Here is a 277,358-nt window from a genome sequence, read left to right on the forward strand (position 1 = left end):
GTGTAGAGTTCAAATGTTAAAAGACTTAAGGGCTATCAGCCACGTAACAGCTGACACCTGTTTATTCAGGAATACACTATTTCTGGAAGTCTCACATGCACTCAGAAAACAGCTGCAGCTGCAAACTGCCCTGTCCTCCACATCTGCCTGCTGCTGAGCGTCTTGGAGATGCCTTAGAGCCATTGCTACCTACGATGAGAAGACAACGGCAATGCCAAGTGTGATGACCAGCCCCCAAGATGACTCAAAGTTTTGGGGTAATTTGTTATTGTTTGGGCTCAGAAAATGATACCCCAAAATGAAGGCTTCAGAAGCATAAGTTTCTCTCTGACTTTCTCCCACTTTCCTGTCTCTAGCCCCTCATTCTCCCCTGAGGCTAGCCAAAGAAACTAGAATTCCTCTTTTTTTTTTTTTGAGAGGGAGCTTCGCTCTTGTTGCCCAGGCTGGAGTGCTGTGGCGTGATCGCCGGCTCACCGCAAGCTCCGCCTCCCAGGTTCAAGCCATTCTCCTGCCTCAGCCTCCCGAGTAGCTGGGATTACAGGCATGTGCCACCACACCCGGCTACTTTTGTAAGGTGAGTCGTAGACACCAGAACCTCTTTTCCCCAAAGCCAGTCATAAAACTTAAAAGTATTACTCTAACTTTCCCCCACATTTCTGCATAAAAACTGGCCATAAAGAAATGATCTGACTTACTTTGCTTGATTGTAGGTCATAAGACCCCGATTCCAGAGAAAGTCCTGCCCTGTACCTAGAAGGAAGGAATGTTGCACAGAAAGGCCAAGAGGAATCTAGACAGGCAGACCCTGCTGTCTCCCCACTCAGTCTGTTATTGTTATCAGAAAGGGGCCCCAATCTAGACCCCAAAAGAGGGTTCTTGGATCTCGCCCAAGAAGGAATTCAGGGTGAGTCCGTAATGTGAAAGCAAGTTTATTAAGAAAGTAAAGGAATAAAAGAATGGCTACTCCATAGACAGAGCAGACGGCTGTCGGCTGCCCACTTTTATGGTTATTTCTTGATTATATGCTAAACAAGGGGTGGACTATTCATGCCTACCCTTTTTAGACCATATAGGGTAACTTCCTGACGTTGCCCTGGCATTTATAAACTGTCATGGTGCTGGTGGGAGTGTAGCAGTGAGGATCTCCAGAAGTCACTCTCATTGCCATCTTGGTTTTGGCGGGTTTTGTCCAGCTTCTTTACTGTCATCTGTTTTATCAGCAAGGTCTTTATGACCTGTATCTTGTGCTCACCCTCTATCTCACCCTATGACTTAAAATGCCTAACCATCTAGGAATGTAGCGCAGTAGGTCTCAGCCTCATTTTACCTAGCCCCTATTCAAGATGGAGTTGCTCTGGTTCAAACACCCCTGACATTAGCATTAGATCATACCCTTTTTTCTTCAATCATATTTCTACATGGCTGTTCATACTTCATTGACCCTAAGTATAAAAATAGACAGTTTCCCCCTGTACTTTTGGGTCTTCATTCTGAAGACTCTTGTGTAATGTAAAACTTATATTAAATAAATTTATACATCTTTTCTTCTATTAATCTGCCTTTGTTCAGGTGATTTTATAGCAAACCTTCTGAGGGTGAAGTTTCCCCTCCCTTCCTACATTATGTAGCGATAGACAACTAACACAAATTTTATTAAAAAGAATAGTTTTTCCATAACAAAACCCTAAAATGTTAGAATGGTTTTAGAACTGAGCAGAGGGTAGAAGCTGGAAGGACTTTGAGAACAATGTTAGTGAAAGACTAGAGTCTTTGCTGGATGCGGTGGCTCACACCTGTAATCCCAGCACTTTGGGAGGCAGAGGCGGGCACATCACCTGAGGTCGGGAGTTCGAGACCAGCCTGATCAACATGGAGAGGCCCCATCCCTACTAGAAATACAAAATTAGCCGGGCGTGGTGGCTCATGCCTGTAATCCCAGCTACTCGGGAGGCTGAGGCATGAGTATCACTTGAACCCTGGAGGCAGAGGTTGCGGTGTGCCGAGATCATGCCATTGCACTCCAGCCTGGGCAACAAGAGCGAAAAACACTAGAGCCTTTGTAGGTGAGAACTTAAAGGGAAATGAGGAACATGTTTTTGGAAACTGGAGGAAAAGGGTCCTTGTTATGTAGTGGCAGCAGTTTAGTAACATTGTCACCTGCAGTAATGTGCAAAGTAGAAATTGTGCCTAACCAGCTGAGTGTTCTAGCTAAGGATATTTCATGGTAGACTGTTGAAGGTGCTAACTGATGTTTTCTTGCTGATTATAGCAAAATGTGAAAAGAAAGAGATCATCTAAAGGAAGGACTTAAAAAAAAATCCGGAACTTGCAAGTTTTGAAAATTCCCAGCTTCCCCAGATGGCAAATGATGCTACTGTGAAAAAATGGCTTCCAGGCAAGGAAAAACTCCAGGACATTCCCAGCAAAACATCATCAAATGATGAAGGTAAGAGTGCGGCTATAAAATCCTTTGTTCAGACCTCAAAAGGATCTATAGCAGTGATTCATAGAATCATTCAAACAAACCATAGAGCTTGGAGGAAGTTTATAGTGTTGTGCTTTAGTGGTTTCACTGAGGGATTCTACAGAGTAAAGAAGGGTTTATCTTGAAAAGAGCTGTATGTATAATTTTTGTCCAATGGTATGAGCCCCAATTCGATTTATAGAGGATTCACAAAGTTTTCAAAACAATTCTTTGGCAGAAGCACTGCCAGCATGGACACACAGACAGAGTACAAAATGAAAAGTAGCCTTTGGACCTCCTAAATTCTACTTGCAGTAAGCAAATTGATACAATTACACAGCTGCAAACATGAACTACTTTTAATGGAAAAGGAAAGATGACTCAGAGAGTGGAATCAAGAGCTCAATGGGTGAAATAAAAAGCCATGGGGAGTCATTCCTGAACAAGGAGTAGGTTTGAACCCTAATCAAACAGCTTCCAAAATGTGTCTACCTGGATTTAAGGATTCTATGAGCCAGTGACTTCTCAGGCCTCCTGTCTTTCCTCCTTTTTGAGCAGGACTGTCTGTACCACTAATCTTTTTTATTTTTATTTTAGACAGAGTATTGCTCTGTCACCCAGGCTGGAGTGCAGTGGTGTGATCTCAGCTCACTGCAACCTCCGCCTCCTGGGTTCAAGCAATTCTCCTGCCTCAGCCTCCTGAGTAGCTGGGATTACAGGCATGCACCACCACGCCTGGCTAATTTTTGTATTTTTTTAGTAGAGATGGGGTTTCACCATGTTGGCCAGGCTGGTCTCCAACTCCTGATCTCAGATGACCCGCCCGCCTCGGCCTCCCAAAGTGCTAGGATTATAGGCATGAGCCACTGCGCCCAGCCTGTACCAGTTATCTTAAACCTGTCCCACCATTGCATGTTGGGGTGTGGGAGACATAGGCATTCAAATGAACTATACTTGAGGATCTGCACTTAAAACACTACACCAAAGTGCTTCATCCACACCTGGTCCCAATTTAGATGACAGGACTCCAGACTTTGAACTGATAATATAATGGGTTGAGACTTTTGGGGACCTTGGGAAGAAGTGAGTGTATTTTACATTTGGGAGATACGTGAATCATTGGTGGCCAAAGGGCAGACTGTGACAGCCAACCTCCAAGATGGCCCCAAAGATTCCCATCTCTTGGTTTTCAAGCCCTTGTGCAGTTTCTGCCCACACTGAATAGAGCTAATCTCTAACCAATAAGCTATGTACGAAATGATGGCGTGTGACTTCTGAACTTAGGTTATAAAAGACATTGCATCTTCCATCTTGCCCTCTCTTGGATCACTTGCTTTGTGAGAATTCAACTGCCCTGTCTTGAAGACATTCCAGCAGCCCTATAGAAAGTGGTGAGGCCTTTTGCCAACAGCCATGTGAATGAACCATCTTGGAAGCAAATTCTATGCTTGTAGGTAAGCCTTCAAGTGACGATAGCACAGCCAACATCTTTACCAAAATCTCTTGAAAGACCCTAAGTCAGAACCACTCAGCTAAGTCACTCCCAGAGTCCTTGCTCACAGAAACTATGTAAGATAATAAATGTTTATTGTTTTAAGCTGCTACATTTTGATGTCATTTTCTATGTAGCAATAGGTTAATATAACAAGGGTGCTATTTGTGGACACTCCCAAAGATACTAATTCCTGGGGAATCAGATGGTTCGGATTTCTCTGCAGAGGGGTACAGAGATCTGCCTCATTGAGTCTGCCACACCTTGTCACCAGAAATTTATGGAGTCCCTTTTTAATAGTTTAATCTGGCCAGGTGTGGTGGTTCATACCTGTAATCCCAGAACTTTGAGAGGTCGAGGCTGGTGGATCACTTGAGTCTAGGAGTTCGAGAGCAACCTGGGCAACATGGCAAAACCCCATCTCTACTAAAAATACTAAAGGTAGCCGGGCATGGTGGCACACACCTGTAATCCTAGCTACTTGGGAGGCTGAGGCAGGAGAATCGCTTGAACCCGGGACGCAGAGGTTGCAGTGAGCCAAGATCGTGCCAACGCACTCCAGCCTGGGCAAAAGAGCAAGACTCCATCTTAAAAAAAAAAAGTTTAATCTGTCTGCCTCTAAGACCCTTTCTCCACAGAGTGCTCAAGAAGAATTGTAAAGTGTCAGATACTGAACTGCACAGTATTATATTTTAACTTTCTGTCAGATAACATTAAGAAGAAACAGTAATAACAATAATGATGACATGACTCCCCCTCCCCTCATCAAATACCCTGGATACAACAATGTCCTTTTAAGATATTAAAAAGGCCAGGCCTGTGGCTCACACCTATAATCCCAGCACTTTGGGAGCCTGAGGTGGGAGGATCACTTGAGTCCAGGAGTTCAAGACCAGTCTGGGCAACATAGTGAGACCCCGTCTCTACAAAAAATACCAAAACAAGTAGTGGGGCTTAGTGGCTCACGCCTGTGGTCCTAGCTACTTGGGAGGCACTTGGGAGGACTGCTTGAGCCCAAGAGGCTGAGGCTGCAGTGAACTGTGATTGAACCACTGCACTCCTGCCTGGGCAACAGAGAGAGACCCTGTCACCAAAAAAAAAAATAAATAAAAAAAATAAAAATTATTTTCATTGAATAAAAGACTTTCTAAATGTGAGAACGTTATGTTTGTAAAGGCTAAGTTGTTTCCTTTTAAGCCTGGGGGAGGACAGGAGTAGAAATAACCAAGCAAGGCACACTTCTCATTAGGTATATTAACGTTGATGTTTGAGTTGACATTTGTTGAATTTTTTTTTTCAGAATGGTGCTTCAATTCATGTTTCAAAAGCAGACACAGAAATAATTTCCAGAGAAATGAGCTGGGGGAAAACAGAAATGTGTATGGAATTGGAACAAAATAAACCTGATTTTTTTCAACATTGTATAGAATTGTTCTGAGGTTAAAAAGAAAGGTTTCTAAAAAATAAATATCTAACAAAAGCTGCACAAAGATTAGGCATACATTATCCATGGAGACATTAAAAACTATTAAAAAGGTTTTTTTACCCCACCTCATCCCCTGGTATGTTTGAGGAAAGCATCTGGAAATTCTAACTCAAAATCATCTAAGGGAATCAATGTAAAACAGACACCATTCCATCCCCTTTCATCCTTCTTAATACACCTCAGCCTCTCCCTTGACTAGATAAAAACGTAATTTTCCCTCTCCCAAATACAGTGCAAAACAAAAACTCTTCTGTGAATGGAGAGACATGGATATGGGGTAGAGGTGGAGACTTGCCTACATTACCAGCAGCCAGCCGAAAATGCCCTGTGTGTGTAAAATATGTTCCTTCAAAGGGGCATTGTGAGCACTAAATATAATTTGTGCCAAAAATAATAATGAAAGCTTAGTGAATACTCTACAGTGCAGGCATCGTTACATTTAATCCACAAAACTACCCCATGAGGTAGATATTTACCGTTCTTTTCACTTAACATCTTTTTTAAAAAGCGGAAAACAGAATGATGAATTAACTTGTCCATGGTCATAAAACTGATAGGTAGTGGCACCAGGATTTGGGGACCATCGGGCAGAGGATCTTCCAAAACCGGCTTTTAAAGAGCCACAAAAAGATGTAGCCGGGTTCTTGGCACTACAGTACTGCTTTATAAACAACAGTTCCCTTCTTTTCTCTTAGAGCCCAGTGGGAATCTAGAGGGACACCTTACATAAAGGAAAATGACTGCAACCTGGACCTGTCACTCGACAAATACTGCCTCTCCCCACCTCACTTCACCTGACGTCTCTGCCCAACCGAAGGCAGCTCTCAGAAAACCGCACAGAGGTTACCACCCCAGAAATTCTGAGATCCTAGGAGGTAGCAATGCAAATAGACAAAGCACAGTATTGCTTTGGATCGAAAATATTTGTTTGCTCATCCTAACTCCAATTCCCCTAGCCTAGAACAAACATAGCCCTTCCGCACTCAGGAAATCCCAAGAGGTCAGGTTCAGTCTGGTAAACAACACTGTCCGGGCACCTTGCAGAACACTGGGGACTGTGACGGGCGGCGACAAATTGGCACAAGAGAGACTGAAATGCACAGGGACACCAGCCTAGTGGCCGTGAAAACTCAAGTTGACACTTCCAGGGAGGGAATGGGGGAGGTGGAGCCCAATTCCTGCTTCTGGAGAGAGTAAGAGACTTCCTCCATCCTCCTTCTCCCTCCTCCTCCTCCAAGGCACGCTGAGATTTGGAGCGGAGGAGCTGAGCCCCGCGGGAAAAGCAGAAAAGGGTCATTGCCACTTTAAATGACTCAGGAAGTAAAAGGAGGCCTCCTGACGGGGAAAGGGAAAGTGGAACCGGGGCGGCGCGGGGGCCGGCGGCTGCCGCGATCTCTCCCTGGTAGCGGGAGGCTGAGCGGGCGGCGCGACGCGGGGGCCGACGGGGGCGCCGGGTGGCCGCGCCGGAAGTGCCTTGCGCGGCAGAGGAAGCGCAGGGACAGAGCGGAGCAGGCCGAGCCGGCGGAAAGGGTCTTTGCTGCTGCGCCCGGGCAGGGGCTGCCGCGGCCCCAGGTCCCGCTTCGAGACGCGGCGCGGTCCAGGCGGGAGGCGACTCCCTAGGAAGGGACCCGGGGCGGGAGGAGGAAGTGAGGCCGCGCGGAAGGAAGGCGGCGAGCCCCGGGGCCCCGAGGCCTTGGCCGCGTCACAGCACCCACATGGCCTCTGGAGTGGGCGCGGCCTTCGAGGAACTGCCTCACGACGGCACGTGTGACGAGTGCGAGCCCGACGAGGCTCCGGGGGCCGAGGAAGTGTGCCGAGAATGCGGCTTCTGCTACTGCCGCCGCCATGCCGAGGCGCACAGGCAGAAGTTCCTCAGTCACCATCTGGCCGAATACGTCCACGGCTCCCAGGCCTGGACCCCGCCAGCTGACGGAGAGGGGGCGGGGAAGGAAGAAGCGGAGGTCAAGGTGGAGCAGGAGAGGGAGATAGAAAGCGAGGCAGGGGAAGAGAGTGAGTCGGAGGAAGAGAGCGAGTCAGAGGAAGAGAGCGAGACAGAGGAAGAGAGTGAGGATGAGAGCGATGAGGAGAGTGAAGAAGACAGCGAGGAAGAAATGGAGGATGAGCAAGAAAGCGAGGCCGAAGAAGACAACCAAGAAGAAGGGGAATCCGAGGCGGAGGGAGAAACTGAGGCAGAAAGTGAATTTGACCCAGAAATAGAAATGGAAGCAGAGAGAGTGGCCAAGAGGAAGTGTCCGGACCATGGGCTTGATTTGAGTACCTATTGCCAGGAAGATAGGCAGCTCATCTGTGTCCTGTGTCCAGTCATTGGGGCTCACCAGGGCCACCAACTCTCCACCCTAGACGAAGCCTTTGAAGAATTAAGAGTAAGTATTGGGCCTTCAGAGCATAAACCTAGGGGTCAGGACACCTGGGTTTCAACTCAGGTGGCCTGGCTGTGACCACATTCGCTTTCACTGTGTCCCTAAGAAGCTAGTCTTTCCAACTTTTTGGGAGCAGTTCTTATTCACCGTTTTTGGTTGAACTCTTTTGAGAATCTGATGAAAGTTCTGGACTCTGACCTGAGAAAATACACACAAAATCTAGTATACAATTTCTAGAAAATTGCAAGTTTCTGGTCTGTGGATCCCAGGTAAAGCATTTCTTGGGAGTTTTGACCCCACTTAGGCCAATTTCCACAGCATCACTATTGTTGAAACTGGTGCTTTGTGCTAGGGCTCTTGATAAGGCAATCTTTTTGCCTACTTGAAAACATGGGAAATAGGATTTTGCCACATGAATCCAAGCAAGTGATACGTCTGCATTGAAAAGACTAACAAAATAGTTTTAATAGTAACTTCATATGTGCCCCGAGTTCATTTTAGATTCTTCGTGTTTGAAACTTAGTAGAAAAGGAGGGTAAGAAGATGGAGGCCAAATTGGGGTGGGAGTGGAAGTTCCCATGTCCTCTGTCTGGATCTTTGTCTGTCGTGGACCTTACTGGTCCCCCAGAACAGTGGACACTTCGGAAATATTTGTTGAATGAATGAATTTGCAGACGATGCACCTTTTATTCATATTGTGGATGTTTACTATCATTGAGAGAAACTGCTGGTGTTAATCGGGGAGGGAGGGGGAAATTTTGAGTGGAGTGATCAGTTCATTAAGTAATCTGTATTAGTGAACATTGTCATATTATGATGACTTTTGCTTCCCTGAATAGGGAATAGCTGGCATTGGGATAACAAATACCTTGAGAGTGAAGATCCTCTGTATTAGGTTTTCCCTTTTTTAGTGCCTATTTATAATTGTAAAATGCACATTCAGAAAGTGTGTAAAAACTTACAGTCTAACAAATAATTATAAAACAAGTACTGAGGTAGTCTCCATCCAGATTAAGAAATAGAACATTACTAGCAATATTGAAGCCTTTTCCCCATACCTTTTCCAATTATAACCATCTCTCTTCTGCATAAGTAAGCATAATCTTGACTTCTGTGATCATTTCCTTGCTTACCTTTATGCTTTTACTCCATGTGTATGCATTCCTAAACTTATTTGAACTTGACACTATGGGTGTCATATTTTTATCATGCATTCTTCTGGGTTTTGCTTCATTTTCTCAACATTGTGTTTGTGAGAGTCATCCTATGAGTGACTGTAGTTTATTCACTTTCATTACTATTTCGAATTCCATTTTATGAATATGCCACAAGTTATCTATTCTGTCATAGATGGTCATTTGATTTGTTCCCAGGTTTGGGAGCGTCGGGCTGTTACAAACAATGTCAGTGTAAATATTCTTGGTCATGTCTCGGTGTACATTTAACATACATTTAAGTGGAATATAAACGCAGGAGTGAAATTGCTGTGTCAGAGGCTATGCATATCTTCAGTAATACTACATGTTGCCAACTATTTTCCAGAGTGGTTGTACCAGTTTGAATCACTATGAAGAGTATATGAGAGTTCCTGTTGCTCTGTATCTTCAAAACTTGCTATTACTGTATTTTTCATTTTTGTCAATCTTGTGGCTATGTAATGGTATTTTATTGTGGTTTTAATTTTCATTCCTCTGATTACTAATGACTTTGAGGATCTTTTATACTTCCTCTGTGAAGTACCTAGTCAGTTCTTTTGCCCATTTTTCTATTGAGTTGTCTTTTCTCATTATATGAGTTTTTATATATCTGTTTTTTTTTTTTTTTTTTTTTTTTTTGAGATAGAGTCTTGCTCTGTTGCCCAGGCTGGAGTACAGTGGCTAGATCTCAGCTCACTGGAACCTGCGCCTCCCAGGTTCAAACGATTCTCCTGCCTCAGCCATCTGAGTAGCTGGGATTACAGGCACATGCCACAATGCCTAGCTAATTTTTGTATTTTTTTTTTAGTAGAGATGTTTTTGCCATGTTGACCAGGCTGGTCTTGAACTCCTGACCTCAGGTGATCTGCCTGCCAAAGTGTTGGGATTATAGGTGTTAGCCACTGTGCCCAGCTATATATTTGTTTCTGATTTTTTTTGTTGTTCTTTCTATGTGGGTTGCAAATATCTTCTATGTGGTTTTTCTTTTTAAAGAAGTTGTGCCTTGAATAGAAGCTCTTCATTTTAATGTGGTAAAACTTATCAATACTTTTCCTTATGGTTAGTGCTTTTTGTGTCTTGTTCTACTTAGTATTGATTTTTGTGTAGTAGAAGTAGGGGCGCAATTTCATTTTTTCTCCATACAGATGGCCAATTGCTATTGCTGTATTTATTGAAAAGCCCTTCCTTTGTGCACTGATTTGCTGTCCCACTGTCATATATCAAGTGCCCATAATATGTGTGAATGTGTTTCTTGGTTCTTCTGTTCTCTACTGTTTATCTGTTAGTATATCCCTGTGTGAACAGCATGTTTTCTCAGTTATCCCTTTATAATATGTCTTAATATCTGGTAAAGCAGGTCCTTCCATCTTGTCCTACAAGAGTGTGTTGGCCAGTTTTGGCACTTTACATTTCTTAGAATCATAGTATTAAAAAGCCTGCAGGAGTGTATTTGGATATTAAATTTATAAGCCAATATAGGGAGAATTAATATCATTACAACATGAAGTCTTCTGATTCATTAATTTAGGTCTTTTTTATTGCTTCGCAGTTAAGTTTTATATTTTTTTCCTCAAAGATTTTTCACATCATTGTAAAATTTATTCCTAGATACTTCATAATTTTATAATATTGTAGAAAATATGAGCCAGGCACAGTGGCTCACACCTGTCAGCTATATGGAAGGCTGAGGTGGGAGGATTGCTTCAGTCTAGGAGTTTGAGGCTGCAGTGAGTTATGATCCTGCCATTTCCCTCCAGCCTGGTCGACACGGCAAGACCCTATCTCTAAAATAAAAATAAATGGTTTTAAGTTTTGTTTTCTAATTGAATATAGGAATATGATTAACTTTTATATATTGTTTTTTTGTGATCTATCTGCTGAATTATCTTACATATCCTAATAATTTATCTGTAGATTTATTCTACATACCTGATTGTATTATGTGTGAAGAGAGATACTTTTTGTTTGTTTCTTTTCAATCCTTATATCTGTTATTTGTTTTTTCTTGCCTTACTGCATTGGATAGCACCCCGAGTATTATGTTGAATGGATGTGGTTGGTGGGTATTCTGGCCTTGTTCCTAGTCTAGCAGTAATTGATAACATTGCACAAATAAGTGATATGTTCTATGGTTTTTGAAAATAGATATGTTTTATCAGTTTAAAAAAATTCTAGTCCTGGTTTGCTAAGTTTTTCTGAATTTTGATTGGTTATTTAATATCAAATGCTTTTTTTGCATCTTTTGGGATGATCATGTGATTTTCTCTTTCACTTTTATGATGATGAATTACATTAATTGATTTACTTATTAAAGTTAATTTTTAAAATCAGTGATACATTCATATACCTCAAAAGCCTGTGTCCTTTTCACCTGATTCTTCTACCAGCTGTTGGTAACTACTTGTTTTTTCTTAGAAACAGGATCTTACTCTGTTGATCAGGCTGGAATGCAGTGGTGGGAGCATAGCTCACTGTAATCTCAAATTCCTGGGCTTAAGCAATCCTCCCACCTGAGCATCCTGAGTTGCTAGGACTACAGGTGTGCCACCATGCCTGGCTAACTATTTATTTTTTATTTTGTAGAGATGGGTGTCTTGCTATGTTGCCCAAGTTGGTCTTGAACTCCTAGCCTCAAGCAGTCCTCCCGCCTCAACCTCCTACAGCTGTGGGATTACAGGCTGTTCCTGGCCAATAACCATTTTTATTAGTTTTTTGGTTACCCTTCAGGTGTGTGTTTCTGCAAATATAGGTGTGTGCATATATATGGTCTTACTTTCATCTCTTCGTATTGTTGTATTTTATAATTAAAGCAGAAAGACTAGCATTTCTGGGATATCCTTGATCCAACTTGGTCATAATGAAGTAGCCTTATGTTTTTGGATTTGGCTTATTAATAATTTATGTAGTTTTTTTTCATTTATATTTATGGGAGAAATTGGCCTATCATTGTTCTTTTACTGTTCTTATGGGATTTTGCTATCAAAGTTTGGCTTCATAGTCTGAGGCAGAGTGTAGTGTTTCTTATATATTCTTTCTCTCTTTTAATGGTCTGGAAGTATTTGTGAAAGATTGAAATATTTCTTCCTATATTGATTGGTAGAACTGACCATGGAAGCCATCTATTCCTGGAGAGAGTGAAGGGGGAAGGGAGAGTTGGTTTATTGTTGGTGCTTTCTTTTGTTTTGTTTTTTGGTTTTACATTTTTTAACTGATCACCAACATTTTATTATTTTTAGTTTCAAACTTTTAAGTTCTGGGGTACATGTGCAGGATGTGCAGGTTTGTTACATAGGTAAACATGTGCCATGCTGGTTTGCTGCACAGATCATCCCATCACTTAGGTATTAAGCCCAGCATCCATTAGCTATTCTTTCTGATGCTCTCCTTCCTCCCACCCCCTATCCACTGACAGGCTCCAGTGTATGTTGTTCCCCACAATGTGTTCATATGTTCTATCATTCAGCTCCCACTTGTAAGTGAGAAGATGCAGCATTTGGTTTTCTGTTCCTGCATTAGTTTGCTGAGGATAATGGCTTCTGGCTCCATCCATGTCCCTGCAAAGGACATGATCGGATTCCTTTTTATGGCTGCATAGTATTCCATGGTATATGTACCACATTTTCTTTATCCAGTCTATCACTGATGGGCATTTAAATTGATTCAGTGTCTTAGCTATTGTGAATAGCACTGCAGTGAACATACACGTGCGTGTATCTGTGTAATAAAATAATCTATTTTCCTTTGGGTGTATACCCAGTAATGGGATTGCTAGGTATTATTGTTTTACATAGTATTTTTGACTATGGACTCAATTTCTTTAATAGTCATAGGTCTGTCTAGGTTGTCTATTTTTTCTTAGGTCAGTTTTGATAAGTTACATTTTCTCAGACGTTTGTCCATTTTATGTAAATTTTCAAATGTGCTAGTATAAATTTGTGAATCATAATTCTTTTTTTTTCATTCTGTAGCTGTCTTAGCTATTCCTTTAAGAACTGTAGGCATATTGATTGATAATCTGCCTCTGATAATTCTAGTATGTGAAGACTTTGTGGACCTCTTTTTGCTGCTGTTTTTAGTTTTTCATGTTTCATGTTTTTATTTCTTTTTGTGCTGGGTTCTGTGTAGCTGTGTAGCTTCTCATTGCCTTTTAAAAACTGCTTATGGGACTTTTCCAAATCTTGCATGAAGCTGCATACTTCAAGAGAGGATTCGAGTTTGATTCTGCTAAGGCCTGAGAGTACAACTTGTTTAGAATCCCCTTCTACTAAATTAATTTCTTGAGGTTTCTTGGACCAAACTTTCAGGAGGACCTTGCCCACATCTTAGAGATTTTCTTTCATTTTTTCCCCCTCTCTGTTTTGTTAACCTCTCTACCTTCCCCTTTGGATGTTTGGATAGTAACAAGTTTAGTTTGCTTTTACTCTGAGATTTTTAGCAGGGTGAAAAGGTGAGAGGGTCCCAAGTCTATATGGAAAGGATCCCCTTTATTTATTTATTTATTTATTTATTTATTTATTTAGAGACGAAGTTTCACTCTTGTCACCCAGGCTGGAGTGCAATGGCTCCATCTTGGCTCACTGCAACCTCCACCTCCCAGATTCAAGTGATTCTCCTACCTCAGCCTCCTGAGTAGCTGGAACTGCAGGCGCCCACCACCATGCCCAGCTAATTTTTTATATTTCTAGTATAGAGATGGGGTTTCACCATGTTGGCCAGATTGGTCTTGAACTCCTGGCCTCAGGTGATCCACCTGCCTTGGCCTCCCAAAGTGCTGGGATTATAGGCATAAGCCACCACACCTGGCCAGAAAGGATCTGCTTTAAATGGTTTTTCTGTTTGTTTGTTTTTTGTTGTTGTTGTTGTTGTTGAGATAGAGCCTCATTCTGTTGCCCAGGATGGAGTGCAGTAGCGTGATCTTGCTCACTGCAACCTCCGCCTCCTGGGTTCAAGCAGTTCTCCTGCCTCAGCCTCCCAAGTAGTAGGGACTACAGGCATGTGCCACCACACCCGCCTGATTTTTTGTAGTTTTAGTAGAGACCAGGTTTCACCATGTTGGCCAGGCTGGTCTCGAACTCCTGACCTCAAATGATCTACCCGCCTTGGCTTCCCAAAGTGCTGGGATTACAGGTGTGAGCCACCATGCCTGGCCGTCCTTTAAATGTTTTACTCTGAGCATGCCATAGGCTTTGCTTTCTGTTATCCCATGCTTCCCTCACACCTCACTTTCTACTAACCAAATGCACAGCCTAGTTTCTTGGGCTCAGTATATGTTCTCAGATCAAGAACTGCTTCGTGTACTCTGCTTATCCTAATGTTAGAACATTACTAACTGAACTATAGACTTTACTGAATGTCACTAGTTTTTCCTCTTGATGACTTCTGTACCACGATTCTATCCAGGACTTCACATTACATTTCCTTGTTTTGGATGATCTTGATAGTATTAAGTAGTGCTAGTCAGGTATTTTGTAGAATGTTCCTTGATTTGGATTTGTCTGGTGTTTTTTCTTATGGTGAAACTGGAGTTACAAGGTTTTGGGAGAATATAATATTCTTCTACGCTTTGTTTTTTACACTTAGTACGTCTTGGAAATCACTCCATAGATTTGCTTCATTCTTCATGTATAGCAGCTGGAAATACTCCATTGAGTGTCATTCAATTCTTAATTTAAGATACCGTGTTTTTCAACTCTAGAATGTCAATTTGGTTATTTATTTAGAGATCTATTTCTCTGGATCTTTTTGGGAATCATCCTTGATTGTATGTTACATTTTTCTGATTCTTGTCATGTCTCACAGTTTTTCATTTAATGCCAGATGTTGTGTTTGAAGGAATTGTAAAGACTGGAGTAATATTTTCTTTATTCTCCTCAGAAAGAGCATGACATTTGCTCTTTTAGGTAGCTAGGGTGAGAAGCTGCTCATTTTGATTCGATAAAGATATGAGCTTGATGGCAGCTCTAGTTTCAGTTCTCTGGTTTTAAATGTTTCGAGTGCAATGTACATTTACTTATTGGCAAGAGAATATCTTGGAACAGTAAAAGTGGCTTAGTGGGATGATGGGCAAAAGAAGAGGATCGTTGTTATACTGCATTCATTCATTCAGCAAGTATTGAGAATCAACTGAGTTTAGGTACTTTCTAAGTATTGGGAATATAGCAGTGAACAAAATGAAAGTCTGTACTTCTGTCAGAGCTTACATTCTGTTGGAAGGAAGTAGAAAAGAACAAATAAGCAAACGTGTAATAAGTATTATAAATGAAAAGTAAAACATAATACAGGATTAGAGAGGGACAGGAAATATCCTTGCTCTACCATTTTTTGACCTTAGGCAAGTTATGTTATAGTTTGTTCTTGTTTCTGCATTTCTAAAATGGGCATAATGATAAGAAATAAAATAGAACTTTTGTGAGAATGAAATGACTTTGTGGGTGATTAAGAGACTTTAACAATGCTTAACACATTGTTAGTGCTCACTAAATGTTAGCTCTTCTTTTTATTATTAATATAAGGAGGCTAATTATACAAGTTTAGAATTGAGAGGAATTTGTACAATTTATGTTTTGATACCTCAGTGTTTAACCAGGCTGTCAGTGGCTGATATTGGCAATAGAAGGCCAAGTTCTTGCCAAAGTCTGCTGACATTTAGAGAAAAAGCAAACTTCAGAGTAGGCCAGAATGAGCAGAAAAACAGGGTGATCCTACAGCAAGAGGGGATTAGGGATGGAGACAACCTGCTAGGCCAAATGGACTGAGTGAACATCTTGAAGGCGTAAGATCAGCATTTAGTCACTTGAAGTACTGTTCTTTCTTTTCTCCTGGACATTGCTGTATTGCAGTTTTGGTCTGTGGCATTTGGTCTCCAGAAGATTTTGTGGGTCGAAGTTTGAACTGAGCCTAGTCTTTAGCTTTATCATAGAAAAATAGTTATGCAGCCCAATTTATGACTTCTTACCTGAGTCATGACTTGTCATCTCAGATATGTGGGATTCTCTTACTCTGACCATAATTTCTATCTACGAAAATGGGTCACTGGATCTGACAAAAGAGCTTGATCTGGCTTATGGATTTATTCATATGAAAATTCTTACATTGTCAAGGGAATTTGCATTCAGAGATACATTTAATGAATTTTTATGTTGAACAATAAAAGTGCTTTAGATATACTCAGTAGTCTAGTAATTTTTAAAATTATTTTGAACACAACCTACAGTAGAGGAAATATATTTTATACTGTGATCTCCTTTATACACACAGCCACCCACTACACATACCCTTTTAACTCAAATGGAACACCATTTGCCTTACTACATACGATATGTTCTGTTTCTCTTCTATTCTGTTAAAAAAAATTCTAGACACTCCCACTAAACTGATTTCATGGCACACTAATGTGTCATGTCCTGTGGTTTGAAAACCACTCGTCTAGTGTACCCCAAGATCACCTGAAGAAAAGGTAGAGTCTTACAAAGTGGCAAAGGGAGAAGTGGTTGGCAGAATTCAGTAAATATATAGCATTTGTGGAGTTCTTAACATGGCTTTTCTAAAGACAGATCAAAAGGGTTTTAAGCCACACCCTTTGCTTTTAAGATGGATATTTGGGGAGAATGTTTGGTTAAGTGATAAGCGGAACAACTGCTTGGGGAGTGACTGAGGAACATTGGTGTCTGGGTGAATGGGAGGATATAGCTGTGATTCTCGAGGGGCTGGAGGTATGCCGTAGTATATTCCATAGTGGTCAGTGAATCTGGCTTTTCATTCAGCCCATAGAAGAAGCTCTGACAGGGAGACAGAAGGTTGAAGGCTTGCTGTAATGTATCTATTTATATTTTTTACTTTTTATTCTTGCTGAAGAGATATAGGTCACCTTCTAATTAGAGTTTGTAGCACTGGCATACATAGTGGTTCAACCAGTGTCTTATTTATTTGTACAGAATAAGACAAACGCTAAGACCAAGGTAAAGGGGATGGCATGCTGTCATTAGTTGGAGCCACCCTGCATAGTTCTGTAGAAAGTTTATGTGAGGCCTGCAGTTCTGGGATTTCCAATCAAAATGTACTTTCTTAACCTGTAAAAAGTCTTGGAAGTATGCAGTGAACTAGACAGATAGGGCTCTAGCTTTTTGGAATTCACTCTCTACAGTGGGAAAGAAATAGTAGAGTAATTTTGGATGGTGTTATATGCAATGAAAACAATAAATCATGGTAATGTAAGAATGAGTTGGTGTGGCAGGATAGGTTACTTTTTGATAAGATGTGTTATAGAAGGCATCTCTGAGCATATGATATTGGGCAGAGACCTGAATTATGACATCCTGTGAAGATCTAGGGAAATTTTCCTATTGTGTTACCATTCGATGCTACTGTATAGAGTCCAGTGATTTTATTCATGGCAGAGACAATTGGTTTGGTGTAAATGAACAACTCCTTATAGAAGGGTTAGTTGGCTCTGTAAATGAGAGAATGGCATTGTTCTAGCAATTGAATGTGTTGTTAGCATAGATGAAAATACTGCTCTATGGAGGGAATATGAGATTATTTTACATTAGTTAGATTTTTCAGGGGATTTAACATTGATGGTGATGGAGCTTCATTAAAGAACTAGAGTGCTTAGCCAGTGGTCTGAACAATCCACTTTTGAGAGAAAAGGTCCAGGCTTTCTCTATTCTCTCTCCTAGAAGTCTGGTGCCCTCTTTTTCTCTTTCCTGGCCTTTCAATCAAAATAGGATGAGTTCATAGGCATTTTATGCTGTTAGGCAATTGATTTTTTGGGTAAGGTTGCTGATGCAGTAGGCTTATTCTTAGGCTCCTCTGGTGATAAAGGACTCTTGAGCCTCTGTCACCATTGTCTTGACCACCACTCTTGACAGGGAGGTTGCCCTGCCTGCCTGTTCATTGACATACCCACCTTTTCTCTCCGCTTGCACCTAACCCAAGTCTGAGAAGCCAGAGATTCATCTGTATCAGTGCCTCGTATGTGTTCTGCTTGAAGTTATGGTTCAGTCTGAGAGGACCAGCCGAGTTTCCTGTTCTTATTATTGTTTTAATATTCAGAACCAGGGGCTAAACTTGTTAGGTGGCAGTAAGGAACACAGATGCTCATGGACCTTTCAGAATAGGAGACGTATTATAGACAATGGATGAAACAGAAGCTTTAGTCTTGATACGGGGAGTAGAGATGAGAATGGGGTAAGAAATGCAGAAGGCTGGCTCTGGGAGAGTTGAATCTTGTGTGTGTGAGTGGGAGAGAGAGAGAATTTGCGTGTGTGTGTGTGTGTGTACACATGCGCACATGTGTTTGCGTGTATGTATATATCGCTATGATAGGATCAAGTCAACATTGCATCAGGTGCAAAAAAAATCAATATTGATGCCCTTTTTAAATGTCAGAAAACTGATCAAGAATGAAAAAACCAAAACCAACCAATCAAACAAAATTTCCCAAATATACCAAAGGCTCAATCCACAATTTACGGCAAATAACTCTATGGGCAGTGACTTTGATGTATACTATAATGTGCTAGATTATTTTTGTTGAACATTTATATATTAAACCCACTTCAGATGGGTTTAGTTAGTTTTTGGTAAGGTAATAATTGGTTTTTAACATCAATAAGAAGATTAGCAAATACATTCATTATAGTATGTCCAAACTATAACATATAGCTGGCTTTCATTTTAGAGAATGATATTTTATTTTCTTAAACTAATTTTATTCATCTGAATAATTTTGGAGCACTTATTATGGTGAACTGTGTGGTGGATACGAAGAAGAATAAGCAAAGTTTCTAACTTCAGGAAGCTTACAGCCTAATAGGAAAGAGAATCTTTTCACATGCTTATTTGTGTGTATTAGAGAAAAGGTACAAACAGTATGCTATGGAAGTGGAGAGAAAAGAGAAATTGATATCACTGGAGGGCATGGAGCCAGGAATAGATTCTTAGAGGAAGGAGTCTTTGAGGTAGGCCTTGAAAGATGGGTAGGGTGTTACTAGGTAGATACAGGCTTTGAGGTATCCTTTTGTTCCCATTATAACAGCCTGTGAACATTTATTGTAGCACTAAATACTGTGTACTATGTCATGTTATTTCTTTCCATGTCTTTCCCTGGTGGGTTATAAATTCTTTAAGGCTAGAACTATATGTTATTCATCTTTGTATTCCCAGCACCTAGCACAGTGCCTGCTGGATGGTAGATGAACATGAAGTATGTGATAGGAAGTGTAATAATCTTGTCTAGTTCCAGGGCATTAATGAAGAACTGAGAGAGTATTGCATAGTTGTTGTAGATCAGTGTTTACATTGGGATTAATTTGACTGCATCTAAAATAATGAAATAATTTGGAAAAATCCAAAATAACCACTCCCACATGATGTTTATTTCTCTGTCACATAAAATAACTTTGGGTGTAGGCAGTCTAAGGTTGGCGTGGCAGAACCATGAAGTTACCAGAAATCTAGGCTCTTTTCAGCTCCATTCTGACATCCTTACTGTGTCATGGGCCAAGATGACTGCTGGAGGTCCAAGTTCCAGAATGACAGACATAGAAAAGTGAAGAAGGGCACACCCCTCTATTTTTGTTTGTTTGTTCATTTGAGACGGAGTGGCACGATGTCGGCTCACTGCAACCTCCGCCTCCCGGGTTCAAGTGATTCTCCTGCCTCAGCCTCCCAAGTGGCTGGAATTACAGGCGCCTGCCACCCTGCCAAGCTAATTTTTGTATTTTTAGTAGAGACGGGGTTTCACTATTTTGGCCAGGATGGTCTCGATCTCCTGACTTCGTGATCTACCCACCTCGGCCTCCCAAAGTGCTGGGATTACAGGCATGAGCCACTGCACCTGGCTGGGCACACTGCTCTATTTTAAAGGGAACTCTCGAGAAGTTATATACATTGCTGCTTATGTTTCATTGGCCAGAACTCAATACCCTGGCCTTATCTAGTTGCAAGGGAGACTGGGAAACAGTCATTTCTCCAGGCCACAGCGTGTGCAGCTAAAAGCTGAGGTTCTTTTACTAAGGAAAAATGGGAGAAGAATATTGAAGGACCAAACAGTCTTTGACCCAGTTGGCTTTGCAGTCTGTTTTTGAGTCTTAGCTCTTCCACCTACTAGCTGTATAATGTTGAGTAATTCACTCAGCCTCTGAGTCTTGGTTTCTTCTTCTGTAACATGAGCTAAGTAATTGTTTCTCCTTATTGAGTTATGATGAGGAACAAACAAGATCATAGATGTAAAGAGTTTAGCACAGTGCCTGGAATATCATAAGCCCTCAGCAATGGGTTGCTCTTATTCTTATTACTGTTATAAAGCCATCTAAGGTTCTATTCTGAGTTCCTTTCCAGACAAGTTAGTCTGGCAGCAGTAGAAGCTCTGGACACCAAGTTTCTTGGGTGCAAACTGTTCATCCCCCTCTCCTTCTGTTCCTTCTGCCTGCTCTAATCTGGTGGGTAGATAGGCTGGAGAAAAACTTGTCTTTGGAGAAGAGGCTTCTGTATATTTCAGTGTCCTGCTGGTGCCTTATGCACTAGCTAACCAAAACACAGCTGGTAGGTCTAATTTTAGGTTCACAAGTCTTGCTGGTTGTCCTCTTTAGATTCTGTTTTACATTCTGAACTGTGGGAAGTTTTTATAGAAGCAGAGGGGAGGTGGGGACAAGATACTCTTTACTTTCTGGTTGGAAAATAGCCTTCATTTTCTTTCTAGTAGGCAGTCATGGGGAGAGATGTAAGGTTAAGTTTATATAGGCACCCATACTATTTTCCTCTGTGAATTTTGAGTGTGTGTGAACCCTGGCAGGCTCTAACCTGTGTTGATTGGTAGACTCTGACTTCATGTGTATAAATAATGAAAATGCTAATCTTTGGCCGAGGTTATAAAACCAAGAGTCTAGAAACCTTTGTCTGTTGTTGAATTTTGAGACTGTTTTTGTCTGTTTTTGAATTTTGAGACTGTTGTTTTGAGACTGTTGTTGAATTTTGTCTGTTGCTGAATTTTGTTTGAATTTCCAGAGATATGAGAAAAATAACAAATAGCTGTCATTTATTGAGTGGTTTGTGGCCAGGTCCTTTTCATATATTGTTTCATTTGATCCTTAATAAAATTCCACAATTAGCTATGTTGTTATGTTTTCCATTTTATGTATGAGGAAACTCAAAAGAGGTTAAGTTTTGCTGACAGTTACTTAGCTAGCAAGCGTAAGGACTGGGATTTGAATCCAGGCCTGACAAAGTACATATTCTTTCCACCATTCCATTTTGCCTCTACAAATTTGATTACTCCCTCTCATATTTAATCTAAGTTGTACTGACACATTATCCTTATGTTTATTTTCTATATGAAGGCATTTAATAGATGAATACTTTCTGAATATCCTAAAACTATTTTCCCCTTCTCTTTGGTCTTCTTTCTATATATTATATATAATTTTAATTAGTAAAATATTTTTTTTATTTTGTTCTATTCAGCACTTCTCTAGGTCAATACCTGATACTTAGTAGTCACTCAATGTATTGTTATTTAATTAATAATAACAACAGAAATTATAACTAACATTTATTGAGAACTTAGCTTGTACTGCTTCTCTAAACTTTCTGCATATTCTTTCATTTAATGTTTACCACAATTCTTTGAGGTATAGTATTTCTTAAGATAATTTTATATATTATTCGAAGTTAGTGGCATTTCTTTTCTTTTGGTCTATTTATTCATTCAACAAATATTTATTGAAGGCTTAAAATTTGCCAGGTGGAGTATTTTGGCCAGTAGGGAACCAACAAGAAGCAACTCTAAGTCATGGAATTTATAATCTTTGAGCAAAACAGACAGTAAGGAAGTTAAATGATAAGTGATATTTTAAATAATGATAAGTACTGTGAATAAACAAACTGGGGAAGGAGATAGGGAGTGACTGGGATGTGGGAATGAGAGGGAAGCTTTTTAAGGATCTGAGGACTTTTTGAACTAGTGACCTGGGTGTAGTTAGAGCCAGTGATGAGAAGCTCTAGGGACATAGTGGTTCAACTGAAGGGAACAGCAAGTGTAAAAGCCCTGAGATAGAACAAGTTTACTAAGGGGATAAAATGAATGGCTGGAGTATAATCAGTAGTGGTGGGGTAGGGGTTGACTAGTAGATGAGGTCAGATTACCAAGTAGGCTGTGGTAAGGATTTTGGGTTTTATTCTAAGTAGTCATAGACTGTTTAAGCAAGGGAGTAAATGATCTGGTTTATATTCTTAAAACTTCTCTTTGGTTCCTATGTGGAGAATGGGCTGTTGGGTAGCAAGAGTGGGAGCGGTATTGCTGCTTGTACCAGGTTGGGAATAGTGGACAATACGATAGTGAAGAATACATGCCAACTGGATATGGCATATATTTTAGAGTTCGGCCTAAAAAGACTTGCTGATGGATTTTTTTTCAGACCCAAGAATGACTTTGAGTCTGACAACTAAAAGTGATGGCCTAGTGTAGGAGTGGGTTTGGAGTTAGAAAATGAAGTAATATAAAGGAGGTGGTAAAAATTTTCGTACATGGGATGGTGATACTAAAATTTAATTTCATTTCCTTTTGACAAAACTTTGCTTTCTGATTTGATTCCTTAGGAGGACTTCCTCTCCCCTCCCTCTCCCCTCTCCCCGCTCCCTCCCCTCCCCATTCTCTTAGACAGTGTCTCACTCTGTTGCTCAGGATAGATGGCAGTTGATCTCCGCCCACTGCAACCTCCACCTCCTGGGTTCAGGTGATTCTCATGTCTCAGCTACCCAGGTAGCTGGGAATACAGGCCATGCCCGGCTTATTTTTGTATTTTTAGTAGAGATAGGGTTTCTCCATCTTGGCCAGGCTGGTCTCAAACTCCTGGCCTCAAATGATCCACCCACTTTGGCCTCCCAAAGTGCTGGGATTACAGGTATGAGTCACTGCGCCTGACCAAGGAGGACTTCTGTATTCCATCTTCTGATCCTTTTCCACAATTTCTCCCAGACAAGACCTTCTGGTAAAATGACTAAGTTGGATTGATTTTTTTTTTTTTTTTAGAAGAATGATATCAACACAAGCCAATGGAATAGGGAGGAAAACACCCCAATACAGATAGCTAGTATTCTTTCTGAATTCAACATCTTCTGATTGATTCTTTGTAATAATAGAATTCAATATTCAGGAGCCAGTTTAGGATATTTATGTGGCTTATATTTACATTTTTGCTGACACGTGACTTTTCTTTTGGGTGCCTAGCTGGTTATTGGCATTAGACTAGACTGACTTCCATGAAAGTGCAGAGACCACTTGTCAAGGAATTCTTCTTCCTATTCTGATGCCACTGCTACCTGCCATATTCTACTTTTGCTTCTACCCTTTACCCATTTTTAAGGCATGTTTCCATTAGCATGAAATGTTATTTCTGTGTTTTGGGGTGGATGGATCTGAATGTATCAGGTAATATGTACTCCTTTGAAGAAAGGCACCCCAATTTTCATGGTGTTCAAACACAAGGAACATTAGAGGTAGAAAACATTTAGAATTGCTTCCAGGGATAGCAACTTCAGATATCTACCAGAAAGGTAATGTAAAGAAGAGAAGCAAGCCAAGGTAACTGGCAAACTTGAGAGAGGTTGCTTTGCCTAAAGTGAGTAGTTGCTACTCAGCTTCAGCCAATTTCTGCTATATGGGAATGGGAGCCCATTACAGTCATACCCTTTGGATTTACAAAAGAAGCTAGAAATCTTTATTTTTATGTCATATGTCCTCATTTTTAAATGCTAGCAACTAACTTAAAACTCTTAGTGGATGTGTGGGACAACACTCTAAAAGCCAAAGAAAATAGTTCTGTAGGCCTCAGGCTGTGGATATATAGCTTTTGATCTGGTCCATCTTCCTCATTTACAGATGGAAAAACAGAAACCCAGGGATGTAAAATGACTTTTCCAAGCTCACACAAGCAGTTGCTGGCAGTGCTAGTAGTAAAACCTAGGTCTCCTTTCTCTTTGTGCAATGCTCTTTACATTTGGAATGTTAATTGTTTTTGAGGATGTGAGAAAAGCTAATGTCATGTACAGCCCAAATTTTATATCGTTTTGAGGATTTCAGACCCCCTGAAATCCATACATGAATATCAAGTAAAGAACCTTCTCTTGAATCTGCTGGTCCATATGTTTGCATTGTCAAAGGAAAAGGCCCCAGTATTTACATTTAGGCAAATTCATGGGAAGAAGCACTGTAAGCAGGAGACCTTGGCCCTCTTGGTCAACTTCTGCTTCTCTCCCTGCCTTACTGCCTGCCTTTTTTTGTTTGTTTGTTTTTTAGTATGCTAAATCTTAATTATGCAATTAATAGGAATATATTTAACTCTAAAATCCTTCTATCCTAAGTACCAGTCCCAGCAATAATTGCTTTTCTAATATTCTACATACCTATGTCACTCATAGAAAGTAATAATTTTTTAAAAAACTGTTACATGTACCATTTTGCAAGGTTTTGTTTTTTTTTTTAAATTCAACAATATGTCATGCATTGTATCCAGGTACATACAACCTACCTCATTCTTTTTATTTGCTATGTCGTATTCCACAGTGTGTTAATTCCACAGTTTATTTAGCCACCCAATATTTATGAATCCTTGGGGTGTTTACAGATTTTTAGTATTACAAACAGTGCTGCAATAAATACTTTTGTACATGCATCCTTGACACAGGTGCTAGTCTTCCTCAAGAGGAAAGGAGAAGTGGATTGGTAGGCATGTGATTTCAGAGTGGCAGTTATTTTATATATCCATCAACAACATATGGAAGTCCCCAATTTCCCCAGGGCCTAACACTTGCTGTTATGAGATTAAAATTTATTTCAGGCTGATGGGTAAGAAATTATATTTTAATCATGAGTGAGTCTGAGCATCTTTTGCATGTTTTGATGTGTTTGCATTTCACATTTCTATTTTTTTTAAGACAGGGTCTCGTTTGTTCATTTTTTTTTGGAGATTTCTGTTGGGTTTATTTGGCCTTTTCTTACTGATGTATAGAAATCCCTTATGTGTTTTTTCTGTATTCTTGATACCATGTATATGTTATAAATCTTTTTCATTTAGATCTTTCTGATCTTGGTTTTGTCACTGACCAGCTCTGTGATTTTGGGGACATTGTTTGACATCCACAATGCCATTTTTGTCCATTGTGAAGGAGAATACACTACCTTTTAGTTATTGTATTACTGTGAAATGCCAGTGAAAGAGTATAAGCGCTCTGAGCTTTGGGTTCATTTGATTTTCACCAGCCATTTTTTTCAGCTGTAAAGTGAGAATACACTGCTTTTCAGTGAGATGCCAATGAAAGAGCATATGAAAGTGCTTTGGAGACTAAAGAATACCTTCACATGTACAGCATTTTGTCCTTTGGTTTTATTATGACTCATCCCTAGGAGGTGGCTTCTGTGAAGCATCCTATGCTTCTACAGATTAATCAAATTCTGAGTGGTGGGTGTCACAATGTAGCACTTATCTCTTTTTATTCTACACCTTCTTAGGGGAGGAACAAGGTACATAAACAAGATATGCTCACATTGAACTCCTGTGTTCTTGGAATGCATTGGGTGGGATGGAGGTGGAGAAGTACAGATAGCAGGGGAATCCTACTACTTTGCTAGTCATGTTATGTGCCCCAAGGATTGACAATCATTTCTAAAAATGGAACCAAATGTCTACAAGGTTAGAATTAGGCTGTCTTTTCTTACTATCCTGGTTCACTTCTCAATTAGAACTCAGGTTTCAGAGGCAGCTGTTCTGTTCCACTATCTTTTCTGTTCACTGGTTCCCTAACTATGGAACAAATGAGGATATAATCTCCTGTCTGGCTATCTTTTGACTAATGGCTGTCCTCAGCAAACAAATAATTAACCAAAACATGGTACTATTCTATGGTTTGGGGATACTCAGACTCAGATACCACCACCCTTAGACCCAAACAACCCCATGCCCCTGACCTATGTCCCATACTTTTTTTTTTTTTTTTTTTTTTTTGAAATGCAGTCTCGCTCTGTCACCCAGGCTGGAGTGCAGTGGAGTGATCTTGGCTCACTGTAGCCTCTGCCTCCCAGGTTCAGGCGATTCTCCTGCCTCAGCCTCCCGAGTAGCTGGGCTATGTCCCATGCTTTTGAAGACCCCTCCTGTAGCCATGCCTGTCCCGTTCCGTACCACTCTTCAAGTACCTAGCTACCCAAGAATTACCTGGTAAAATGTCCTGAGCTTGCTTCCAGGGCCTGCAGAGCCTCTCCTTGAGTCCGTCTGCCTGAAGATGGACCAGTTTCTGATACATGTATCCCTAGGTCCCACATGTGTATCATGGGTGACCAAGAGGGGTATTCTCAGCTTGGACCTGCTAGCTTGAACACCTGTGCACAAGGCCCCTTGGGGTGCAGGAAGGGACTGGAATGTGGGGAAAGTGGTGGGAGTGGATTGGGGCCAGAGTCCTCCATTTGGACTCTTGCCCCAGCTCTGCAGCTGTCAGGGTCAGGTCTGCCCCGAGGAGCCTCTGCCTTCTGACCAACTGCTTATTTTATAGATTTTTAAAAAAGCCTTTGGGAAAGGTTTTCTTCACCACTGATTTAGAGACTGAGTATAGCAGGCTCATCATAGAGCCCAGTTAATCTTGGTGAATAATTCACAGAGAGTGGGGTGGGGAGGTGGAACAGGTGAGTTTCCTGAAGGGAGGCTCTCTTAAGTTGCCTCTCCTCTGTCTCTTCCCTGGTTAGGCGATGCTGCTGATGCTTTGTGAAAAGGAGGAAGGATTCTGCTGACACACTGAATTTTTATGAAAGAAGGCTAAGGGTTCCCTTATTCATCCACACGAGGCACATCTGCTTGCAGACAGGCTGTCTGCTTCTTAGGGATTCCTTCGTTGTCGTTTTATTCTTTTCTGAAGGTTTTAAGACACAGTTTGGTGCATTCCTTTCTGTTCTCTAGAGCCAGGGGGAAAGTCATAATATATCAGAGCTCTTGCCGAAGAGCTTAAAATGGGCGCTGGCAGCTGGGATGTGGGGGAAGAGAGCTTTCCAGGGACAAGTGACCTGCTTGTTCAGCCAATGAGAAGCAGGTTAGAGGAATGATATCACCAGACAGGCTTTATTGTCTGATCATCTCGTAAAAGCATGATTGTTTCTGGCAACTTAACCCTTTTTTAGGCACTTCAGGTCTCACCTGCTTCCTGGTATATGACCTCTAAGTTCCTTTTGTCAACTGTCTGCTATGAGACCACAGAGATTAAAGACTAAAATTAGTGGAGGATATAGGGGAGTTGTAAACCATCATTTTAAAAAATAGAACTTATTAAAATTTAGAACCTTTGCTAACATGGAAATGTGATTTAAGCTGTGTTTGGAGAACACATCTAAAGTAGATATTGGTTGTAGTCATGTTGTGTCTGATTTTTACTGTGTAGACTTGAGAGGCAAGAGAGGTCAGAGGGGGGAAAATTGACCCTTTAGTATATTTTAATTTATATAGTGGAATCTTATTAGGTATTTCCTATTTTGGAGGAATTGAAATTAGTTCTGTAAATTTGGAAGATATGTTATCACAGATCCAGAGGCCAATTTTGAGTAAGAGATATTTGCAGTATCTGTTTATTCTTGTACTTCTTTGTTGTCCCTACCCCATAGAAATGACAGTGAGTTTACCTCTTTTTGCTTCCTTTCCCTCATTGGTGAAATGAATGTTCCTACCTATCTGATAGAGTTGTTGAGATAAGAAAATAAATGAATTCCTGTGATTTTAGATTGTCCTATATATAATATAATGTATTATTATTATGGCATTCATGTCTTAAGGTTATATGTTCATTCATTGATTTGTTCAGACTTTTTACAACATCTAGATGCTGGGCATAAGAGATACAGGGATACAAAAAAATACAGTTCTTACCCTTAAGGAACTGAAAATATCACGAGGGAGACAGATAGTAATAAAACTGTTTCATACTTCCTTTTTTATTTACCATGTGCCAGGCTCTGTTCTGAGTACCTTGACATACATTAACTAATTTAATCTTACTGCAGTCCTATGAAATAGATAGTTATTGGCTCTATTTTACAGATAAAGAAATTGAGACAGAGAGAGGGTAAGTAACTTGCCTAAGGTCACACAGCTAGTGTGTGACTAATGGCACTAGGGCTCTAGTCTGTGCTCTAAATCTGTACTGACCAATATAGTAGTCACTAGTCACATGTGGCTTTGGAGCACTTGTAATGTGGCTGGTTTAAATTGATTGGGCTGTAATTGTGAAATACTAGATTTCAAAGACCTAGCATAAAAAAAAATCTCATGTTGAAATTGCATGTTGTAATGATATTTTGAATATACTGAGTTAAGTAAAATACATCAAAATCAATTTTACTTTTTAATTGTGGCAGTTATAAAATTATATACATACGCTTGCATTTGGGACTCACATTAGTCTTTTATTGTACTGTGCTATTCTAAATCATTATACTGTAATAATAGTAATAGCATATGAAATTTTTGAGCACTCACTGTGTGCCACATACTGTGCTAATATCTTTTAAAACACTTTCAGTTAGGCCCCAAAATAGCCCAGTTTATTATCACTATTTTATAGAAGGGGGAGAAGGTTTTGAGACATTTAGTAATTTGCCTGAAATTAATCAACTAGTTAATGGCAAATCCAAAATTGGAACTGTATATGTCTGACTCAAAAACCTGTGAGTTTTATGGGTTTTTTTGGTGTTGAACTCCTGGCCTCAAGCAATGCTCCTGCCTCAGCCTCCTGAGTAGCTGAAATTACAGGTGCAAGCTACCACACCCAGTTAAAAAACCTGTGTTCTTAATCAGCACACTACAGTTCCATTCATAATTAAATTTCAGACTATTTTCTTTGTTTTAATTTTTATAAGTATATTTAATATTGCATACTTCTATATCTGATGCATAAAGGTTCAAAATAAAAATTACCAGTCTGTAAAATAGACATCTTGTATGGAACTGTCTTTTGTAGAGCTTCAGTGAACACCAGCACAGTTGAGCCTGAGATGAAGCAGTGAGTCAGCCTATACAAATTGTATTTAATTTTCATTCCATATAGTTGTGCCAGTCACTGGGCAATTTATGTCCTGACACTCTTTGTCCATAGAGAAGGGAAAGAGGGGCAATGCACCTCTCCTTTGTTGTTTAGCTCTCTTGGCTGTTAAGAAAAAATTGCTTTCTATTTCATTGTCTTCCAAAATGCTGTTTGTGTTTGAGAGAGCAACAAAATGCTGTCTAGTGACCCCTCACTTTTCTTTCTTCTAGAGCAAAGACTCAGGTGGACTGAAGGCCGCTATGATCGAATTGGTGGAAAGGTTGAAGTTCAAGAGCTCAGACCCTAAAGTAAGTATTGTTTGGAATTGATTGGGTGTTGGTACCCCAAGCATTTCATTCTCCTTGAGCTAAAATTGTGAGGTGTTGATGATCATCTCTCTGAATATTGCATTAAGATTTAATTAAGCCTGCCCATCAGAAACAGTGTCCTGATATGCCTAGAGATAAGTCATCTATTTTTCTCCTTCTCTATTTTATGACTTACAACACATAATCATTCATTGTTTTCCCTGAACTGCAGACAGGTGCATTTTTAATCCTCCTTTACCAGGGGTCTTTGAATCTTTGGTCCTCTGTGTCCATTAGATGCAGCCAAAGGCGTCTGAGAGAAATACAGATCATCTTTTTTTTTTTGAGACAGAGTCTCGCTCTGTTGCCCAGGCTGGAGTGCAGTGGCGCAATCTTGGCTCACTACAGCCTCCGCCTGCCGGGTCCAAGCCATTCTCCTGCCTCAGCCTCCTGAGTAGCTGGGATTACAGGCCTGCGCCACCATGCCCTGCTAATTTTTGTATTTTTAGTAGAGACGGGGTTTCACCATGTTGGTCAGGCTGGTCTCGAACTCCTGACCTCGTGATCCGCCCTCCTCGTCCTCCCAAAGTGCTGGGACTACAGGTGTGAGCCACCGCACCAGCTGAGAAATACAGATCATCTTAATGCCAGGGACTGGCATGGGATCCAGACTCATCTAGTTGGTGTTCAGCACTAGCGTCTTATCTCTCCACTGCTTCCAGGAGCCAGCTGCCACTCAGAATACTTTTTTCCTCATGACCTGAAGTCTGGTTTGGAAACTGGTTTAAGTGTCCCGGCTTTTTTTTTTTATTTCAATATGTTAGGGTCTAGAGGATTGATATTCTGGGAGACACCATAACGGGGTGGAGGTAAACGGAACTGAACAGACTTCCTTCTCCTTCCTACCCAGACACTTACTGTGGCACTACCTGGTATTGGGGCCAGCTGGCTTTGCCTTAGAATCAAAGTTTCTCACAATTAAATAGGGAAAGGCGCATGATTTTATTTTACTGTAGGTTCTTTTTGTTTTTGTTTTTGTTTTTTTTTTTTTTAAGAGGAATGGGACTAGCATTTCTTGAGTATCTACTGAGAGTCAGGCACTTTGCTAGGACTCTTACATGATTGTACTAAAATATACATACAAAATTTTAACCATTTTTGAGTGTACAGTTCAATGGCATTAAGTACATTCACTTTGGTTTTTTGTTTGTTTGTTTGTTTTTGTTTTTTGTTTTTTTGAGACGGAATCTCGCTCTGATGCCCAGGTTGGAGTGCAGTGGCATGATCTCGGCTCAGTGCAACCTCTCCCTCCCAGGTTCAAGTGATTCTCCTGCCTCAGCCGCCTGAGTGGCTGAGACTACAGGCACATGCCACCACACCCAGCTAACTTTTTGTGTTTTTACTAGCGACAGAGTTTCACCATGTTGGCCAGGCTGGTTTCGAACTCCTGACCTCAAGTGATCTGCCCGCCTCAGTCTCCCAAAGTGCTGGGATTATGGGCGTGAGCCACCACACCTGGCCACACTTTGTTGTGCAGCCATCATCACTGTCCATCTCTAGAGCTTTTTTACTATCCCAAACTGAAATTCGGTACCCATTAAATGCTAACTTCTCATTCCTGCTCTCCCCTTAAATACTTTTAATTATTTAACAACACTGTAAAGTAGCATTTTCTTCCTACTTTATTGATAAGAACACTGAGGTTTAGAAAGGTAGAATCATCTGCCCAAATCTAATGTAATATAGATGTGGAATTCAAACTCTGACTCCAGTGCCTATACTCTTTATCTTATGTCATGCAAACCAAGCACTGGATTTTATCTCCTTTCTGCCACATGATCACATTGTGCTGCAGTTTTCTAAATTGAAACACAATATGTGGCAGAGCCATAGACTGGTGGGCTCTTCAAAAGGTGGCTGCAGCCACAAGAATAAATTTCTCTTCATATGGCAATGAAAATATCGGGGACATTGGTAAGATCTCTTGTCTTCTGGTGTAGTCAGGGTTCCAGAAGTAGAGAGTTAGGTTGGTAGATAGAAAAAATTAGAGTAACCTTTATCAACTTTCCTAGCTCAAAGTAGGAGGACCCCTGATAAAAGTTTTTCCTTTAGCTAGGATGAACCACTTATTAAAAGTTACTGAAAGCTTTTCTTACCAAGTTTCTCTGGTTTCTGGAGCAACTCCTGTTCTGCAGGAGACAACCATATTCTGATTCCGCCAAACTTATAATTAGCAGTGCAGTGAAGAGGGAGCGGATGTGTACAAATCACACTGAGTGTTCTCTGTGTATGACTATAATACAGGTAAAGTGCTTTGGGATCCTTTATGAATGCATGTAGTGCTTCTGATGGAAAGCTTGCCAGAAAGTGAAAGGTTTGAGCGGTTGCATGAGAGGAATCCCTGGAAGTGTCAGGGTTTTCTCTTGATGCATCATAAGGTAAAGGATATTTGTAAGGACCCGACTTGATCTTGGGTGTGTGTGTATACCTGCACCTCTTTTTTACGTTCTTTTTATTTTGCCCTGGATCATTTACTACCAACCTATTTTATTTTCAAGCCCCTTTTTAGTCTACCACAACCATATGCTGTATATACTTGGAGCCAGCTTGAAGAAGGGTGAACGTAATTGCAGAATGACTGCCAGGTCAGGAATGGGGGTAAAAAACAGGCCACTTAAATATATAATTTCTGCACAAAGAAGATTTTCCTAGAAATAAATTGGCATCTTCCAAGACAACCCTTAAGTTTTTGTCTGTTCTGTTTTCCCACAGAGCCCCACCATCCCCTTTTTGAGTTGGCCTATTTAAGAAGGGCAGAAATCTCTTAGGCTTTGTGACCTGTCATTTCCTGGGCACAGAGGCTTTACATAGAAGCACTGATTGAGTCATGGAGGACTGAGCACTATCTCTGCCTCACTTCCTCTAGAATTCCCTAAAGCATCACAAAGCTTGATTAGTCCAGACACTGAAGCCTATTGGGGAATGAGTTAATTTTTACCTCTTGAGTTTTGCTAGAGAGCAGTAGAAGATGTCTAAATTAATCATTTTTTTAAAATTATAAAATAATACATACTTATAGATTTAAAAATACAGATATTCATAAAGAAAAAGTAAAATCTCCCCTAAGTTAGCCACTGTTAACAGTTTAGTATGTAACCTTCTAGACATTTTTCTATGTAGTACCTTTTCAAAATTCTTTTACAAAATTATACCCATGGTTTTACAATTGCTTTTTCCTTTATGTGGAATATCTTAGATATTCTTCTGTGTCAAAAATATAGACTTGATTCTGTTTAATGAGATGCCTCATTTTATTCAAAACATTTGTCAGACATCTTCTTTTCTTCCAGACCCAGAGGTTCTTAAACTTCAGTGTACATGAAAATCACCCAGAAGACGTATTAAAATATAGAGTGCTGTGCCCACCTCCAGAGTTTTTTATTCAATTGGCCTGGGGTGGCTAGACAATGTTCATTTCTATGAAATTATCAGGTGATGCTGATGTTGCTGTTTCAAGTACCACACTTTGAGAACCTCTGTGCTGTACCTTAGCTGTTTTCCTCTATGTTTGCTAATGATTTTTTTTCACTTCTTTGAACAAGTAGAAGAGCCCCTAGAAATAAGTCCAGGTGATTTCAACTTTGGAAAAAAGGTAGATAAAAATCTAGGCTTATGAAACAAGTTGAGCAGAGGTAGGAAAGGAGTAGGGAGGGGAAAAAGAGGTGGGTTAGGAAGTCAGCTTAGGCTAAAAGGACGGGACTGCTTTACACTGTCACTTCCAACAGAGAATTAGCAAAGCCAAAAAGAGGGAAAGGGATCCTGGTCGGGATTTAGGAGGATGATCAAAGCTCCCTGCCATGGTTGAGGTGTAGGCTGAGTTCTAAAACCAGAGGAAAATCAGGAACAACCAGCCATTATGGGTGAGCCTTAGGAGAGGAATCAGAGCCAGTGATGGTTAAGAAATAGGGTACAAGACCGAATGAAGTTTTGTGCATGGATGTTGCTGTGGTGAGCCCTGTTTTAAAGGGTACATACCTCTGGGCATCTAGAACCCTCTATATCGTGGAAGAAGATTACTTTTAATAACAAACAATCTTTAGTTTGTCAAAACGATTAGTAGGAAATGGTCTTTTACATAATACGCTGTCCTAATGTGTTTGACTTGGTTTAGTTTGCAAACTTTTTTTTCTCCAGCCAAACTTTTCTGAAACACCTATTGCACAAGCAGGATTCTTATCTGTAGATTGAGTACATTTATGGTAGGCTTTAGGGAAATTTTAAAATGTAATCAGTCAGGGGTATGTGTGTATATGTGTGTCTGTACTTGGATTTTTAAGAAATTTAGAGCTTTTTTATTTCTTTATCTTCACAGCTTTCCTTTGTAGTGACTATGCAGTTATCTTTCACAGTTTACTCAGAGGTAACCTAGGCTTGGAAAACACGTTGATTCCCTTTCCTCCCTTCCCCCTGCCCAGTCCTCAGAAAGCATTGAACCAAAAGTACAACATGCTAAGCTCAATCAAACTAACCTCTTATTATGTAGTTAATAACAGCCACTTTCTCTCTATTATGTATTGATTGCTTTTCTTTCCCTCTGATATGCACTGTTCATTGTTTCCTGTAACTGGTGTGCTTGAAGCAAACAGTTAGCACAGTTGTGTGTCTTGAATTCATACTAATCTTATATTCTCAAAAAGAAGCATCTTAAAACTTGAGCCAAGTGGCTCACATTGTTCTGTGTGACTGGAGTGGGATTAAACATGGGATCTGATCATACCCAAGGCTTCCTGAAACAGCAGTTTTTTTTTCCTTTTGTTTCCTCTAGCCTCTAGAGGTATTCTTACTGAAGTGTGAAACCAAAAAATTATCTAGCAGCATGAAATTAGTTAAATAAACCCAAGAATGGTTTTCTTTTTTTATTTCAGCATTTATGTAGCATTTTATAATTGCAAAAGAACTCTGCAATCATTTGTCATAGCTGATATCATTGGCATGGAACACAGCCTAGTCCTTCACTCTTCTGTGATAATCAGATTCTTGTCAAAAAATACAAATTTTAAATGTACAGGTAGTGATGAATATAAGCAAAACCTAATTTGAAATTCTTATTATTGTGTCCTATTGTGTCCCATTATTCACAAGGATCAAGCCAGGCATCATCTTGATCCTTGCCCTGTGCCAAAAAAGAAGTATTCACTGGGGCACTGTTTATTCAACCAGCTGAAGCAGAGAATTGAGATGCCTCAGCTATCAAGTTGTTACATATAGAAGTGTTCCTGTGGTTGATGAGTTACTAGAATTATTGACCCATTTCTGGACTTTTCATTTAAAAAGTTGTAAGTAGGGAATTTTGGAGATCATGAGTTATATTTATTTTATCCCTGTATCTTCAGCCCTTATTAGCATGGAACCTGGCACATAGTAATTGATATGTATTATCTATTACAGCAACCTATAAAAGTAAGTATTTGTCTTGTTTTATGGATGAGCATTCTGAGACTTCAAGGGGTTAAATAGCTTGCTAGTAAGTGGTGGGACCAGGGCTTAACTCGAGATTTGTCTCACTTCATGTTCTTCACCCATACACTGTTATTGAATTCATGGGTAAATAGATGTATATATAGCCTGGCATCCCTAGCAATGTGACCCTTAACTGATTATTTTTTTAATCACACTCTTCTTCTACCTCCCTTTACTGGGATCCTGTGCCATAGCACAGTCCCCCACAGCTCCAGAGAACCAGGACTGGAGAATGGCCTTTTCCAACAGAAAATGTGGGGAGATGGCAAAAAAGCCATAACCCTCAGAGCATTTAGCCCTCGCTAAATGAAGAACTGAGGCAAGTGCTTCCACAGTTTGACCCGATTAGTGAAGGACACTAAATGGGAAAAATACCTGTGCTCCCTCAGTCTTGCTCTAGGAAGAAGTAAATGTGGCCCCTTTTTATCCTCTCTAGACACTTGGGCAGGAGAAAAAGGAGAAACAAGCTCTTTCCCTCCTTCACCATTCCCCTGGCTTTATCAAAACAAAACAGCTTACCCCTCTCATCCTCCCCTACCCAATTATAAAAGAAATACAGTTGCTCCTTGACTTACAATGGGATTACATCCCAATAAACCCATTATAAGTTGAAAATATTATGTCAAAAATGCATTTAGTACATCCAACCTACTGAACATCATAGCTTAGCCTACCTTAAACGTGTGCAGGACACTTACATTAGTCTATAGTTGGGCAAAATAATCTAACCAAAGCCTATTTCATAATAAAGTGTTGAATAGGCTTATTTATTTTATTTTCATTTATTTATTTATTTGTCTATTTTTGAGACAGAGTCTTGCTGTGTTGCCCAGGCTGGAGTGCAGTGGCATGATCTCGAGTTACTGTAAGCTCCACCTCCCAGGTTCACACCATTCTCCTGCCTCAGCCTCCCAAGTAGTTGGGACTATAGGCGCCCGCCACCATGCCCAGCTAATTTTTTTGTATTTTTAGTAGAGACGGGGTTTCACTGTGTTAGCCAGAATGGTCTCGATCTCCTGACCTCGTGATCCACCTGTCTTGGCCTCCCAAAGTGCTGGGATTACAGGCGTGAGCCACCATGCCTGGCTGAATAGGCTTACTTTTAAAGTAAAAAGCAGAATAGTTGTATAGGTACTTGAAGTAGTTTCTATTGAATGTGTAGCACGTTTGCACCATCATAAAGTAGAAAAACCGTAAGTCAAACCATTGTATGGGGACTATCTGTATATGTTTTCAGTAGAAAAATGTAGAAGACCCAAGTATAAAGAAGAAAGAAATAAAATCGCCCATTTTTTTTTTATCCTTGCAGTGGTTTGTAAACTTTGGGTACTTACTTTTTATAAAGAAATGCAGATTCTTGAGCCTCACTCAAAGCATCTGATTTTGTGGTTCTGATATATGCTTTTTAAATATGCAACCTGGATGATTCTCATGCACATGGTCATGTGCATTCTTTTGAGACCATACTTGGAGGTGAAAGACACCTATGGAAAAAACTGGGTAATATTATGGTTCTTTGTCTTTTGTGCATAAAATGGTATTATAGATTGAGTATCCCTTATCTGAAATGTTTGGAACCAGAAGTATTTTGAATTTTGGATTTTCAAATATTTGTGTTATGCTAGTTGAGCTTCCCTAATCTGAAAATCTGCAATCTGAAATGCTTCAGTGAGCGTTTCCTTTGTCAGTGCTCAAAGAATTTTGGAGTTTGGAGGATTTCAGATTTTGGAGTTTTGGATTTGGGACGTTTAACCTGGATTATATATTGTTAGAAGAAAAACTTCAGGGCCAGGTGCGGTGGCTCACGCCTGTAATCCCAACACTTTGGGAGGCCAAGGCAGGCGGATCATGAGGTCAGGAGATCGGGACCATCCTGGCAACACAGTGAAACCTCATCTCTACTAAAAATACAAAAAATTAGCCAGGCATGGTGGTGGGCGCCTGTAGTCCCAGCTCCTTGGGAGGCTGAGGCAGGAGAATGGTGTGAACCCAGGAGGCAGAGCTTGCAGTGAGCCGAGATCATGCCACTGCACTCCAGCCTGGGCGACAGAGCAAGATTCCGTCTCAAAAAAAAAAAAAGAAAAAGAAAAACTTTAGCCGAATTAAATTTTAGGGACTTTAATTGAGCAATGGACGATTCTTGAGTTGGGCAGCCCCCCAGAATCACAGCAGATTCAGAGAGACTCCAGGGGTGCCTCGTGGTCAGAACAAATTGGTAGACAATAAGTGACATAAAGAAATCAGAAGTGAGGTACAGAAATACTGGTTGAAGTATGGCTGCTGGGATTGGCCAAGACTCAGCGATTGTAACAGGCACATACTCCTAAGTTAGGTTTTCAATCTTGTCTACCTATTAAGTTAGGTTGTAGTTCATCCACAAAGACTCAAATATAGAAGTACGGAGTCCTTCTCAGGCCATATTTAGTTTGCTTTAACAATTCCCCCCTTTTGGTCATTTTCTCAATTTTGAGAGATTGACTAAAACTTTAGTCACTGATGTCAGTATTACCATCATAAATGTACTTCATTTGGTCTTGAAACCCACTGAGAAACAGTAGAACAGTGAGTCTTGCAAAGATAGGCACAGAGACTGAGTAGTGGGTACCTCTTTATGCTGGAGTATACTGTTTGCAGGAGAAAAACAAAACCCGGTCCTTTCTGTCTAGGATCTATGTTTCTTTAAAGTCTTAGTTTGATTGGGTCACATTTAGCATGAGCGACTCCATTTTTGTTTGGTTTGGTCTGTTGGGGCCTAGTACATGAGCTTAGTCCAAAACAATGGCCTCCCATAGTTTTGTTTTAAAAAATTTCCCCTTTTGACCAGGTTCTCACTTAGGTGAGTGTAACCAAAACTTAGAGCCTCAGCACCACCCTCAGTTACCATCATTTTGGGTTTCCAGTCTCAGCATGTCATTCATAGGTTATGGTGTCCTATAATATTTCTTTCAGCTCTTGTCATTCCAGTTGAAGAGAGACCATTTGACATTCTGGAGATGGCTGTATGCAAACATTTAAAACGTTGGAAAGAATAGAGTGCGCTAGGGAGACTATTATGACTATTGGGAGGATAATACCAAGAGTTTGGAGTATGCTCCTTACCCAGGGTCCCCATAAACCAAACCACCTAAAATCAAATAGATCAAAGAATGAGCTAACCAGTCTACTCACTTAACTAAGCAGTCTCTTCATTAATCCTCTAAAACTGAATCTCTACAATACCAGATTTTTTCTCCATAGGACACAACTGCCAACAGCTGCACATACACAGATACTTTTCTTTTAGCCAATTCTATTATTTAGCTTAACTTTCACAAGAGAATTTAAAGTCTGTTGTGTAACCATAGCCTTTACAGAAGAATCCGCTATAGAGCCGATTACGTGGGATACGTTTCTAATCATTGCCTTTTTTATTCCAAATCATGGACAAAGGACCTAACAAATGATGCCCTTCTAGAAGAGTGAAAGCTTCCTGGCAGTGTTCTCTTTAATTCATGATGTGAATTAAGAAGAGTGAATTAATGTTATGTTTCTGACTGATGATGAGGCAACGTATGTACCATTAAAGTTTCTCACCTACATTGGGCCTTCATCTTTTACCTTATAAAGTATAAGGTTATCCATGAATAAGGCTGGCTGCAAAATCCTTCACAAATAAAAGTATACCCTATAAGTGCACACAACAGACCCCCTTTTCATTTGTTTTGTTCATAGAAGCATAAACAAGAAAAAATATTCAAAGATAAGAGTCTTATGATAGTAGAAGTCTTGATCTGTGATCATGGGAAAAGCTGTTCACATCAAGGATGCCGTTTTCTGGGGAGAGACTTACCTGGTTAGCTTTACCCTAAGGGTTTCAATGAGTGCACATTTTTAAGAGTGAGGAGGGACCCTTCTCAGTTGTGAGATTATGAATCCAAAATTCAGGGTTCCAAAGTTTTGCTGCAATGTGGATGGCAAGGACAGTCTTTCTCTGATGTTCTTAGATGATCCGGTCTTTGGGTTCTAGATTGTGAAGGGGTTGACTGTCCTCAGTGAACCATAAAAAAGCTTCCTGGTGAAAATACACTGTAGCATAATAACTTAGTGTTATAACATTAGTCCTCTTGCATGGGGAGAGCTTTTATGCAACCAGAAAACATGCATTGAAAATAACAGTTGAATGAAATCTTTTTATAAAATGTTTAAATGGCCCATCAGGTGACCAGATGTACCTGAAGCTTTGATTGTTTTCCTAGGAATATAGGACCAAACATTGTTTATAAACTATTTTAGCAATTTGTAAGTCACCACACCAATATATTCAATTTGGATCATTTTTATCTTCTCTACGACGAGTCATGGAATGCTTTAAGGACTCAGGAAGGACAAGGTGCCCATCCTCGTTCTCCATGAGTCCATGCTTAATTAACATTAGACTTATGTCCTCTTGAATACCAGTAGTTTCTTCAAACTATGTGAATAGCACTAATAACTGATGGGTTATCTTGGGTAATTTGACTTAGACCTTAGAGTTCATTCATATTGTGTATCTAAACAATTTCAGTATTAGCTGATTTTGCATTAAAATCTGGCAATTTTCTTGATATTTAATTAATTTTTGTTCTGCTTGGGTTAGCAGTTTTATAAACCAGTCCGTCTTTTCATTGAAGTTCCAGGAATTCTTACCCAGTTCAAATGATATGATTCTGAAGTTATTAGAAACCTGTATTTAAGAGTGCTTTTTAGGATCCTTTTCATCCTTTCCTGAACCTCCTAAAAGACACCATATTCTAGGATTTTGTGTGCTCATGAAGTTTTCAGAAACTGCATCAGCATTAAGCAATTAACTGTGGGAATGACTTTAAATCATTATAGATGAAAACACAATTGACAAGGAAATTTGGTTATTTCTGTGGTCTACAATAACTTAACATAATAACCACAGTTATGATTAATAGCATATACTCAGACATATTAGAATTATAGAGATCTCGTACAACTTTGTAACATATGTTAATATCACTCACTAAAATATAATCTGAAGAAGATTAAACTTTTTTTTTTTTTTTTGACAATGCTTCCCATGTAACATGTCAAATCTGTAATCTGTTTACCTCTCTTTTGGATGCTTTCGGGGCCCTCTGTAGCATTTCAGTGTTAGAGGAAAGAAAAGGCAATTTTGAAGCTGAAATTTGATTTTGGTACCCCATCAAATATGTTAAAGGTTTAAAACACTTGATACTATGAAATAGAATTCCAGGTTACCGTAAGTCATTCATTTAGCCAAAATGATGAGTCAAATTTTTTTTTTTTTTTTTTTTGAGACGGAGTCTCGAGATGCTCTGTCGCCCAGTCTGGAGTGCAGTGGTGCAATCTCAGCTCACTGCAAGCTCCGCCTCGGGTTCATGCCATTCTCCTGCCTCAGCCTCCTGAGTAGCTGGGACTACAGGTGCCCGCTACCATGCCCAGCTAATTTTTTTGTATTTTTAGTACAGACGGGGTTTCACCATGTTAGCCAGGATGGTCTCGATCTCCTGACCTCGTGATCCACCTGTCTCGGCCTCCCAAAGTGCTGGGAATACAGGCGTGAGCCGCCGCAAGCAGCCGTCAAAAATTTTTTAAAAGCTAAAACCTTTACTCACTGATAGAGTGAAGACTTAACTTTCCGAATCATCTGTCTCTTGTCTTTCCCCCAGCCCCTTTTTTGGTAGTTTATTTAAAGGCAAACAAAGGCCAAGCGCAGTGGCTCATGCCTCTAATCCCAGCACTTTGGGAGGCCGAGGCGGGTGGATCACGAGGTCAAGAGATCAAGATCATCCTGGCCAACGTGGTGAAACCCCATCTCTACTAAAAATACAAAAATTAGCTGGGCATCATGGTGCATGCCTGTAATCCCAGCTGCTTGGGAGGCTGAGGTAGGAGAATTGCTTGAACCCAGGAGGCGGAGGTTGCGGTGAGCCGAGATCATGCCATTGCACTCCAGCCTGAGCAACAAGAGTGAAACTCTGTCCAAAAAAAAAAACAACAATTAATTAATTAATTAATTAAATAAAAGGCAAACAAAAATGTTTCATTATCTTTTAATATTACATGAAAATCTTGTTCAAGAGAGAAAGCCAAATTTCACTGTTGTACTACTGTACTATTAATGTCAACCGCAATTTATAATAAAACCTTAAAGACAAATCTTTCCAATCTTAGTTTGACCATAAGGTGAGATTTTCATAAACCTTTTTTTTTTATTATACTTTAAATTTTAGGGTACATGTGCACAACGTGCAGGTTTGTTACATATGTATACATGTGCCATGTTGGTGTGCTGCACCCATTAACTCGTCATTTAGCATTAGGTATATCTCCTAATGCTATCCCTCCCCCTCCCCCCACCCCACAACAGGCCCCGGTGTGTGATGTTCCCCTTCCTGTGTGCATGTGTTCTAATTGTTGAGTTCCCACCTATGAGTGAGAACATGCAGTGTTTGGTTTTCTGTCCTTGTGATAGTTTGCTGAGAATGATGGTTTCCAGCTGCATCCATGTCCCTACAAAGGACATAAACTCATCCTTTTTTATGGCTGCATAGTATTCCATGGTGTATATGTGCCACGTTTTCTTTTTTTTTTTTAATTTTATTATACCTTTAAGTTTTAGGGTACATGTGCACAATGTGCAGGTTTGGTACATATGTATACATGTGCCACGTTGGTGTGCTGCACCCATTAACTGGTCATTTAGCATTAGGTATATCTCCTAATGCTATCCCTCCCCGCTCCCCACACCCCACAACAGTCCCCAGAGTGTGATGTTCCCCTTCCTGTGTCCATGTGTTCTCATTGTTCAATTCCCACCTATGAGTGAGAATATGCGGTGTTTGGTTTTTTGTCCTTGTGATAGTTTGTTGAGAATGATGGTTTCCAGTTGCATCCATGTCCCTACAAAGGACATGAACTCATCATTTTTTATGGCTGCATAGTATTCCATGGTGTATATGTGCCACATTTTCTTAATCCAGTCTATCGTTGTTGGACATTTGGATTGGTTCCAAGTCTTTGCTATTGTGAATAGTGCCGCAATAAACATACGTGTGCATGTGTCTTTATAGCAGCATGATTTATAGTCCTTTGGGTATATACCCAGTAATGGGATGGCTGGGTCAAATGGTATTTCTAGTTCTAGATCCCTGAGGAATCACCACACTGACTTCCACAGTGGTTGAACTAGTTTACACTCCCACCAACAGTGTAAAAGTGTTCCCATTTCTCCACATCCTCTCCAGCACCTGTTGTTTCCTGACTTTTTAATGATCGCCATTCTAACTGGATGTGCCACATTTTCTTAATCCAGTCTATCATTGTTGGACATTTGGGTTGGTTCCAAGTCTTTGCTATTGTGAATAGTGCCACAATAAACATACATGTGCATGTGTCTTTATAGCAGCATGATTTATAATCCTTTGGGTACATACCCAGTAATGGGATGGCTGGGTCAAATGGTATTTCTAGTTCTAGATCCCTGAGGAATCGCCACACTCACTGACTTCCATAATGGTTGAACTAGTTTACAGTCCCACCAACACTGTAAAAGTGTTCCTATTTCTCCACATCCTCTCCAGCACCTGTTGTTTCCTGACTTTTTAAATGATCGCCATTCTAACTGGTGTGAGATAGTATCTCATTGTGGTTTTGATTTGCATTTCTCTGATGGCCAGTGATGATGAGCATTTTTTCATGTGTCTTTTGGCTGCATGAATGTCTTCTTTTGAGAAGTGTCTGTTCATATCCTTTGCCCACTTTTTGATGGGGTTGTATTTTTCTTGTAAATTTGCTTGAGTTCATTGTAGATTCTGGATATTAGCCCTTTGTCAGATGAGTAGGTTGCAAAAATTTTCTCCCATTTTGTAGGTTGCCTGTTCACTCTGATGGTAGTTTCTTTTGCTGTGCAGAAGCTCTTTAGTTTAATTAGATCCCATTTGTCAATTTTGGCTTTTGTTGCCATTGCTTTTGGTGTTTTAGACGTGAAGTCCTTGCCCATGCCTGTGTCTTGAATGGTATTGCCTGGGTTTTCTAGGATTTTTATGGTTTTAGGTCTAACATGTAAGTCTTTAATCCATCTTGAATTAATTTTTGTATAAGGTGTAAGGAAGGGATCCAGTTTCAGCTTTCTACATATGGCTAGCCAGTTTTCCCAGCACCATTTATTAAATAGGGAATCCTTTCCCCATCTCTTGTTTTTGTCAGGTTTGTCAAAGATCAGATAGTTGTAGATTAGCGGCATTATTTCTGAGGGTTCTGTTCTGTTCCATTGGTCTGTATATCTGTTTTGGTACCAGTACCATGCTGTTTTGGTTACTGTAGCCTTGTAGTATAGTTTGAAGTCAGGTAGCGTGATGCCTCCAGCTTTGTTCTTTTGGCTTAGGATTGACTTGGCAATGGGCTTCATCCCTGGGATGCAAGTCTGGTTCAACATACGCAAATCAATAAACATAATCCAGCATATAAACAGAACCAAAGACAAAAATTACATGATTATCTCAATAGTTACAGAAAAGACCTTTGACAAAATTCAACAACCCTTCATGCTGAAAACTCTCAATAAATTAGGTATTGATGGGACGTATCTCAAAATAATAAGAGCCATCTATGACAAACCCACAGCCAATATCATACTGAATGGGCAAAAACTGGAAGCATTCCCTTTGAAAACTGGCACAAGACAGGGATGCCCTCTCTCACCACTCCTATTCAACATAGTGTTGAAAGTCCTGGCCAGGGCAATCAGGCAGGAGAAGGAAATAAAGGGTATTCAGTTAGGAAAAGAGGAAGTCAAATTGTCCCTGTTTGCAGATGACATGATTGTATATCTAGAAAATGCCGTCGTCTCAGCCCAAAATCTCCTTAAGCCCATAGGCAACTTCAGCAAAGTCTCAGGATACAAAATCAATGTGCAAAAATCACAAGCATTCTTATACACCAATAACAGACAAACAGCCAAATCATGAGTGAACTCCCATTCACAATTGCTTCAAAGAGACTAAAATATCTAGGAATCCAACTTACAAGGGACGTGAAGGAGCTCTTCAAGGAGAACTACAAACCACTGCTCAGTGAAATAAAAGAGGATACAAAGAAATGGAAGAACATTCCATGCTCATGGGTAGGAAGAATCAATATCGTGAAAATGGCCATACTGCCCAAGGTAATTTATAGATTCAATGCCATCCCCATGAAGCTACCAATGACTTTCTTCACAGAACTGGAAAAAACTACTTTAAAGTTCATACGGAACCAAAAAAGAGCCTGCATTGCCAAGTTTCATAAACCTTTTATAGCCCTTTACTAATTTTTGTTTAAGAGCAGATCAGTGCTTTAAGTGCTTAAGAAAACCCTGTTTGTGCTTTTATTTCTATGTTCAATTTACTGATAAACCAGCAAATACTGCTTTAAATTTAGTCAAGGTGTTCACACACAGAATTTTTTTTTACAAGATTAATTTTTACAAGCCTTCCACAACTTGTTCAAACCTTTAGCTTATTCTTATCTAATTTAAAACAATCCTTTAACCCTCCAAACAAGGCAAAAATTTACATTCCCATGCCTTGTAATCTTTTACCAAATGTACATTTCATTCTCCTCACACACCTTGCTTGTAAAACTATTTTTTCAGTAGTCTCAATCATATGTTATAATGGTGACTCTTAGCAACTTTTACTTTTGGTGCATACATTTCCTTTCATGAATCCTTTCACAACAACACAGACCATCTATGTCATGTGTGGATTTTCCAACTTATCCTAAACATCCCTCTCTTTAAACAACCAGTTATTTTACTTTAGGACAAGAATTACCCATAAAAAATCCTTTCTTATATAAAATCTCTTTTCTTTATAACCTTCTTTGCATAGCTAGGGGGCGTGGCTAATTCCATATGTCCCCGGGACTTATCTACAATATAATGCTCCAAAGTAGGTAAATTGAAGAATTTTTAAAAGCAGTTTTAATTTCCCAAAGATTACTAAAGTTATGGAACTACAACATTACTGTTTTTATTTTTCTGACAAAATATTTAAGGGCGTATTCTTAAAGTCAATTAATTAGAGCTGTTTTATATAAACATTACACACACGATACATGTATAACTACACAGAAGATTCAGTAGTTGTAAGATTTTTCATTTGCCAGTTTTGAATTTTTTTTTAATTGGATTACTGGGTTTAGGGTGGAGTCCTTGGAAGAACAGGGCCGGGAAAGCATGCAGTTTCTAAGGCCTAATATAATAAGCAGGCACAGCTGGAAGGCAAAACAAGTCCCCCAAAATTAAGGGTCCCATTTTTATACCAGATCCTGGATCCCAAAAGGAACAGAGCCTTAGATTTTGGGTAGATCTATCCATTTCCAATTCCTGGGGTTCCATGAGGAAAACAGGTCTGTTTTTTTTCCCCCCGAAACGGGGTCTTTTGCGCAGCCTGTTTTTCCCAAGGAGTCCCAGGCTGTTAGAGCTTGAATATCTGCTTGTAATTAAGCTGACGTTTAACTATAGTGCTCTTTAAAAAAAAAAAGTCCTTTTGAATATTACCCAACTTTGGCTAGGCCAAATGACCAATTTCTGTGCTCAGAAAAAGGAAAATTTAAGATAGTTAATGGAGGGAAAAAGAATCAACAAATGATAAAGGTCATGCAGATCTCAAACCAGAAAGTACTCATTCCCTAAGCTGGGAATTGAACCCTGAACCCAGGCTGCCATTGTGGAAAGAGAAACCACAGTCACGTGGTTACAAGGTCGAGCTCCCAAGGACATAACTGACCAGTTTTCTGGGCTGTCTTGAACAGCAGGCTTATGGGGTCCTAGGCACGCATTTTATCCTAAGGTACCCCTCTTTATGACAAAACAATACAGAAAGACGCAAAGCATACTGGATTCACTACAGCTTAAGACCAGCCTCAGAATTCTTTTTTTGTATTAACCCAAACTTTATAGAGGAGATAAACAGTGACTTTTACGATTCATTTAACCAGTTTGCACAGAGAGAGAGAGGCCAGAGTCTGACTGGTAAGTAGTTCTTACCATTTTGCTGGCAGGCCAGACTTCTGGGTTCCTTTTCCCAGAGAGGCCCTAGTGACCCTGCTTACTACACTATAACCCTGGGGGCCAAGCTGTATCATAAAGGAAAATCATCTTTTTTGTTTCATGGATCCATAGCAAAAGCCTCTCAATTTTGCAAGTTGCCACCCAAGGGGTTATATGGGGTAACCCAGTCAACATTTTTCATTCTGGCCAGAGGAATATACATGTGACTAAACCTAGAAATAAGCCACTCTGCTTAGCACTCAATATTGAACTGGCAGGACTCAAACTTGCCCTTGGTTGGACCCTGTCACCTTTATTCCATTTTTAACCAAGAAGGACTTTACTTCCCATGAGACCCTGGCTTTCTGCTGCACATTCAGAATCACTCGCCCACGCTCCGGGAGGGCAGCGAGGGTGTGGGCGGCCCGTGCGCATCCACCGTTCTTTGACCCTATCCCACGCCAGCTTGTGTGGCTGCGGAGTGGGCACATCCCTGGACTGAGAGTGCCTTGAGGAAAAGGGCTGCCCTCCTGTTTCTGCGATTAAGGATGCCTATGAACGGAATCTGCCGTATCAGTGGACATTTTTGTGTTTAAAAGGAGAACGCATCTTTATTGAGCGCCAGCTGTGACTCAAGCACTCACAGCAAATCCTGTGAAGTGATGTTACAGCAGATTCTAGGAAGTAAGACCCTCCCTAAGGCCTGGAACTTTCTGGTGTTGCCATGCATATTGTAGATGGCATGTGTGTGAAATTTTGCACATAGTTTGTGCGTGTGTGTATTTCATTCACAGTTTCTTGAAGCCTAGGCTAAAAAAATTTCATTAACAATCAAGTGTCATTAATAGACGATACAATAGTTCTTATAAAACATACACTGAAAGATGGCCGAATAGGAACAGCTCCAGTCTACAGCTCCCAGCGTGAGCAACGCAGAAGACGGGTGATTTCTGCATTTCCATCAGAAGTACCGGGTTCATCTCACTAGGGAGTGCCAGACAGTGGGCGCAGGACAGTGGGTGCAGCGCACCATGCACGAGCCGAAGCAGGGCGAGGCATTGCCTCACTTGGGAAGCGCAAGGGGTCAGGGAGTTCCCTTTCCTAGTCAAAGAAAGGGGTGACAGACAGCACCTGGAAAATCGGGTCACTCCCACCCTAATACCGCGCTTTTCCGACGGGCTTAAAAAACGGCGCACCAGGAGATTATATCCCGCACATGGCTCGGAGGGTCCTATGCCCACAGAGTCTCGCTGATTGCTAGCACAGCAGACTGAGATAAACCTGCAAGGCGGAAGCAAGGCTGAGGGAGGGGTGCCCGCCATTGCCCAGGCTTGGTTAGGTAAACAAAGCAGCCGGGAAGCTTGAACTGGGTGGAGCCCACCACAGCTCAAGGAGGCCTGCCTGCCTCTGTAGGCTCCACCTGTGGGGGCGGGGCACAGACAAACAAAAAGACAGCAGTAACCTCTGCAGACTTAAATATCCCTGTCTTTGACAGCTTTGAAGAGAGCAGTGGTTCTCTCAGCATGCAGCTGGAGATCTGAGAATGGGCAGACTGCCTCCTCAAGTGGGTCCCTGACCCCTGACCCCCGAGCAGCCTAACTGGGAGGCACCCCCCAGTAGGGGTAGACTGACACCTCACACGGCCGGGTACTCCCCTGAGACAAAACTTCCAGAGGAACGATCAGACGGCAGCATTCGCGGTTCACAAAAATCCGCTGTTCTGCAGCCACCGCTGCTGGTACCCAGGCAAACAGGATCTGGAGTGGACCTCTAGCAAACTCCAACAGACCTGCAGCTGAGGGTCCTGTCTGATAGAAGGAAAACTAACAAACAGAAAGGACATCCACACCAAAAACCCATCTGTACATCACCATCATCAAAGACCAAAAGTAGATAAAACCACAAAGATGGGAAAAAAACAGCAGAAAAACTGGAAACTCTAAAAAGTAGAGTGCCTCTCCTTCTCCAAAGGAACACAGCTCCTCACCAGCAACGGAACAAAGCTGGATGGAGAATGACTTTGACGAGTTGAGAGAAGAAGGCTTCAGACGATCAAACTACTCCGAGCTACAGGAGGAAATTCAAACCAAAGGCAAAGAAGTTGAAAACTTTGAAAAAAATTTAGACGAATGTATAACTAGAATAACCAATACAGAGAAGTGCTTAAAGGAGCTGATGGAGCTGAAAGCCAAGGCTCGAGAACTACGTGAAGAATGCAGAAGCCTCAGGAGCCGATGCGATCAACTGAAAGAAAGGGTATCAGTGATGGAAGATGAAATGAAGGAAATGAAGCAAGAAGGGAAGTTTAGAGAAAAAAGAATAAAAAGGAACGAACAAAGCCTCCATGAAATATGGGACTATGTGAAAAGACCAAATCTACGTCTGATTGGTGTACCTGAAAGTGATGGGGAGAATGGAACCAAGTTGGAAAACACTCTGCAGGATATTATCCAGGAGAAACTTCCCCAATCTAGCAAGGCAGGCCAACATTCAGATTCAGGAAATACAGGGAACGCCACAAAGATACTCCTCGAGAAGAGCAACTCCAAGACACATAATTGTCAGATTCACCAAAGTTGAAATGAAGGACAAAATGTTAAGGGCAGCCAGAGAGAAAGGTCGGGTTACCCACAAAGGGAAGCCCATCAGACTAACAGCGGATCTCTCGGCAGAAACTCTACAAGCCAGAAGAGAGTGGGGGCCAATATTCAACATTCTTAAAGAAAAGAATTTTCAATCCAGAATTACATATCCAGCCAAACTAAACTTCATAAGCGAAGGAGAAATAAAATACTTTACAGACAAGCAAATGCTGAGAGATTTTGTCACCACCAGGCCTGCCTTACAAGAGCTCCTGAAGGAAGCACTAAACATGCAAAGGAACAACCGGTACCAGCCACTGCAAAATCATGCCAAGTTGTAAAGACCATCGATGCTCGGAAGAAACTGCATCAACTAATGAGCAAAATAACCAGCTAACATCATAATGACAGGATCAAATTCACACATAACAATATTAACTTTAAATGTAAATGGACTAAATGCTCCAATTAAAAGACACAGACTGGCAAATTGGATAAAGAGTCAAGACCCATCAGTGTGCTGTATTCAGGAAACCCATCTCACGTGCAGAGACACACATAGGCTCAAAATAAAAGGATGGAGGAAGATCTACCAAGCCAATGGAAAACAAAAAAAGGCAGGGGTTGCAATCCTAGTCTCTGATAAAACAGACTTTAAACCAACAAAGATCAAAAGAGACAAAGAAGGCCATTACATAATGGTAAAGGGATCAATTCAACAAGAAGAGCTAACTATCCTAAATATATATGCACCCAATACAGGAGCACCCAGATTCATAAAGCAAGTCCTGAGTGATCTACGAAGAGACTTAGATTCCCACACAATAATAATGGGAGACTTTAACACCCCACTGTCAACATTAGACAGATCAACGAGACAGAAAGTTAGCAAGGATACCCAGGAATTGAACTCAGCTCTGCACCAAGTGGACCTAATAGACATCTACAGAATTCTCCACCCCAAATCAACAGAATATACATTCTTTTCAGCACCACACCACACCTATTCCAAAATTGACCACATAGTGGGAAGTAAAGCTCTCCTCAGCAAATGTAAAAGATCAGAAATTATAGCAAACTGTCTCTCAGACCACAGTGCAATCAAACTAGAACTCAGGATTAAGAAACTCACTCAAAACTGCTCAACTACATGGAAACTGAACAACCTGCTCCTGAATGACTACTGGGTACATAACAAAATGAAGGCAGAAATAAAGATGTTCTTTGAAACCAACGAGAACAAAGACACAACATACCAGAATCTCTGGGACACATTCAAAGCAGTGTGTAGAGGGAAATTTATAGCACTAAATGCCCACAAGAGAAAGCAGGAAAGATCCAAAATTGATACCCTAACATCACAATTAAAAGAACTAGAAAAGCAAGAGCAAACACATTCAAAAGCTAGCAGAGGCAAGAAATAACTAAAATCAGAGCAGAACTGAAGGAAACAGAGACACAAAAAAACCTTCAAAAAATTAATGAATCCAGGAGCTGGTTTTTTGAAGGGATCAACAAAATTGATAGACTGCTAGCAAGACTAATAAAGAAGAAAAGAGAGAAGAATCAAATAGACACAATAAAAAATGATAAAGGGGATATCACCACCGATCCCACAGAAATGCAAACTATCATCAGAGAATACTACAAACACCTCTACGCAAATAAATTAGAAAATCTAGAAGAAATGGATAAATTCCTTGACACATGCACCCTCCCAAGACTAAACCAGGAAGAAGTTGAATCTCTGAATAGACCAATAACAGGCTCTGAAATTGTGGCAACAATCAATAGCTTACCAACCAAAAAGAGTCCAGGACCAGATGGATTCACAGCCGAATTCTACCAGAGGTACAAGGAGTAAATGGTACCGTTCCTTCTGAAACTATTCCAATCAATAGAAAAAGAGGGAATCCTCCCTAACTCATTTTATGAGGCCAGCATCATCCTGATACCAAAACCGGGCAGAGATACAACCAAAAAAAAGAATTTTAGACCAATATCCTTGATGAACATCGATGCAAAAATCCTCAATAAAATACTGGCAAACCGAATCCAGCAGCACATCAAAAAGCTTATCCATCATGATCGAGTGGGCTTCATCCCTGGGAAGCAAGGCTGGTTCAATATACGCAAATCAATAAATGTAATCTAGCATATAAACAGAACCAAAGACAAAAACCACATGATTATCTCAATAGATGCAGAAAAGGCCTTTGACAAAATTCAACAACCCTTCATGCTAAAAACTCTCAATAAATTAGGTATTGATGGGACATATCTCAAAATAATAAGAGCTATCTTTGACAAACCCACAGCCAATATCATACTGAATGGGCAAAAACTGGAAGCATTCCCTTTGAAAACTGGCACAAGACAGGGATGCCCTCTCTCACCACTCCTATTCAACATAGTGTTGGAAGTTCTGGCCAGGGCAATTAGGCAGGAGAAGGAAATAAAGGGTATTCAATTAGGAAAAGAGGAAGTCAAATTGTCCCTGTTTGCAGATGACATGATTGTATATCTAGAAAACCCCATTGTTTCAGCCCAAAATCTCCTTAAGCTGATAAGCAACTTCAGCAAATTCTCAGGATACAAAATCAATGTACAAAAATCACACGCATTCTTATACACCAATAACAGACAAACAGAGAGCCAAATCATGAGTGAACTCCCATTCACAATTGCTTCAAAGAGAATACAATACCTAGGAATCCAACTTACAAGGGACGTGAAGGACCTCTTCAAGGAGAACTACAAACCACTGCTCAATGAAACAAAAGAGGATACGAAGAAATGGAAGAACATTCCATGCTCATGGGTAGGAAGAATCAATATCGTGAAAATGGCCATACTGCCCAAGGTAATTTATAGATTCAATGCCATCCCCATGAAGCTACCAATGACTTTCTTCACAGAATTGGAAAAAACTACTTTAAAGTTCATATGGAACCAAAAAAGAGCCCGCATCACCAAGTCAATTGTAAGCCAAAAGGAAAAGCTGGAGGTGTCATGCTACCTGACTTCAAACTATACTACAAGGCTACAGTAACCAAAACAGCATGGTACTGGTACCAAAACAGAGATATAGATCATTGGAACAGAAAAGAGCCCTCAGAAATAACGCCGCATATCTACAACTATCTGTTCTTTGACAAACCTGACAAAAACAAGAGATGGGGAAAGGATTCCCTATTTAATAAATGGTGCTGGGAAAACTGGCTAGCCATATGTAGAAAGCTGAAACTGGATCCCTTCCTTACACCTTATACAAAAATTAATTCAAGATGGATTAAAGACTTACATGTTAGACCTAAAACCATAAAAATCCTAGAAAACCCAGGCAATACCATTCAAGACACAGGCATGGGCAAGGACTTCACGTCTAAAACACCAAAAGCAATGGCAACAAAAGCCAAAATTGACAAATGGGATCTAATTAAACTAAAGAGCTTCTGCACAGCAAAAGAAACTACCATCAGAGTGAACAGGCAACCTACAAAATGGGAGAAAATTTTTGCAACCTACTCATCTGACAAAGGGCTAATATCCAGAATCTACAATGAACTCAAGCAAATTTACAAGAAAAATACAACCCCATCAAAAAGTGGGCAAAGGATATGAACAGACACTTCTCAAAAGAAGACATTCATGCAGCCAAAAGACACATGAAAAAATGCTCATCATCACTGGCCATCAGAGAAATGCAAATCAAAACCACAATGAGATACCATCTCACACCAGTTAGAATGGCGATCATTTAAAAAGTCAGGAAACAACAGGTGCTGGAGAGGATGTGGAGAAATAGGAACACTTTTACAGTGTTGGTGGGACTGTAAACTAGTTCAACCATTATGGAAGTCAGTGAGTGTGGCGATTCCTCAGGGATCTAGAACTAGAAATACCATTTGACCCAGCCATCCCATTACTGGGTATGTACCCAAAGGATTATAAATCATGCTGCTATAAAGACACATGCACATGTATGTTTATTGTGGCACTATTCACAATAGCAAAGACTTGGAACCAACCCAAATGTCCAACAATGATAGACTGGATTAAGAAAATGTGGCACATATACACCATGGAATACTATGCAGCCATAAAAATGAAGAGTTCATGTCCTTTGTAGGGACATGGATGAAATTGGAAATCATCATTCTCAGTAAACTATCGTAAGAACAAAAAACCAAACACTGCATATTCTCACTCACAGGTGGGAATTGAACAATGAGAACACATGGACGCAGGAAGGGGAACATCACACTCTGGGGACTGTTGTGGGGTGTGGGGAGGAGGGAGGGAGAGCATTAGGGGATATACCTAATGCTAAATGACTAGTTAATGGGTGCAGCACACCAGCATGGCACATGTATACAACTGTAACTAACCTGCACATTGTGCACATGTACCCTAAAACTTAAAATATAATAATAATAAAAAATAAATAAAAAATGAAAACACATTAAAATAAATAAATAAACATGCACTGATGTTGCCATGCCCCCCCCCCAAAAAAAAAGAACTTTACTGAGAGGAGGACCTCTACCCCAATCCCTTCCTTTACTCAGGTAAAACGTACCCCATTACTTATCCAAAGTCAGCCAATTGGTGCTGCAGTTTATTTCCTTTGGATGGGGATAGTAACTAAGCTGAAAGATTAGCAGATTTAATTTTTGGAGGCTCTCATTTGTAAATGCACTTCAGTGCATTGTTGTTTATTCAGAACATTCTACTGTAAGTTACCTTTAGTAAGATTTTGTCATTTTCTGTGAGACTTTGCTGCCTCCTGTGCCTAATGCATAAGCCAGAAGGAACTCAGGTTTTCAGAAGTTATGTATCCCATTTTTACATAAAATATTGGCTTTGCTCTCAGATTCCCTTGATTAACCTAGCCAATGATTTTTCCTACCTAAGTGGGCAAGAAAAATGAAACAAAGGGATGAAACAAAAAAATCCTTGCAAATCTTTAAGAGCTAAATTTTATACCCCTAAAATATTACCATTTGCTGTCAGTTTCTTTCTGACCCAGTCAGATGTAAGAGGCCTCTAACTGGATCCAAGCCAATTAATTACCAGACCAAATCCATTCCTGGACCCAGCCCAGTTTCCGTCATGACTTCCAAACCCAGTTTGGTTCAGAAATTTGCTCAAAGAAACTCGGAGAGCTCAAAATGCAAATCCGTGGGGCTCCAAAATCCAAGAGACAACTTACACTCCCCAGCTACTCTGAGAGATCAGAGGACACAAGTGGATCCTGTGGGCACCTTACTTGTTCACTCAGCACTCCTGGGGGTCGTTAGAAGCTATACTTCAGACCCCACTTCTGACACCATTTGTTTAAACAAAAACGTCAGCTGAATTAAATTTAAAGGAGTCTAATTGAAAAATGAACAATTTGTGAATCGGGCAGCCCCCAGAATCACAGCAGATTCAGAGAGACTCCAGGGATGCCTTGTGGTCAGAACAAATTTATAGACCAAAAAAAAGTAAAATGACATACAGAAATTGGAAGTGAGGTACAGAAACAGCTGGATTCATTACAGTTCAGCAGTTGCCTTATTTGCACACAGTTTGAACCCTCAGCAGTGTGTGACTGGATGAAATATGGCTGCTGGGATTGGCGAAGACTCAGTGATTGTTACAGGCGCATACTCCTAAATTAAGTTTTCAATCTTGTCTATTAAGTTAGGTTACAGTTCATCCACAAGGACTCAAATATAGAATTACAGAGTCCTTTTCAGGCCATATTTAGTTTGCTTTATATATATATAGAGAGAGAGCTTTGTATCCTACCTTTTTCACCTAAGGTTATCTCTTATAAATGGATACAATTTTATCATTTGAATCCTGTTCCATTGTTGAACCTCAATTTAGAAAACTGGGATTCTGAACAATAATTTTCCTGTCTACCCTTCAGCATTCTTAGTTGAGACAAACCCTTTTAACAAAGACAGATTATCAAGAGAAAAACAAGTTTATTAACATATATACCTCGTGTGTGCATGTGATACCTAAGGGAAGATAAGTAAATCCCAAAGAGGTAGCTTTGAGTTCAGGCATGAATACCATGGAAGGGAAGGCTAGTTATGGGGAGATGCCCAGGAAAAGCATAGTAAACAAAGGTAAAGTTTATTATGCAGATTTAAGTTGGTGCCTTCTCCATTTATAACATAAAAGAGTTTCTAGTGATTGGAAGTCATCCTTCTCTTCCTGGTATAGAGAGGGAGACAACCCTGCAAATGGAGATTTCCTTTACAGATGTACATTTCTCTTACAAAAGGGTAACTTCCCTTGTTTTCAGTACTTCTCCTGTATTTGCAGTTTCTCCAAATAATCAGCTCAAAACAATTCTTCTGCCAAAGAGGCGTATTTTGGGATGGAATATTCTGGCCTCCTACAGTCATATTTTGGGATAGCATATCTTGAACCCCATCAGTAGTTACTGACAGAAGTTATTCACAAAAGACCAAATATATGATTCTATCTATATGAAATGTTCAGAATAGGCAAATATATAGAGATAGAAAGAGACTCAATACTGTATGGGACTGAGGGAGGTGGAGGAATGTGGGGTGACTGCTAATAGCAATGGGGTTTCTTTTGGGGGTGATGAAAATGTTTTAAAACCAATGGTAATGATAGTTGCACAACTCTGGGAATATACTACAAACCACAAAATTGTATACTTTAAATGGGTAAATTGTAAAATATGTGAATTATATCTCAATAAAACTGTTGAAAGAGAACAAGATTACTGCCTGAATCAGTTTTTTCAACCATTCACTTGAAGTGTCAGCAGTGAATATTAATTTTCTTTTTCCTTTTCTCTTCCTGACAGGGATGAGGGTTAAAAACCTGATGTTGGCCTCTGACAGGAGGAGGCAGTATACTACAATTATTAAAAGTTCAGGAATTGCCCTATCAGCTCAATGCTATCTGACCTTGGGCAAATCTGTGCTTAATCTCTTCATTTCTCAGATTTTTTGTTTTTTTTTTTTTCAGTTCCAAAATAGGGAATAATAGTACATATTTCATAGGTTGTTGGGAAAATAAGTGAGATAATCCTTTTAAAGTGTTGAGTACATTAAGGAGACCCCCCATCTCTACTAAAAATTAAAAAAAAATTAGCCAGGCATAGAGGCACATGCCTATTGTCCCAGCTACTTGGGAGACTGAGGTGGGAGGATCTCTTGACCCCAGGAGATCGAGGCTGCAGTGAGCCATGGCTGTACCACTGCACTCCAGCCTGGGCAACATAGTGAGATCCTGTTTCAAAAAAAGTGCAGAGTACAGCCTCCTATAAATTGTGGCTGCTGTTAGCCTCCAGTCCGGAGAATAACCCTTACTTCCAGCAGAAGGGCAAGGGTACGTGAGGGCACCTTCCTCCCCACAAAGTTCCAGAAACCTTCCAAGCCTTGTAGAGAAAAATAAGCCACCTGTTTATAAATAATTCTATGCTTTGATCAATTAACACTTCCTAGGAATAATGACACCAATTGCATGTTTTAAAGGGCCATTGATACCTGTTTGAGTGATAATGACTTGCAAATAAATTGAGTTCAGTCTCCACTTTTGGGATCCCTTGGTGTGTGGTTTGTTGGCTCACTCACTCTGTGAGTGAACTTGCCTGGCTGCAGAGTAACTGGCAGTAGTTCAGCATAGGTCTGTTGCCTGTTCAAGTCAAAGCAAATGTATCTGCCTTGGGAGTGTGTAGTTGTGTGTCCATATATTCCCAATAGAAAGAAGAAATCAATGCATTGAAGCAAGTATGTTTATTGTTATGAAGCAGACTCCCTAGTTAGCAGAACTGCTTGGTGCCCAACTATAAGAAAAATAAAGAAGTTATTTTAGGAATAACTTTACTTAAAGTTATTTAAGAAACACATTAGGAAATATATTCCCACTTTAAAGTAAACGCTACTGAGATTCTTCACTCCCTACCTCCTCTTCTCCCTTCCCCTGCAGCTTTACCTTATCCTTCTCTTTCTTACTGGAGCCCCAGACCTCCTAATTGAACCACAGCACCAATAGATTATAGTCATTTAAAAACTAAGGTGGGCATGGTTTCCAAGCTGCCTGGTGGACTGGAGCATTGTTACAAAGCAGAGGGATTGAGCTTTAAATGGCTTAATAAAATTAACACTTTGTGATGTCTTCTTCCTCCTGCTCCAGCTCCTCTCTGCACTGACAGGAGACTTGATAGTATACTCTTTGCCAAAAGCTTGAAGGGCTGATTACACAGCGAACCTGGAGAGAGGAGTGAAGCTGTCAGGACTCCCCCATAGCAGCCACGCTTCAGGTTTCCAGTGCAGGATTGTATTTGACAGTTAATTTAGGAGCCGGGGTACCTAGATATAAAACTTTATTGTGATAATAGTGATAAAATCACCCAGACTTTTATTTAAGGGCCTGCTGCTCTCCTGTCCCCCTCCTTCCTCTTTCCCTGTTAGTTCAAGCTCTCATTCAGTTAAAGAAATAAAATCAGATTTGCTCAGGGAAAAAGGTGTTTTCTTTGATATTCTTAGACCAAACCTGCAGAATGCAACTCTCGGTCTACCTCAGATCTATATGTAGATGCTTATACATATATATAAATATAAAATTTGAGAACAGTGCCTCTCTCCTGATTGACTGCATTTAGCCAAAGGGCAGAATTTATCAGGTCTTTACACCTACGAAGAGACATTTCATTCAACCCAGTGATTCAGCTGATGTTCATCCCCTTGTTTAATGACTTTTGTTTACCTCTGCAGCAGGCAAAATAGATTCTACCATGTCTCCCTACTTCCTAACTCAGCCCATTTATTTAGACATTATGATCCCCTTTTATAAATGAAGAAACAAAGATTTAAGAGGTTAAGTGACTTGTTCACGAGGCTAAAGATGCTAGTAAGTTGCCTTTCTATGACTTCTATATAGAAGTTATTAACTTTTGCCTATAGAAGATGTATTGAGAATGGTATTCCAATGTAGTATTTGTTCAGACTTAAGGGTAAAAGTTTACATTGAATATGACATGCTTTTTTTTTTTTTTTGGTGAAAGAGCACAAATATTGGAGTCAGATGACATGAGTCCATATATTTCAGTTTTATCTATAAAGGAGGACTAATCATACTATATTTTTATTAATGAAGATCCTGAAAATGAAAACTTGTGAGGAGATAAGAAACAGTGGAAGATGATTTTGGGGACTTAAATGTATGTTAGCAACTGTAGTTAGTTTAAGAGCACTGTGGTTCTTGGGTAAGCAGGTTGTTAGCTCCTTAAGGGAGTAGAGTAGGGTTTCAGTCTACAAAGAAGAGAAAATACCATGAGAGGCAAGTTGTGAGATTGAGGAGCCAACTACGCCCATAGACTGACTTTGTGTAGGTACAGAGGAACAGAATGTGACCCATCCTTCCTGTGCTTTCTGTACTTTGCTTCTGTATCATTGAAGTAGACTGACCCTGAGATGTTGGGCAGTCAGATCTGATCAAATCAGAAAAGGCAGCCATTGCTCCTTGACACCTTGTGGCCATTTATTTGAAACTGAGGCAAGGAGCCTCAGTATTGATATCTTTACTTTTCAATGCCTAGGATGAGTAGGAAAGTCTTTTAGATGTTCCCTTGGGAAATTAGATCTAAACTCCCAAGGGCATAGGCTCCCTCTTTTCTTTAGGAAAGCTTATTGGGGACTCTTCTTCTGTGAGAGCTCAGTAGATACCATATGGGAGGCACACAATAAAAGTTCACAGTTACTATTATCTCTAATGAGCAGAATGGTTCTGCTGATGGTTCTGTGTGCCCGGAGAGCCCTAAGTGCTTTCCATGTATTATTTTGTGTTAAGTTTAGAAAAATATCTATGAGAATGTTATTATTACCCTCATTTTACAAAGAAACTTTTTATGGAGAAATTTTCACCTTTCTGAGCTTCAGAAGCATGGAGTTAGCAGAACCAGTCCTCAAACCCCTTTCTCTACTCTATCAAAGTCCATATGCTGTACCGTTGTGACCCTATGTAGGAAAGAAGACTCAGCAAACATGAGAGCTACGTCTCAGTGCCCTTTCCTGAGTATTTGTGGCAGTATGCAGTTGTTTTGGTGTTGTGTTTTAATAAAATACAAATAACTGTGGCTTTATAGGGAAACTGCTTGAGAGAACTGGAATGGAGATTGAGTCTTATTTTAAAATTGCTTTAATCTTCAGATAAAATAGGCTTTCTTTGTATATTCAAGTCTAACTTATTTTAAGTCAAGACTTAAAAATAGTATAAATTCTGTATAGTTGCCCCTCAAACTTTCAGTGTCACTTTCCACCTCCCACTTCTACACGATAGTTCCCGAAGCAGAAGTTGTCTTTCTAGTTTATGCATAGGCTAAGGTGTTAAGAAAGCAGGAAAACAAGATGGAATAGAAGCTCTCACCCTTATTCTTGGTTGTTACAAGTCCTGGGTGTCTCTGGGGACACATTCTTCTAGTTTCATATTCCTATAGCAGGGGCCACCCAGAATTTTTTTGTTTGCTCAGAAGTTTGTGATTGCTTTCTTTATTGCCACCCTGGGGTCAGGCAAAGAGAAGCAACTTAAGAGCAAGCATTAGTATTGAGTCATAGTGAACCCAGCATCCCCAGTGAACTGCTTTCTGTTGCATCCAATTCAGTGTCATGTCACTGGGTTACACATCAAGTTGTCATGGCAATAAAGTTATAGCAGCTGACAGTGTGAACAAGCAGCCCTGGGAGGAGAGGATGCTTGGCGGCGATGCCACAGTCATAGTGGTTAGACATCCATCTCTCACGTTAAGGGGTGCTTGCCAGTCAGCTGTGACTGTGTCTCAGGTAACTGGGGAGCACAGTTGCTGTGTACTTCACAGTTATTAGGCCCTTTAAAGTACAAAGCCTCTAGGAAACATGGTCCTGAGCCTATATTATTCTCTCTGTGTATGTGTGTGTGTGTGTGTGTGTGTGTGGGTGTGGGTGTGGGTGTACACAAGGACATGTATATTTATGACTATATGGAGGAGGGAGAACCATGAAGGGAAGGCAATTCAGAAGAAGCATAGGGTCATATTCATGAAGCTGTTAAGGAACAATACAGAATTAGGGCTTAAGTACCAAAATTTATAGTCTTATGAAGAAATATTCTGGCCACAAGTAGAGGAAGGATGGAGTAGTCTGACTGAGATAGGGGGTGTATTAGTCCATTCTTGCATTGGTATAAAGAACTACCTGAGACTGGGTAATTTACAAAGAAAAGAGGTTTAATTGGCTCACGGTTCTGCAGGCTGTACAGGAAGCATAGTGGCTTCTGGGGAGGCCTCAGAAAACTTACAGTCATTGTGGAAGGTGAAGAGGAAGCAGGCATGTCATACGTGGCTGGAGCAGGAGGAAGAGAGAGAGGAAGGAAGTGCTACCCATTTTTAAACCAGATCTTGTGAGAACTCCCTCATTATACAGTACCAAGAGGGATGGTGGTAAATCACTCATGAGAACTCCACCCTTATGATCCAGTCATCTCCCACCAGGCCCCACCTTCAACATTGTGGATTACAATTGAATGTGAGATTTGGGTGGGGACACAGATCCAAACCATATCCAAAAGCATTTGTTTCTGGGAGTCAAAGCTATAAGCCAAGAAAAAGACTATATAAGAGAAAGCTGTGTTCCAAGCACCAAGGCAGAGGGAGTGAAGAGCACATATAATCACTAAGTTTGAAGGGGCCAGAGCTGGGATTTGAGACCAAGAATAGAAAGCCAAGGATTCAAGGCCAAGAGGAAATGAAAAGAGACAGAAAGCTGATCAAGAACAAGTTGGAGTTAGAAGCAAGATGCTAACCAGTGTCCTCAAATCACTCAAGAGTTCTTTGTGACTTTGAATTTTGTTTTAGCAAATTAGTGGTGCAGGGGGCAGTGGGACTAGGTTAAAAGGTCTAAATGGGGTGAGCAGGGGGTGCTAAAGTGGAGCCTCGAAGATGGGTCTAGGTGTTTAGCAGGGAGTATTTGGAAGGGAATACAAATAAAAGAAGGGGATTTTCATGTATATGGGGCAACATCTCTGCAGCCAGACTGGTAAAGGGACACATGTGGGATAGCCTCTGACCTTCAGTCAGAATGTATTGCCCACTGTTTTTTGCAGGGCCCTTAGTTAAAGTGTCATAATTTTTCCTTGAGGTAGTAGTAAGTCAAGAGACCTATTATCTGGTGGAGAAAATAAAACTTGACTCCAGAGTTTGGAGCCTGATAACTGCCTAAATCATGGCGTCATTAAGGGGAATAGAGGAAACAAGTTGACATTTGAAGGGGATCTGTAGGAGAATAATGTTGGGTCAGAAGGCAGATTGTATAATCAAACTATTTGGGTTTAAAATCTGCTACGTACTGTATGCCTGAATTTGGGCAGGTTTCTTACCTCCCTTCTTCAATTTCTTCATCTGTAAATGGGTATAATAATACTAGCCACCTCTTGGCATCATCATGATAATTAATTGCAGTATACACATAAAGTGCTTAGAATAGTGTCTAATATGTGGGGCACTGAAAAAAGGTAGCAGTGATAATGAATGAGGAGGGGAAGGGTTCAGTTTGACGCCTGATGGTTTGGATAATAGAAATGTATCCAGGTAGAGAAGTACATCAGCCAAGAGCAACTGTGAGACTGATTTCCTGTAGAGAAAATCTAGGCATAGGAGCCATCCTTATGGAGGTAGTAGTTGAATTTCCAAAGATGGAATGAAATTGTTAAGGCAGAGTGTAGAGTAGTGCTTCTCTCAGTGGAAAGTGATTTTGCCCCCAGAGGGCGGTGTTTAAAGACTAAGGGGTGTCAATATGCTGAATGCTACAGAGAGGTCAGTAGTGAAATTAAATAGAGTTGGTGACTAGTAGATGCCTTTGTGGTGGGGGAAAAAAGGGTAGCAAGTGTTTGTATGTTACTTTTTTTTTAAAGTCTGGTGTCAAAGGTAGAAGTCAGCTCCCTGTGATTTCATCTCCAACCTGACCAATCAGGACTCCTGACTCCCTGGTCCCCTGTCTGCCAAATTATCCTTAAAAAACCCCAGTCCTCAAATTTTCAAGGAGACTGATTTGAGTAATAATAAAACTCTGGTGTCCTGTTCAGCCAGCTCTGCGTGCATTAAACTCTTTCTCTATTGTAATTCCCCTTTCTTGATAAATTGGTTCTATCTGGGCAGTAGGCAAAGTGAACCCACTGGGCGGTTACAAAACTGTGCCTCTGAGAACCAGGATTAGACCACTGGTAAGCAATTCAGAACAGAGGAAAGCACCAAGATAGAAGCAGAGGCCCCAAATGTCAGTCAGTCATACCAACCAGCTGTGTGATCTTGGGCAAGTAGCTGAATTTCTCAGAGCCTCATTTTTTTTTTTTATTATAAAAAATGAAAAGCCAAACTCAGTTTCCTTTTATCTCTAACATAATATAACTGCATAGATTTTAGACTCTTGAAGGAGTAATTCACTAATCCAGATTTGTCTCTAATCACATCTGTTGCCAAAACAAGAGTGGAGATTCAGGGCACCAGGAATCTAACTCAGTAGTTGTTAGGATGAGATAGCCAAAATAAGAAGTGAAGAAGATAATAGAATAATCTTGTCTTTTGACAATGCTCCTTAGCTGTTTTGGATGTCATTATTTTCATGGGCTTAAATCGAAATGGGCTTTTAAAAACTTTGATTATTCTAGAAAGGGGGAGTCATATTGGGAAGGAAGGGTCTTAAAGGTATTAAATGGGAAGGCAGAGAATGAAAATGTTGACAAATCTGGGTATAAGGTTTAAGCAGAATTATCTTTCCTGGTCCATTTGATGGTCACCCCACCCCCAGATCTTCTCTAGGCTTCTCAGTGGCTATTTAGTTTTCTGTTTTAATTGTATTAGGTTGGTGTAAAAGTAATTGCAGTTTTTGCCAGTGAAATGGCACCAACATAATATTAACATTTTAAAAATAGATATTTTTTAGCATGGTTTTAGGTTAACAGAAAAATTGAATGGAAAATATAGAGAGTTTCCATATACTCCTTCCCCACATGCGTAGCCTCCCCAACTATTATCATCCTGTACTAGAATAGTACATTTGTTTTCATTGGTGAAGCTCTACTGACATATCATTATCACCCAAAGTTTATAGTTTGCATTAGGATTCACTGTTGGTGTTGTATATTGTATGGGTTTTGATAAATGTATATACCATTAAAATATCATACAGAGTAGTTTCACTGCCCTAAAAATCCTCTGTGCTCTGCCTTTTTATTTTCCCTTCCTCCAAACCTCTGGCAACTGATCTTTTTACTGTCTCCATAGTTTTGCCTTTCCTATAATGACATGTAGTTGATTCCAAGCCTTTTAGATTGGCTTCTTTCACATAGTAATATACACTTAAGATTCTCTCATGTATGTTCATGACCTGATAGCTTTTTTTTTTTCTTGTTTTTCTTCTTTTTTTGGTGGGGCGGGGGGGTTGATTAATATTCTGTTGTCTGGATGTACCACAGTTGATTTATTGTTTTACCTACCAAAGAACATCTTGGCTGCTTCCAAGTTTCTGCAGTTATGAATAAAAGTTGCTATAAACATCTGTCTGCAGGTTTTTATGTGGATGTAAGTTTTCAACTCATTTGGGCAAATACCAAGGAGCATGATTGCTAGGTTCTATGGTAAGAGTATATTTAGTTTTGTAAGAACTGCCAAACTGTCTTCCAAGTGGCCTTACCATTTTGCATTCCCACCGCAATGAATGAGATTTTCTGTTCTTCCACATCTTTGCCAGCATTTGATCTTGTTAATGTTTTGACTTGAACCATTCTAATAGGTGTGTATGGAATCTCACTGTTGTTTTAATTTGTAATTTCCTAATGATATATGATGTTGAGCATCTTTTCATGTGCTTATTTGCCATCTGCATATCTTCTTAGTGAGGTGTCTGTTTTTTAATCAGGTTGTTCATTTTCTTATTTTTGAGTGTTTATGGTTCTTAGTATATTTTAGATAACAGTCCATTATTAGATATGTCTTTTATTAGTATTTTTCCCAGTCTGTGGTTTCTCTTCTCTTTCACAGAGCAGAGGTTTTTCATTTTAATGAAGTCCAGCTTATCAATTGTTTTGTTCATGGGTACTAACATTGATGTTACATCTAAAAAGTTATCACTATACCCAAGGTCATCTAGCTTTTTTAAAATGTTATCTTCTAAGAGTTTTATAGTTTTGCATTTTACATTGAGGTCCATAATCCATCTTGAATAAATTTTGGTGAAAATTGGTAAGGTCTGTGTCTAGATTATTATTATTTTTTCATGTGGATGTCTAGTTGTTCCAGCACCATTTGTTCACAACTATCTTTTCTCTATTGTATTACCTTTGCTCCTTTGTCAAAGATCAGTTGACATATGTACCTGGGTCATTTCTAGGCTCTTCATCATGTTTCACTGATCTGTCTACTCTTTTGCTAGTATCACACTGTCTTGATTATTACAGCTTTATAGTAAGACTTGAATTGAGTAGTGGCAGTTCTTCGGCTTTGTTCTTCTTCAATATTGGGTTGACTGTTCTAGGTCTTTTGCCACTCCAAATAAACTTTAGAATCAGTTTGTTGATATCCACAAAATAACTTGCTAGGATTTTGATTGGGATTTTGTTAATCTGTAGATCAACTTTGGAAGACCTGACATCTTGACAATATTGAGCCTTTTTCTCAACATGGAATGTCTATTTATTTCTTCTTTGAATTCTTATATTAGAGTTTTATAGTTTTCCTCTTATAGATCTTGTACGTATTTTGTTAGAATTATACCTAAGTATTTCATTTTTGGAGGTGCTAATGTAAATGGTATTATCTTTTTAACTTAAAATCGCGCTTGTTCACTGCTGGTATATAGGAAGGTGATTGACTTCTGTATATCAGTCTTCTATCCTATAGTCTTGCTGTTGGTTCCAGGAGGTTTTTTTCTTTTTTTTTTTTCCTTTTTTTTTGGTGAATTCTTTCAGATTTTCTACATAGACAATCTTATCATCTGCAAAGACAGTTTTATTTCTTCTTTCCCAATCTGTATACCTTTTATTTCCTTTTCTTGACTTGCTGCGTAAGCTAGGATTTTCAGTACAGTGTTGAAAAGAAAAGGTGAGAGGGGACATCCTTGCCTTGTTCCTCATCTTAGCGGGAAAGCCTTGAGTTTCTGACCATTAAGTGTGTTGTTGGCTGTAGGTAATTGTAGATGTTCTTTATTAAGTGGAGGAAGCTCCCCCCCACCCCATTCCTAGTGTACTGAGAGTTTTTATAATAAATGAGTGTTGAGTTTTGTCAGGTGATTTTTCTGTATCTATTGTGATTTTTCCTCTTTAGCCTGTTGATGTAGATAAATTATATTAGCTGATTTTTCAAATGTTGAACCAGTCTTGCATACTTGGTATATATCCCTCATTTATGTCATGGTATATAATTCTTTTTTTTTTTTTTTTAACAGTCTTGCTCTGTCACCTAGGCTGGAGTGCAGTGGCACCATCTCCCCTCACTGCAACCTCCGCCTCCCAGGTTCAAGCGATTCTCGTGCCTCAGCCTCCTGAGTAGCTGGGATTATAGGTGTGCACCAACACACCCAGCTAAATTTTGTATTTTTAGTAGAAGTGGGTTTTCACCATGTTGGCCGGGCTGGTCTCAAACTCCTGACCTCAGGTGATCCACCCACGTCAACCTCCCAAAGTGCCGGTATTACAGGCATGAGCCACCACACCTGGCCTATAATTCTTTTTATATATGGATTAATTTGACTTGCTAGTATTTTGTTGAGATTTTCTTTAAGCCACATTTCTTTTAAAAAATAGTTTTTAAAAAGTGTTACATGTTATTTTAGAAAATTTGGACTGAGAAGTGAAAAAGAGAAAAGTACTTGTAATTCCACCATTCACAGATAACCACTCTCCAACATTTTGGTATTTATTTTGGTCTTTTATAATGAAAATAATAACAGTAACAACAGCAATAGTAAATACCATTATATTATTTCATTGAGTGGATACCTGAAGTAACTAAGCGGTTAACTGAGATAGAGTTCCAGTGGTAGTACCTTATTAACAAAGTGGAGGTGATGAAAGAAGTAAAGATACAAATGACTGCTTTTGCCTGGAGGCTTCTGAAGAAGATGAGAAAGATAGCTTAATGAAGAGTTTAAATGTTCACTTCAGTAAACTTTTGTCCTTTCATTCTCAATACCCCATTGTAAAACCTGCTCATTTCAGGCTTCTAACTAGGTCGCTGAGGATGACATCACTGAGAATGTTGGTAGTGGAATGCTGTTCAGAGTTTATGTCTACCGTGTTTCTAGGCTGCTGAATAATTTTCTAAGCCTGGTGGGTGGGCAGTTGTTTTATTCACAAATAGTGGCTATTCCACTGATACACAAAAGACACAAGAAATAGGAGATCTTGCCATCCATTGAAAAAGCCTTGACCTCCTTGTTGATGAAGTTTTTCCCTTGCCTGCCCTCACTGGAGTCTGGCCTAAGTTTGGAAGGAGCTGTCTTGGAGTACAATGTAGGAATAAATGCTGAAGGCTAAACAGATGCCTTAACTTTGAACTTCCCAACTTGAAGTTTCCATAGACACTGGCAAGTGGGGAGGACACTGTGCTGTGGGAGTGTGGACAGCTTGTAGCATCTGAAAAAGTTCCATTTCCTGCTTTTTTGTTTTTCTGTTTTAGAACAATGGCCTTTCAAATGAGGAAGAGGGAAGTGAAAATGGACTTTTTGGGGAGATATTTAGAGTCTTCAAACTCTATTTCATGCAGTCTACAATTTTTAAAGTTATTTTTGGAGTAGTCTCCTTAACACCTTGCAGGAAATTTGGCTTGTAGGACTGTTACCAAATAGGGGTCCTGACCCAGACCCCAGAGAGGGTTCTTGGATCTTGCTCACGAAAGAATTCAGGGCGAGTCCATATAGTGAAATGAAAGCAAGTTTATTAAGAAAGTAGAGGAATGAAAAAATGGCTACTCCATAGGCAGAGCAGCCCCAAGGGCTGCTGGTTGCCTATTTTTATGGTTATCTCTTGATCATATGCTAAGCAAGGGGTGGATTATTCATGCCTCCCCTTTTTAGACCATATAGAGTAACTTCCTGGCATTCCCATGGTATTTGTAAACTGTCATGGTGCTGGTGGGACTGTAATGGTGAGGACCACCAGAGGTCATTCTCATCGCCATCCTATTTTAGTGGGATTTGGCCAGCTTCTTTACTGCAAACGTGCTTTATCAGCAAGGTCTTTATGACCTGTATCTTGTGCCGACCTCTTATCTCATCCTAAGAATGCCTAACCTTCTGGGAAGGCAGCCCAGTAGGTCTCAGTCTTATTTTACCCAGCCTGTATTCAAAATGGAGTGGCTTTGGTTCAGACGCCTGTGACAAAACAAATGTTTCTGAAATATTCAGTGTAGATTTGGATGCTTCTCTTTTGAGTAGCTTCCTGCTCCTAACCCTGACCATTATTCTCAGTTCATCTCAGCAATACTTTTCTGAAACAAATTGTTTTTCAATCTCTCTCTCTTTCTCTCTCTACCTCCCTCCTTCTGTCTCTCTCTACCTCCCTCCCTCCCTCTCCCCCTTCCAACTCTCTCCCTCCCTCGTCTCTCTCTCTCTTTCTCTATCTCTCCTTCTCTTTCTTTTTCTTGTTTCGACAGATTCTCATTTATAACTCTTTTGAAATGATGAGTTGTAAAAGTACATTAGACTGGACCAGAGGAAAGTTTCTAAACCTAACTTTATTATCGTACTTCTCTGTGACTTTTTTTCCCCTTCACCTATAAAATTAGAAGGTTAGATTCAGATGTTCAATAGGTAGTTCTGACCATACAGTGGTCAAAATTTTCAAATTGCAGTGCTATGTTATAATTTCAATACAATGCTATGTTTAATCATATTCCACTTCACCCTAATGCAACTATAACAAAGATATATCAGCTTGATTGTAACTAACATGCCAAAGGTTTTGATGTCTTAGGTTGGAAAATGCTTATTTGTTAATTAGAGAATGAGAGTGGGAAAAAGGCATAAAGGTTTTGTAAAGCGGATTATTTTTTCCTTCAGTTTTCATTTGTGACCTGATCTGTATAAAATACAGTGTCATGCTGAAAACCCTATGTAATTAAAGCCATGGGAAATAGAGAATTTTAAAATCCATGACTCATTCACCTGCTGCAGTCTGGCCCACACCTTTACTAAGTGAGATGTCAGCTTCCTAACTGAACCACATGTGTATGTGAAGTCTAGTAAAATAGGTTGTGAGTCAGTTTTTATTATGATATCCATTTTTAGTTACTGGTAGCCATTAAGAGAGTTTCTCAGGCATTCAGAAAAGTCCATCCCTTAGTGAAAAGGTTTGGTCTCTGAGAGAAGGACCTAGTCATTTGAGACTCAATTTATTTCAGGAGTAGAGATCCATTGATCAATGATCACTGTAAAGCATAATAGCCCTAAAATACATACACTAAAAATAAAAAGGAATTATATAAACACAAATCACAGTTCTCAATCTGATACAGAATTTACAGGGACATTAATAACATTTAATACACTTTCCCATTTTCTCCAGCACCAAGGAGAGCACCTGCAGAGAGTATATGAGGGCTTATGACACTTAGTCACTTGATGTGTGAGCAGATACATGTCATACAGGCCTTATTTTGCACTGATGTCCTTAGTAGTGTTACAAAAGCTGCGTAAGGTATCAAGCTTCTTTCGGTTTCTAAGGGGCTAATTAAAAATTAATCTGCTACCCCCTCCTGTAGGCTTTGTCTTTCACAGTTTCCTTTCTTAGGTTTTCCCAGTTTGACTTCCCTTCTGGCAGACTTTTATAGTGAACAGAGCACCAGACTGAGAACAAGAAGATTGGAGTCTTTCCCTCTTCTACAGGTTTGCAACCGTGTCCATTTCCTTATCTGTAAAAGGAAGGGGTTCATTTAGATGACAACTGTTTTCTCTTCCAGTTCTAAAATCCTCCATTGGCTTTTCTTCTGCCTTTCTCCTTTTGTCTACGGTTTACTTCTTCCCTGCTCCCTATCTCAGCTACACTCATAATATGCATAGTTGTTTTAAAATAATCATAAAATAAACATGGTTGTGAGGAAACATCAATAAATACAGTTGCTGGTAAAATTTGGAGTTTAGAAGTTCTCATTTTGATAATTTCTCACTTTGTTAGCCTTTCTTATGCCCTAAGCATAAATATAGCTAGCAGTTGTATTTTCTTTGGTTTGCAGTTGTTATAAAATAAAACAATAATATATTTGCACCCATGATAGTAAAAGTTTAAAAGCTTGATATAATCCAGTATTGGCAAGGGTGTAGGAAAATGCTTACTTTCATATGTTGTTGTAGGAATGTAATCAATACATCTTTCTCAGAAGGCACCTTGGCAGTATGAACCAATATTTTTAGAGTATATGCCAATTTACTAAGTGGCTCTAAACATCTTTAAAAAACTCATATGCGTATATTAAGAGATATAGCCAAGGATGTTTATTGCTGTGTTGTTTATAAAAGCAAAAATTTGGAAATATCCTGTACTTCCATTAAGAGAGGAATGGTTAACTAGGAGACATGCACACACTCACACACACACACACACACACACACACACACACACACACCCTCCATCTCCATATCATACAGATAGTAAAAATAGTAGAATGAAGTTGATCTGTATGCACAAATATATCTTAAGTAGAAAAGTAAGACAACCATATTTTCCCTATGATTCATTTATATAAAAACTACTTAATTATCTATATACATATATGTACATAACTATATAGAAAAATGGCTGGGAGGATACATACCAAACTATTAACAGTAATTGGGGCGGAGAGGAAGAATTTCGTTTTTTGTTTTGTTTTGAGATGGAGACTTGCTCTGTTGCCCAGGGTGGAGTGCAGTGGTGCGATCTGGGCTCACTGCAACCTCCACCTTCTTGGTTCAAGCAATTCTCCTGCCTCAGCCTCCCAAGTAGCTGGGATTACAGGCACCCACCACCATGCCCAGCAAGTTTTTTTGTATTTTTAGTAGAGACAGGGTTTCCTCATGTTGGCCAGGCTGGTTTCGAACTCCTGACCTCAAGTGATCCAGCCGCCTTGGCCTCCCAAAGTGCTAGGATTACATTCATGAGCCACCACGCCCGGCCTCATTTTTTACTGTATATATTCATCGTATATATTACTGGTATAAAAATGAACAAAACCGAAAGGAAAAAAGGATAAGAAATTACTCCCTGAAGAATGAAAAAGGCAAAAAGATTAGCAGGAAATTCATCAATGATATTAGGGGAACATTGTTTTTAGGATATTCCCAAAACTTTAGGATTGGATAGGATCCATGGTGTGTATTTTGGCCAGGGCTGTATAGTAATAACTCTGCCCTTTTGTTTCTTTGTATGTTCAACTTATTCTTCTTATTTGTCTCTGTTCTAAAGGTAACTCGGGACCAAATGAAGATGTTTATACAGCAGGAATTTAAGAAAGTTCAGAAAGTGATTGCTGATGAGGAGCAGAAGGCCCTTCATCTAGTGGACATCCAAGAGGCAATGGCCACAGCTCATGTGACTGAGATACTGGCAGACATCCAATCCCACATGGATAGGTTGATGACTCAGATGGCCCAAGCCAAGGAACAACTTGATACCTCTAATGAATCAGCTGAGCCAAAGGCAGAGGTAAAGGAAAAGCCCATAATTATTAGTAGCAAGAGAAATAGGAGGAAACTGATGCCATATTTGTTAGACCCCATGTGGTCCCTGAACGTGAATGAATTGAAGTCTAGGTAGAGTATAAGTGTTTCACATGGTGTATAAACCAGTATGGAAGTATTGGCCACTAGTTTACTCAGTGGCTGGGCCTACCAAATTATTTATCCATCATTACTTTAAGGAGTATAGTCAGTGGGGGCAGATACTAATCACAATTAAGAAAGGAAGCCAAAAATTACAGCCAGAGAAGAGGGCAAGCGACAGACCCCAAGTTGTGAAATGAGCCTTTAAAGTCATCATAGACCTGGGCTGAATGAGAACAAATCATGAAGTAGAGCATAAAGCAGGCCAGAATGAAAGATTTTGGACTTACTTTGTACATAGTGAAAAGGTGTCTCAAGCTGGTTGTTATATGGAGCCAGCTGCATAAATTGGAGGCATAACTGCTGGATTAAGAATGGCATGTGCACTAGGGCATTGTAAGATTAAAAAAAAAAAAAAACTATGAATGAAAGACACAAGGTAAATGTTGAATCACTATACAAATGTTAGTTGTCATATTCATTGTTATTTTTAACGGGAATAAAAGGGTCTTAGGCATTTTACCAAACAACATATTTAGGCATTTTGAATCTACTTTGAAAAAATTATTTAAGGTAGCCATTAAAAAAAAAAAGTACAAGCTGGGCTCAGTGGCTCACGCCTGTAATCCCAGCACTTTGGGAGGCTAGGGTGGAAGGATTGCTTGAGTCCAGGAGTTTGAGACCAGCCTGGGCAACATAGTGAGACCCTGTGTCTACAAAAAAAAAATAAAAAAGTAGCAGACATGGTCTCACCTGCCTGTAGTCCCAGCTATTCAGGAGAGGTAGGAAGATTACTTGAGCCCCGGAGGTTGAGGCTGCAGTGAGCTGTGATTGTGCCATTGCACTCCACCCTGTGTGACAGAGTGAGATCCTGTCTCAAAAAAAAAAAAAAACCAAAAAACTTATATTTCAGCCACTAGAGAGAGGCTACTATTAATCAGATTTCATAATTTGACAATTCTAGTGAAGGTAATGCCAGATAGGTTTAGGGTAGGTCCTTCTAGAAAAAAAACATAGGAGAGTCCTGTGGACTTTCTAGGACTGTTGCTGACTCAGCAAGTCCATCCTTAACTGGACGTCCTGCCTTGGCTTGAGAGAGCCTGGCCACAGAATAAACTGGCCAGTAGAAGAGCCAAAGTAATCCAGGAGGCAGGTATTTCCAAGCTATCCTGACAGGAAATGTAAGAAACCATTGAAAGGTATCTGCTATACCCATCCAGGGCTTTTGATTAATTTTCATCAATGTGTGAAAAGAATAACTCTTCTTCTTTTCATTTTATTCTCCCCATAATTGAGAAATTATGTGCCTACATAAGTTTCTAGATAGGCAAGAGAGCACTTTATATTCATCATTTCATTTAATCCTTACGTCAGCATTAACTCCATTTTACAAATGGGATATTTGAGATACAGAGAACTGCAGAGATACTGACCCAATATCATTTAGTCAGTAGAAAATAGAGCCAGGGTTTAGATTTAAGTCTGTGCTATTTCAGTGCCTGTGCTTTCCCCCTACTATAAGACATATGCTAAGCATCCCATCTGTATCTGTGGGAAAATGAGAAGAATCCATGTTCTAGACAGCTTTGCATACCTTTACAATGTCAAGATGGTCAGTTTGTGTCTTAATAAACAAAAGGTTCAACCAGAGTTAATTCAAGGGATCGACAGCATAATTCTGTCCACAGTTCCTATCAAGTTCGACCCCTTCATTTATTCCCTATGTTGATTAGGTTGTTCTTTGAAAAATAAAAATTTAATTTTGGCTAGGCGTGGTGGCTCACGCCTGTAATCCCAGCACTTTGGCAGGCCGAGGTGGGAGGATCACCTGAGGTCAGGAGTTTAAGCCTGCCCTGGCCAACATGGCAAAACCCTGTCTGTACTAAAAATAGAAAAATTAGCTGGGTATGGTGGCGAGCACCTGCAGTCCCAGCTACTTGGGAGGCTGAGGCAGAAGAATCGCTTGAACCCAGGAGGTGGAGGTTGCAGTGAGCCAAGATTGCAGCCACTGCACCCCAGCCTGGGAGACAGAGTGAAACTCCATCTCAAAAAAAAAAGTTTAATTTTGGGGTTTATTCTTCTCTTTTATTTTAATCTATGAATTTAGTCCTTCTCTGACATTAGCTGTCCTTTAAGCACCTCAGCTGTACTATGCTTGTTAACTCTGATGGAATTACTCTTAAAGGGATGCAAGAGCTGACAAGGCTTAAGGACCAGGCTACAGACAAAATGAGCTATTAAAAACAGAGATAGCGTTCAGCCACTAGAGTGTTTACAAAGAGCTGTTATTATTTAATAGCCTCTTGTTCCAGTTAATCTGGTAACTTATTGGTGAGAGCAAATATCTAGTACCTGTCTTTCAGTCATCAGAGGAATTATGTTCTTTTTGTGGTATAGAATTTATCAAAAATCACCTGCATTTTGAATTCAGCCATAAGACCTTCCCTCCAACATTTTATTATAAAATTTTTTAAACATACACCACAGTTGAAAGGATTTTACAGATTATGCCTATGTACCTACCACCTAGATTCTCCTATTAACATTTTGCCGTACTTGCTTCATTACATATCTAGCCATCTTTTCAACCTTCCACTCACTGATCTATTTTATTTTTGGCATATTTAAAGCAAATTGCAGCTTCTGGTTCTGAGCAAGATGGAGTAAACACATTCTATTTTACTCCTTTCACTTATTACAGTAGAAATCTCTGGGCAAAAATGCTGAAATCATCTACCAAAAGACTCTTGCAGGTGGAAAAAAGATGGCATACTGATCAGGGACCTTGGGATTTGAGAGGATACAAGGCAGTGAATTCCCTGGGGTTTTCTTTACTTCCTATGTATGCTAGCCTGGGTGTTCTACAAACTGGAAACACTAATACACACAGACAAAAAAAAAATACCCAAGAAAAGCCTGCTTCTGGAAGCAAACATCATGAAAAAAGTGGCACTGCTCCTCAACCCCAATTGGCACGCAGCAGTGGAGCCAGTGAGTGAAACTCACTCATTTTATATATGCCCTATGTTAATGAGGTATCTTTCTCTATGGAGCCTGTGGGTGAAACTCTTACTTCTACCTTTGGCCCTGCTCCTCCCAGTAATGAGTGGAACCCATCTCCTATGCATCCGTAGGTGGAACTCTGACTTCTGCCGTACCCTGCAGTAATAGTACGGAGGAAGTAGTACCTCTTCGTTTTGGAGACTGTAGATAGAGCTCTAACTCCTCCCTCTCACCCCTGCATTAACTAGGCTATGCACTTCCCCAGCTGAGTCAGTTATTGGAATTTTATCATTCACTCCTGCCCTGTAGTAATGATTTGGTTTCCCTCCTCCTCCCCAACTAGCTCTGTGGAGAATGTAGAATGGAGTCCTGTCATTTGAGTGGGGCAGACAAGAATAGCACTGTAGAGGCTTTATAAACTTAAGGTGACATATGAACCATAGTTCACAAAAAGGATCCAGGACATGCATTCTGAATCTAAACAGGTTGACTGCTAAAATAGAAGATTTAAATAGGAACTAGGTTTTTATAATATAACTCATCATGTCCAGGATACAGACCAAAGAACCAATAAAAATCTCAATTCTGTAAGCCCGAGGCAAGAGGATCGTTTGAACCCAGGAGGTTGAGGCTGCAGTGATCTGTGTTCACAGCACTATACCCCAGTATGGGTGACAGTGCAAGACCCTGTCTCAAAAATAAAATGAAATGAAAATCTCAATTCTAAGGAGAAAAGAGAATTGATATATGCTAACTCTAAGATGGCATAGATGTAGGAATTAAAAGACAAAGATTTTAACCTGCTGTTATAAGAATGTTTCAGTGAGCAATTACAAGCACTCTGGAAATAAATGAAAACCTCAATAAAGAAATAAAGATATTAAAAAGTACCAAATGAAAATTTTAGAACTGAAAAATACAGTAACTGACACCAAAAATTCACTGGATGGGCTTAATGGCAAACCGAAAGAAAGATTTGGTGAATTTGAAGATAGATTGATACTGATCCAATCTAAACAGCAGCAAAAAAACATGGAAAAATAATTGAACTGAGCTTCAGGGACTTATAGGACAATAATGAAAGATACATGTCACCAGTGTCAAGAGGGGAAAAAGGAAAGTAGAGCTGAAAAAATAGTTTGAAGTAATAGTGTCTTAAAATATCTAAAATTTGGCTGAAAGACATAAACCTACAGATTTAAGAAGCAGAGTGAACCTAAGCAAGATAAACTAAGAAATCCATAGCCAGACACATCAGAGTCAAACTTCTGAAAACTAATGACAAAGAAAAAAAATCTTGAAAGCAGAGTAGCTAAAGAGAAATGACACATTAGCTCTGCAGAACAGCAGTATGAATGAACATATGTCTCCATTTATAAGTCTGTTTTTACATGCTCTCAGAAATGGTTCATGGTTTTCATTTAAAGGTATTAATGGCTTTTATTAAATTTATTCCTAGTTATTTAATATTTTCAGTACTATTGAAAATAGAATTGTTTTTAAATTTCATTTTTCAGCTTATGTTAGTATATAAAAATATAATTGGTTTTTATATATTAGCCTTATATCTTTTTTTTTTTTTTTTTTGAGACGGAGGTTTGCTGTCGCCCAGGCTGGAGTGCAGTGGCGTGATCTCGGCTCACTGCAGATATTAGCCTTATATCTTGTAACCTTGTCACATTCACCTATTAGTTATAATAGTGGCTTTATAGATTCTTTAGGATTTTCTATATCAGCAATTATGCCATCTACAAATAGAGACAGTTTTACTTTCTTTGTTTCTAATCTTTATGCTTTTTATTTCTTTGTCTTGTCTTACTGCAGTGGCTACAACCTCCAGTGCAATGTCTAACATAAATGGTAAAAGTGGACATCCTTGCCTTGTTCATAATCTTAGAAGGAAGGGATTCAGTATATTACTATTAAGTATGATGTTTTTTGTAGATGCCTTTTATCAGATTCAGGAAGTGCCTTTCTATTCCTAATGTGCTGAGGGCTTTTATACAAACTGATGTTGACTTTTGTGAGATATATCTTCTGTATCTCTTGAAATGATCATACGCATTTTTTTCATTATTCTGTTGTAATGGTTAATCATGTTGGTTAATTTTACAATATTAAACTAACCTTGCATTTCTGAGATAAAGTCCCATTTGGCCATGATGTATAATCTGGGTTCAGTTTGCTTATATTTTGTTCAGGAGTTTTGTGTCTTTGTTCATAAGGCATATTGGTTTATATATTTTTATAATGCCATTGTCAGGTTTGGGTATTAGGATTATGTTGGCTTCATAAAACAAACTGAAAAGTATTCCCTTCTCCTTTATTTTTTTTTCTCACTGTTTTTTGCAGAATTTACTTACATCATTTTATAAAACTCTTTATAAAGCTAAGTATTAAAAATTGGTGTGTCTTTATTTATATGTCATGAGCATTTTTGTCTTTTGTCCAGTTTGGTAAGGAGAATACTGAGTTGCAATGAGCTAATATTGGAAAAAGTATGTTCAGATGGGTAAACCATTAAAAATGATACATGCATATGATAACCATTTATTTTAAACTTGAAACATATTTGTACTTTTTTTTTTATTCTGAGGCAAGGACTTTGAAAATATGGGTTTGCTAATTAGAGTTAAATGTCATGTTTCTGGCTAAACCATACCCATTTTGCGCCATTTATAAGGTCCAATTTCAGACTGTCTATAGTGAGGGTGATACCATTCAAAGCAAGCTGAATGCAGAATCTTAGTTCTTATAACTTACTGTTTCTAGTATTTTGCTTGTGTTTCACCTACACCAAAATTGACAACAATTTTTAAGTAATTCATCTTTATTAAATTCTGTGGATGCATTCAACTTAGTTCTTATGTGAGCAAGTTATCTCTCTTGCATTCACTTTTTGTTATTTAATTAAATGTGTCATCATTACAAGTTCATATAAACAGCCTTGTTTGATTCTTGGTGAACAACATTTCCACTGGTGGAGGTAGAAATGGGAGGTTGCACAAGAGTGCAGTCTGCCATCAGATATCACAAAGAGCATTTGTGATAATTAGGGATTTGGGAGCAGTGCTTAATCTAACAAGTCATTTAAATGGAAGTTGGTATTTAATAGACTCTCACTTCTGATATTCTCTGAAACCAGAATTTGCTTATAATAGGAGTAGAAATTAATCTTAAAGCTTACCTATATCTTGAATAATTATTTACTATGAGCCTTGTGCTGTGTTAGGTGCGGTGAATACAGAAATGAGCAAAACACAAGTTCTATTCTCAAGGAGTTGAAATCCAAAGAGGGAGGCACTGTTTGATGTTGTCATTGTCAGTTTTCTTCTCTAAGTACTAGTGTAGAGTGGCAAACCCTACAAATGTGGGAGAAAGGAGGAGGATTAACTTATTCAAGATGTTAGTGAAGAAGTTTCGAGTAAGGCTTGATCTTAAAGGATAGATAGGAATTAGCTAGGTTTTTAGAATAGGGATGTGCATTTCAGGTAGCAGGAACATCACATGCATATCTTTTACTAGCAAGGTTAGCAATCCTCTCCGTGCCAACCTATTCAAAACGGCTTTATAATTCATATGTGTGTGTATATTCTTGCTTTGTAACAGTGACCATTGTTTCTGAAAAGAAGCATACATCTATAAGCAGTAGAATTGGATGAACATATAGCAAAACTTTGTGTCCCATCTTTTCTGTCCTTCCCCGCTCTCCCCTAGAAATGTTATTAATTAACAATTCAAGGAAAGTAAAATAATGGCTACTATTTGTTGAACGATTACAAGGTACTAGACACTTGCTTAGTGTTTTACACAGATTTTCTCATTTATTTTAATCCATATGGTGACCCTTTGAGGTAAGAACTAGGATCTTTATGTGCAGATGGAGAAACTGAACCTTGGAGAAGAAAATTGCCAAAAGCTTCACTTTTGGGATTAATGAACCAGAATTTGAGACCATGTTTTTATATTATAACTGAGAAACCCTGTCTCTTAATCATTACACCAAGGTATGTGATTTTGAGGAGGACTTGCTCTAAATTATGGGAGAAAGTTTAGATATTTTTTCCATAAAGTTATCTTAGACAATTAGGCTTAAACATCCAAAAATAATTGAAAAATTTGTGTTGAGATATAATTATGTCATTCATAGTTATGTAACTCATGTTAAATTTAAATTATATAACTTTTTATTGGTATATTATAGATCCCATGAGACATATCAGATGATAAAAATGCGAAGAAATTTTCCACCATCCCTATACCCTCCCTCTACCACTCGCCCTACTTCCCTCTAGTTGGAGTGTGGATGATTAACGCCCTTCCCACTATTGCAGATCTTTAACAGTCTGCCAAAAATGCCCTTCTTATTCGACCTCAAATGGCTAGTTTGATTTAAATCACCTTTCTGGCTGCAGCTGTACTTTACAGGCTTGCACCCTGGCAGTCTCCCTTTACCTCAGTCACGCTCAACCCCACATTGCCCTCAGTTCCAACCTTATACCACCCCCAGCGCCCTGCCCAAAACACACATGTGCACATCCCCATTCTGTAGTTTCACAGAACTCAAGGTCCCTTGAACAACACATTTTTAGAAATTTGCCTTTGCTCTTGCTAGTTCAGTGTTCTTCCCACTTTTCTCTGTTGTCAGCCTGGGAAAATACTATTTATCCCTCAAAGTGGCAATATCAATGTTACCTTCTGTGTGTGAAGCTTTTCCCACCTTCTCCAGGAGAGGCAGTGTTCATAACTTCCCTGTTGATTCTCATATTATTCTGTTTATGTCTTTGATATTGATCATAACACATTTAGTAATAGTTCATTTTCTTTCTGCCTGTTTCTCATGCTCCTGATTCGAAAATCCTAGAAGGTTAGATCATTATGAGTGATTGTTTTTCCTTAGTTAGCATATATATATATAGTAGCTTCTTAATGAATCCTACTGAATTGTTACTGATACTGATATATAGCCTTTATTAAATACATCCTGTGTCACAGGCACTGTGTTTGATGATTATAAGCATTATTTCATTTAATCCTCATACTCATCCTATGATACAGAGACAATTATTACCCCATTTTACAAATTAGGAAATTGAAGTTAAGAAAGGCAAAATAACATGAGTAAGCTATTAGAGCAGTAGAGTGATAGGGTTAAGACTTGAACCCAGAACATCGGACTTGAGAGCTCATTCTGCCTTATACCAGTAGGAACCATTCATTCATTCATTCATTCTCCGAGGAGTACAACCAGAATGTACATTCTCTATTGAGACTACCCTTCAATGGCTAAAAAGAAGGATATAAAAGATACGCTGACACCAAAAGGATGAATGAGGTCCCTTGGGAAAGGCTTGAGAGTTATTTGAAAAATCTAATTTGATCACAGAAGGAAGCTCAAAGGAATCTGCTGTGATCACTTCTGATAAAGTTAGGTTGAGAGAATGCCATACCTGGAAAAATAATGTTAACACATTGTTTTTGAAAAGTGGGCAAGAAAAAGAGAAGAGCCATTGTTTGATGGAAGAATGATGTGGATCATCAAATGCCAGAACTAACCACTTACGGAGGAGAAGACCAAAGTCCAGATTAATTAATGTTTGCCCAAGGACACATAACTAATAAGTAACAGAGCTTGGACTAGAATCCCAATTTCTTGAGTCCCAGTTCAGTGCCCTTTATACCACAGTGTTCTTTATATTAGAATTGCAGTGTTCATGTTTGATGAAAAATGCTAGAACAAGGCAGAAATGAGTCTTTGAAGGAAACAGTTTGATGTTTTTGGAACTGGCTAGCTTTTGTCTAAGACGTGCCTCTATTTTGGGTTTCTCACTTTGCTAAGAACTAAATACTGCCAGCCATACAAATAAAAAGGCAAGGCAATTATTTAGGCCTCCTAGGTCTGTGCATTCACTTCTCTGCTCTGCTTGTCAGGGCAAATTATCAGGTCATCTCCACTGGGCAGTTTGAACATAGGATTATATTAGCTCTTGTCTTAGCCTTTAGATGTCTGTTGGTTTGTCTCTGTTACAATAAATGTATAGTCCATGCATTCAGGTTGGGAGAGGGGAGGGAAAAGAAAGAAATCTGACTCTGTCTGTACCAACAGTGATTTCTAATACTGTTTCTTTCTGTTTGTCTTTCAGGGCGATGAGGAAGGACCCAGGTAAGATCACATTGTTGCTTGTCTTTTCTCATAATTGAAGTAGAGTGACATTTGTGGCCTTTTAGTGCTCCATGAAATATAGACAGCCAAGGAACAGCACAGAAAAGGGATCTCTATCTTAAGCCTGGGATTTGAAGATCTTATTTTGTAAGACTCCCGTCTCCCTCTCATCTATGTCATTTCCTGCCTGTAACCTTCAGATAAGTAACTTTGTTGTATTCTTTTGTACATTCAGAATACCTTGTTAAGAAGAATAGGCACTACATTTAAATGGTAATGTAGTATCATTATGGTAATGGTAATGGTATCAGGTGGACTGACTAGATAAATTTTTGTAGTCTTTCTTGATTGGAATTAGATTGATTTTTTTAATGGGCTCTAGATCTAGTATTCTTTATTTTTGACCTATAATATCTTTGTGTCAGACACAAGACACCTATATGATGAATCCTAGGGTACAGGTATACAAAACTTTGTTTAGGAAAAAAAAAATGTTCTTTGTGCTTCTGTATTGCCACAGTTGAATGCAGTTTAGAAGTGCATTTTATTATTGTCTGAGCCTTGCAGTGAACCTGGACTGTGGTTTACTTACCCTTCCTGTCATTCTTCTCAAGCAGTGAAAACAGACTCTGGGAAAAGCTACAGCTGTGTCATCAACACAATTGAGGAATATTTGTACAAAGTAAAAGGCAATGTCCAGATGGGTCCCATCTGTCACATAGAATCAAGGGTTGTTAAGGCTGGGAAGTATCAGAATGGTCATCCAGGCCACTGCTATTCAAACTTTATTTTTAGCAGAAGCACCCTTTTTTGAAATGGACTTTAAGCAGAACCTCAATGTGTAAAAAACAATTTTTCTCTGGTCAAAGTTGGGGCAGCATTCATTGAACTTTCTCTATTCTTCAAAATAAACCCTGAGGAGCTTCTGCAGTGACCTAGGGTTCCTCAGAACTCAGTTTGAAAATCACTATCAAGTCGCTTATTAAAAGAAGCTAAATGAATTGTCAAAGGTTACCTTACTGGAATCAGGATTTGACCCTTCTTTGTTATTTTGTTTGTTTGTGTGTTTGCTTTTTACAAACTAGCAAAAACAGTTTCCTCTCTTTTTTCATTTTCCCTCCCCATATCCTGAGCCTCTTTCTTAGCGCCAAATGTTGTCCCACATCTGCATCTCTTGGTGTGTTCTTCCCTTGGAAACTATAGTTTTTAACATCTGCTCTGGAACAACAAGATCTTGTCTAGCTCCTTGTCTACTATGGCTAAAGCCACAGGCACCCAACTTTAAAAGGCATAGGCATCTTGCTTTAAACCTACAGGGTTTCAGGGAACCACTTCAGACTCCATCTTTCAACCATTCTCAGGAACAGGCTCCTTCTTTGTTGTGGTTCTTTTCCTTCCTTCCTCACTCTTCACTCCCTTCCTTTTGTTCATTTAACATATATTCGTGACCTACTGTGTGTCTGGCACTGTGCTACATCCTGGGTATATCATGGTGACTAAAGCAGGCATAGTTCCTACTCTTGTAGATCCTAAGTGTAGTGGGAGAGGCGAACATGTAACTGGGCAATTACATGGTAGGGAATGTGTTCTGATAAGTTTAGGCTACTTTAGGAAGGGCTCCTAAGTTAGTCTTGGAGGATAAGGGGAGGCTTACCAGAAAAGGTTATATATAAACAGAGATCTGAAAGGTTGGAGCAGGGGTTGGTTGTTCTAGGTAGAGTAAACAAATTGTGTGCCAGTTCCAGACAAGAGAGGAATGGAAAAAAGACAGCAGAGCCCAGATCATTTAGGGCCTTATAGACCTTCTTAAGGCATTTAAGCGCTATACTGAAGGCAATGGGAAGCTATTAAAGATTTTTAAACAGGAATTAACCTGAACAGATTTGCATTTTAGAAGTGTCTCCTACCTATGGAATGGAAAATGAATTGGAGGTGGATCGAGAGCCTGGGAGACTTCCAGGCACAGTGATGCGCACCTATAATTCCAGCTACTCAGAAGGCTGAGGTGGGAAGATTGCTTGAACCCAGGAGTTCAAGAGCAGCCTGGGCAACATTATAAGACTCTGTCTCTAAAAATAAGTAAATAAAAAATAAATTTTAAAAATTGAGGTCGGGCACAGTGGCTCACGCCTGTAATCCCAGGACTTTGGGAGGCCGAGGCAGGTGGATCACCTGAGGTCAGGAATTGGAGACCAGCCTGACCAACATGGTGAAACCCTCTCTCTACCAAAAATACAAAAATTAGCCAAGGGTGGTGGCGCACACCTGTAATCCCAGCTACTCGGGAGGCTAAGGCAGGAGAATTGCCTGAACCTGGGAGGCAGAGGTTGCAGTGAGCCGAGATTGTGCCATTGCATTCCAGCCTGGGCAACAAGAGCAAGACTCCATCTCATAAAAACAAAAAATTGAAAAATAAGAAAAGAGCCTGGGAGACTAGTTAGACTAGGTTATCGATGATGGGAGCCTAAATCAATATCTTCTAGTTACTGGTTCGGTTTTTATCATTTTCCACAGACCTTTGGTTTAGATGCACTTTAAACTATCTCCTTGGCCCTCCTCCGCCTTTTCTCTCAGGATTAGCTCTAGCTCCTTAAAATCCAGTCCAGTCAGAGCCCTAGACTTACTTTCCCAGAAAAAGAGTTCAAACAAGACCATGATAAAGAAAATACCTTGGCAGAGGTAGTGTGCAGACTCCACAGGATAGCAGTGGCATTTCTGTCTTAGGAGAGCCGAATTAGGGTGAACACACTCATCTTTATAGCCACATGCCAGAGTCACATTGATTAGAAGAATACAAGGACTGTATGAAGAGATTAACTCCCTTTAAAGATACTGTTCAGTGTGAGATTCTGGCTTTAGAGTTTAATTGCAGATACCTTTGTATCATTTTGACAAGATAATGGAAAGGCATAGAGTTTCTTGTAACCAAGATGTCAGGCCATCTCCCTTGAGCCAGGCTGCTATGGAGGTCAGTAAGGAGTCCATTGGACTAGGAGTTGACGGATCCCTTTTTGGTACAATAAGTACCAAAAATAAGTGCATGTTCTGATTTGTCAGAAAGGAGGAGGAGGAGTCAGATTTTCTTTTTTAACCTTTAAATTCCTACTTGTTGGTTCAATTCACTTTATTTGTATTAAACTACCATTTGGCTCAATTTATTCTGATTAACCCTTCAAGGCAAATTGCCTTTGATCTGAAATTTTTCTCATTTATGATACATACTTTACCCTTTCAACAAGCCAAATAGAGTTTTGTTCCAAGGGCTTCTGTATTGCTGACAGTACTAAATTAGAGTTTGATGTATAAGGAACGCAGAAAGGAAGTGTGGGAGTCCCTACACAAGGGATGGATGAGAAATGAAGCCGGAGACACTGAGTTCCAGTTCTGCTTGGATCATTATGCCTGTGTCTCCTTTGCTAGCATTCTTTTCACACAGCCACTTCTCTACTGCCTACATAGAAGTTCAAAGAGAATTAGATTCCAACCAGTCTCCATGGTGGAAGGAAAAAAGAAAAACTCCTGTCCTATGGAAACATATTTGTCTATAATGGATCTTCCTCCCTCTCTACTAGCTGGAGTGTCTTGCCTTTTTTCCTCTTTTCTGTTTTGATTTCCCAGTTGTTTGATATTAGGGGACCAAATGTTGTGCTTTTAGTCATGTCTGTTCCTTGCCCTAAATTTCATTGTGCAGTTATTCTGCTAATTTACCACAATCATAATCATAGCTACCATTTATTGACAGTTCATTATGTCCAAAGTGCTTTATATATATTCTAATTTAATCTACATGCAAACCTCATGATATAGTTATTAGCCCACTTGTCAAATGAAGAAATTAATGCCTTGAGAGATTAATTTGCCTTAGATCACATGGCTAGTAAGTGGCAGAGCTATGACTTGAATCTAGTCTGGCTTCAGAGTTTAACCACCAAGTGCTCTCAGCCACCATGTGGACTATCTTCAAAATGGCAGCATGCTTCTCTCTGTGACCCTATACAAAAGCCAAGAGGATTCACACACAGTCCTCAGAATATGACTGGTCTTGTTCCTCTAACCTGGGAGTTCTTCAATTGCTTTGACATTGAATTGCTGTGGCCCCTGTTTTCTGCAGGTTGCTTCCGCTCTCAGCCTCTGTCATTATAAAGGGAATGTCTTTGTCTCATTCTCACACAGTATCCTCTGAGGGTTAGCAGAAAAAGGGGTGCTCCCTGGGGAGCAGCCAACTAAGCCTGCCTTTGACTCCACAGAATAGCTGTCTGATGCCTCTCAAACTGGTATCTTACTCCTCAGATCCATGATACACAGTCATATAGCTGGCAAGAATTCTTGGAGGGCATGGAGAAACAAAAGTCCTAATATGTAAAACATGTGTATTAACTGCTGTGGAGTCATCATTTAAGAGAGTGTCTTTGACTTTGGGAGACTGACCCTGATCACGAGGTCAGGAGATCGAGACCATCCTGGCCAACATGGTGAAACCCCGTCTCTATGAAAAATACAAAAATTAGCTGGGCATGGTGGCGTGTGCCTATAATCCCAGCTACTTGGGAGGCTGAGGCAGGAGACTCACTTGAGCCAGGGAGTCAGAGGTTGCAGTGAGCCGAGATCGTGCCACTGCAGTCCAGCCTGGTGACAGAGCAAGACTCTGTCTAAAAAAAAAAAAAAAAAAAAAAAGGTACCTTTGAAGCCCAGAGTGATTTTTTTTTTTTTTCCTAAGCAGAAAAGCAATTTACACTTTTGGCATCAATTTTCTGCCTTCTCTGTGCTATTATGAGAGATCTTGTGTTCACTCCCTCACAGGTTGGCTCCTTCTCTACTCCTGCTGGAGCCTGCTGAGAAGTAATATATATCCTAGGAGAGGGGGTGGCAATAGGATCTGTTGGCGTAAAAGCTGTTGTGTAGTGGTAGGAAGTCAGAGAGGGAAAAGACCCTTAAACTCTTGTGCTTAGAGGAGAAGGAGGAAGATCAGGATTAGATTTTGATTTGCTATTGAGGTTTTCTGTAATTTTTTTTAACCTAAGAGGAAAATGGCTTTTTAATAGTAACACCACACTTGGAACTTCTGTAGAATTTTTCATCTTCAAAGCTGGCTGTTATTCAGGCAAAAAGCTCCTGCTGAGATCACTGTGAATCTGACCCATACCGATTCTGCGATCAAACAGGAAGCGTGTTCTGAAGGAGTAGGAGCTGAAGGAGAGTCAGCAGACCTAGCTTCTATTTTTGATTCTGTCTGTGACTGACTGTGTGACCTTGGGCAAGTCATTTAACATCCTTGTACTCTTATTTTTAGTTCCCTGTAAATATTATCCTCACCCCTCTTCACTCTTTCCTCCACCTAGTTTTGGGGATATCCTTGTGAGAAGGAATACAAGTCTTTTATCACATATGGAGTGGGAACAACCTGCTTACAGATTCTATAATTTGGTGGGTTTTTTTTCCTCAATTTTGTTTCTTTAAAAATTATCTTGGGTCTGTATTCTAGGTACTTTTTTTCCCCCTCTAAATGAATAACCATATGTTCTTAGATATGGCATTTCTCTTTCTATTTAGGTTGTAGAGATGAAAGAGGACTAAGTTAGTGATACGCTTAGGTTTCTTTTGTCTTCTGATTGCAAATTTGTGGTTTGGTTGTTGCGTTGTCTTCATTGCAGGAAGTCTATCTGGAAGCTGAAGAAAATGGCTGTGATACTTGTGATATGGAATGGAACTATCAGGACTGCTTATTATGCAAAGTGGGGTGCCAACATCTAAGTTGGCCTTCAGCATACAGAGTCTCTTAATTGTCACATTTCCCTGTTATGGAACCTGAGTTGACCTTATTTTTCCATGCTAAGGATTGTTTATCCCTCACTTAAGTCAGATGAAAGTTGAAGCCACACTATGCATTGTGCTGCCTGTCTATACCCAAAGCATACCTCCTTGCTAAAATAATTGATTCAGAAATTTGCCCGTAAGAGTCACAACTTTATTTTGTGCATGTTAGTATATTAACCAGAGATTCCATTCACAGCTGGAAAATTCAGCTGAAGTGCCTCTAGCTTATTGCATCTGCCTCCACCTGGAAATGTTGACTAGAAGCAGCCTATATTTTTAACATACATCTACCTACTTTATAATGCTAAGAAAAAAGGGCCCAAGAGGAAGGGGCATGGATGCCACTTTGCATGCTATGGTTTAACTCTAATCAATTTGTTTGCCATCCGGTACAGTAGTTACGATGCTTGGCAGGCTAACCTTGTTTATATATTTGGCCTCGGAACTTATCAGGATAACATTTCCCACTAGGAGCTCTATTCCCTAACCTCTCAGACAACAAAGATTGCAGAGGAATTCTTTCTTTCAACAAACATCTTAGAGCGCCTAATGCCAGGCCCTCTGCTAGGCCTTAGGGATATGGATATAACTAAGACTTTGTTCCTGCATTTAAAGATCTCAAAATCTAGTTTGAAAGAGAGCTAAATAAACCATTTTAATTTTATCTATCTATCTATTTATTTATTTATGAGACAGGGACTTGCTTTGTCACCTAGGCTAGAGTGTAATAGTACAATCACAGCTCACCGCAGCCTCAACCTCCCTGGCTTAAGTGATCCTCCCAACTCAGCCTCCCACCCCCATCAGCGAGTAGCTGGGACAATAGGTTCATGCCACCATGCCTGGCTAATTTTTTTATTTTTTGTAGAGATGAAGTCTCACTTTGTTCCCCAAGCTGGTTTTGAACTACTGGGGTCAAGTGATCCTCCTGCTTCGGCCTCCCAAAGTGCTGAGAATACAGGCATGAGCCACCACATCTAGCCAGCAATTTAAATTTTATATTTAAGTGCAGTGTAATAATTATTATGATAAATTATAAAGAAGCATTGAGTGCCAACTATATGTGAGGAAGTATTTTAAACATTTACATATATTATCTATATATATGGATATATATATATATGGTCTATATATATAGGACAACAGTCCTAATAATTAATGTTAATATATTAATATTATATTAAATATAATTATATTAATTACAATTAATATAATTATATTAATTGTATTATATATAATTATATTAAATATAATTATATTAATTGTATTATATATAATTATATTAATTATATTAATTGTATTATATATAATTATATTAATTATATTAATTGTATTATATATAATTATATTAATTATATTAATTGTATTTTATATATAATTATATTAATTGTATTATATATAATTATATTAATTGTATTATATATAATTATATTAAATATAATTATATTAACTATATTAAATATAATTATATTAAATATAATTATATTAATGTTATATGTTATGTATTATATATTACATATAAATATACAATTATATTAATATATTAAATATAATTATAATATTAATTATACATTAATATCATTAATATATTATTTTTATTTCTAATTTGAATGAAAAAACTGAGTCGCAGAGAGGTTATACACTCATGAGGTCACACAGCTAAAAAGTGGTAGAGCCAGCATTCAAACTCAAGTAGTCTGACTCCAGACTGCAAGCTCTTAACTATTGCAGTATAATGATTCTCTGAAAAAAATGTTGGATGTAGAGTAGGTTCCAACTAACTCAGGATAAAGAATCAGAAAATATAGCGTTTCTTCTGGACCTTGACAAATGGATAGGTCTAGGCTTCTTCAGATTGGAAAAACAGGAAAGCTGTCTAAGCAAAGAGGTAAGTAGGAAGGCTCAAGGAGTGAAAACACATGTGCTGTGCGGGGAATGGTGAATAACTGCATGACTGGCCTGGGGTAGGAGACTAGACTAGAAGGTGGGTTGAGTCCAGCTTGTAAAGGGTGAAGTGTACCATGTTGAGGCACCAGAAGTTGTTACTGTTTTCTGTTACGCTTTACCTCTTGACTACAGCATTGCCCCCTTATAGAAGAAATGGACAGACTTCTGAATCTTACAGGTTTCTTCCTCCAGTCACATCTCATGATTTGTTATGGGTAAATTGCTTTCTTTACATTTTTGTTTCCCCATCAAAATCTCACATCTTACTATACTTAAAGGACAAATATGTTTTGAAGCATTTAAAGTATTCCCCTTTTGGGGGTTGCTCTTTTAGTTGGAAAACTAAGCAACTGAGGTAAAGTAGTTGTAGAAGGGAATTGTCTATTTGATTTGTGTCTGTTTTGATAGCTTCTGCCTTCCTCTAATTTATTCTTTCTTTTCTTTTTTTCCACCACGTTTATTACATAAAAGACACTGATATTCTATTCCATCATTATCATCACTAATGTTTGTGACCCACTAAAATGATTTCCCAGCTCATCAGTGGGTTACAATCCATGGTTTGAAAAACACTGCAGCAAATTTTATGCTAATCTGCCATGGATACAGGGTTACCATGTCCATGATACCTTGGCGTGAACTAGAAAAAGGTGCCCTTTCCTCAAGATGCCTAATTCCATCTGCCAAAAAATTGTCGTAATGTGCTGACTTTGTTAGAGTAGGATACTATCATATGCCAGAGAATAGTTAAAAATAAGTAAAACTTGATGTCAACATTATGAATGGTGTGCCCAGTAAATAATTATGTTGTAAGCACCCTGTGCACAACTGTACATATTTGCCCTAGTGTACACTAAACCACATGACAAAATAGGTTGGAGGTGTTTGTTCAATGGATAAATTATCTCAGAGTACCTGTATACCAGGGATTTGTGACAGCTGTTTTGCCTTCTTAGGGCTTTTCTGCTCATTTCCCTATTAGAGTAGCCAGATAAAATACAGAACACCCTTTTTAACTGGAATTTATATAAACAACAAAAAAAATTAGTATGAGTATGTGCTACACAATATTTGGAAGATACTCATGCTAAAAAATTCATTATGTATTTCAGAATTGCTAAAAGATTATATCTTAAATGTTCTTAACACAAAAAATAAGTATGTGAAGTCATGGATATATTAACTAGCTTTACGTAATTGTTCCACAATATTTACACATATCAAACATCACATTGTATCCTATAAATATACACAATTCTTATTTGTCAATAACATTTAAAAATTAAGAAATATTTAAAAACATTCACTGTTATCTGAAATTTAAATTTAACTGGGCACCCTGTTTTTTTTTTTATTTCTTCTTCAGTGTTTAAGTTCAGGGGTACATGTGCAGGACGTGCAGGTTTGTTACATAGGTAAACGTGTGCCATGCTGGTTTGCTGCACAGATCGTCCCATCGCTTAGGTATTAAGCCCAGCATCCATTAGCTATTCTTCCTGATGCTCTTCTTCCTCCCACACCCAACCCTCTGACAGGCCCCAATTTGTGGTGTTCCCCCCATGAGTCCATGTGTTCTCATCATTCAGCTCCCACTTAAAGTGAGAATGTGCAGTGCTTGGTTTTCTGTTCCTATGTTAGTTTCCTGAGGATAATGGCTTCCAACTCCATCCATGCCCCTGAAAAGGACATGATCTCATTCCTTTCTGTGGCTGCATAGTATTCCATGGTGTATATGTATCACATTTTCTTTATCCAGTCTATCAGTGATGGACATTTGGGTTGATTCCATGTCTTTGCTATTGTGAATATTGCTGCAATGAATATATGCATGCATGTATCTTTATAATAGAATGATTTATATTCCTTTGGGTATATGCTAAATAATGGGATTGCTGGGTCAAATGGTATTTCTGGTTCTAGGTCTTTGAGGAATCACCACACACTCTTCCACAATGGTTGAAGTAATTTACACTCCCACCAACAGGTTTTTCTCTGCACCTTGCCAGAATCTGTTATTCTGACTGGTGTGAGATGGTATCTCATTGTAATTTTGATTTGCATTTCTCTAATGATCAGTGATATTGAGCTTTTTTGTTTGTTGGCTACTTGTATGTCTTCTTTGGAGAAGGGCGTATTCATGCCCACTTTTTAATGGGGTTGTTTTTTTCTTGTAAATTTGTTTAAGTTCCATGTAGACTCTAGATATTAGGCCTTTGTCAGATGGATAGATTGGAAAAATTTTCTCCTGTCTTCCTCTAATTTAAAGTCAAGTTTGGAAAGCACAGTAAGTCCTCACTTAACATCATTCATAGGTTCTTGGAAACAGCAGCTTTAAGTGAAATGATGTATAACGAAACCAATTTTACCATAGACCAGTTGATATAAACAAGAGTTAAGAAAGATTTAAGAACGATTAATAAAACAAGCAAGATAATTATTTACCCCATTATTCCAGTTCACAGTCATGAGTGGCTGGAGCAGCTCAGGGCACAAAGTGGGAACCTGCCCTGGCCAGGATGCCATTTCATTGCAGGCTGCACTCACACCCACACTCACTCAGACTATGACAATTTAGACACACCAGTTCACCTAAGGTGCACATCTTTGAGATGTGGGAGGAAACCAGAGTACCTGGAGAAAACCCATGCAGACATGGGGAGAAAGTACAAACTCCACACACAGTGGCCCGGACTGGGAATCCCCCCGCCTTTATTTTTCCTCATCAACATTATAAAAAAAAAAGTTGAATGAAAAGACTCTATTCAAGGACCTGCTGTAGTTTAGTTCCTTCTAAATTAATGGAGAAAAGCAACATTGAAGCACCATCTTCCAAATAGATTTAAGGATTTAGAGGTTTTCCTTAAAAGGTAATCAAACAATTAAGTTGATGTGAAGGAATGCCACATTGGTCCCTGAGTTAGATCCAATGCTGAGGAGTCTAGCTGCAGCCTAATTCTCTTCTTCCTTATTTGTCTTCATAGCTATTTTGGATTAGCACTAAGCAGAGTGGATTTTAGGAAGTCACACAACTTCAGTCTATGTTTTAAGAATAACTAAATTTGATGTCCTTGGTTATGCCTCCCTCACCTGTGGACAGCCACAGCAAAATTGGTGGTGATGGTGTCTTTTTCATTTTAGGAGAAACCTGCTGGTCTTAAGCATCTTGTCACATTTTTTCCCAGTGAGAGGCAGGCAAGAGGTCAGTAATTCTATTTTCCCAGCAGCTTCCGGGGGTCCTTCTTTTTTTTTTTTTTTTTTTTTTGTAGCTCTATGTCACTGAACTGCAGTTACCTCTTTATCCAGAAGCTGAAACAGCAGGCATCTGTAACTCATGCTGGCAGCATATGCTGGTGGAGTTTTTTGTTTGTTTGTTTTCTTTCCTAGATGATGTGAAGTTCAGAGTCGATGAGTGCAGATTTTCTTAAAATTAGAACTGTAGGGAGGTGGCTTCAGAACTTTAAGAAATGTAGCCAAAGGCTGAGTTACAACTGGAGTACCCTAAATGGTGAGGTTTTACAAACCATGAGGCAAATTCATGTGCCTATACTTGTTTGGACCCAGGACCTAAACATGAATGGTTGCAGGTTCATAAAATAAATGCTTTCTTGTCTATAAGCAGGGAGTTCAGCGAAGAAAAACATTTTCTTATATAAATGCCTCATTCCTTCTTAGCACCACTACCAGTTGTTCCCTGTAGGTTCGCAATGTGGTTATAAAATGGAAAGGCATTTTGTTTTCTTGGTGAGTACATGTCTTACCCTCTGGTTTCATCATTTCTATTTAGAGGGAAGTGAGATTGAGCATGAGAAAAACAGTGCAAAGAGGGAGAACCTGACAGAGTTGCAGCAAAAGCAGGGAGAGAGGCATTTCTCAGCTGCTAGATGCATCTTGGTCTAGATACTTTGGGACAGCTGCCATTTTCTCCCACCTGTACAGGTATTATTGTCTCTCATACAAAGACTAGTTAAAACTCACTAAGCTGCCAACTTCTCGCTACCTTTCAGGATTGTCCAGGGTTAATAGTTATCCAGCAGTAATACCTGCCTGTGTATTGAACATTAACTAGGAGCTAGATCTACATATATAATTTCAAAGTTTTAAAACAACTCTGTGAGGACAGTTATTCTAATCCCATTTTTGTTTGTGTATATGAAGATAGTGATGTTATAAGAAATTAAGTGACTAAGCCGTGATCACACAGTTAGAAAGTGACTCAACCTGGATTAGAACCCAGATCTATCAGGGTTAAAATTCTATGCTTCCAACTATTATACTGTACTGCCTTTGTCAGAAGATGGAAGATTCATATCTTCCAACCTCATGGCCAGGAAAAAGTAAAGCTGATGGATGGAATTATGACAAGCCAACAGGGATTTGGTACTTTTATGAGAAAATTTTTTCATTTTCTTTGTTGAATGTCAACAAGCAGTTTGTCTGAGAAGAAAGTTGAGGTGGGGCTTGCCAGGAAAGTGCCTAAGGTGGAATGAACAGGAACTTCTCTCCCCAGACAGGTAAACATTAGTTTACTCACTGGCTGTGGAGCCATCAGCTGCCATTGCCTCTTCTGAAAGAGCCACTGTTCACCAAGTGGCAGGTGCAGGCCAACTGTTACCATGGCAACAGCAGGAGAGGCAAGCAGTTTAATTCCAGAACTGATAATTAACTGGGGGGTACGGTGCGGGGCAGGGAGAAAAATGGGGGGATAATTGTTGCAGGAGGGAAAACTTAGCAATTACCGGCAAGTTGCATAGATGAAAAGGCCAGGCACAGATGCTCCAGCCCAGCATGCTACTAGCTTTTGGCACTCGTTCCCTCAGGTTAGGAATTTTTGATACACTAAAGTGAAGGGTTGAATCCCTAGCCAACCAAGTCTTTTTAAGGAATCGCCTGAGGAAAGAAGATTGTCACGTAGGCTGTGAAAAGAAATACAGGGGGCCACATGAATGACTACCTGAAATTATACCACTCACCCAGAAGTGACCCAGAAATCCTATCTAAACTCTGCAGGAGGGATTCATACTTGGTAATAAAATAGGACCCATAAAGCATACTTGTTGTGGGTGTCTACTTCTTTGGGTCGAATAGGGGAAAGTGGCTTGTTAGAAAATAAAAGGAGGACTCGAGGAAGTGATGAACTTGTTTAGGTACTTAATCATCATAGCTATTAGTCCATCAACCCTTCAGAGACTGTGTTAATGAAAGTAGCCAGCACTCACATGGATGATTATCTATCTCATTTAATCCTCAAAACAATTTAGGAAAAACATGCTATTAATATTCTCATAACAGACTCAGAGATGTTCAGTACCTTGACCAAGGTCATAGAGCTAGTAAGTTAATGTACTGAATCTTATCCTATTGGGTTGTATTTTTAAAATAGAACCTATACTATTCTATAGAGAAATCGTGGTCCCAATCTACAACAAAATCAGACTTAAGCAGATATAAACAATTTATAATAAAAAGGAAAATATTTTTTCTAGTAAAACAAGGTTAGCTGCAAAATAAAATATCCCGAATGAACAATGTTGGAGAATATCCTTTTCTTTTGAGATCTATCAGGCTCATAGCTCAAGATTAGCCCTATGTCCCAAGCCCTGATCAGGTGAATAATGTGAGTCATGATTCTTTCCTAACTTGGTTCTATGGCTCAGGTGGGGTAAAGCTCAGAAGAAGAGGAGGTTTGTTGACATTAAGCAATGCAGAGGCTGTCCAAAACTCATCTAAATGATCTGTTAGAACCAAACTTCCATGATGTATGTATTTTTCATGGGAAAAAATGCCATAATATACAGCAAGACTTCCCTGTATTCCTTGGTGTGTGTATGTGTATGTTAGAGAGAGAGAGAGAGACAGAAACAGATATTTTACTTTGAAACAGTGAGTCTCAGTTGGAGGAGAAACATGGCATTCATTCAGCAGAGTTTTTAGAGCACCTGCTTCATTCTAGCATTGTCTTTGGTGCTAGGGATATAACTGTAGAGAAAACATTCAAAGTCCCAGCCTTCAAAGAACTTATGCTATAGAATCTTAAGAAAAGGTAAAGGAAGGTAAGTGATGTGTAATTTAAAAGCACATTTTAAGGAGACTCATTAATCCTTCTTTCAAAATCTGTTATAGAAAATAAAACTTACCCAGTCCTTCTGGCTGGTAGGAAGATATACAAAAGATAGAATAAGAATAAGAGAGCAGTAGAGGCCGGGTGCTACAGCTCACTCCTGTAATCCCAGCACTTTGAGAGGCCTAGGCAGGTGAATTGATTGAGGCCAGGAGTTCCAGACCAGCCTGGCCAACATGGCAAAACCCCGTCTCTACTAAAAATACAAAAATTAGCCAGGCATGGTTGCACACACCTGTAATCCCACCTACTCAGGAGGCTGAGGCACCATAATTGCTTGAACCGCGAGGCGGGATTGCAGTGAGCCGAGATCGTGCCACTGCACTCCAGCCTGGCCAGTGAAGCAAGACTCCATCCTAAAACAAACAAACAGAGCAGTAGAGGTTGATAATCACTATTTAAAACTATGAGGTTACCCTTGATTTTCCAGAGGTTTGACAAACTAATAAGTTAATATTGCCTTTGCAAGGGAAAAAATTAATATCAAAATTTGGGAGCTTGACTGACACAGTAATTATGCTGGAAAATGTAATTTTGCCTCCATAATAGAGATGGGATTATTTCAAGAAGATCTCATTAATGTGCTGTTCATCAACAAATAGGAGTGTAACCTTTCTTTTATTAGATTAATACAGGGTCGTGATGCAAAAGGCTGTTGGAATAATTCTTACTCCTTTGTTCTAAGAAAATAAATTAAGTACCGTCTTAAAGTCTAGATATGGAAATTAAAATCATTAAAGACAGAAAAACAGTGTGGCCACTCATTCCAAAATCTCCATGAGCCTTCTGTCATTTCTATAAAATTCATTCCTTTGTACATTTATGAAACAAATTTGATCAAGTGTCTACTATGTGCTAGGTAGTGCTAGATGTTGGAGCTATAGTAGAAACCAGAACCAAATGCAGTCCTTGTTTTCATGGCGCTTACCACATTGTGAATGGTCTCTCCTCCACATTTGAGGGGCATATATTTATTCTGTGTCTGCTCAACTCACATTAAAGGATCGGCAGCCTACTAAAACATTCATGTCACTTGTAGCTGTAAATGGAAATCTCCCAATGCAGAGCTTTCTAGATATATTAGACTAAACACTATTTTAGCTCTCAGTTTGCTCTTCTAAACTAGGGTTCCATGGTCCAGTAAGTTTCCAAAGGCCACCTTCTTGGAGCTCCACAAGTTTCATGATGCAATAAAGACTTTGAGCAGCCTTGTGATAATGAAATATGTTTAGTTTGTTTAACCTGACATTCCCACACTTATTGACCGTAAGACTCTTAACCCCATCACATAAATGTAAGTCTTTAGAAGTGGTGTTCCTCAAGATATACTATGATGCATGCTGCTTTTTCTCCACTAGATGTTGGGACTTGTTGCTAATGACTGACATGCAGAAAGAGGGTATAAAGAAAATGTAGAGTCATTATCTTAGTTGAAATCATCTCTTCACCATACTTTGGGACTTCTAGGACATTTCTCTGCTATTATTCATGTAATTTATTTGTACCGCAATTAAAAGTGTAGCTATCAGGGGTATAGAAAATGAAGGTAATACATATTCCTGGGAAAAGGAGGCCCAGAGAGGGCTGCTCAGATATTTTTAAAAATTGCCATTAAAAAAAAAAACTTGGATGTACATAATTCCATTTAAAAAATATCACCATAAATAAGTTTTATGTTCTTTTTGTCTTAATAATGTGATTTTTTTCCTATTTTTAGTAATAACAACGCAGTGGTACCACTGTAAAACAAGCAACCCAGCACATTGCCTAGCACAGAGTAGACACTCAAATCTTGGTTAAATGAATGAATGAATCAGGCAGTGACAAGGAATATTACTAAATATAAAGCAATGCAGAACAATTACATTTTTCCAGTTTTAAGTCATTGCATAAAGTGGGCCAATCCTTCTATGTCTTGATAGTGCCTCTTACATCTAAAAGCTAATACATGTTTATCATATGTTGGGAAGAACCAAGAAAACATTTTACAAACCCTTAAGTACTGCATCTAACGAATAGTAATTTTTTTTCACCAATGATCATGGAATTGCTTTAACTTTCAATGTGTGAGAAATTTCTCTAATATGGCCAGGCCTTGATGCCAGATGGATTATACACTAGGATCACAGTATTCTGACTAAAGGCCAAGAGAGAAGGGCAGTGAGACCAGGATATCAGGCTTTCATTAGAACCTGGCTGTCTCAATTTTCTCATCAGTCATATAGGAGCAGTAGTACCTACTATGTATTAAGAATCAAGTAATGATAGTACGTAAGAAATACAAGTAAGAAGAGTAAATTTTGTCTTATACCCTTTAAAAGCGTAAAGTGCTAAACAAGTGAAATAAGAGTGAATGAAATAAAGGTAAGTCTTTTATAATGGTATCTGTTAAGACATAATTGTATTTACAACCTGAGGCTTAAATGAGTCATGAGTCATTTAAACATTTACCAGAAATAACAAAGGAAACAAGAAAATTGACCTTGATTCAGCACCTTTACAATTTACAGGATGTGCACGGACATCTCATTTCCATGTTCTGTCAATCCTGAGAGGTGGTTTTGCTATTTCCATATTACATAGATGAGGAAATTGAATGAGTATAAGTGACTTGTCCAAGTTTGCCCAGCTAAAATTAGAAGTGGCAAGAGTTAGAGTAAGACCTTCCTGTCCTACATCCCATGGCTTTGCTGTCCTAGCTACTTTTGTTCAAAACATAACTCTTGTTTTCTCCTCTGTCCTCCAAATTCTTCTACCCTTTGCCTTCTTAGTAAGTGGCATTATTCTGTCTCAGGCCAGTAGCCGAGGAATTATTCCCAATATCTTTCTTTTTTTTTTTGCATTCCACATCCAGTTAATCAGCAAATCCTGTCAGATTTGTCCTAAGTATATATCAAATATAGAGGCTTCACACCACCTCTACCTCACCGTCCTGGTGTATGCCACATACTTCCCTTTAAGAATCCTACTGCCTTCTTCCTGTTGGCCACTCTTACTCATTCTTCCTCCTGCCAGACCTCCCCCGACCCCCACTGCCATTCCATTCTTCACATAGAAGCTAGCATGAACTTCTAGGATACAAAGAAGATCATGTAATTCTCCCAGTCAGAACACTGCACTATGAATTACATTGTGTCTGGAATTTGTGTCAGAATAACCTGTGGTTCTCCCCCTCCCTCACCCCTCCACAGAGTAAGTCCGCAAGTCCCCTTGATGCTAAACCCCAAATATCTCTCGAGTCAGTCTCTTTTGCTCCTTACTCACAGTCTCTGCCTTAGTGGGGGAAAGAGAGCCTATAAAGCCTCACAAAATGAGGCTCCCACCTACCTCTCTCCATCCCCATGCCTCATTGCTCACCTTAGCCATATTGCTTTCTTCCTCTTCTTCAGAGGTGAAGTTCCTTCCTATGTCAGGGCCTTTGTGCTCATGTTCCCCTCTGCAGGAATGCTCGTCCCCAGAGTTTCACATGACTCGTTCTCTCGCTTCATCCAGGTGTCTGCTGAAATACTACTACTTTAGAATAATATTCTTGACTGTGTTTTGGTTTTCTGCATAAACTTGCCACTGCATGAAAGTGTATTATATATTTAACTTATTTTCTTTCTTTTCCGCTAGAACATAAATGTAATAAGGGTAAAAATTTTGTCCATTTCACAACTGTATTCTCTAGAGCATAACAGGCATTTATTTTTGAATATACAAATCGCTTTGCAAACCCTGTTTTCTAAGTGCAGAAAACCCTGGTTTGGAATAGGAAAGTCTTAGATTCACTGGATTACATTCTCAGTCTGTCACTTTGTGTAGGTCATTTGCCTTTAGCAGTTATTTGTGAGTCTGCTTTTGTTATTTACAAAATGGGGATAATAAGGTGATACAATTGGGGGGGGAGTTAAATGAGCAAATGTATATGAGTCTTTTGAAAACATTAAGGTGTTATAGACATGGAAGAGAAAGCCTGTATTTGGGCCTCAGAGCCTAATACCCCTGTAAGACAGCCATTGTAGGGAATTTATACAGACCCATTTCTTCAGTGTTTCTCTGCAGCTCTTACAGCTTGACAGAGATTCTACTCTGCCAGTGTTAGAATCCCAAGCCTAGGATCTTCATTCATTCTCAGACACTGGCCTAAAGAATAACTTGTCCAAGCCATATGGTTTCCACATGGCTGTGGGAAATAATGCTTATGGATCATAATTTTTGCTAGGAACCAATATTAAACCATCTAGGAGCAGTTCTCTTAGGCAGGACTACCTTAATGACAGGCAAGTATTCTCTTGCTTCTTTTCAATATTGTTTTGTTTTCAGAACATGCAGATTATGCTTAAGTAAACGAGTAACACTGTTATTACTGAAACCAGATCTATCCTAATGCTGTTTGGGATGAGAATATAGTTGCCAAATTGATTTTTTTTTTTTCTTCAGACAGAGTCTCGCTCTGTCACTCAGCAGGTTGCAGCGCAGTGGCGTAATCTCAGCTCAGTGCAATCTCCGCCTCCTGGGTTCAAGCGATTCCCCTGCCTCAGCCTCCCAAGTAACTGGGACTACAGGCATGTGCCACCATGCCTGGCTAATTTTTGTATTTTTAATAGAGACAGAGTTTCACCATGTTGTTCAGGCTGGTCTCAAACTCCTGACCTTGAACCCAGGAGGCCAAGGCTGCAGTGAGCTGAGACTGCACCACTGCACTCCAGCGTGGGTGACCAAGTGAGACTGTCTCAAATTTAAAAAAAAAAAGAAAAAAAGAAATTTATTGAATACTTACTAAGTGACTAGTAAGTACTAAGCATTTTACATGTGAGTATTAGTGTGGGCCTTCAGACTTTGTGTTAGAGGTAATCTTTCTTTCTTTAGTAATCTTTACTAATCTGTTAGTGGTTGTATAAAAGAGAGGCATGCTAATATCACTGTAGTTAATGGGAAATTATTGGCGAAATCCTCACATGAGTAAACAGGGAATCATCTCGGATTTCTTGCAGGATGCAGGGAAACATTCTGGATGTAGTACAAAATGGATAGCCAGTGTCCATGCTGCCTGCTGCTCACTCTAGTGCCCGACTATTATGGAGACTCACTGCCTGTCTCCCCTTTATCTGTACACCTCCTACCTTTCTTTCAAGGTCCCATTTAGTTGCCTCTTCTTCCATGAATCCGTCTTTGATCCTTCAATCTTTATAGTTTATTTTTATTTTTTTTATTATACTTTAAGTTTTAGGGTACATGTGCACAACATGCAGATTAGTTACATGTGTATACATGTGCCATGTTGGTGTGCTGCACCCAGTAACTCATCATTTAACATTAGGTATATCTCCTAATGCTATCCCTCCCCCTCCCCCCACCCCACAGCAGGCCCCGGTGTGTGATGGTCCCCTTCCTGTGTCCATGAGTTCGCATTGTTCAATTCCCACCTATGAGTGAGAACATGCGGTGTTTGGTTTTTTGTTCTTGCAATAGTTTGCTGAGAATGATGGTTTCCAGCTTCATCCATGTCCCTACAAAGGACATGAACTCATCCTTTTTTATGGCTGCATAGTATTCCATGGTGTATATGTGCCACATTTTCTTAATCCAGTCTATCGTTGTTGGACATTTGGATTGGTTCCAAGTCTTTGCTATTGTGAATAGTGCTGCAATAAACATACATGTGCATGTGTCTTTATAGCAGCATGTTTTATAATCCTTTGGGTATATACCCAGTAATGGGATGGCTGGGTCAAATGGTATTTCTAGTTCTAGATCCCTGAGGAATCACCACACTGACTTCCACAGTGGTTGGACTAGTTTACACTCCCACCAACAGTGTAAAAGTGTTCCTATTTCTCCACATCCTCTCCAGCACCTGTTGTTTCCTGACTTTTTAATGATCACCAGTCTTACTGGTGTGAGATGATATCTCATTGTGGTTTTGATTTGCATTTCTCCAATGGCCAGTAATGATGAGCATTTTTTCATGTGTCTGTTGGCTGCATAAATGTCTTCTTTTGAGAAGTGTCTGTTCATATCTTTTGCCCACTTGTTAATGGGGTTGTTTGTTTTTTTCTGTAAATTTGTTTGAGTTCATTGTAGATTCTGGATATTAGCCCTTTGTCAGATGAGTAGATTGCAAAAATTATCTCCCATTCTGTAGGTTGCCTGTTCACTCTGAGGGTAGTTTCTTTTGCTGTGCAGAAGCTCTTTAGTTTAATTAGATCCCATTTGTCAATTTTGGCTTTTGTTGCCATTGCTTTTGGTGTTTTAGACATGAAGTCCTTGCCCATGCCTATATCCTGAATGGTAATGCCTAGGTTTTCTTCTAGGGTTTTTATGGTTTTAGGTCTAACATGTAAGTCTTTAATCTATCTTGAATTAATTTTTGTATAAGGTGTAAGGAAGGGATCCAGTTTCAGCTTTCTACATATGGCTATCCAGTTTTCCCAGCACCATTTATTAAATAGGGAATCCTTTCCCCATTGCTTGTTTTTCTCAGGTTTGTCAAAGATCAGATAGTTGTAGATATGCGGCGTTATTTCTGAGGGTTCTGTTCTGTTCCATTGGTCTATATCTCTGTTTTGGTACCAGTACCATGCTGTTTTGGTTACTGTAGCCTTGTAGTATAGTTTGAAGTCAGGTAGCGTGATGCCTCCAGCTTTGTTCTTTTGGCTTAGGATTGACTTGGCAATGTGGGCTCTTTTTTGGTTCCATATGAACTTTAAAGTAGTTTTTTCCAATTCTGTGAAGAAAGTCATTGGTAGCTTCATGGGGATGACATTGAATCTATAAATTACCTTGGGCAGTATGGCCATTTTCACAATATTGATTCTTCCTACGCATGAGCATGGAATGTTCTTCCATTTGTTTGTATCCTCTTTTATTTCATTGAGCAGTGGTTTGTAGTTCTCCTTGAAGAGGTCCTTCACATCCCTTGTAAGTTGGATTCCTAGGTATTGTATTCTCTTTGAAGCAATTGTGAATGGGAGTTCACTCATGATTTGGCTCTCTGTTTGTCTGTTATTGGTGTATAAGAATGCTTGTGATTTTTGCACATTGATTTTGTATCCTGAGACTTTGCTGAAGTTGCCTATCAGCTTAAGGAGATTTTGGGCTGAGACGATGGGGTTTTCTAGATATATAATCATGTCATCTGCAAACAGGGACAATTTGACTTCCTCTTTTCCTAATTAAATGCCCTTTATTTACTTCTCCTGCCTGATTGCCCTGGCCAGAACTTCCAACACTATGTTGAATAGGAGTGGTGAGAGAGGGCATCCCTGTCTTGTGCCAGTTTTCAAAGGGAATGCTTCCAGTTTTTGCCCATTCAGTATGATATTGGCTGTGGGTTTGTCATAGATAGCTCTTATTATTTCAAGATACATCCCATCAATACCTAATTTATTGAGAGTTTTTAGCATGAAGGGTTGTTGAATTTTGTCAAAGGCCTTTTCTGCATCTATTGAGATAATCATGTGGTTTTTGTCGTTGGTTCTGTTTATATGCTGGATTACGTTTATTGATGTGCGTATGTGGAACCAGCCTTGCATCCCAGGGATGAAGCCCACTTGATCATGGTGGATAAGCTTTTTGATGTGCTGCTGGATTCGGTTTGCCAGTATTTTATTGAGGATTTTGGCGTCGATGTTCATCAGGGATATTGGTCTGAAATTCTCTTTTTTTGTTGTGTCTCTGCCAGGCTTTGGTATCAGGATGATGCTGGCCTCATAAAATGAGTTAGGGAGGATTCCCTCTTTTTCTGTTGATTGGAATAGTTTCAGAAGGAATGGTACCAGCTCCTTGTACCTCTGGTAGAATTCAGCTGTGAATCCATCTGGTTCTGGACTTTTTCAGTTGGTAAGCTATTAATTATTGCCTCAATTTTAGAGCTTGTTATTGGTCTATTCAGAGATTCAGCTTCTTCCTGGTTTAGTCTTGGGAGGGCGTATGTGTTGAGGAATTTATCCATTTCTTCTAGATTTTCTAATTTATTTGCGTAGAGGTGTTTATAGTATTCTCTGATGGTAGTTTGTATTTCTGTGGGATCTGTGGTGATATCCCCTTTATCATTTTTTATTGCGTCTATTTGATTCTTCTCTCTTTTCTTCATTAGTCTTGCTAGCAGTCTATCAATTTTGTTGATTTTTTCAAAAAACCAGCTCCTGGATTCATTGATTTTTGAAGGGTTTTTTATGTCTGTATTTCCTTCAGTTCTGTTCTGATCTTAGTTATTTCTTGCCTTCTGCTAACTTTTGAATGTGTTTGCTCTTGCTTCTCTAGTTCTTTTAATTGTGATGTTAGGGTGTCAATTTTGGATCTTTTCTGCTTTCTCTTGTGGGCATTTAGTGCTATAAATTTTCCTCTACACACTGCTTTGAATGTGTCCCAGAGATTCTGGTATGCTGTGTCTTTGTTCTCATTGGTTTCAAAGAACATCTTTCTTTCTGCTTTCATTTCGTTATGTACCCAGTAGTCATTCAGGAGCAGGTTGTTCAGTTTCCATGTAGTTGAGCGGTTTTTAGTGAGTTTCTTAATCTTGAGTTCTAGTTTGATTGCACTGTGGTCTCAGAGACAATTTGTTATAATTTCTGTTCTTTTACATTTGCTGAGGAGTACTTTACTTCCCACTATGCGGTCAATTTTGGAATAGGTGTGATGTGGTGCTGAAAAGAATGTATATTCTGTTGATTTGGGGTGGAGAGTTCTGTAGATGTCTATTAGGTCCGCTTGGTGCAGAGCTGAGTTCAATTCCTGGGTATGCTTGCTAACTTTCTGTCTCGTTGATCTGTCTAATGTTGACAGTGGGGTGTTAAAGTCTCCCATTATTATTGTGTGGGAGTCTAAGTCTCTTTGTAGTTCTCTAAGGACTTGCTTTGTGAATCTGGGTGCTCCTGTATTGGGTGCACGTATATTTAGGATAGTTAGCTCTTATTGTTGAATTGATCCCTTTGCCATTATGTAATGGCCTTCTTTGTCTCTTTTGATCTTTGTTGGTTTAAAGTTTGTTTCATCAGAGACTAGGATTGCAACCCCTGCCTTTTTTTGTTTTCCATTTGCTTAGTAGATCTTCCTCCATCCCTTTATTTTGAGCCTATGTGTGTCTCTGCATGTGAGATGGGTTTCCTGAATACAGTACACTGATGGGTCTTGACTCTTTATCCAGTTTGCCAGTCTGTGTCTTTTAATTGGAGCATTTAGCCCATTTACATTTAAGATTAATATTGTTATGTGTGAATTTGATCCTGTCTTTATGATGTTAGCTGGTTATTTTGCTCGTTAGTTGATGCAGTTTCTTCCCAGCCTCAATGGTCTTTACGATTTGGCATGTTTTTGCAGTGGCTGGTACTGGTTTTTCCTTTCCATGTTTAGTGCTTCCTTCAGGAGCTCTTTTAGGGCAGGCTTGTTGGTGACAAAATCTCTCAGCATTTGTTTGTCTGTAAAGTATTTTATTTCTCCTTCACTTATGAAGCTTAGTTTGGCTGGATATGAAATTCTGGGTTGAAAATTCTTTTCTTTAAGAATGTTGAGTATTGGCCCCCACTCTCTTCTGGCTTGTAGAGTTTCTGCCAAGACATCAGCCGTTAGTCTGATGGGCTTCCCTTTGTGGGTAACCCAACCTTTCTCTCTGGCTGCCCTTAACGTTTTTTCCTTCATTTCAACTTTGGTGAACCTGACAGTTATGTGTCTTGGAGTTGCTCTTCTCAAGGAGTATCTTTGTGGCATTCTCTGTATTTCCTGAATTTGAATGTTGGCCTGCCTTGCTAGATTGGGGAAGTTCTCCTGGATAATATCCTGCAGAGTGTTTTCCAACTTGGTTCCATTCTCCCCGTCACTTTCAGGTACACCAGTGAGACACAGATTTGGTCTTTTCACATAGTCCCATATTTCTTGGAGGCTTTGTTGGTTTCTTTTTATTCTTTTTTCTCTAAACTTCTCTTCTCGCTTCATTTCATTCATTTGATCTTCCATCACTGATACCCTTTCTACCAGTTGATCAAATCGGCTACTGAGGCTTGTGCATTCGTCACGTAGTTCACATGCCATGGTTTTCAGCTCCATCAGGTCCTTTAAGGACCTCTCTGCATTGGTTATTCTAGTTAGCCATTCGTCTAATTTTTTTTCAAGGTTTTTAACTTCTTTGCCTTGGGTTCGAACTTCTTCCTTTAGCTCAGAGTAGTTTGATCATCTGAAGCCTTCTTCTCTCAACTCGTCAAAGTCATTCTCTGTCCAGCTTTGTTCCGTTGCTGGTAAGTAGCTGCATTCCTTTGGAGGATGAGAGGCGCTCTGATTTTTAAAGTTTCCAGTTTTTCTGCTCTGTTTTTTCCCCATCTTTGTGGTTTTATCTACTTTTGGTCTTTGATGATGGTGACGTACAGATGGGGTTTTGGTGTGGATGTCCTTTCTGTTAGTTTTCCTTCTAACAGTCAGGACCCTCAGCTGCAGGTCTGTTGGAGTTTCCTGGAGGTCCACTCCAGACCCTGTTTGCCTGGGTATCAGCAGCGGAGCCTGCAGAACAGCATATATTGGTGAACAGCAAATGTTGCTGCCTGATCATTCCTCTGGAAGTTTTGTCTCAGAGGAGTACCCAGCCGTGTGAGGTGTCAGTCTGCCCTTACTGGGGGCTGTCTCCCAGTTAGGCTACTCGGGGTTCAGGGACCCACTTGAGGCAGTCTGTCTGTTCTCAGATCTCCAGCTGCATGCTGGGAGAACCACTACTCTCTTCAAAGCTGTCAAACAGGGACATATAAGTCTGCAGAGGTTTCTGCTGCGTTTTGTTTGCTTATGCCCTGCCCTCAGAGGTGGAGCCTACAGAGGCAGGCAGGCCTCCTTGAGCTGTGGTGGGCTCCACCTAGTTCAAGCTTCCTGGCCGCTTTGTTTACCTACTCAAGCCTCGGTAATGGCAGGTGCCCCTCCCCCAGCCTCACTGCCACCTTGCAGTTTGGTCTCAGACTGCTGTGCTAGCAATCAGCGAGGCTCCGTGGGCGTAGGACCCTCCGAGCCAGGCATGGGATATAAAATCTCCTGTTGTGCCATTTGCTAAGACCGTTGGAAAAGTGCAGTATTAGGGTGGGAGTGACCTGATGTTACAGGTGCCATCTGTCACCCCTTTCTTTGACTAGGAAAGGGAATTCCCTGACCCCTTGCGCTTCCCAGGTGAGGCGATGCCTCGCCCTGCTTAAGCTCATGCTTGGTGCACTGAACCCAGTGTCCTGCACCCACTTTCTGACACTCCCCAGTGAGATGAACCCGGTACCTCAGTTGGAAATGCAGAAATCACTCGTCTTCTGCGTCACTCATGCTGGGAGCTGTAGACTGGAACTGTTCCTATTCGGCCATCTTGGCTCCACTTCCTATGTTTTTTAAATTAATTTATTTTTTAGATTGACAGATAAAATTGTGTATTTATATAGTACAACATGGTGTTTTGAAGTACATATACATAGCTGAATGGTTAAATCTGGCTAGTTAACATGCATTATCTCACATTATCATTTTTTATAGTGAGAGCACTTAATGTCCTCTCTTAACATTTTTCAGAAATACAGTATTTTATCTATAGTCACCATGGTGTAGTCACCGTGCAATTGATCTATTAAACTTATTCCTTCTACCTAGCTGTAATTTTATATCCTTTGGCCAACATCTTCCTAACCCCTCCCTCAACTGCCCCAGCCTCTGGTAACTATCATTCTTCTCTCTACTTCTGTAAGATCAACTTTTTTAGATTCCACATATTAGTAAGGTTGTACACTATTTGTCTTTCCATGCCTGGCTTGTTTCACTTAATATAATGTCCTTCAGGTTCATCTGTGTTGTTGCAAATGGCAGGATTTCCCTTTTTTTATGGCCAACTAGTATTCCATTGTGTATATATACTACATTTTATTTATTCATTCATCCATTGATGGTTGCTTAAGTTGATTCCACATCTTGGCTATTGCAAGTATAATTTATCTTTGGACTTACCACTTCTCTATTTGATAATTATCTGTCTGCTATATTATACCAACAGCCTTCAAGCTCCCGAATGGCAGAGTCTGTACCCAAGTTTTATCTCTATAACAAGTCTATTGTAGCAGGTCTGTTGTATTGTTTGCTCTCTCTCTCTCTCTCTATATATATATGTGATACTTTGCCATGTTCTAGACTTGGAAAATGATTGACTAGGACTCATGAACCCATGGCCATTCCTTAGATAATAATGATCACAGCCGTAACAGCTAATACTGATTGAGGGCCTACTATGTGACAGACACTGTTAAGGGTGTTACCTGTCATAATTCCATTTAATCCTTATAATAACCTCATAGGGGTAGAGTAGATACTATTGTCATCTCTGTTTTCCAAATGAGGAAAATTAAACATTCAAAGATAAAATAATTTGTCCAAGGTCACATAGCTAGTAAATGGTAGACTAGTATTTGAACCAAAGCTTTCTGGCTGCAGAGTCATATCACTATTGTAGACTTGCACTGAAATGAATAAAACTTCTCCTATGCATGTCTCCTCTTAAAGATGGCTTTAAATCTAATTCCTCAAGGCTGTTATTTATTTTTGTTTAAAGTGACTTACCTTCCCTGTTTGCTCTTTGAGCCTTCTGAGAAGGGCAAGGATGCAGCAGAGAGAGCCTTGGAGAGAGTAAACTGTATTCTCAGGAATACAATGGCAGAAGAGCACCTGGAGAGATTTGAGCAGTGCCCTTTTCCCTTTCCTTGGGAGGTGACAGGCTAAGAGGGTGCTTTCATGGCAGTGGCTGCCCTTTCAGCTTCAGGCTTGTGTACCTTGTACATGATGAGACTGGAGAACAGTGGACTGTCTGAGCCAGTGACCGTGCAGGCTGCTCTCTGGAAAAGCAGGGTGTGAATGCAAATTTATTGTCCTGGGACATTCCCCAATATAAATAGACTTTTTGTGCTAACTCCTGCTTTTCCAATTGAGGGCTATTTTCTCTTTCTTTTTTTAAAACAATCTTTCTAGATGGCATTTTTTTTCCTTCCTGTCTTTGAGTGATAGGGCTCACATCTAGGAAGGAAATGATCTTTTACTTCAAAGGTTATATCCCTGTCAGACTTAAAGTTGTTTAAAATTAAGTCTTTGCCTCTGGAGCTCTGAGTCAAGGTGAAGAATGCTCACTCCAGAGTTCTGACTCCTTGAGGACTAGAAGTAAGAGTGAACTCTTGCCTTGAGCCAGGTACAGTCGGTCAGGGAATAAGTCTTTATTGAGCCTTGACTAGGTGCTTGGGCTTGTGATAGGATGAAATCCTTGCCCCCAAGTTGCTTACAACCATGGGGAAATGGTGTAGGAGAGTCAAGATCATAATATGTGAAATAACCAGACAACAGTAAGATAATACATAATTAAGAACCAAATACATATATCAAACTCAAGCAGTTGTAAGCATTCTCAGAATCAGTGTGATGCAATGGTTAAAGAATTTTGGCTTTGGGGTTAGAGGTTCTGGGTTTGAATTCCAGCTTTACCACCTGCTAGCTATATAACTTTAGACCTACTATTTAACTATTTAAACTATTTAAACTAAGGAGTTTAACTATTTAAACTCCTTAGGCCTTAGTTTTCTCATCTGCAAAATGGAGATGATAATAGTATCTAAAGTAAGTTTGCTGTTAGGCTTAAATAAGATGATCCATTCATTCAGTTAAAAAAAATTTCAGTGCCTTCTTTGTGCAAGGCACTATTTTAAGTATGTGGAATACACAGATGACCTTGGAATCTCAGTGGCAATAACGACAAATGTTTGTTTTTCTCACATACTACATGTCCACTCTGGATCAGCTTTAGCTCTGCTCCCTTCTCCTTTATTCTAAGACCAAAGCTAAAGGTGAGCCCCTATGTGGGAAATGCTGGCAAAGGGAAAAGGGCAATAGAAAACCATGCAATCCACCCTAGTAGAGCAGAAAATCACTGTTGGGGCAGAGTGAGAAGTGATTTCAGATGGAGAGAAAGAGAGTCCTGAAGGCCCACTAGATTAGAACATTATTGCAGTGATTCAGATGAAAGATCTTGACATTCTGGACTTGGATAAGCACAGTAGCAAAGGAGAGAAGAGAACAGGTGGAGGGAACAAGGATACAGGGAAATGGAGAGGACTTAGTGAGTGGCTGTATTTGAGGAATAAGGGAGAAGGATGGAGCTAAACTAAGAGCACTAGCTTCCAAAATTAGCTGTGCTACTAAGTTTACTTAGTTGTGTAAACTCAAGTCATTGAACCTCTCTGGCCTTGAGTTTTGAACATTTATAAAATGAGAGTCCTGAGTTTGATGTGGTCCCTAAGGTTCCTTCCAGCTCTATTCCTCTGGCTCTAAAACTCCAAGGTCTTTGTTCTGGAAGACCACACACTACTGGGAGTGGTGCTATTGGGAGGCTAAATTAATTTCGAGAGAAAGATGTTACAAAAACCTAGTTTTGCATTTGTCTGCTTCTATTGGGTTGTGTGCCTTTCCTTTTTGCCTTTGCTCGTAGCCTTCGCTTTCTCCTTGGCTTGATTGTGAATCCAGAAAGGAGATAGAATTTATTCTTCATCTCCAAGGTGGGATCCTTGGGAAGACACAGGGCCTGGAGGTCGTGGAACTAATGCAGCCTTGTGTACAACGCCTTTCCAGTGTCTTTGGTATCTTGGCATCTTTATATGCTTCCATTAGCATATTTTGCAGTATGATAACATCTTCACAGATGTTAGCCAGGAGGTCTGTTTGGAGAGAAACTTTATGTTCCCCTATTCCCACATATCCACAGAATCAGAAACTTTGGCCAACTCTTTCTTCTTCTCAAGGGCATGCTTCTTCCTCTCTTTTATCTCTTGCTTGCTCCTTCTCATGGGAAGAGGAGCAACTTGTCTCATTGGTTAGAGTCTGGCAATCATTTGGTCCCTCTTTGTTGTACAGAGTTAATGTGTTAACAACTCCTGCTCCAAAAAGACAACATGGTCTTATCCTTTTCTTTTGCTTTCTTTGATCACCTAGTTCAGGCAGGGTGGGCCTTCCTTCTGCTCACCATTACAGTAAGCAGATTAGGATGGAATTGCCTCTGATAAACCCAGACAGGTCTTTCTTTCAACTTCTCTTTCAGGTCACTTTTCCCCTGGGATTTAGATAACATTAATTTAGTCGGAGAGGCGGCAGAAAACACCTGCTATAGCCTCTGACACCAGTCCATGTAAGTCAGCACTGTACTTTATTAGTTGGGTCTCCATTAGCAAAAGTAGTACCTTGATCACAGTTTAGCTGCTTAGTTTCTGCTCTTCCTGTTTGAAATTGGAGAATCTAGTAAATAAGTGACACCATGACCTTTGGCAGAACCCGTTCGGCATCACATCACAGTTGTTAATGGTTTCCTATCCCTCTTTCCCAGCTTTGCCAGTAGGAGAGTACAATTATCAAAGAGGAAGACGGTTTGCACCTTGCATCGTAGGAAGTAGTTTACAAAGCTGAGTGGCCATCAACCAGTATATGCTTGACCCATAAACTGTGCTTCCAGGAAACAGTCCAGCTTTATATCCTGGCATTTTAACCATTTCAGATGGTCTTTTCAGTTAAATGATTACTTTGACTTCTCAGTATTAAATTTATTATGCAGTATGAGCTCTCTGAAGATGAATGTTGTACTTAATTTTTTTAAAAAAAAACCTCCTTCTCATACCCATCCCTATTCCATATCCCATATAGTGTTTTGTAATAAAACTTTTCAACTGGAAAGTACTTAATAAATTCTGACATGATATCGAAAGACTTTTTTTTGTTGTTTGTTTGTTTCTAAAATGAGAGGCCAACTCAGTTGAAATGGCTAAGCCATTTGTGTGCATAGTTGCAATCCCAGTTGATTCGTTACAGAAAAAATTTAAATCTTAATAATTATTTTCAGGACCTCTGTCATGAGACAGAGCTCATGGGCCTTGATTTATTCCACAAACATGTATACCAGATACTGTATGAGGCACAACAGAGAAAAAGAATAAGCCAGGGGCCTTGCTTTCAAGGCATCATAGCCCAGTTGAGAAATGAAATTCCTGAACAAAGAATTATAATCTACCAGTATGAGAACCCACATAGAGAAATGTGTTAAGTGCTATGGGAAGCAGAGTAAAATATGACTAGTTCTTCCTAGGAATCAAGGAAGATTTCACAGATGTTGACTCATTCCGACCAGTGACTTGAAAAGAACTGTACAACAGTAAGTTGAATGGTGACAGGTAGAGAATGGACATCCTAATGGTAAGCTCTGTTAGTTACAAGGAGATTTTAGAACTATGGTTAAGGGGAAAGTGTGCATTGCCTCACTATTTAAGTCCTTTGTCAGCATTGTGCTTTATTTTGCAAGGAGAGGGTTTTGCCAGCATTTATCCTTCTGGTTCTAGGCAAAGCTTGGGTATAAAAGAAGTAAACTTGGCATATTCTGAGGCAGCCATAATTTGAAGCCTTTCAGTCTTGATGTTTCACTCATTCATTCATTTGTTTATTCATTCTCTCCTGCTCTTTCTGTGCAATCTGATAGAACAAAATTTAGTTTCTTTTTAACCATCCCCTATTCTTTCAGTTCTTCTTTGGTATAACTATGTCTCCTGTTTCTTACTGTGTTTGTCGGAGACTAATTGTAAGAAACCAAAATCCATCCAAACTAGTTCAATCAACACAGAGTGGTAAGGAAAGGATATGGTACATTTCATAAGACCCAATAAAAGCAAGTATTTCTGTGCCTGGTGGAGACAGGAGTAGGAATTGCTTACAACCAGAGATTACTCTCACAGTCTTCTTTCTTCTCTTTTTCTCTTTCTCCTTTTTGCATCACTCTCTACCTTCCAGAACAGCCTCCTCTTTTTACTTGTGTCTCTCTTCTTCCTATGTAATTTCAGCTTGCACTGGCATCACTTTGGCCCATGCCCTGCAGTTCTCTGATGCACATTTACCCTTATCTTAACACTGTCTCAAAAGAAAACCCAGCCAATTCATCTGTCCGTTAATTAGCTGCTTGAGTTAGGTGGGCATACCTAGTCCAGTCAGCTACAGTAAAAAAGTATGCGTGTGTTGGGGTTGGGAATTTATCTGGTTATATAGGGCTTCTCCTCCCCAAGGCCAGGGTAGAGCAGAAGGGTAAATTGGGAAAGGTAGGCAGAATTGAATGATACTCTGCTTTATTTCCCTAGAGAGACAAACCAGCGTACAATCTAAGATGACAGTTGAGATTTTCTTAACGAAAGTTTTTCATAGTTGGACAACAGAGTGCTCCTACATGCCCACATTCAGTGTCCATTCCAAAACAAATTCTACTTCTTCCATGTGTAGCATTTTGCAGATAAACTGAGTAGTGATTATTCATCCAGCACATAGTTCTTACCCCTGTTTCTCACTTGCTTTGGCCTCGGCAGGCCGGGATATATGAGAAAAACCAAGAATTTGGAGTCACTGGATTTATTAGTTCCATCTCTTACTAATTCAGTGACCATGAATAAGCTCCAACATCTTAGAACCTCTCTTCCCTGATTCAAAAAATGAGGTTGACTTGTGCCTCACCAGCCTCCCTGGATACTTACAAGGGGCACATGATAAATGTGTGTGGAATGACTTTGTGAATAGTAAAGCACTGTGCAAATGAGTTCAATTATTAACAAATTATGTTAGAGATGGAAACAAAGGTTGATTTTTGGCTTGTCTGACATTTAGCATGAAGTACTAAGGAATAGATTCTCTGATATCTGCTCATCCAAGTCAAGTCATGGTTTTAGGCAAGATTCGTAAACAACACGTTTCTGGTGCTCTGGCTCTCAGACTGTCATCAAGCATGTGAAGTTCCTTGAATGAAAGACGTAATGGAAACAAATGGGTGCATGCTCCTACATCAATGTGTGTGTGTCAGTATGGCCTCCAGGCATGATAGAGGACCTTTCATTTTTTAGCTGAAATTATTTTAATCATTATAGTGGTATTAAATGGGCTGTTATCGGGGTGCTTCTTTTAGTTAGATGGTGATGGTGAAAGAAAAACATGGACCACAAATGTGATTTAACTGAGGATCATCTTTACTTGGTGTGGATAAGAACAAAGAAAAGACCAAACTTGTGAACATACAAGATCACCTTACCTGGCCCTCCTCTGTCAGTCACAGGTTAGGTATGCAATAGATAATCCTCAGTACTACTACTCTGTTCCAGGATGGAGAATTAAGGAGAGGGGAGGTTGGAGGTGCTGCCAGCTCTTTTTCTTTGTCTTTTCTGTGGTTGTATTATGTCTCTGTGCTGTGGTGGGATAATGAGGAAATATTATGAGAATAATGTTCTTTCTCTGTGGGAAAAAAAGTTGTATATATATATACATATATATGTTTACCACTTCAGATGTATTATTTGAAGAGAGGCAACTTGATGTAATGGAAGGACCATGGGCTTTGAAGTTATACAGACACGAATTCAAAAATCAAATCCCACATTAACTATTTTTTAGTGGATATGACCTTGGGAAATTACTTAACCTCTGTGAACTTTTCAGATGTTTCATCCATGCAATGCAGATAATAGTGCAGATATGTGATCCCCTAGGACAGGGCCTAGCACATAGATGCTCACTAAATGGTGCCTATAGTGGTAACTATGTAGGCCCCTGATGGTCCTTGGCCCCAAGTGGCAGCTGCAGTGGAAATTTTAATCAGAAGGTTAGGGGGACTTCTTTCTAAAACCACGGTTAGTTTGTAAGGCTGCTCACAGCCCTCTGTTGCAGTTATAACATTCACTGAATCACATAGAGGGACCTTTGGGGAAAGAGAGCACTGCCCAAGGCATAGCGGACTAAAGGCCTAAAGGAAACTTAGACGGGGAATGGGGATTTAAAACTCAATGATTTGATTGTGGGTAGCCCAAAGAGAATGTTTAACTTGGATTCAAACTTTGAGTGTAGACTGTAGAATTGAATTTAAGAAAGTTTTATTATTTAATCCCCTGCTATGTGGCAGGTACCATGCAAAGTAGCTTGCATACTTAATTTAATTTACTGTTCATGGTAGCTGTACAAGGTAGGTGGGATTATTCTCACTTTGAAAATAAGTAAAAGAAGCTAAATAATTTGTTGAAGGTCACACAGCTAGTTGAAGGTCACACAGCTAGAAGTTGAGGGTTCGCACTCAACCCAGTTCTGTCTGTTTCCAAATTCCACATTTTTCCCAATATGCCTCACGGCTACCAGATCTCATAGCCCACTTGCTTAGTGCAGTAATTTCTAATCATGGCCCTTGGATCCCTGAAGGATTCAAGGGGATCCCTGAAGATAGAAATGAATTCTATGTGCCATTTTCATTATTTCAAAAACTTTAATGGAAAATCTTATATTTAGTTGCAACAAGTTTATACTTGGTAACAAAAATGGCATGTTTCTTTGCTTACAGTTAACTGTTTTTCTCCCATGGTGACCTAGTTTGTCAGTTATTGATGTATGTAATAAAACTAATTAAACACTCAAAAATGCTTTTGGTTAGACAAAGTCTTTCAGATTCTGAAGCTCATGGGGAGGGTAAATGGGTGTTCTTGATGGTAAAAAATATATGAAATATAGTCAGATTTGAAGACTGCAAATTGATGGGTCATCAGCCAATTCTGGCCTAAAGATGCATTTTGTTTGGCTAATAAAATGGTGGTGTTTTTTAATTTATAAATTCCTGACAAACATTTAAAAATTAGAAAATGTCACATCAAAAAGCAGATGTTTAAGCTTCTTTTCAAAATTCAAAAGTTCTGGCATTAGTGGATCCACATTTGTCCATGACAATAACCAGCTGGAACCGGGTTGTTACTTAGATGAACCACGTGCTTTTTCCAGTTTCCCACAGCCTCCACCTGACCCAGTTCATTGATGTATATTACCTGTCAGGCTCAGTAAGCATGTGAGTCTGTGATTCCTGGGCTAGCTCAGACTCCTCATCATCTTGTTTGGCTATGGAGTAAAACCCATTTTCCGTCTGTGATCACTCACATCTTTTGTACTCTGTACAGCTTTGTGTCTTGGGACTTTTTTCTTATGTTGTTATTTTATGTCTTTCATGTAAATAGGTCTGTTTGACAAGAGCCACATTCTCATCAGTTCACAGTTGGCATTGTTTTGGGGGCTGGAAATGCAGAGGAGTCTTATGGTGCTCGCACCCTGAGGGAGGTCACAGTCTAGCCTTGTTTCTTTTTAATTTACAAAGCATCCAGCATTCTGATGTGCATGTTCAGGACTTATTAGAATGTGGAGATTAACAGCATGGGATTTGGTATCAGAAAGACCTAGGTTAGAGTACTGATGTAGTTTATGTAAACTCTTCAGCTTCTGTTTTCTTGTCTTTAAAAGGGGGATAATTAATAGTACTTATGGGATACAGTGAGGTTTGAATGACCCAGTGATTATAAGGGGCTTAGTTCCAATCCATAACATTTAATAACTGCCAAATACCTGGTAACTCTTATTACTAGGGCTGGACATACAGTTGGCTCTCAATTGATGCTTGTTGAATTAACAAATAAATTGAACAAATTGAGTGTAAGGAATTAGATGTATTCAGACAAATAACTGCAATGGATGATGTCACCAAAAGTGTCTCCAGCAGGCCTAAGGACTATGAATTTATTTATTTTTTTTATAATTTCAACTTTTATTTTAGGTTCAAGAGGTACACTTGCTTCATTTGTTACATTAATATATTGCATGATGCTGAGGTATGGGGTACAATTGATCCTATCACCCAGGTAGTGAGTGTAGTACCTAATAGTTTTTCAACCCTTGCCCCACTCCCTTCCCCGTCTAGTAGTCCCTAGTGTCTATTATTGCCATCTTTATGTCTGTGTGTACCCAGTATTCAGCTCCCACTTACAAATGAGAATATGCAGTATTTGGTTTTTGTTCCTGTGTTAATTCACTTAGGATAATGACCTTCAGCTGTATCCATACTGCTGCAAAGGACATGGTTTTGTTCTTTTTATGACTACATAGTATTCCATGGTGTCTTTGTATCATATTTGCTTTATCCAGTGCACTGCTGATGGGCACACAAGGTTGATTCCATGTCTTTGCTATTGGGAATAGTGCTGTGATGAACTAAGAGCGCATGTAACTTTTTGGTAGAATGATTTATTTTGTATTGGATATATACCCAGTAATGGGATTGCTGGGTTGAATAATAATTCTGTTTTAAGCTCTTTAACTGCTTTCCACAGTGGCTAAACTAATTTACATTCCCATCAACTGTGTATAAACATTTCCTTTTCTCCATAGCCTCACCAGCATCTGTTGTTTTTTGACCTTTTAATAATAGCAATTCTGACTGGTGTGAGATGGTATCTCATTGTGGTTTTGACTTGCATTTCTCTGAGGATTAGTAATGTTGAACATTTTTCCATATGTTTGTTGGCCGCTTGGATGTTGATATGGTTTAGCTCTGTGTCCCCACCCAAATCTCATCTTGAATTCTATTCCCATAATTACCATGTGTTGTAGGAGGGACCCAGTGGGAGATAATTTGAATTATGGGGGCAGTTTCCCCCATACTGTTCTTGTGGTAGCGAATAAGTCTCACGAGATCTTTCATCTCATTTTCTCTTGCCACCACCGTGTAAGAGGTACCTTTTGCCTCCTGCCGTGAATCTGAGGCCTCCCCAGCCATGTGGAACGCTAAGCCCAATTAACTCTCTTTTTTCTTCCCAGTCTCAGTTATGTCTTTATCAGCAGCGTGAAAATGGACTAATAGAGTAAATTGGTACCAATAGAGCGGGGCGTTGCTGAAAAGATACCTGAAAATGTGGAAGCGACTTTGGAACTGGGTAACAAGCAGAGGTTGGAACAGTTTGGAGGGCTCACAAGAAGACAGGGAAATGTGGGAAAGTTTGGAACTTCCTAGAGAGTTGTTGAATGGCTTTGACAAAAATGCTGATAGTGATATGAACAATAAGGTCCAGACTGAGGTGGTCTCATATGGAGATGAGGAAGTTGTTGGAAACTGGCGCAAAGGTGACTCTTGTTATGTTTTCGCAAAAAGACTGGTGGCATTTTGCCCCTGCCCTAGAAATTTTTGGAACTTTGAACTTGAGAGAGATGATTTAGGGTATCTAGTGGAAAAAAATTTCTAAGCAGCAAAGTGTTCAAAAGGTGACTTGGGTGCCATTAAAAGCATTTAGTTTTGGATGCGCACGGTGGCTCATGCCTGTAATCCCGGCACTTTGGGAGGCCAAGGTGGGCGGATTATGAGGTCAGGAGTTGGAGACTAGCCTGGCCAACATAGTGAAACCCCCGTCTCTACTAAAAATACAAAAATTAGCTGGGCTTGTTGTCAGATGCCTGTAATCTCAGCTACTTGGGAGGCTGAAGCAAGAGAATCGCTTGAAGGTGGGAGACAGAGGTTGCAGTGAGCCAAGATCATGCCACTGCTCTCCAGCCAGGGTGAGAGAGCGAGACTCTGTCTCAAAAAAGAAAAAAAAAAAAAAGCATTTAGTTTTAAAAGGCAAACAGAACATGAAAGTTTGGAAAATTTGCAGCCTCACAATGTGATAGAAAAGAAAAACCCATTTTTCTGAGGAGAAATTCAAGCCGTCTGCATAAATTTGCATAAGGGGAGCCGAATGTTAATCCCCAGGACAATGGGGAAAATATCTCCAAGGCTTGTCAGAGGTCTTCACAGCAGGGCCTCCCATCACAGGCCCAGAGGTCTAGGAGAACATGGTTTCCTTGGTCAGCCCAGTGTCCCTGTGCTGTGTGCAGCCTAGGAACTTGGTGCCCTGTGCCCCAGCCACTCCAGCCATGGCTGAAAGGGGCCAACGTAGAGCTCGGGCCTTGGCTTCAGAGGGTGTAAGCCGCAAGCCTTGACAGCTGCCACATGGTGTTGAGCCTGTGAGTGCACAGAAGTCAAGAACTAAAGTTTGAGAACCTCCACCTAGATTTCAGAAGATGTATTGAAATGCCTGGATGCCCAGGCATAAGTTTGCTGCAGGGGCGGGGTACTCATGGAGAACCTCTGCTAGGCAGTGCAGAAGAGAAATGTGGGGTTGGAGCCCCTACACAGAGTCCCTACTGGGGCACTGCCTAGTGGAGCTGTGAGAAGAGGGCCACCATCCTCCAGACCCCAGAATGGTAGATCACCGACAGCTTGCACCATGCACTTGGAAAAGTCACAGACACTCAATGGCAGCCCATGAAGGCAGCTGGTAGGGAGGCTATACCCTGCAAAGCCACAAGGGCAGAGCTGCCCAAGACCATGGGAACCCACCTCTTGCATCAGCATGACCCAGATTTGAGACATGGCATCAAAGGACATCATTTTGGAGCTTTAAGATTTGACTGCCCTGCTGGATTTCAGACTTTCATGGGGCTGGTAGCCCCTTTGTTTTGGCCAATTTCCCCCATTTGGAATGGCTGTATTTACCCATGTCACACAGGTAGAACTCAGTGTGCCTGTACCCCCATTGTATCTAGGAAGTAACTAAATTGCTTTTGATTTTACAGGCTCATAGGTGGAAGGGACTTGTCTTGTCTCAGATAAGACTTTGGACTGTGGACTTCTGCGTTAATGCTGAAATAAGTTAAGACTTTGGGGGACTGTTGGGAAGGCATGATTGGTTTTGAAATGTGAGGACTTGAGATTTAAAGGGGACAAGGGCAGAAAGATGGTTTGGCTCTGTGTCCCCATGCAAATCTCATCTTGAATTTTACTCGCATAATCCCATGTGTTGTGGGAGGGACCTGGTGGGAGATAATTTGAATCATGGAGGTGGTTTCCCCCATGCTATTCTCATGGTCGTGAATAAGGCTCACAAGATCTGATGGTTTTATCAGGGGTTTCCGCTTTGGCATCTTCCTCATTTTCTCTTGCTACCACCATGTAAGAAGTGCCATTGCCTCCCGCCATGATTCTGAGGCCTCCCCAGCCATGTGGAACTGTTAAGTCCAATTAAACCTCTTTTTCTTGCCAGTCTCGGTTATGTCTTTGTCAGCAGTGTCAAAACAGACTAATACAGGTGCCTTTTTTTTAAAGAAGTATCTATTCATGTCTTTGGCCCACTTTTTCATGGAGTTACTTGTTCTTTGCTTGTTGAATTGTTCAAGTTTGTTATCGATTCCAGATGTTAGACCTTTGTCAGATGCATAGTTTGCAAATATTTTCTCCCACTTTGCAGGCTGTTTACTCGGTGGATAGTTTATTTTGCTGTACAGAAGCTCTTTTTTAATTATTATACTTTAAGTTCTAGGGTACATGTGCATAAGGTACAGGTTTGTTACATATATATACATGTGCCATGTTGGTGTGCTGCACCCATTAACTCGTCATTTACATTAGATATATCTCCCAGTGCTATCCCTCCCCTCTCCCCCTACCCCACAACAGGCCCCGGTGTGTGGTGTTCCCCACCCTGTGTCCAAGCATTCTCATTGTTCAGTTCCTACCTATGAGTGAGAACGTGCGGTGTTTGGTTTTCTGTCCTTGCGATAGTTTGCTCAGAATGATGGTTTCCAGCTTCATCCATGTCCCTACAAAGGACAAGAACTCATCCTTTTTTATGGCTGCATAGTATCCCGTGGTGTATATGTGCCACATTTTCTTTATTCAGTCTATCATTGATGGACATTTGGGTTGGTTCCAAGTCTTTGCTATTGTGAATAGTGCCACAATAAACATATGCGTGCATGTGTCTTTATGGCAGCATGATTTATAATCCTTTGGGTATATACCCAGTAATGGGATGGCTGGGTCAAATGGTATTTCTAGTTCTAAATCCTTGAGGAATCGCCAAACTGTCTTCCACAATGGTTGAACTAGTTTACAGTCCCACCAACAGTGTAAAAGTGTTCCTATTTCTCCACATCCTCTCCAGCACGTGTTGTTTCCTGACTTTTTAATAATTGCCATTCTAACTGGTGTGAGATGGTATCTCATTGTAGATTTGATTTGCATTTCTCTCATAGCCGGTGATGATGAGCATTTTTTCACGTGTCTGTTGGCTGCATAAATGTCTTCTTCTGAAAAGTGTCTGTCATATCCTTCACCCACTTTTTGATGGGGTTGATTTTTTTCTTGTAAATTTGTTTAACTTCTTTGTAGATTCTAGATATTAGCACCTTGTCAGATGGGTAGATTGTAAAAATTTTCTCCCATTCTGTAGGTTGCCTGTTCACTCTGATGGTAGTTTCTTTTGCTGTGCAGAAGCTCTTTAGTTTAGTTAGATCCCATTTGTCAATTTTGGCTTTTGTTGCCATTGCTTTTGGTGTTTTAATCATGAAGTCCTTGCCCCTGCCTATGTCCTGAATGGTATTACCTAGGTTTTCTTCTAGGGTTTTTTGGTTTTAGGTCTAACATGTAAGTCTTTAATCCATCTTGAATTAATTTTTGTATAAGGTGTAAGGAAGGGATCCAGCTTCAGCTTCCTACATATGGCTAGCTAGTTTTCCCAGCACCATTTATTAAATAGGGAATCCTTTCCCCATTGCTTGTTTTTGTCAGGGTTGTCAAAGATCAGATGGTTGTAGATGTGTGGTATTATTTCTTAGGGTTCTGTTCTGTTCCATTGGTCTATATCTCTGTTTTGGTACCAGTACCATGCTGTTTTGCTTACTGGAGCTTTGTAGTATAGTTTGAAGTCAGGTAGCGTGATGCCTCCATCTTCGTTCTTTTGGCTTAGGATTGTCTTGGCAATGTGGGCTCTTTTTTGGTTCCATATGAACTTTAAAGTAGTTTTTTCCACTTCTGTGAAGAAAGTCATTGGTAGCTTGATTGGGGATGGCATTGAATCTATAAATTACCTTGGGCAGTATGGCCATTTTCATGATATTGATTCTTCCTATGCATGAGCATGGAATGTTCTTCCATTTGTTTGTGTCCTCTTTTATTTCATTGAGCAGTGGTTTGTAGTTCTCCTTGAAGAGGTCCCTCACATCCCTTGTAAGTTGGATTCCTAGGTATTTTATTCTCTTTGAAGCAATTGTGAATGGGAGTTCACTCATGATTTGGCTCTCTGTTTGTCTGTTATTGGTGTATAGGGATGCTTGTGATTTTTACACATTGATTTTGTATCCTGAGACTTTGCTGAAGTTGCTTATCAGCTTAAGGAGATTTTGGGCTGAAACAATGGGATTTTCTAAATATACAATCATATTATCTGCAAACAGGGACAATTTGACTTCCTCTTTTGCTAATTGAATACTCTTTATTTCTTTCTCCTGCCTAATTGCCCTGGCCAGAACTTCCAGCACTATGTTGAATAGGAGTGGTGAGAGAGGGCATCCCTGTCTTGTGCCAGTTTTCGAAGGGAATGCTTCCAGTTTTTGCCCATTCAGTATGATATTGGCTGTGGGTTTGTGATAAATAGCTCTTACCATTTTGAGATACATCCCATCAGTACCTAGTTTATGGAGAGTTTTTAGCATAAAGTGCTGTTGAATTTTGTCAAAGGCCTTTTCTGCATCTATTGAGATAATCATTTGGTTTTTGTCTTTGGTGCTGTTTATATGCTGGATTATGTTTATTGATTTGCGTATGTTGAACCAGCCTCACATCCCAGGGATGAAGCCCACTTGATCATGGTGGATAAGCTTTTTGATGTGCTGCTGGATTCGGTTTGCCAGTATTTTATTGAGGATTTTTGCATCGATGTTCATCAAGGATATTGGTCTAAAATTCTCTTTTTTTGTTGTGTCTCTGCCAGGCTTTGGTATCAGGATGATGCTGGCCTCATAAAATGAGTTAGAGAGGATTCCCTCTCTTTTTATTGATTGGAATAGTTTCAGAAGGACTGGTACAGCTCCCCTTTGTACCTCTGGTAGATTTTGGTTGTTAATCCATCTGGTCCTGGACTTTTTTTGGTTGGTAGGCTCTTAATTATTGCCTCAATTTCAGAGCCTGTTATTGGTCTATTCAGGGATTCAACTTCTAGTCTTGGGAGGGTGTATGTGTCCAGGAATTTATGCATTTCTTCTAGATTTTCTAGTTATTTGCGTGGAGTTGTTTATAGTATTCTCTGATGGTAGTTTGTATTTCTGTGGGATCAGTGGTGATATCCTCTTCATCATTTTTTATTGTGTCTATTTGATTCTTCTGTTTTCTTCTGTATTAGTCTTTCTAGCGGTCTATCAATTTTGTTGATGTTTTCAAAAAACCAGCTCCTGGATTCATTGATTTTTTTGAAGGGTTTTTTGTGTCTCTATCTCCTTCAGTTCTGTTCTGATCTTAGTTATTTCTTGCCTTCTGCTAGCTTTTGAATGTGCTTGCTCTTGCTTCTTTACTTCTTTTAATTGTGATGTTAGGGTGTCAATTTTAGATCTTTCCTGCTTTCTCTTGTGGGCATTTAGTGCTATAAATTTCCCTCTACACACTGCTTTAAATGTGTCCCAGAGATTCTGGTATGTTGTGTCTTTGTTCTCATTGGTTTCAAAGAACAGCTTTCTGCCTTCATTTCGTTGTGCACCCAGTAGTCATTCAGGAGCAGGTTGTTCAGTTTCCATATAGTTGAGTGGTTTTGAGTGAGTTTCTTAATCCTGAGTTCTAGTTTGATTGCACTGTGGTCTGAGAGACAGTTTGTTACAATTTCTGTTCTTTTACATTTGCTGAGGAATGCTTTACTTCCACCTATGTGGTCAATTTTGGAATAAGTGCGATGTGGTGCTGAGAAGAATGTATATTCTGTTGATTTGGGGTGGAGAGTTCTGTAGATATCTATTAGGTCTGCTTGGTGCAGAGCTGAGTTCAAGTCCTGGATATCCTTGTTAACCTTCTGTCTCGTTGATCTGTCTAATGTTGACAGTGGGGTGTTAAAGTCTCCCATTATTATTGTGAGGGAGTCTAAGTCTCTTTGTAGGTCTCTAAGGACTTGCTTTATGAATCTGGGTGCTCCTGTATTGGGTGCATATATATTTGGGATAGTTAGCTCTTCTTGTTGAATTGATCCCTTTACCATTATGTAGTGGCCTTCTTTGTCTCTTTTGATCTTTGTTGGTTTAAAGTCTGTTTTATCAGAGACTAGGATTGCAACCCCTGCTTTTTTTTGTTTTCCGTTTGCTTAGTAGATCTTCCTCCATCCCTTTATTTTGAGCCTATGTGTGTCTCTGCATGTGAGATGGGTCTCCTGAATACAGCACACTGATGGGTCTTGACTCTATCCAGTTTGCCAGTCTGTGTCTTTTAATTGGAACATTTAGCCCATTTACATTTAAGGTTAATATTGTTATGTGTGAATTTGATCCTGTCATTATGATGTTAGCTGGTTATTTTGCTCGTTAGTTGATGCATTTCTTCCTAGCATCGATGGTCTTTACAATTTGGCATGTTTTTGCAGTGGCTGGTACCATAGGTTGTTCCTTTCCATGTTTAATGCTTCCTTCAGGAGCTCTTGTAAGGCAGGCCTGGTGGTGACAAAATCTCTCAGCATTTGCTTCTCTGTAAAGGATTTTATTTCTCCTTCACTTATGAAGCTTAGTTTGGCTGGATATGAAATTCTGGGTTGAAAATTCTTTTCTTTTAGAATTTTGAATATTGGCCCCCACTCTCTTCTGGCTTGTAGGGTTTCTGCCCAGAGATCCACTGTTAGTCTGATGGGCTTCCCTTTGTGGGTAACCCGACCTTTCTCTCTGGCTGCCCTTAACATTTTTTCCTTCATTTCAGCTTTGGTGAGTCTGACAATTATGTGTCTTGGAGTTGCTGTTCTCAAGGAGTATCTTTGTGGCATTCTCTGTATTTCCTGAGTTTGAATGTTGGCCTGCCTTGCTAGGCTGGGGAAGTTCTCCTGGATAAAATCCTGAAGAGTGTTTTCCAACTTGGTTCCATTCTCCCCATCACTTTGAGGTACACCAATCAGATGTAGATTTGGTCTTTTCACATAGTCCCATATTTCTTGGAGGCTTTGTTCGTTTCTTTTTACTCTTTTTTCTCTAAACTTCTCTTCTGGCTTCATTTCATTCATTTCATCCTCGATCACTGATACCCTTTCTTCCACTTGATCAAATCAGCTACTGAACCTGGTGCATTTGTCACGTAGTTTTCGTGCCGTGGTTTTCAGCTCCATCAGGTCATTTAAGGTGTTCTCTACACTATTTATTCAGTTAGTCATTCATCTAACCTTGTTTCAAGGTTTTTAGCTTCTTTGCGATGGGTTCAAACATCCTCCTTTAGCTCAGAGAAGTTTGTTATTACCAATCGTCTGAAGCCTTCTTCTCTCAAGTCGTCAAAGTCATTCTCCATCCAGCTTTGTTCTGTTGCTGGCAAGTAGCTGCGTTCCTTTAGAGGAGAAGAGGTGCTCTAATTTTTAGAATTTTTCGATTTTCTGCTCTGGTTTCTCCCCATCTTTGTGGTTTTATCTACCTGTAGTCTTTGATGATGGTGACGTACAGATGGGGTTTTGTTGTGGATGTCCTTTCTGTTTGTTAGTTCTCCTTCTAACAGTCAGGACCCTCAGCTGCAGGTCTGTTGGAATTTGCTGGAGGTCCACTCCAGTCCCTGTTTGCCTGGGTATCACCAGTGGAGGCTGCAGAATGGCAAATGTTGCTGCCTGATCCTTCCTTTGGAAGCTTCATCTCAGAGGGGCACCTGGCTGTATGAGGTGTCGGTCAGCCCCCTATTGGGAGTTCTCTACCAGTTAGGCTGCTCAGGGGTCAGAGACCCACTTGAGGAGGCAGTCTGTCCATTCTCAGATCTCAAACGCCGTTGTGGGAGAACCACTACTCTCTTCAAAGCTGTCAGACAGGGACACTTAAGTCTGCTTGTTTCTGCTGCCTTTTGTTCAGCTATGCCCTGCCCCCAGAGGTGGAGTCTACAGAGGCAGGCAGGCCTCCTTGAGCTGCAGTGGGCTCTACCCAGTTCGAGCTTCCCAGCTGCTTTGTTTGCCACTCAAGCCTCAGCAAGTGGATGCCCTCCCCCAGCCTTGCTGCCACCTTGCAATTCGATCTCTGACTGCTGTGCTTGCTAGCAGTGAGCGAGGCTCTGTGGGCATGGGACCCTCTGAGCCAGGCACGGGATATTATCTCCTGGTGTGCCATTTGCTAAGACCGTTGGAAAAGCGCAGTATTAGGGTGCAAGTGTCCCGATTTTCCAGGTACCATCTGTCATGTCTTCCCTTGGCTAGGAAAGGGAATTCCCTGACCCCTTGTGCTCCCTGGGTGAGGCAATGCCCCACCCTGCTTCAGCTCACACTCCGTGAGCTGCACCCACTGTCCGACAAGCCCCAGTGAGATGAACCTGGTACCTCAGTTGGAAATGCAGAAATCACCCGTCTTCTATTGCTCACGCTGGGAGCTGTAGACTGGAGCTGTTCCTATTCAGCCATCCCCTCCTCTCCCATCTTATCTGTCCAAAAGCTCTTTAGTTTAATTATTAATAGATCCCACTTCTCATTCTTGTTGCAATTGCTTTTGAGGGCTTAGTCATTAATTCTTTGCCAAGACCGATGTCCAGGATGGTGTTTCCTAGGCATTTTTCTAGGAGTCTTAGAGTTTGGGGTCTTGTGTTTAAATCTTTAATCTGAGTTTTTTTTTGTATATGGTAAAAGGTAGGTATCCAATTTCATTCTTCTGTATATGGCTAGTGAGCTATCCCAACACCATTTATTGAATAGGGAGATCTTTCCCCTTTGCCTATTTTTTTTTTTTTTTTTACTTTGTCAAAGATCAGATGGCTATAGGTGTGCAGCTTTATTTCTGGGTTCTCTATTCTGTTCCATTGATCGGTATGTCTGTTTCAGTATCATTACCATACTGTTTTGGTTACTATAGCCTTATAGTATAGTTTGAAGTCAGGTAATATGATGCCTCCAGCTTTGTTCTTTTTGCTTAGGATTGCTTTAGCTATCTGGGCTCCTTTTTGGTTATATACTAATTTTAGAATAGTTTTTTTTTAAATTCTGAGGACCACAGATTATTTTTGATGGCTTTGAATACCTTGCAGGATGAGACCAGAGGAAGTACATGTGGCAGAATCAGCACCCAGAGTTATTTAAAATAGATTTATAAGCCTACCTCTGTGGGATAACATCAGCCCCAGTTTAATATAAGTTGATGTAAGGTTAAGAAGAGAAGAATAAATCTCTAATGTCCTTGCAAGGTAGACTCATGCTTAGTGTTTTGAGAATGTACTCAGGACTTCAGAATTGGCTGTAGGCTAGACTCCCTTATACAGCAGCTTGAGATTATCTCCCTGAAGAATTTTAACAGTTGCTAAGGTGACTGCTAGAAGCATTGGCCACTTTCTTAGGGATTCTACATTGCTTTTTAGAGCCTTAAGGACAGGCAGAGGGGAACTAACAGATATTGTATGCTATCACGGTCTCATTTAATTGTAACACTGATCCTCTGAGAAAATTCACTAAACAGATGACAAACCGAATCTCAGAGAGATAAAGGAATATGTGCCAATATTCATACATGTTGTAAGTGGCAAGATCAGGACTCTTTCTACAATTCCACATAGCATCTCAAAGCCATCCCCATCACCCCTACACATATTAAATACATAGTACCCATCAGCCCCACCCCCACCCTCAGTCTGAAAAGGAAACTTAAGGCAATCAAAATGGATCGACTCAGTGAACACATGCTGCCTTCTTTCTTTTTATTCATTTTCAACTCTATTTATTAAGCACCTACATTATGCCAGGCACAGCTCTTGGTGCTGAGGATACAGGGTGAACAAATCAGATGAGATCCCTTCTGTGGTGGAATTTAACTCTAGTGGGAAGAGCTAGACAAAAAAACTAATAAACCACTAAATGAAGAAAATAATTTTTGATAGTCATGTGAGAAAGCAAGTGAAACAGTGATTTGGTAGAAAGGGACTGGGGAGAAGAAGCTACTATAGCTACAATGTGGAAAGTGTTCAAAGGGCCAAGGAGGTCACTTTTGAGCTGAAACCTGACAGAACAAAGGAGCCATCCAAGCAAAAATGAACATGGGGAATGTTATAGGCAAAGGAGCAGGGAGTTCAGACCCCATCAGACCACTTCACGTTTTAGCCTTTTTTTTTAATGTAATGTGCATAACAGTGAAGCATGTTTCTGATTTATAATCTGAATGATATGGTATTATTCGGCATTATTATTTTTCTAGGTATTTTGGCAGCGGGGCTAGTAATCTTACTTCAAGAAGGCTGTGATCTGCACAAGTCCCAGAGACAAGCTGGCTTTGTAGGAGGAGAGAGAACATGCGAGTTTACATTTGTTTGCTGAGAGAACCACATACTTTAGGCTCAGCCTGAGGAGCGACTCACTGTATTCAGGGATGGTCAGGATCCAGATATGCCAGAGTCAGTGGGAAGCCTCCAGATCCCTAGTCACACAGATAGAACTTAGGCACCTCGGAAGCAAGCTGCTGGATTATGTGAACATTTGTTTTAGTGCCAAATGGGACTTTTCCCAAGATGTCTTTGGTTATCATGAAGAGTAAATTCTAAAACAAGGAAGGAAATAAAGTTATTTTTGTGTAGATAAGAATAGACTAAATATGTGGCATAGAATAATTGAGAGAGCCAGGAGTAGGAGAATGTTATGACCTCGAACATGGATCAAGTGGAATAACTTTTAAAATGATAAAAGTCACTGCCTAGACCTATGCTTTTCCAACCTAGAACCTCTGAAAGCAGTAACGGGAACTAGAAAGCTGTTTGTAGTGTTTTAAAGATAAAAGTGAATGATAAGGCCACATAGGCTATCCTTTACTTCATGCCCTTTCAGATCATTCTTTCATCTTTCAGTATTTCAACAAATCGTTAATGAGTTATCTACTGTGTACCAGGTGCCATGCCAAGTGCTAAGAAATTGTATAAATGGCTCAAGTAAGGATCCTTGCTGTTGATACATTTTAACCATCTAATGTGGCAAAGAGACAAGTAAATGGATAATTTTAAAACAATATTACATGTACTGATAGAGGGGTTTATGGAGTACTTTGTGAAGTCCAGCGGGTGGGGGGAATCCTAATCCAGCTGGGGTAGGATCTTGGAAAACTTCCTAGAGGAGACATTGCTAAATCTCAGTCTTAAAGGACATATATAAATTAGCCAGTTGGATCCAAGGGAATGAAATTCTTGGCAGAGGAAAGATCCTATACTTATGTATAGGGCTTTTAATTCTCCAGAGTACTTACTCATTGTATTAGTTAGAATTGTGTTCTGTTTTGAGGAACAGAAAACTCTGGTATCAGTAGAATAAGTAAATAAAGGTATGTTTGTTTCACAGAATAAATTTGGAGATGAGTGACATCTGGCTTTGGTTTAGTGGCTAATGATGTCAGGACTGCCATGTGTCTCTGAGATTCCCTGGACATTTCCTTCATGCTTGTTGCCTTATGATTGAAAAAGAGCTGCAGCTTTGGGTATTATACCCATGTTCAATCATGAGGGAGGGGTCAGAAGAAGCACCATGTCTCTATTAATCAGGAAAGTAAACACTTTCCCAAGGAGCACCCCACCACCACCACCAAACCAGAAGACTTATCCTTCTGTGTCATATGCTCAAGTAAAGCTACATGCCACTCCTAACTGCAGTGTAGGCTAGATACACAAATACTTAACTCTTCTCCGGAGTAGAAGTTAGCAAGGAGAGTGAGTTGGGAATGCCTAAGTCAGCCAATCAGTAGTATCTGCCAAATATATAATTTCATTTGCCTCCTTATAATAAGTTTGTGAGGTAGAAAGAGTGGGTGTTATTAGCTCCACTTTACAGAAGAAGGAACATTTGGAGAGCCAGGTGATACCTAAAATCACAAAGCTGAACATTTATTCACTGATAACAAAAACAAAAGCTCATATTGGTTGTAGGTATGCTTGTTACACACCAGACTCTATGCTAAGTGCTTTACATATGTTCTCTCATTTCCTTCCCATGCAGTCCTGTAAGGTAGGCTGTCCTCATTTTATAGAGGTATCTGAGTAACACATCTGAGGTATAAGGAGATATTGACATAAGTTCCCCAGGATCACAAAGCTAGTATATAGCAGAGCCCTCAGGATTCAAACTTCATTTCTCCAGAATGTCAGCCTGATGCTCTTCTTGCCTCACCTCCCTTTGATTTAAATGATCAAAATGTTCTCCCTGTAGATCCAGCGAATGTACCACCTCACTGATGTTGCCCAGAGCCCTTGAAGCCACTCTATACCCCTGTTACTTCTTTTAATTTATGTGACCCACTCCTGTTTCTTCATTATTGCTTTTATGGACATAGAATCCAGCAACACATTATTTCAAATGTGCTGCCATTATGAATACATTTTCTTTCATTGTAATAGCACCAACCATAATGAATACATTTTGTATCCATGCAGATGTCACTGGTATTTTCAGTGCTTCATTCTAATTTATGCTGGAAAATGAATACTTAAAGTATTGCCCAGGCTCCCATTACTCCAGAGGAAATTAGGGACGCCTTGTGTGTGTGCATATGTTTTTGTGTTCATGTAGCAGATAGAATGTTTTGGTCAGAATGAATTGTGTGCGTGAAATGAGAGCCTAGCCCCTTCCTGGAAGGGCACTTTGGAGGTAATTCACTATGCCTATCAGTGAACCTGTGCAAGCAGGTTTCTTTGTGAGTGGGTGTTTGGGGCACAAATTATAGTCAGATTTTGTTAGAAGTGAAAGAGGGAAAGCCCTACTGATTGAGGGATACACGTTTTGGGGTGCCCCAAGGTCTTCTGGCCATCTTATATACAGCCAGCAAAGGTTGCAGATGTACTTGGTGGCAGCAGTCACCCCATCTATCAGCCTCACACTGACGTGGCCTTCAATGTTGAGGGTGAACAGTGAGACAGAGGCCTACTGGGGAGCAGAATGTGCTAGGCTTGTGGTTAATTATGTGAACTCACCTTTATGGCAAGTGTTGGTTCATGACGTAGAAGATAATAGTCAAAGACTCTGAAACTATGGATAAGGGCAGGAGTACTCAGCTATCCAAGAAATGACCTCTCTTATGTTTGAAACAATATGTAGGCCAGAATGCTCCAGACATTCAGCCTGTCTGTAGGGGATTCTCGAAGTGATATACTTTCAGATACATCTGTGCCAAAAATACTATTTCTGAGGCTTGAGATCTGAGCAGCTAAAGGGTAAGATAACTTGTAAGATCCATTATTACGAATTTTTATTCAAGGGTTCTGTGTATTAAAAGAAGGAGAAGTGGTGGTTTTACAGAATATAAGAGTATTCTAAGTTTCTTTAAAATACTACATTTTTATACCATACCTATTTAAATCTTTTAAATATTCAGAAGTTGCCTCTTAATAAAAATTGTCTACTTCTTTTAGGATTACTGACTCCATAATTTCAAGGCAAATCAAAGAAGGAATAGTGATTGCAAACTGAATTTAGAATGGGTGTGTATTTATGTATGTATATATGTATATGTATGTGTGTATACACACATATACAACATGCATATATAGATTAAGGGGTTTGGAAATGTTTATTTTGCCTCTAACACAAAAGGGCAAGAACCATTCTAAAACTTGGCTTGGGGAGAAGCAAAATTTCTCTCTATATCTTTAAGTGATCTTAAATTTTGCCAGGTTTTTATTGCTGAAAATCTAGGAACAAAAAACTAGGTTGTAGAATTTCAGTATCTTTTATTTTCTGTTTCATAATGAGTACTTTTCCCTCTTGCAGTCTCTCAAGCCTTAATTTTTACATGGTGCATCACCTGACTCTTATGTCAATACCTGAAAGACAGATTTGAAAGAACTAGTTATCTCAAATCTATCTAGAAATAGAGCCTAGATAAGACCAGTGCAATAACCTTAAAGAAGGTATTGTTCTTTGCTTCTTTCACCCCAAAAAGCTACAAATACTTGTCCTGTACTGACTGAAATGTTTACTATTTTACAGGAAATTCTATAGAACCAAGTATACTGCTTGAGGGGATTAATTAAAACACAAATGAATTTAGCTCTGAATTGAATCTGACTTCCATATTCTCCATTTTTGCAGATTCAAATAGCAGTAATGTTTGCTGTATCACCTAAAAGAAAACAGCAAGCGGCAAAAACCTTCAGAGCTCTGCTTGTCTGAGGAGATGGCCCCACTGTTGACCATTTCCTCAGGGGTGGTGATTCAAAGCACATTTTATATTTGCCCTGGGGCAAGAATAGCCTTGCTTCAACCTAGAAGCCTTTTTGAAAGGGGTGCAGAAAGAAGAATGGATAGAAGGTGCCTTCTGCAGCGTTGCCTTCAGGTTTCTGTGGACAGAGCACAAAAGACAGATGCAGTTTACCATCAGAGCAGCTTTGAGTCAGAATTGTAGGAGGCTAAAACCTGAGAAGAACCTCTGGGTCTCTGCACCCCTATTCGGGTAAGAGTTCAGTCTTTATGGTGGACAGCAGGAGTGGCAACACAGTATCAGCCTGATTCTCCTTCAGTTTGCTACTTTCAGCTCAGTTAAGCTGGCAGGCAAGCCTGGGAACCAGCCTGAATCCCTCCCTAGGAGCTGCCCATCTTAAGAGAGTTCCTCTAGCAAATGTGCCTTCAGGGGCCTATATAACTGAAGCAAAGCCATTTGCATCAATTCATCCTACACATGTCTTTTGCCTCCTAAAACGTTCAAGGTTCCCTGCCATATGCATATACTGGATAGTAAAGGTTTCTAGTCTCTCAATTGCTGTGCTTATAAGTCTGCTCTAAGATGATTGAAACCCATGAGAGAGAACCAGCCCCAAAGAGAATGTGGCACTTTATTTCCTTAACCTGAGTCATCTGTGCTTTCACTGCCATTCTTTTGTTGTGGTTGTTTTTAGCCATGAAACGAACTCAAGATTTTTTAAAAATGTTTTCAACCATAAATAGCTCCTACTGAATGAGAATAAGTTAATACCAAACTTAGGTATTTTCCAAAACTTTTAATTTGAAATAAAACAAGTTACAACTATTATTTATAAAATATTACCCTTGTGCCCATTGTAATATTAAGAACTTTAAAAAGGGTTTCTCTTTAGTCTTTAGTAGCATTCACATCTACTCTATTACATAGGTCTTACTGGATGCATTTTACAAATGAGAAAACTAAAACTCAGGAAAATGACTTTCCCAAAGTTACATCATCTGCTTATCTCAGTTCCCAGTCCTTTCCTTTTAGATGGTTATTGACAACTAGAAGACTGAAGAAAGATTCCATCAAAGACTCCATTGGCTCACTTAAGATAAATAGGTTGACTCTTCTTTTAACCAGGTGGACAGGAAAAGCCACCACACAATGCACACCACTTACACTACTACCACCTCATTAACCCAGGAGTAACAGCTACTGAGGCCTGGCAAGATTCACAGTCCCACCCAGCCTTCTTTTTAGTGGGAAGAACATGAGTTTTGCAGCCAGTCACTCCTGAGATCCAAATGTGGTCAAGTCACTGACCCCTCTGAACCTCATTTTCCACATCTGTAAAACAGAGAATCATAATGCCTTCTTCACAGAGATGCAGCCCTAATTGGACAAGAGATTATAATGATACCTATTATAATGCATACTCATTGAATAAATTTTTTAAAAAACACAGTAATTTTCTCGGTGTTAGCGAAAGGTTTCCCAGGCACCATGAAGTGTTTTGGCTGCAGCAGGAGAGTGGTTGGCAGATACAGTGTTCTTCAGTTTCCATTTTTCAGGCTCATCCTTTAGAACCAACTTTGCTTTTTATGTCATGTTTTTCCCTCCAAGGTAGGAGGTGGGCTGACGCTTTCCCTTCTGCCCTCCCCATCCTATAGCTCTCTGTAAGTATTCTTTCGCCTCCCTTTTGTGATTTCCTTAAGTGCTTTTAATGGTTGCTTGACACTAGAAAGATATTCCCAGCAGGCACTCAGTTTGTAATCACTGCTTGTTGCTTGATGTGAACTTGTGGCTGACCTCTGGGAAAGCGGTGTGGGCGGGCATGGGGACGAGAGGAGGGAGCAAGGCTCTGCTCCAGCAAAGCGAGATGGTGCATCCCTGAGCAGCTGGCTGGCAACTGAAGGGGTGGCTCTGAAGATTGCTGTCACGCCTCCTTGCCACCTTGGGTCAGCCAGCGTGTCTGGAAGTATAATCAGTAGTGGGTTATGGTATGGTTAAACAACCATATTCTTAAACACCAGCAAAGCACAAAAGAAAAACAGGATGATAGAGCAGCTACAGTACATTTCCACAGTGTCTCTGTTATTACCACAAGGCGAATGGAATGCCCTGAGGAGCAGCATGCATACAGCTGGAACTAATCATCCCTTATTCCACAGCCTGTGACCTGGGGGCCTAGAATGTCCCCCACTTTTTTTTTAATCCTGTAATTCTGACTGTCTTCACCAAGGAGGTGATTGAGGTATTGCAAATGGAAGAAAAATACAAATTCTTTGTATCTTCCTTTTACAAATCTTCTTAGACACATGGCTGCTAATCAGGGCTGTAAGTGATTAATCTGGATACTTGCCTTCAAGCAGCAGTTCCCTGTCTAGAGGAGGAAAAGCCAAGTGTCTGTACCCAGTTAGTATCACAAGAGACACCTGTGGTAGTGAGTGTCAATGTCAGGGAAATGGATTTCATGTTAAATGCCTTGTGCCCAATCTTTTGTGACCCGCCTGAACCTTATGGGCATATCCCCAAACCACACTGTGAGCTAGGACTTCATAATGAGGCATTCAGTGTCTACCACTGTTCACAGCCTCACTTCCTAGCCTTTGTAATGAATTACCCTGTTTATGGACATGGCTCACTTTCCAGGCTGCCACTCCCCCCTTCCTCACCAGCTTTGATGCCAGCCTATGGCAGTTGTTCATGCTTATTCCCTTGATTAGGCTACTTCTAACTCACCTGGTCTTACCAGCCCTTGGGATCCTGCATTTCTACTGCTCCCCCATGAACAGTAGAGCCACCAAGTTCCCCTTGGTCCTACAAGCAGGACCCCAAATTCTCTGAGCCGGAGGGTGGATGATGAGTAGTCTCTGTAGGATGGAGTGGTCAGCACAGACTTCATGGAAGACGTAGACTTAGGCTGCTTATGATTTGGGTGGGGAAAGAGAAAGGATATGGCTATTCTACCCTGGAGCAAAAGAGATCTTTGTTATGACTTGTTAACAGCCATTTAAACCATGATTGTGAAGGAGGAGTTTAGAACTGGAGCTGCCACAGAGATTCAAGGATTATCTGTGGATTTTGGTGTTGTACTGTTCTTTACCAAAGGGAGGGGTAGGGGACATAAGGGGTTGTTGGAACAAAAGAAAGAAAATAAAGCCTCTAGTATGGCGTTATATCAGATTCATGGAGTCCTTCTATTCTCTTCCTCCAGACAATTTTTATATTCCTGTGTTGGGCCTCATTTGAGAGTCTGGTTTTGGCCTCTAACAAGAATGCCCCTTGCAGCCATGTTGTGACCATTCATGCCAATTAAAATGAATAAGAACTAAGTGATCGTCTTGCCTTTCACACAAACCAGTGGTTCTCAGCGTTGGTTGCTGGACCCCTACAGTTAATGGCTCTATTTCCAAAGCCTGGTCTTTCCATCCTCTTCAGTGGGCAAAAAGAGGCATGTGATTAGCCACCAGAGGCCTTAGTCCCACCAGGGCTCTGAGCTGTATCAGAAATCAGACTAAGGAGAGGTGGCTGGAGAAGCAGTTTGGGAAGGACATAAGCTTTCTCTTTACAGCTGAACATAAACTAAGTTGTTCCACAGGCTTTGCTTAAACTTTTACAGACAGAATTATCACTCTTCTTTTTAACTCCTTTTTTCTTTCTTGTGTATATTTCAGCCTGAGGCCCTAAAAATAGTTTTTTTATAGAGGAGTATCTTTATTGTCTCACAGCAAATATTTTTTAATTTGAAAACAACTCTCAAAAGAATTCTCTCATCTTTTCCCCAAAGTGGTTGACTGAAAAATATTTATTTTATTGTCATTCCCCTCCTCCTACCTGTCTCTGCTGGGCTGAGTGAAGATTGCAGTGGAATGTTTTAAGTAGTGAGTGGGTGAGTGGCTAGGGAAAGTAAAAGACCTATGCACCTCATGCTAACTTCTCATGTTAGGGTAGAAGAGCCATCTGATATATTTATTGTTCTATATTAAACTTGAGTCTGATTGGGACTGAGAATGTGAGAGCCTTAGAAATCATCTAATCCAAGGAGGAAGAAGGGGACACAGCAATATGTCATGAAAGTTTAGTATGTGTAGGGTAGTGCTTCATACAGCGTTTAATGAGAAAAGTGATCACTTAATAGTTTACCATGTGCTATATGTTTTTACATTCATTAAGCACCTGGGAATCATTGATCCTCTTTCACAAGTGAGGAAACTGGGACCCAGTGGAATAAGTTTTGCCCAGAGGGTACTCAGTTAATAAGTAGAAGAACTGGATTCAGCCTTGATTTCTCTGGCTGTGCACTCCTGCTCCTCTTAGCCTAAAAGGCAAGGTTGAGAGTTCTGACAGCAGGGAACCTTGTCATCCAAATTACTGACAGTTGCCCCTCAGTTAAGCCGTCTTAGAGGGCGACCGGGCCTTACTCAGTTCTAAGAGGCATATTCCCCTGGTGCTCCTTAGGGTATTTACACTGTTCCTTCTGCCTGGGCCCTGCAATTGGGCCAATGGTGAGCAAGTGCTTTCCAGGTATCGTAAATACATCTTATGACACTTGATTTCTATTGAAATCAATCGTAAATACGATAGATTTCTATTGAAATCTATCGTGAATACATCTTATGACACTTGATTTCTAAGCCATAAACAGGTTCTTCTTCATATAGATGAAACAGGTTTGAAGTTGTAGAATTATGTCATTTGGGTGCCACAGAAGAGCCGGCTTCTGGAAAAACTGGGAGGAGGGCAAAATGTGTCTTTAATAATCCTTATTTGCTTCTTTCAGTGCCCGGTACTTATGCCCTAGTCCTGACCCTTTAAAGATTATCATTTCTCTTCCCCCCAGCAAAATTTAACCTCATCGTAAGATGACAGCTGGCTCATCCAGAAACTCTTCTGCACTCAAGTGGTTTATGGTGTGGTCCCATGGCATACTCTTGTCTTGTAATACATACTGATTTTTAACTAGGGGCTGAACTGTAAGGAACCTTCTAAGTGCAACACCTTAGACTACAGGAACAATTTTAATAGGGACTTTAGGCTTAATGGCTTATGGGAGATCTTTTGAAAGTGGCAAAGGCCTTGCTGTTTTTCACATGCTCTCATGTTTGGCATCTGTTACCTCCTCCAGTACATAGAGCAGTCCTTTGAATTCAAAGCACTGGACTTTGTTCAATCTTGAGATTGGGTAGTGACATATAAAGGATGGAAAGCTGCAGTCTTCAGTTCCTCTCTTGTCTCTGCTTCAGCTCTATTTGATGTTTTTATGTGTTTTGGGTCATCTAATGGTGACCAGACTAGTGCTGTCTCTCATCTGACAGCACTGAACTGCAGTACAAGGAGAGCCTCTGGTAAGATTGGCTGAAAGTAAATTGATGTGGTGTTCATCTCTTTGCTGTCTACATCAAGCAACCCTCCTCCCAGGAGGGGCAGATTTCATATAGTTCAGACCTGTTGACTGTATCATGAGCTTTTGGAATATTGAGGTTGGAATGCAGGTGGGGATAGCTTTCTTACCTTCTTTTCCGTTTCCTAGGGAAACTCATAACAAGAACACTTACTAAAAGGGCAGGGGTAGAACTGGGTAGTAGTAAACAGGGAAGGAACAAGGCAGTAGGAGAACAGGGACCCTCTATTCCCTTTCATAAACGTCCACTTCTCAGTTATACTCATCTGAGAAGACATGCTGGCAGAGATGCTTGAGTTATTAACTAGGCATAAGACACCTCATAGTTTCTTGTTTTTTCCATTTCAGAGCCCTCCCACTGTCCCTGGCCCAGACTTTAGACTCCTGGACAAGTGAGTCTGGCTTTGACAAAGAGGGAGCCCTAGCCTCTGCTTGGGAGCAAGTGTCCATTTGCTCCAGACCCCCAGCATCATGACATTGGCACCTGTAATACTCTTCCAAGCTGAGTTGTAGATCTGTGCTGACGATGTAATCACATTTGAGCATCCTAATGCCTGCTGGCCCCCATGTAGGCTTTATATTGAGTTACCACTGGGTGTTTGTTTTTCTTTTTTTCCTGAAACATCTGCTTGTGCTGCCTCAGGGAGTGTCACACAGAACACAGCCTGTATATTTTAAGCATAGCCCTTGTTCACATTTTGAAGTGCTGGCAATGTGGTAGATGCCATATGGAGCCCTGACACCCTTCTCACCTCCTGTTCTTTCCCATCTACACCCCCCGCCCTGACATTTTCTTAGGAGACACTTCAAGCATGACCCATAAAGATAAGCATTAGGAGCTGCTGATGAGACACGTTCTCTCACTGGACCATCGCACATTTTATCTCAGCCATTCTGAACTTTTCACAGCTCCTTGAACATGCCAAGCTGTTTCACATCTTCAAGAGTTTGTTCAAGCTGTTCCCTCCACCTGGCATACCCCCCGCTCCTTGCCCCGTTGTCTTCCTAGAAAATACCAATCCATCTGTCAACACTCAGTGATAAAGTCTTCTCTGACTCTGTAGGTGGAATTTAGCACTTCTTCTCTTATGGCTCATAGCTACATTCTTTGCTATACTGTGAGCTCCTGAATGGTAGAGATATCTGATACACCACTGTGTTCCATCACTGGCATGTATTTGGGGCTCAGTCACTGTGAGGTGAAAGAATAGCCACTGACTTCAGGAGGGGAGTGATACAAAAACAGTTGAATTTAGTTGAGTACTCATTAGGCAGCAGGCTGAACACATTATATCCATTATCTCATTTAATATTTGCATCAACTCTTAAGAGGTAGATCTTAATACCATCCCTTCCTGAGGAGTTGCCCCTACACACACACACACACACACACACACACACACACACACACTCTCTCTCATCATTCTCTATTCCAGCATCCTGGTTTATTTTCTTCATATCCACTATCTGAAATTATTTACGTGTTTGTTGTCAACTTACTGGAAATTAAGCTCCATGAAAACAAGGACTTTGTCAGTCGTTTTCACTGCTATTTTACCTATTTGAGTGCCTTATATACTGTGGGTACTCAATAAATACTTGTTCACTGAAAGCACAAATGAAGGAATGACTCCCCATTTCACAGATGAGGAAACTGAGGCCTAGATGTTAAATAGCTTTGCCAAAGTTACACAGCTCAGAGCTGAAGGGCTTGGATGGTAAGTAATCCTGGTCTCATTCCAAAGTGGATGATCCTAACATATTATACTACCTCCTGTAGGAATTCTTCAAGTAGACAGATCTTAGTGCTCGTAGAGAAAGGTATGCTTTCCTGCTGGATGTAGTTTTTACCTTGAAGGTTTACCTTCCCTGCCTCTTATCTCACCAGTGAAATCCCTCCTTCTGGGCCAAAGCAAGTTATGAGAGCTGCCATATGCCAGCTGCCAAATGTCTTCAGTGCCAGGCATGTTGCCAAACTAGGGGTAAAATAGTGAATGAGAAACAAATGCAGCCTCCAAAGAGCTCAAGTGACAAAGACTGACTTTTACAACATAACGGTGCTGAGGTGCACTGAAGCCCTGAACCTCTGGAGGCTGCAAGGATAGAGCAGTGATGTGTCAGACCACCTGCATCACTGGTTCCCTGATGGCACTTAATTCAAATTTCATCCTTTGGTAGGGTCTAGTGAAAATCAGCTCAAACCTTGAAAGATATTTCTATGTAACCTAATTAAATGAGTGAGACCTTGGTGCCTCTCACTGCAGGACAGGCAGGATTGAAAATGAAACCAATATCTGACCCAACGAGATTCTGTCCTAAGTTCAGGGGAACAGGTTTTGGTGGCAGGCCCTTTTACATGACTGTTTGCTGGAGCCCACAAGAACCAAGATGAGAATCTGAGGGAAATGGCCACTTTGCAGCCAGGTTACAACAGGAGAGTCATGACCGGCTGCAGTTATAAAAACTGAAAAAAAAAAAAAGAAATCTAGCTGTGCGGCTTCTTTTTTAAAAAACAAACAACAAATAAAAAGACACTATTGGGGCCAGGCATAATGGCTCACACGTGTAATCCCAGCACTTTGGGAGGCTGGGGCAGCCGGATCACCTGAGGTCAGGAGTTCGAGACCAGCCTGGCCAACATGGTGAAAACCCGTCGCTACTAAAAATACAAAAATTAGCCTGGCATGGTGGTGTGTGCCTGTAATCCCAGCTACTCAGGAGGCTGAGGCAGGAGAGTCGCTTGAACCCAAGAGGCGGAGGTTGCAGTGAGCCAAGATTACGCCACTGCACTCCAGCCTGTGCGACAGAGTGAGACTCTGTCTCAAAAATAAATAAATAAACTAAGAGACTATTGGGATCCCCTGTAACGAGGAGAAAGTTTTCGAGTAATTGGTGCCCAGACTGGAGTTTGAGTCTGCCAAGGCCTTGGAACATCTTTAGCAACAAGGTACCAGTTACCTCCTCTGCTACTAGTAATGAGGCATTACCAATAACCCAGCTGAATAAATGCAGCCAGCTGATGTCACAAGCCCCCTCATGTGCTCCCTTCACTCCTCATTGCCCGGGGCCAAAAACAAGAGCCAGGCCATGGTAGTTTCAGCGCTGCCTAGGATTGTGGGACCTTGGGATGTTACTTCCTTTGTCTACTCTGTATTTTCTTCGTCTGTAAAATGGAGTGTTAATGCTGTTACACAGGGTTATTATGAAAACTGTAAAGATTTGGATGAAGTGATTAATTAGTTCAGTGTCTAGCAAGTAATAACTTCCATTTATTAATTGTAAGTGCTTATAATGTATAATTATCCTCATTTTACAGATATGGAAACTTTAAAGAGGCATCTCACCCAAGGTTGTACTGCTAATGCATGCTGGAATGGGGTCTCAAAACTTAGTTGTGTGCTTTTTCCATGATCAGTCTCAACCACCACAATAACTAACCCAGCTCTCCCACTTCTGGATCCATGCCTCAGCTGACATTTCATCTGAGGGAAAGAGGGGAGCCATGAATTAAGTATCCCCTCACCTCTATCTTGGCCTTGCTGACTTGATATCATCCTCATCTCTCTCCCTTCATAGACTGTTAGGGTAAGAGGTGGATAAAGTATTAGAATCCAAGCCTGCCTTGAGAACAGCTCACAGCTGGGTTGTGGAGAGTTAGAAGTTGGCAAACACACAGCTGTTTTATAGAGAAGCCAGATGAGAACATTTCTTCATGGAGGTGAATTTGTTCTTCAGGTTTCTTTGTTTAGGGAAGGCTGGATATGAGCTTGCTTCTGCTTTGTCACTGTAACAGTATTCCCTGTCCATGGGCCACGCCATCCTTTACTCATACGGCTTCCAGTAAGGCTTACTTGTTTGTAAGAATAATCAGTTTATGATGCAGCATTTTAATTCAGTCTAGAGCTCCAGTGGTTATGTGTGCCTGGTCATTGCAGAGACAATTAGAAAAGAAATGGAGGTTGGATTTACCTGTCAAAGTAAGCTGTTCATGAGATTCCTAGGCAGTGTCTCCATGACCAGCAAGTGGCCCATGGTTTGCCTGGGAAGGTTTCTTGAACAGTCACGCTTTATACGATTGTTTTGATCATTTATTCATTCACTCAAAAACATTTGTTGCAGTTTCACCAGTGCCAAGCACATTACCAGGTACTGGTGATACGGCAGGGAACAAAATAGTTAAAGCCGTTTGCCACCACAAAATAATTTTAGATAGTGATCAGTGCTATGAAGACAATACAGCAATTTAGTGTAATAGTACAGGGATGGGGTGGCTACTCTAGATTTCCTGGTCCAGGACAGCATCTGAAAAGATGATATTGGAGCTGAGACCTGAATGTTAATGAGTCATTCATTCCAAGATGTGAGGGTAAGAGCTTTGAGGCAGACCAGCAAAGCACAAGCCTTAAGGCACAAACAAGATCAGCTTACTTGGGGAACAGAAAGAAAGCCAGCGTGGCTGGAAGGTGGCATGAATCAGGCTGGAAAGGGAGAGAGGGGCCAAAGCATGTAGGAATCTGTGGGCTATGGACTTTATTCTAGGGGTTATAGGAAGCCATTGAAGGATTTTTAAATGGGGTACTGATATAATCTATTGCACATTTTTGAAATATTATTCTGAATACAGTTTGGATAATAGGCAATAGTGCATTAAGATTAGAAGTAGGAAGACTAGTCAAGAAGCAACTCCAATAGTTCAAGCAGGAGATGGTGGCAGCAGTGGAGAAGATGAATGGACACACATGGGAGAGGTTGTGCAGGGTGAGTCAATAGGACATGCTATTGGACTCAGTGGGATAGGGAGATGGTGCTGCTAAGATTTTGAGCACCATGCTTGGCACATAGAATGCATTCTTATTCATGATAGCTGTCACCGTCTTTATTTTTTAAATGGCCTGTACACTAAAAGAACAAACTTGAGAAGGAATCTTTAGCCCATTGGAATGACAGCATGGTGCCTAGAGTGTACAGGTGACAACAGTGTTAACTCTTCCCGTTTTTTTTTAATAGATAGCAGTTTCAGAGGAAATGGGTGTTGCAGGTATGGTGAAATATTCAGGAGCCAGAAACTGACTTCCAGTCGATCTCACTCTACCATCAACTCACTGTATGACTTTTAGTCTCTCTTAGTCTTGGTTTCTTCATATGATGTTATTAAATAACTATAAAATGTTTTGAGCACTTATTGTGTGATAGGTACTATGTCAAGCTCTTTATATATCTGCCAACCACTTCATATACATTAATCTAATTTAATCCTTCCAGCAGCTCTTCTGGTAGGTACTACATTGTCCACTATTTCCAAGTACGAACACCGACCTCAAAATCACACAGCTAGTAAGTGGCAGAGCTGTGATTCAAACCCAGGTGTTTGTGACTCCTAGGTCCATATTCATAACCCGCTGCCATATGAAAAGTAGCACTAGGTCATTATGGGTTGGTATACTTCCAACTTCCTACAACTTCAGTTGAAGGTCATCATCATGGGACTCCCAAAGCTACTGAGAACTGTTTTCTGTGTGTGTGTGCGCGCGCGCACGTGTGTGTATCTGCCTCGCTCGCTCGCTGTCACACACACACTTGTGCATGCACACATACAGCGTGAATCTCTATTCAGACAGAGATTAGAGATAAGTGTCAAGTATATTTATTTATTGATCCTTTCTCTTTTTCTCTTTGGTAACTTGTGAGATACAGCAGCTGAGGCAACAGGAAATTTGAAGTCCAGCATTTTATTAAATCTTATGTTTAAGATTTCTATGGAAGGAAACTGCTTGAGAGAGATTTGGTTTCCATTATACACATGCCAAAAGAAGATGAGGAAACTGGGTCAGGTGGATTTCCTGAAGGTACAGGAAGCAGGGAAGGCAAGTCCTTGGGCTAATTTCTGCTTCTAACTCTCCACCCCCTGAAATTGCCTGGGCCCTAGTAGAGGGTATAGGAAAGGTTCCTTTCAGACCTCATCACAGGAGATCGCCAGTGATAGAAAATCCAGCAGCACTGGGGGGAGGAAAGGGAAGCTGGGGAAGGCCAATGTAAAGGCAAAGAAAAGGAAAAACTTAACTGGCCCCAGGGCATTTTTCTCTTGAAGTTCAACAGGAAACTGAGTAATGTAGAAGTTATTTTAAAGAGATGGAACAGATAGACCCATACATGCATATATATGCACACACTGTATCCCATGCCAGGTCATCTCCCTGCAGACACTTTGAAATTGCCCCGTTATTGGCAAGGGTGTGGGGAAAATGGGCATTCCTGTGCCGATGTGAGTAATGATTGTAAATCAATATAAGATTTCTGGAGGGTAGTATCAAATGCCTCTAAAACCATATCTCTTGTGTTCTTTGCAGAATATCTGATTTTAGGTCTGGGGAGGAAATAGCTAAGCCTGAAGGCTGTGTAGTGCTAGAAAGTAGGGAAGTGCTCAAAAACAAAAACAAAACAAAAAACCAGAAAACCGTTATTGATGGGGATATGTCAATGGAACATAGGACCCAACTAACAGAGCACTCAAAGGCCAAAGCTGAGCAGTTTGAGCAACAAAATAGTAATATTGGATTATAACCCAAAGAATAAAATAAACATCCATGAGTCCATTCTGATATAAATGATCAAATAAATAAATGAAGGAGAAGAGACAAAGCTCATGTTTGAAAGTATTCCACATAATGTATGTAGATATTTCACCCTCAAGGAGAGGGAACGTAACTCCTCACTCTTTAAGTATAGGTGGCTCGTAGTGACTTCCTTCCAGAGAATACACTGTGGGAATGGGAAAAAAGAGTAGCCATACCATAGAAAAACATGACAAGCACTACCTCAGCCAGGTGGTCAAGGCCACCTTCAACAGTGCTGTCATATTGATAGTATCAACCCTTGATATGATGTAATGATAATGGCACTTTACCTCTGTAATTTTCCTTCCAAAAGCCCATAACCATGGGCTAATTGTGAGAAAAACATCAGACAGCTTCCGATTGAGGGACATTCTGCAAAATACCTGATCAGCACCCCTCAAAACCGTCCTCACCATCACAAACAAGAAAAGTCTGAGAAACTGTCAGAGCCGAGAGGAGCCTATGGAAACTTAATGATGAAATGTGGTATTCTGAGTGAAATCTGGAGCAGGAAAGGGACTTTAGGGAAAAACTAAGGAAATCTCAAAATATGAACTTTAGTATGAAGGTATCAGTATTGGTTCTGTGAACCTCAAATATCTGAGACAGGTCTCAGTCAATTTAAAAAGTTTATTTTGCCAAGGTTAAGGACACACCCATGACACAGCCTCAGAAGGTCCTGATGACATGTCCCCAAGGTGGTCGGGGCACAGCATGGTTTCATACATTTTAGGGAGACATGAGACTTCAATCAATATATGTAAGATATACATTGGTTCGGTCCAGAAAGGCAGGACAACTTGAAGTGGGGAGGCAGCTTCCAGGTCATAAGTAGATAAAGGACAAATGGTTGCATTCTTTTGAGTTTCTGATTAGCTTTCCACTGAATCAAAGGAAGCAATTGGATATGCATTTGTCTCACGTGAGCAGAGGGATGACTTTGTTGTCTGTCCTTTGTGAGGGCAGTATGTAGCTTTTTTATCTTTGTAGCCATCTTATTTAGGAACAGAATGGGGGACAAGTTTGCTGATCGCGGTTCCCAGCTTGACTTTTCCCTTTGGCTTAGTGATTTTGGGGTCCCGAGATTTATTTTCCTTTCATAGTTCATTGGCAACAAATATACCATGCTAATGTATGATGTTCATAGTAGGGGAGACTAAGTATGGGAATCCTCTGTACTATCTTTGCAATTTTTTGGTAAATCTAAAGCTGTTCTAAAAATTAAAGCTTATAAAACAAATGCAAACATGCCTTTGGACCCAGGAGGAAACTCCTGGGAATTTTTCTTTGGAAATAACTAAGGATGATTCATCCACAATGATGTGTGTCACAGAGATGTGGGTAATAGTGAAAAGGTAGAAATAATTTAAATGCCCAATATTAGGTATGATAAATCCATACAAATCAATCATGATCATAATCTTACAGAAATATATTTCTTGATATGACATTCATGATTGATAACTGAGTGGAAAAAGCAGACTGTGAAGGAGACTGTCAAGTATGAGCTGATTTTATAAAAGATAACTTATTTTTATATATGTATAGAAGGTGTATGGGGAAATATATTTCACTGTGATAATGGTGATTATCTGTGGTGGTAACATAATGGAATTTTTTTTCTTTTTTATGGAACCAATACTTGTGTGTTACAGAAAGTAAAAAGCAACAAAAAAGAAAAAGTTACTCTTTGAATTAAAAAAATAAGGCTGTAAATGATTCTATTCTAAATCCAGCAGCAGTAAAGGACTCAGTCCTAAAGAAGGGAATTCTGAGAGCAGATGGGACACTGGCAACCTACAAGCCTGCCTGTTACTTCCGTTCAGTCACCTCCCTATTGCAGGGCACTGCCTGGGCAGGCCTGCTGGCTCCTTTTAATCTTCCATAGAAGTAGGCCATCCCCACACAGGTTCTGCCAAGTGCAAGAAAGGTAGCTACCTATAAAAACAGTAAATAGGCTGCAAGGTACATGGAGATCAATTCAAACTTGGCACTGTGGTCAGAGTGTGGGCCTGAGGTCATGCTGGAGACCCAAGGCTCTCTCAGAGGTCCCTAAATAGGTCTGGAGAGACAGAGTCAGCTGTGAGGGCTGAGACAAACTCAGGTCTGTATTTCTTCTTCTTCTATAGTAATCCTACTCATCTCTGGCATTTTTTCATCTTAAAAAAGCACGTGCTTGTATCTTCCATCTCTTCATGGTAGGTGTTAATATCCCATTTTTTCAGGTGAAAACATTTTGCCTCAGAAAACTTCAGAAAAGACAGGCTCATCTCTTACCCAAGTTCAGTTCATTTCTGGGGGTTCTAGAGTCTGATTGCTTAACCTAGTTCTATTATTTACAAGTCGTGTACCTTAAGCAGGTCTTGCAGCCTCTCTGGGCCTCATTTTTCTCATCTGTAGAATGGAGATAATACCAGAAGCTATCGGTGAGTTTATGTATATAGATGTCTTAGCACAGTTTGTGGAACATTGAGTAAGCCCTCTGTGAATAGTGGCCATTACTGAAAGAGAGAAGGCTCATAGGATAAAATAGAACCAGAACTAGAGAGAGAAGAGCCCTTCTCCTTGTGGTTTAAGAAGGAATTGCAGTGAGGCTAGAGCGAAGTCAAACTTTTTTTAAGACCCATGATGAAATAAAGAATCATGGGACTTTTGCTCATGGCAGAGCTTACTCTTGGGTCTGCACTAGGTAATGATCAGGCAGTACTGTGTCTGGAATTTATTCCTTCCAGTGGGTTCTTGATCTCGCTGACTTTCAAGAATGAAGCCGCGGACCTTCGCGGTGAGTGTTACAGCTCTTAAAGGTGGCGTGTCCAGAGTTTGTTCCTTCAGATGTTCAGATGTGTCCGGAGTTTCTTCCTTCCAGTGGGTTTGTGGTCTTGCTGACTTCAGGAATGAAGCCACGGACCTTCACGGCGAGTGTTACAGCTCTTAAAGGTGGTACAGACCCAAAGAGTGAGCGAGCAGCAAGATTTATTATGAAGAGCGAAAGAACAAAGCTTCCATGCTGTGGAAGGGGACCCGAGTGGGTTGCTGCTGCTGGCTCAGGTGGCCAGCTTTTATTCCCTTATTTGGCCCCACCCACATCCTGCTGATTGTTGTGCTTACAGTCCTTTAGCTAGACACAGAGCACTGATTCGTGCATTTTTACAGAGTGCTGATTGGTGTGTTTACAATCCTTTAGCTAGACACAGAGCACTGATTGGTGCGTTTTTACAGAATGCTGATTGGTGCATTTACAATCCTTTAGCTAGACACAGAAAAGTTCTCCAACTTCCCACTCGACCCAGGAGGTCCAGCTGGCTTCACCTCTCAGTACCGGGCATCAACCCAGTATTTGGGCCCAGCCAGAAAGAGGTGAAAGGACTTGGAACATTTAGGCCATCCTTCAGATTGTGGTGATGGGATAGAGAGGGGCACAGGAAGCAAAGAGAGACAGCTGTATGAATGAGAGCAAATTAATTAGCTCAGCAAGTCTATATGTTGGAGGGAAGCTTTCTTAGTTTTTGTCTGGTTTGGAGTTTTCCTAAACTTTGCTTAAAATGCAAGGCATCCTAATTTCCCAGATAAGGATACTGGGTCCTAGAGTCACACAGCAGAACCAGGACTAGAACTCTGGTATTTTCATCATGTTTTTCTCAGTTAGCCCAAAATAGACCAAGGACATTTTACTTTATTTTGTAAAGTTCAGATCCCTTAAAGCACAGTAACCTCCTTATTTTCAGCTCAGGCTGTTGGGGCAGGTGAGTGTGGGACAGAGGGGACAAAGAAGGCAACTCGCTCTGTCTAGTAAAGAAAGGTCCCTGGATCCGAGTGTTTAGTCTGTCTCCCCAGCAGTGCTGATCGCATATTTACTGCAACTAGGCAACCACTTCCTCAGATACTGAAAGTGTGAGACTTCCCAATTGGCTCCTTGTACAATGCCCAGGCAGTGTAATTTTTGGAGAATATTAAATCTATCTTTTTGAATTTCAGCTGACTCTAGCCTTCGTTCCTTGTCAATACCTCTTAATTCCACCATCCTCCTGAGTTAAATAATCCTTTTACAGCAATAATCAATTAATAGATAACCAAGAACTCAGAAGACATGAGTGATGCCAAGTCACATTAAGTTGTACTATATGCTTAGGAAAAGAAACTATTAAACTTGCAAAGTCAGAATGCCTGCTACCTGATTTATTAACTTCCCCTTTATGCCCCTAAAGCTCTGGGGACAGAAGCCAAAAAGCTAAGCTGCCTATATATGCAGCCTAACTAAAAAATGGTCACAGTGAAACACTGTAAAATGATTATGATAAAATATAATCATTTTATCAGCAGGTGTTTAGGGTCTGAATGTGGAGCTTATGGCATGCCTCTGACATTTCAGTTTCACAGGCACCACATCAGACAGTAAGCCCAACTCAGAGAAGGGATACAGCATTCTGCTTACTGGAATGCCTTAGTCTCATTCTGTCACCCCATCCCCTACCCACAACCAAGAAAGTGTTAAATTTCACACCATCCTCCTGGTCAGAATTTAGGAGCTCCCAGTTCCTTTAGCTAAACTTTTTTGTTTTACATCCCCTAAAAGAAATTTTAAAAGTATGTGCCTTTTTGCCCGTTTTTAAATTAATTCCTGAAATCATAGTATCAAGTGTAAATCGTTGCTAAGGGTGTGCTCACTGACATATTGTGTAGTTTATATGAGTTTTTATATATATTTTTGTCAAAACTTTGGCACTGTGAATTTAGCTTATTAAATTTACAAGCAAAGGTGCACTATATAATCTAATTGGCAAAGCCAATTTTGGTGGTCAAACCATCCAGCCAAATCAGACTTGCTTTCTGTCAGATTAAGTCTGATTTCATTTTTTTCAATACAAATAAACATTAGCACACACCTCATGATAACCACCTCACTTTTGAATTTGAAGTGTTAGATCGATGGATAGATAGATAAAACACACAGCCTTGCCAAGAGTTTCCTGCCTGAATGAAAAAAGAGATTGTCTCCTTTACTATTGCTTGCGGTTCTCTCATAGGACTCCTCTAAGGGAGACATTCTAAAATTGTTACATGCTAAGATTCAGAAGGGTGAGTGAGAGTAGCATTTCTGCGGAAGTGTGGGAGTATGGTGATCTGTAAAGTGGGAGTGGCTGAAACAAGAACCTTACAGAGCACAGGCATGTTTCTGAGAAGGTAAGTTTTAGGAAGCAGTATATATGGAAGTTAAGGATTTGGACATTAATTTTCTTAAAACTACCCAGGCCCAAATACTTCCTGGAAAGTAATTACATACCACAAGGGTATCCATACCCCAGTTTTAAGGCCACCACTTTTAGATACAGCAGTACCCTCAAACTAGATCAGTGACCGAGCTAAGGCCGGTTAACTAAACTTCACTCCGTATTTGTTCTCCCCAGTGTTTGGCAGGCATGACTTTTCTTGAGACCTGCCACCTAGAAGGGTCAGAGTGATACTCAGCCTTTCTAGTTAGTACCTGTATTTCATTAGGTCTGGGTTGTCATTTAAAAAACTCTCCAAGTGAGCAAAGCAGGATACTGTTGCTCTCCAGATATTTGAAGGGTATTTGGGGATAGGAACACACTTGTTCTGGAATGTAATGTTTCAGCTGCCAGAGCTAGGAACATTTGAGGGAAAGGCAGGAGGAGGCAGGTTTTTATTCAGGATAAGAAGGAAGGTGGGTTGAGGAAGAAGGGTAACATTTTTTATCATTTGTATTGCATAAAATACATAAAGCTTTCACAGTAACCCTGGAAGATAGCATTTCGATGAGGAAACTGAGATTCAGAGATGTTAGTGACTTACGTAAGATCCCACAGTTTATTAGTTAATAACAGGCATTTGAACCTAGTTCAGTCTGGTGACACAAAAGTAATTATGTAATGCTGCCTCTCTCATTGGTAAGTACCTGCTATAGAACGTGCTGTCTGCCTAACACCCTTAGTTTATTTAAAAAAAAAAAAAAAAATGAAACAGCCATTAACCTCTGAGTCCCACTCCAGTTGTAAGTCTAAGTGTGACTGGCAGGTGTTTCAGAGGAGCATGATAAGTGGCTGAGGTAGAAGGCTGTATTACTTCCCTTGCAGAAAGTGAAGACTTTTATAGACTAAGATAAAAATCTCATGAACAGTCAGGCATGGTGGCTCATGCCTGTAATCCAGCACTTTGGGAGACTGGGGCAGGCGGAATCACAAGGTCAGGAGTTCAAGGCCAACGTGGTGAAACTCCAGCTCTACTAAAAATACAAAAATTAGCTGGGCATGGTGGCATGCACCTGTAATCCCAGCTACTCAGGAGGCTGAGGCAGGAGAATCGCTTGAACCCGGGAGGCGGAGATTACAGTGAGCGAAGATCGCACTGATGCACTCCAGCCTGGGTGATAGAGCAAGACTCCATCTCAAATATAAATAAATAAAATGAGATAACCTCATGAACATAGATGAGCTTATATACAAAGTTTATATACAAAGTGAAGCAAGAACATTCAGGAGAGGAGATGATGCCTCACACTAATTATATTGTTGAACCCTCCAGGAGAGACGACATACAAGCTGAGCAAAGCTCTGTGTTATAGATTCAGTTATGATCCCTTTTCTTTTTCATTATTGTGAGAAGTGGGTTATTATAAAAATAAGATGCTTTCTTTGAAGGTACTGTTCTGGGAAGAAAAAAAAAAAAAAAAGGTTCTTCCTCCCTCCCCTGAGCCTGTATCTCACCTACTAGGCTTTAAAGTCCTAGAGGGCAACTCCCGTGTTCATCTTATTCATTTTTGTTTCTAGCATCATGACTTACACATGGTTGACAGTCAACAAATATTTAGCAAATGAAGTAATCAATAAATGATATGCCAGTATCCTAAGATCTCATGTTTTAAACTGTGAGATAAATTTCAGGCCCAAGAACACGTCTCTTTTAGGTTAACGAGAAAAGATTTTATCAGTTCAGACTTCAGACCTTTTCCCCAAGCCACTCTCCAAATATTATAGTAAAGAACCTGGCAACCAAAAAGAGTTTATTTATAATTTGGTTATTCCCAATTTGGCAAGAGAGTTGTTGACTTCTTTGAAAATATGATGAAAAGTATGTCTTCTCTCAGACAAAGGAACACACAGATAAAATTCTGTATACAATTTCATTAGGTCCATGAACGTTTAAACTATGTCTCACGTTAAGAATGCTAAAAAGTGAACTGCAGCTTAGGGCAGAGTCACCATGCTGCCCTCATATTTGAAATAAAACTGACAAGAGAACAATGAGAGCTTGCTTTGGATGTAATACCAAAGGGGGAGAATATGACGCCAGTTCCAGCTCTGCCTTGATTCTGGTGAGAAGCTTTCATAAAAGACCCTGTGTTCCCTTTGGGACAGATGCCATTAAATACTGCTTCTTAATGACAGCCCACTGTCCAGCATTTCCAGCATGCACCCTTCATCCCATGATTGTATAACCAGCAGGAAAGGGGAGTGGAAACAGGGCAGAGTTTGGAATGGTGAAGATTATTGAGTTGGTTCTTTTGGCTCCTAGCATACACTTAACTTGCAGGACCTGTTTCTTGAAATGTTTCTGCCCTTAGTGGAAGTTCTAGAAATTTGCTGCCTAGGATATTTTCCCTTAAAGTCTTTCCCAGATGGATGCAAAAGAGCACAGGTTTTATATAGACATAGATAATCCCTTGTGAGATGAAAAATTTCTAGGTAATAGCTGGGAGCTGATGTTCTACAGGCCTTTTCCTTTTCTACCAGCTTGACCACTTCAGACTTTATCCAACTGAAACTAAACCTTGAGTTTTAAGGACACAGACCTTACTATGTGACCCTAGGATTTTACATCTCTTAGAGCTTCACTTTTTTCATCTGGAAAACGGGGGATAATAATAGCCCCTACATAATAGGAAGAATGGGTGAGTAACACGTAATTCAGTGCCCCGGTCCACAGTAAGCACTTGCTCAAGCTGGCTCTTGTTACTATTTTAAGGGCAGTGACCTATAGAAGAGGATGGGGAGAAACTAGGCAAGTTTGCTACGTTTGCTTTTCTGAGTGTGCTCATTCCTGCATTTTCAGGCTCTACCTTCTCCTTGCCCCAGTCCCTGTACCAACAGTGTTCTCTCCCAGGTCCAAGCCAGAGGGGCTGTAACTCTGAGCAGCTGAGGTACTAGCCATGCCTGAGGGACTTGACAACTATTTGACCACTGAAACATCACTAACATCTGGAATAACCTGGCCAGGGCAGTAATGACTGACCAGTCCCTTCAACTGTGTCCATCCCTCCCTCCCTTTCTTCCTGTTGTTTGTATTTCACTTCCTTTTAAAAACCAATTATTTATTGAGCACCTCTATGTGCCCAGCCCAGTGCTAGTGCTAGATATACATAGTTAATAAAGTGTTGCTATTCTTATATGCTGTAGTCATGGGTAGAGAGAAGAGTAAATCGTAAACAAATAAATTATGTAATGTGATAAGGCCTATGACAGACATAAGATAGAGAATCACCAGGGAGTCCTACTTAGTAGAGTACCTTCTCTGACGAGGTGGCATATGTCCCTATGGCATGAGTTGAAATCTTGGATTTTTTTTCCAAGTGCAGAGTGCCATTGAGAGTGCAGATGGTAGTAGCTTCTCCTTGTTTTTTCTCTCCTAACAGTAGATGGCTTAAGGCTTAGAGGAAATCATACACCTGATTTTTACCAGCAATTTATTTTGTCAGTTAAGTTTAAAAGAATTATGACTCTCACCTGCTCCTTTAAATAGCTGCTCACGTACTGTATACCAGGTACTGTGCATTTTATATGTATTCTCTTATTTAATCCTCTAGTAACTCAAGAAAGTAAGTTTTATCATCATTCCCCCTATGGCCAGATAAAGAAATCAGAATTTAGAGAAACGAAGTAACTTGCCTTTGGCCATATTGCTCAATCATGGTAGTTAAGACTTAATTCCAGGTATGTCTGACATAAAGTCTGTGCTATCAACCAGTAGACTAGGCTGCCTCCCTTCTTGTGATATCTTAACTCACCTGGTTCTCCTTTTCCTTTGTAGTGGTGCCAGTGAAGAAGAGGACACATGAAGGCTTGCTACCCCCAGTGGAAAATCATCCCCTCCCCTTGTGTGTATGTGACAGCGTGTATGTAACGGCTTCTGATTTCTGTGAAAGCTGCTCAGCAACAAACGTACTTCCACCAGATGTGTCCCCAGATCCACAGCAGGCACATATCTCTCCAAGGGATGACCAGTTTTATGCTTACTGTGTGCTTCTCATCCCCTGGTTGTGGTAGGTCAAGGAAAAGAGCCCCTTTGATCCACCAGGAGCAATTAAGAAAGGTCCTTCAGGTAATCCCTCAATGGCTGCTTTGAACTTACTCAGGAAAGCCAGCCCCCATAATATTGTATTACCAAACAGTATCGCTTTGTTAGGAAGGATCTGGAATAATCTTGAAGGGAAGTCAGAGTTTTCTCCCTGCCTATTAACAAAAACCCAATTTTGTTCATATTGAAGCATGAAATAAATGAGAGCAAGGTAGGGCCAAATTAACTCTTGTGGACAGTCCCTAAAAGTCCAGTTCTACATTTGTGAAAATTGTGGTGCCATGAATTAAGATGGATGACTGGAAAAAGGTGTTGGAGAAAGAGTTAAAGATGAGGAAGAGATATTTTTAGTATATGAAGTTATCCAGGACTTGATATTCATAATTCAGTGCTGTGGAAATGAAAAAAATGATTGAAGAGGTGGAACGGAAATGACCTTAGGGGGAAAAAAAAGGACCAAAGAAGTCTGATTAAAAGTTGAAATCAGTATTTCTGAATTCAAATTGCTTGAATTTCCAAAATAGTCAGTAAAGGATCTAATAGAACCAGAATTATTTGGGTGAATTCTGCAGGTTTTATGGGCTTGTCACAACGTGAAGGGCTGGAATGTATATTACCAAATGGGAATTTCCATTGTAGGTTTTTGCTAGTCCCACCCCCATTTTAGCCTAATTTGGCTTAAACGCAGTATGGGGAGAATTGTTCCCATTCCATGTGTTCTGAATTCAGCTCATCTCCCAGCATATAGATATATCCTCCTTTAACTCCGACCAGAACCCTTCTTCCTGTGGCACTCCCCACCCATAGACCTTCAGATCATCTCCCACACCCTGGATCTCACTCTCCTCTTAGTAACAGAGACACTCCTGAGGTTGGACTTCCTTGCTTTTCTCTACTTCCAAATCACAATTTCTTACAACCAAGCTTTGTGCTCCCGAGTAAGCAGGGATGTACTAGGGGAATGTAAAACTGCAAACTTAAAAACCTGCATCTTCTTGAAGCATCAGTTTTACTTACCAAATGGTTTAGAGTCATAAGATGACCTATTTTTATATAAAAGTTATATTATAGAATAAAATGTTCATACGCATAGACTGTTAAGATAAAAAAATAGGAATCTTGCAAGGTAATTCTTATTTGCAAGTGGGTTATGTGTTCACTCTCCTCTACCTTTATGGTATTTTGGTGTTCACTTACGAAGCATACAACTAGAACCATATCCAAGCAGACTCTGGGTTGCTGTTAACCCAGGGCCTAGACTTCTAGTGCCTCTGAGGCAGAACCAAAGGAGCCTGCACTGGGGGAAATCCCTTTTCCTGCCTGCCTGTCTGCCTGTGACCTGTGTACGTATTACAGGCTTTAGGACCAGCTGATTGTTATGCTTGCAGGATGGTTTTGAAACAGAAACAATACTTGTTTACTGTAGGAATCCTATTTATATTATTTTTCAGTCCTGTGAATGCTGTGAAAAGATTTATTCCTTTGAGGCCAGGAAGCTCCCAGGCATATATGCTTCTAGGTTAGGATTGTCCTGACTCACTAAAGATGCCAGGATATTGGGGCTGAGGGGAGTTTGAGGTGTTAAAAAAAAAAAAAAAAAAGCATTTTTCTCTCAAACTGATGGCCAAGAAATGGCTAGGACAATTTTGGTGCTTTACCTATCTCTGCAAAGACTGGAGAATTTGGCATACCATTAATTACAACCACCAATCATATCCAACAAAAGTACCCTAAAAGAAGGACCAGTGGCCACTCTCGAAAAAATTTAAGTATCAGAAGATTAAAAAGATTTTAGGATTTGGAAGCTTGTATTGTCTTTCCCCAATAATCATTGTTTGATCTCCAAATAGTAGCCTTATATTAGCAATAGACAGATCATTGGTTCTCCATATCTGATCATATGTTACTACTTTGAATCAGTATTTGGGAAATTCAAGCATTTATGCAGTGGATATAAATGGAAATATAAAAATATTTGCCAACCTGTCTCAGTAACTTATCATATCTCTGTGATCCTCAAGGAAAGCACTTTTGCTTTTACTTAGAAAGCGTTTCAGATTTGCTTTATAGACTCCTGCTGTCTTCAGTACCTGATAAAACTTTAACCAGGGAAGCATTAAACACAGTGCAGCAGCTTTTGCCCAGGCTTCTAAGTTCCTGCCGGCAGCATTTATCAATGTAAGAACTAGGATGCTTCCTGCAGTGGCACTACCTTCCCCTAGAGCTGGAGCATGCTGCTTGGCCTTAAGCCCCAGCATGATGAGGCTTCCCTCCTGCCAGGTCAGTAAAAGTTAGAGAGCTCAGAATTGGGTCTTGCCTGGGTGCAGGTGGCAGGGTTTGCTGAAACCCCTAAAGAGAAGTCACCAAGGGAGGCAGGTAATGAATGTTTCCAGAATCAGTCGGATACTCATAGCAATTTCTGGCTATCTTTCAAATGTTGAATTTCTGGATGCTGAGAGGGACTTTGATTTGATATCATTAAATCCAGGACAGTCCCAAGAAGTGCTTGGAGTCTCGGCTCTGACAGCCCAAGAAGGGAAATAACTTGTATTAAGGAACAACTATGAGCCAGGCCCTGAGCTGTCTCTTAGATAATAAAACAGATGGGGAGTGGAAGAGTCATTTGCTTCAAGTTATACAGCTAGGAAATACTCAAGCCAAATCTTGAACGCAGCTCCCCCTAATTCTGTGGACAGGCACTTTGTACCACACACCATGGTCCACCTAAAAACAGAAGGATAAAAAGACTTCAGGTTTTCCCACTGTGTGCTGACCATCCCAATTTATGAATCTTCTTCAAAATGACATTTCACAGTTATAGTTAGGGCTCAGAAATGGCATTGAGGTAGCCTTATTTCTCCCCTTTAGCAGATGCTTTAAGTACACATTGCTGACTTGAGCCCACCCCCAGGAGTTAGGAGAACATTTCCTTTTTCATGCCATCTTCCATAAATAAGGTGTTTCTTGGCCTTCAAAGATATAGAACTTTGCAGCAGTAGTAAAAGTGAAGGGTGTTCTGCTCTCTACTCAACTTTATTTGAAAATGTCTGCAGCTTCACTCCTGTAGAAAAGGAAATCTTCATATTTTAGTAAACTTAGCCGCCAGTGTACTCTGTGAGGATGTGGCAATTCAAAGTCCAGTGAATCTGGACTCTCTTACTGATTCCTGGTTTTAGTGTGTGTGTCGGGGGAGTGTGTACCTATATATAAAGGACAAGTGTGATATGTGTGTATATGTATATACATACATACATGTCCGCACACACACACACAATATTTGAGAGCTAAGGAAAACTCAAAGCAGCCCCTTCATTATCTTGCGTACTACTTCAAAGATTTCTGTCAGCCCTAATTACAAGTGTCACCATATAGTTGGGGCTTAGGTACTTGCTTACAGGAAGAGCAATTCCCTAGCAAAGGTCATTAGCTCCTAAGGCACTGAGTCAAAGTGACAGCCCTGAAGGAAATTGCACTCCAGCCCTCCTCCAGGATGTCTAATAAGATGGGAAACTTGGATGCCCAGCCATTTTGGTGACCTGAGAGTCTAACTACTCCAGTTAGACCTAAGGGCACAAATGCAGAATTCATGACCTTGTAGTTGTGGCAGGGTCTAGGAAGTCCTCTCTCCCCAAGTAGAAAATATTCTCTTGCCATTCCTGAAATTCCACATTCATATAATGGCTGTGCAATACATGCTTCTCAATAAGAAAATTAACTGCACGTTTACTGTGTGCTGATCACATCAGATTTTTATGTTTAAAAAAATCTCATTATGGATTGAGTCCAGCCCAGCTCTAAGAGAAAAAGAAGGCCCATATGGGAGACTTCAGTCTCATTATTATTGCCTTTATCCAGCAGTGCTTATGAAGCCCCCTACCCTGTCCCATTCCAGAAACCATAAGACTCAGGCAGTTCTTGATTCTGGAGGCCTGCCTGGTAAGATAAGATAGTATAATTTGGAACTGAGAACATACCAGAAACAGCAGAACGAGGGCCAGAGCAGAAAAATGAAAATAAGTGGAGACACTTATGGATACATTGGTGCAAAAAAAGCCACGGAGCCCATACTGGGCTTGATATGACTTTGAGGGGACAGCAGATTAATACTTAATGAGGGTTAAACCTGACCAGTCTTTCTACAGTGACAGGCCACACTGCATGAATGGGGAGAACCAATGAATCCATTGTCCTCTGCCTATTTTCCTGTGCACAGTCACATTCCCTCCTTAGGAATCTTCCCCTTCCACCCTTTACATTAAACAAGGGAACACTGAATCTTTCAAGGGAATTACACGTTTGGGTTAATGTTTCAGTATATCATTTTCATACTGTAAATTATTTTGTAAGAGAGATTTACTGCTATCCCAGGATGTTCGGACTTGGTGCCCCTGTGCATTTGGAAATCAATAAACTATTACTGGAAATGCCATTTGTCTCTCAGAGTTGTGCACAAAGGACCCTGCAAGGTGTAAATATTTATGACGAGCTGCATACTTGACTGTGGTAATGCTGGAGATGATGGTGTTTTGGTTACTAGATGTGGGAGTCTAATTTACTCCTGACTTTTCCACAGTGCCTTAGGAGAGAGCTCTGGGAAGTGGCAAAAGAACAGACTTAAGATCATTATTATTTAGTGATAAGTTTTCTCCTCAAAGTAAAATGATCCAGGCCTAGATTACATTTTATGAGCAACTTAGATTATAACCTAAAGAATACTTGGTGCCAAATTATGTTTTCAAATAACATTAAAGTTTTAGAATTTGGATGAACTAGAAGGAAGGTAAAATTGTAATTTTTGCCATATTTTCTAGAAAAAAAAATGTCTTTTAGAGCAAATTACAGTTAGGCCAACAAAATCTTTGTTTTGTGAAACTTTAGAAATACATATTTGCATGTAATTGATGAAAACATAGAATGAGTTGTAAATGAAGCAATTCCAAGCTGGTTTGAAGGACCAGAGGTTGCATTGAAATCAGAAGTCATATACTCAGAGGCCTTCAGGAGCCAAATGTGAAGACTCAAGATGGTAGATACTGTGTGAATTAGAAAATACCAAGCCCTGCCTAAATGCATTAAAATTTAATGTTTAAAAATCCTAAAACCCACCAGCAGGTGTATCTGGAGGGACAGTTTGTGGACTCTCCTCTAAATTTTCTTTTAACACATTTATCTTCATCAGACCCTTTTAGTTAGCTAGGGACTGTGTGAGAACCTTGAGAAAATTGTCCAAGAGAGGGAGATAAGTCACTCAAGGTCACCCAACAAGCCAGGCTGGTAAAGCCCAGGACAGCAGACTCTCTGTCTCCGAGAGCAATCATTAGGCCCTACTTCCTCTTCCCCAGTTGCGGAGGACACTGCTGCCTGGTGGGGTGGCACTGCCTGCCACTGTAGCACTTAGGAGTCTTCAGTGTTTTAACAAACCACAATGTGTTTGGAGGTTTTCTTCCCTGCTTCCTGGTGCCAGTATCTCAACACCACATCCATTGCCCCAGCCCTTTCTTGTTTTATCTTTCCCTCTGAAAGCTACAACTCTATATTTTATTTTATTACTCTTTGTTTGGTCCAACATGGCCCCATTTCCTTTATACTCATAAAAAGGTAGAATTTCAGCTTGTCTGGAATATCTCCTGGCCTTCACAAGGCACCAGAGTTAGAGACACCCAACAGAAAGTCGTAATAAGAGAAGATGTCACAGAAATAGAAACAAAAGCAAAAGACTGCTTGAAGTCAGTAACAGACTGCACTAAGTGTCTGTGCTTGTTAACTATTGTAATCTCCAGGTTTAAATCATTCATTTATGTTAATAAGAGCTGTCACTTAGCTCTTTCTCTGGGCCAGGTACTCTCCTGTTGTTTTTCACATTATCATAATAGTAACAGCACCAATACTATCATTCCCCACTTTGTTGCTCAGGAATCAAATTTAGAGAATTAAGTACTGTGACCACGGTTACACCCTAATAAGCGGGAAGCCAGAATTTAAACCCAGGTCTAGCAGACTTCACAGCCTCTTTCCTTAATCTCTTCTCTCCTAGCTGCACTGATTCCATCTTGTATTGGTGAATAACAACACTGATCCCCCTACAACTACCCCCACACATGTACAGTATGGCCTTGGGGCAAAGGAGTTTGCCTTTTGCAAAGAAGGTCTTGCTTTGTATAGCCTGTAAAATGCAATGTACAGTGAGGGAAAGAAAGTCTAAGGGTAGCAGTCAAATCTTCTGGCCTGAAACTGTACTTTTGGAAGGGAGAACTGTTAGACTTGCTTTATCTTCTTTATTCCAAGGCCATAAATAAGAAAATCAACGAGAGGCAAAACCATGTCTTCTTTTGCTATAGCGTTAGAATCCTGAAAGTCAGCCAGCTCTGACACTGAGTCTGTGATTTAATTAAACATGTTGAAGGCTCTCCAACAGCTTGACGTCAGGCCAGCTTCATATTCTTGGAAAGGGACAACAGCAAAAGGAGCTTATCTGTTTTAAAGTTCACTTACTGAGTTCAGCTGTCACGGCCACAGCATACCATTTGCCTTATAAAAATGGCCCACAACCTTCACAATATTTTAGGATTCATGGCAACTCATTTACCTAGGGCTTAGCCACCTGATAGCTTTACCTATCCCTATTTCCTGAACACAAAATCTAAACCAGTGGTTTGACAATGAGTAACTGAGACAGAACTAGAAAAATCTAGAACCTCTGCTGAACCCATCAAAAGTGACTGAGAATTAAGAAGTAAGCAAACAAGGCTTCCAACCAATTGAAATAAATACCATGAAGCAAACGCATAAGACAAAGGCCATACATCTAGTCATCAGGCACCTCCTCAGAACCTATTTGCTCTTCCTTCACACATATTTCTAACTGTAAAGGAAAGAAACAGACTTTTAGAGGAAACAAGAAGGAAAAAGGAGGACAGCAATAGAGAAAATGGAAATTTTGAGTAGACTGCAAAGCTCCAAAGCCCTGATATATGGGTTATTTAGTGTCAAAAACAGTCTATACACATCTCAATCTTTAAGAGCCTCACTGTATCATGGGACAATATTCTATTTAAAATGATGACCCTGTGCACCATACATAAAAAAACTATGCTTAGAAGACAAAAATATGTATATCAAACATTTTAGAAATATTTACATCCCAATGGTTAAAAAAAAAAACTTTTAGGAATTAAAAGGAATAAACCTTTGACCATCCAGAATATTTAGCTAAATCAAACAGTGTATATCCCCCTAGCTGACTTTTATTGTTTCATGAGCCTCTGGTGTTCAGAGAGTTTTTTTCACAGCTTTGTAAGTGACTTTCATGCTACAGTGCTTTGCATATAATGGCATGAACAGTGGAGGTGCCAACTTTCCAATGTGATGAATAAAACTAATAACTAGAATACAGATCAAATTCTGTTACAACAAATACTGCTACCATAAAAGTCACTTAAGCATCCCTGTTAGTTCTAAGCCCCTGTCGATTGCCCATTTATTTTAGGCAATAGTCATTCAACAAAATTGGAGCATAATAAAAAGAAACTGGACCTCAGCGCAAGTTGAGTGTTACACAATTTAACCTGTAATAACAGGTTCTCACTTGTATTTCTCCAGCTCTTTGCTGTAAGAAGAATAAACGTTATGTAGATATAATACCAGCGTGACAGCTTGTGGTTGGTGGTTTCTAGAAGAAATAATTCAGAAGCAAAAGACACATGAAGTTATGTGGCAGTTCCTCACTAGGGAATTTGGTCTCCAGGGCCACTTTTGACCTTAATCCATGTTGGAGCCATCAATCAAAGAATTGCTTGCATCTAATAATGGTGTAATGCCAATACTAAGCCCTGGAACGAAGATAGGATTCATTTCTCATGGATTATTGAGCACTCTGGGGTAACCTGGCCCTGATCTGATGACGCTAAGATTTAAAAACCCAGATGCATGTGACTAGAACTATCTTTTCTCCCATGATGCACTGCTTTCAACACTGCATGACTGTAAAAACATGTGCCACGCTGATTATATATAGAGATGGTCTAAATCAGCTGCATCCCATTTGGTACCCAGGCAAGGATTTTTCCATACCTATCTTTTTGCTGGTGGTAATGATGAGTTTTGTCACTTGCTATAACATTCTCTGTCCGTCTTTTTTCTTTTATGTAAATACTTTTGTGACTTCATTGTAACCAGCATTTTGTAATACTCTTAACAGCAGAGGGGATTAAATCATGATTCACTTCTGAACAGTACAATCAGCAGTAGGAAAACGAGGAGGGAGGGAGAGGGAAATTGTCCACCACTTCCCAATGATAATGCCTGGCTCGGACCCCAGATTCACATCATACTTGAAGTTCATAAATTCTGGGCACTGCTCAGCTTGAGGAGGCAGGCATTGCTCCTTCATATTTCAGGGTGAGACAAATGCTCTGTTGAAGCCATGCCACTACAGGATACATTCACCTCTGCTTGCTTTCCTCCCTAAGCCAGAGTGTAGTTAAACATTTATATGTCCCAGGCCAGGAGATCAAATTAAGAGGAGGTTAGCTACTTTCCCTGGCTCTTAAAAACATTTGAGTCCAAGTATGGTTCTCTGGCTTGAGGGTGGCCATTTGTTGCCTCACTGTTTTTATTAGGACATCTGGAGATTAGAGGTGTTAATTGGAAGTAACTTTTCTATATTTGGTTTCTCTCCACACATTATGAGACCTTTTAGACCCAGTTGGATGGCTGTATCCTAGTATGAAATTCAGCTTCTAAGTAGGAAGAACTATGATAGAGGAACAAGATTGCTCTTTGACTTGGTGATAGTAGGGCAATAGGGAGTGTCAGTAGGGTAGTTTCAGGTGGGGAGGATGACAAACCACTGATAACAATAAAAATGGGTATTTCTCAACACTCAAGCCAATTTCCCATTTGATAACAAGTAGGTTCTGATCTATTTTCCCCAAATTAATATTTTCCCTGGAAGATTCTGACCTGTCTGATCAAATAAAGGCATTCCTCTGAGAGTATACCTAGCCCACTTGTGGCCAAATTATACTTGACTGTTATGTACTCAAAACAAGCTTTCCTGTTAATCTCTTTCTCTTACCTCTATTATGAGGACAAGACGTGGAAGAATTAGGTCACCGGGGCATCTGCCATTGCATATGTTTAAGTGGTATAAAGAAGCCAGGATTCCTAGAATGGTCTGTCTTTTGCCATTTCTGGGACAATGAGAAAATCCATCTGGAGTGTTTATGCCCCTCTGAATAGCCAAGTCATGGGCTTGTTTGCTTTCAGTCACTGCCTTCAGAAAAAGACAATTTTACAATGACTTACTTCTAATAATCACTGAAACAGCCTCATGAGGACATGCAAAACTGCTGTCTATCTTCAGACCTGGCCCATTGTCAAATGGCAGACTTGCAGAGCAAATAAGGGACCTGGCCTAGTTCACAAGGCAGTCAGAAGTGATCCAAAGTTCAGGCTCCCCCTCCCTTTTATCACTCCACCCTGCCTCTACTCCTCCGCCTCCTATTCTTCCGGCCTTTCCATCTGGAAACCATGAGCCTCATGGATTCCAGGCACAAATTCTCAGATTTCAGATGTTTGGGAAATTTCTCAGCTTGGGTCATTCTTCAAGAGTAAGAAATTGAATTTGTGAGAAAAAAAAACAGCTGAGACTGTTTCACAGAAGAGAAAATAAATAAGGTGTGGTGCGTATCCATCCTCTTCCCAACTCAGCTCCAAAACCACACACAATGTCTAACTTCAAAAAGAGTATTTAGATCCCCCCTGGGAAGGAACAGAATGGAAAAACAATCTCCACTCATAAAAACACTTTTCTGCCTTCTACAGTATAAACACAACTGGCATCAGATAATACAATGTAATTGATTTTATGTGTGTAATTGGGGAACAGAAGGGTCTCTAGAGGGTAGACCTAAGAGTAATGGAATGGAGTGAAAAGTAAAATTTAGACTAAATTGTTGGGAGGAAACTGTTAACATTGTGAACCACTTGACCCTAGTGTTGCATCTTCACAAAAAAGAGCAATGTGCCGTCTTCTGTCTTTGGAAAATGGGACAAGCTTGCTCCTGATACTAGGTTTTAGAAGCATACAGACTTGGTTTTAGTACTGGCTTTGTTCTTTACTAACTCTGAACAATTAAATGAGCAGATGGTCTACAGGGCTTAGTACAGTGCCTGACACATAGTAAGCACTTAGAAATGGTAGCTTCTGACTGTTGTGCTGGAGTCCTGTTAGAGATTCAGTAGATGGAGCCACCTTCATGTTGCCCCTCACTGAGCTGCTCTGCTCACCTCTAGATGCTCCCCATGGCTGTTTCATAGCCCTCTGTACCACATCCCCATGTACTTTTTCATATCAACGGTAAGTACCTCAAATTACCGTATGTATTTACTTGTTCATAAGGTTGATGTCTGTAACTCTTTGAAGGTTGTATTAGTCGTTTGCTCCTATATTACTAATGATGACAAAGTCGCCTGACAGAGTAGATGTTCAAATTTATGGACTTAAACTGACTGACATCTTGATAATGCCCATATCCAGAGGTACTCCAGATATTATATCTTCATGCAGAAAACTGAAAGATACCTTTAGCTACATCTACCCCAGAATGAGTGTCCAAAGCAGGTGGCACCACCAAAAGGCACCTTCTTTTCCCATGAAAAGAGGGAAGAGAGTTGAGAAGCCTCACTCCCATCCCTGCTCTGCCACTGACAAGTTGTGTGGCATTTGGCACATCATGTTCTCTCTCTACATGCGCCTAAAATGACGGGTAGGGTCAGAGACATTGGAGGATCTCTCTTTTCTCTTCCACCTCTAACACGGTAAGATCTTAGCAAAGTAAAAAGGACAGTGATAACAGAAAAATTGTTCCTCTAAGAGTCCCAAGTCATCTTTTTTCTCTCCGTGTGTGTTAGCATTTGTGTGTGTCTGTGGGTGTGTATGCATGTGTGTGGAAGCTATACAAGGAAAGCTGAATCCATATGTAGACTTCATGGAGACTAGTACTGCTCCAAATGTGCACAAGCCATGTGATATGGTTTGCCTCTGTGTCCCCACCCAAATCTCATGTTGAAATGTAATCCCCAATGCTGGAGGTGGGACCTGGTGGGAAGATTGGATCATGGGGGAGTTTTCTCATGATTTAACAACATCCGCCCTTTGTTGTCATGATAGTGAGTTCTTGTGAGATCTGGTTGTTTAAAAATATGTGACACCTCCCCCCACCTTCCTTCTGCTCTGGCCATGTAAAGTGCTCACTCCCCCTTTGCCTTCCACCATGATTGTAAGTTTCCTGAAGCCTCCCTAGAAGCTGAGCAGATGCCAGCATCATGCTTGCTGTGCAGCCTGCAGAACTGTGAGCCAATTAAACCTCTTTATGAATTATGCAGTCTCAGGTGTTTCTTTATAGCAGTGAAAGAACGGACTAATACACCACGAAAAAAAAAAATGTACCACAGTCAAATAAACTGGGAAGCAAAACAGTGGGCCAAACAAAGTTAAATAGGTTTCTTCCCTGTAGAATTTCTGGGAGCTTTTAATATGTTCACGTGCATTGTAGAGCTTTCATGTAACAATTTTCTAGTTTTCTGGCAGTTCTGTGTAACAATTTTAGGAAACACTGATTTAGAGATGAATCTAACTCTTCCTGAGTTAACTGTTGAGAGAACAAAGGCCCAAAGAGATTCAAGGATTTGCTTAAGGTCACCTGGCTATTGGGAAAGCTGAGTTCTCCATATTTGACCACTGCATCCCAGAAGAGAATGTCTGTTTAGTGACTCAAGAGCCCACATTAGAACATTCTAGGAGACATCCCAAGGTTTCTCCCTTGATTCTAAAGGGAAGAGTTTGATAGGCTGCAATTCTCTGTCTCAGGACTTGCACAGACATTAACGTTCAGCATAGTGCAAGCTTCTTTGTCAGTGTGGTGCCGTCGGTAATATGGGGTGCAGCGCTGACAAGCTATGGTTCTCTCTCTCTTCCTCTCTCTCTCTCTCTTCTTTCCTCCCTCCCTCCTGGTTCTCTTTTCCAGGTTACATTCCAGGCTCACTATTGTCATACTCTTGAGTGATAGTAAAGAATAAAACAGCACTGACCTGCTTGATTAAGATCTCTACCGCATCGATATACTGATCACCAGGGTATTCAGGTGCCCAGTAAGCCTTGTGCATGGGAAGCCTCTTGACTCAAACGAATGGTGACTGGGAAACTGAGGTGGAAGGCCACTAAAGGTGGCAGTTTGTATCTGGCCTCTTAACAGTGTTCACCATGAAACATTCTCAAATGCCTTCCCTGATATGTTAGCCTGAGGCATCAGAGGAACCGTCAGGTGCCTTGTGGGGCTATCAGTGTGTGACAGGCAGCAACATGGGGGTGGGAGGTGTAGTAAGAGTAGGTGTGTGTGTGCAACACCAGAGGGAAATATAGGCATATCAGGAAGAATAATGACTTGGCACCCCTCCAAACTGCTATTGTTTAGATATTAGGTCAACATTTATTTAGAGAAGATGGAGGCAGGTGTGGGGTAGGGAGCTGGAGTCTGTGTCCCCACCTGCTTACCACACTCACAGAAATAAAAGCCCGGGCCCTCTTTTTAGAAGACCATTTAGGGACCATCTGTTGTTATTCCAGCCTAACCTTTTTGGGGTCTCACCCTATCCACTTCCAAATGGCTTTCAAATTATTTCTTCCAATCCCATACAATTACCTCCCTGAAAGGAGTTCTTGGAAGTGCAGTTTTGTCCATCTCATTAGTGAGGTTTTTGCAGCACTGCAACCCCCTCCCCCAACAAACTGGTCATATGTTGTGTGTGTGGTGATCAGGCTGGTGATTTAGTGAGGAGCCCACTCCTCATCTAGAAAGTATGCGTGACACCCAGATCACAACACTCCCCATGTGGTCACCGGCTGTCTCGTACAGAGTTCATGAACTTCCAAGTAAGAAGAGACACAAGAGTGGTATTTTCTTAGGAGATTATTAGACCCACCAGAAGGTAACAAGAGCATTTAGCAATGATAAAGAATAAATATCCCCACTTACTGGGGCAGCTCTCTTTCCTGTCTCTTCCTCATCCCTTTCCTCAGCTTCCTCCTACTCCTCTCCCAGAAATAAAGGAGCTTCATCTAGAAGAGCTCATGGACAACAAACATGCCTGGAAAAAGCTATTGCCTGATTGGCTCCCAGTTTTCATTGTGATGTTTCACACCTATCAAGTGACTTTGTTTTTAGAAATGCACAACCAAAGTATGGCCTTGAATTGGATCAACCCACCATCTCACTTCACAATACTCAGCCTAACATGACAAAACCACCAAGACAACCAGTTAATTTAACTGGAAAAAAAATCAGTTCAGCCAGTTGTTTGGCAGAGGTTAAGTAGAACTGTGTTGATTGAATTATGCATTTTAAAAGGAGGTTGCATAGGTACAGCTGAAGTGAAATCCTTTTGTGACCTTGAACTTGGATTTTTATATCAACATCAAAGATTTATTAATGAAGGCTCAAGATTTCCAATAAAAACTTTTCCAATTAAATGTTTCCAGTTGTCTTCCTTTCCCAGGTGAAGTGGCCAACTTCACTAAGCCCAGTGGCTGCCTTTTGCCCAAGCTCTCTATTCTTGAAATAGAGGTAAGTTGTCTTTGAGTGAATAATGGGAGGCATTCTAGATCAGAATGCCTGGGTCTGGCATTTACTAAGTCATTTTAAACCAGTAACTTATATGCCCTTTGCCTCCATTTCCTCATCTCCAAAATAGAACTTGCCACACTGGGTTGATAAGAGGATCAAATAAGATAATGGGTGAAAAGTGCTTAAAACCGTACCTGGCAAATAGTAAGTTATCAAGAAATGAAATAGTTATCAATATTAGCATCATTATCATAACTTGATTGGTGTAGTAATAAAACAGGTTATTGGATAGGAAATTTGGTGGTATCCAACCCCATTTTTAGAAATCTTCCTGAAAGAAATATGACATAGGTACAAAGCTTTTTGCATAAGAATGATCATGTAGCATTGCTTTTAAGGGCAAAAAATGTGGTAATGACGTCAGTATTCATTAATAGGGGACGGGCTAAGTGTCTGAGGATCTGTCCTTGTAGAAGAACACTCTCCAGAAAATCAAGGTTAGGTTTGTCTCTGCTGACTCAGCCCAGCAAACAGTGCTTCCGAAAATCACTGAGGCCTCCAAGTTCAGATTGGCAATCACAACTTTCCTTCCTGCAATCACAGAACATTCTCTGGGAAGCTAATCAGGATGACTTATCTTTAACTGGGAAGAGTGGATTTGTGTCACTCCAGCCAAACTCTGAAGAGGCACAAGCCCTAATGAGGAAGAGATCAAGGAACATTGTTGAACGATACCCTGGTTCTCAGTATAATCCCATCTCACGACTGTGACCTTCAAGTCATAGGGCCAGTAGAGTAGGTCAAATGAGTTAAAACCCTAACTTTTGGACTTTGATAACCTTCCTTAGAGCTCTCTACTGTGAGAAGAAAAGGTCATCTGCTAGGCCATGTTCAAGCAAAGAAAAGTGGGATTTTTCCCATCTCTCATGATTCCCCAATCCCAATCCTTTAGGGTTTACCTATTCATGTTAACCAAAAACACTGAGTTGGAAGTGGAGCCAAGCCCCTTACCACTTTACCACTCCCTAACCTCATTCCTGTTATGTCTGATTTCTACCAAACAGGAGCATTAACCGAGATCCCTTTCCCCAAAACAAAAGCTTTGCCCATTTGAGGCTCTTGTTTTGTTTGGGCCCTTCTTGCTATCCTTCTCTTGTTCTGTGCTTCGTTTTCTCTGGGCCCCATTCATTCCAGTTTCACGAGAGAAGAGGAGAAAGTACAGACCACAAGAAGGAAAAGCATTGTAATTCTGGTTGCTTTTTTACCCACAGTCGACGACTCCTATTGTAGCAGCCGCATCACGTGTATCATTGAGCGCTCCATCGTGCCCTTGACCCTTCCTAGTCCCGGCTCCTTGTCTTGGAGCAACAAAATGAAAAAGCTGAAGGCCAGGCGTGGTGGCTCACGCCTCTAATTCCAACACTTTGGGAGGCTGAGGTGGGTGAATCACTTGAGGCCAGGGGTTGGAGACCAGCCTGGCCAACATGGTGAAACCCCGTCTGTACTAAAAATACAAAAATTAGCTGGGCATGGTGGTTTATGCCTGTAATCCCAGCTACTCGGTAGGTGGAGGCATGAGAATCGCGTGAACCCGGGAGGCGGAGGTTGCAGTGAGCTGAGATCGCGCCACTGCCCCCTCCAGCCTTGGGGACAGAGTGAGACTCTGTCTCAAAAAAAAAAAAAAAAAAAGCTGAGGCGAACGCCTCTGCGCCCCCTAGAGGTTGGAGAGTGCAACCAACAATGAGTGTGAACACATGGAAAAGCTCAGTGCCAGCCTCCAAGCTGTTAGCAATGAAGAGGGAGCTTGTGGGGCAGGCTGATCCAAGTCCCAACCGCCCTGAAGGGAGATTATAATCCCCAGTTCCTCCTCAAGAACTTCTCCATTGTAAGGCAAATCCCACTTTTCTTCTTGCTCCCATATTGGCACCTAGATATCAAGGGAGGCAAAACCAAATCCTTGGCGTCTCAGCTCTGCTTTTGTAAACCAATTTCCCCACTAATAAGAATCGGAGATTGTGTTTCCCCGTGCAGTGCCAGACCAGGCCAGCAGGGGTCTAACATTAGTTGCTTTTAACCTACAATGACTGGCTCTCCACCGTAGTGGCTGAGTGAGTGAACTTGAAGTGAAGAGCTAATAGCCATGACTGGAGAAAACAGGTATAAATAGTGCATCCATTTTTGTAGTAAGACTAAAAACAGTCCAACCCACAGGATATCGATTTTCCTTATCCACAATGAAGTGCTTGGTTTAATACACTTTTCCTGTTTACTCTGAAAATGCATTCATAAAGAGAGCTATCTTAATCCAGGATCTTGGACCATCCAGATTTCTGTCTGAAACAGTTCACTAATTGCTGTTTGGTCTCTAAAGAGGATGCCATGAGGACTAAAGATTATATAATAAAAAAGACAATGTCTCAAAAAGCAAATGTCTCCAACTTATAGATGTCATAGTTTTAAAAACAAACAAAAAAACACATGAGTTTAGTATTTCTGGATCATTCTTAAGGTTGGTATTTGAAACTGTAAGCTCAAATCTTTACATTGTCCTTGAATATATTTTCACTGTGGCTATTAATTACAACAATGATTAAATACCTAAAAAACTATTGTACTTTCCAGTTTTCAGTCTTTTTACATACATTATCTCATGTGGTCCTTTAATACAAGAAAAAAATTAGTCTCATTTTATGGCCAATGAAATTGAGGCTCAGAGAGGTAAAGAATGTTGCCTGAGATCACACCACTAGTAGTAGCAGAGCTGGCAATTTTCCATGCCAAATGCAGCAATTAAAGTCCATGGGCATTACAGGACATTTACATATACAAACATTTATATAATGCAACCTTATTATGAATGGTATTTTTTCAGCAACTAACCTGATTTTACTTATTAATATCTATTTATATCTTGTTGCTATGATAGAATAATCATACTATAATTTCTTTAAATTAACGGAATGCATGCTTTTGATGAAGTGCACATTCCTTCACATAGCCCTCCCTGTTCTATGTTTGGCTCTTTGATGAGATAGCAGGAAGTGGCAAGAATCCAATCTACCCAGATTCAAAAATTCTCCTTATCTTAAACAGGCCACTCTGTCAGAGAAAATGAAACTGTTTTAATCACATAACAACCTGAAGTGCTAGGTACTATTATTTTTCTAGATGAAAGAAGAGGCACAGAGAGGCCAGCTTGCCCAAGTGCAACAACTATAAAGTGCGGGGGCTGATTTCTACCCAGCTAGACTGACCCCTACCAGGGTCACAATCACTGTGGCACCAGGTGCAAAGACCCTCCAGATAGCACAGAAGAGGTAACAGGACAGACTCTATAATTTCCCCCAAAAGAGTCTAACGTGGTTGTGAGAACTAAATAAAAAGGGCTCTGTTGTTATACCTTAGAGAATAGGGAGAAGCGTTACAGGTTTTTTAAAAAGTCAAATGCAATATGGATTTAAAATGACTTTATAGACATTATAATTTTGATACCAATCACTCTGAGCTGCTTGGATTGTCTCAGAATCTCCATTTTCTGCCTTCCCTTTTATTTAGAGGTTTAATGACCTTAGATAACATTAAGGAAAGGCACCTTGAGCTTGCCTGTCTGTAGCCACCGGCACTACAGACCTGGCGTGGCAATCTGCCCAATCCCCACAGGGTGAGTTCCCACGAACTGATAACCTACTATGTGCCGGCATTTTGCAAACTGCCTCTAGAACAGGCACTTCAGGCTGCCTAACGAGTGGGTGTCTACTCCCTCTTCTTGCAGGATTGGGTGCAGGGGTTCCCGCTCCCAGGGGCCTCCAGAAACAGGCTCAGTCTCCCAGCTCCAGGGGCCGACCTGATTGGTGTAAGGGAAGTCCCGCCCTCTTGGTCATGAGTGGTTCAGAAATGAGCATGTGACTTGCGGGGGCTTCTGGGAAGTTTCCTCATGCCCACAAAAGCCTGCCAGAAGGTACCACCTTTCTCCTTTACCCAGATGGTGCCTACATTTGTTCCTGTGATTTGAGGAGGAAGCTAACCTGGGGCTTCGGAGCAGAAGGTAAGGCAGCTTGAGAGAGACTCACTATGACTTGTGCCCAAAGCTCTAAGACCCTGCGGTCCTCACAGCACCCCCACAAGGGAAGCCTTGTTAAGGCCCTTTTGCAGATGAAGAAACTGAGGCCGAGGGAGGTACAGAGTAAATAACCAAACTGAAGTTCAATCAAACCCAGGGATATCTGCCTCCAAAACCTGGGCTCCCTTTCAGCTCACTGATCTGTCCACTTGTCCAGAGTGGGGAAAGTTAGAGCAGGACCTCTTTGATCTGGTGGAACCAGTGGACTCCTCCACCCGAGGCATACCTTCTGCTTCCCTCCACCTCACCTTTCTTAAGGCAATTCTCTCTGCTCACAATGCCCTTCACTGTCCCCTCCAACCCCTGACATCCTTTCCGGCCTCCACAACCCACCTCTGAGTTGCATTCCACTTCTGTCCACAAAATGCACTCGATCTGCAGCCTATACCAGGCTTTCAGCTGAACTTCCGACCTCATCATGTTGTGCCCTAGGTTTGGCAATTCCCAAGTTCGTGTCATTCCTGGGGGTTTTAATTTATCCACATTTAACTACTGTTATTGACCATTAGGTCTTCTTGGGACCTATTTCTGGCTTGTACATCTGCATATCTTAAGGAATCAGGTCTGACACCAGGAGCTACTTTTTCCCTGCCAGGAGCTACATTCTGTATTCCTTTGTTCCCCCTATTCTCTGTAAGGCAAACTAGGCTCTTCCCAGTCCCAAGTATATTGGTTTTACAAACTAGATCTTTTCTCAGGCCATTTTTTCTGTCTGGAATGTTCACCCATTCTTCATGTCCACCCAGAATTATGTTCATTTTTGTGTGTATCTTATCTCCTTTAATGACCTGGGGACTTCATGAGGGAAAGACCTTAGTCAATCTCATCCTGATATCCTCACAGCACCTAACACAGTGCCTGGCCCATAGGAGACATTCCGTAGATGTTTGTGGAATGACGAATGAGTGAATGAATGAGTTTTCCCCTAATATGAGAAGACTGCAGCTAGTAGACTCTCAGGACCAAGGATGTAACTCTTTCGTGGAACTGGATCTCCCAACGAGGTAGTATTTTACAGTTGGTGGGATCTCACACTATTTTAAACTATTTAAATGACTATCAGTCTCTCATATATTTTAAATAAGACTTTAATTTTGGTTCATGTCCATAGGCAGTGTTGCAAAGCTGAGCATTTTATAATCAGTAACACTGATAAACGTGTGGCAGCTCCATTCACCCCCACTGCACACACACAGTCTCAGACAAGGCTCAGGCAGCCTCCCCCATCCTGTATCTTCTGGCCTAATTATAGCCACAGACTAGGTTGCAGGTGGAGGGTTCTGGTAGATAATTGAAATCCACAGACACCTGCTTTGCACTTGACAGCTTTGACCTTCTCTTCTGATCAGGTTAATAAGTCAGAAATATAAGACACTGAAATTAGGCCCCCTCTCCTTGCCTTAACCCCAGACAGCCAATAGTGCAAAGTCAAGTACTATACACTTATACTCTCAAAAGACACAGGAAGATGGAACAAAGCTCCCACCCACCCACCTCCACCCCTCTCAGCTCCTGAGTTATAATGATACTAATAATAATAATTCAAAATGATCCATATTTTAAGAAAATTCACCTGGGAAGACTGTTGCCTCATGGTTAAAAGCACAGGCACTGGAAGCAAGCAGACCTGAGGTCAAGTGCAGATTCTGCGACTTTCAACTGGGGGCACTTGAGGAGGTTCCTGAGCCTCTCAAAGCACTGATTTCCTCATCTGTAAAAACCTACCTCACAAGAGTTTGGACCAAAGTTGTAAAGATTACTCCATAAACAGTAAGTCTTAGTATCTACACAGACTCTGGCCCTCTTCCTACTGAAATATCATTTTGCAAACAGGACCGGTGTGGAGACCACCCTCTCTACTCTTGCCTGCCCCACCCTAAGGCAGAGAGAGAAACAACACAGAGAATTTATCCCGACCTTTGACTCTTTCTCTTTCCCCCTCCAGGGGCCCACTGCCTGTCGCATTGCACACACTCTCAGTGGCTCTCATGGTCCTCACTCAGGGCACTCTAGAGGATCTTCTTAGCACGTAGACTTTGGAGACAGATAGCAGGATTTTGAATTCCAGCTCCACCTAGGACGTCCATTTACCCCAGCTTGCCCTGAACTTCCTAGTTTTAGCACCAAAAGCCCTTGGTCCTGGGCAGAGCAGGACATTTGGGCCTTCTCGCTCCATGCCGTCATAGGCTGTAAATCCTGGCTAATTTGACCTCTTTAATACCTTGGTGATTTGAGCCAACTCTAAAATCATCCTTGGTCATTGGAATGGAAGAAGCGAGCGCTTGGGGCATCCTGTCCCAGAGACTCAGCCAACTTTCAGATTCTACCCTAACCCACTGTGTGCACTAAAGGGCCTGTCCCCAGGACCCCTAAGCCCCCACTCTTAGCCTGGCCTGCCCTTGAGAAGCTATCAGTTGCCTAGTCTCAGGGTCATCTTTTCCCTTTGGGTGGGAGGGAACCTTGTCATGACCACAACTAAGGCAAGCACTCAGCTGGCACCCTCACCTGTGTTTGAGTCGCCATTAAATCTTGACTCTCCCCAAGCCAGAATGAACCCAGGACAAAGGAAGCCAGTGGGGTTGAAGGAAATGGGAAATGTTCTCCCTGAGGGACCAAGTGTAGGCTGGAGATGAGGGGAAGGTGGACAGAAATGGGGCAGCTGCTTCTCTTTAATGAGAGCAGGGCCTGTTGTCTTCCCCAGGAGCACATCAACGGCACTGGTGAACCTGAAAATCAATCCTTGTTGCTGCTGAGCAGGGGGTTGAGCCAGGTCAGCTGGCAGCTCTGGCGTTATGACTCCACGCCCTACAGGGAGCCTTCCAACCACCCGTCCAGAGTGACATTGACATGAGAGGAGCAGCCACCATGTGCAGTACCCACTGGCTTCTCCCAGGGTGGCTTTCTGCTATTATTGCTGAGCACTTTACAGTTTGCTGGGTGTTTGGAATTTTGAAACAATCCTTCAAGGTAGACAGTATCAATGTTTCCACTTTCCAAATGAAAATATATATATATATATATAGGCCCAGGAAGTCAAAGGGATTTTTCTTCCTTTGACTAATGGAAGAAATGTCTCTCAGCTGGTGTAAAGGTAGTGATTGAGGCCGAGCGCAGTGGCTCATGCCTGAAATCCCAGCACTTTGGGAGGCTGAGGCGGGTGGATCACTTGAGGTCAGGAGTTCGAGACCAGCCTGGCCAACATGGCAAAACCCAGTCTCTACTAAAAATACAAAAATTAGCTGGGCATGGTGGCGCATGCCTGTAATCCCAGCTACTCAGGAGGCTGAGGCAGGAGAATCGCTTGAACCCCAGAGGCAGAGGCTGCAGTGAGCCAAGATCATACCACTGCACTCCAGCCTGGGCAACAGAGTGAGACTCTGTCTCAAATAATAATAATAATAATAATAATAATAAATAAATAAAGGTAGTGATTGAGAGTAATCTTCCATCTTGGAGTCCTGTCAGAAAAATGATTCTGAGCAAATACCTCCAATGTATATGCATAATTTATTTATAAATTATAGCCATAACTATTGTATTGACTATTGTATTAATATATTAAGTATATTATGAAACATGCAAATGAACATTAATAAGGAATGAGACCATACATATAAACAGAAGGTCCAATACTTGCTTCTTCTGCCCTAACAGACATCTTGGATGAAGTGGGCACTTTGGAGACACAAGCCCAAATGCCTACTGGAGCCAAGCAGGCAACATATGTAAGCGAACTGGGCTGAGCGTGAAAGAACCAACAGTCCAGGAAGGTTAAGAAGTGGCAACTGATTCTCAGCCTCAGAACTGGAGACAATAAAGAGTAGCAGGGACTGTAGCAGAAATGAGAACAAATACCCCACCTAAGGGGAGCTGCTGTTATTCAGTTTCAGCCAATTATTGCCATATAAGAAAGTAGGTCCAGGGTTTCTGACCTTCCAGTTTTTTTTCAGTAAAAGTCAGATATCTATATTTTTTTGGTGAAATTGTACAATTTTTATGGTGTTGGCCACTGATTTTACTTTTTTCAACAAAATTCCTGAGGTCCAAGTGGGTCAAAATCGGCTTGCAGTCTTCCAAAGGACAACCATTAGAGTAAAGGAAAGAGCTTTGCCTTTGTAGCTAGACGGTCTTGATTTTAAATCCTATTTCTACCTTTAACAAGTATTTTAACCTCTCTATGTTTCAGTTTTCAGGCCAATAAAATGGAAAGAATAGGCTTTTCGAGGGTTAGTGATGATGTACATGAAGCATTTAACACAGTTTCTGGCACATAGTAGAGGTTCAATAAATAATACCTATTGTTAGTGGGGCCCACCCACAACTCAGCCCTGCTGACTGCTGACCCAGTTCTCTTTCCATTATGAAGAGGCTTAAACAGACAATCCACATACCTGTCACTCAACTTCCAATCCTGCACTTTGCAGAATTCATTCTGCTACAGAAAGGCAGGTCTTTCCCACCCTGGTCTTATCGTTCCCAAGAAGAATCCAGAAGCCAAAGAAATGAGCAGGCTGTCACCCTAGGAGGCTGGTATGGCAGGTGGCATGGAACAAGCCATGGGAGTCAGACAATCTGAGCTCTAGTCCAGGCTTTGCCACTAATGAGCCGTGTGAGCTTGGACAAGTGACTGAACAACTCTGGGCCTCTGTTTGCTATTAAAAGTAAGCACAGTAATATCCACCTAAAAGAGTAATCATGAGAAAGTCAAATTATACATTGTGCCAGATTTCCTCCGTCTACCTCCCCACACCTGCCACTCTCCTGACTTGTATAGGAAAAAGCAACTGTTTTTCTCCATGCCCACACTGAACACAGAACACTTCTTTGACCAAATATGGGAGAGAGAGGGTTGTCCCACACCAAGTATTAATAATTCTCCACTTCTTGATGGACACCAGCTGGGTGTCCTATAATTTAACTCAATTATGACACTATCTACCTGGAGATAACATCTAAATCCTACAAGTTAAGGGCTTGGTCCCATGAGATTGCCCCATTTCAAACACCTATTGCAAGTTTAGGTTGTCACCCATGCTTCTGACTGACTATAAATCAGAGGTTCACATGACCTCCTCAGGTTCAACCATTTAGGCTAGAACAGCTCACAGAACTTAGGAAAATAGTTCACTTATTCGATTACTAACTTATTATAAAAGGATAAAACTCAGGAACAAATGGGAGACAGGCATAGAGCAATGTATGGGGAGTGGGAGGAGCTTCCATGCTATCTTCCAGGCGCCGCACTTCCAGAATCTCCATGTTTATGCCTTCCTGGGAGCTCTCCAAACTTCATCCTTTTGGGTTTTTATGGAGGCTTCATTACAGAGACATGATTGATTAAATCATTGGCCATTGGTGATCAAGTCAGTCTTCAGTCCTTCTGTCCTCCCAGAGGAGATTGGGGTGGGATTGGGGAAAGGCTTGAAATTCCAAAAGTCACCTCGTTTATGTAAACTCAGGTGTGGTTGAAAGGGGCTTATTATGAATAACACAAGACACTCCATTCACCTTTACTACTACTATCACTTAGGAGATTCCAAGAGTTTTAGGAGCTCTGTGCTTGAGAATAAGGACAAAGACCAAATATATATATTTCTTATTACAAGTCACAATATCACACCACTCTTCTCCCCCTAGCTTTGTGCCCTGGAGTTTGATCTTAATGGGCTGCATCAATGGGACCCTCCCCTCTGGTTTCCAGTAGGGTTCAGCACTGAGATGCATCAACAGGTGACCAGTGGATGGAAAGAAAGGGAGATGGCAGAATTTATTCCCCCAGCTTGTGGCAGTGGCCAGAGGCTATGCTCCTCTCAGTCTCCTATCAAGCAGACCATTCCTGCAGCTGCAGTTCCAGATCACCATTCAGCTGTAGTCACAGATCCAGATGCAGCTATCACTATCTTTTTCTTTGGGGATCCACTTCCTCCCCTTACCCTTTCAGCCCAGGGGTGGTAACAGCTCCCCAGTCTGTCTAGCCCCAGGACTTCACCACCCTTTATTGCTTTCCGTTAACCCCGCCACACCTTTGTAATCAGTCTCTTACTAAACTCTCCCCCGTCACCCTGATTGTGCCATCTGTTTACTGCAGGACCCTGACTATGACACATATAGCATATATTTTTTTTTTTAACCTTGGAACCTTAGACCTGGAAGCCACTCAAGCATTGTTGTTGGAATTTGAGATCATAAGCCTTTCTGCTTCATCCTCAGGCTGTCAGAGAATCCAGTTATCCGGAACCCTCATCTCCTGAGTGGCCCACTCCATTAAGGTCCAAACATGTTGATGGGACGCACATTCATTCACAAATGTTTGTCATGTACCTGTAAGATACCAGGTCCTGCACTAGATCCTGAAGATCCAACTGAGATCAAGCAAACAATGTTTGTGTCTTAGTGGAACTTATAGTCCTATGGGATGATGTAGAAATTGTTCCCAGAGAGACGATCTCTTTGCAGGCCATTTGGAGGCCAGCTGCCTGGCCAGAGTTCCCATGGCCATGAGGACCCAAGGATGCTCCCTCAAGACTATATGAATTTGTACTTATTGTTCGCAGCCAACCCTGTAGATTGGCTAACCCGACACCCATCCAGAGCTCCTAGCCACCAGTTCTGTGGCCATGAAACACACTTCTGGCTAAGGAGACAAGCATAAATCTTTAGGTTGGGGCTTCTAGCGAAGCCCTTGCTTCCCTTATAAATTAGGACAGACTCTGCTGGTGTCAACCTTCATTCTCTTTTTGCCCTTCCCCTTTATCCGCTTAGAACAAAGATGTGATGCTTGGAGGTGCAGTGACCGTGAGACAGCAAGCCAATACTCTAAGTGTGGCAAAGCAGGAAAAATAAATAGCTTGGGTCCTACAGAATCATTGAGCTGCAGTCCTGGACTGCTTAATTCTGAATTTGTATAAAATAAATAAACCCCTTTCTGTTTAAGCCACAGGTAGGTAAGTAGTCTGTTACATACATTCAAGAGAATTTGTATCTGGAGGGAACCTTCGGATTGTCTGTTCCAGCTTATTGCCATGTATATGACGAAACTAAGGCACAGAGAAGGAAGGAACTTGCTCCAAATCACACAGCCCAACTAGAGCTTCCATCTCCCAGCCAGCCCTAGTCCTCACTTACAAGCTCCTACAACTCATGCAAGGATTAAGCTCTGTGTGTTTCAGCTATTTGCCTAGTTAACAGGTCCTTTGGAACCACAGCTAATTTCACTCAGTCCTGAGTGGTCCCCTTAAAAAAAAAAAAAAAACACCTAGCTGATGCTCAAGCATAACCCTGTTGAGCCTCTAGTAGGTCTAGTCTGGCTAACCCTGTGCTGGGTGATTTTCAGAGCTGTGAAGAAGCACTTCGTGCCACCCAAAGGCATTTGTGAGAACAAATTGAGAAAAATAGAGGTTTTCTGCCTCTTCTCTGTCTCTTGGCATGGAATTTTTGTGGATTGTATTTAACCCTATCTCTAAAGCTACCTTTGGCAGTGCCACTCCAAAAGTACTCCTGATTGGAGGCAGAGATCTGGTTCTGTCCCTTACCCCAAGTAGTCCCCTCTCTCCTTCCCCACCTTCATCTACCACCACGCATATGCACACACATACATACACACACACACACGCACAACACATGCTGGTGATTTTGCTGTTAGTGAGTCACTGCTTTAGGAAGTAATTTCTCTCTTCCTGAGAATGCTGAAAGAGGAGGAAAAGCCATAGAAAAAGAGACTCTAGAATCCCCAAAAATAGGCTCATCAGCTTTATCAGAAGCCGCAATGGACTGAATGTTTATGTCTCTCTAAAATTATATGTTGAAATTCTAACCCCCAGTATCATGGTATTAGCAAGTGGGGCTTTGGGTATGTGATTAGCTCATGAGGGTGGAGCCCTCATGAATGGGATTAGTGCCCTTATAAAAAAGGCCCTGGAGGCTGGGCAAGATGGCTCACCTCTGTAATCCCAGCACTTTGGGAGGCTGAGACGGGCAGATCAGAGGTCAGGACTTCGAGACCAGCCTGACCAACATGGTGAAACCCCGTCTCTACTAAAAATACGAAAATTAGCCAGGCGTGGTGGCACATGCCTGTAATCCCAGCTACTCTGGAGGCTGAGGCAGGAGAATCGCTTGAACCTGGGAGGCGGAGGCTGCAGTGAGCCAAGGTCGCGCCACTGCACTCCAGCCTGGGTGAAAAAATCAAGACTCCACCTCAAAAAAACAAACAAACAAAAAAGGAGGCCCTGGAGAGCTCCCTTACCTCTTCTGGCAACTATCAATGGACCAGGAGGCAGGCTTTTGCCAGACATGGAATCTGCCAGCGCCTTAATCTAGGACTTTCCAGCCTCCAGAACTTTGAGAACTAAATTTCTGTTGTTCTTAAGCAACCTAGTCTAGGGTACTTTGTTATAGTAGCCCAAATGGACTAAGACAGGGACCTCCTGCATGCCAAGAGTACCACATGCTGCAACCTGTTTACTTTCCCCCAGGACATTCTGCATATTCATTGGGAAGCCTGCAGTCATTGCTGTAGGATAAATTCAGAATTCTCAGCAGCTAACAATGTCCACCTGTCAGCTTTTTCCCTAGGTCCATCTCCTGCACTGCAGTCTGATGAGGGCTGCTGAGGGGAAGCTGGAACCCACCATTCTGCACGCTCATCGTTTTGAGCAGGAGTTAGCTGATTCTGGAGCTGGAAATGCTCAGCTCGAGAGATGCTGATAAAGAGAACCTTCTTGCTCTTCTGGCTGTTCTAGAGCCCTGCTCTTGGGATGATGGGACCCAAGAGCCCAGTGGCATGGCTTTCTCCAGGGTACCAAACTATCAACACCATCATCACTACCACTACTACAATGATGATGGTACCTAATGTGTAAATTGATTACAACAATGGCCCCGATTCACCTTCCCTCCCTCATCCACACCATTCCAATGTGTCTTTGCAGTTCTTCTCTTCCAATACTTGACTGTTTCCCCATACTTTGAATCTGAATTAACTTGTGACTTGCTTTGGCCATTTGAACGCATCAGAGGTGACATGGGGCCAGTTCTAAGCTTAGGCCTCAAGAGGCCACACTCTCCATTGGGACCCTGCCACCAACATGTGAGTAAACCCAGGTTAGCCTGTTGTATGAGGAGCAACACGTGACCCATTTACCCCCTTGTTCCAGCTGACAGCCTACCAATCTCCAAACATGTGAGTGAGGCCATCCTAGACTAGCAAGCTCCCAGCCAACCTGCCCACTGACCGCTGACACAAAATCAGCCAAGCCTGGCCAGATCAGCAGAGCTTCCAAGCTGACATGTAGACTCATGAGCAATAACAATACATGATTCTTAAGCCAATGAGTTGGGGGGTGGGGGGCGTTGGCTGTTACATAGTCATTTTTTGACCATTTACTATAGGCCAAGCTCTGTGCCAAGAGGTTTTCACAGAGTGCTTCATTAAATTCATACAACCGCTCCACAAAGTAGAAATTATCATCTTCATTCTCTAGAGGAAGAAACTGAGATTTAAAAAAATTAAATAACTTGCCTCAGTCACACAGTAAGAAGTGGATCTAGATTTGAAGCCAAGCATTCTGACTCTACAACCATATTAGAATCTTTCTTCTGGTAGCCTTTTTTTTTTTTCTTTTTCCACAGAGCTGTTTGGCTCCAAAATTTTAGGTCTTTTTCTTTTTAGATTCCTGTCATAGTACCTGCTACAGGGGTCCCCAACCCCCAGGCCATGGACCAGTACCAGTCCGTGGCAGGAGGTGAGTGGCGAGCAAGCATTGCCTCCTGAGCTCACCTCCTGTTAGATCAGTGGTGGCATTAGATTCTTATAGGAGTGTGAACCCTATTGTGAATTGTGCATGTGAGGGATCTAGATTGTGTGCTCCTTATGAGAATCTAGATAATGCCTAATGATCTAAGGTGGAACAGTTTCATCCTGAAACCATCCCCCCACACCACCCCATCTGTGGAAAAATTGTCTTCCATGAAACCGGTCCCTGGTGCCAAAAAGGTTAGGGACTGCTGACCTACAGTCTGTTTGGGGTCAGGGCATGAGTGATTTTGGCCCATGCCTGAGTGCACATTCTGAATAAGGCTGACGGTCATATCAGCTCTAATTTCTGTCTTTCCTACATGTAATCCATCAGCAAATCCTGTCGGCTCTACCTTCAAAATCCATCTGAACTCTTGTCACTTCTCATCATCTGTGTCACTACCAGTCTAGTCCAACCCACCATCCCCTTTGACCCGGTTGATTGAAGCAGGCTTCTAACTGGACTCCCTGACTCTATTCTTCCCCACTACAATCTTCTTCTTAGATCAGTTATAGTGATCATTTGAAAATTAAAGTTAGATTATGGCAATCTACTGTGCAATTGTAGATTGCCATAATCTGACTTTAATTTTAATTTTAACCCTTTAATGATTTCCCAGAACACTTAGAATCTCAAATCACTACCACATCCTCTAAGGTTTCATGATCTGGGCCCTGGCCATTTCTACAACTTTATCTCCCTCCACCTTCCCCCTGCTCACTGCTGTCTGGTCATGCTGGTCTCATGGCTCCTCATATCCAAAGCATGCTCCTGCCTTGGCATTATTTCCTCTACCTAGAATGTTCCTCTGCCCTCAAATATCTACAAAGTCTTACTCTTACACTGTCAACCCAAATATTACCTCCATAGTACTCTATCTCCTTACCATGCTTTATTTGTATTTGGAACACCTACTACTACCTACCATTATGTCATATTTTCTTACTGTTTAGTTTCCTTTTTTTTTTTTTTTTTTTTTGGAGACAGAGTCTTGCTCTGTCACCCAGGCTGGAGTGCAGTGGCGCCATCTCTGCTCACTACAGCCTCTGCCTCCTGGGTTCAAGCGATTCTCATGCCTCAGCCTCCTGAGTAGCTGGGACCACAGGCTTCCACCACCATGCGTGGCTAATTTTGTATTTTTAGTAGGGGCAGGGTTTCACCATGTTGGCCAGGCTGGTCTCAACTCCTGAGCTCAGGCAGCCTCTCCCAAGTTGTCATCAACTGATCCCAAGTGCAAGAACCCAGAAACTTGCAAGGATTCCTGCACATGTATCCTCTGTCTTATCTTCAACTGACAGTTCCAAGCAAGGATGCATCTCAGGACTTTAACAATGAAATAAGTAATAAGCTAGTATGCAAATAGATCCAAAGAAATTCAGATCATTTGAGTACGGAAAAATGGCCCATTGCTATCCTGAGTTGACCCACCTTTTTGGCCCTAGTGGCAGTTTCTGGAATTGCAGGCAAGGAAGAGGCAGTGGAAGGTAAAGGGAAACATTTTGTTTATTCAACAATTATTTTGGCCAGGTGCAGTGGCTCATGCCTGTAATCCCAGCACTTTGGGAAGCCGAGGTGGACGGATCACCTCAGGTCAGGAGTTCGAGACCAGCCTGGCCATGGTAAAACCTTGTCTCTACTAAAAATACAAAAATTAGCCAGGCATGGTGGCAGGCACCCGTAATCCCAGCTACTCAGGAGGCTGAGGCAGGAGAATCAGTTGAACCCGGGAGGCAGAGGTTGCAGTGAGCCGAGATCATGCCACTGCACTCCAGCCTGGGCGACAAAGCAAGACTCCGTCCAAAAACAAAACAAAACAAAACCAAGCAGTTATTTCACTAGACTCAAGACATGGCTGCCTCCCCTTTGGGAAGTCAAACCCCAGTCTCTAGCAAAATAGGATCTAGCAGTACCACTGTCCAGGGGTATTTCTGATACCTGCTCTGTTCTGGTCTGTAGAACATTTGGCGGGGAGCGTCTATTTGAATCCTCACAACAGACATGCTAGAGAGATGTCTATCCCGTTATTAACAAGGAAACCAGAATGTGAAGTATTCCTAGAGCTAAAAAGGGAAAGAATTGGAACGTAGGTCAGGCTGATTCTAAACCCTGTGATCTTCCTCGTACTGACCAAAGGGGATAAACTTTGCAAATTCAACTCATTGCATACCACATCGAACTTCCAAAGTCTCTGAAATTTGAACTTTCCTGCCAGTTATAGTCTCATTAATTCAACAGCCTTCATTGATTGCCTCCTGCATGCCAGGAACTGTGCTTTGCCCGGTGGCTTCCAGAGAATGACAAGTGAACAATGATAATGACATAATTTATGTGGCAAAAATGCAACTCCTAAGGAGTGCCTCTCTCAAATTGAGTTACTTTTTCACTATTGAATAAATTGTAATTTGAAAGGCTAGTAAAAGTGCCCTCTTTTGGTGAGCCATGCCAATCAATACGTGCCATTTTCAATGCTTCATTCTGCTTTTCTCCTATTCAGGCAGACTGGAGAAAAAGCAAGCATTTGAAGGCTGAGGTTACTGAGTTAGGTTTCTTAATACAGTGAGGTTTTTTTTTTTTCTTTTTTTTGTTTTTGAGTGATTTGTTTCTGAAGAATAGACAGCCTAGGGCAGCAGGCTAAGTGGACTGCTTTCCTGGACCCCCAACCCCCCAAACCCCCACCCAACAGTGGGCTTGCCTGTCCACTGGTCATGGAGGCAGGGTGAGGGGGATAGGGAATAGCCTCTGCCAAAATCTTCTGGGAGATGCAGATACTCTGATGGCCCCAGGGGCCCATCCCTGACAGCTGTCGTCAATATTGATCAACCACAAAGCAGATTCTAGAACAGCAGATACTTGTTACAGAATGCACACATTCACATACAAAACCTGGGAACTTTGGCTCTAAAATCTTAGAAGGGGTTATTTCTGCCTTGCAGGATTATGTGTGGGTATTTTTTTCTTGTTGTATCTCTGCAATGCCTCATTTTTCTCTATAGATCTGTATCATCTATAATCAACAGGTGCCACTGGGCTGCTCCACCCCGCTTTCACTCTCCACACTCCCTCCACCCTTCCTAGCCCCTCGCATTCTCTTTTCAGAGTGTTTTTTTTTTAAATTCTCTCTCCCCACTTTACAGAGATGAGGAAAATCCTCTCTCTGCCCTCCCACCCTCCTACTTCCACCCTCTTCACAGCCTAAGAATGCAGAGGGTCCAGGAATCTAAAAGCAATTTCTCCTGTCCTCAGCAGTATGCCTGTCAATCAGCTTCCCCCAGCTGTTTCCCTTAGAAAGGAACTGCCCATGGGCCCAAGCGAGGAAGATGGCAGGAGTAAGGATGGCCACAAATCTGTCCAGCACAATTTCTTTTTCCTGAGCTCCAGGAAGGGCCAGGCTAAATCCAGTGACCTGGGCCACAGATCCATAGTGTGATCTTTGAGGCACAGAGATGTGTGGGGACTTGCCACTTCCCTCGTTTGTCAAGTGGAAAGAATAATGCCTTCTGCCTCACAGGTGTGTAAGGAGGGTCAGAGGAAATTATGACTACAAACGTGTTCCAAAGGTTGAGAGCCCTGCAAAATCGATCACCAAGCCCCAGAAAGCCTTTCTCCTTAATTTCTTTCCCATCTGTCTTCTCCTCTCCACTCCCCTAAATCTCCCTCTTCGTGGCCTTCACACCCCTCCCCTGCTCTTGGGGCCTCCCTGTCTTCCCTCTTTCCTTGTCTCAGTTCCGGCTCCATACTCAGGCCCAGTCGTCTCTGTAAAACCCACTACTCAGCAAGGCACATCCCTCTATAAAACCTCCAGTAACAATCCTTTACCAAGACAAAAAGCAGAACTCCCGGCTGGCTGGGGACGGGCAGAATTATAAGCATGGCCCCATGACACTCATCCATGTATATATAATATGCTTCCTTTTGAGTGTGGGTGGAACATATTAATAGGTTGAGCTGTCACGTCCCTAATTATGTTATACAGCAAAGGGGAGATTATCTAGGTGGGCCTAATTTAATCAAACAAGCCCTTTAAAAGTATAGAGTGTTCTTCAGCTGGTGGCAGAAGAGGAATTCAGAAATTAGAAGCATGAGAAACATTCAACAACAGCCAGCCAGGAAACAAGAATCTGCAAACCACAAGAAGCTGAATTGGGCCAGCAACCGGGATGAGCATGAAAGCCGATTTTCTCCCCCAGAGCCTCCAGATAAGAGCCCAGTCTGGAAACACCTTGATTTTGGCCTGTGAGACCCTAAAGAGACATCCAAATGCTCCTGCCTGGACTTCTGACTTACAGAACTATGACATAATACATGCGTGTCATTTTAAGTTTCTAAATTTCTGGCAATAGAAAATGAATACACCTGATATTTCAAAGCCTTAAGAATTCTTATTCAGCCTACTTCTCCAATCCCACTCTCAAACATAAGCTCTGGAGTGATTTTGGGGTTCACATCTGGCCTCTACCACTTGCTGGCAAGTTATGTGGCATCTGTGTTTTTCCATTACTTCATCTATATATTTAGGATAATTACAGAACCTTCCTCATGACATCGTTCAGAGGATTAAATGAGATAATGCAGGAAAGCCCTCAGTATAGTATCTAGCATAAAATAAATGCTGGATAAATTATTTTTTCTTTGTAGTATTATATTCTCTGCAGATGTTCCCGTTAAGTCAAATGGGTTTATTTATTAACTCAGGAAAATGCACTCTTGTGCTTGGCTCACTTCATGGCCACTGCCAGCCACGCCTTCTGCCTGCTACTGTGCCTCTCAAATGCCCATCTGTATTAGTCCATTTTCACATTGCTATAAAGATGCTACCTGAGACTGGGTAATTTATAAAGAAAGAGGTTTAGGTCAGGTGCAATGGCTCGCACTTGTAATCCCAGCACTTTGGGAGGCCGAGGCAGGCAGATCACCTGAGGTCAGGAGTTTGAGACCAGTCTGGCCATTATGGTGAAACCCCGTCTCTACTGAAAATAAAAAAATTAGCCAGGTGTGGCGGCACGTTCCTGTAATTCCAGCTACTCAGGAAGCTGAGGCAGGAGAATCACTTGAACCCAGGAGGCAGAGATTGCGGTGATCTGAGATCATGCCATTGCATTCCAGCCTGGGTGACAGAGTAAGACTCCGTCTCAAAAAAAAAAAAAAAAAAAGAGAAAGGTTTAATTGACTCACAGCTCCACATGCATGAGGAAGCCTAGGAAACTTAAAATCATGGTGGGAAGCGAAGGGGAAGCAAGGCATGTCTTACATGGTGGCAGAAGAAGTAGAGGAGGGGAATTGCCAAACACTTTTAAACCATCGGATCACTGTAATGAGAACAGCATGGGGGAAACCACCCCATGATTCAATCACCTCCCACCAGGTCCCTTCCTCAACACGCAGGGATTACAATTCAAGATGAGACATGGGTGGGGACACAGAGCCAAACCATATCAATATCCTTTCAGGCCTTGCTCACATTCCTCGCTACTTCATGAAAACTTCCCTGGCCTCTCCAGCTCATAGTGGTCTAGCCCTTATACTAACTTCTACAGTACCAGAGAATGATGTAAATACTGAGACTGTCTCATACCTAATCATGTAAAATTATGCTTTTTATTACAAAAGAAATGCCTGTAGAGATAATAGGGAAAATCCATAAAAGTTCAAGGCAGGAAATGAGTTGCTATTTCCACCATTGTTAATATTTTGGTGTATTTCCTTCCAGTCTTCTTGGTTTTGTTATTTGTGTAAATGTAAATATGTATGTAAACAGTTGCCTTTCTGAGCATAACTCTTTCTGCCCAAGGCATTCATCTGTCTGAGAAGAGATTAGGATTTGTTCACAGAAAGAATTCAAAGAGAAAGAACAACATGATATTCAGCTGTAGTCATGCAAAATAGGATTATACAGGAAACCAAAGCATTAAGAGTTGTTTTAGCTGAGGTTCCTATACTAGTTTCTTATTGCCACTGAAATGAATTACCATAAACATAGTGGCTTAAAACAACACAAATTTATCCTCTTATGGTTCTGGAGGTCAGAAGTCTAAAATGAGCCTTATGGGTCTCAAGGTATTTTTAAGATTTCCTTCAGGAGACCCCAGGAGAGACTATTCCTTTCCTCTTCCAACTTCTAGAAGCTGCCCACATTCCTTGGCTCATGGGTGCACCACTCCAATCTCTGCCTCCATCGTCACATCGTCTTCTAGCTTTGACCTTCTGTTTCCCTCTCACAGGGACTTGTGATTACATTACTTGTAATTACAACCACCTCCCCACCCCCATGTCAAGATCATCATGGTTCCTCACTGCTTAGTGTCACAGAACCAAACTAACTCTGCAAACAGGAAAATTAAGCAGCAATCCAGTGGAGGGGAGAGGAGTTCCTTAAGGGCTGCTGCTGCAAGCAGCCATGGTGTTTGGAGGGCTCCCAAGGACAGGAAGCTGCTAGGAAAGCCATTCTCTGAATTATTATAGACATAGCTACCATTTGTTGAGTATCTATGTGCCAGGACCTATATACTAGGCTGTCTTTTAAAATAGTTGATAGGAAAAACAACATTGAAATAGCCACAGAATCTGAGATAAAAATTGCCCACACTCCAGTCACCTAATTAAATCAATATTTTAATTTTTACACACATATACATAGATTTTTCATATTCATTATATCATAGATATAACTTAGAATGTTAATTTCCACATTTCCACTCTAATTTTTACCATAAATAATATTTCCATTTGGCAAAAATCACAGTTTATCGCTCTCTTTCCAGTGTTTCTCCCCTGCCACACTATAACCAGTATTAACAGCCTGAGAACATCTCTCTACATATTTATCTACATTCACTGAAAACAATAATAACAGTAAACAAAAGGTCTTAATGCTTGTTATAATACAGACCTGTTTTCACATATTACCTACTGTAGCTCACTTAATCCTCCAAACAACCTTATGAGAGAAGTACTATTGTTATCTGCCATTTACACATGAAGAAACTGGGGCCCAACATACACAGAATATTCAAAAATGTAAACAAATCTGTAGAAACAAAAAAGGAAGGTTTTTTGGTCATTTAAGAAATACAGAGAAAGCCAGGCATGGTGGTACACGCCTATAGTCTCTGCTACTTGGGACACTGAGGCAGGAGGCTCTCTTGAGCCCAGGAGTTCAAGGTTGCAGTGCACTATAATCACACCTGTGAATAGCCACCACACTCCAGCCTGGGCAACATAGTGAGATCCTGTTTCTAAAAATATAGAGAGAGAGAGAAAAAGAGGAACACAGCACATAGTTCACAGTGGTAGCTTTTGAAGTACAGTATATCTTGCCATCTCTCCAGGGCAACAGATCCAACTCTAGCTCATTTTTAAGGAGCAATAAAGAATGCCCCATTGTATGAATATACCATCATTTATTGCACCTATTGATAAGCATTTATGTTACTTCCTTTTTTTGCCACTACAAATGATGCTGCAATAAATATCACAGAATATAAATTCTCAGGTCCTAGAGCTTTTATTTTGATAAGGTAGTGTCTATAGACTTTAGTGCTGACTTCGGAAACTTCCATACGAAATGAGAAACACAGCCATAAGCTGAGCCAAAGCGTAAGACTTCCTTGAAATATGTGGGCTCCACCTAGATCAGAGAGAGAAGATATACCATTTATATGGCCAAAGGAGTGGTAGCCAAAGAAGACACACAGCTAAGGAGTCCTGAGCTGGCACAGAAGGAGGCCAGACAGGGCCCAGCCTCTGTACATAGCCCAGTCAATTCCACGATTCCCTTGGACATCTCTGGAGCAGACAGACCTACAGCAAACACGCTGCCCCAGTACCATAGCATCCACCTTCTAGTCTCCATGTGCTCATTCCAAAGGAAGAATGGAGAAACAATGTATAAAATCACTCTTATTACCTTTCTGCTTCCCCTAGGAACTCTTGTGCACAGGGTGTGTGTGGGGGTGGGGAGGGAGGCATTAGACTGTGCCTCAGAACCTAATTTTATTTTTTAATTTAATTTAATTTAAATTTTTTTTGAGACAGTCTGGCTCTGTTGCCCAGGATGGGGTGCAGTGGCGCAATCTCAGCTCACTGCAACCTCCGCCTCCTGGGTTCAAGCGATTCTCCTGCCTTAGCCTCCCGAGTAGCTGGGATTACAGGTGTGCACCACCACACCTGGCTAATTTTTGTATTTTTAGTAGAGACGGGGGTATCACCATGTTGACCAAGCTGGTCTCGAACTCCTGACCTCAGGTGATCTGCCCACCGCAGCCTCCCAAAGTGCTGGGATTACAGGCGTGAGCCACCACACCTGGCCAAAAGATAGTTGAATCACTGGTTAAGGATAACATTATGGTGGGAAAAAAAACGGAAGAAAATATAAGAGATAAATGAGAAGGAGAGAGGTGACAGGTAGAGATTAGAGAGAAAGAATAGATATTCTTGACCTGCCTAGTGGAAGAGAAAAACATCTAAATAAATATTTATAATAGCTTCGTATGTATAAAAACAGATGTAGATCATGTAGGGAAGCATCTTCAAGCAACAAAAACAAACAAAAAAACTGACCACCCTCCAGTCTAAGGGTTCATTTTTCTTGCATAACAAGAAGTCTAGAGGAGGCTACTGCTGGTTCAGCAGCTCAGCAATGTCAGGTCCGGGGTCTCCATGGGGTTGCTGTGTCAGAGGGAAGATGCATTAGTAATTTTGCTAGATATACCCAAATTCCCCTGCACATAGCATGGGATTGTGCCATTTTGCATTATCTGAAATACAGCTTATAAACTAAGGATCAATATTCCCAATGGATAAAGAGCTTCTAAAAATTGAGAATAAAATCAGCAACAACCCTACCGAAAAATGAACAGAATTTATAAACTGTTTGCAGGAGGGAAATGCAAATGATCATTAAATATATGGGAAGAAACTCAGCTTCCTCAGGATAGGAAAAAGGCAAGTTAATAGTACACAGAAATATCACTTCTCCCCTATCAGACTGGCAAAAATCCAAAGTCTGACTACCTACTCTTGATAAGGCTGTTGGAAAAGAGATTCTCTCATAAGTTGCTGGCAGAAATACAAAAGAAAAACCATTATGGAGGGAAATTGGGACAGTCTAGCAAAATTACAAACTCATCTAACCTTTGACACAGCAATACCACTTCTAGGAATCTATCTCAAAAATAAACTGGAAAGAATATGAAATGACATATATACAAGGATATCCACTGCCAATAATTATAATAGTAAAAGAACAGAAACAGTCCAAATGTCTATCAGTAGGGGACTGGTTGGATCCATTATGGAGCATCCATACAATGGAGTATTATACAGCTATAAAAATGAATAGGACGGATTTCTATATAAACTTATATTTCCAGATATATTGTTAACTAAGAAAGGCAAGGGACAGGAAAGTGTTTCTGGTATGCTCTCTTTTGTTGAAGAAAGGGGGGTAATTAATAAACATATATATTTGTTTATATTACCAAAAGATAATAATAGAAGGATAAACCAAAAACAGTTAAGATGGAGACCTATAAGGAAAGGAAAGGAACAGGGTAGAGAGACAGAGATGGACCCTAGACTTAATTGTAATGTAGTTTGTTGTATATTTTAACTTTGGAACAGTATCAATGTTTCAAATAAAAACACAAACATAAATAAAGATGAAAAGGAGGGAGGGTGTCATAGCTCACGTCTGTAATCCCAGCACTTTGGGAGGTCGAGGTGGGAGGATCACTTGCGGCCAGGAGTTTGAGACCAGCCTGGGCAACATAGGGAGACCCCCATCTCCACAAAAATAAAAAAATAAAAAAAAGCTACGCATGGTAACACATGCCTGTAGTCCCAACTACTCATGAGGCTGAGGTGGGAGGATCACTTGAGCCCAGGAGGTCAAGCCTGCAGTAAGCCATGATTACACCATTGCACTCAGCGTGGGCAACAAAGCGAGACCCTGTCTCAAAAAATAAATAAATAAATAAAAGATAAAAAAGAAATTAATAAACTTGGAAAAATGGAAACAAGTGATAATGATTATGTATTAGGTTGGTGATTTAGCCACATAAAGAAGAATTACTGCAAATGACTCTAAAAACAATAGTATTTTGACAGTATATCCTTAATGCGATATATATCCTAAGGACTAAAAAGAACCATGAAGAAATATTAAACTGCATTCAATGCTCTATAAATCAAGATAGACTAGATCATGTTATTTTATAGTAACAAATAAAGCCAAATCAATGTGCCTTCAACAACAAAGGTTCTTTTCTCCCGTGCTACACCCATGTTTATTGTATGTTGGCTACAGCCCTGGTCCATGTTGTCTTCCCTCCGTGACTCAGGCTGGGAGAAGAGCACCTGTCTGGAATATTGTGATAGTCATTGAGACAGACAAAAAAGTACTCAGGCTCTTAGACTTTCTTCCTGTAAATGACCAATGTTACTCTTATTCCACTCTCATTTTATTGGCCAAAGAAAGACACACAGCCTGAGTCCAACAGGACAGAGATGTATAATCCCCTACAGAGATTGGCACCAAACATGAGTGAGCAATGATACAGTCTCATACAGAGAGGAAACTATTGGTATTGTCATTATGAAACTATCCTATACATATTGCAGGATCAGCAAATACGTGCTTTTATTAACGTAATTATGAACTAAGATTTTTTAGCACATATGACAAGAGACAAAAACTCAAACGAATTAAGACTCTGTAATCTAAGGTTTTAACTGGAAATATCGATATGAACTCATAATTTATCTTTCCCCAGAGAGAACTATTTGCCTTTTGCCAGGGTAACTTTGAAAAGGGGAAAGTCCATGAATCCACCCCTTGTTTATTTCTTTGGTTCTCAATTATAACTCTGGCTAGAATGTATAATTGGGATGAATACAATTAACAGATAACAGATCCCTCACATTGGCTCCCTGGCTTACAAGTTAAAAGTCATTTTGATAGGAGGGGCCATATGGAAACTACCCTTTATCCTGGCCAAGATAGTAACTCAGAAGCAATGCTTCATTTTAAGAGGAATTGCAGAGATTACTGCTACTTTTGAGGACTTAAAGGATGCAAGGATAGTGGTTTCCATCACACTTCTATTCAATTCACTTTTTTAGCCTTTGCAAAAACCAGACACATCAGGGAGGATGGTGGTAGATTACTGTCAACTTCACCAGGAGGTAGCCCCAGTTACAGCACAGCTCCTTTGCCACTGGTGGTACCTCTGACACTTGATATATGGCTGTTGATATGGTGAATTATTGCTTTTCCTTATTCCCTAATAACAGGGAGGTCAAAAAGCAGCTCTCCTTTATATAGCAAGGAAAGCAATAGACCTTCTCCATTGTCCTCCTGTTGAGAGAAGCATTGGTGCAAAAGAGGTAGGTGCCACGGGAGTCTGGGCCACCTGTTCATGTCATTTGCTTGTGCCTTCTGTATTTGATCAGGCAACATCCTGACTGTATCTTTTTTTTTTTTTTTTTTTTTTTTTTTTGGAGACAGAGTCTCACTCTTGTCACCAGGCTGGAGTGCAGTGGAGCAATCTTGGCTTACTGCAACCTCCACCTCCCAGGTTCAAGCAATTCTCCTGCCTAAGCCTCCCGAATAGCTGGGACTACAGGTGCATGCCATCACGTCCAGCTAATTTTTGTATTTTTTTTCTTAGTAGAGATGGGGTTTCACCATGTTGGCCAGGATGGTCTCCATCTCCTGACCTTGTGATCCACCTGCCTTGGCCTCCCAAAATGCTGGGATTACAGGCATGAGCCACTGCGCCCAGCCTTGACTGTATCATTTTTATTGTACAGTGGATTACTGCTCTATCCACCCAACCTTATGACTCATTGGATTCATAATACTCATATCACAATGAACATCTGTGGTGCCATGTAGTCATTTGGTGTCCCGTGGTCAGGCATTTAGTCTCTGGCAGGGCTTGAGAGCACACCAGACTCAATGCATGGCCTTGCTGAAGAACCCTAGAGGTCTCTGCTACATCTTTCCTCTTGAAGTTTATTAAAACTCCTGCAGCATTATCATCTGCATGTATACCTCTAGTACTATTGGATCTGCTGGGTCATACCTCCTAAGTGGGAGGGAAACTTGTACTGCTGCTTGGACATTCTGGAGAGTCCTTTTTACCCTCTGAGCCCCACTGTCCCACTTGAAACTGATATCCCTCTGAGCCACTCAATAGGACTTGGTTATATTCATGATCTAGCATTAATACAAAGTTGACCCTAGCCAGAAATGGACTGTGCCATATTACAGCCCCACACAGAAGCGGCCCTAGAAATAGTGGTGGAGGGAAATCCACCCTGTGGGCAGAGCTGCCAGCAGTACACTGCTTACTGTGTGGAAGTGTGGACTCCTTGGAGTAGGGAATGGCTCTGCTTGTTGGTCAGGGGTCTGGAAGGAAAAAGACGATAGTCTATGTACCACCTCCAGTGTCCCAACCCTGCAAGGTGTCCCTGAGCTGGCCTTTTAGCTGAGACTTCCCGAAGTCATTCTGCCATTTTTTTCTCTCGCAAGTTGCCTCTGGGTGATGAGGTACATGGAAGACGACTTTAACGACTTTATCTTGTGGCTTTGAGCCCAATGTGTCATACCTGTTTTTTCCTACAGCGCTTCTGCCAGCGCAACCGTCTGAGGGTGGACAGAATGCCCCAACTGTTGACATGATAACCCACGTTACATTGTCACAGACCAAAAAGCACATTTTACTACCAGCCAGGAGTGACACAATGGGATCAAAACCACAGGATATAATAGTCTGCTGTGTACCTCATCACCGAGACAGCCGGCTTTATAGAAAAAGGTGTGATGGGCTGATACAGTCTCAGCCGAAGGGCCAGCTTGGGACAAATGCAGGATCACCACACTGGATGTGACACCCACGCTGAACCGGAACCAATATATGCTGCTGATATGCATGGTTTCAGAAACCAAGTGCTGAAAGTACAATTGTCCTCCTAACACTCCCAGTGAAGACATGCAGAATTTTAGCTTCTTATTCCCACCACCCTAGATTCTGTTGGATTAGAGGTCTTCATACTTAGGTGGGAACACTTTTACCTGGGTACCTAGTAAGGATTCCACTAAATTGGAAGTTACAGAACAAAATGAGCAGTGTAGGAGTGAGATGATAAACACAGATTTTGGCTGTTTGACCAGCAGCAGCAGTGGGGACTGTGGCTTTGTTTGCTAAACATTTTTAGATCTCTTGAGGAGATTGCAACTGGCCATCATTTGGAAGAACTAGACTTGTACCTCCCCTCTAAAGAAAGAAGCATGGGTGATTTTTCCCACATGAGATCTGAATACTGCAAAAGGATCTGAGCATGTCTAAAAGCCTAAGAGGCAGTAGGGGTGGATGTACCCATTCATGTACTCCTCCTCCAGGTCCACTTGGTCACCCTGTACCAATGGGCCTTGGCCATGTGCCTTGCTTCCTGGTCAGTGCAGCCCTGTCACTCACACTGTTGTCTTGGTTATAAAGCTGTGCCCAGAGCCACTGCCACCAGCACACACTGAGGAGTACGCACATACAACAGTGAGTGCCAAGAGAGCCACCTTGACAATACGCTGGCTGCACAGGCCATGTGGAGATCCTGGCTTCCCCTGTAGCCATGATAGCAGCAAAGAAATACAACTCAGGGATGCAGAGGAGATAACAGCATGTGGGATGCCACATGGCAGACTGTGCTGAGATGCAGTCTTTCCATGCCTCCTGTGTCAAGAGGCTGTGAGCATCTGAGCAATTGGGTGCTTATTGGGAAGCTGTGACCACCTGGGAACATCTCCCTTTGTACTTCATCCTTTCCTCTGCCTCACTTCCCATTTCTTTTAAACCTCCCTGCTTCCCTGGGATTTCACTCTTGCCAGTAAACTGTTAGCACTTACACTTTTGCCTCAGCCTGTTTTCTAGTGAGCCGGGACCAAGACACAGGTCTGATGACTGCTCTGGAGAAAGAACTGCACAAAATGAGCTTGGGCCATCTTATTGTGCCTGATAGCAAGGAAATGATGAAATATTAATGGTGTCAAGTCAAAAGGACACAAGAGCCAACCTGAAGGGGCTCCCACTGGCCAAAGATGGCACAATTTGGCATCAAAAGACATACTGACTGCAATGGATTTAAACACCTTAAATATATGTTTAAATTATGAGTTCTTAATAATACTAAGAAAAAATCATTGGCAGCTAGTTCACTGACTTAGTATTCTGAAAGATGATAAAGAAAAAGACAGGTATATGTATTATGTCTTTTCTGTAATAATTATTTCAGGGTTACAAATAGTTGGTAAGGGAAAATTCTTCTCTGTAGAAAAATTCTACCTAATAAATGCAGAAGGAATGATAGATTTGGAAAATCAGCATTTTGCAAACCTGAATGAGATAATGGACCAGGCAATGATCAATAAAAACTAACACCATTAGATAAAAGCTTAATGGAGAACTTGATAATGGCAAGAGGAAGCTAACATCTCTGAACCCACAGATCATTCTCAACATTACAGAAAGTGGGAGAAGCAGATAGTCTGTTTCTGCAAAGTGATGCAAGAGAAGACACCACCCGTGAATCTAATCAAGCCAAAATCTAACCATCAGTTTGCAGGAAATTCGGGAGACAGAGGATCAAGTTCAGCAACAACTCAGTGATGCCAACAGCCAAATCCAGAATGTGAGAAGTTCTTTAAGGGGACAAATGACTCCGTTTTGTCAACACATGAATGTGATGCATGAACTTTGTTTAGCTCCTGATTATAACAGACCAACTGTTAAAAGATATTTTTGAAGCAATGGGGACATTTGAGAATAGACTACTATGAGACGTTTTTAGGGAATTTCTGTTAATTTTATTGGGTATTGGCATTATTGTCATTCTTTAACAGTTCTTATTTATTGTAGATGCATACTAAGCTAATTTTGGGTGAAACAATATGGTTTCTAGGATTTGCCTTAAAATACTCCAGAAAAAAAATCAGAGAGAGATGAAACAAGAATGGAAAAATATTGGTAATTGTTGGAGTTGGGTGATGGGTACCCTTCTCCCTACTTTCTTGTGTATGCCCTGGTTCTTCTACTTTTGCTCCTAGGTCCATTCTCTGCCCTTCTGTGTCTTGCTCTGAGGTCTGGGAAGCCACCTTTATTGATAGAAACACCCAGACAACTTTGTTGGCTGGTTTCTGGTGAGTTGAGCTAATAGTGGTCACCAGAAGTAGATCAGGAGTGGGAGAAGGAACAGTCAGGGGATTTATCCTCCATGTACCCTCTCTGCCTTCCTGTGGTCTGACAGTAGCTTTGCTCCACTATAGCAGTTATATTAGCTTGCTGGGGCTGCCATAACAAAGTAGCACAGTGTGGCTTAAACAACATAAATTTATTTCTCACAATTCTGGAGACTAGAAATCCAAGATACAGGCATGAGCAGGGTTGTTATCTTCTAAGGCCTCTCTCATTGATTTACACATGCCATCTTCTCCCTGCATCTTCACATGGTCCTCCCTTTGTGCATGTCTGTGCCCTAATCTCTTCTTATTAGGACGCTAGTGGCTCATGCCTATAATCCCAGCACTTTGAGAGGCTGAGGCAGGCGGATTGCTTGAGCCCAGGAGTTCGAGACACCCATGGGCAACACGGTGAAACCCCATCTCTACCAAAAAATAAACAAATAAACAAAATTAGCCAGGCATGGAGGCACACACCTGTAGTTCCAGCTATCCAGGAGGCTGAGGTGGGAGGATTTCTTGAGCCTGGGAGGTCATGGCTGCAGTGAGCTGAGATTGCACCACTGCACTCCAGCCTGGGCAACAGACCAAGACCTTGTCTCAAAACAACAAAAACAAGAAAAATCAAAAAACTGGACACCAGTAATATTTGATTAGGGCTCACCTTAATGGCTTCATTGTAATTTTATTACTTCTTTAAAGACCCAATCTTCAATTACAGTCACATTCTGAGGTACTGGCATTAGGACTTCAATGTATGGATTTTGGGGGTTACACTGCCCGTAACAGCAGTGATCAGCAGACTTTTTCTGGCAAAGCATAAGACAGCAAATATTTTAGGCTTTGTGGGCAATACAGTCTGTCACCAGGGCTCAGATCTGCCGTTGTAGCACAAAGCAGCTATAGAGAATATGTAAATGAATGGACATAGCTGTCTTCCAGTAAAACTTTATCTGTAAAACAGGTGGCAGACTCCCGGGCCATAGTTCGCCGGCCCCTGCTTCCGGTGGTTAGTGCCTTTTCCATGTGTTCATTTCTCCCTGGTCTCTGCCCCTGCAGCAGAGGTGGTAATAGCTTCCCACTATTGCTAATCCTTGGGTGTGACACTTTCCCTTTTTGGTTCCATTAACCCTGATGACGCCTTCTTTGGCCCCTTCATTCAGTTCTCCTTGGGTAAACGCTTTTTGAGTGTATCCTCTCTTTCTAGTTTGGACACTGTCTGATATTTTATATTCGAAATTCTAAGCTTGAAATTGCCCATAAAAGAATCATAATGGCCGGGCGCAGTGGCTCACGCCTGTAATCCCAGCACTTTAGGAGGCCAAGGTGGACATATCACGAGGTCAGGAAATCAAAGCCATCCTGGCTAACACGGTGAAACCCCGTCTCTACTAAAAAGATACAAAAAAATTAGCCGGGCGTGGTGGCGGGCACCTGTAGTCCCAGCTACTCGCGAGGCTGAGGCAGGAGAATGGCGTGAACCCGGGAGGCGGAGCTTGCAGTGAGCCAAGATCACACCACTGCACTCCAGCTTGGGTGACAGAGCGAGACTCCGTCTCAAAAAAAAAAAAAAAAAAAAAAGAATCATAATGAGGCCAGGCGCGGTGGCTCATACCTGTAATCTCAGCACTTTGGGAGGCCGAGGAGGGCAGATCACTTGAGGCCAGGAGTTCGAGACCAGCCTGGCCAACATGGCAAAACCCCATCTCTACTAAAAATACAAAAAATTAGCTGGGCATGGTGGCCATGCCTGTAATGCCAGCTACTCAGGAGGCTGAGGCATGAGAATCGCTTGAACCCAGGAGACAGAGGTTGCAGTGAGCCAAGATCGTGCCACTCTACTCCAACCTGGGCAACAGAGTGAGACTTTGTCTGTCTCAAATAATAATAATAATAATAATAATAATAATAATAATAATAATAATAATGAAAGGAAAGGAAAGGACCGATTTAGAAGGTAAACTGGATATGAGTTGCCTCTTGTCTCTGAAGAGTGCCCCAACCATGGAGGGGCTAAGAGGGAGAAGACAACAGGTGCTCATAGGTGAGAATCAAGAGGGAGCTTGGGCAGGGAATATGTCTAGGACCTGATCAAGCCAAGAGAGGGACCAGACCACATGGGATGCCAGCCACAGGCTTCAGTGGCCCCCACCTGGGGGCCAGCTTGGACCACGCCACCTCCGCAGGCCCAGGGCAAGAAGCAGCCCAGACCAGCGACTCTGCAGCTAGCCAGCAAGGATCCGAAGGCCACCACCTCCCTCTGCCACCACACATGCAGGCCCCAGTCCTTCTCCACACACCCGGGCACCATCTCATGGAGGGGCAGGAGGGAAAATATGAGGGACTGGGATTTTTTTTGTTTTGTTTTACTTAAAGAGGCTAACCATGACTTCTAAAAACCTGCATCAAATTAGGTTACAGGATTGGACTAAAAGTGTTTTATCAAGCAGCCAGGTCCTGTGCGGAAAATCAGAGTAATTATAAACAAATAAAGGAATGACATTTTCTCTGCACCCCCAAGAGAAGTGTGGGGAATTTTGAGAGTGCCTACACCTGTGTTAGCCTGGCAGCCCCACACTAGCTAGAAAAAGGAGGCCGAGCTTCAAGGGCTGAAAACAGTCTCTCAGGGATTTTAGATGCAAACGTGTTCTTGAGTAAAGCCCAGAGAACCACAAAAGCTAAGGCAAGCTTCATCAAAAGATAAAGAGATGTTTCTGCCACCCACCCAACCTCGGAGCCAGTCCTCAGTTCTCACCCACAATACCCACAGCCAGAGGGCCTAGGAACCTTGCTCAATCCCATTTCACTCCTTCTCTGCTGGCTGCTGGAGTCCCCAGGAAATAAAGCCAGGAGGCTGCCAGCTGGCCTCAGCAATCCTCCTTCCTCTTCCTTCGCTCTCCTCCTGTGCTGCTCAGGAAATTGCACACATTTCCCCTGGCTTGGTGCTGGCCAGCAGCGCAGATGTCTGCCCCATTCACCTGCCACATGAGGCCACGGGGTAGGAAATGAGGAGGGCGAGCTCATGGGAAGGGAAAGCAAACTCAGGGTGACGGCAGAGCTACAGGGCACAAGGATGGGGAGAACCCATTTATTTAGATGAGACTGTGGGCCCCTGCCTTATTTAGGGGCCCAATCCTGGAAATGCTTATAAATCAGTATCAAAAATGCCTTCATTCATCCAGAACAATCTGGAGGGGAAAGTACCCTGCCAGCTGGGTAGTAAGAAGGATGCAGAAGAAATTGTTAAAAGTAACAGACATTGTTTCAATCATTCATTCAACCAGCAGTTATCAAGTGCCTGATTTGAGCGGGTGGGTGTTTTAGGCATTGGGGATAGGGCGATGAATAAGACAATAGTGTGGGAGGAAGGCAAGAAACTAATACACACAGCATGTATGTATACACATACACATGCATGTACAATACACCTATGTGCATTTCTACATACAAAATACATGTCTGCTATACACAGATATGTGTACATATAACACATATGTAGCATGAAGTAGGGATGAGTGATATGAAGAAAAGCAAAGCCAGGTTAGGGGAGAGAGAGGGTCAGGGAGGCCCCCCGAGCAGGCCCCTCCAAGGGAGAAGGGCCAGCAAGTTTGGAAAAGGCCTTTCTATTCTCCAAGGGCTCTCCTTGGGCCTTACCAGATCCTCTCCCTCAGGCCTCACATCAGTCCTATTGTCAAGTCAGGGAAACTCAGGACTAGAAAGATTAGTCAGGATTTGAATCTTTATCTCTGAGCTGCCCTGACTTTTTTTTTTTTTCCTTCTGAAACAGAGTCTCCCTCTATTGCCCAGGATGGAGTGCAGTGGCACAATCTCGGCTCACCGCAACCTCTGCCTCCTTGGTTCAAGTGATTCTCCTGCCTCAGCCTCCCGAGTAGCTGGGACTACAGGCGCGTGCCACCACGCCTGGCTAGTTTTTTTTTTTTGCATTTTTAGTAGAAACGGGGTTTCACCATATTGGCCAGGCTGGTGTGGAACTCCTAACCTCGTGATTCGCCCACCTCGGCCTCCCAAAGTTCTGGGATTACAGGTGTGAGCCACCATGCCTGGCTGCCCTGACTCCTAAATACTATGAAGGCCGGGCACTGTGGCTCACGCCTGTAATCCCAACACTGGGAGGCCAAGGTAGGCGGATCATCTGAGGTCAGGAGTTCAAGACCAGCCTGGCCAACATGGTAAAACCCCATCACTCCTAAAAATACAAAAATTATCTGGGCATGGTGGTGGGCACTTATAATCCCAGCTACTCAGGAGGCTGAGGCGGGAGAATCTCTTGAACCCAGGAGGCAGAGGTTGCAGTGAGCCAAGATCACGCCACTTGCACTCTAGCCCGGGCGACAGAGCAAGACTTCATCTCAAAAAAACAAACAAACAAACAAACAAAACAACTATGAAGTCCCAAGTCTTCCAGAAACTCCCATCTCATCAGAAAGGCCCTAAACAAGGAAGCAATGAAATGAGGGAGTTGAGGGCACAGCCGGGAGAGCAGATTCCCTGGGTTCCTGGGTGAGCCAGTGGGAGGCAGTAACAGAAGTAGAGGCCGGAGTGAGAGGGTGGTGCAGCCAGGGTATTCATCCCCTTGTCCCCTCTGTCTCCTGCCTTGGTAGTAGCTCGTTCTGCTGTAGCAGCAGTCAGGACACTTTTTCTGTCAAGGGCCAGATGGTAAATATTTTAGGCTTTGCAGACCATATGGTCTCTGTTGCCACTACTCCATCCTAACTATCCCACTCACTGGGGCTTTGGGGAAATTATTTCACCCTCCCACCATGCCTCTACTTCCTCAGTTATAAAACGGGAATCAAAAGAATTCCTACTTCGGGGGTTGTGAAAAGTATTACATGAAATAACATCTGTAAAATGCTTGGCACAAAATAAGCATTAAGAGCTGCCACTGCTGTTGTACAGCAGGCCTTCCGCTTCATCGGGTTCCACATCCACCAATCACAGAAGGAAGATATACAAAGCACTAAGTAACAACAATACAACAATAAAAATAGTCCAAATAAAAAACAATATAGTATAACAACTATGTAGCGTTTACATTGTATGAGGTATCATTAATAATCTAGAGATGATTGAATGTATACAAAAGGATGTGCATAGGTCATATGCAAATACTACACCATTTTATATAAGGGACTTAAGAATTCTTGGATTTTGATATCTAAGGGGAGTCCTGGGACCAATCCCCTGTGAATACTGAGGGACGACTGTATTTACCTCTGCCCTTGCAAGTCAGCAGGTGATTAAGCACTGGTGGGTCACCTGTCCTACCCTCACTCCTGATCCCAGATGTAAAGACCTCTCTCTCTGGCCTCTCTATCAGGAGAGGCCCAACCGCAGATTGACTGAGCTCAGACAGAAGCAGCCCCTTGGAGGTGAAGTCAGGCCCTTGCACAAACATTACCTTATCTTGCTGAATTTCTCACAGCAATTCTGTCCATTTGATAGAAAGGAAGACTGAGGGTATGGATGATAAGAACTGCTCAGTTTATGACACCATCCTGTTCTGATGCACCATTTCCTCACAGATGGGGAGGTGTTCAGCTGAAAAAGTAGCAGACCAAATGAGTGGTCTAGAGGTGAGAGAAAAGGTGTCCGCTTCTCCTTTTTCATTCCTTCCCCAGACAGCCTCAAACTGTCCCTAAGGTGCCACAGGATCATGCTTCTCTCCCATGTTCCTTCCCGGCAGCGACTATGCAGACCTCCCCCTGCTCCATCAGAATCCATCAAGACCTACCCTCCTGTGTTCCAGGCTCTCTGGGCCTCCTAATCTCACAAATACATTTGAATAATAATAAAAGCTGATTTGACAATGGGATGAGCTCCCAGAGAGCATATACATTTTAGCAAAGCTTTAATTCCTTTGAGGGTGGACTAGTCATAGTGGTATTGTCAGGTACCATGGTAGACCCTTTGAAGATATTTTCATTTGGTTGGGAAAGGAGATATGGAAGCTTTGTTCCATCTGACAGATGAAAAAAATTGAAGCTCAAAGCATGTATATATCTAGTAATGCCCTCCTACTTAGATCATGCTGGGATATCTGCCATGGAAATCAGAAATATAAATGCTATCACATAGATCAAGAATTTAGCACAGTAAATATTAGTTATCTGACCTTCTCCCTTTCCAATCCTCTAACCCTAGGCTGGAGGAGATATTTAGGTAAAGCATTTAGGTAAAGTAAGGAAGGACAATGGAAGCCAGATATTAAAGAGGAAGAGTTCCAATTGGATATAGAGAAGGAGAAAGTGAAAAGGGGTTATTTACAGAGATAGATTGCACATTCATCCAATCACAATTTAAAATTTGCCAAACCTAACCCATTTTCCATAAATCCATTTACTGACATCTAGAAACCCCACTGAGAAATCTTTTTCTGGTCTCCTTTTGAAGAGTTATTTAATTCCCAGGAAGCCTGGCCCAGTGGCAAGATATTTCCAAGAAAAGGGAGGGGAATCTAATTCTCTATTTGGTTTAATTTTGTTCTGGAACACTTATGAAGGCTCAAATCCAAGGGGAGAAAAAATACACTCCTACTTCAGGCTGCACAGCAAGGACAGAAAGAGAAAGCAAAAAATTCCCTGTAAAAAGAGGTAGGCACAACCTCACTAATATTTGCACCACTTTACAAACTTAATTTGCCTGAATTTGGAGGGAAACAGGACTTCCAAGACCAAGGGCAGGTGGAGAAGATGGAACAAAATGAATGTTTCCATCTTGTAAAGGTTTGAAAGGGAGTGTACTTTAACAGTGGAAGAGGAATGGATGGATGGAGGGATGGAGGTAGGGATGGATGGATGGGTGGGTGGGTGGGTAGGTGGATGAATGGATATGTGGGTGGAAAGATTAGTGGGGTGGATGTATGGCTGTGTGCGTGTATGGGTAGATCAATAGGATGGATGGAGGGAGGATGGATGGATGAATGGATGGATATGTGGGTGGAAAGATTAGTGGGGTGGATGTATGGCTGTGTGTATGGGTAGATAGGATGGATGGATGGATAGATGGATGGGTGGGTGGACGGGTGGGTGGGTGAGTGAGTGAACTGATATGTGGGTGGAGAGATTAGTGGGATGGATGTATGGCTATGTGTGTGTATGGGTAGATAGATAGGATGGATGGATGGATGGATAGATAGGTGAGTGGATAGATTAGTGGGTGGATGTATGTTTATGTGTGTGGATGGGTGGATGGAAGGAGTGTGCATGGATAAATGGACAAATGGATGGATGTGTATACGGGTGGGTGAATGGATGGCTGGATGGGCGGGTAGGTGATGAATGGGAAGGTAGGAGAACTAGGTGGCTAGCTAAATCCTGCTTATGCTTGAATTTTGTTTGGCCTGCATGATGTTTTGGAAACATTTGAATCAGTTGCTTTCATTTAAAGCAGAGAAAATTTTACCTAAAACCTTTGATTTCTGCCTTCTCTTGAAAAATCAAGGGAGCTGGCAAAAGTGAGACCACATTTCTTCATGGCAACAATTAACTAGAGCTGAGTAATGACTGTCCCTTTAAACAGGGCACACATGCTTCAGTCCCCCAGAGTCCCTGCTGATGCACATTGGCTCTAACACCTGTCAACTTCACTCTGCCAAAGTATCTGCCTGCCCAGGAGGCATTCATAAATGCAATAAAGGACCTAGTAAACATAGGCCCCATCCTAGTCCATTCAAGTTGCTATAACAAAATACCTTACACTAGGTAGTTTATGAATAACAGAAATGTATTGCTCACAGTTCTGGAGGCTGGGAAGTCCATGAACCAGGCACTAGCAGATCTGGTGTCTGGTGAAGGCTCACAGATACTTCATAGATGATGCCTCTTGCTGCATCCTCACCTGGTAGAAGGGACCTGGGAACTCCCTTCAACCTCTTTAGCAAGGTCACTAATCTTATTCATGGAGGCTCTGTCTTCATGACTTCATCACCTCTTAAAGCCTCCATCTCTTAATACTGTCACATTGGTGATTAAGCTTCAACATATAAATTCTGGGGGAACATATTCAGACTATAGCAGACCTTTCAGTAAGCAGACACATAGCAAGTGTATTCTTCTCCATGTTGCTTTTTACTACTTCCACTGTCACAATCCAAGCCTTACAGGATGGACATAGAGGTTCCATGGGTTACACAAGACCTTGGTTCTTGCCCCTCCGTATACCTCCAGTATGGAGATCTAACCTCTCAGCAAAACACTTAAAGCCCTTCCACATCCAAGTTCCCACATGCCTACTAAACTCTATATTCTATGCCACTGCAAACTCAAATATCTAAACTGGCTTTCCTATTAGGTAGGACATGAACCAGCAGTTCTTTGCCTTTGTTTGTGTTATTTCTTCTTCCAGAAATGGGCCCTCTCACCTCTCACTGTCTGGTTAACCCTTCATCTTTCAGCCTTAGCTCAAGTATCACCTTCTTGTTGAAGTCTTCTCTGACCACTCTCTCCAGACAGAATGAAATACTCCCTTCTCTCTGTCCCTACAACTTGGACAATTATATGAACACAGACCCCTGTGACTGTCTCTCCCAGGAACCACAACACCTTACCTGATCCCCGGGACTCAGTACAGTTCCTGGTTGGTTTTCAGGCACATTTGTTGCTGCACGAGTCATTAGATAAGATGTATCCATCTAGCCATTGAAATATCAAGGAAATGCTTTACTGCTATGGTCAGGTTGTGCACCACACCACTGAAGGAAGCACCGTAGACATAGATCAAAATAGGAATGGAGCCCCCCAGATTGTACAGTACACAGCAGGATAGGTGGAGGACCTGCCCACAGCCCATCCTGGCCTTGGATGACATGGTCCTTCTTCATAATCATATCCAGTTACTGTTGACTTCTACTGAGTGTCACCCAGTCCAGAGGCCCTCACTGAGTGAAAGGGACATCTATTATTCTACAATTAATCTATTCAGTACAGAGCCTCATCTTCTTCCTCATAATCTTTCTCTCCCTCTGTCTTTTGGTTCTAGGCTTTAGTTCCTGACAGCCCCTGTGAAGGTATCTATAAGTTCTTTTCAGCTCTGATTCCAGGGATGGAGCTTACCAAACTATTTTCCATGCCACATGTCCCTCCTGCCTTCCTTCTTACCCGCTCCTGAAGCTGAAAGCCATGCCCTCCCATCCTTAGCTCATTCCTTCTTTCTAGGAGTTGGGCCAACAATTGGTGATCTGCACTAATCAGGTTGTCCAGGTTAAAGGACCTCCTCTTCACTACTCTTTGCAAAAGATCCTGTGTTTTTTTGTTTTGTTTTGTTTTCCCTGTAGCCTGTATTCTTTGAAGTATTTCCTCATACTCTACCCCCAAGCTAGGTAAGACTATCCTGGCAGCCAATCTGTTATTGACCTAGAGTCCTCTGGTCACCTGACCTTTCCTGGCTGTCTTCAGGTGAGGACAGTGATTGTCTGCACTCGTTCATCTCCACCCTACCCCACCTCTGTTTCTTGAATTGTCATATGATCTACAGCCTAAGAGTATGCCCAAGGGTGCCAGGGAAGTGGGCCTAACCTACCTTCCACAGGTTCCCCATGCTGCCCTGAGTGAAACCCTTGTGAATCAGAGGGGCAGGGGGCTTGGAGCTTAGAAAAGGATTAGACAATATGAGGAAGTTCGGTTTTCCAGTGGAGACAGGCTGCTTCGTAAGTGCTGATACTTACAAAATAAGTTTGCAACTCTCTGTGGAGTTTACCATTGTTTCCAACGTTGGGAGGATCTGTGTCTGTACTTCCTTTCCCATCGTGCCTAGAACAGGGTGGATTACTAAATGTCGATGGCTGATGTGTAGGTCTAATATGGCCATCACTGCTCTTAACCTCTCCCTCTGGTAGCGGTACCTACTGCAATGAGTTACTTCTTCATTTCATTTGATTCATGGGGGCTGCCTGCCTGGCCACTGGTCTCGGCATGTGACCTAAGCCAGATAATCAAATAACCCATCTCCATGGCCATAGTAACTTGCCAAGACAAGGGTGGCATGTGACCCACACAGACCAATTAGGGGTTTTCCCTGGGATTTTATATATAGGCTCCAGGAAAGAGAAACTCTTTTCTTCCACTGGAGTTTCCAACTAGAGTGATGTAAGCCTACGGCTTACATAGTTTGGGACCAGGCCTCCCTCCCACTCTTCCTCTCTTTTGCCTCTGGAATGTATGAAGTCATACATTGAGAGAAGCAGACTTGGAGGTAGGAAGAGAAAAAGATGGCAAAAAGAATTGGGGAGAAAAGGAGAGAAAGAACAGTGGAGGGAAGAGAGAGGCCCACCAGGATCCAGCACATTTTTAAATTTTTTTGAGATAGGGTCTCTGTCACCCAGGCCGAAGTGCCGTGGGGCAGTCTCACTGCAGCCTCAACCTCCAAGGCTCAAGCAATCCTTCTACCTCAGCCTCCTGAGTAGCTGGGACTAAAGGTTTGTGCCTCTGTGCCTGGCTATTTTATCTTATTTTATTTATTTATTTATTTATTTTGACCTCTGAATTTTTTTTTCTTTTTGAGACAGTCTCGTTCTGTCACCCAGGCTGGAGTGCAATGGCATGATCTCGGCTCACTGCAACCTCTGCCTCCCGGGTTCAAGCGATTCTTCCGCCCCAGTCTCCCAAGTAGCTGGGATTACAGGCAACTGCCATCATGCCCAGTTAATTTTTGTGTTTTCGTAGAGACGGGGTTTCACCACGTTGGCCAGTCTGCTGACCTCAGGTGATCTGCCCGCCTCAGCCTCCCAAAGTGCTGGGATTACAGGTGTGAGCCATCACGCCCAGCCTGACCTCTGAACTTTTTATTGGCCTCCTGCTCCCCAGAGAGTACCCTGCTTCTCCTGGCTTAATGTCTCAGAACTTTGGTGTCACTGGTCTCAGACACCACTTTGCCATCCACTATCTGGCAGGTGGTGGTCTTTTGGATGGTTTTCATGGAGTTGCTGATGTCCAGGGCATCACCAAGATTGAAGTCCTCGCCGTCTTCCAGCAGGTGGTGGTAGTGGTGACCTCAACCTCCAGCTTGACCTTAATATTCAACAGGGCCTCATACTCCTTGGCCTGGCGCTGTCCCTCTGCCCAGGTCTGTGCCAGCTCTGACTCCAGGTGCAGCAGGATCCTGTTGAGCTGCTCCATCTGCAGGGCATAGTGGGCCTCCACCTCCCTCAGGCTGTTCTCCAAGCTGGCCTTCAGGTTTCTCATTGAGTCCAGGTCAATCTCCAAGGACTGGACCGTACATCTCAGCTCCATGAGTGTCATCTCAGCAGCTCCAACCTCGGTGGACTGTGTGGTGACCACTGTGGTGCTCTCCTCAATCTGCTGAGACGAGTACTTGTCCAGCTCCTCTAGGTTCTTCTGAGCCAACTTGTCATATTGGGCCAGAATGTCTGCCATGATCTTGGTGAGGTCCTGAGATCTGGGGGCATCTGGCTCCACAGTCAACCCAGAGCTGGCAGTCTGGGCTTGCAGACCTTTTACTTCCTCTTCATGGTTCTTCTTCATGAAAAGAAGCTCCTCCTTGAGAGCCTCAATCTCTGTCTCCAGCTGCAGCCGAGTGACATTAGTGTCATCAATGACCCTGCGGAGTTTATGGATGTCACTCTCCACAGACTGGTGCATGGCCAGCTCTGTCTCATACTTGACTCTAAAGTCATCAGCAGCAAGATGGGCATTGTCGATCTGCAGAATGATGTGGGCGTTGTCCACAGTATTTGTGAAGATCTGAGCCCTTAAGTCCTCGATGGTCTTGAAGTAATGGCTCCAGTCTCTGACCTGGGGTCCCTTCTTCTCCAACTGCTCCCAGATTTTGCTCTCCAGTTTCCGGCTCTCAGTCTCCAGCCTCCTCACTCTGTCCAGGTAGGAGGCCAGGTGGTTGTTCAGGCTTTGCATGGTCTCCTTCTCGTTCTGGATGCCTCCCATTCCTGCCAGACCCCCAGCCATCCCCGCAGCCAGGCCCCCAGGCCCATGCCACCCTGGAAGCTGGTGGAGCGGGACACAGAGATCCGGGAACCAGAGCCCCCAGCGCCTGCATAGAGCGCCTGCATAGACGCTGGCCGCGCTGCTGACCAGCCGGGTGCCGTAGCTGGGCACCTGGACAGAGCCCAGGGACCGGCAGCTGGTGGAGAAGGTGGAGCGAGTGGTGAAGCTCATGCCGTCCAGGGAGGAGAGTGAGAGGACAGGACTCAGACTTTGCCCTTATTTTATTTTTTGTAGAGATAGGTTCTCCCTACATTGCCCAGGCTGATCTTGAACTTCTGGGCTCGAGCGATCCTCCTGCCTCAGCTTCCCAAAGTGCTGAGATTGCAGGTGTGAGTTGCCAAACCCATCCCTAGCACATTCTTGTGACCAGTTACCTGTTTACCTCTCATCAGCCTTCAGCTGCTCTCTGTCTCTGCCTCTCTTTGTGCCTTTAGCTTTAACTCATACCACCAAGCACATAAGTCTCCAGATTTTGGGGTCTGTGAGGGAACCTGAAGGGCTCAGATAGTCACCCTTGTCCCAGTTAGACTTAACTTGTGCCCAACACCACCTCATGTGTTGGTGATCAATGTATGGATTGGCAGTCCTTAGGTGACAGACCAATTCCCTATGACCAGGGAGATGGAAGTCAAAAGGCACCATCGGTCAATGTAGGAGAAGAAACCCCAGAAAGGAGGCTGAGGCAATAGCAGCAACTGGCATTGTGGCCACCCAGGTCTACCAGCCACCCAGAATTTGATTCTTCAATATTTAATATTTATTAATAAGTAGAAAATACTGAGTCGACTGTTTGTAACTAACTCACACAGAACCCCAAAAATTAAATAAAAGGGAATGAGACATGGGAGGCAAAAAGCAATTTCCTCAAAAAATTCAATTTGTTTTGTTCTCTGTGTCTGATTTCCTTTGGGTTGGCCCTGCTTTCCTTAAGATCTCCAAAACCCCAGACTTGGCTTGCATCTGGAACAAAGGCAAGACGGGGGCCATTTCTCCAGCCCAAGCCCAGGCCCAGGCCCAGGCCCAAGCCCTGCCAATAACAGAGAGGCTGGCTCAACAGTGAGGTCTCCCCAGGATACATCAACCACCGCCTCAGTGTGAAAGATGATCAGCCATGAGCTTAATTCCTCATAAAATATCACTTAGGCCAGAGCAGGTTAGCTAAATATGTGGTCCTAAGAATTAAACAGTTTCCCTTTTAGCTCCAACAAAGAGGGGAAAGGTAGGGCTGCAGGGGTATCATTTTGCAGGGGCCTTCAGGGCTGCTCATGAGCTGGCTGCTAAGTTGCTTGAGGGCAACATCATTGCAATGATAGGGTTAAGGTTTTCTCATCTTCTGCTGGTCCATCCCTCCCCCTATTAACCATGCACGTTCCTTCAGTGCAGGTGGATATCAGCAGAAATCTAAAGGTTCTCTCCCTCCTTCCCTAGGGACAAAACCCAGCCTCCAATCTCTATAGACTTTAGTGAAAGATGCCAGGAATGTAAAGTATGGTGAACATGCTTTGTCAGAGGTAAGACATCAGTGTATGTACGGCATTGGTTATACACGTTTTAATTTCATCACTAAAGGAAGTATATGATATTCACTACTTTCCCCAATATGGCCTCTGATCTAGCTATGCTGGTTTCCTCAATATTCTTTGAACACAGCTGACACCACTCCCACTCAGGACTGCTGAACTGGCTGTTTCCTCTGCTTGGAATACTTTTCTCCTAGATAACTCTGTGGCATGCTCCCTTAATGTCACCTTTTCCGTGAAGCTCTCTCTGGTCACTCCATCCAAAGCCTCAGCCACTTCAAATTGCTGCCTTTCTTCCTTGCGCTGCTTTTCCCTACTTAGCCTTATTATTTACACTTGATATGTTTTATCGTTTAACTTGTTTGATCTGTTTCCCCTTACATAATGTAAGCTTCATGAAGTCAGGGATTTTTTTTTTCCTTTTTAACTTTTAAGTTCAGGGGTACAAGTGCAGGCTTGTTACATAGGTAAACTTATGTCATGGGGGTTTGTTGTATAGATTATTTCATCACCCAGGTATTAAGCCTAGTATCCATTAGTTGTTTTTCTTGATCCTCTCCCTCCTCCAACCCTCCACCCTCCAAAACGCCCCAGTGTGTGTTGTTATCCCCATGTGTCCATGTGTTCCTATCATTTAGCTCCTACTTATAAGTGAGAACATGAGGTATTTGGTTTTCTGTTCCTGTGTTAGTTTGCTGAGGATAACGGTTTCCAGCTCCATCCATGTCTTTGCAAAGGACATGATCTCATTCTTTTTTATGGCTGCATAGTATTCCATGGTGTGCATATGTACCACATTTTCTTTATTTTTCTTTATTCAGTCTATCACTGATGAGTATTTAGGTTGATTCCATGTCTTCAATATTGTAAATTATGCTGCAATGAACATATGCATGCATGTGTCTCTATAATAGAATAATTTATATTCCTTTGGGTATATACCCACCAATGGGATTGCTGGGTTGAATGGTAGTTCTGCTTTTAGGTCTTTGAGGAATCACCACACTGTCTTCCACAGTAGCTGAACTAATTTACACTCCCACCAACGTGTATAAGCGTTCCTTTTTCCCCACAACCTCGCCAGCATGTTATTTTTTGACTTTTTAATAATAGCTATTCTTACTGGTGTGAGGTAGTATATCGTTGTGGTTATGATTTGCATTTCTCTAATGATCATTGATGCTGAGTTTTTTTTCATATGCTTGTTGGCCACATGTATGAGGTCAGGGATTTTCATCTATTTCATTCACTGCCTCATCTCCAGTGATTAGAACAGTGCCCGACCTTTAATAGATGCACAATAAACATTTGTTGCATTAGTGAATGTGTCAGAATGAGCCCATATTTGGGGTTAGATATGGGTTAGGATGTGTCCACAGCCAATTATGAACAGTGAGACCTGGGTACATGACTTCACCTCTCAGGATCTCAGTTCTCTTATCTGAAAGTTGGATATGACATCTATTTCATAAGGTCCTGGAAAATGTCAACAACGTAATGCATATAAAGGGTTGAACACATTGTCTGGCTAGGAAATAAGTTACTGCCTAGTTATATTACTATTGCAAGAAGAGTAAGTGGTTGCTACTTCTGAGGTGCTTGAAAACATTTCAACAGAAACACAAAGAAAAATAAAAAGCATCCCAAAGGATTATAAATCATGCTGCTATAAAGATACATGCACATGTATGTTTATTGCGGCACTATTCACAATAGCAGAGACTTGGAACCAACCCAAATGTCCATCAATGATAGACTGGATTAAGAAAATGTGGCACATATACACCATGGAATACTATGCAGCCATAAAAAAGGATGAGTTCATGTCCTTTGTAGGGACATGGATGAAGCTTGAAACCATCATTCTGAGCAAACTATCACAAGGACAGAAAACCAAACACCGCATATTCTCACTCAGAGGTGGGAATTGAACAATGAGAACACTTGGACACAGGATGGGAAACATCACACACCGGGGCCTGTTGTGCGGTGGGGGGAGGGGGGAGGAATGGCATTGGGAGATATACCTAATGCTAAATGACGAGTTAATGGGTGCAGCACACCAACACGGCACATGTACACATATGTAACAAACCTGCACATTGTGCACATGTACCCTAGAACTTAAAGTATTAAAAAAATAAAAGCATCCAAATCTGCCTGGATTGGGAACGGGGCAAATGAATCTTGTGCACAAGAACTTGATATGTAAACATCTGTGTGTATGTGTGTTTGCACATGCACATGCGCAGGTACCTCCCATTCATATAGAAGTCAGACTTTCATGGGTTTTCATTCCCATGGCAGTTTTTCCAAGTTTCATATTTGTATTTCTGCACGTACACAAGTGTTGTGAACACCACACACTTCCACAAGCATGCACATGCATGAATACACATGCACACACACGTGCACACATGTTCCTCCACCCCAACCCCTAACCCAAGGGGTGAGGCTCTCTGGTAGGGCAGCTACTTCACTATTCCTGGCTTGCAGGATTTATGCCCTTACAGCCATTTGCACTGAAGTTCCTTGCTAGACACTGAACCTGCTCTAAGCATGGCTCTCTGTTCCTCTTCCACAACCCTCTTGCTAGCCCAGACTGCACCTTCTAAGTCCCTTCTTGAAAGGACACCTCCCTTCAAGACCCAGAAACCTCTAGTGGTCTGACTGCAAAGGAGAGTGAGGACACGGGATAAACAAATACCAGTCCTGGCCCCAGGTGTCACTGAGAGAAGCCCCAACACTGAGCCAGAGTTTAAAATGGCAATGGCTTTCTGGAGGACTTTCCTATGTGGCAAGGCATGCTGAGGTCTAGACCAGGGGGCAGCTTTCAGGGTAGAACCAGCACCTGCTGAAAACAGCTGGTGTCATTATGTAGCCCCTAGCCCCTCCATCCTACCCCATCTGCCCTCCCTGCCATAGTGAAAGTAGAGTCCTGGTAACAGCACCAACTTTAAAATCAGGTGGTTTGGGGATTAGAATCTCAGCTCCAATACTTGATAGCTGTGAGAACTTCAGCCAGTTTCTTATTCTGTCTGAACCATGGTTTCATCATCTGTTGAGTGATCTGAACTCCTTAGAATTATTGGAAGGATTTAAATCAGAGTCACCATGTATTTCTGCTCAGGTTGTGCACTGCACAGTTCCAGGGAGCCATCATTGATATGGGCTACAAAATCAATGACAGCCCTTGGATTGTGTAGGACACAACCTTATGTGATAATACAGGTATGAAATAATATGTTAAAAGCACCTGGCCCAAGGCCTGGCACCTAGTAGGTGCTAAATAAATGGTGGCCAAAAAATACGTTTATTAATCATGCCTTTAATTCACAGAAAGGCACCCACTGGCTGGGTGTGGTGGCTTATGCACATGATCCCAGCACTTTGGGAGGCTGAGGCAGGCAGATCACTTGAGGCCAGGAGTTTGAGACCAGCCTGGCCAACAGGGCAAAACCCCATCTCTTAAAAAAAAAAAAAAACACAAAAAAAACGTGGTGGTGCATACCTGTAACCCCAGCTACCTGAGAGGCCTGAGGCATGAGATTCGCTTGAACCTAGGAGGTGGAGCTTGCAGTGAGCTGAGATTGTGCCACTGCACTCCAGCCTGGGCAACAAAGCGACACTGTCTAAAAAAAAAAAAAAAAAAAAAAAAAGAAAGGCACCCATGTAGCCTTCACTGCCTGCTGACATAATGGCTGAGGGTAGGAAGTTTTAGCCATGGTAATATACAAGGCAACTTCAGTGGTGATGGAATATGATGTCCTCGGAACATCCATTTTTATTGTTCTTTAGATTCCAGAGTTTAAGAGTTTGCTCATGGCTTTTGCTCACTGGAAATTTTCTTAGTGAACAATCAGATATCTTGCAGTGCTAGAATGTGTGTGCTGTTGGAATCATTTGGTCTTAATGAGGTGGGATTTACTTTAAGTGGAGCATAATTGCCCTTCCCCATTAAAATATTTTCTTTTAAATCAAAACATTATGTACTATGTCCTTTTAAACATAGCTGACCTTTAAAAAGGAGAATCTAGATGCTCAGACCTCCAACCTCAATCCTTATGGTCTGGTAACTACCCCTTCTATACCCAGGCAGAGATGGGAGATTTACTTTCTGGTGAGGTCAACTCGTAGACGTGGGATATATGTGAGAGAGGTAGAAGATGCCTACTACACACAGGGTTTACATTCTGAAAAGTTGGACTGTCAAATATGCTGCCCCTACCTGGGTCCCATAAAGCTACAGCCAAACCTAAACCACCCCACCCCAGGCAGGAGGCTGTAGGGTTCTAATCAGCCCAGAAAATTGGCTTAAAAATATGAACAACAAGGAGTCCCAAGTGAAACAGCCAGGTCCCTCTCAGTCAGCCTGTAGTGAAGAGTTCACCAGCTGCTAAGCCACACTAACAAGCAAAGAAATTCCAATCAGCAGTTTAGAGCCTCTCTCCTAGATGTTCATCAGATATTGAGGGACTGATTTTGACACAGAAGATAGAGACTAAAAATAACAATCAGAGCAAAAGAAAGAGAGAAAGAGATGAGAAAAGGAAGGAAGAAAGGAGGGAGGGAGGGAAGAAGGAAATAACTCTGACACAATTAATACAAAGCAGGGGCAAAATAATACTGGCCAACATACTGAAACCCTGTCTGTACTAAAAATACAAAAATTAGCCATGCATGGTGGCACGCACCTATAGTCCCAGCTATTCAGGAGGCTGAGCCAGAAGAATTGCTTGAACCTGGGAGGCGGAGGTTGTAGTGGGCCAAGGTCACCCCACTGTACTTTACCGTGGGCAACAGAGCGAGACTTCGTCTCAAAAAAAATAAAATATGGGCCTGGTGAGGTGGCTCACACCTGTAATCCCAGCACTTTGGGAGGCCGAGGCAGGTGGAACACGAGGTCAGGAAATCGAGACCATCCTGGCTAACACAGTGAAACCCCATCTCTACTAAAAATACAAAAAATTAGCTGGGTGTGGTCGTGGGCACCTGTAGTCCCAGCTACTTGGGAGGCTGAGGCAGGAGAATGGCATGAACCCGGGAGGCGGAGCTTGCAGTGAGCCAAGATCACTTTACTGCACTCCAGACTGGGCGAAAGTGCAAGACTCTGTCTCAAAAAAAAAAAAAAAAATATATATATATATGATTAGTAGTCATGATGAGAGAAGATATTGCAACTATGAAATAAGAATGAAGCTCATAAAAAGAGAAGAACAAGAAAGAACTCATAGAAATAAAAAATGTGAGAGCCAAAATAAAAATGCAACAGATGGATGACAAGATACAGCTGAGGACATCCCCCAGAAACTGTAACATTACAACAGAAATGGAAAATGAAATAAAGTGAGAAGATCTGTCTGGAGATCCAAAGTCTAAATAACCAAGAGAGACAATGGAGGAGGGGAAACATCAAAGAACAAAAGAGAAGAACTTTAATGAATGGAGGAATCTAAGTTTCTAGATTAAGGAGGCCTTCAAAGAGCCTAGCATAATGTAGGAATTCTCAAATCAAAGTCTGTCATTCCAAAACTTTAGGTCACCAGAAATGAATAAAAGCTCTCAGGGAAAAATAGAGATTAAAATGTCGTCAAATTAGAAGATGACACAACAGTGCTTTTAAAATTCAGAAGGAAAATTATTTCTAACTTTGAATTCTTTAGCCTGCCAAACCATCAGTCAGAAGTGAATATAGAATAGAGACATTTTTAGAAAATGCAGGGTCTTAAAGAATTACCTCCCATATACCTTTCTAAAAAAGTTACTGAAGGATATGCTCCATCAAAATGAAGGAGTAAACTGAAGAAAAGGAACACGATCAACTGGTAATCCAGCACAGGGGAATGAAGGAGTAAACTGAAGAAAAGGAACACGATCAACTGGTAATCCAGCACAGGGGAGAAGAGACAGGGAATTTTCAGGAGGATGGAAAAGAAAAGTCCAGGAAAACAGCTGTACAGCAATTCAAAAGCAAAACTAATCCAGAGTAGAGCAGGAGAAGAGAGATATCTAGAAAGTGTCTCTGGGGATAAAAAATAAAAGTGGTAGATTATCTGACATGCTTTGTTATGTAGAGAGGCATTCTATAGCTGTACAAATATTTCACCAGAAATTTGACAAACACCAAACTTTTCTTAAAAAACAATTAAGTACAAGAAAAATAAAACATTCTGTAATTACCTCATATAAGGACTCTTAAAATTTCCTCTCCATAATATATCTTGAAAAATTATTCCACTTTTCAGACAACTATTATTTGTCTTTTATTTTTGTTTTGGGGATAAGTTTTTACCCAGAAGCACACTACATATATGTGCTGCAAGACATGATAATTTGACATTACAATTTCAGGCAATGACATACCTACCAACTGATTCAACATTTCCATTCATAGACTAGCATACTGGGCAAATTTGAGTTACTTGCCGCATATGGATGAGCCCCAAATGCTTTGTTATGCAAGGAGTGCCAAATAAGAAAGACTTTCTACAACACTTTAGTCTTTTGGGTGTGCATACTGTTTCCACGTTTTGAGGTATTCTCATATTTAGCTTTTATTTAGCCCTAAAGGTGTAGTTCCATACTGTTTTTAAGTGCAGCTTGAGCAAATGATAACTATGACCCCAAAAAGTTGATGAATACAATGGTGCAACAAGAACCTACCTTCCAGAGAATGACTCCCTCTTCCATCAGACACTCAAGTCTACTCCTCCTCCTTTGGTGAATAAAGTAAGTCTTTACTATATCAACTCATTATGTATTATTTATTTAAGCTTGTTTTTATTGTTCAATTGATATTTTTCCTATCTGTGAAAGTTGAGCATCTTCGGTTGGGATACATTAATACTTTCCCCTGTTAATATTCATACAGTTTTTTTTTTTTTTTTTTTTTTTTTCCATTTAACAGGTCTTCACTTAGTGGCAGGGTTTTCAGGGTCAAATTAAAGTCCTTAAAAGAAATATGTGTCATGAAAGGAAATGTAATTACACAACCTGGATCAGCAATGAATAATACATGGTCCAACAAATACGAATTGAATAAAAATAAGAATTGGGCCGGGCGTGGTATAAGTGACTTAAGCCATGTCGGGAAAATGAACAAAGAATTGTATTCAAAGGGTGTTGTAACATAATTGTCTTCATACTCCTTATTAGAAAGTCAATATGTAACATATAAATTTGAAATATCAAGAATAGCAATATAAACATGTTATTTAGAAAAATGGAAGTAAATACTTAAAAAAACATCTAAAGCATTGAATGTGCTTGCCTCTGGAAATGAGGACTAGGGTGAAGAGAGAGACAAGACACTGCTTTTCATTATGTTTTATAGGGCTGTTTGACTTTCTAAAGTAATAACTAATAAAAATTAAAATTACATTTAAAAAGGCAATAAATATTCATTGGAGAAAACTTGGAAAATAGAAAAATGGAAAGAGATAAAATAAAAGTCATTCATAACATATCTACCCAGAAAAGCTGCTGATGAAACAATTGTAGGCTAGTTTTGAGTTTTTCTACTATGCATACATACATACACATTTTTAAATAAAAGTGAGATCGTATTGTAAATATTGTTTTGCAACCTGCATTTTTTTCCTCAAGGTAATTGTGGTAAATTTTCCTGTGTTAATATTCATCTACTACATCGTTTTAATGGCTGTATATTCCCCATTATACAAATATACTATAATTTATTTAGTTCAACCCAATATTTACCATTAATTATTCAACCAGCATAATTATTCCACCAAACAAACGCAACTTTTGATTCTTTTGAAAAGATAGTAGAAAGGAATTTTCTCTATCCTTTGTTCAATTGTTGTCAATAGTTTCTATTTTGCTTTACTAGCAAGGCTGAGATATTTGACTTGCTCTGAGATTTTCCCCTGACAATTCACACTCTTTTTAAAATTCTCTCTCCCTTTAAAATTGTAAAAGGAATGTGTATGTGGTAAATAGATGTTCTTGCCTGATAGTGACCCTTTTCTCATCTTTAGGGAATAGCACCTTGGTTTTTCTTCCTGGAATCCCTCCTCCCTCTCAGGCAATGGCCCAGCCTATGTGGTTTGGGTGAAACCGAACCCACCTCTGGTCCAGGGTGACCATATGATCTCACCTGGTCGTTCAGCCTAATTCATCTTTTCAGGCTCCATAAATAGTTCAGGGATGGACGTATGGCCAGAAAGGATGCAACAGAGTCAACACCACAGCTTTCACTGGAAACTTTAGGGAAGAAGATTTCTCTTTCTTTTCACTGGGATGGCTGAGCTGATAAAAGTTTAAGTCTGAGGTGGCTGGTGACCATTTGCTACTGCAAAGGGAAAGCCTGCCTGAGGATTCAGCCAAAGAGGAAGAAAAATAACCAAGAGATTTAGAAAGGCAGAATCATGACGACACCTTTTGAGCACCTGGATCCAGCACTGCCCAATGCTCCCAGCCAGTGACAGGAACTAATACATTTTCTTTTTTCCTTAATCTCTTTTGAGTTGGGGTGCTGTCATCTGCAAGTGAGTATATGTGTTAATAATATGTACTCAAAGTCAAATAACTCAAACAGTATTGATAAAAAGTGAAAATTAAAACTTCCTCTTTTCTTCCCCAAATTCTCAGTCCAAACACCCCAGAGACAATCACTTCTCGGTTTCTTAACTATGCTTCCAAAATGTGTCTGTGCATTTACAAATATACCAATTTCCAATTTTTGAAATATGCAAACAGAATTATACTAACTATACTATCCTGTAACTTGTGTTTTTACTTTACCATGAGGAAAGAAGATACCTTGCCTTGCACAAATCTAGATGTTTACTTCATTTTTCCTAAGACTGTTTTTTTTCTTGAGATGAAGTCATGCTCTGTTGCCCAGGCTGGAGTGCAGTGGCATGATCTCAGCTCACTGCAACCTCTGCCTCCTGGGTTCAAGTGATTCTCCTACCTCAGCCTCCCAAGTGGCTGGGATTTCAGGCGTGCGCCACCATGCCTAGCTTTTTTTTTTTTTTTTTTTTTTTTTAAGTAGAGACATGATTTTACCACGTTGGCCAGGCTGGTCTTGAACTTCCAACCTCAAGTGATCTGCCTGCCTTGGCCTCCCAAAGTGCTGGGATTACAGGCGTGAGTCGCTGCACCCAGCCATTTTTCCTAAGACATTTACTTGCATGGCTTCATTTTGCAAAGGAGTGTATTGTATGGACATCCCATATTCTAACCAGTCTTGTACTGATGACCATTTAGGTTTACCCAGTTTTTCATCATTAAAAACAGGTTGTGATGGGCATCATTCTTTTATCGTTTTGTGCAGCAAATCCACAAAGCCAAAGAAGTTTATGCTTCTGGCGCCTCATTGCCCAGGCCCCTTCCAGGGAGCTTACATTTCATTTACTGTCACAGGATGCAGGTAAGTGCATGCCAGCCGCACAACGTAAGAGTGACGCCCAGTAATAGTACTACTGCCCCATGCTGACTTACAGGGGTCAAGATCCAAAGTTGCAGGACCCTGGGTCATGTCTCAGTAAAAACGTGCCGGAGGACAACAGGTACAGAATTATACAGAAGTGGAAGAGACCTGGTCTGAAATGTACAGAACAAGAAGCTAGTCTGGGGAAAGTTCCAATTGTCAGAGGTATGAAAAGGGTTTTGATTCTCACAAAAGTCTACCAGAAACAGAATAATTCAGCATGTACAACAAAAAATGTACCATATGGTTTTTTCTTTTTTGACAAGAATCAGGGAGAATAAAATTTATCAAGATCTCTTTGTAGGGCCAAATCTGCAGCAATACCACAACCAGCTAGTATATGTCTGTATGAAGTGGCACGTTTTCTCATCACGACTATCAATAATAAAGAACAGATTTCAATTTACTATGCCATAGGAAAGACTGAACTATCTTCCTACTCTCTTTATGAAAAGTGATATTTCACAATTGTTGTCATATGAATCAGAAGCAATCAAAGAGTATGCAGCCAAAAAGTGTAGGAAGGAAGGCATTGTAAAAGCACATGAAGCAGTAAATTAATAAGAATATTATGTTATTTTTCTGAACTTTGTGATTATGGTATTTGGCAGCTTTTTAAAATGTGTGACTTTTGTAGTTTATTCTCTCTTTGCAAATAAATATTCATTGTGTGCCTAACTTATGTGTGTAATTTTGTGTTTTTTAAAGAGGTTCTCTAAACTTCTCTGAAACTCAGGCTCTGCAAAACTTGCTTCTGCACCTTTGTAGAGGATGAACACACACGATCTGCAGTCAGACCTCCCAGCTTCAGATCTCAGCGGGGCCATCTGCTAGCTTTATAATGCTGGGCGGTTTACTCTGCCTTTCTATGCCTCAGTTTTCTCGTCTATGAAGTGGGGATAATAACCTCAGAGGGTTTTTTGTAGGATTAAATGAGTTAATACGTATAAAAAACCCAGAAGCTGGCCATCAGTAATCATCAATAACAACTACTTTTTTTTTTTTTTTTTTTTTTGAGATGGAGTCTCACTCTGTTGCCCAGGTGTGAGTGCAGTGGCGTGATCTTGGCTCACTGCAACCTCCACCTCCGGGGTTCAAGCGATTCTCCTGCCTCAGCCTCCCGAGTAGCTGGGATCGCAGGCACCCATCACCATGCCTGGCTAATTTTTGTATTTTTAGTAGAGACAGGGTTTCACCATGTTGGCCGGCTTGGTCTCAAACTCCTGACCTCAGATGATCCACCCGCCTTGGCCTTCCAAAGTGCAGGAATTACAGGCAGGAGCCACCATGACCGACCACAACTATGTTTATTTCTTATGCACATGTGCAGGTATTTCCGCAGGATGCTTTCCTAAAATTATAAGCCCTGGTACAAGGTACACACTTGATGAATTTTAATAGAGAATGCCAAATACTCTTCAGAAACCTGGGCCAACTTACCCCCACCCCACTGTATACATAGTGACATATCTCAGAACCGAGGAATCAGGAAGTCCATCCCGGGTGACTCTAAGGCTTGGGTTCTTACTTCATTCCTGAACATGTCCAGGTCAAGTTGGTTTGGTGGCTACTGGGAATTACAGACTCTGCTCCCAGCTGACACTCCTGTGAATTTTGGCAGCACCTTACATTTACGACATGCCTTACCTTTTATTGAGCACAGTGGCCCTGTAGGTTAGGCAGGTCAGGGCAGTGATTAATAATTTATGGAAGAAGAAATTATGTCTCACATCAGCAAGAGACCTATGCAAGGTTACTCCAACTGGTAAGTATTAGCTGGGGCAAAAGAAATTGCAGTTTTTGCCATTAAAAGTAATGGCAGGCCGGGCGCAGAGGCTCATGCCTATAATCCCAGCGCTTCAGGAGGCCGAGGCGGGTGGATCATCTGAAGTCAGGAGTTCGAGACCAGCCTGGCCAACATGGTGAAACCCTGTCTCTACTAAAAATACAAAAATTACCTGGGCATGGTGGCGGGTGCCTGTAATCCCAGCTACTTTGGAGGCTGAGGCAGGGGAATTGCTTGAACCCAGGAGGCAGAGGTTACAGTGAGCCAAGATTGCGCCATTGTACTCCACCCTGGGCAACTACAGCGAAACTCCGTCTCCACAAACAAAAAAAAAAAAAAAAAAAAAAAAAGTAATGGCAAAAACCACAATTACTTTTACCCCAACCTAACATGAAGGAGAGGACCAAGAACCCAGGGCTTCTGAAAACCTGGGGTGTATGTTTCCTTGTGGTACCTCGTTGCCTTTCAAAATTCTATTAAAATGAAACATATTTTTTTAAATGGCATATATTCACAATGGAATACACCCTTTACTCCAAGTCAGTAGTGAAAAGCAGGCATTAATGCTATATGATATACTAAAAGGGCACCTCTTAGAAAAACAAAGTTAATTGCAGCCTCTTGATTCAAATGAAATCCACTCTGTTTTAAACTTTCAATTATAGTAAGATAAAGCTGCAGAGAATGTGCTTTCCATCCTAATTTGAGACTTCAGATGGCAGCTCCTTTTGTACTTCTATCTTTAAAAAACTGCCTCCCCCCAGCCCCCAATCTTGTTATCTTCTCTTTGACTTGCCAAACAAATCTAGTTCAAAAAAATAGAACTGATTAAATGCCTAAGGGAAGGAAGTGAAGAGCTTAAAATCAGTCGAGTCTGTTACCACATGTTCGGGTTAATTTAACTTTGCTCACATGACAAATTAGAAAGGAAAAGGAAAATTTGCATACAAGGACAATTAAGAATAAACTAGAGGTGTCATTTGTCCCAAATTAGGACAGGATCCCATAATTTGTTTTTCCACCAGAAGAGTACTTTCTGGCAAGCAGAGACTACGGGGTGCACGCTTTTCTTCTCCGATGTCACGAGCAAGTGGGCGCTTCATCACAAAGGGAGGCTCAGCCCACAGTCAGCTGTGCCTCAGGCCTCCTCTTCAGCAAGCCAGGCTAACCACATGGTAGTGCTTCCATGCCCTAGCTGTTTAGCTTATGAAAAATGTGAACATGCCTAGGGTCTGTGAAAGTTCATCCAGGTCTAGTGGTAGATAGACAATAGGTAGATGGATGACTGATGGAAAGATTCATATGTAGATTAATCCATAGATAGACAGCAAGGGGATTTATTTTATATAACATGGTGGCTCCCAGGCCACCTTCTAGCCTGCCTACCCTGGTAATTTCCACACACTGTCTGTCCTCAAAGCTCTAAGAATACTCTAAAGACCCACTCTGTAAGTATAATAATGGGGATATATTTTTAATGTGCAGGACATAGTATTCAGTAGCCACTTTGTTATTCCAGCTGCCACAGGAAGTTTCTCTCACTCCTTAGCAAAGGATAGATTTATGCAATAGAAATGCCCAGTCTTGAATCATCCAGAGATTCACTTCTTAAAAGGAGCTTTACAGGCTGGTGCGGTAGCTCACACCTGTAATCCCAGCACTGTGGGAGGCCAAGGCGGACAGATCACGAGGTCAGGAGATCAAGACCATCTTGCTAAACATGGTGAAACCCCATCTCTACTAAAAATATTTTTTTAAAAAATTAGCCAGGCATGGTGGCACCCACCTGTAGTCCCAGCTACTCGGGAGGCTGAGGCAGAAGAATCGCTTGAACCTGGAAGGCAGAGGTTGCAGTGAGCGGAGATTGCAGCCTTGTACTCCAGCTTGGGTGATAGAGAGAGAGACTCCGTCTCAAAAAAAAAAAAAAAAAAAGGAGCTTTACAAGAGCTCAAAGGCCAACTAACCCAAAATAGGAACTGCCAAACTTCTTACCCCTCACTGGTGGACCCGAGGGAAACATACAGAGTGGGCTCTGAAGTTTTTGAGCATCTGGTTGTGGTGTCAGTGATGGTATTTTTTGTTTGCTTACTTTCCTGATAAGTAACAGAAATGAGATCTGGTTAATTTAATAAAAACAAAATGCAAGAATTTATCAAAAGGCTATATGATAGCATAGCAAATTCCAGGAAAAGCTAAGCCAACAGTAGGAACCCCAGTAGCTCTGGGAGTCTGGGTAGCAGAAACTAATAATGGGCAGTTACAGCAAAGGACTACCTTTGAGAAAAGTCTTTTCAAAGGATTTTCCTATCAGGTTGCTCCACCTGATTCCTAACTGGGTGAGAGCATCTGATTAGCTCAATGTTAAGCCAAGGCAGGGGATACAGGACGCAGGGACAGAAGCCTGTATACCTGATTCATACTACTGGGGGAGGACATCTGATTAGCAAGGACAGAAGCCTGTATACAGTGGTAAAGAAGGGATTCCCCAAAGACCAGCTGCTATTATATATATATATATTTAAAGGCCAAAGGGATGTGGGCAAGCAAAAGCAGCAGATATCCATCACAGTCTAGTTTCTGCCTGTAACCCAAAGAAAGAGGTGTGTTTTCTCACTTGGAGTTGGGCCCTTCCAAAGGTTTCTAACCCAAAGCATGAAATACCCAGTACTCTATTTCAGGAAACTAAAGATTGTACTCAGGAACAAAATTTCCCCATTCTTGACCTCACATGTCAAGGACAAGCTCACCTAAACCTTCAAAAGAGATAAGGGGTCCAGGGTATAGACAAGTGAACATCCAAGCACAAAGCAGTGTAGCAAGAGCTATGATAGGGAGGTGCAGAGTCCTACGGGAACACACGGCAGGACACCTGGCCTGACCTGGACTCAGAAAGAGTCAAGGAGGAGTTAAGTGAGAAGCTGGCAATCTACAAAGAAATGTCGGATGTCTGAAGGTAGGAAGAGGAGCAGGTGACACACTGGAGGAGGTGAACCTGGTCAGTCAGCCGGGAGCACATGGGGGTGGCAGTAGATTGAGCTATTGGCTCCAGTTCTTCACCACTCCCTGCAGCCTCAACTTTGCTGTGGCCAGGATGAGGAGAGCCTCTCTCCCCATTTACTCTGACTTGGCTGTGAGATCTGGTAGGTGTGTCTCTATGCCAATCCTAAGAGGCATTTTCATAGCTTAGGTCTTAGGTATTAGGCGTTCCATGTGCCTCCATAAGCCACTGCCATGAGGAGAACGTGCCCCAGCTAGCTTGATGGGCGAAGGAGGTTGAGAGACACATGGAGAAGGGCCACAGAAATGCAACTAGAAGTGGAGCCAGACCCAGTCTAGGTCACTCAAACCCCAATCGTGAAGGGCCCTTGTACCCCTGTTAAGTTGAACTTGATTCTAAGGGCAATGGACTCTATTGAGGTGTTTAGGAAGTAACACAACAGATCTGCTTTTTAAAAAGCTCACTCTGATTGGTCCACTAGTGGGGTGGGGAGACAGATTCCCTGAAGTTCACAACCTTACTTTTTCAATGTTTTTGGCTTACAAGCATATCTAATAATATAAGCATGCTTTTATTAATTAATGAAAGAAGAAATTGACATTGTATATTCATTATAAACTCAACTATATGCATAGAAAAAAATAGAACATATATAAATAGAAAAAACATATGTCTAAAGGTTTACAGTGATTATCTCTGGATGGGATTATGGTTATTTTCTATAATTGTATGATTTTCTACAGTGTCACAAGTCTTTTTATTATTCTGAAATAGGCTGAGTGCATTGGCACGTGCCTGTAATCCCAGCATTTTAAGAGTCTGAGGCTGGTGGATTGCTCGAGGCCAGGAGTTCAAGATCAGCCTGGGCAACATGGTGAAACCTCATTGATACGGTTAGGCTTTGTGTCCCTACCCAAATCTCATCTTGAATTGTAATCCCCGGGTGTTTAGGGAGAGACCTGGTGGGAAGTAATTAGATTATAGGGCAGTTTCCCACATGCTGTTCTCCTAATAGTGAACTCTCATGAGATCTGATGGTTTTATAAATGGTAGTTTTTCCTGCACTGACACAGGCATTCTCTCTCACCTGCCACCATGCCTCTTCCCCCACCACCATGATTGTAAGTTTCTTGAGGCCTCTCCAGCCATTCAGAACTGTGAGTCAATTAAACCTCTTTCTTTATAAATTATCCAGTCTCGGGTATGTCTTTATAGCAGTTGAAAATGGACTAATACATTTGTCTCTGCAAAAAATTAGCTGGGTGTGGTGGCTTGCACTTGTGGTCCCAGCTATTTGGGAGGCTGGGGTGGGAGGATTGCTTGAGCCCAGGTGGCAGAAGATGCAGTAAGCTGTGATTATGCCACTCAACTCCAGCCTGGGTGACAGGGTGAGACCTTCCTTGTCTTAAAAAGATAATAATAAAATAAAATAAAACAAAAATAAAACCACAATTTAGTGGGCATTTATTACACTGTATGCTCTCATAAATTATTCTATTTCATTATCACTTCCCTTTTTACAGCTGAGGAAACTGGATTTTAAGAACACTTTATTTTCCCAAGGTCAGCCCACTAATATGTGGCAGAGTCAGAACTTGAAACTTGGTCCATCTGACATGAAAGCCTGAGCCATGATGCTAGTTTTCATCTTTGTTGTTTTGGTTTTTCAGGGCATGCTCAGATGTTAAGTGTAAAGTCTGACAAGTTCTAACAGATGCATATTCTGTAACCCACACCCTGAAAAAAACCTAGAGCATTTCCATGACCCCTAAAGTTCTCTCTTCCCCATCTTTACCCTCAGCCTTCAGCAACTACTGTTGTGGTTTCGCAACTACTGTTGTGACTTCTTTATAAATGGAATTACACAAAACGTATTCTTTGGTTCCATCTTCTTTCATTCCACATCACGTTTCTGAGATCATAGTGTGTGTCTGCTGTTCTTTATTGCTGAGTAGTACTCCATTTCTCTGAATATGCTGAAGTTTGTTTATTCATTCTCCTATTACAGATACTTGGATTATTTCCACTTTGGGACCATTATGAACAAAGCTACAATGCACATCACACATAAGTCTTTGTGCTCAGATATGTATTTTCCTTTCTCTTGGGTAAATACTGAAAATTGGAAATGCTGGGTCACAGAGTATATGCATAGTTAATTTTATAAGAAACTAACTGTGGCATCATAAAAAAATACTATGTTTGGTTTCTACCCCCAGGTTTCTGACACAGAGCTCCTAAAACTCTTGGAATTTTCTGAAAGATAGGAGTGCTAGGAGCATCTTTAAAAAAAAAAATTGGTCTTTAACACTGGTTCCCAACACAGATCTGCTAATTCCCTTGGAATTTCCTGAGTGATAGGAGCATCTCTTGTTCTAACGAGGTGACTCTTGGTGGGGCTCCTGGATAGCTTCAGAATGAGGACTGGTCACCAGAAACACACCAAGCCATGATAAGAGGCTTGGAACTTTCAGGTCCATCCCCCGTCCTCCTTGGATGGTAGGGAGGATAAAATTGAGTTAATAATTGGTCATGCCTACATGAAGCCTCTATAAAAAACCCTAAAAGATGGAGTACAAAATCTCCAGGTTGGTAAACATATCCACGTGCCAGGAGGGTGGCACACCTCTGCTTTATGGGGACAAAAGCTCCTATTCTCAGGCCCCTTCTGGACCCAGTTCTACGCATCTCTTCATCTGGCTGTTCATTCATTCCAGATATCCTTTATCCGGATATCCTTTATAATAAGCCAATAAATGTAAATAAGCATTTCCCTGAGTTCTGTGAGTCCTAAAAAAATTTTGAGTCGGAATCTGAGGAGGAGATTGGGTTGTGTGAACCTCTCCTTTGTACAGCAAGTTGATCAGAAGTACAGGTGACAACCTGAGACTTGCAATTGGCAACTGAAGTGGAGGCAGTCTTGTTGGACTGAGCCCTTAATCTGTGGAGCATGATGCCAGCCCTAAATAGATAATGCCACAATTTAAGTGAATTGTGGGACACTCAGGGGGTGTTTGGAGACGTAAAGAATTTTTTGTTGATGTGGAGAAAGCCCACACATTTGATGTCAGAAGTGAAGTGTTGGGAGAGTATAGAAAAATATTGATTTTTCCTCTTTTAATAACAGATTTCCAAAGTGTGTTCACCATTTTACGCACTTACCAGAAATGAGAGTTCCACTTATGCCACAACTTTACCAATACTAGGTATTGTCAAACTTTTTAATTGTAGTCATTCTGGTGGTGGTATAATGGTACCGCATTATGGTTTTAATTTACTTTTAATTGACTACTAATGATGTTGAGACCTTTTTCATGTGCTTACTGGCTATTTCTATATCTTTGTTTGAGAAGTGGCTGTGCAAGTCTTTTGGCCATTATTCATATTTGATTGTCTTCTTAATGAGTTGTAAAATTTCTTAATATATTTTGAATTCTCAGAATGTATATGCAAATGTTTTCTTTCAATCTTACTGATTTTTTAAAAAATATCTTCAAAGAGCAAAAGTTTTTATTTTTATAAGACCCCATTTATTAATTATTTTCTTTTATGGCTAGTGTCTTGTGTGCATGCGTGTGTGTGTGTGTGTGTGTGTGTGTGTGTTTGAGACAGAGTCTCACTTTGTCACCCAGGCTGGAGTGCAGTGGCGCAATTTCAGCTCACCGAAACCTCCACCTCCTGGGTTCAAGCGATTCTCCTGCCTCAGCCTCCCAAGTATCTGGAACTACAGGCGTGCACCACGCCCGGCTAATTTTTATATTTTTAGTAGTGACAGGGTTTCGCCACATCGGCCAGGCTTGTGTCGAACTCCTGACCTCGTGATCTGCCTGCCTCAGCCTCCCAAAGTGCTGGGATTACAGGAATGAGCCACCGTGCCTGGCCTTTCTGTGTATTTTCTAAGAAATTGTTGTCTATCTCAAATTAGGAATGACATTTTTGTATGTTTCTTCTGGAAGTTGTACAGTTTTAGCGTTTTAATTTAGGTCTATGATCTATATTGAACTAATATTTGGATATGGTATAAGGTGGAATCAAGAGTCTTTTTTTTCCCCACATGGCTATCCAGTTATTCCGGCACCTTAATTTTGTTTTTCCTTTCACCACTGAATTGCCTTAGCTCTCAAATTAAAACTCCACATATATAAACTTATTTCTGGATTTAGTCATCTGTTTCATTGATCAATTTATCTGCTTTTGCACCAATACCATGCTCTCTTGATTACTGTAGCTTTCTATTGAGGACGCTGAGGCAGGAAAATCGCTTGAACCTAGGAGGCAGAGGTTGCAGTGAGCTGAGATCGCACCACTGCACTACAGCCTGGGGGACACAGCACAACCCTGTCTCAAAAAACAAAACAAAACAAAACAAAACAAAAAAAAGGAAAGATTTGGAATCAGGTGGTTTATAAGTCATCTAACTAGGTACTTTTTCAAGATTACGCGACTATTCTAGGACTGCACACTTCTATATTAATCTTAGAATCAGCAGAAAAAAAGGGTCTGCTCTATGATAACTGTGATGTTCCTATAGAGTAATTTGGGGAGAACTGACATGTTAATAATGTTGAATCTTTCCACCCTTGAACATGAAATATCTATTTATGAAGGTCTTTAATATTTCTCAGCAGTTTTGCACTTATTAACATGGAGACCTTAAATATCTTTCATTAACTTTGTCCCTAAGTATTTTATTTTGGGGATGCTATGGTAAATGATATTGAGTCTTTGATTTCATTTTCCAACTGTTTGTTGCTCTGTCATATAAATGCAATTGATTTTTGCATACTGACCTAATATCGTGCAAACTTTCTAAAGTTAAATCTTACATAACTAGGATACACTCTATTTGGTAATGATGAATTATTTCTTTCTAAAATATTCAATTTGTCTAGTATTAAATTAAGAAATGTTGTATCTAGGCCAGGAGGGATATTGGTCTATAATTCTTTTCTTGTAATATCCTTAGTATTTAAGGTTATGTACACCTTATAAGTCAGAAAGTGTTCCCTCTCCACTATTTTCTGAAAAAGTTTGTGTGATATTGGCATTATTTCTTCCTTAAATGTTTGATAGAATTTATCAGTGAAGTCATGTGGCCCTGAATTTTTCCTGTGGCAAGGCTTTTAATTATAAATTTAAGTTTTTAAACAGATATAGAGTTATTCATATTTTATGCTTGATATTTTGTGAGCTTCATAATTTGCATCTTTTAAAGAATTTGTCAGTTTTATCTAAATATTGTAATTTATTGATATGAGATTGTTAAGAAATAGTCTTTTGTCTTTTAATAACTGTAGAAACCTGCAGTGGTCTCTCATATTTCATTCTTGATATTTGTAATTTGTGTTCTCTTTTTTTCTTGATCAGTGTAGCTAGAGGTCTATCAGTTTTATTACTCCTTTCAAAGAATGAACTTTGGTTTTGTTGACTTCCTAATCTACTTTTTATTTCACTGATTTACACTCTTTATTCTTTCCTTGTATGTACTGAAGGTATAATTTCTGTTTCCTAGATTCTTAAGATGAAGACTTAGATCATTGATTTTAAGCCTTCTTTTCTTTTTAAAATTTTCCCCCAGCTTAAATAAGGTATAATTGATAAATAAAAATTGTATATATTTATGGTGTACAATGTGATCTGTTGATTCATGTACACATTGAGAAGTGATTAATTCAAGATAATTAACAGCCATCATCTCATATACTTATTTTTTTGTAGTGAGAACATTTAAGATCTATTCTTTTAGCAACTTTCAAGTATACAGTACCTGATTATAAACTATGGCTACTACTCTAGAATAAGATCTCCAAAACTTATTCATCCTGTCTCACTGAAACTTTGTACTCTTTGACCAACATTTTGGCATCCCAAGCACCATTCCCTCCAGCCCCTGGTAACTACCATTCTACTCTGCTTCTATGAGTTCAACTTTTTCAGATATCACAAATAAGTGAGATCATGGAGTAGTTGTCTTTCTGTGTCTGGCTTATTTCACTTAGCATTATATCCTCCAGATTTACCCATGGTGTCATAAATGACAGGATTTTCTTTTTAAAAGCTGAATAGTATTCGATTGTGTGTGCATACACACATATACACCATATTTATTTTATCCATCAATAAACACTTTGGCTGTATCTTGGCTACTGTGAATAATGCTGCAACGGGCATGGGTGCGGTTTTTTTTGTTTTTTGTTTGTTTGTTTTTGTTTTTGAGACAGAGTCTCGCTCTGTTACCCAGACTGGAGTGCAGTGGCGTGTCTCTGCTCACTGCAAGCTCCACCTCCTGGGTTCACGCCATTCTCCTGCCTCAGCTTCCCAAGTAGCTGGGACTACAGGCACCCGCCACCACACATGGGTAATTTTTTGTATATTTAGTAGAGACGGGGTTTCACCACGTTAGCCAGGATGGTCTCGATCTCCTGACTTCGTCATCCACTCACCTCGGCCTCCCAAAGTGCTGGGATTACAGGCATGAGCCACCGCGCCCAGCCGGGTGCAGTTATCTTTTTATATCTCTCCATATCTCTATTCCTTTGGATATATAACCAAAAGTGAGATTGCTGGATCATATGATGGTTCTATTTTGAATGTTTTGGAAAAGCTCCATACTGTTTTTCTTAATGGCTGTGCTAATGCCCACCACAGCTTAATGGCTGTGCTAATGCCCACCAATAGTGTGCAAGGGTTCCTTCTTCTCCACATCCTTGCCAACACTTGTTATCTTTTGTCTTTTGTGTGTGTGTGTGTGTGTGCGTGTGTGTGTGTGTGTGTGAGATGGAGTCTCGCTCTGTCACCCAGGCTGGAGTGCAGTGGCACGATCTCGGCTCACTGCAACATCTGCCTCTCAGGTTCAAGCGATTCTTCTGCCTCAGCCTCCTGAGTAGCTGGGATTACAGGCATGCACCCCCACACCCAGCTAATTTTTGTATTTTTAGTAGAGACAGGGTTTCACCGTGTTGGCCAGGCTGATCTCAAACTCCCGATCTCAGGTGATCCACCCTCCTCGGCCTCCTAAAGTGCTGTGATTACAGGGTGAGCCATCACACCTGGCCTTCTTTTGTCTTTTTGATAATAGCCATTCTCACAGGTGTGAGGTGATATCTCATTGTGGTTTTAATTTGCATTTCTCTGATGATTGTTGATATTGAACATTTTTTCATGTACCTGTTGACCATTTGTCTGCCTTTTTTTGAACAATATCTATTCAAGTCCTTTGCCCATTTTTGAATCTGGTTATTTGTTTTCTTGTTATTGAGCTTTTTGAGTTCCTTTTATATTTTGGGTATTAACCCCTTAAAGGCTGTATGGTTTGCAAAATGCTTTCTTGCATTCCACCGATTATCTCCTTGCTTTGTCAATTGTTTCCTTTGCTGTGCAGAAGCTTTTCAGTTTGATATAATCACATTTGTCCATTTTTACTTTTGTTGCCTGTGCTTTTCAGGACATATCCAAAAAAATGTTGCCTAGACCAATGTCAAGAAGTTTTTTCCGTTTTCTCCTAAGAGATTTGCAATTTGGAGTCTTATGTTTAAGTCTTTAATCCATTTGTATTGATTTTTTGTCTATGGTGTGAGATAAGGGTTCAATTTCATTCTTTTGTTTATGGATATCCAGTCAACACCATTTATTGAAGAGACTGTCCTTTCTCCATTGTGTGTTCTTGGCACCTTTGATGGAAATCAGTTGACCACAAATGCATGGATTTACTTCTGTAAGCCTTCTTTTCTCTGATATAAACATTTAAGACCATAATTTTACTCCAAATGCTTCATTAACCGAATCTCACAAATTTGGATATGCTATGGTTTTATCAGGACAAAAGATTTTAAAACTTTTCTTGTGATTTGATTCATGGGTTATTTTGCAATGTGGTTTAATTTCAAAATATTTGGATTTGCCAAAGTTTTTTTATCTTGATTTTTATTTTAATTCTGTTGTTATTAAAGAATATATTCTTGGCTGGGTGCGGTGGCTCACGCTGGTAATCCCAGCACTTTGGGAGGCTGACGCAGGTGGATTATGAGGTCAGGAGTTTAAGACCAGCCTGGCCAGGATGGTGAAACCCCATCTCTACTAAAAATACAAAAAAATTATCCAGGCATGGTGGTGGGCACCTGTAATCCCAGCTACTTGGGAGGCTGAGGCAGAGAATTGCTTGAACCCGGGAGGCAGAGGTTGCAGTGAGCCGAGATGGTGCCACTGCACTCCAGCCTGGGTGACAGTGCGAGACTCCATCTCAAAAAAAAAAAAAAAAAAAAAAAAAAAAGGATATATTTTTTATTATTTCCGTCCTTTGAAATATACTGAGACACATTTGATGGCCCAATTTATGGTCTATTTTGGTGAATAAAGTACATACATGTAAACATAAAAAATAAAGTACATAAACATAAATGTACACGGGAACATAATGTGTATTCTGTAATTGTTCAGTAATGTTTGATAAAATGCCAATTAGGAGGCCAGGTGTGGTGGTTCACGCCTGTAATCCTAGCAGTTTGGGAGGCTATGGTGGGCAGATAACCTGAGCTCAGGAATTCGAGACCAGCCTGGGCAACATGGCAAAACCCCATCTCTACTGAAAATACAAAAAAATTAGCTGGGCTGGTGGTGCACTCTTATAGTCCCAGCTACTCGGGAGGCTGAGGCAGGAGAATCACTTGAACCCAGGAGGCGGAGGTTGCAGTAAGCTGAGATCGCACCACTGCAGTCCAGCCTGGGTGACAGAGCAAGACTCTGTCTCCAAAAAACAAAAACAAAAAAAGGTCAATTAGGTTCTGTTTGTTTAGAGTTATGCACATCCTCTACATGTTTTCTGATTTTTGTTTGTATGTTGTATCAGTTACTGAGAGAGGAGAGTAAATCTCTTCAACACTTATTATTAATTTGTCTATTTCTCCTTTCAATTCTATCAGTTTTGCATTCATATACATTGAAGTTTGTTAGCGAGTGTTCAGGAATTGCATGTCTTCTCAATGAATTGATTCTTTTCTTATTATGTAATGTCACTCTCTATCCCTGGTAATTCTCCTTGTCTTTGTCTGATAGCAATATAGCCACTCCTGTGTTTTTACAATTAGTCAACACATGGTTCTCTTTTCTATTCTCTTTTAAGTTGTATGTATCTTCATATTTAAAGCATGTGCTTATAAACATCATATAGTTCAATCTCACTTTTTAAAATCTAGTCTAGCTCTCTTGCTCTTTTCATTGGAAGGTTTAGTCAAGCTAGATAGAATATAATCAGTAATTTGATTGGGTTTGATTCTACCATCTTGCTATTTGTTTTCTCTTTGTCCCCTTGTCCTTTGTTTCTTATTTTCCTCTTCCTGTCTTCTTTTGGATCAGTTGGGTGTTTTCTAGTATTTCATTCTATCTTCTCTATTAGCTTTTTAGCTATGCCTCTTTGTTTTAACTTTTAGTGGGTGCTTTGGGGATTAAAATAAACGTAATTTATCACTGTCTACCTTGAATTAACTTTATGCCACTTCACATAAATGTAAGAACTTTACAACAATATACTTTCATTTACCCACCCTCATCTTTTGTGCAATTGTCATACATTTTGCTTCTACACAGATTATACACCTCACAATACTTTGCTACTATTTTTGGTTTAAGCACTCAAATGTTTTTTTAAAGAAACTAAGAAATAAGAAAAAATGTCTTTTATATTTATGCCCCACATATTTTCCATTTCTGGTAGTCTTTTTAATGCAGATCTAATATCATCCGGAATCATTTTCTTTCTGCCTGAGGACTTCCGTTAACATTTCTTGAAATGCATGTATGTTAATGATTCATCCAGCTTTTGCTTCTCTGGAAATGCCTTTATTCTACTTTTTAAGACTACCTTTTTCCTGGATATAGATTTATGGGTTGACTGGGGTTTTTTATTATAGTTTTGTTTGTTTTTTATTTAATCACTTCAAAGATGCTGCCAATTATCCTCTGACTAGTTTTATGTCTGATAAAAAAAAATAGGAATACTTCTCATTATTCCTTTTTTTGTAACCTGTCTTTTTTCCCTGGCTACTTTTTAAATGTTCTTTATCTTCAGTTTTTAGCAATTTGATTATGATATGCCTAGGTGTGGCTTTCTTTGTGCTTCTCTTAAATAAGTTTTATTGAATTTCTTGGATTTGTATGTTGACATTTTTTCATCAAATTTTGGGGAAAGTGGCCATTACTTCAACTTCTTTTCCTGTCTCATTTTTTTCTCTCTTCTTTTGGGACTCCACTTACACATGTATTATACTGCTTGATGTTTTCCGACAGATCACCGAGTCTTTATACTTTTTAATGCTTTTTTTCTCAGTGCAGTTTAGATAATTTCTGTTGACCTGTTTTCAAGCTCACTGATGTTTTCTTATGCATTATTCAATCTAATGTTAAGCATTAGATACGGTGAATTTTTTATTTCATGAAGTATGCTTTCTAGTACTGTAATTTCCACTTGTCTCTTTTTAAGGTTTCTCTTTCTCCATTGAGATTTCTTTATTAATGTGTCCATCCTTCCTTTTAATTCTTGAACTTATTTCTACTAGCTGTTTTAAAGTCTTTGTCTGCTACTGTCAATAACTGTGGCATCTCTAGTCCCATTTCTACTGACTTTATTCGCTGGGTTGTGGGTCACGTTTTCTTACCACTTTGTATGTCTAGTAATTTTTTTATTGAATGCTGGGCCTTATGAATGCTACAATGTTGAGTTTGGATTATGTTGTTTTCCTTTAGGGTGTTGAGTATTGCTAAGGCAAGCATTTAATTTATTTGTGGTTTAGCTTGATCCTGCTGAGGCTTGTTTCTAAGCTTTGTTAAAGTAGGCCAGGAATAGCCCATAGGCTAGGGCTAGAGCAGTCCTGTTTCTAAGGATTGGCCTTTCTGGGATCTCAACTGAATGCCCAGAGTGTTCAGTGATAGAGCTGAACTATGATTGGCCAGAAATCCAATGTCTGTCATTGCTGTGTAACCTCAAGAATCTCCAGCCAGCGCACAGACCCTCAGTAGGTACCCTCTGCTAGGCTATGCAGGGTCCTGTTGCACATGTGCAGCTTTGTATTTGACCAAAGACTGAAGGGGACCCATAGGCAGATTTCTAGGGCATCTTCCCTGTTTGGCTCTTTCTTCTTTGATATCCTTCTATTGAAATTCCAGCCACTGGCTGGGCATGGTGGCTCACACCTGTAATCCCAGCCCTTTGGGAGGCCGAGGCGGGCAGATCACAATGTCAGGAGATCAAGACCATCCTAGCCAACATGTTGAAACCCCATATCTACTAAAAAATACAAAAATTAGCTGGGCATGGTGGCGGGCGCCTGTAATCCCAGCTACTCAGGAGGCTGAGGCAGGAGAATCGCTTGAACCAGGGAGTCAGAGGTTGCAGTGAGCCGAGATCACGCCACTGCACTCCAGCCTGGGTGACAGAGTGAGACTCCATCTCAAAAAAAGAAAAAAGAAATTCCAGCCACTTCCACAGCCTGAAGTCTGAACTCTGCTGACTCCACCCAGTGAAACTAGTGCTGTCTTGTGGGATTTAATTCCTTGTGCTGCCACTTAGAAAGTGTCCCTGGCAGAAAGCTAAATTGAATGTGGAGCTTAGCACATGTGTTTCCTTTGCTCAAGATTTACTGGCCAGGTTTTGGTAAACCTTTACAAGCACTGAGCAAAACTCTTGGCAAATATTAGTTGCTTAGTAAGGTGTTTTTTTAAGGAGGAAGGTGTGATGAATTTAGTTCACTTCTGGAAATACCCACAAGGCTATTCAAATGGCCTGTCCAGAGAATCAATCTCCATTTTCCCCATCCACTCTCAGCTTCCCCTCAGGAGTAACAAACTTTCTCCCCTCTTCAGAAGCTGACAAGCAGTTTTCTGTGCATTTGGGTTACTCAGTTTGTAAAGCTTTGAGCATTTAGATAATGACCAGAATTACATTCATCCACTGTTAAGATACACCCTGTTCTCTGGGGGATTTGATATACTTTTTCCAAATCAGCTAAATGCTCTCTGGAAGAATTATTGGCGGGGAGGAGAGGCTAAACAACTTAGCATAAATCATCATTCAGAATGTGTCCTTGAAGCCCTGCATATAGTTTCTCGTGTTACCAAGAAAAGAACTTCTGAGTCTGTTTAAAGAAAGCAGCAGCAGCCAGCTCCAGTGTCCTCTTCAAGGAGAACGCTCCAGGTTTAGGAAGTTCTTGGGTGAAAGAAATCCCCAACAAGGCCTCTTGGCTCCTTGTATTCACCTCAAACACCCAGCTCGGCCTTATCTTCCCAGGGCACATTTTCTGGACCAGTGAACCAAATAAAGACAGGCCATTTTCTTTTGTTTGCATCTTGACTGGGAAGACCAGGTCTCCAAAGGAAGGATTATTTCAAGCTTGCTTTGGAGATTGTTTGAATTTTTCACACTTTATCCTTATCTACTGCCTGTCTCCCGACTCCAATCACCCTGCAAGCTAAACACGCCATATATATTCAACACCATCTTCTCTCCTGTGAAAGACGTGTCATTTGGCTTTGTGGCCCAATGACCACATTCTTGCCTTGGAGACACTTGATGGGTAATTTGAGTTCAGAATCCCTATAGTTCGGCCAGTAGATCTAACCCTTCAACTAAGATTTCCTCTTCATCAACAAGCACTAACTTTCCCCATGCCTACGTTTTGATTCAAAAGTACAAGACGAACAAAGGATTGAAAAGATTAAATGTGTGAGAGTTTTAATTTTCCTCTGGGGGAAAAAAGACAGCAAGTTATGATTTTCTTCTAAGCAAACAAACCATTTTCCATATGCCTCTAAGAGAAAACTGCTTTTCTATTATTCTGCACATTCCACAAATAAGTCCAGTGGGGAGGAGGGTGCCTAGGAAGCAGCACATTTTCTTATGTTGTAGAAAAAATGTGTTTTCCAACTCATAGTCTCTAAGCTCTAGTAAAATAATTAGGTTCGAGGAGCAACTCTGCTTTTGAAAGGCAGCCAGGGAGCATGGAAGAGCCAGGGCTTACTTTCTGAATGCTGTGAGGGCCTCTGGGTGGGGGCCTAGTGAGACCTGACCTCATGGCCTGAGGCATCTGATGCACCATGCACCTGCCCCCATGGTAGGACACTTGCCCCTCACCACGAGATGGGTCTGGGAGGCTGTGCACCCTACAGAAAGATTGTCCAGAAATACCTTCTGCAGTGTTACCTTCTGGATTCTAGCTCTTGGGGCATATATAACCCCCATTCTCAAACCTTAGAGGAGAACCTGGGGTGGCCCTTCACATCCTTGCTAGAACTTCAAAGACTTTGGTACCTGGCCTTGTCATTCCCCTACTTCAGTCGCCCCCAATCTTTTTGGCACCAGGGACCGGTTTCATGGAAGCCAGTTTTTCCACGAATGGTGGGGGGATGGTTTTGGGATGAAACTGTTCCACCACAAATCATCAGACATTAGATTCTCATAGAGAGCACACAACCTAGATCCCTCAAATGCGCAGTTTGCAATAGGGTTGACGCTCCTATAAGAATCTGTCAGATCAGCCACAGCATTAGTAGGTGGAGCTCAGGCAATAATGCTCACTCCCCTGCCACTCACCTCCTGCTGTACCAGTACCGGTCCATGGCCCTGGGGTTGGGGACCCCTGCCTTACTTCATTACCTTCAATAGTTCCCCATTGTTTTTATGATGAAATTTCTATTCCTCAGATTTTCTCACAAGTTTTTGTTTGTTTTTTGTTTTGAAACAGGGTCTCACTATGTCACCCGGCTGGAATACAATGGCACAAATACAGCTCATGGCAGCCTTGACTCCTGAGCTCAAGCAATCTTCCCGTCTCACAATGCCTGGCTAATTTTTTATTTTATTTTTTTAGAGATGGTGTCTGGCTATGGTGCCCAGGCTGGTCTTGAAATCCTGGGCTCAAGTATTCCTTCTGCCTCAGCCTCCCAGTGTGCTGGGATTACAGGGATGAGCCACTGTGCCCTGCTGGTAAGTTCTTAATAACCTGATCCTGCTGTATCTTTCCCTTATCTTTCACTCCTCCCTCTGCAATCCTCCCTCCACTCTCCTAACCCCACCCTCCGCCAACCCCTGCTTCTCTCCTCCAGCATATGGAAGTCTTTGCAGCCCCTTGGATGCACTGGACTCTCTTTCAGTTTGGAATGCTGTACCTGGAGGGTGGGAACAACATGCCCTTGCTCCACCCTGCTAACTCCAATTCTCACCTCAAATCTCAACACAGGAGTGCTTCCTCCAGGAAAGCCTCCTTCAAGGCTGAGTTGGGCATCCCTCCTGCTTGCTGCCATAGTTCACTGTGCTTACCTCATCACAGTTATTCATTCACAAGTATTTACTGAGTGTTCCCATATAGCAGCCACTGGGCTAGGTCCTAGGAATACAGTGGGAAGAAACACTAATAAATAAGTAAAACAAACAAATACCTGATAAAATCCTATTCGTGATAATTTCTGGGAAAGAAAAGGATATACATGGAAAATAGGGGGTGAGGTAAAGACCACCTTATCCTATTTTATTCTTATGTTCTCTTTATTACTCTTTCCACTAGACAGCAGGTACCCCAAGAACAGAGATTTGTGTTACTCTTCGCTTTACTTCTAATGCCCAAGTAGGATGCAGCATAATGAAGGCATTCAATAAGAGCTTGTGGTATGAGCCATAACGATTTTCTCTTCCTTCCATTTCCGGGCCTGTTTTCAACATTGTTGGAAACTGGAAATTTCAAATCTCTTTCCAGGAAGGGTCAACTGGACAGAGAAAAAAGGACATTGAACGAAGACACTCTGAATTCAAAGGACAGAGAACAAAGACCCTGGCTTATTTGGAAATCAACCTCCTTCCCTAATCTGCCATGTATTTGATATCTATCGTTATTGGTATTTTAAATATAAGGACGTTTTAAATATGACCTCAAATTCTTTGACAATGCTTCCTCTTGAATGTGGGCTGGTCCTAATGACTAGCTTCCAATGAGTAGAAATTGCAGAAATGATGTGTTAATTTTGAGGCTACATCATAAAAGACAAAGATAATGCAGCTTCCATCTCCGTCCCTCTTCCATCTTGCTCTGTAGGAAGCCAGCTTCCATTTTGTAAGGACATTCCAATAGCCTAAGAAGCAATGCCCATGGTTAGGAACCGAAATCTCCTGCCAAATGACAAATGAGTGACCATCTCAGGAACAGCTCCCTTACCCCACCAAGCCTTCAGAGAGGACTGCAGCTCCAGCCAAAACCTTAGTTGCAACCACATGAGAGAGCCTGAGTCAGCCATTCAACTGAAGTGTTCCCAGACTCCTGACCCACAGAAATCCACAGATAATAAAAGTTTGGTTTCAACCACTATGTTTTGGGGTAATCTATTATGTAGCAGTAGATAATTAATATAATTTGTCTGCACACTGGAACTTATGTCGTAAAAGAAGGGAGTTAGCTGGGCCTTCTCTGCAAGAAAAGCCTCTCTCCATTCCAGACAAAAAAGGGGAACTTGTCTGAAAAATCAGAAGGGTAGTGGGATGGACTATTAGTGTCCCCCTAAAACTCATAAGTTAAAATCGAATTTGCAATGTGATGGTATTTGGAGGTGGGTCCTTTGGAAGGTAATTAGGTCATAAGGGTGGAACCCTCATGAATGGGATGAGTGACCTTGTAAAGGGAACCCCAGAGAACTTTCTTGCCCTCCCTCTTTCTGCCATGTGGAGATACAAGGAGAAGTGGACACTCTGCAACCAGGAAGAAGACCCTCACTAGAACTGACCATACTGGAGCCCAGAGCTTGGACTTGCAGCCTCTGGAACCACAAGAAATAAATTTTTGTTGTTTATAAACCACCCAGTTTACAGCTGATATAGTTTGCATGTTTGTCCCTTCCAAATCTCATGCTGAAATGTGACCTCCAATGTGGAAGGTGGGTCCAGTGGGAGGTATTTGAGTCATGGGCGTGGATCCCTCATGAATATCTTGATGCCCTCCCCACAATAATAAGTTCACATGCGATCTTTCTGGTTGTTTAAAAAAAAAAAAAAAACAAGAGAGAGATGGGGACCTCCTCTCTCTCTCTCGCCATGTGATACGCCTGCTCCCCCTTTGCCTTTCATCATGATTGTAAGCTTTCTGAGGCCTTACCAGGAGCCAAGCAGATGTGGGTGCCATGCTTGTATAGCCTGCAGAATCGTGAGCCAAATAAGCCTCTTTCCTTTATAAATTACCCAGTCTCAGGTATTCCTCTATAGGAATGCAAAATGGACTAACACAATGGCACTTTGTTATAGCAGCCTGAATCAAGACAGGTAGTTGCTTTTCCAGCTGTAAAGAGACTGGGCCTATCTTGGATTCTCAGGTTTCCAGCCTTCTCCATAACATCCCCTATGACCCCAAAGGAGTTGTGAATGTAAGTAGGCATATAATTAAAAATTCATGCATCTTGAAAACTTTCAATGTGTTGGCACTGTTCTAAAGAGCTTTGCATATATTAACTCGTTTAAGCCTCACAACTACCCCGTGAGATACTATGATTGTCCCTGCTTTACAAATGAAGAAACTGAGGCACTGAGGAGAAGTAACTTGCCAAAGCAAGCTTTTAATATTGGAGAAAAGACCCTAACAAAAAAGAAGGCTTACTATGTGACAATCATTTTAACAAACACTTTCATAGCATTTTTCTTAATCCACAACACAAACCTGCAAGAAATAGGTCAAAGGCCTATTTTAACGATAAAAAATGAGGCCCTTGAAGGGTAAGTGACTTGCCCATTGTCATACGGGACGTGGCAGGTGTGGGTTCAAAGTCTAGGTCTGTTGCTTTCAAAGCCTTCTTTCCTCAACACCCAGCTGCCTCCCTGCTCCCCTACCCTCTCTCTGCTCTCAGCTTCAGATGTGTGCTTGGCAGATCCAGAAAAATCCCTCGGGTGCTGGCCAGCTGCCTAAATGAGGAATGAGGTGACAGCCCTGAATTTACACATGCCCAGGCACCTCCAGGCAGCTGTTACCTGCACCCAAGTCTATGCTGATGTGCTTTACCACAAGCCTTGGGTCAGAGATGAGTGAGAAAAGTGGGCAGAAAAGGAGCAGGATAAATGGGCTGCAGTAAGCCCAGCTGTTTTGGCTTCAAGGCAAGAGTTCAGTAAATCCAGAAACACCTGTGCCTGTGACATTCCTGCGGTCGAAGCTGCCTCAGGGCTTGGCTCTGCTTCCCGGGATGAGGCAAGAGTTCAGAGGAGATGGACAGAAAAAACTCTCCTGACTGTCAGGAGAAGGGAAGAGCCCCATCTATGAAGTCAGACGGGCTAGCCTAGGAGAAATTCATACTGTGTATCCATCCACATACCTGTGTTATCTGTGAGTAGAAAACCTGCTTCCCTGCACATAACACGCACTCACTTGTCCATGTTAACTCCCTCGCCTCTCCACTCTCCTGTCCTCATCTCCAGAGTTTGAGGTACCCCTTGACTTAACATGGAAGTCAGCAGGCCATCCTCATGAGCTAGAAATTGTTAGCTCTCCTTGCATTTCTCTAAGGCAATGGTCTGAGACCTCTTTTGGGTACTTGGGATGATTGCATTTTGCTGTAATACAGGGGAAAGAAGAGAGCTGTGGGAGTCAAATTTTGGGGGCTTAAAGATCACCTGGAGTGTGTGTTAGAAACACAGACTCCAGTTTCATTCCAGTAATTCTTATTCATTGGGTGCCCCTATGAATGGGCTTTTTTTTTTTTTTTTTTTTTTTTTGACAGAGTCTTGCTCTGTCACCCAGGCTGGAGTGCAGTGGCACAATCTCAGCTCACTGCAAGCTCTGCCTCCCAGGTTGACGCTGTTCTCCTGCCTCAGCCTCCCGAGTAGCTGGGACTACAGGTGCCCACCACCACGCCCAGTTAATTTTTTCTTGTATTTTTAGTAGAGACGGGGTTTCACCGTGTTAGCCAGGATGGTCTCGATCTGACCTCATGATCTGCTCGCCTCGGACTCCCAAAGTTCTGGGATTACAGGCGTGAACCACCATGCCTCGCTGAATGGGTATTTCCAAGCCACCATCTGGCCACACTTAGAGAAGCTCTGGATTAAGAAGAGTTTCAGGCATTCAAGAAAAGCATCCCATATTCATCCTCTTTGACAAATTATTAGATCCTGGTTACCTTTAACCAGTTTAACGTAAAATTTCAGATTATGTCTTCATAAGAATTTATAACAAATTTTTAAATTTCAGATTCCATTGAAAAGCTGATGAACATCTAAAAAGAGAGAAGGTAGGGCTTATCTCCAAAATCAAAATGGTAGTTGCTTTTTTATCCTTGGGAGACTAGACTTGTCTTTAGGGTTCTTCAGTCCCTTCCAGAAGCCAGTTTTGTTTTTCCGTGTTTGTGTCTGTGGTAGACAGAATTTTGGCCCCCATTAAGCTGTGAAGTGTGTGGTAAGTTGTTATATAGCACTAGAAAACTAACAAAATCTAAATGTTTTCATTTAAAAAAATATTTTGGGGCTGGGTGCGGTGGCTCATGCCTGTAATCCCAACACTTTGGAAGGGCAAGGTGGGCGGATCATGTGAGGCCAGGAATTCAAGACCAGCCTGGCCAACATGGCGAAACTCCATCTCTACTAAAGATACAAAAAAATTAGCCAGACATGGTGGCACGTGCCTGTAGTCCTAGCTACTCTCGAGGCTGAGGCAGGATAATTTCTTGAACCTGGGAGGCAGAGGTTGCAGTGAGCTGAGATTGTGCCACTGCATGCCAGCCTGGGCAACAGGGTGAGACTCTATCTCAAAATATAAAATAAAATAAACATTTTGGTCTAGAATTTTGTTTTCTGTTTTGGTTCAGTTTGGTTTTTGGTATTCTTAGACTTGAATTCATTGCTGGATGATTCTCTATGTAGAAGTTCCCTGCCTCTCTTTGAAGACCACATCAGATGCCACTTCCTACAGGAAGCTTTCCCCAAGTAAGTCATTTGTTGTCATTAGCCTAATGGTCTTTGCTGGAAAAGTCCCCATTTGTTGGTGAGTGAGAAATGGGGGATGTGATACCATTTGGATATGTGTCCCCACCCAAATCTCATGTTGAGTTGTACTCCCTAGTGTTGGAGGTTGGGCTTAGGGGAAGGTGATTGGTCATGGGAGTGGATTTCTCATGAATGGTTTGGCACCATCCCTTGATGCTGTGCTTGTGATAGTTAGGGGGTTCTTGCAAGATCTGGTTGTTTAAAAGTATGTGGCACCTCCCCGCCTCTTGCTTCTGCTTTCGCCATATGACATACCTGCACCCCCTTCACCTTCTGTCATGATTGGAAGCTTCCTGAGGCCTCCCCAGAAGCAGATGCCACTATGCTTCCTGTACAGCCTGCAGAATCATGAGCCAATTAAACCTCTTTTCTTTATAAATTACCCAGTCTCGGGTATTTCTTTATAGCAATGCAAGAATTGGCCTAATACAGGGTGATAAAGGATTGAATGTATATATGAGGAGGGGGGGATGTTTGGGAGCCAGACAGAAAGATAAGTTCATTCATTCATTCGAGAAATATTGATCAAGCATCTATTATGTTTCTTCTAGGTGCTAAAGATACTCTGGTGAATATGACAGACAAAGTTTCCCTCTGTCTACATTGTAGAGGAGGCAAGCAGATAATACAGAAGTCAACAAATAAATAAAGAAAATTCTCCAGACAGCAATAAGTCCTACAGGGGGCAAACTTCCAGTAATACGTGAGAAACAGAAAAAGGAAGCCCCTTTAGAAACAGTTACTATTAAAGCCTTCGCTAAGAATGTGATTGTTGAGCTGAAACTTGGATGATGAGAAGGAAAATGTGCCCAAGAAGGGAAAGAGCAATTGCAAAAGCCCAGAGACTGGAGGGAACTTGATATGTTTTCTGAACAGGGTAAAAAAGGACTATTTGACAAAGAAGCAGTAAATGAGTGAGAAAGTACAGCCGAGGTCCGATTAGCAGACAGAGGCCAAATCAACTAACGTCTTGTAGATCACAATGAGGATGTGGGTTTTATTATATGTGTACTGGACAGCTAGTGGATGTGGAATATTATTGCAGCTTCTTCCAGACCAGACTCTTGCAGGAGTCAGATCTTGGGAAAGGGGTTGTGTGAGGTTGGAGCTGTAGGAGGATGCAGCTGCAGTCAGAACCATGGCAGGCTGGCAGGGATGATGGGAAGGAGAGAATAAGTATTCCAACTGCTCTAATCTTGCAGTCTCTTGCCAGTCCCTCCCGCTAGCTACAAAACAGAAAGGGAGAGGACAAAGCCACCTTGGTGATGCAGTTATCCAAGTGGTCAGCCTCACAGAAACAGGAGAGAATGTGTTGGAGAGGGCAAAGGAGATCATTACACACAGACTTGCTGTTTTAAGTACCTACAATGTCTTCTCAGCTAGCAGACTACTAGTTTATCTTCATAACTACCTACCAAAACCCACCCGGGCGGAGGGAGATAAGTGGAGTTAATGTATTCTAAGGTTCTTCCATTGTCCAGGAAGTAGTAAAAGTACTAATTAATACTAAACTATTATAAATCAGGAATGCATGGTATAAATTCTAAGGTGATCACTTAAAAAGGAGATAAAAGAATATATACCTAAAAGGCCAATAGAAGGGGGATATGGAATGATAAAAAAAAAACTTGACCAATTCAAAAGAAGACAACAAAGGAGAGGAAAAGGAATATAGAACAAAGAAAAGATAAATCATACAATAGATTTAAACCCAACTAAGTTATTATTTCAGTATTTCCATGAATGTACATTGACTGTGCTACAATTAAAATGTAAAAATTGTCTAATTGGATTTTTAAAAAATCCTCAACTATTTGCTACTTATAAGAAACATATCTTAAATATAAGGGCATAGAAAGCCTGGCTATAAATAATTGGCAAAAATATGCCATATAAGCATTAGGAAAAATAAGGATAATATATAGTCACGTATCAGAAAAAGTAAACTTTTTTTTTTTTTTGAGATGAGGTCTCACTATGTTGCACAGGCTAAAGTGCAGTGGCAAGATTGTGACTTACTACAACCTGGACCTCCTGGGCTCAAGCCATCCCCGCAACCCCAGCCTCCCAAGTAGCTGGGACTACAGATGCATGCCACCATGCCTGGCTAATTTTTATTTTTTGTAGATATGAGATCTCACTATATTGCCTAGGCTGGTTTCAAACTCCTGGCCTCAAGCTATCCTCTTGCCTTGGCCTCCCAAAGTGCTGGGATTACAGATGTGAGCCACCACATCTGTTCAGAAAAAGTAAACTTTAATGTAATAAGCATTACTAAAGATAAAGAAGGACATCTTACAATGAGAAACGGATTAATCCACTAAAAAGGTATAACACATCTAAATTTTTTTCTTTCTTTTTTCTTTTTCTTTTTTTTGTTACTGAAACAAGGTCTTGCTCTGTTGCTGAGGCTGGAATGCAGTGGCATGAACACAGCTCACTGCAGCCTCAGCCTCCTGGGCTCAAGCAATTATCCCACCTCAGTCTCCCAAGAAACTGGGACTACAGGTGCACGCCACCATGCCTGGCTAATTTTAGTAATTTTTGTAGAGATGGGGTTTCACATGTTGCCCAGGCTGGTCTTGAACCTTGGGCTCAAGCAATCTGCCTGCCTCAACTTCCCAAAGTGCTGCGATTACATGCATGAGCCACTGCACCTGGCCTGTATTTTCCAACATGTAATACATAGCCTCAAAATATAAAGCAAAATTAGCATAAGAAAAGGGGAAAATAGATAAATCTATTTCTCAGGAAATAATAGAAGAAGTAGACAAAAATCAGTAAGGATAGAGAATATTTGAACAGCATAATTAACAAACTGCTTATGTAGAACATCGCACCCAACAAATGAGGAATATAAATGTCATTCAAATGAACACAGAACATTTACCAAAACTTGACAATATGAATGGACAAAGCAAATCTCAGAATATTCAGAATAATTGAAAGCATACAGAATATGTTGTTAGACTACAGTGCAGTTAAACTAGAAATCAATAACAAAAAGATAACTAGAAAATATCCACTACTAAGAAAAAAAGTTACAGAAAACCTAAATAAATAGATGGATATACCATCTTCATGGATTGGAAAACACAATATTGTAAAGATGACAATGCCCCCAAAATGACATATGGATTCAATGCAAGCTAAAGTAAAAACCCAGCAGCTTTGTATGAGAATATGCATTTGGCTGGTGTTAACAAGCTGATTCTAAAATGCATATGGAAATGTAAAGGATTAAGCACAGACAAAATAATATTCAAGAACAGAGCTGTAGGACTGACACTATCAGGTACAATGCTTATTACAATGCAAGATTTACAAATGTGGAATTATTACAAGAGTATAAAAATAGACCAGAGACATAGAACTAGAGACCAGAAACTGATACACACATACGTGATCATTTAACTTACGATAAGATGGAAAACAAGTTTTTTTTTTAATAACTTGCTCAGGAGCAATAATAAATCTTAAGGGAAAAAAAATAAAATCTTGATCCCTACCCTTACGTCATACATAAAAAGCAATTCTAATCATGTTGTACACAATACAACAGCTAAAATGTTATCTGTCAATTTAAAAAATTTTAAATTTTGTTGGCCGAGCACGGTGGCTCATGCTTGTAATCCCAGCACTTCAGGAGGCTGAAGCGGGTGGATCACGAGATCAGGAGATTGAGACCATCATGGCTAACACTGTGAAACCCCGTTTCTACTAAAAATACAAAAATAAAGTAGCCGGGAGTGGTAGCGCGCACCTGTAGTCCCAGCTACTCAGGAGGCTGAGGCAGAAGAACGGCGTGAACCTGGGATGCGGAGCTTGCAGTGAGCCGAGATCGTGCCACTGCACTCCAGCCTGGGCGACAGAGCGAGACTCTATCTCAAAAAAAAAAAATTAATTTTGTCATAAAATTGATGATTTTACATGATTTTTCTAAGATATTTTAAATAATAAACTATTTTCTTAAATTAAAAAAAGACAGTTCTAGAGGAATGCAACGTAACTTGAAAGGTAAAACAAAATATGTCTTCTAAAAGTTAAAAACAGGAGAATATCTTTGTGATCTTGAAGTAGTTAATTTTTTTAAAGGAATTAAAATTGATAAACATGATGGAAACCTTTATAAATTGGACTATATTAGAATCAAAAACTTTTTTTCATTTAAAGGCATAATTAAAAGAGTGAAAAGGCAATTCAAAGAGTGGGACAAAATATCTGCAACACATAATTCCAAAAAAGGGACTCATATTCAGCATGCATAAATAACTTCCACCATTCAGTAAGAAAACAAACATACAATCCAGTGACTCAATAGAAAAATAGAAAAATGGAGCTGGGCATGGTGGCTAATGCCTGTAATCCCAGCACGTTGAGAGGCTCAGGTGGGTGCATCACTTGAGGTCAGGAGTTTAAGACCAGCCTGGTCAACATGGTGAAACCCCATCTCTACTAAAAATACAAAAAAATAACCGGGTACGGTGGTGAGTGCCTGTAGTCACAGCTAACTGGGAGGCTGAGGCAGGAGAATCGGTTGAACCCAGGAGGTGGGGGCTGCAGTGAGGTGAGATCGTGCCACTGCACTCCAGCCTGGGTGATAAAGCTCTCAAAAAATAAAAAAAGAAAGAAAAAGAAAAATAGAAAAATGAGCAAAATAATGGGCTTTACAAAGAAGCTAGCCTAATGGCCAATAACTATATGGAAAAAATGATTAGCTTAATTAGACATCAGAGAAATGCTAACTACAATATGATGTCACATCTACAAAAATGGGTAAAATTTAAAAGGTAGACAATACTAAGTGTCGGCTGAGATGTGGGACAACCTGGAACTCCTGTATGTTGCTTATAGCACTGCAAACTATTTGAACGGTCTATGAAAGTTGAACATATGCATACCCTATAATGCAGACAATTTTATTCCCAGGATACCCCCCAAAAATACATACATACATTCCCCAAAAGACATGTTTAAGAATATAGTGTCATACTAGCTTACATGTTCATACTGGAAGCCACTCAAATTCTCATCAATGTTGAAATGATAAGTAAATTTTTGTGTATTGATGCAATGGACTACTAAACAGCAATGACAATAAACTATAATTACATGTAATAACATGAATGTAACAAACATAATATTGATCGAAAGAAGGCAGATACACACACCAAAACATACAATACATTATTCTATTTATATAAAGCATGGAAACATATACTATTGCATTAGAATTTGGATGATAGTTGCCATAAGGAGTGGGTTTGTGGTTGGAAGTAAGTAAGAGGGAGCTTCTGAAGTGCTGGTTACACAAGGATGTTTAATATGTGAAAACGTACCCAGTTGTGTATTTATGGTTTGTAATTTTAAAAAATCAATTCCTGGTGGATGGATAACTATGACTATCAAAACTAAGAACTTCTGGACTAACAGAGCCACATTGAAGGTGGTAGGTAGAAAAAAACTAAGTCACTTTGGAAAATAGAACTCTGGTTATATATTGTAAAGCTAAAGACAAAAAGAACCATATAGAAATATTGTACTATAGTTAAGTACATTTCCTTCTTATAAAGCTATGAGGTTAAAGGTTAAGTACATTTGCTTCTTATAAAGGTTAGCAATTCTGAAAGCATTTGATGTCTATACTAGGTTTGAGCAAATAAATACATTGTAGATAATGACAGGTTGTTCACTATCAGAGAAAGAAGATAAAAATGAGGGAAATGAAGGTCAAAGAAACTCTGTGGTGTTAGATTATAACCTATACCATCGGTATGAATTCATGGCTTTTAATATGCACTCCCACAGAATGCATAGATATAAAAATAAACATAGCTATATGTATGTTTGTGCTGTACATATATGATATACTTCCTAGCTCTTTCTGTTGAGAGGGACTAGAAGCACTGAAACCTCAGTAACAATGTGCAAAGCTAGCACCAAGATCTTGATTTATAAATATCATCTTACAATAAAAGGAACAATAAATCCTTGGAAAAATGGTTGACTCCAGAGCACGGACAGGGAAAACAGAAGATGAGCCTGGAGCATATCGTGGGACCCGAAAGTAAGTTTACAACCAGAAAACGAGGTGATATTGATAGGAATCAACCTGAAAGAGCTCCCAATGGTTAATCCTGGGACCATTTGAAAAACAAAATAAATAAGAAAGAAATGAATTGTAACCCATAAAATAAAATTAATATCCTTGAGTCCATATCGGTATAATTGAATAAATAAATGGGGGCAAAAGGACACTACTTCCTTACGCAGAATTCCAATTAATAAGTGCAAAGGGAATTATAGAAAATCATCATAGGCAACACCAGAGTAATAATTACTGGGAGCACAAATCATTGCAGGATGCCAAAATTAGTAGGTAAAGGTAGAATGAGAAACAGGATAGTTGTATGGTCCTAAAGTATGTCCCTACAGGATACTTATTAGTTATAAAGGAAAAAATAGTAAATTTACTGTGAATTCTGGCACATATCACCTTAATCAAAGTTAACCCGACCAGTAACAATATCAGCATCCTATACTTTCTGATATGATGCACTGAGAAAAGCAAAACATCCATGTTATTCTTGAAAAAAAAAAAAAAAAGCATAACCCCAATCTAATCATGAGAAAAACTGACAATATCAAGTGCTGTCAAGGATATGGAGCAACTAGAACTCCCATATGTTGAGAATGAGAATGCAAAATAGTACAGCCACTTTGAAAAACAGTTTGGCAATTACTTATATATGAACATTTACCATATGATCCAGCAATTCCATCGCCACGTATTTACCCAAGATAAATGAAAGCTTGCATCCACACAAAGACTTCTATACAAATTTTATAATGGCTTTATTTGTATACAAGTCAAAGCTTTACCAAAAACTGGAAACAGCTCAATGTCCACCAACTGGTGAATAGATAAACCAGTTAGTGCCTATATATTCTTTACCCAGCTTTGTCTAATAGTAACATAACCAGAGTAAAATCATTGAAATGAACAAAAAAATAACCAAATTGTGGTACATCCATTCAATGGAATACTACTAAGAAATGAAAAAGAACAGACTACTGATACAACCAAATAAAGTGTCTCAAATGCATTATTCTAAGTGAAATAAGCCAGACTCAAAAGGCTCTATTCTGTATGACTCTATATGTCAATTCTGGAAAAAACAAAACTATAGGGATTAAAAACAGGTCAGCAGTCTTCAACCTTCTTGGCACCCAGAACTGGTTTCATGGGAGACAACTTTTCCACGGGGTGGGGTAAGGGGGATTGTTTCAAGATAAAACTGTTCCACCTCAGGTCATCAGGCATTAGATTCTCATAAGGAGCACACAACCTAGATCCCCTGTATGTGCAGTTCACAATAGGGTTTGTGCTCCTATGAGAATCTAATGCCACTGCTGATCTGACAGGAGGCAGAGCTTAGGTGGTAATGCTCACTCACCTGCCACTCACCTCCTGCTGTGCAGCCAGGTGATAACAGGCCACAAACTGATACCATGACCTGGGGGTTGTAGACCCCTGAGATAGGTGGTTGCCATGGGCTGGAGTAGGGGAAGAGGTTGACTAAAAAGGGGCATGAGGGGGCCGGGCACAGTGGCTCACGCCTGTAATCCCAGCACTTTTGGAGGCCGAGGCGGGTGGATCATGAGGTCAGGAGATTGAGACCATCCTGGCTAAGATGGTGAAACCCCGTCTCTACTAAAAATACAAAAAATTATCTGGGTGTGGTGGGTGGGCGCCTGTAGTCCCAGCTACTGGGGAGGCTGACGCAGGATAACAGCGTGATCCCGGGAGGTGGGGCTTGCAGTGAGCTGAGATCGCACCACTGCACTCCAGCCTGGGCGACAGAGCAAGACTCTGTCTCAAAAAAAAAAAAAAAAAAAAAAAAGAGTAGGGGGCATGAGGGAATTTTAGGGGGTTAATGGGACTGTTCTATTTTTCAATTGTGATAGTTATTACATGACTGGAAATATTTGTCAAAATTCAGAACTATACACTAACAAGGGTGAATTGTACTCTATGTGAATATAAATCATACTCAAAAACCTGACTTAAAAAAAGACAAAGTAAACCAAAATTTCTTAGATACGCCATGTTTATAGTTACTAATTATTGGAATAGTTTTGCTAATTATGAGAAAACATTAGAGAGTCCCAAATTGAGGGATAGTCTACAAAATACCTCTTCAAAAGTGTTGAGCTCAAAAAGACAAAGAAAAACTGAGGAATCACCCCAGATTGCAAGAGACCAAGGATACATGACAATTTTAGTCAATGTAGGAATCTTAGGTTGGATCCTGAACTGTGAAAAGGGCATTAGTGGACAGTTGACAAAATGGGGATTAAGGTCTGTAGATTAGTAATAGTATTGTGGCAGTATTAATTTTTTGTACTCTGGTTAAGTAATATGTTACTATTAGGGAATGCTAGGTAAAAAGTATACAGGAACTCTCTGTATTATTTTTTTAAGTCTAAAATGATTTTATCGTACAAAGTTTTTTAAAAATTAACAACTTCTATTTATTAAAAGATTCTATGAGAATGTAAAAAGGCAATCCACAGAGTGCAAGACAGTATTTGCAATACATATATTCAACAAAGAACTCATTTCCATAATATATAAAGAAGTCTTTAATATTAATAAGAAATATATATAACACTCAACAGAAAAAGGATGAAAACTGTTCTAAGCACTTCACAGAGGAGGATCTCCAAATGCCAATAAACATAAAAGGTATGCAATCTTATTATTCATCAGGAATATGCAAAATAAGACCAACAAGATGCTGCCACCCACTTAACAGAATTGCTATCATTAAAAGACCAATAATACCAAGTGCTGGCAAGTATTTGAACTGATACAGGACTTTCATACCTTCTTGGCAGAAATATAAATTGGGACAACCTACAAACAGTGAATATATACATACCCTCTTCCCCATTAATTCTGCCTCTAGGTACATATAACTAAGAAAAATGTGGACATATATTCACCAAAAGACACATACAAAAATGTGATAGCAGTACTACTTGTAATAGCCCCAAATTTGCAAATCAAATGGCCATCAACATAAATTGTAGTGTAGTCATCCAATGGAATGATATGCAGTAGTAAAAATGAAACTACCATTATCCATCACAACACGATTGAATCATACAACTGTAATGTCGAGCAAAAGAGGAAAAATTTAGCTTGATGATAGAAGTCAGAATAGTGGTTACCTTTGGGAACAGGCAGGCAGCGACAGTGAGGGGACATGAGGGGACAATTGTTACACAGCTGTGCTCACTTTGTGAAAATGCATTGAACTATACACACATCTGCATATGTGATACTTACAAAAAGGTTTAATTTTTAAAATCCTTTGGAAGGCAAAGAATAGGGAGAGAAATAGAAGTGTTTTCATGAAAATATTAAAAATTCCTTTTGTTTTGAAGAAAACTATTGTTCTGTGTAATACACTTCTCCATATGGGCGAAGAAAAGCGTCCGGATAGCCCTCTTCAATGTAGGTATGATGTAAAAGCCAAGACTTCTGTGTGCTAAAACAGTAGCAACAACATAAACAAATATCAAAAGGAAGCAGACAGAAAAATTAGAGAAGAAAGTAACCATACACATCTGGAGAACCAAAAGCAAACAAACAAACAAAAAAATTCCAAGATATCAAATTGGAGAAGTGAAAATACAGTATATGTTTTATAAGACAATCAAACTGCCATGCCCATGGTGATTTCAGGAAGCTGTCTTCTCAGAGTGAAAGCCAGGGGTTACTTTGTGGGGTAAGGATAAAGAACAAAAAGATACACTGCATAATGAAAGGGCATCAGAATGAATAGAAGATAATTCCCTTGGACATGAGATGCAATGAAGTCAAGACCCATATTTTATCTCTGCTGGAGGCAGTCTTATTTGTTAGTAAAGTGCTAGGATAATAAACCATTGTTCTCCTTGCCAAGAACGTCAAAACAAATACAAGCTTCTTTGCTCAGTGCTAAAAATGTCTGAGCCTTTGGAGAACAGCTGGGCAGAAAGCGATCTTGTTCAATTTCAGCACATTTTTTCCCAAGTATTAGGCTGTCCGAACTCAGCCCACATCAAATCATCCCAGGCACCCAGTGCTGGGACAGACCTGTCATGAAAACACAGCCTATCAAACTTGAGCGAGTGGAACGCACAATAAAACCACTTTAAACTTGTCCAACTCTCTGTCTGAAGGAGCAAGGACTTTGAAGCACAAAAAAGCTACTTTAAACAGATAATTCCTTTGAGGTGCTTTTTTCATAAATATAAAAAAAAATGTTGCTGTGCTTGCAAAATTCTGTATATTGATAAGGCTCTGGGAGCATTAGAAATGATTTATGATCTCCTGGCTACCAATATCACTGTTGCCTAAGGGACAGCTTCTCCTAAGAATTTGCAAAATTGTTCTCCATGCTATCAAGTCAGCTCTCATTAAAGTATGTCTCATTTGTGGCTTGTGATTTGTATTAATTTGGAGGTATGTCATTTAGGATGTTTGGGGATTCAAGTAACTAAAAATTAAAAATGAATTCAACTGGCTTAAACAATAAGAACACTTCTTTTATCAAATAACAAGAATCCCAGAAGTAAAGTAGTCCAAGGTGGGTTAACCCAGTGACTCAAATGATGTCATCAAGGACCCAAGTTCTTTCTATCTTTCAGTTCTTCCATTCTCATGCTAAGTCCCCTCATGGGCCTAAGGTGGCTGCCACAGTCCCGCGCATCACAGCCAGATCTAAAAGTATCTAAAAGAAGAAGGAGTGTTCCTATGAGTTTCTTTTCATCACTGAGAATAAAAAAATCTTTGCAAAAGGCCTATCAGCAGACTGTCTATCGAGTTTTAGTGGCTAGAATTGTATCACATGCTTATGTCTAAGCCACTAACTAGACAGCAAATAGGATCACAATGCACCTATTAGACTAATTTACATCTAAACACAGGGATGGGGGTTATCTATGACTGATAAGATGATGGAGCAGACACCCAAGTAAATGTGTGGTACGGTCAACTTAGAAGAAAAGAGAATAGGCTGTTAGGTAGGCAAGCATCTGTGTCTGCTATAATTGACATGAAAGGTAAAATAAGTTTGGTCTAATTGAATTTTTTGGCTTAACTATGGTATGTATATATTTAAAAAAACCTTCTTACTTTCATTTTTTAATAGGCAGAATGTTGTTCTGCTGCCCAGACTGGGGTTCAGTAGTGTGATAATAGCTCACTGCAACCTTGAACTCCTTCAAGAGATCCTCCTGCCTCAGCCTCCTGAGTAGCTGGGACTTCAGGCATGCACCACCATGCCTGGCTAATTTGTTTTTATTTTTATTTTTGTAGAACGGGGTCTCATTATGTTGCCCAGGCTGGTCTCAAACTCCTGGGCTCAAGTGATCCTCCCACCTCAGCCTCCCAAAGTGTTGCAATTACAAGTGTGAGCCACCATGCTAAGCCAAAACCCTTTTAGATTCTGGCTCTGGCTGTTAAAAATTATTCTATATTAGTTCACTTCCCCCCTACTACTTAAACTGGAATGACACCTTTGGTGTGTCTATACCTAATGACACTCACCTTTCCCCACCCTTTGAAACTCCTCTTTTATTTCCATCCTCAGGATCTTAGGAGTAAGCCTCCTTCACCTGTGTTTGTGCAATGCTGTCTTCCTAGCCACAGATGATTGGAGCTGAGGTGTACAGCGGAACTTAGCTAAACCAATCAGCTTCTTTCTCTGAGAATTTCAAATTGGGGGAAACTCTGGTTGCATCAGTCTCTTCATGCGCTTGGATCTATAACATAACCTCTAGAATTGTGGGGCAGCAATTTTTCTGCCATTTGGGACAAGAAGCAAAAACTAGTGTAAGGGAAAGTAAAAATGAAAAAGATATACAGTGAGTAGTTTCTACAAGTTTTGGCTCCATAAGGCACTTTGAACTACCCCTTCACCACACACAGGCACGTGTACACACACACCTCAAAATGCATATGCAAGCCAGCTTGAGGCAGCTTATGTTACTTGCAACCAAACAGTCCTAACCAAAAAGGAACACAGTGTCCCTTTTCAGAGATGATTGAGGATCTTGCAGAATGCTAGGGTCATCCTGAAGAACTGCCAGTTCTCATTTCCTTTGTGCATAGAAAACTGAAGACAATGAGTCATACCTGTCATAAATTCACCCCAGACCTTGCTACAGACGTTGCCTTTGTTTGATTTAAATCTTCACTATTGGTTTGGTTTCTAATACTTTTTACTCTTTTTTCTAAAAGTATTCAACAAAACACTCAACAGTAACAACAACAAATAACTGTGTATTATGTGAATGGGAGGTGTTATGTTGTGTCTTGGAGAGGCAGGGAATGGGACTAATATCTATTGAGTTCCAACAATTTGCTTTGCATGTATTGTTTACTTTTATCCTTATCACACACTACCTACTAGTAATAACAAAACGAGGCCATGCCTGGTGGCTCATGCCTGTAATCCCAGCGCTTTGGGAGGCCGAGGTGGGTGGATCACTTGAGATCAGGAGTTTGAGACCAGCCTGGCCAACATGGTGAAACCCGGTCTCTACAAAAAATAAAAAATTAGCTGGGCGTGGTGGTGGGAACCTATAATCCTAGCTTCTTGGGAGGCTGTGGCAGGAGAATCACTTGAACCCGGGAGGTGGAGGTTCCAGTAAGCCGAGATCGTGCCACTGCACTCCAGCCTGGGAAACATAGTGTGACTCCATCTCAAAAAAAAATATGTGTGTATATGTGTGTGTGTGTGTGTGTGTGTGTGTGTGTATTTATAACAAAACCATTTTACTAGTGTGGAAGCTGAGTCTCAGAGAAGTACATTGATTTTGTTAAAGTCACACAGCTAGAAAGCCATGGAAGATTTTAAGCCCAGGCTCCAGAGAATCAAAGTTGATGATGTTTTCACTATTCCACGTTGTTAAACAGAAAAAAAAAAAGTGCTTTGATTAACCATCCTGTTAGGTAGACTCTGATTAACTGACATCTGACTCTGGCTATTTTTATTCTCACAATATAGGATATTCTCTACCATCAGGGAGAGAAACAGAGACAGGGAGAATGACCTTGTAGCACCAGATCTATTACGGATATTTCTGCATTTTTAAAATTTCTAAATTAAGCACTGCTACCTCTGGTAAAAACAGAGGATAACATTTTTTAACATGTGGAACAAACAAACGCCAGGGAAGATTAAATGAGGGGCACAAGATCCTTAGAGACAGAAGCACTTTGTAGCCATCCCTTCTCGCTGTCTTAGTAGGTGTACATTCTCAAGCTGTTGATTTTTCTTGACTAATTAAAGATGATTGGAGTTTTAGAGTTTGGCTTTATTTTTGTTTTTCTCCATCTTTCACATATCCCAACTCACACACTGTCTGCTGCTGCCAATTAGCAAGAACGTGGGAGAAGAGTTAGTCCTGGCTATAACCAGGCTGGATACAAACCTGTCACAATGAGATTAGGGATATTCAGGCAAAAGCATTTACCTTAATGTGTTTCGTTCCTAGCAAAACAATCATGCAAATGTTTTAAGTCAAACTTTCCAAAACAGACACAGTCATGCAAAGCTGTCCATGTGAAACAGGTTGCCAGTCAGAACCACCATTTTTATCTTCCACTGCTGTTCTGTAGGCCAGTTAACTCTTCTCTACCCATAGAATGTCTTCTTTGTTTTTAGATGTTTAAAAAAACCACCCAGTTGAATTGTTACATTACAAAAAAAGGTTACACTTTTGTTTTTAATACATTCCAACATTACAGGAATGAAATGCAGAAATGGAAATTTGGATTTGAGTTTTTCATACTGTCAGTAGCCCTTCCTGTAAACCTTGCCAATATCAAGAAGGTCTTAAAAAGTGTAAACTACAGGAAAACTGCAATTAGTCAAAATGCCCTGGGTATGGGAGATTCCAGGTTATCTCAGAGTTAACCAGAAAATCCTTTTCACTTCAACCCTTGCCATTGAAAGTCTCTGAAAAGCGTGAGTTGAGTTTCCTGCCTTAAAAAGCACAGTTTACTCTAAATGCAATTTAATGTTTGCCTGATAGTTGAGGGTCAGGGTGGACCTCAGGCTAAATATTCTGGACCCCAATTCCCATTGTCCAGAAAAAGCAAAACAAAAGGAAATGGGAGATTGGGTAGAATTTCTACTCAACCCTAGGACATGTTTTTGAAGTTCTTGAAATGAGCCTTTTCCTTCTGGTATTTTGCTCCTTTCTACTTCTATAAAGAGAGAAAAAAAAAGTCTGCTAAACTAGGAGTTTTGCCTATATAAGTTCCAGTGAAATCAAGATGCTATGATATTTGAATTTTTCCTTTAATCTTTATGAAAGAGATGACTGAGGTGTCGGCCATCAGGAGTTGGGAGCCATCCTCTTCCACCTGGTCTTGGATCTAGTACAGGGAGGCTTGGAAAAGTGAGTTCCCCTAGCCACCCCCCACCTTTCACTACCCCTCCAATGAGAGAGCAGAATGGCATGGGTCATGCATTTGGTTATTTCTTCTCATCATTTGTCACTCTCTAGACCAAGGTTCCTCATCCTTGGCATTACTGACATTTTGGGTTGGATAATTATTGTTGTAGGAGGCTGTATTAGGGTTCTCTAGTGGGACAGAACTAATAAGATAGACGTATATATAAAGGGGAGTTTTTTTATTTTTTATTTTTTTTTATTTTTGAGACAGAGTCTTGCTCTGTTGCCCAGGCTGAAGTGCAGTGGCACAATCTCAGTTCACTGCAAGGTCTGCTTCCTGGGTTCACGCCATTCTCCTACCTCAGCCTTCCGAGTAGCTGGGACTACAGGCACCCACCACCATGCCTGGCTAATTTTTTTGTATTTTTAGAAAAGACGGCATTTCACTGTGTTAGCCAGGATGGTCTCGATCTCCTGACCTCATGGTCCACGCACCTTGACCTCCCAAAGTGCTGGGATTACAGGCGTGAGCCATCACGCCTGTTTATTAAGAGTATTGACTCATACCATCACAAGGGGAGGTCCCACAATAGGTTGTCTGCAAGCTGAGCAACAAGGAAGCCAGTCTGAGTCTCAAAACCTCAAAACTAGGGAAGCAAACAGTGCAGCCCTCTGTTGGTGGTCAAAGGTCCAAGGGTCCCAAAGCTTGGAGTCTGATGTTCAAGGGAGGCAGCGTCCAGCACAGGAGAAAGGTGTAGGCTGGGAGACTCAGCCAGTCTAGTCTTTTCCCATTCTTCTGCCTGCTTTTATTCTGGCCATGCTGGCAGCTGATTAGATTGTGCCCACCCACATTGAGGGTGAGTCTGACTTTCCCTATCCACCGACTCAAATGTTTATCTCCTTTGACAACACCCTCACAGACACACCCAGGAACAATACTTTGCATCCTTCAATCCAATCAAGGTGACAGTTGATATTAACCATCACATAGGCTGTTCTGCACACAGTAGGATGTTCCTGCTAGATGCCAGCAGCACTCCCCTCACCTCCTCAGTTGTGACAACCAAAAATGACTCCAGACATTGCCAAATATTCCCTGAGAGGCAAAACTGCCCCTAGTTGAGAATTACTGGTCTAGATGGAAGCACAATTATTCTTTTTCTCCCCCACTTGTCAAGATTATGAGTTTTCTTGACCTTGGCAAGTAATTTCATAACATATTTCCTGTGCTACTTCATGGAAAAACAGAAATAATTATCTGATGAAAGTGGTATTTTGACTTGAATTGTATGAGGCAGGCCTTGTTAAAATACAACTGCAGGTTCTGCATTGTTTACTCTTCTAAATTTCCCTTGAGGTCATTGTCATTATGGACACGGAGTCAAGCCTTAGCCACAGCCTCTTATGTTGTATGGTCATCTTCAATTTCATTTTTGCATCTATCTCAGAAATACTTTCACTACTGTTGCTGCTTCCTAAAGGCTTAACAGATTTTTCACCCACTGGGTTCTTTTAAACCTGTTATTCTTTCTCTCCAGTGGATTGGGTTAAATTTAAATTCCACATTCTTAAAGAATATTTTGTATATTTTAAAAATTTGATAAATTAGTTGAATTCAGGCAGTTAGTTCTAGATGCCTGATTTTAAGGGTGTAGTAGTATTTCTGCTATAGAAAGAGCAGAAGTTAAATTGTTGTGGAGAGCAGATCAGGAGAGTTACTTACATATGTTGATTTTCAAATTTCAAACAATTAAATATTTCATATATTTATATTATAATATAATGTATGTACAATTTTCCAAGTTCATCGGATTTTTTGTGTATGTTATTTTTACTTAGATGGTAAAGAATAGAACACAAAACAATAGGTGCTGACTATATAAAAAATGTTCATTTACCTAGGTAAAGCCTAAAATATAACAATTAAGGCCGGGTGTGCTGGCTCACGCCTGTAATCCCAGCACTTTTGGAGGCCAAGGCAGTGGGTCACCTGAGGTCAGGCGTTTGAGACCAGTCTGACCAACATGGAGAAACCCCGTCTCTACTAAAAATACAAAATTAGTCAGGTGTGGTGGCACATGCCTGTAATTCCAGCTACTTAAGAAGGCTGAGGCAGGAGAATCGCTTGAACCCACGAGGTGGAGGTTGTGGTGAACTGAGATCGCACCATTGCACTCCAGCCTGGGCAACAAGAGCAAAACTCCATCAAAAAAAAAATCTTGTTTACATAAATTTAAAATGGCATGTATTTTTCTGACATGAAAGTAACACCCTCACATGACGTTCACTGGAAATACAAAAAGTGAAATGATGAAAAAGTACTTGTGATATTATCACCCAGAGATTGTCACTATTAACATTTAGAAAATGTTTCCTTTCAGTCTTTCTTTCCTTCTACAAAACTGAGACCACCCTAAATAGAGTTATTCTGATTTTTAAAATCATAGTAAGCACAGATATAAATATAACTAGTGTATTTAAACTGCCCCCCCTGTAGGACTTTAGGTGATTTCCAGTTCTTCACCATGATATGTTTAGTGCTGCAGTGAAAGTCTCTATACATAAATCTTTGCACACATGCCTGAGCAGCACTTTCAGCTGAAACTTGAAAAGACAAATACAGGGTCAAAAGGTATGAATTTCTAAGACTCAATCCATATTGCTGAATTACCTCAGGAAAGCTATGCCCATTTTCAGTCTTTCTTTATTGACAATTTTCTTGAAGGGCTTCCATCTTGTTCTGTCAACCTCCAGGCCTGTGAAGACATTTCCCACAGGACATTCTTCAGATATGTCAATGTCAATGTAATAAGATCCATCTTAAGATATCTGTCAACAGCCTCCTTGGACCCATCTCAAACCATCTGTCAATGGCAACTCTAATATATTTTAGGAAGATGCTGATGCAGTTACCAAAAAAAAGTTTGCAATGGAATCAGATTGTCCAATCACTCAAGTTGCAGAATTGAACTGTGTTAATGACATGTGACAATTTTATCACAATATCCAGAGACTCCATGCTAGGAACATGTCCTTGTAATTTTTTTTTTTTTTTGAGACAGATTCTCACTCTGTCACCCAGGCTGGAATGCAGTGGTGCAGTGGCGTGATCTTGTCTCACTGCAATCTCTGCCTCCTGGGTTCAAGTGATTCTCCTGCCTCAGCCTCCTAAGTAGCTGGGATTATAGGTGCGCGCCACCACTCCCGGCTGATTTTTGTATTTTTAGTAGAGATGGGGTTTCACCATGTTGGTCAGGCTGGTCTCGAACTCCTGACCTCGTGATCCACCCACCTCAGCCTCCCAAAGTCATGTCCTTGTAAATTTAAGGGCAGGCTGCAGGAGGAGGAACGGGAATTATCTTTCATGTGGCTTCTGTAGAACTCACACAATCCCAGCCATGTCGCAAACTTGGCAGCAAGAATTGACTGCCAACCCTTAGCTCCAGTCAAGACTATGGAGAAAAACACTGCTTAGATACAGGACTATATGACTTAGAAAGCTAGATTAGTATAATCTGACTATAACACATACAACTGTTACTTTGCTGTAGGTTTGAATTTCGTGCCTCCAAATGATCTCTAACCAAGACAAGTATGGTGTTCCCAGGAAATGGAAAGGACCAGCCTTCTTACACTATAGAAAGCACTTTCATAGGTGTATAAAAGTACTTTTCTTTCTTCCTTTTTCTTTTCTTCAAATGGAGTCTTCCTCTGTCCACAGGCTGGAGTGCAGTGGCACCATCTTGGGTCACTGAAGCCTCCACCTCCTGGATTCAAGCGATTTTCATGTCTCAGCCTCTCAAGTAGCCTAGACTACAGGCACGCGCCACCACGCCTAGCTAATTTTTGTATTTTTACTAGACATGGGGTTTCACCATGTTGGCCAGGCTGGTCTCAAACTCCTGACCTCAAGTGATACACCAGTCTCAGCCTCCCAGAACGCTGGGATTACAGGCGTGAGCCACCATACCCAGCCCATAAGTGCTTTTCATTACTGTTTATTACTGTTATCATACTTTTATTATTGTTCTGAGGTGACTCTGAAACCCAGAATCTAAAATTATCTGGAGAACGAATTCATTTTATTTTGAGGCACAAAATTGGTATCAGTAATCGCCTGGTCTCATCCTCTTACCAGATCCTCACTGGCAACTTGACCCTCATCAAGAATCATAAAGTTGGAATTAGCCTTTAACTTTCAAGGGGCTGGTGTATAGTCTAGTCTAAGCTTTCAAGTGGCCAGAGTGGTCTCTACCCTCAAATGGACGAAGTGTTCATGGGTTCTCATTGCTCTGAACCACTGGCTAATTGAGTCACTTTCTGAAGTGTCACAGACAGTACAAAGTCCCCAGGCATTCAGGCTGTTCCTTAGCTCTCTGGACGATATTATCTCCTTGGCATCTCATCTAAATGCAACACACAACCAAAGTCAGAGCAGACAGAAACCACAAGGAACACGTAAGAGACAGAAGTCAGGGGCCTACCACTTTGCCAATGAGGCAGACTGGAAAGGCAGGCCTGACCCAAATTGCTTCTCACTATAAATAGCTTTATTAAGAATGGGTTGTACTTAGCCACCCCTCAGATGAGATCAAAGCATCTTGAATACATTTCCTGGATGTGGTCTGTTGGGTATAAGAATGACCCAAATTCTTTATGTCCGTACACTGTAGCCAAAATTCAACCAAATGGCATTCTCCTGGAATGGAGACCAGAACCTGGCTTATCCATCTGCATGTGTTCTATGGATATATTCCTACCCTGAGTGTAGGAAAAGAAAGGGGGAATTAGAAACATAGACATTTTTTAAGCATTTCACCCATTTTATTGCATGTAGTTGTCCCAATAATTCTACAAGCCAGGACTTTTATCTCTTTCAGAGAAGAGCAAAATGAGGCTCAGAGAGGGTAAGTATCTCACCCTAAGTCATACAGGACAGGAAAGAAATGGCAAAGCCAGGACATGAATGTGAATCAAACTGCCCAATTTTTTTTTCTTTTTCTTTTTGAGATGGAGTCTTGCTCTGTCACCAGGCTAGAGTGCGGTGGCACAAGCTCGGCTCACTGCAACCTCCGCCTCCTAGGTTCAAGAAATTCTCCTGCCTCAGCCTCCTGAGTAGCTGAGACTACAGGCACACACCACCACACCCAGCTTATTTTTATATTTTCAGTAGAGACGGGGTTTCACTATGTTGGCCAGGATGGTCTTGATCTCTTGACCTCGTGATCTGCCCGCCTCAGCCTCCCAAAGTGCTGGGATTACAGGCATAAGCCACCTCACCCGGCCTCAAACTGCTCAATTTTAAGGTCTCTGTACCCTCTATCATCACACAGCAGGGGGTCTCAAGTAGGCAAATTTCTTATGGACTGACTTCTGAGATGGCCATGTCCCTACAGATGTACAATCTTCTATCTTTGCCTTAGAGTTGCTGTTGAGCTATTGCAGGGAAGGAAGTGGGGAGGTGGTGAATCTAGGAGAGTTAGAATGAGGACTCCAGGGGTTATATCACTTTGATGAAAAAATAACATTATAAGGCATGGCATATTGGTTATAAATTTGTGCAATTTTTATGTGTCAGTTTCTCTGTCTGAATGAACCTCATCTATCCTGTATCAACACAAGTAATTTGTATGTCTTTTTATAGGTTTTTGTTTCATCTTGAACTCCTAGGGCCTGAGAGCCCTGACCATCTATGTTATACCTAGAATTTAGAATTGTTTTTCCTTTTCTTTCAATCCTGATTTAGTGTGGAATTCAGAGTCAGTGCAGGCAACTCAAGAGTGTATGATTATTGCAGAAACAGGCTGCCCAGCCAGGGTCACATTTCATAGTCCTCTGAATGTAGCTGGCCCCATGTGGTCATTTCTAGTCCAAGGTATTTAAGAAAGAGATATGCTCCTTCACGCTTCCTCTTTTCTCTTCCACCTGGTTGCAGAGAACTTTGCAACTAGATGTGGTAGCTCACACCTGTAATCTCAGCACTCTGGGAGGCCAGGAATTTAAGACTAGCCTGGGCAACATAGTGAGACCCTCATGTCTACCAAAAAAAAAAAAAGAAAGAAAGAAAGAAAGAAAGAAAAATTAGCCAGGCATGGTGATGTGCACCTGTGGTCCCAGCTACTCAGGAGGCTGAGGCAAGAGGATCACTTGAGTCTGGGAGGTTGAGGTTGGGGCTGCAGTGAGCCATGATTGCACCACTGCGCTCCAGCCTGGGTGACAGAGCAAGATCCTATCTCGAAAACAAAACAAAACTTGAGTATGCCTCAGAATCAACTAGAAGGCTGTTAAAACACAGATTGCTGGGGGCTCTATCCCCAGAGTTTTTCTTCAGTAGATCAGGGACTTGATAATTTGCAAGTCTTACAAGTTCCCAGATGTTGTGGATATACCAATCTGGGCACCACACGTTGGGAACCACTGCCCTAGGGCAACACCCTTGTGTAACACTGGCTATACTTTAGACACCCCTGGAGGTGTTTTAAACTTGTTGATGCCCAAGCTGCAACTAAAACCAATAAAATCAGAATATCTTGGGGATGGGGCTCATGTATTAGCATAAAGCTCCTCAGGTAATTACAATATTGAGTTAAAATTGAAAATCACCAGTGTAAGGTGGAGCCTTAAGATTGAAGAAACATTGGTTCTTAAATCATTGAGTGGAGGAAAGCAGCCCTACTCGAAGAAATACCCACTTTGGATTGTCATACAAACAGGAAATAAACTTTTATTGGGATAGGCTGCTGAAATTTTGGAGATGATTTGCTGTTGCAGCTGGCATTATCCTTATTAATACTACAATGTTGACTATTAAGAACCAGCTTTCAAACATTCTGTTGCTTATCCTTTTAATTCCTGCCTTGTTCTGCTCTGAGAGTATTGATATGATTGGTTAGATTCTGCGATAATTAGTGGCCCGTATTTTCTAGAGGTGGAACTTACAACAGAAATAAGGTTATATACAGCACACGTAACATAGGCATAGCCTCTCTTTTTCTCTCTATCCTCGTGGCCAGAATAGCAGGGTAGCTCTAGTTCATTCTCTTCCCTTCTCCCCACTCCTTCACTTTTTCTCTCCTTGGAAACACAGTCCTCCTCCCACCTGGAAGCAGGCTCAGATTTCTTCACTCAATTTGAAAGGACTTGGGCAGCCACCATTCGGCAAATATTCTAGGCAAAGGTGACAAAATACTTTCGCTTTTTTCTCTGATATAGTTGAAAACCAAGAATCAAAACCAAACCACAAAAAACCTGAGCCAATACACATCAGCCAGAGGCAGAGAACATGAAACTAGAAAGTCGAACAGGTAATACCTGAGAATTGGGCTTGAACCATGACAGGCAAGAAGCATGAGGTCCACTCTTGCTCAAGTTTGCATTATGGTTTTTCACCAAAGCTCTCTCTAAAAATAAAGTGCTACTTACCGCTCCTGTGAAGGCACTGCTGAGAAATGGGGCTAGCCAGCCAAAGGTGGGATTCAGGTGTTTCAGGGTCCTCTGGCCAAATGTCTTCATCGACCCTCCATTAGCTAAAAAGATGGTGTAATTGTGCAAACATAAGCATTTAAAAGGCATGGTGACCAAAAGCAGATATGGATGACTTTTATTGAGGAATCAACCCATGTCTGTGTTCACTCTAAGGGAGACTAACATGTGAATAAACAACTGGACAGATTCCCCCCACCACCCATAAAACTGTCAGGTTTTTGATGGACAGAAATGGAAAAGCTAATGGCTCTAAAAGCATATGTTGCAAGTTCTGCCTTTTCATGATAAACGTAAAGGGACAATAGCCTCAGTTGAGAATCAGTTTCCTGGCTGACGGCAGTGAACTGCCCCTCTCCTGGCTGCTCTTGTTCTTGGAGCTTCCCCTCAACTTTCCCTAGTGGGAAAAGGACAACTTTTTTGGTTGTGAGAAAGAGAAAATCCAACCTAAGATAGTGCTCAAAGAAATTTTATTGAATCATGTACTGAATGTCTGAAATCAGGACTTACTTTAGACATTGATTGATTCGAGGGCTCAAGCACTGTCCTCAAGATCCAGCGTCTCTTGTTCTCGTCCTGACTTGACTGTGTTCTCAAACCCGTGTTCCCTCAATAGATGGAGATGGCTACAGCCGTTCCAACCTCATACCTCTCAAGTCAAGCAAGGATCTAGTGAGAGTCTCCTTCCCAGAATTCCCTGCAAAAGTCTCATTGTGTCTCTAATTGGCTCTAATTAAGTCACATAATTATCAATGAGCCAGTCATTGGAGTCCAAGGAAATGCAATACCTCAATGGGCTTAAACCTAAATCACATGCCCTAGTCCTGAGCCAGGGTGAGTCATCCTGGCAGAAAGAAGAAGGGATGGCGGAATTGTCAAAAGAAGGGGGATTAGATTCTGGACAGCCAAAAAGGAACAGGTGTCTGGCATAGTATCCCTGACTTCCAGGGCCAATCAAAGAAAATTCTTCCTTAACTGTTTTCTCCTGTGGGGCAGCTTAGCGGGCACATATGATTCCCTACATTATGTTTCCAACTAGTCACAATAAAAGGGGAAGGATGGAAACAGGAATAAGCCTGAAAAGGGAACAGAATTGAGGGGAGAGCTCTCCTGAGGAGGGAAGAATGAGACTGCAGAGTGGGGACTGTGTTATCCACTCTACCCATCATCTTTCCCCTGGCAGAGCAGCCTGCCCACACAGGAACCGGATCGCAAGAGCTGGTGGTGTTCTCTTTCCAATGGAGACTCACCAGGCTGATGCTTCCTTGTTTGCCCTGGGCTGCTTCTCTCCTGCCACTCTATTGACACACACATAGATCCTCTTACGATGATGCTCCATGGAAACCAGGGATGGAATGAATCAAAAGTGGTCAGAAGAACCATTGTTCTCCTTTGCAAAATAACTGAACCCTTGTTAATCTGTTGCCAGCCTTACATTTCTCCCAGAGAGATCTCCATTGGGTGGAGGCTGTAAACAGGAAACTTGAAACCCTCAGTCATCCTTTGTATTACTTATTGTTTGCAGGCAGCTGCAGGGTATTCACCACCACAGAGCTTATGCTTGGGGTTGAATCCTAGTAGGGAGATGAGCAGTAGAGTTTCTAAGACACAACCCGCAGAGGAGAAAATATACTTCTTCAAAAGGAAAGCAGAAATAAGGCTCAGAATTGAGCAAAGACACATTTTTAAATGGGTGACAGATTTGCAAGGATAGTAAAATAACTCTTAGTTTTACTTTGTGTACAATCAGCATGCCCACACACTGTGGCTATAGGAAAATGTAAAAAATTTTTAATTTCCTGTAGTCTGGCTGAAGATGGACTATTACTATGGACAATACTGAAGCTTTGGGGCAACAGAAGTAAATTGCAAAGTAAGGCATACTTTAGAAATACCAGCAGATGCAGCTGGTGTCTAGGCTCAAGAGATCCTAGCTATAAAGATGGTACCATGTGGGGGATGAGAGCTAGGACCCAGACTATATGAGTGTGAATCCCAACTCTCACACTCACCAGCTGTGGGACTTTGGGAAAGTCACTTAACCTTTTTCTGCTTGTTTCATCATCTATAACACGGGGATAATAATAGTACATACCTCATTGGGTTATTGTGAACATTATATAGGTTACTATGAATAAAGTGCTTAGGAAAATGACTAATGCATGGTAAGAGCTTGTATGTGTTAGCTATCATTATTTTTACTAAATAATTCTTCCCCATGTAGGTACTGGATTTGTTTGTTGAGTGAATAAATAGATGAATGGATAAAATCAGCCTTAGCATTCACTGCACATAAAACACAAACCTCTCAGTCCCATTTTGCCCAGGTCCATTTTCTCAGCCATGACTGGTGTGCGGTGAGGCTCAGACCTCCTGGTTGTTTCTAAAGCCTTCTTGGGTCTCCACTCTGCAACTTCTGGAAGCTAACCAACCCCCACCAACCCCTCACATATTTAAAAAACAAAGTGTAGTCTAAAATCCATTCAGGGAAAAAAGTTTATTTAAATAAAAATAAAGCAATATTGTCTGTGAAACAAGCACTTAAATAAATGAAACATTTTTCACTGTATGGAAGGACTTTGAAATGGACCAAATGCATTACTGAGTACCTTCAGTGAAAATCTATGTGCTGTCTTGGGCAACCTTCCAGGGTGTTTGATTCTGTGGGATTGCTGCACCTTTCACTGCCTTGAACAATTTTACAACTTTGTAAGTTGCAGCTAACTGATTGCAATACAAGTGATTATTTTCCATGGACATGTGTATGAGTTTTCTGTTGCTGTTTTTAAAAAACTACCATAAACTAAGCAACTTGATATAACATACATGTATTATCTTGTATTTTCTGTGGGTTAGGAGTTCAGGCACAGGTTAACTGGGTCTTCTGCCCAGGATATCAGCAGGTTGAAATCATGATGTGGTCCTGGGCTTGGGTTTCTCTCCTAAGTGCATTTCATTGACAGAATTCATCTTGTGGTTTAAGACTGAGGTCCCTGATTTTTTTTGTTGTTGTTGTTGTTTTTGTTTTTTTTGAGACGGAGTCTCGCTCTGTCGCTCAGGCTGGAGTACAGTGGCACAATCTCGGCACACTGCAATCTCTGCCTCCTGGGTTCAAGCAATTTTCCTGCCTCAGCCTCCCGTGTAGTTGGGACCACAGGCACGTGCTACAATGCCCGGCCAATTTTTTGTATTTTTAGTACTGACGGGTTTTCACCGTGTTAGCCAGGATGGTCTTGATCTCCTGACTTCGTGATCTACCCACCTTGGCCTCCCAAAGTGCTGCGATTACAGGCATGAGCCACCGAGCCCGGCCCCCTGATTTTTTACTGGCTGTCAGCATGGGCTATTCTCAGTTTCTAGAGGCCACCTGCTGTTCCCTACCACGTGGCCTTCACAACTTGGCAATTTGCCTCTCAAAGGTCAGCAGAATCTTTCCTACTTTAAATCTCTTTATTTAAGGGTTTGCTTGATTTAGATCATACCTACTCAGGATAATCTCCCTTTTGATTAATTTGTCTCAAACATTTAATTACACCTGCAAATTCCTTTCACCTTTGTTGACCAATGTAACCTAATCATGAGAATGAAATCCATCATACTCACAGTCCTGCCCATACTCAAGAAGAAGAAATTCTGCAGGGGGTCAGCCATGGTGGCTCACGCCTGTAATCCCAGCACTTTGGGAGGCCGAGGCGAGTGGATCACTTGAGGTCAGGAGTTCAAGACCAGCCTGGCCAACATGGTGAAACCCCTTCTCTATTAAAAATACAAAAATTAGCTGGGCATGGTGGTGCACACCTGTAGTCCCAGCTACTCGTGAGGCTGAGACAGGATGATTGCTTGAACCCGGGAGGCGGTGGTTGCAGTGATACAAGATCACACCAGTGTACTCCAACCTAGGCAACAGGGCGAGACTCCGTCTCAAAAAAAAAAAAGAAAAGAAAAGATAAAAAAAAAAGAAATTCTACAGTCTCAAAAAAAAAAAAAAGTTATGCAAGGCATGTACACTAAGAGGTAGGACTCTTAGAATTCTGGCTACCACAACATGCAATTAATTTTGAAAATTGTCCCTACTATTTCCCCTCAAGCCAGTTTTTGCATCTCTTCAACAAATTTGTCAGCTTTCTTGTTTTTGTTTGTTTGTTTGTTTGTTTTGGTGGTTTTTTTGGTTTTGTTTGAAACAAGGTTTCACTCTGTTGCCCAGGCCAGAGTGCAGTGGTGTGATCATAGTTGCAGTTGCTCACTGCAACTTTGAACTCCTGGGCTCAAGAGATCCTCCCCCTTCAGCCTCATCTAGGCATTACGGCCACCAACCACCAAGCCCAACTAATTTTTAAATTTTTGGTAGAGATGGGATCTAACTATGTTGCCCAGGCTGTTCTCACACTCTTGGGCTCAAGCAGTCCTCCTCCCTGGGCCTCCTGAAGTGTTGGGATGACAGGTGTGAGCCACCACACTCAGCTGTCGGCACTCTTGATTGCCCATATGTGTATCCACTCTTTGATTTCCTTTGAACCTGTTATAACGTCTTACTGTTTTCCTCATTAATTAATGAGTGAAATAAAATATTTGACATGTGTTCACTTTCTGTTTGTATGAGTCATGGTTTTACTTTTTAAAGTATTCTATTTTACATCAACTTTTATATTAATATTTATTGCATAATTTTTCTTAAAAATGATGGATATGTTACTTACTTTTACATGTGCAACCAAAGGGCTGTTTCCCTTTTCTAGAACTTCTAGCTCTTGAAACCTAATATTATTTGCTTCTGTGAAAATATAATGTTTCTGGCTTTTACTAGCCTCATTTTAAGCGGCCTAATCCTGGGACATAGCAGTAGAACTACCATTACCTTAGCGTTAGAGAGGAGCAAACAACAACCCACCTCACCACCCCTAGATTAATTTCCTTCCTTATGAACAAAAAATATCAAAGGGCCCTGCTGACATTTTCTTCTAGAATCTTGGGATTCCAGGATTTTGCTACTGGAAAGGGCAGAGGATTTTTCTCCTCTCTATGCTCAAAATAACGCACTTTTCTGATCACTAACAATGCCTTTGTGGAAACAAATATCAATGAAAATTAGATGTTATCTTCCTGTGCCTAGCGTGGTGCCTGGTACATAGTAGGTCTTCAGGAGATGTTAGGTCTCTGCTTCCTTTCCAGCCATACTGTGAAGGGTGAAAATAGAAGAGGCATAAAGAGGCTTCTGGGTTCCTGCCTCTATCCTGGCATCAAGCTCATTGGCGGCAGGGCCAGTCTTTCACAAGTGAGTATAGCACCTATGTAGCACACTCCTGATCACTTCCACGAGCAAAGAAAAATCTTGGTCTTGCCAGAGAGGCAAATGAAAGATTAATGCCAGTTAAATAATATATAATAGTAAGATCATTATCCTGTCCTCTCCCAGTCAACTAACTTTGTAATGTGTTAACACTTATGGGGTATACAAAATCAAACTCCATAAACTGTTGTAAAGTGGAAGGAACGATGCTGATTAGTCTGGCGGCACACAAGGACACAAGAATTGTTCTTTGTTTCCCTTTTTCGAGTGAGGAGCCAAGCTGACATTCTGGACAATCATGACAAAACAAATTTCCTGTCCAAGTTTAACAGGAAGCATCCAATCTTTACAACTCGTGCTTCCCATTACACACCCCCATGCTAACTTTCTCACAAGTTTCCTCTACCTTTAAAAGCAAAGGCTGTAATGTCATAGTTTTGTCTTCAAAGCCATCAGCAAATATTGGTCATGTTTCATCAAATTGTGTCCTGGAGAGACAGAAAACCCACATGACTCCCTTTTTCCATTTCTTCTTACTGCGTGGTAAGAATGAAACAACAAACTATTATAGAAAAAGCCTTAAAGAAGGGACTTAAGATGGAGATAGGGAAAGGTATGGTTTGCAGCGTAAAAGTAGAAAAGACAATCAAGTGTGAGCAGTGCACGTTTTTGAAATTGCTTCTGAAACCACTATTATAGGTTACATTGTCAGCAGGCTGTATTGATTATTTTTAGGTAATATATTTGTAGAATCTCTGCTAATGGACACTTCAGGATCATCTTTTGCATTTAATGTATCTAATACCCATTGATCAGGTCATTGGCTTATTGGTTATCTACTTTGCTGCCCAATGATTCTCTATAATTGTTTTCTTCACTACCCATTTCTATTCCAGGAGCAGCTTCTATTGTGTCCCATTACACTAATGGAAATTATTGACATGGAAATTAGTAGGTGCTGAGCTTAAGAATTCTATGATACACACATTGCATTTCTTTAAGTTGTCGATGTTCTTGTATAATTAGCAGTAAATATTGACATGGTGAAATTAGTGAATTTAATTCAAAGCAAAAGAACAAGAAACATCTTTAAAAAGGAAACACCAAATATTTTGCATAGCTATGTATACTTTAGTAAAAATAAATATAGCAAGTTTGGCATTTATGTTTAACATTGTTTAGCATCCTGAGTTAAAAGACAAGAGTGTTTTTGATTCTTGTTGCTATAAGCATGCTCATGTTATAGATGGAAAAGTTAGCCTCAGGGTGGCTAACATCTGTGTTATATTGTCCAATATGTTAGCCACTAGCTACATGTGGCTGTTGAGCACTTGAAATACAGCCAGTCTAAAGGGAGATGTGTTATAATTATAAAAGGCACACCAAATGCTGAAGACTTAGCATGAAAAAAGGATTGTAAAATAGCTCATTAATTTTTTAATTGATTATAGGTTGGAATAATATTTTGAATAGTCAGTCATAAAATATATTATTGAAATTAATTTCACCCTCTTTCTTTTTCCTTATTTTAATGTGACTACTAGAAAAAACTAAATTATATATGTTGTTCACATTATATTTCCATTGGACAGCACTGGTCTAGCACAAGTCCTAAGTGGGTAGTGTCTAGCGCTTCACTGTGCCATATGGTAGCAACTAGTCTCATGTGATAATTATATTTAAATGCAAATTATTTAAAGATGATACTTCTAAAATTCAGTTCCTCAGTTGTGCTAGTCACATTTCAAGTGCTATTGCTGTATGGCTGGGAGCTACCAGACTGGACAACACAGATAGAGAAGCCTCATAGCATCCCAGAAAGTTGCATTGAAATGTGCTGATCAAGGGCAGGAGTTCAAGACCAGCCTGGTCAACATGGTGAAAACCTGTCTCTACTAAAAATACAAACATGAGCTGGGTGTGGTGGTGTGCACCTGTAATCATAGCTACTTGGGAGGCTGAGGCAGGAGAATCGCTTGAACCCAGGAGGTGGAGATTGCAGTGAGCCGAGATTGCGCCACTGCTCTCCAGCCTGGAGACAGAGTGAGACTCCATCTCAACAAATAAAAACAAAAAAGGAAAAGTGCTGGTCCAGCACATCACTAAGCAAGCATTAAAATTGAGAATGCCTAGTCTGGGCGCAGTGGCTCATGCCTTTAATCCCAGCACTTTGGGATGCCGAGGCGGGTGGATCACGAGGTCAGGAGTTCGAGACCAGCCTGGCCAATATGGTGAAACTCCGTCTCTACTAAAAATACAAACAATTAGCCGCGCGTGGTGGTAGGTGCCTGTAATCCCAGGTATTCAGGAGGCTGAGGCAGGGGAATCGCTTGAACCCGGGAAGTGGAGGTTGCAGTGAGCCAAGATCTTGCCATTGTACTCCAGCCAGGGTGACAGTGTGAGACTACATCTCAAAAAAAAAAAAAAAAAAAAATCCCTGAGAATTCCTCAATTCCTCTCTGCTAAGCCATTGTCCATGGAGACTGTAATGAAATGCCATGAAAATAAAAGTGTCATATTAAAGGTAAAACTGTGCAAATAGTGATAACGCATAGTTGGCAATGATAGTTATTAAACCAGGTGTTCGTCCTTGGAAAGTCTAATCTCTAAGCACTGCTCAGAATATAGCTTCAGAGATGGTATTTATCCATTGGGGTGACCACTTAATTTTGAGGGACAGAAAAGATGCAAATTAGGCAGATAAAACTGGAAACACATATAGCATTTTAATAAGTTGTAGTGAACAAGAGCTTCCATTTTGGCTCTAATCTCTTTGAAGGGGCTTGGAAGTTAGACGACAAAGCAAGGCCTGTGGTCCCCCAGCCAGACAATGCCAGTGTTCCTTCCTCTGTGCCCTGCTGCCTGGAGGTTAAGAGAGTAGTGACAACGGTATGTTTGTTTAGAGGATTGGGGGCTGCACGGTGGGGAAGTCACAGATTTTAAAGTAAGCACTTAAGGGGAAATTTCTATAAAGCCAAGTGTCAAAATTATTCCTAAACCTAAACCCTCAGAATCAGAAACCAAAATTAACGTCATCAGCTTCTCTTTGCTTTTGGCTGTGACCTTTTTGTACCCCAGCGCCATAGAAGGCCCAGGTGTCATCAGAAGAATAAGAAAAGTAGATAATAGGAGTTAAAAAAAAGAACTGGAGTCTTATTTTCTTTCTTCGGCACACTCTCCTTTTCGTGGTGGGAATGGGGGTGTGTGTCCGAACATGTTTATTTAAATGTACATTTGGGCCAGGCACGGTGGCTCACGCCTGTAATCCCAGCACTTTGGGAGGCCGAGGTGGGTGGATCAGGAGGTCAGGAGATCGAGACCATCCTGGCTAACACAGTGAAACCCCATCTCTACTAAAAATACAAAAAATTAACCAGGTGTGGTGGCAGGTGCCTGTAGACCCAGCTACTCGAGAAGCTGAGGCAGGAGAATCCCTTGAACCCAGGAGGCAGAGGTTGCAGTGAGCAGAGATCGCGCCACTGCACTCCAGCCTGGGCGACGGAGCAAGACTCCAGCCTGACTGACGGAGTGAGACTCCATCTCAAAAAAAAAAAAAAGTACATTTGATGGAACCACTCCGTCGTTTGGTTATGTTTATTGTGTTTGTCTAGAAGTGAAGGTTATCAGGGAAATTATCCCTTCTTGAATGCCTGCATGTTATTATTCTCTCCAGTGTTCAGAGGAGGAAACTGAGTCTTCTAATGATAAAGTTCGTTGTCCAGCGTCACCAGCTGGTTAGTAGCTAAACCAGGATTTAAACCCAGGTTTTCCCTGAAGCCGAGCTCTGTTTTACACCAAAATAGCTCTTCTGGGCACCAAGGCAGGCACAACGGAGTTCCCTGCTGCCAGCATTAATGTGGGTATAAATGAGTTAACACTGAACACTGCTTCTGGGGCATGCGATGTAGCCGATTAGATTCTCCGCGGACTCTGAGTCCAGAGGCTAGGAGTCTTTGTTTTGTCACTGATAAATGATCTGCGGGCTCTTAATCCTGATTCTATATTCCTCATTTGTAAAGCTGTTGGCATATTTGCACTGAGCAGATCGCTCTCTCTGCCAGCTTAGCTTCACGTGGCAATTTGGGATTTTTTTTTTTCTTTAAGATTTTATAACGCCGAGAGTAAAATGGGAATGTTTTCATAAATGCTTAAGCATCTTTAGTGAAGCTAATTTATAGAATTTAAATGTTCCTCTCCGGCAGTTTTAAACTCAAATTTCTCAGCGGTGGTTGGGGGGTTGGGGCCAAGAAACAGGAAACTGCTCTGTTTCACTGTTCATACTCAACAATAAAAAATTAAACGGCCTAAAAAGTGCAAGCTAGAGAGAATTTTTTTCAGACGTACCCTCCTCTGAATTGGAGTGATGGTGATAAAGGCAAAAATGGGATTCTTCTCTTTTCCGGGTCCCCCGGCCCTCCTTGGCAGGGGCCTGGCGGCCACACCTTAAATTTCTGGGGTGACTCAGCCCCTGTGGCACAGTGCTAGGCATGACACCCAGCACCTTACTCAAGTCACCTTTGCCAGCGGCTTGCCTCCCAGCCCCTCCCTTGGGAGCATGCTTTGGCAATGGCGTGACTGGGTGATGAAGAACCTAAACTGGATTGTGCAACCTTGCGAGGTTGTGTAACCACCACGGCTGCACTTATTGCACAGTCGGCTAGAGAGCTTAGCGCACAGCCAGAGTCTGCAGTGAGGTTCCCATGGTAAGATTTTTTTGGGAGCCACTTTCTGCTTCTATTTTACATCCCGTCCTTGTTTTAGCACCTGTTTTTGTTGCCAGAAGATGAGATGGCATGAAGTCTGTCTTCCTCTCTCTTCTTATATGGAACCAGGTGGTGTATACATAAGTAGATATTTAATATATCAAAAGGGGAGGCCTTTCTCCTCACTTCTCGTTTATGGCTTTGGGAGTTCAAAAGCCTCCTTTTTTCTCTCAGCCCTAACCAAACACAAAAGATACTCAATTTTCTCTCTGGATGTGCTGATTCAGCTTTTTTTTTTTTTTTTTTTTTTTAACTGTGCATAGTGGACACCCTCCTAGCCTTCAGCTCAAGAGATTGCGGACTGTATAATAATAGAAGTAATATGGCCGGACTCGGTGGTTCACGCCTGTAATCCCAGCACTTTGGGAGGCCGAGGTGGGCAGATCACGAGGTCAGGAGATTGAGATCATCCTGGCTATCACGGTGAAACCCCGTCTCTACTAAAAAAATACAAAACCATTAGCCGGGCATGGTGGCGGGCGCCTGTAGTCCCAGCTACTCAGGAGGCTGAAGCAGGAGAATCACTCAAACCCAGGAGGCGGAGGTTGCAGTGAGCTTAGATCGTGCCACTGCACTCCAGCCTGGGCGACAGAGTGAGGCTCCACCTCAAAAAATAATAATAATAATAATAGAAGTAATAATGGAAGTAATATAACAGCTAACATTTAATAAGTGCTTATGCTGTGCCCAGTGCCATATAATAGATACCTATCCCTTAATTCTCACAATCCTGAGATAAGTGTTATAATCATCTTCCCATTTTACTGGTGAGAAAACTGAGGCTCAGAAAGATTCTGTAATTTATCCAAGGCCACACTGTTTGTAAGTGGCATGACAAGGCGAGCACCCTGGTCCATGTCATGCGTATCTCACGTGTCTCGCTGAGCAGAAGCTCAGCTTTCCAGATTGCCTATGGTGGAAAGGAAAGACATTCCTTAGGCTAGCCTCTAGGCTAACAAGGTTTATCTCATTACATTAAATAACCGTATACTTGAAAATCATTCTTAGTCCAGGATAAGGTAGGCTACACTGCAGCAATCAACCCAAAGTATTAGTGGCTTAGCATAGCAAAGGTTTATTGCGGACTCTTGCAAAATCTAATGTGAAAGTCCAGGCTGGATGGAAGGGCATGTGTTGATGTTTCAGCTGATGGTCCCAGCTGAGTCCAGCCTCAGAGTTGTCCCGTCCCAGACCCCAGGCATATGAGGGAAGAAGTTTCCAGGCAATTTCTTTTTCTTTATTTTTTTTCTTTTGAGATGGAGTTTCACTCTTGTTGCCCAGGCTGGAGTGCAGTGGTGTGATTTCAGCTCACTGCAACCTCCACCTCCTGGGTTCAAGTGATTCTCCTGCTTCAGTCTCCCGAGTAGCTGGCATTACAGGCGTGCGCCACCATGCCTGGCTAATTTTTTGTATTTTTAGCAGAGACGGGGTTTCATCATGTTGGCCAGGTTGGTCTTGAACTCCTGACCTCAGATAATCCACCTGCTTCGGCCTCCCAGAGTGCTGGGATTACATGCATGAGCCACCGCACCCAGCCTTTCCAGGCTATTTTTGCTTCTAACATTTCAAGTCACCTGCAGCTATTCATGTTGTTATGGGCTGTTTGTGTACCCCCAAAATGCATATGTCAGACCCCTAATCCCCAAAATGATAGTATTTGGAGATGGGACCTTTAAGAGGTGATTAGGGTTAGATAAGGCCATGACGGGGTGTAGGGGAGACCCGGTTTGATAAAATCAGTGTCTTAATGAGAAGAGACAGCAAAGAGCTCCTTCCTCTCTCTCAACTGTATGAGGACAGAGTAAGAAGGGGGCCCCCTGTAAGCCAGAAGGAGAGCCCTCGCCAGAAACCAAATGGGCTGCCACCTTGATCATGAACTTCCCAGGAGCCAGAACAGTAAGAAAATAAATTTCTGTTGTTTAAGCCACCCATTCTATGACAGCCATAGTTAGGGCAGCCAGGCCAGGCCAGGCATGGTGGCTCACACCTGTAATCTCAGCACTTTGGGAGCCTGAGGTGAAAGGATCACATCAACCCAGGATTTCAAGGCAGCCCAGGCAACAGAGTGGGACACCCACCTATACAGAATATAATAATAATAATTAGCCGGGTGTTGTGGCACACACCTGTAGTCCCATCTACTCGGAAGGCTGAGGCAGGGGGATCACTGGGGATCACTTGAGGCCGGGAGGTCAAGGCTTCAGTGAGCCATGATAGTGCCACTCACTGTACTCTAGCCTGGGTGACAAGAGTGAGACCCTGTCTTAAATAAAATATGTAAATCAATAAGTCAATAACAACATAGTTATGGCAGCAAAAGCAGAGTAATACACACATTTTTTTCCCAGCTGAGGCTCCAGATATCATGGAATTAGACAAGACATCCCACTTTGTCCTGTTGGAACTCCTGGCCCACAGAATGCATGAGCCTATTACAATGGTTGCTGTTTTGAGGATGGTTATTTATGAAACCACAGATAACCTACACACACAATAGATTTGCACACACCACAGGCTATAACTTTCATTCATTCAACAAATATTTACTGAACACATATTAGGAGCCAGACACTATTCTGAGCATGTATCAGTGAACAGAACAGGTAAAGACCTGTCCTCCTACTGCTTATATTGTGTAGGGATAAAAATTGCTGTTTTTAAAAATAATCATTTTAAGTATATTTTTCTAGTTACAAAAGTAACACTTGCTCATTCAATGCATTTGAGAAATACAAAAAGATACTTTGAAAACGCACAAAAAATAATCATTATGCAGAAATAATGCATTGCTAATATTATTTTATTATCTGACAATCACAGGCACACATAGATGAACAAACATACTCTTTAAACTGGAGTCACACTTTATATTCAGTTTTATATCCTGTTTTTATTTTTATTTTTATTTTTTTTATTTTTTTTTTTGAGACGGTGTCTCGCTCTGTCACCCAGGCTGGAGTGCAGTGGCGCAATCTCGGCTCACTGCAAGCTCCGCCTCCCGGGTTCACGCCATTCTCCTGCCTCAGCCTCCCGAGTAGCTGGAACTACAGGCGCCCGCCACTACGCCCGGCTAATTTTTTTTTTTTTTTGTATTTTTAGTAGAGACGGGGTTTCACCGTGGTCTCGATCTCCTGACCTCATGATCCACCCGCCTCGGCCTCCCAAAGTGCTGGGATTACAGGCGTGAGCCACCGCACCCGGCCTTTATATCCTGTTTTTATTTCACTTAGTTATTGCAGACCTTTTCTCATGTCATTGAAATATGATTTTTAATGGTTGCATATTGTTCCAGCCTGTAGCAATACGAATTATTTAACCATCCTGCAATTATTTTACATTTCAGTTGATTCCAATTTTGCACTGTGATAAGCAACGTCTTGAAGAACAACTTCGTACATGAATCTTCGGCTGCATCTCTGATTAGTTCCTTAGAATATAATCAGAGAAGTGGGATTACTGGTTCAAAGGATATGCAAATATTCAAGCTCTTCATAAATATTGTCAGATTACTTTCCAGAATGTTAGCTCCAATTTACATTCTCACCTGTATTTTATAAGATGCCTCTCTGGTATTCTTGCCAATATTCAGTATTAGAGTGTTCGTAATCTTTGCCAATTTGTTGCATTAAAGAATGGTATTTCATTTTAAGACTGGTTGACTGCCTAGGTCGCTCAATAATTATTGGGATTTGCCTAAATCTGAGTATTTAAACCCTAGCTCTGGCGCCTTCTAAGAAAATACATAACCTCTCTAAGCCTCAGGTTTCTTTGTCTACCAAATGGTAACATTTATCCTGACTTCTTAAGTTATTGTGTGGATTAAATATGTTCAAGTTTATAAAGTGTTTAACACCGAGCCTGTCAAATGGTAGCTATTATCACAGGTGTGACAATTTAGAAATTATCAACACATGAATAATTCCAAACTTTGCTCTTTCCTGTGTGTGTTAAAGAAGATCCTGATTTTGCTTAATCATATTGCTCTTCCTTCTCTCTCCTTTGAAGGAGAAGCTTGCCATGCTTTGGGGCTTTGTGAATTAGAATTAGGTGGAATGAGAAAGAGAAGAACAGGAAGACACACTGACCATTGACAGACCACCCAAAACCCAGTGGCTAACAACAAACGTTATTCTGCTGCACATGGGTCTGCTGTTGGCTACAGTTAGACTGACTGTGTCTGGGCTGGGCTCAGCTGGGTGGTTCTGCATCAGGCTGTGGGCTGACTGGATTGGATCCAAGCTGTGAATAGGTTCATGTCTGCCCCATGTATGCATGGTTTGGGACACATATGAATAGAGCAGAAAATACCCAGGGCATATTCTCATGGTAGATTACCAGAGCATAAGAGGTCAGACCAAAACCCACAAGCAAATTTAAGACCTCTGCGATGTTAGATCTGCTAATATTCCTTTGGCCAAAGCAAGTCACATGGCTTAGCCCAACATCGGTGGGCTGCAAAGTCTCTTCTTCCCACAGTGGGAGGTGGAAAGAAAGTGAATATTTGCTGAACAAAAGATCATAATAAATGTTTCCAGAAATTTGCAGGAAGAGGCTACATACACTACAGTGTAAGAAAACTGAGAAAAGTGATTATGAAATATGTTGGGTATGTGTAGGACTTTACAAATCAGGTTCCTCTTAATTTCTGGAAGACTCCAATTAAAAACTTCATGTAAGTTATTTTTTGTCCGTTTAGACTGGAATTTATTAGAGACGACTTCCCCTCAGGACTGATCTTATGGTGTAATGACTTCGATAGGGTTATGTAATGGAAACCATATTATCTTTTTGATTGCCACAACCCTTCACAGTTCTTCCTCTTTGGGTATGTTAGATCTTTCAAACATATCCTAATGGTTCTCTTTTTTTTTTTTTCTTCTCCGAGAAGAAAAATTATGGGTGTCAGCTTCCTGATTGTGATTTACCAACTAGAGGCACAGTCTCTGCAGGAAATATGTCAGCTGTCTCATTCCTATCTTATTTAAAGTAGGACAGACACCAAGCTTGAGAAAACTTGGACAGGAGGACTCAGAGGTAGAAAATGCAAGCAAACATGTCAGTTTCAGTCATGACTCACAAGCTCCAAATTCACTTATGGAATCATTTGGTGAAATCAAATTGATAGTGAGAACAGGGTGCAGCAATGATCAGAAGGAGCCCAAAGAGCTCTAATGTCATTTTCGCAGCCTTTA

General features: G+C 41.0%; 1 protein-coding gene, 1 long non-coding RNA gene and 1 pseudogene across 3 annotated transcripts, besides 10 other annotated features; 2 read left to right on the forward strand and 1 right to left on the reverse strand.

Moving 5' to 3' along the window:
* Window positions 6,478-6,797: an enhancer, noted in NCBI's record as "active region_4625". NCBI's record gives its function as "activates an Ori minimal core promoter by ATAC-STARR-seq in GM12878 lymphoblastoid cells {active_cell/tissue: GM12878}" and the evidence as "EXISTENCE:reporter gene assay evidence [ECO:0000049][PMID:35858748]".
* On the forward strand, window positions 6,821-162,053 carry TRIM44 (tripartite motif containing 44). Of its 2 annotated transcripts, NM_017583.6 has the most exons (5): window positions 6,821-7,826; window positions 29,305-29,382; window positions 69,970-70,209; window positions 79,472-79,491; window positions 150,404-162,053. In NM_017583.6, the coding sequence occupies exons 1-5, from the start codon at window positions 7,158-7,160 to the stop codon at window positions 150,429-150,431; spliced, it is 1,035 nt and encodes a 344-aa protein (NP_060053.2). In that variant the 5' UTR covers window positions 6,821-7,157; the 3' UTR covers window positions 150,432-162,053. The 2 variants fall into 2 exon arrangements, with proteins under 2 accessions (NP_060053.2, XP_006718317.1); XM_006718254.2 differs by lacking the exon at window positions 69,970-70,209.
* Window positions 6,838-7,217: a silencer, noted in NCBI's record as "silent region_3264". NCBI's record gives its function as "represses an Ori minimal core promoter by ATAC-STARR-seq in GM12878 lymphoblastoid cells {active_cell/tissue: GM12878}" and the evidence as "EXISTENCE:reporter gene assay evidence [ECO:0000049][PMID:35858748]".
* Window positions 6,838-7,509: a biological region, named in NCBI's record as "H3K27ac hESC enhancer GRCh37_chr11:35684511-35685011".
* Window positions 7,009-7,509: an enhancer, noted in NCBI's record as "H3K27ac hESC enhancer chr11:35684511-35685011 (GRCh37/hg19 assembly coordinates)". NCBI's record gives its function as "activates a minimal SCP1, AML or CMV promoter by ChIP-STARR-seq in naive H9 embryonic stem cells {active_cell/tissue: H9 hESC(naive)}" and the evidence as "EXISTENCE:reporter gene assay evidence [ECO:0000049][PMID:30033119]".
* Window positions 34,378-34,547: an enhancer, noted in NCBI's record as "experimental_21277 CRE fragment used in MPRA reporter constructs". NCBI's record gives its function as "activates a minimal promoter by MPRAs in K562 erythroleukemia cells, with activity observed for the non-introgressed 11:35711965 variant allele {active_cell/tissue: K562}" and the evidence as "EXISTENCE:reporter gene assay evidence [ECO:0000049][PMID:34662402]".
* Window positions 61,215-61,264: an enhancer, noted in NCBI's record as "active region_4626". NCBI's record gives its function as "activates an Ori minimal core promoter by ATAC-STARR-seq in GM12878 lymphoblastoid cells {active_cell/tissue: GM12878}" and the evidence as "EXISTENCE:reporter gene assay evidence [ECO:0000049][PMID:35858748]".
* Window positions 66,241-66,340: an enhancer, noted in NCBI's record as "active region_4627". NCBI's record gives its function as "activates an Ori minimal core promoter by ATAC-STARR-seq in GM12878 lymphoblastoid cells {active_cell/tissue: GM12878}" and the evidence as "EXISTENCE:reporter gene assay evidence [ECO:0000049][PMID:35858748]".
* Window positions 96,514-97,015: an enhancer, noted in NCBI's record as "OCT4 hESC enhancer chr11:35774016-35774517 (GRCh37/hg19 assembly coordinates)". NCBI's record gives its function as "activates a minimal SCP1, AML or CMV promoter by ChIP-STARR-seq in naive H9 embryonic stem cells {active_cell/tissue: H9 hESC(naive)}" and the evidence as "EXISTENCE:reporter gene assay evidence [ECO:0000049][PMID:30033119]".
* Window positions 111,568-111,737: an enhancer, noted in NCBI's record as "experimental_21295 CRE fragment used in MPRA reporter constructs". NCBI's record gives its function as "activates a minimal promoter by MPRAs in K562 erythroleukemia cells, with activity observed for the non-introgressed 11:35789156 variant allele {active_cell/tissue: K562}" and the evidence as "EXISTENCE:reporter gene assay evidence [ECO:0000049][PMID:34662402]".
* Window positions 115,597-116,104: an enhancer, noted in NCBI's record as "H3K4me1 hESC enhancer chr11:35793100-35793607 (GRCh37/hg19 assembly coordinates)". NCBI's record gives its function as "activates a minimal SCP1, AML or CMV promoter by ChIP-STARR-seq in naive H9 embryonic stem cells {active_cell/tissue: H9 hESC(naive)}" and the evidence as "EXISTENCE:reporter gene assay evidence [ECO:0000049][PMID:30033119]".
* KRT18P14 (keratin 18 pseudogene 14) lies at window positions 204,231-205,636 on the reverse strand (annotated as a pseudogene).
* On the forward strand, window positions 235,122-237,012 carry LOC124902661 (uncharacterized). Its single transcript, XR_007062655.1, has 2 exons — window positions 235,122-235,155; window positions 235,922-237,012. It is a non-coding gene; the product is annotated as an uncharacterized LOC124902661 (long non-coding RNA).
* The last annotated feature ends 40,346 nt before the right edge of the window (window positions 237,013-277,358 follow it).

This window comes from Homo sapiens, chromosome 11, assembly GCF_000001405.40.
Source record: "Homo sapiens chromosome 11, GRCh38.p14 Primary Assembly".
In the NCBI taxonomy this organism is placed as follows: Eukaryota; Metazoa; Chordata; class Mammalia; order Primates; family Hominidae; genus Homo; species Homo sapiens.

Excerpts from the sequence above, each read along its gene's own strand:
- TRIM44 (NM_017583.6), top strand. The coding sequence starts at position 7,158 with ATGGCCTCTGGAGTGGGCGCGGCCTTCGAGGAACTGCCTCACGACGGC. Across the intron at positions 7,827-29,304 it reads AAGCCTTTGAAGAATTAAGA|AGCAAAGACTCAGGTGGACT; the intron begins GTAAGTATTGGG and ends TCTTTCTTCTAG. Across the intron at positions 79,492-150,403 it reads GGCGATGAGGAAGGACCCAG|TGGTGCCAGTGAAGAAGAGG; the intron begins GTAAGATCACAT and ends TTTCCTTTGTAG.